The sequence below is a fragment of the Paroedura picta genome, chromosome 11 (assembly GCF_049243985.1).
Source record: "Paroedura picta isolate Pp20150507F chromosome 11, Ppicta_v3.0, whole genome shotgun sequence".
Classification (NCBI taxonomy): domain Eukaryota; kingdom Metazoa; phylum Chordata; class Lepidosauria; order Squamata; family Gekkonidae; genus Paroedura; species Paroedura picta.
In genome coordinates, this window is record NC_135379.1 from 28,155,391 (window position 1) to 28,427,111 (window position 271,721).

The 271,721-nt window shown below is 41.4% G+C and overlaps 4 protein-coding genes, 1 long non-coding RNA gene and 1 other non-coding gene across 15 annotated transcripts; 3 read left to right on the plus strand and 3 right to left on the minus strand.

Annotated features, from left to right (window-relative positions):
- Window positions 1-488: 488 nt before the first annotated feature.
- Window positions 489-128,709, minus strand: RAPGEF5 (Rap guanine nucleotide exchange factor 5). Of its 3 annotated transcripts, none has more exons than XM_077304742.1 (26): window positions 128,683-128,709; window positions 109,501-109,551; window positions 107,445-107,551; window positions 104,801-104,922; window positions 103,729-103,897; window positions 103,050-103,116; window positions 95,614-95,662; window positions 92,859-92,941; window positions 88,389-88,511; window positions 54,302-54,420; window positions 53,853-53,941; window positions 32,064-32,142; window positions 30,694-30,838; window positions 27,297-27,394; window positions 25,078-25,108; window positions 24,210-24,285; window positions 20,876-21,025; window positions 19,015-19,112; window positions 17,858-17,980; window positions 15,360-15,538; window positions 13,344-13,434; window positions 12,305-12,355; window positions 11,893-11,980; window positions 8,759-8,823; window positions 7,220-7,274; window positions 489-5,795 (listed from the first exon to the last, which is right to left on the minus strand). In XM_077304742.1, exons 3-26 carry the CDS (start codon window positions 107,480-107,482, stop codon window positions 5,677-5,679), a joined length of 2,307 nt encoding a protein of 768 aa, XP_077160857.1. In that variant the 5' UTR covers window positions 107,483-107,551; window positions 109,501-109,551; window positions 128,683-128,709; the 3' UTR covers window positions 489-5,676. The 3 variants fall into 3 exon arrangements, with proteins under 3 accessions (XP_077160857.1, XP_077160855.1, XP_077160856.1); XM_077304740.1 differs by lacking the exon at window positions 128,683-128,709 and adding an exon at window positions 126,825-127,244; XM_077304741.1 differs by lacking the exon at window positions 128,683-128,709 and adding an exon at window positions 126,693-126,713.
- A 59,528-nt stretch (window positions 128,710-188,237) lies between these two features.
- Window positions 188,238-193,209, plus strand: IL6 (interleukin 6). The gene is made up of 5 exons (XM_077304749.1): window positions 188,238-188,441; window positions 188,566-188,759; window positions 191,189-191,302; window positions 191,873-192,019; window positions 192,745-193,209. Exons 1-5 carry the CDS (start codon window positions 188,330-188,332, stop codon window positions 192,910-192,912), a joined length of 735 nt encoding a protein of 244 aa, XP_077160864.1. The 5' UTR covers window positions 188,238-188,329; the 3' UTR covers window positions 192,913-193,209.
- A 3,571-nt stretch (window positions 193,210-196,780) lies between these two features.
- Window positions 196,781-203,285, minus strand: TOMM7 (translocase of outer mitochondrial membrane 7). Its single transcript, XM_077304748.1, has 3 exons — window positions 203,095-203,285; window positions 198,929-198,977; window positions 196,781-196,996 (listed from the first exon to the last, which is right to left on the minus strand). The coding sequence occupies exons 1-3, from the start codon at window positions 203,195-203,197 to the stop codon at window positions 196,981-196,983; spliced, it is 168 nt and encodes a 55-aa protein (XP_077160863.1). The 5' UTR covers window positions 203,198-203,285; the 3' UTR covers window positions 196,781-196,980.
- A 158-nt stretch (window positions 203,286-203,443) lies between these two features.
- LOC143821113 (uncharacterized) lies at window positions 203,444-222,337 on the plus strand. 3 transcript variants are annotated; one of them, XR_013225685.1, is made up of 7 exons: window positions 203,444-204,077; window positions 204,807-204,854; window positions 207,422-207,476; window positions 208,741-208,901; window positions 212,760-212,808; window positions 214,390-214,415; window positions 222,200-222,337. It is a non-coding gene; the product is annotated as an uncharacterized LOC143821113 (long non-coding RNA). The 3 variants fall into 3 exon arrangements; XR_013225683.1 differs by lacking the exon at window positions 208,741-208,901; XR_013225684.1 differs by lacking the exon at window positions 208,741-208,901 and having other exon boundaries at window positions 203,444-203,652.
- On the plus strand, window positions 207,559-207,648 carry LOC143821195 (small nucleolar RNA SNORD93). The gene has a single exon (XR_013225733.1). It is a non-coding gene; the product is annotated as a small nucleolar RNA SNORD93 (small nucleolar RNA).
- HYCC1 (hyccin PI4KA lipid kinase complex subunit 1) lies at window positions 217,122-262,667 on the minus strand. 6 transcript variants are annotated; one of them, XR_013225682.1, is made up of 12 exons: window positions 262,164-262,503; window positions 253,850-253,929; window positions 252,995-253,096; window positions 251,426-251,605; window positions 247,926-248,006; window positions 245,939-246,054; window positions 245,603-245,698; window positions 242,394-242,510; window positions 240,730-240,817; window positions 237,623-237,782; window positions 218,886-221,264; window positions 217,122-217,678 (listed from the first exon to the last, which is right to left on the minus strand). XR_013225682.1 is itself a non-coding variant. In XM_077304744.1 (12 exons), the coding sequence occupies exons 3-12, from the start codon at window positions 253,898-253,900 to the stop codon at window positions 220,717-220,719; spliced, it is 1,539 nt and encodes a 512-aa protein (XP_077160859.1). In that variant the 5' UTR covers window positions 253,901-253,929; window positions 262,164-262,392; window positions 262,551-262,667; the 3' UTR covers window positions 217,122-220,716. The 6 variants fall into 6 exon arrangements, 5 of the variants coding, with proteins under 5 accessions (XP_077160859.1, XP_077160860.1, XP_077160858.1 ...); XM_077304744.1 differs by adding an exon at window positions 262,551-262,667 and having other exon boundaries at window positions 217,122-221,264; window positions 262,164-262,392; XM_077304745.1 differs by adding an exon at window positions 256,155-256,263 and having other exon boundaries at window positions 217,122-221,264.
- Between the last annotated feature and the right edge of the window lie 9,054 nt (window positions 262,668-271,721).

Genomic DNA, 271,721 nt, shown 5'->3' on the forward strand with positions numbered 1-271,721 from the left:
TTCTACCTACCCACTTTTTACTCCAATTCATAGACGTCATTTTTGAACTTATGAGCAGGAGTTATGCAGTTTGATGGAGACAGAGCTATTTTTAAAAATGTTTCAAAACTCTTGCATGTCTTTTGGTAAGTTAGCATTCCTTTGTTAGTTCTTGTTAAGAATGTACTTTAATGTAGATTTCTATTTGCAACAACATTTTAAAATATTGTGTTAGGCTCCATGAATTTTCTTATGAGCACATTTATTTGTATTTTAGTAATTCATGCTGAAGAATATTTAAAAATTGAATCAGACTTGTTCATGCTGCTGTGAAATAAACAGAAGATTAAAGAATATCTACATAAAATACTATTAAAGTCACCTCCATTGAACTCAAGTGCAATTTTATGTTTAGCCTACGCAGGGTTTCTTTCTGTGATACTAAAGCAGTACTTACCAGCCAAACCAGACTATTTGAGGAACAGAGATCAATACCAACACACATAGACTCATTTCATTAATACGAGTTTGTATTTTTAAAAGCAGTATTTTAAAAATTCTAAATGTAACATTTGCTTTTACAAGATTTTCTCTTCATATTGCTTGACCATTTTGACATATAAATTATTGCTTACTAGCTCTCATAAATATGCAACATAATGATATATACAGAGGCCAACAAGCATGAAATATGTAAAGGAGTACATTGGCAACCATATTCCTGGTAAATCAGAGAATTTCATACATACCAGTTATCATAATGGTGGATAAATATAAGGTATGGTCCCTGAGAAGTTAGGCAAATATCCTTGGTTTGGGCTACCTATTTTATTAACTTTTAATGCAAGCTGATTGCATCATGGCACTCCAGAAAGACCAGAATTAATTAGACAAATGGCATTTTCTGTTTGTCAACAGTGCCCCAATTGTTAACAGTACAAGAATACAATAAATAGCCTATGCAAATAACTAGTTAGTTAACTCTGCTAAAGGGTTAATATTTACAACTTACTTCACTTGTATTTTTACAGTAATGAACTACCATGGAAATGAATGGTTTTGAAATGAATGGTCTCCCGGCTCATAATGGGGTCCATTTAATACATTTGACTACCATCAAGAGCCTGGTTGTGATCACGTGATCATGGATGCCTCTTTATCTATGGAGGTCCAGGTCACAAATGTTGCTTCCAGGCATTTTTCTGCCTCTGCCAGGCACAACAACTTGCACCCTATCTCGTGTCAGCCAACCTAGCCACTGTGATCCATGCAACTATCACCTTCAGACTAGACTTCTGTAATTTATTGTACAAAGAGCTGCCCTTGAAGCTGATCTGGAAACTCCAACAGGTCCAGAATGTGGCAGTTAACTATGGGTCTGCCTCTTCCACTACAACCCCCCTCCCCAGATAGCACTAACATCATATGACCAAAATTTGCTCAGAGTTCCTGGCCCTATAGAAGGAAATCTGGCTTTGATCAAGTCCAGGGCTTTTTCAGCCTTAGCCTTGCAGAATGCTCTGCCTAATGAGATCAAGGCCCTCTGGTATTTTAAACAATTCCAGAGGGGCTGTAAGATAGAGCTGTTCTACCAGGCCTACAGTTGAGAAGAAGAGTTGGTTCTTATATGCCACTTTTCTCTACCCGAAGGAGTCTCAAAGCAGCTTACATTCGCCTTCCCTTTCCTCTCCCCACAACAGATACCCTGTGAGGTAGGTGAGACTGAGAGAGCCCTGATATTACTGCTCGGTCAGACCAGCTTTATGAGTGCTGTGGCGAGCCCAAGGTCACCTAACTGGCTACGTGTGGAGGAGGAGTGGGGAATCAATTAGCAGTTGGCACTTCTAACCACTATACCAAGCTGGCCAGGAAATCAACACCAATAAAATGTTTGTCTCCCTACCTGAAATACAGTACCATCTTAAATAAATCTACCAAACACTGATCGAGTCCCCCCCAGAAAAAAATTTCTGACTATAATGGAGACAGCTTATTAACCTAAACATAATTTTAAAACCTAATTTAGATTTATTTAATTGATGTATTGTTATAATTTATTTGAATGTATTGTCTAATTGTGATTTTAACCACCCTGAGCATAAAGGGAAGAATGAGCTACAAGATTAAAGTTGTTATTCTTATTATTATTGGGATGTGCAACATTGCCACTATCAACATTTTTAAGAGGTTACAACAAGCATAACCAAATGCTATTTCCCAGACCAGTTTGCTTGGGATTTTGTCACTTCCATATGTTCAATAAATCTATTACTACATTATCCCTGTGCCTGCAAAACAATCCTCTTTTCCACATCAAAGTTGCAATACAGAACAATGCTATCACCTATCTAACATTTCTTGGTTTATTTCTGTTATGGCCTTTTGTATGACAAGTGGCCACTATCTTTAAAAATTATTACTCCATTAACAGAGAGACACATGTAGAATGGTATGGATTTCTATGTCAGCTGGTTCAGATCTAAAGAACCGCGAAGGTATCAGGTCTCTGTATTACAATGCCAAAGGGGAAATATGGCTTATCCTTGAAGCAGAAACATCTCAGAACAGCAGCTTTTCAGTATACCGCTTTGCTAGGAACGAAAAATAAATGAACTGGCCCGTTAAAGCTTAAGTTTTAACTGTAGCAAGAACTAAACCTTATACCAGCAAACATTCATTTCCCAAATGTGTATTTTCATTAATGAAAGCTCAATGGCAGGATTTGCTTAACACTTTTTATATCTGCTAATTCTCCCATGCAAATCCCCCTCCTCTGGCCATTTATCCCCTCGCCAACCTTTTGGATTGAAAGCCCAAGGAAAAGAATTAAAAGCAAAATTAAACAACAACAAGAATAGAACACTAACCTGTAAAGGAGTATAGCTCATGTTGGAAGGACTAAGTATCTGTTTTTCTATCAAAGATTCTCATACTCAAACACCCTCCTGCCTATATCCATCAGAACCATTATAAGCCAAATGTAGGCTTATGATCCCATGTTTATTTTATGTCTGTTTCTACCTTCTGAAAGTCTGACCAGTTAACACACATTCAAAAGGTTAATTACAAGAATGGCAATCACAAAGCAATTTGTGCGAGAAATGGAAGGCAAAGTTGGCCAGAAGTTTTTGTGTATTTGTTGTTTGCTTGTAGCAAACTCTCACTGCTGAAGAAATGAGCTGCAATTTAGTTATAAAAGTGTCCTGCATTTACAGCTAAGTGCCTGAAAGGAAAACTTAACTTTGTGTGCCTAAATACACTTATTTGGAGCTGTTAATATTTGTCCAGTTACCTTAAGAATATATTCATTCAATGGACAGTCAATTTCCCCCCACTGTAATACATAAAAGGATTTTGTAATCAAAGAAGATTTGTAGTAGCAACTACAGTTGTATTTCACAAATGTAGGTTTTCTTTACATTTATACCTGTACACTATTCACAATTCTCATACTGAAGAGGTCAAAATGTACCCCCCCCCCAAAAAAAAAAAATCCCTTATAACCTAAAGCTGATTTCATTTCTCTTTCAATAGCATATAATCAACCAGGAAGAATCTTGTGCAGAAAAAGGACTCCTGAAGTATGGTCTTCAGACCACATGCAATTCTGTTACAGAAAAGACGAGTTCAATTGCTTTGGCAGACTCACATTTCAAACAGGACTATTCTTCCCAGCCTTGTTTGTCTAGTATAGTATCACAAAGCAGTACACGCTCACTGCCCACATTAGAAGTATTTTTTGTATAGCTGCATAGACAAACAGTGAAATGTATTGACTCACATCATACATAACCTAACACACAGCAGTTCCTTGAGATTGCATAATAGCATTACAATGAAGATGTTCTAGTAACCAGTGTGAACAGCAGGCAATTTTAAGAACACATCTGATACTAAGTATTAATATTGATGTATCAGTGAAAACTGATGTTGAAGAATTATTACAGGAAAGTGTTGCTTACTTTTTAATCCTTATTTTGACAACATGGGACATGATCTTTAGACAAAAAGAGTGGGAGCCTTTCCAGACAAATATGTTTCAGTGCTACATATGTTAATATACATTTGCTGCATTTTTTCTCTCTCAGGGAAGCTCTTGCATTTAAGATAGTATATTTTCCCAGCCAGAATGTACATCCTGGAATATGAATATTCAAACATCACAAAATCTGTTGGGACAGTATTAATGACACCACCAGTTAAAAGTAACCCCACTTCCCACACTGAGCATATTGTAATCTTAACAATAGTGCCCACTTTGCGCAGAAAAGATTCTCATGTGAGTTAAAACTGAGACCTTTCTAAGGAACTGCCCCCTGGTTATAGTCTGTCCCAGCAGCCAGATATTGCCTTGAGGCTTTTGTAGGGTTTACTGCAGAGAGAAAACTGATGAGGAACTGTCCTGGAATTTGCCTTGAGAGCAATTCATTTCAGTTACACTGAGATTTCCATTTTGCAAAAAGCTGAGCACCTCTTTTGTATGCTAGCATGCATATCCTGCAGTATGACTGTTCCCTGAGCACAGGAAATCCACATGCTTTGTCTGTGGGTATATTGTTATTGCCTCTGAATTGACTCGTGGGACTATTCTTCAAAAACAGAAATGCGATAATGTCGAAGTCTGTGTGGGAAGGGCTCTTTGTGTATTTGGTCTTCTAAAATGGAAAGGGTGTACTCTGCAGATTAGGTTTTCAATGCATGTAAAAGTATTCTATTTTAATAATGTTAGTAGATAAATCATACAGTACAGGGATAGATAACTTGTGTACCAAACAGTGGCACCACTGACTGTTTTGCTAACAGGGCCAGTTCTCTGCCCAAGCAACTGGGGAGAGCCCCTGAGTTCTAGGAGAAAGCACTTATCTTGTTAGTTAGCTTATGTACAATAATAATGAAGGAGGACTAACACAGCATTGTTTGAATATGCAATGGTCTATCAGCTGCAAACATGTCACAAAAATGGGAATCATTGCTAAAGCAGCAACACAGAGACAATTCTATTTTTTAAATATTAATGATTAGAAACATTGTAAGGACCATGCTCTCTTCTAGTCAATCAGGTGTCACATATTACCAGAAATTCACTTGAACTTTTATTTTTTGCTATGAAGCACATTCTGGAGTGAAAGTAACAACTGCTATTTGGCTACTATTTTATAATTGGTTTGGATTCTATTTGCATGCTCTGCTCTTAACAAGGTGTCTTACTTTATGCTTCCACTGTTGGTTGCTATGTGTCCCAGGGTAGCCAAGATTGCTCACAGTACTTCCTCTTTCTTTTTGGCAACAGTCAGTACTTTGGCAGCTTATGGTCATGAGGTACATCCCTGTGTGGCGATTCAGTGAATTGTAAGCGCCGTTTTCATTGCTTCCTTCATAGTGTATACGTATTTTCTTTCAGTGTAACACTGACAGAATCTGGTTTGAAAAGTACTCTGGACCATTACAGTTTTTAAGGAAACTCAAGTGTTAAATGAGGAGAATGCAGTTCCCCCTCTTTCCCACTCTGCAGTTGAATGAAGCTGACATTTTCCTCATCCTTGGAAGGCTGATGTGAACAGCTTCTCTTTTCACGTTTCATGAGATTCCTGCATCAGCTACTGATAAAACTCAGTAAACATCTTTCTCCCAGGGAAGCAACTTGGTTGGCATAAACATTCATTCACTTAATTGAAAAGTACTGCAGTTTGTGTGACCTCAGACACGAGGCTCTATCTGATGAGAAAGCTCAAACAACATCTGCTGGCTGTCTATGATGTGCAAATGATGGACATAGGGCTTTAGCTCCAAATGCTCTTTTGGGGCCACTTCACTTCCTAAAGATTAGAGAAGAGAGAAGAGAAAAATAAATAATAGAAGTTAGTTTGTAGCTATGAAGCACACTTAAGTCACTCCCAAAATATTTAAGTTTGATTTCTAAGTTTATTTCATTGCTAATGAATTATAGATGTGGCTAAAGATAGTTACTTTCTCAATGGCCTGGGCCTGTAGTTATTGGCTTCTTTGTATCTGCTCTCATGTGGCCTCTACTACAGCGAATACATAAATTAGCTTAAATTACCACTGTCAAAGAGTAAAACCAATTTACATTTTAGACTGAAGGTGATTTCAGGATTCTATAAAATCTTGCGGTTTGCTTCTTCTGCTTTGACCTCTTCCTCATGAGAGTTTTGGATGTGATCACTTCCTGTTTGGGTGCAGTTCTCACTTCCTCACAAAACTGGGCTGGGTCCAGGGCAATCCCAGCCCTGGTCTGACTAGGACTCTCAGCTGCCCCACAGCAAGGGAACATGGATAAATCCACATTCCCTTTTTTGCCATGAGCCTAATCAGGGCATAAGTCAGGCCGCAGCCATGTGTAAGCGGAAAAATCAGGCCATCCTGACCTGCTTTCCTTGCCTTTACAACTACGCATCACTTCCACCAGCTCCTGCTCACTAGACTGCCTGCCTGGTCCTCCTGCTTCTACCACCACCAGGCTTCTCTCCTCTCATCCAAAAAAACTTCTTCTAAAAGAAGGGGGGAGCTTCCAACAGCTCTGACATGATGCAGGATGGCATGGATCACTTATTTCAGAGTCTTCCTTTAAAAAATGAAATAAATGCGCACCACCACCCCGCAGCATGGCAGCACCATGTGGGGGCATTTTAATTTTTTTAAAGGTGTTATTGTGTAACAATGCAATAAAAATGCCCAATGCAGCTCTCCCATACTGCAAGGCATTTATTCCTTTTTTAAAAAGAGACAAAATAAATGTTCCACGCCACCCTGCAGAGCAGCTATGCTTTGCCAACCTGGATGCCTTGTGCAGGAACACAAATCTGGGCCAGATAGGGGGAAGCAGGGGCCAAAGGCTCCCCATGTGGTACTGTGAAGAATCGGGGCAACTAGCCCTGGGCCAAAACTCAGGGGACAGCATGGCATAACATCGTCCATACAGTAGACGTCTTTCTATGCGCTCTGTGAAGGGCAAAACAAGATTTCCAAATCAATCCTCTGCACCTCAATGATTCCTTACAGGCCTCCAGCTTCTATTTGCTCTATACACATTCATTTGAGTCTGTAGTCCACGACTGTAGTCTGTAGCATCACAGTAGATATTAAGATGCCCAAAAGCTCTATTGTTTTTGGTAAAAGTAGTTTATTGCATCATGAGGCAGGTGAAAGACACTTGTCTGGAATGAGGCATTTTATACTTGTTCCAAAGTCAGGCTAGAAAGCATGCACGCAATCTACTCACCAAATTGGTTACGCCTGCAATGTCTCAGTGATCGGATGGTGTCTGCAATCATATGCTGTGAAAATGAAACAAACACAAGAGAATTCAACCAGAAAATATTAATCTAAGTGAAACTTTAAAAAATAAGAACCCTGTAGCAGTGGTACAAATAAATTAGTGCAGGAAGCCAGCTGTTTTTCTCTTCCAGTCTTGGGCAATCACACAACACAAAATTTTACTGAAGTATCATGAAGGCTTCACAGCTACTTTTACAGGAAAGATAACCAAGTGGGTTCTGCATGTATCCAGAAGATAAAAGCCATTCTTTTCTTTAGGATGAAATCATAAGTAGTACTGCGTGTGAAGCCACATGCTCTAGCCACCATTGCACTGAAATGTGCCACACATTTTTATTTTAAAATGCCAGTTGCCATCTCCCAACAACACAGTAACTTCACTTGTACACATTTCTTTTATTTAGTTAATACATTTTAATCCTACCTAGCCTCTAAGGAGCTGATGTTATTCTCTGTTCCTTCATCTTATCTTTATAACCAATATGAGCCAGGATTAGGATGAGAGAGAATGACAAGCCAAGATTAACAAGCTTTAGTGCCCCCTGGTCTCCTAGGTCCTGGTCTGACATTCTACACTGCACTGGTGTATCAGATGTGTATAGCAATTCTCTTAACATGTGAAGTGGTAGAGATGTTTTTCAGAAGTGTATGGAACCTGTATCTCCCTTTCTGCTCTTCCATGGGGGCAAAGGAACTTGACAGAACCTGCCACTCACCTGCTTACCCTTTCAGCTCATGTATTATTGAGCCTTATCCATGCAGGCAGAAAGCCACTGCTGTTTGGTTCAGGAATCTAGGCAGGCTGAACCAACAATCAGCTCTTCACTATTTCTCTTGCAATGCTAGAGGATCTCTACCAACAGACCAGTACCCTACCCTGCCTCATATGGTCTTCTCACAAGATAGTTTTGAAGCTCTGTGATTTTACCCTGAAAATACAAAAGCTGACAATGCATCCAAAAATAATATCCTATTAACCACTTTTTAAGCATTTTTTACTTGAAGGGCTGCAATATTAAACAAAAGTGTTCAATCACCTGAACAAATTACACAGGTGACTGAAGATGAACTCCTTGTTGTCTTGGTTGCATTAGACTAACATGCTCAACACTCATGGCATGTATTAAATATAGGTGCATATTTTTGCAAATTGTGAAAGGTTTTTTTTTTCTTTTCACCAGGGAGAATATTATGCTTCAGTACTATAGGGACAAAGACTTCTGCATCCATCCTCTGATTTTTTTTTCAAGATTCTTTATAATGGGATTCTAATTTCATTGCAAATAGCTGATATTAAGACAATAAAATGGATGACAAACAAAAGCCTGGCTATTTGGTTAAAGGAAATTATCCTACTGATAATGGGAAGAGTGGAATACAATGCTGAATGTATTTGATTCTCTAAGGAAGAAAGAAGATATGATAAGAAAGTAGCAATAATTTCCCCACAATACTAAATTTAATAAAGGAAAATATTACCTACCAGCTTCTCAAAGTTAACGAGGTTATCCAGAAAAGTTTTATTTCCTTCATGTATAAATGTTACGTCTAAAAATAAAACAAATCATTTTCATTTTATGCTCAGCAACATAATGGTAACTGCAACCCTCCAAGCTCTGATTAACCATACCGTAAGGAGACAGTTTTAATGGTTTAAAATGTGTTAATAATAAAATGTATGATTGTTTTAAATCTGGTTACCTGATCTGAGCCTACCAGGAAGTGTGTGATACAAGAATAAGGAATTTGTTGTTGTTGTTATAAGATTTGCTACTGGGTGATTAATTGTCACCCTCCTCTCTCAGTATCCCTCCAGTTGCTCCACTAACAATTTAATCTGTGTCATAATAGAACTGCAACGGTGTTCTTCAAATGCTTTAACCCTTATTTGAGGCTATCCTCAGCCAAGTTTCCATACTGTTCTATGTTCTTTCCAGTCTCTATTCCTGGAACCCAGGTGCAACATCATATATACACTCCTAGTACACCAGCTCACCTGCACCATCACTAAATCAAAAAGGAGGTGAAATAGTTACTGTCCATGTTAATAAAAAGTAAACTGCTGAAGGTTTTCTACCTTCACATGTTCTTTAAAGGCTGCAGGGGAAACCTTTGGGAGGGGAGGGGAGGGAAAGAATCAAGAAGGAAAGAAATTTGCCTTGCTGTCAAAACGTATGAGTCCAGAGAAATTCAGTGAAGCAGAAAATTGCATCTGAGCTACAATGTAAAAGCAAAACAGTGTTTTATTAAATATTTGGAAATGCCAGCCAGACATCCAAAAGCAGTGTCTGTGAAACAACAAGGGTTAGTATGGAAATTCAATTACCTTAGAAGGGATATTGCTTCCCCTTTTTAAATAAGGGCTATTCCAAGATTCCAGCAATATCTATATGTTATTCTTTCTTAGAGATATTAGTTCTCCTCCCCTTTCCTTGATGAGCCCAGCCAGGGTGACTGAACTGTGGATCGATCCCCAATGGCCCAGTGATGTTTTTATTCCACCCTTCTTTCTAGTCAAGCAAGCATTTGTGCTTACACCCATAATTCAATGGTATTTGTGGATTGCGGATAGCAAGGCAACCATGTAAGCATACTTTAAAGACCATTTCCTTCAGTATGAATAGGTGAGAATGGAAATCTCCATTGTAGGTCCTGTTCACTGTTTTACCTTAGGGCCTTTTATGAGGTGGCATTTGGTTACGGAATTCCTTCCCAACTGCTAGTCACCTGGCACATTCTTTTTTTAAATTTTAGGTATGAGGTAAAGATGTGTTCATTTTTCTCAGCCTTTGCAAATTAGTTTGTTTGTTTGTATTAGCTTGGCTTCTGCTATGTCAAATTTGATGACTGAATATATTAAATGGTTTGCTGATAATTTTTAAAATATTTGTATTGTTTAGTGGGAAGGAAGGCAGCATGGTATAGCCCAGTCTTGTCAGATCCTGGAAGCTAAGCCATGATTGGTACTTGGATGGGAGACCATCAAGGAAAACTACAGAAGAAGGCAATGGCAAACCACCCCTGCTTCTCACTTGGCTTGAAAGCCGCTTGCTGGGGGGACCATAAGTCAGCTGTCACTGGATGGCAATTTATACACACACATTGTTTTAATAGTTATGGGATATTTTAACTACTTCTGTTTTATTGCTATTTTTATTACCGCTAAGTGTTTTATGTATGTATTCTTAACTGCTGCTATTTTATTACTTTTACTTCTATTGGATGCTTTGGTTTGTACTTCATTATGACTTTCTGTAATGCATTGGTAAATTTATTTAACTATGTCTTTCAAAACATGTGTATTAATTCTCCTATGGCAAGTTAAAAACACACACAGATTGGTATGTGGATTGATATTCTTAGGGAATCTTCCTTGACATCTTCTTTCCACACTTTGCCAGATTTCTCCACCTTGGGACCATGAGAACCGGACATGCATCCTTCATTTCTATCCATCCCAGTTAGTTAGAATAGATCTGAATCCTATCTCTATCCTGTCTAGAGTGGAATTCCTTACAATAAAGGACTATCATTAGAATGCAAAGATAAAGCTGTTTGTTTGTTATTTTGTTACCAGCGCCCAGTCTGGCTTCTGTCCTGGTCACGGGGTGGAGACTACGCTGGTCAGCCTGACAGATAACATCCAATGCCAGCGGGACCGGGACAGTCCAGCCATCCTCGTACTTTTAGATCTGCTGGCTGCTTTTGATGTGGTCGATCATGAGCTGTTGGCCCACTGCCTTGCCAGGACTGGAATTAGGGGGACTGCGCTGAAAAGGCTGGTCTCCTTTTTCAAGAACTGGACTCAGAGGGTTGAAGTGGGGGAGGAGTTATCTGACCCCTTTGAACTCATATGGGGAGCACCTTAAGGGGTGATATTCTCCCCTACACTTTTCAATATCTATGTGCACCCTCTAGGCCAGCTGGTTTGGGGCTTTGGGCTGGGTTGTCACCAATATGCGGATGATACCCAGCTCCACCTCCTGATGGATGGACAGACTCCCCCCAGATACATTTGCCAGTTGTTTGGAAGCAGTGGCTGGATGGCACAGGCAGAGCCATCTGAAACTCAACCCCTCCAAGATGGAGGTCCTATGGCTGGGTAGAAGAGGGAGGGATCAGGAAGCGCCTCTCCCATGCCTGGAAGGGGGCAATTGACAGCTGCACTGGTCACCAGGAATTTGGGAGTGATCTTTGATGCCTCCCTTTCAATGGAGGCTCAGATCACAAACGTAGCCCAAACTGTGTTTTTCCATCTCTGCCAAGCACAGCTACTAGCATCCTACCTGCCTTCGGAACATTTGGCCACAGTGATCTATGTAATGGTCACTTCCAGATTAGACTTCTTTACCCTACTCTATGTGGGCCTACCCTTGTCTTTGACCTTGAAATTGCAGTTGATGCAAGTTTTATTGGTCATCCATTTGCCAGCTAATGACCTCTTGATCATCTTCTTGGCTATCCTACATTTTCAATAAAGATATATTAGTGACTCAAAATATATGCTGAATACTACTTATAAGCTTTAAAAATATCACTGAACACATTTTGACAGTAACTTATGAAATCTGTGGAAGGAGTTAAATGGATAAAGTGGCTCAAAAGATAAAATATTACCTTTAAGAAGTAAAGGCATGAAGGGGATTTTCGGTGACTTCATTTTCTTGAATGCATCTCTGTAGGCTTTGTGATTCAGAGAAGGGTCCTACCAATACCATTTTATTGTAAGGAAAGGAAAAAGAAAAATCAATATGCTTTCTGAAAGAACAATGCATTTCATGCCCTTGAACTCAACATGTCTTATATATGGAAGGTATCCTTGAAATATGAGACAGGTAAGAATTTTATTTAAAAAATGACTGATTAAATAAACATTCAAATACGTATGAAACTACCTCACTCCTTGTAAGATACATAAAGTCTTCTAGAAAGCTGAAGTTAAGAAATCTCAGTTCTAAAAGATATTATTTCCATTATGCAGTAACACAGTAAAAAAACAAGTAATTCCTACAGAAAGCATTATACTTACTGTCAAACTTTCAAGTTCAGTGAAGAGCTTCTTAAATTTTCCAGGGATTCTCTATGATAGAGGGGGAGGGATCAGGAGAAACTGAATTACAAGTAGTCAGATAAGCAAAAGCTCCCCACCCCCCCCCCAAAAAAAAGTCTTGCATATATGTGCTACATTTAAGGAAAAATATTGGGACCCTACTTTCTCTGGTAGTTATTTCTTTCTTAGTATCACAATTCTCTGTTAAGAATAATGCCATCTTGTCTTTTAAGACATGGGTGGAAAAGGCCAATAGGGTGGTCATAAGGAAAGGGGGCAAATCCCGTCTTCCACATGATGCAGCCACTGGGCAGGCCCCTTCCTGGGCCTGCCGCAGACCAGGCCCTCAGTTGGCCCAGGCTAAGTGAATGCAGGAGAGCCTGTGTTCCCTTAGCCGCTGCGGGGGCCAACAGGGCCTGTCCCGCAGCAGGCCTGTGTGGACAGAAAAGAGCCAAGCCTTTCAGGTCCAGAGGGGGCAAAGAATGTCCCAGTTGGCTTTGTGGCACTGTGCTGTACACCAGGGCATTCATTTTTATTTTGCAGAAAGGTAGCATGGTGCTATTCCACCATTGTGAACTAGAACCCCCCCCCCCCCCGTTCCCACCGCTGCAAACCACAAGGAACCTTCCAGCCGCAGAATTGTGCATGTGCACGACTCTGGGGAAGACTGTGTGTGCTGGGGGATGTCATCTCCTGTGTACAAACAGGATGCAACGGGGCAACATGCCGCCGTCATGTATAACCAGGTCCACGTAAAGCAGAGTAAACCAACTTCTATGCTGCAATCTAAGTCATGAATTTTATTACATCACAATCCCCTTCAGCATAAACAGTTTAATGTCTGAGATCTTCATTTTATCATTCCAATTTTTCTCTAAGAATTTTAGCAGTTTTTGTATGATTTGTGTCTGCAATTAATTGTACCTGCACTGTGCTTTCCTGATTTAATACAAGGACAATATGGAAAAACAATATGAAAGCTTTTTAAAAATATATATAAATGTAATACTCTCATTACCTCCCACGTCTGAGAAAGCCGACTCACAGAAGCAGTGTTGAGACCCAAAACAATGGCAAAGAATGAGTTCAGATTTCTTTGGGCTTTGCAGCTATAACATGAGGAAAGAAGTGTCATTTCCTGCCTATATAAATCTTATATTTGGATGGAAAGGCATGCTACACTAACTGTTCCTATCACATTACACCAACAAGGCTGTCTTTTATACTTACCCAACAAAGCCCACTAAGATGCCCCCAAGGCTACTGTTCTTTGCCCTTCCCCATCCTTTCTAGTTCGTTTCCTAGCTCAGTCTTATGTCAGAAGAAAAACTTATCCCTACTGTCAAAACCTCAACTCCTATAGTGTTCTATAGAATTAATTTTTCTCTTCTACAATTTGGAAATATTTTTATACTTAGTTAGTCAACCTCCCCTTGATTTGCTCAGTTGTGCCATTTCATTTTATTGGGAAAAAATTGCCCATGCACTTTTTCAACCCTGTTGCTGGGATGTCCATAAACATTAAAAATACTGTTTTTAAAATCCTATATGAATGCCTGCCTTTAACAATAATTTAACTATGGAATAAAAATCCATTTTAAACCATTGCTGTGGGCTACTACATATTACAATATATTTTAAACATGATGTGCCCTCAAATGCCTGCTTTTTAAAATCTATAAACTTCCCCTAAACATTCTGGTGACTGTCAAGTTCCACACAAACAGTCATATTGGATGGTGCTTTTCAAGGGGGTTAATGTTAACAAAGAGTCTCCCCCGTTCTTCAATACTTGTTAAAATCTGAGCTGTAAATTCAGATTTGTCATATTGACATGGTTGCACTCTTGCTTTTAAGTTAGAGTAACTACATAGAGCCTCTTGTAGTGCAGAGTGGTAAGGCAGCCGCCTGAAAGCTTTGCCCATGAGGTTGGGAGTTCAATCCCAGCAGCCGGCTCAAGGTTGACTCAGCCTTCCATCCTTCCAAGGTCGGTAAAATGAGTACCCAGCTTGCTGGGGGGTAAATGGTAATGACTGGGAAGGCACTGGCAAACCACCCCGTATTGAGTCTGCCATGAAAACACTAGAGGGTGTCACCCCAAGGGTCAGACATGACTCGGTGCTTGCACAGGGGATACCTTTACCTTTAACTACATTGCACAGAATCATAGTTACATTTATCACTTTTATTGGCATATTTCTTCCTATTACTTTATTTCCCTATTACAAAGACAATCTCAGAAATAACCAATCTTGTTCCTGCTTCTTTACTTAGAAATTAAAATTCCCTAGTTGCTGTATCTGGAATTTATCTAAATTAAATCTCTTGCACTTCTCCCTGTAATTCGTACATCTTTTTTTCAGAACCTACCAGTCTATAATGCAGTTTGTTGCTAGAAAATTTAGTTAACATTCACCCTATTTATTCCATTGAGTAGTAACAGGGTATTACTTTCCACATTTACATTATAAGCACCATCCAACAAGGTTATGTGATGTGCATGCTGATCACATTCTATATAGCAGTTGCATAAGTAATAGTAATGCTGTCTGACAGAAGAATCACAGTTCTCTAGCAGCAAAACAAAAATGTTGTTTGTATTCCTGGAAAAAGCAAAATCCCTGCACAAGCAGTACTGCCATAAAGAATTAAATCTAGATTCCATGCATTAAATGAGGGTATACTATAATGCATAAGCAATAAATATGCAGAAAGGACCTTATGGATAAACAGTTCAGTTTATCTATGAGTTACTAAAATAATTGTTTTTCCTCCCTTGAAATTAGCTTATTCCATTCCCTACCTCTTCCTTACCATTCCTTACTGCACCCTGATTGGCCCTATTCCAACTTGGACAGCCGGACACATTCCACCCCCAAGGCTGTTTCACAAATATATGGAGGAACCATGGATAAGAATTACATTGCAGTGACCAAAACATGTAACGCAGCAACAGTTTCTCTTTAATTATCTATCACATTATTTTAAGAGACTGAATATATTTAACAGAGAATTTTCATTGCATTTAACTTACTGTGCAGCGATCTTAATGAATTTTTTCACTAGTTGCACACGTTTACATAGCTGACTGCAGAGGAGTATTTCTGTGGCAACCCAGAGTTGAACTTCATTGCATCTTTGAAGCAAAAGACTAAGATTCACAGTGTTTTCCTCACTGCCCTGTCTGCTGAAGGTGAAGTATATCAGCTCTTGCTAGAAAACAGTTAAACAGTAATTAGTATTGTAATGCATTATCAGCATTTAACAAATCTGAAGCATATCTGTTAATATTTAATGAGACAATTCATGTTAATGATTTATGAATGGACTTTATATCATTTAAATAGAATCCAGACACACAATCATTTTTTTTAGCTATTCAGCAACTATTCTGCTACGAAAAATGCAAAAACGTTGTATATGACTTGGTTCTGAATTGGCTGTAACTGTTTCAGCCTGAACATCATTGAATTTACTTTAGAGAATAAAAAGCCTCCAAGACTCATCTAAAGGGGGTCATTGCCGCTGCAGGGGAGGAACACCGATAGGGACCTGGCTGGTGGGAAAGAACTCCCAGCACTGGCATTCTCTGGGCAATGTGTGTGTTGGTATGGCAACAGGGGTGTGGCTGAGCTAGGTGTCAGTTAAAGGGATGGCCTGACATTGCTCGGCCTCCTTTTCCTCATCAGGGCACCCGAAAACACGAAATAACAAATTAATGGGTGGTGTCTAATGATTCCTTCCCTTCATAGGGAGAGGCCATGGCTCAGTCGTGGACTATTGGCTTTGCATGCAGAAAGTTTGATGTGGTTGACCATGAGTTATGGGCCTACCACCTCGACGGGGCCAGGATTCAAGGGGTAACCCTTCAATGGCTGTGCTCCTTTTCCTGAAACTGGACACAGATGGTAGTAGTGGGGGAGGCTTTATCATGCCCTATCAAATCCCTTGTGGGGTCTCACAGAGGGCAGTGCTCTCCCCACAGTATTTAAGATTTGTATGTGACTTCTAGGACAGCTGGTGCTGGGGTGTTCTCAATATGCAGCTCTACCTACTCATGGATGACCACCCGGGCTCCACCCTGAATACATTTGACAAATGTTTGGAAGCCATTGCTGGATGGTTAGAGCAGAGTCGCCTGTAACGCAACCCCTCCGAGATGGAGGTCCTGTGGCTGAGCAGGAAAAGGGCAGGACAGGAAGCTCACCTCCCCCATCTTTGCTGGGCCATGACTTAATATCTCACCCATGGCAAGGAACCTGGGGGTGATTCTGGATGCTTCCCTTTCTATGGAGGCCCACCAGTTCATGGGAGTAGCTCACACGGTGTTTTACCATATTCACCAGGCGAGGCTACTAATACCCTACCTGCCATCTGGCCACAGTGATCCATGTGGTCACCTCTAGACTGGACTTCTGTAACTCGCTCTACACTGGCCTACCCTTGTCCTTGACCTGGAAACTCCAGCTGGTGCAGAATGCAGCTGCTAGGTCCTCACTGGTTCACCATGGAGGGCCCATATCCAGCTGGTGCTGAGGCAGCTGCATTGGCTGCCAGCCACAGCCCAGATCAGGCTCAAGGTTTTGGTTTTGACCTTTAAGGACATTTGCAGCTTGGGCCCTGCCTATCTGAGGGGCCGCTGGTCTCTTTATGCCCCGCACAGGGTACTCTACAGGTGCTAATCTGTTAGAGGTCCCTGGCCCTAGAAATACTCCTGGCCTTAGCTCAGGCCAGGGCCTTTTCACTCCTGGCCCCAACCTGGTGGAATGAGCTCCTGAGAGAGCTGAGGGACCTGACGAAGCTGTCAAAGTTCCACAGGGCCTGACAAATGGAGCTCTTCCACCAGGCCTTTAGTTGAGGGCATAATTAAGATCCAGCCCCCCCCCTCAGGTCACTATGTACCATCAAGTGACCTCCCCTCGGGGTTGACTGTGGGTAGGGGGAAAGTTTTTTAGCTGTCTTTTTGTTGGGGTTATGTGGATTTTATGGGGTAAGAGTCTGATGTAACCTGCCTTGGGAGAGGTGGGCTAAACATCAAATAAAGAAAGTCCTAAGACCCCTGGCATCATCAATAAGATAGCAGGTGACATCCAAGACCTCATCCTGAAACCCATGAGAATCAGTGCCATTCACACCGTGATACATCCATGACCTGATTCAATAAAAGACAACTTAAATGTATTCAAAAGTGTTCCCTCCTCTCTAAAAATTTTCAGGTGTTAACAATAATTTTCTTACATCTATTTATCTTACTTGATTGATACCCCATCTTTCACACCAATGGGATCCAAAGCAGTTGACATTATTCTCTTCTCCACTTTATCATTGACAAGTCTGTGAGAAGTTTGCCTGAAACTGCATGTTTGGTAGGAATTTAGAATCTTGGCTGTAGCCTACTAATGGACTGGTTGGACTTAGGCTATGGGATTGTGAAGGAAAGTGATTGTATGAGCACAAAATATTTTGTTTCAAATCAGCCAAGCAAAATAAGAGCATTGATTACTGTAAATAAGTTACATCATTACTTCTTACCTCATGAACCAAATTGAAAAGACTCCAATCAAAAGTTGTTAATTCCAAAGCAAGGTCCCAAGTGTTAATTCCGAGAATTCTTACTGATCTCTGTTGGCCTTCATCATTTTCAGCAAAAGGGTTCTAAAACAATATATGAATAGCAGGAGTTCCTGAGCAAGCATGCATTAATTGAATATATATATATATCTTTATTCAGTATATCAAAAGTTGTATAAGCAGTTATATATCTTGCTAAACTCATTGACTTTAATGACTTAGAAGAGTGTAACTCTGGTTAGGACTGTACTATTACTTCCTCTAAACCAGGGGTAGTCAACCTGTGATCCTCCAGATGTCCATGGACTACAATGGACTACAATTACCTGTGGCGTTTGCTGGCAGGGGCTCATGGGAATTGTAGTCCATGAACATCTGAGGACCACAGGTTGGCTACCTCTGCTCTAAACTATGTGTAGAAAAAATTAGGTTCCTAAGACTGAAACAGCTTTCATTACTATACTTCCTTACAGTATTAGACATCCTCATATCTCTAAGAACTGGGGGGAGACAGAAAACAAGAACATACAGCAGAAGAAATAGATACCATGTTAAAACCAAAATCCTTGAACAAGTTGAGCCTATAGTCTCAATTCAAGCAACAGGTCTGTTGCTAATATCTATAAATTCACTAGATTTATAGTGACTGCATTCAACATGCCTCTATCCAGAATAACATTTATAAATTATATAAAACTGTCGGCTCCATGATTTAGAAAATTTACTTGACAAGCAACAAATTGTTAATACATAAAGTGTCTTAGGGGAATCAAACATAGCCTAAAGTTTGTTAACTGAGAAAGGCTATTTTCTTGATTTTGACAAAGATATTAAAAACTCTGGCAAACTGAGGATAATCTGATTTCTAAATGAAATATACAAATGTAAAGTACTTTTAAACCCCAATCTAATGCACCAGAAACAAATCACACTGATTTCAATTGAATTTAATCCCAGGTAATTGTGCACAGAATTGAAGCCTTGTTGAAATACCTCATCATTTAAAGGCTAGAAATGCTACTGCATTCGCATAGTGAGAGTGTAGCCATTTTCCCCACAGTATATTAGAAAACCTCAGGCTCCAAGATGTCTTAGAGGAATGAGGCACATATCCTTACCAGAGTATCAGTTAGATCCTTTCGGAAAACAAATATTCGTGCAGAAGATTCAAGGCTCTTGGTAATCGCCATGTCACGTGGTTGTAATTCATGCTTTTCTTTAATAGAAGTAAATGAATGGGAGACATAAATACTACATTTTGACTTTCAAACCAAAATCCACTATATTTATTTAATTCAGAAAACTGCTCCATAAGATGCACAACAGTTCATATACAAAATATCCAAGATGTACAGCGGCGGAAAAACCAACAACTAAATCACACCCAATATCACCCCTAGGGATGGACAAAGGGGATGCTGATCCTTGATACACAAACAGAATAACCTGGGGGGGGTCTAGATCTCCCTTGGCGCACCGGCCTCAACCATAAACCTGGCAGAAGAGCTCCGTCTTGCAGGCCCTGAGGAACGCCGAAAGCTCCCACAGGGCCTGTAGCTCTTCCAGGAGATCATTCCACCAGGCAGGAGCCAGGACCGAAAAGGCCTTGGCCCTGGTCGAGGCCAGGCGCTCTTCCCGGGGACTGAGTATAACCAGCAAATTAGTACCTGCAGAGTGTAAGACCCTGCAGGGGGCACAGGGTGAAAGGCCCTGTGGGTCACATACCTCAGGTATGTGGGTCCCAGATCACGCAGGGCCTTAAAGGTTAGAACCAAAATCTTGAACTGAATCCGGGCAGGATATTTAAAACAATTTGTTCACTGACCTCATTTTCCAAAGGATCATCTCAATAAAATATGAGCTGTGAGATTTTTTTGCGAGCTTTTTTGCTGAGAAAATCATCACTGCCAATTTTGATACAGTTAGGGAACTGGAGGCCCTTTGGCCAATTCAAGGCCATATTTTTGACTGCTTCAGTCTGATCTCTTTGGCCAATGTGAACATGACTCTGGAAGCTGTTCGCCCAACCACATGCTCCCTTGGACCATGTCCCTCATGGATACTGAAAGCTGGTGTAGAGAAGATCCAGGATCTCCTCTGGGAAATTATTAACCTGTTCCTAGCTTCAGGAACCTTTCCAGAGAGGCTAAAGGAGGCTATGGTTAGACCACTTTTTTAGGGGGGGAAAGGGATTGGACCCATCCAGTCAACTACTGTCAGGTGTCATATTTGCAGATTCTGGGTAAGATGTTTGGTGGATGGTTGCAGGACAGCTACCGAGTTTCCTAGATGAAACATTGGCTCTTGATCCATTCCAGTCCGACTTCTGACCTGGCCATGGGTGCTAAAGGAATGTATCAGTAATACCAGAATAGCTTTTCCCACCCAGGACCCCTTTCATAAATGGATATTAGCAAGTTTTTCATATAGTTTCTTAAGGGGTGGGGAGGGAAGCCTTTTATAATCCACTCCAAAAGACATCTGGGATATTACTTTTAATACAGCCAATAATTTCAATATACAGGGATAGGCTGTGGTTGTGCTACAGCATCTGCTCATAGATAGCATTGTTTTTAAATAAGCCAGTGCCCAATTCCTCCTTTTTCCTTACCAAATGCAAAGCAGGATCCATCTAACAAGAGTCCTTCCCTTTTAAAGGTACTTTAGCATCCTTTTAGCCTACTTTAAATTGTGAACAGCAAGATCTATCCGCAGTGACAAACCTTCTAAGATGTTCCTGTACAGGATAAGTCCTTTGCAATCCAGACCTGATGTGAAAATGTATTATCCAACAGTACCAAAGAATTAGCAGTTGTCATGGAAACTGCTCTGCTAAGGAAATCATTGTGCTATGGTCATCCAGCTGCAGGCCCATAGGAAAACAGTCCTATCCTCACATTAGAAAATGCCAACCCTCTCTTCAGAGATAAGATACAGGAGAAAAAAACCTGGGAATACTGATAGTAGAAAACAATTTACCCCCAGAGAATGAAACAGCCACCAAAGCCAGATCTTCCTGTGAATGCTGGAGCTTTTCTGCCACAATTTTCACAATCTCCTGAGCTGAAGTTGATACTTTCATTTTTACACTGATATAAGAATGTTCTGTTATATACACACGGCAAAAAACTGCAGAAAAAGACAAAGAATAATTCCATTAATAAGCATTGTTAATTTTTTACAAAAAATAAAAGGATCCTGACAGATTCAATGTTTGCTTGACATCTGGTTTGACACTTTCCCCTTGACAATGGAAGCCACATTTACTAAGGCAGAGTCTGCACTTACTTTGTTTATTCCATTGTCAGTCCTGTTGAATTCAGATAGATTGGAACTCGAGTCTTCCTCCCCCCCTCCCCATTGAAACAGGAAAGTGTTCTGCACGTGGTTAGGGAGGCTCAGACGAGGGAGGGGGAGGCAAATGGAGACTCTTTCTTTGTTTTCTTGAAGGGGGGAGATGATCCAAGAAGTCAGAGGAGGGAGGAAAAAATCCTTTCTTTTCTTGAAGGTGGGGGGATCGAAGAAGGCAGAAAAAAAATCCAAGGCCGATAGAAGTTGAGAGAAATTAGGGGCTTCTCCTTTAAAGCAAGTTTGTCACATGACCACCTGTGGCCAATCATGGGTTCTCTACCATGGAGGAGAGCCCAGATTCAAAACAATGCAATTTTAAAATATACTGAGCATTAAAAGCACTCTAAGATATTGCACAATAAAGGTAGGGTCACTCCGGATCAATCCTTCTTGCTGCAGAAGGAAAATTTAAATCACCCCAAATCAAAACAAAAATCGCATTCTGTGTAGAGGGCAGGGACTGAATCGACCTGGGGTTTGAATAAAAGCTCCGTGCAGTTTACACCTAACCTACCAGCACATCTTCCGTATTCTGGAAAAAGACCAGGTTGAAATGAAAACACAGATAGCGCTTCCATAGTACAGAATAAAACAGTTGTGGTGGGCATACTAACAGTCACTTTTCAGGGTTAACGATGTAGCACATACTTTCTCAACTTTTTTACATTGAGAAACCCCTGAAGCATTCGTCAGGCTTCGAGAAAACCCACAAGGGACACAATTATGAAGAATATGGTTGGAAAGCATAGCTGTATATACATCCACCTGGGGCCTTTTTCCTTCCTACCCCCTCCAGACCAAAATTATGGCCATTTTGGGAGGGGTGGGTGGGTCAACATGACCATATATGGTCATATAACCCAATACATGTATAACAAAATTTAAAAAAATATAAAAATAATTAAATCCAGCCCTTTTGGGAAATCATTCCATAGCCATCAAGAAACCCCAGAGTTTCATGACAGTCTGGATGAGAAAGGGGCAGCCTATAAATGCAAATATAATGAATGAATGAATGAATGAATGAATGAATGAATGAATGAATGAATGAATGAATGAATGAATGAATAGTACACAATACAATAGATACTGTAGATACAAAGGACTTGTAAAATGGCACTCTTCTACCAGGCGTTTGGTTGAGGCCAAGGTCACACTGTTACGATTTCAATGGGTTCCCCTGCCCAGTCCCTCGCCAGAGCCTTTGCCCAGGCCACAGTCCCCCATTAAACCTAAACCAACAATGGGTCTATCAACTATTGTGATTCAGGACCTTGGGAGAATGACCATAGGATGGAGCATGTGACAGGTGATAGTGATTAATTTTTGTCTTTTAACTATCTATTACATAGGGATTGTATATTTGTTGTAAACTCCCCTCCACACACACCACTATGGAGAGAGGTGGCTCAAAGTCAATAGATAGATAGTTGATAGTTGAAGGAAGGAAGCTCACCCCTTCCTTGGGTGCATCATTTTTTTTCATTTTGAGATGGCATCAATACACTTTTAAATGCTGTGTATGTCTACCTCTCTGGTCTTCTCCTATCATACCATAGCCCCTTTCATCTATGTTGTTGCCATTGTCAGCCATTCAGTCCCGGCAATCCCATGGTACAGCTACTGAAACGATCCCCAATCCCTCACTGCCTCACTCAGCCCTGCAATGTTGTGGCCAGTGTCCAATAACCGTGCCCTTTGTCAGCCTGGTTTCCTTTTTCCACTGACTAATCCTAGTGTAATTTCTTTCTCCACTGAGTTGGATCGTATGATATGGCCAAAGTAAGTGAGCCAGAGTTTTGTGATTTTGCCTACCGATGATATATCAGACTTTATGCACTGTAGTATTTCCTTGTTTGTGACTTTTGCTGTCAATGAAACCTGCAGAAGCCTTCTCCAACACCAGAGTTCAAATGAATCAATTCTTCTCTTGTCCAATTTTTTCATCGTCCAACATTCATAGCAATAAGTGGTAGTCAGGCTTATGTCCTTGCTTTTCCGTGTGTGGTTCAAGCTTTTCATTGCTGACCAACCAAGAGCAATTTGATGTTTTATTTCCATACTGCAATCAGACAATGCCAGACAAGTGTTGCATTGGTGTGCTAATATTGTATGCATAGCAGTTTTGCATGCATAATACACTAATTGAAAATTAAGCTTGTGTAACACTGTATCCTATTTGAATCTTGTCCCTCAATAATAAATTAATATAACTGGGTAATGCAGATTCTTCCCCTATTTATCCTTCTCCCTCTGTTGTCTCTTTTTTACATTTTTTAATTCTAAGCACTGTGGTCCTGGACTTGCACCTTATTCTCTAAAAATGCACATTGATAGTATGATATAAACAAAAAGACAGGTGATAAAAACTGTCGTATATGTCAGAAACACTTCAAACATGCTGTACATTTGGAGATAAATGACAATACAGTTTCCTTTCTTCCAACAGAAAAAAAACATTCTTGGAATGGTGGACATGAACTTTGAAATATTATGCACAGAAATCAAACTTTAGAAAACAACTGATCTGATCCTAATATTTAATAACTTCCCAAACTAAAATTTTATAAGATTACATTAGCTATTGTGTACATTCCATTCCTATTATCAATCTCATTTTACCCACCACCTCCTAAGGAAGCCTGTTCCAAGGAGGAACCGTTCTGTCAGGAACTTCTTCTAAATGTTTAGCCAGAAATACTTTTGAATTTATTTCAACCCACTGGTTCTGGCCCATCCCTCTGGAGCAACTGAAAACAACTCTGCTCCATCATTTTTCTGATGGAGCAAAAGAATAAAATGCATTTTCACTATGTAAGTGTGTTCTCAACTTATACTTTCATTATCTTTTCATGTTTTACATTTGCCATTGAAAAGCAAAAGGTTTTTTAATACGGATACGTATGGAGAAATACGGAAACATTTTCCCTTCTTTAATCTTCTCTCTTTCAATCACATTTACCTTCTTCAGTTTCACTCACAGTTCCTCTGTTCTGAAGCCAGTTCTCCTTGAGACTGAATTGATTGAAAATGGCTTTCTGTTTTGAGCAATGAAAAAGAGAAATATTGACTATTGAATGCAAAGCAATAACTGTAAAGCTCAAAATAAATCTGGCCTGAAATTGAGAAACAACTGAAGAAAGAAAAAGGAAATCTACCCATTCTGTGGTTGCTAAACGGAGGTGTCTTATTAAACAACAGCAGAATTGCAGATTGAAAGGGTACTGAAAATATCCACAAGGATCTGTGAGAAATTTCAGTGTAATCTTATTTTCTGTTTCCTCTGCTTCTTGCAGCAGTATTCAAAGCTTATTATAGTCTTAAATGGCAAGCCAGTGAATTTGTTGATGACAGCAACACTGTCCCATCTGATTTTTAGGGTAACATTTCTCACCTATTTCTCTCCATTAGTTAAACAGGAGTGTTCTCTCTCTCATTCTGCATAGGTGTGCATTTCCATCACTTCACAGCACTCTCCCTGTTCTGATAAACTACCTGACATTTGTAATCAGTATCTTTGTTCAGCTCATATTCAAAGCTGTCTCTTTCTAGACAGGCAAGGATATGTTGATTGGCTCATTTTAGATTCTGGCATCTCAGAGCTTACTGGTTAAATGCTAATAATGCCACTCTCACTTGAGCTTAGCTCACACAGCTAGAAACAGAGCAACAGTGGCAGAAGCAAATGCTTTTAGTAAAGCTATGGAACTAGTTCATTGTATGCTCTGAATCGCTTGCCTTTATTGATTAGATGAAGCCAAGAAAGTGAAAAATGAGAGCACACAGCAATAACCGAGCTAAAATTCAAATATTATACATGTCTGCATTACCTTTCTGTGAGGTGAATATTCATCTACGGTGCTGAAACAAAAAGACAAAAATACAATAAACAACTGATTATTTCCAGTCCTTGACAAAGCACGTACAGAAAGGAAAGGGTTTCATGGCTTTATGTACACAATAACTGCCATCTAATCCTATATATGTTTATTAACACATCCCTATCAAATTAACAGGACTTCCTCTGACGTATATATAGGATTGCAGCCTTCTATGTCAGAATTGAGGCCTAATATGACATCACAACTCAGCTGTGACTACAGCAACAGACATTGTCAACTATCTTCTAGCTCTAAGGATGGCCCATGTGACAGGAAGAAACTTTAGGGGCTTTCCGCACCGGGATCTTTGTAGCAAATTGGTTGCTGAATGAAAAATTGCCATTTAAAATAGTGGAATTCGTCGTTATGCATACCTGCCTTTGTAGTGGAATCCAGTTGCGTTTTGTAGCGTTTCCCACAGGCTTCCGGTCTCGGCAAAAATCGCTAGCCAGGAAGCGCTATTGCCAAGCTCGTCCCGCCCCTGGCCGTCAAGCAGCCAATGGGTGGCCGTTAGCATGCTCCCAAACAGCCCCTTTCCCTTTAAGAAAGTTTAAAAAAAAAAAAAAACACCCATTGCAACGAATCTGTGTTGATTCGTTGCAACGGAGAGACCCATCCAGCTGCCTGGTGTGTTTGAGCTGTCGTTTCATCGTTGCCACGCTCCCTCCGAGTGAAAAAAAAATCCCCCCCCTCTCACGGGCCCGATTTTCGGCCGAAAAAAGTGTAAAAAATAAAGGGAAAATACATCAGCAAACGGGCTTCTCTGTGTTTGTGCTTAGTGACTCTGGGGAGGGACTGAAGCCGGGAAGCCTCTAAACAGAAAGAGGCTCGCTGGTGCGTTTATCCCCGCTCGCTCGGAGAAAAAAAAAAAGGCGATCGCTTCGCCGGAAGATCAGAGGAGAGAGCCAGGGGGAGGGACTTTGTAGAAACCGCAACAATGTTAACGCACAGGTCTTTTTCGCTAGTGTTGCAGATTGGTTGCAGGAGTGTATCGCTTTCCGGAGGGTGAATCCACTTTTGGGGATTTCCCTGAAAGCGCTACAAGGAAGCGCTTTTTGCGGATCGGTTTCAGGTGTGTGGCAGATTGTCAACGACGTTGTGCATAATGGCAAATCAGTAGCGTTTTCAATTGGCAACCATTGTGCGATTTTGAAGGCGTGCGAAAAGCCCCTTAGTTTTTTTTAAAGATCTTTGGCATTCCCATATGATAAGAAAAAATGAACTTCAAAACACTGCCAACCTAAACAAAAAAAATGATATGGCTTCATACTAGTGTTATCGTTCTCCAGGTATAGACTGGAGTTCTCCCAGACCACAGAGATTAGTTACCCTAAAGAAAGTTGCTATTTCAGAGGGTGAACTCTGTATCATTGTATTCCAATGGGGTCCCTCTCCCCAAATCCTGGGTTCTACTCCCAAATGTCCAAGAATTTCACAACACATAGTTGACAACTGCTATTAATACCTACTGAAGAATAGAGTTCTTTTCAGTAAGCAGCACAACTGTACTAAATAGCAGAACAGGAATTTAAAATATACCAAGAATAAATTATATGCTTTTGTGTCCTTGGAGCACAATTAACAACCATCTTTTAAAAGATGCATATTCATTTTATTTTCTTGTATGAAAATGCAGTGTGTTGGCAGGCTTAATCCTGTATGATGGATGGGGACAATGGTGTTAACTGTAAGTAAAGGAATGGAAGAAAAAATAGATCGCGTAAAGGAGAACAGTTACAGAATGAGAAAATTTAGAGACAACTAGGTTTAGCTGTATGTTTAGCTGTACAATTTAGCTGTATGGTTTGAAAGAAATGAGAAATAGGATAAACACAGTAGACATCAAACCTAGTAAGAATTAGTAGTCCTATTGTTTAAATTCTCACAAACTATCTTCTCTCAAATATAAATTACTTGTTAATGCAACAGCTGTCTGAAAGTATTCTGTTATGTGGTGGAAGGCTAAATTAGTGCATGATTTCCTTCTGTTCACGTTCTGTATATTAAACATTTCATTTTCAAATCTTTCATAGCTGCACAAAAGAAAAAATTAGTGAACAAATATTAATTATGTGAAACGGTTCTTCACTTAGCATCACTAATTAAAGAAAAACTGTCAACTCTAAACTTCCCAAAAGAGATTTTTCTTTTAAAGATACAAAACTTACTGACGACGGTGCATTCCAAGCAATTTCTGAAACTCTTTCAAGTCCTTCTCAAGTACAGGATACTCATACACATCATCTAATACATTCCTGTATATTGTCTTTTTTAAGAAAAGAGAGAGACAGACAGAGAGAGAATATGAATCAATCAAACTGATTGGAGCTAAAGTATAAAACAGTGTACCCTTATCTTTCAGGAAATCAGTTTTTAACTTGTTAAAACAAACCTTGAATGCTATCAAACTGAAATTTCATACTGCATAATTTTGGCTGAAATGAAGCAGTCAGGGTTCACTGGTGTCTTCAGATGCAATCTTTGTACTATTTCTAAGTAATGATGTTGAACGTGTCAACATTCATTAGGCTGTGCAAAATATTTCAAGTGACATTTCAGAATATAACTTAAAGCCAGTCATAAGCTTGTAAGCATATGTCTCTTTAGCATGGATACATAAAATCCATCTTATTTCACTATGCAAGAGTCAAAAATGTAATAGTGTGAAAACCTTATGGGATTTGCCATAGAACTAACCACCTCCCAAGGAAGCCTGTTCCACTGAGGAACTGCTCTGTCAGGAATTTCTTCCAGATGTTTAGCCAAAAATTCTTTTGAATTAATTTCATCCCACTAGTTCTGGTCTGACCCTCTGAGGCAACAGAAAACAACCCTGCTCCATCTTCTCTATGACAGCCCTTCAATTATTTGAAGATGGTTATCATATCACCTCTTAATCGTCTTCTCTCCAGGCTAAACAGACCAATCTCCTTCAACCTTTCCTCATATGACTTGGTCTCCAAATCCCTCACCATCTTCATAGCCCTCCTCTGAACCTGCTCCAGTTTCTCTACATCTTTCTTCAACTGTGGTGCTGAAAACTGGACACAGTACTCCAAGTGAGGTCTAACCAGAGTGGAGTAAAGTGGTAACATCACTTCGCATGATCTGGCCACTATACTTCTTTTCATACAGCCCAAAATCCCATTTGCCTTTTTAGCCGCCAAGTCACACTGCTGACTCATGTTCAGTGTAAGGTCTATTAAGACCCCCAGATCCTTTCCAGATGTACTAGTGCCAAGACAAGCCTCACCCATCCTACCGTGATGCATTTGATTTTTCCTACCAAAATGCAGAACTTTACATTTATCACTACTGAAATTCATTTTAGCCCAGTTTTCTAGTTTGTGAAGATCATCCTGAATTCTGATTCTGTCTTCTGGTGTGTTTGCTACCCCTCCCAGTTCAGTGTCACCTGCAAATTTAATAAGAATCTCCTCTATTCCTTTATCCAAATCATTTATAAATGTTTGGAACAACACAGGGCCCAAGACAGATCCCTGAGTCACTCAACTCATCATGTATAATGTGATCCTGTTTGGTTTGAGTCTTCACCTCTACAATGGTACCATGTTGCAATGTTTGTTGTACTGTTCAAATCCCTTTTGTTTAGAGTAAACAATATAGGATCTGAACTGAGGCTCCATCCTCAGTTCAAACAAAAGTGTGTAAGTTGTTGATCCAATGCTATCGAATAAAGAAGTCAGATTTTACAGTCAGGAGTCCTGTTGGTGTCTATGGGAGGCAATCCTCACCAATAGTACTACTACTAATTCAGAATGCAGAGCATAATCCTAATCAGGCTGAATCATAAGTAAGTCATATTTTATTCAATGAGGCTTATTCACAGGAAAGCATATGGCATTACAGATTTAGTTAAAAACCCTACACTGTTCTGAAGGATTCAAATGTATAGTATACATTTCTCACTTAAGCATTAATACATACAACATTAAACTGGCTAGTCTCTATTATAACAACAAAAGTAATAAACCCAAGCCACACAGAGATCTATTTGAGAGATTCCTCAGATATGCACAAGAAACATTGACCAAAAGAAAAAAAAAGACCTTTATATTTGCCTTATGAGGTCTAAATATGCTTGAGAAAGAATGCATTATCCAAAGCAGATAAGTAGCAGATAAAAAGCTAGAGATCGGATTGAGGTGAGAAAGAAAGAACAGCATGCTAAAGCCCCAAAGGGGAGGGGGCGGATTTGACTGGTTGAATGGGATTTTCTAACTTCTTTTCTTCCTCCCAAAATTCAGTCAGGATACCAGAATGTTATTATAAGCTAGTTAAAATTTCAACATAGGCCACTCTTGACAATAAACTTCTAGATAACCAATGTTGGTCAATTCTTGAATAAGATTTATGTCATCGCGAATAAAAAAGTGCATTTCCTCTTTAGTGGATGGAGCTCACTAGTGCTGATTTTTCAACACAAGAGACATCATGATCCCTGTAACCCATTCCTGACAGTTGCATGGCTGCTGCATTTTGGAGAAACTGAAATTTCTGAACCATTTTCAAAGGCAGTTAAAATGTCAATTGAAGGAGGAAAAGAAGAAACGAGAGGCGAAGCCTGCTCAAACCAAACAGATGTTATTAAAGAATTAATTGAAGATTGAGAAGAGATTCTTAAACTGTACCTCTCTTCTTGGACACCTTTCAAGCACCTATTTTGTCACATTCTTGGTGCCTTTTTAAAACCACTGTATTTTTATAATAGGAATATCAGGTTTATTCAAAGAATGAACTACTTATCACAAATTCTACCAATGCATCAACATATCCTGACCGATTTATAAAACTCTTACATATTGTCTTACATAACATTTTATAAAACACTTACATAAAACCCTACATATTGTCTCACCCAAGCACTGAGATTCCTAATTTGAGTCTGTCTAGCTGGTCCTGTGTGTAGAACAGGCAGCACTTCTGAGAAGGCTATGCTGGAGGTCCCGGCCTTGAATCTCCTGCCTAGCAGCCTAATTTTTTTCCTACAAGACCACACAACTACATTTTCTCACTCTGTTGGTGCCAACATGTACCACAACCAGTGGCTCCTCCCCAGAACTGTCTAGTAGCCTATCTAGACCATGCATGATGTCAGGCAGGCAAGTCATTGTGCAGCTAGTATGCGAGTTTGCATGCCTAAGAATCAAATTACCAACTACCAAGAGCCCTACTCCTTCCCTGTCCAGGAATGAATCCTTGGTGTGAAAGGATACTTATTCACCAGTTGTTCACCCCTTCGGAGTGAATACTCCCCATTTATTCAGCATGGTGCCCTGTTTCCACTTGACTATCATGCTCCCTGACAGTAGGAGGTCCGGCATTCTCAGGGTGGGACACATCTAACAAGTTCCTGAGAATCTTACCTGTGTACCTGACTGTCTCTGCTTCTCCAGGTCAGCTACCTTGGCCTCAAAAGTGTGAACTTGTTCCCTAAGAACCAGTTGCTCAATCCCTGAGAACCATGTCTAACATTTTATTTTCCTTTAATATAAGATAAATAAAACCACCACAGAGCTCAAAAATGCATCTGTCTTTACATACCTTTAGAAACTGCTTTAAATTCTCATCTTCATGTAACCAGTCTTTGTACAGTGAAGTCCATTGAGACACCAGGTGTAAAACCTTACGTTTTCTACAGGAAATATCTAGAATTTCTTCTTTGCCTTGATGGTTTTTAGCACAATAAGTACAGTATATGTTAAGGACCAAAATATACAAAGACATGACATCTCAAGAAGAAACAGAGACTCGTTTTGAGTATTCAACTCTCCGCTGTCATTTAATGTTTAGTTAGTACCAGTAAATGCAAAGAATATAAAAGTGACACTCTCTGAACTAAGTAGCTTAAAATCTAAGATTGAACAAACCCATACAGATACATTTATAACCTGACTTTTTAAACAAAAGGACCCCACTACTGTGTACTTCTATATTTGTCCTATCCTCCTTCCAATAAACTTAGGACAGTATTCACAATATCCCATTCTCTTCACAACCCTATGAGGTAAGGCAGCTGAGGGCTAGTGACCATGTGCAACACAAGGCTCAGTAAAAACATGGGTTCTCTAAGACCGTTTATACACTGGAGGTTTCATGCTGGGCTGCAGGCTGGAGTTTTAGTCATGGTAGGTTTCACCACCTCTTCCTGCACCCACACCGGGGAGCAATTGGGCTGGTGCACCTCATCCGCCCCCAATTTGTACTCCTGCACAGGAGCTGGGGCAGTGAAGTTCCCAGTGCAGAAACGGTCTAAGACAGGCTCCCAGCCATTGGCTGAAAAGCCATTTGTGTCTAGGAGGGGCTAGAAGCAAGAATGATTTCAGGTAACTGGGCCCAGTAACTAAGCTCACAAGCAGCTCCCTACTACTTCTAATAAAATACATCATAGTGTTTTGGCTGCATTTTTCAGTCATTAATTTTTTGTCCCCACGTGGAGAAGTAAAGTAGTGGCTATTCCATATTTCTGTGCACTGCATGAAAATACTGCCTTTGGATGGCACATGACATCTTCATTTTTGTCCAAGAAAGAAAAAAAGTAATTGCATACTAAAGACCAAGGCTGATGTATAATTTTTACCACTAATTTCCTCAGGATACCAGAACATAGTGCTGGATCTTATAGCAATAGTTTTGCCAAGTCACCATTAGTTATGTATCAGTCACATTCAGCTGTAAATCAGAAAACACTTTCCATATCAAATACAGTTTCAGTAGCCCCTTCCAGTAGCTGAACTGGAAGAGCTCCTCCAAAGCAATGTCTGAGGAAAATGGTATTCCTGCCAACAAGCATATTAATGAAGCATAAAGTGCCCAAATTCAATCTGACCATCAACACTTAGAGGCAGAAGGAGGAAGGAGAGGCAGGAAATGAAGATAGTAAATTCTGAAGTCTTGCACTTCTTGAAGGATATTGCCTAAGCAGTGCCTGACACAAGTCATCTGTTGTCATGAAGACTGTATAAGTGAGAAGGAAATCATCCAGGAGAGTTTCTGTAAAGAAAGTTACAAAAAAAGTTAGATCTCTTGTGTAGGGCAGTCACAATGCTACTGGTGATACCCATAAAGTTAAGACAGGGCCAGGACCTGCTGCTCAGGGTCCTCCTCTGCACAGCCAATGCTCCCGGCATGTACCCCCATTTCAACTATTAATGTGCCCCTCCCCCTACTGGCTGCCCGTGTGTTCTTCCCCTGCTTTCCTACTGCCTTATGCCCTTTTTCTAATAGATCCGAGTGCTGCATTTGGCCGGAAGTGCAGGTTATAGGATGGCTCACAAGTCAGCAGATGGGGAAAGGAAATGTGGTCAGAATGGCTGTGCTGGTACATCTGCCAGATGCCCTGGGCCTTGGTGGTCAACTCGTTTTGTTTTTGAGAGAGAATCTTATCTATTTTTTTATTATCAAAATTATATAGTTAAGAACTACAGATGAAGGAGAACACAGCATGATCTAGGCTATTTTGATTTTGTTTGGTTTGTTTTTTAAATATGTCACAGCATATAAAGCCATAAAAATGGAAAAGTGCATGTGTTCTTCCTGTGGGCCACCAGAATTCTAACCCAGAACTCTTCCAAGAAAATGGTCCTTAGTCGACTACTACTTAATTCAGTGATTTGCAGTGGGGATGCAGATATTAACACTCAGATCCCCTATTTGGAAGATGCTAAGGCATTGCACCCTATATCATTTATGGATGCCAATTATAAAAGCAAATCTCACTAGACTAGTTTTGGAGCAAAACATAATTTGAGGGGATTTAGATACTAGTTCACACTCTTTCAACATAAAATGTTGCAAGTGTAAATAATCAATTATGCTATTAGACACATAATAAAATTTGACTCCCAGTCAACAGGGTTAAAAGCAAGTGGAGTTTAGTCTTCTAGATATTCTACTTATGCAGTAATATTTATATTTTAACATAATGCTAGTAGGTTGTCAAGGTGAAGCCACAATATTTTTCCTTCTGATAGGAAGAACCACAGGAAGCTTTGTAAAATGTCATCTTCCACAATATAGCCATACTCTTTAACTTGTTTACTTATGCAATTTTAATGCACTACTGTGATAAAGAATAGTCTGCTATACCAGAATATTCACAAATAAGGATGATGCCAGAAAGAAGAAAATATTAAAGATGATCTTCTAACAATGCATGGTAATTCAGGAATAGAAAAAAACACCTCTGGTAGGCTGACAGCCCTAAACTTAAGAATTTATTAATCTTGTACCCAACGATAAATTTATCACTAAAGCATGTACTTTGATATGACGGCTACACATGAGGTTTTCATTTTCATAATCAAAATTAAACCAAATGCCTTTACAAGTACTGAAGAGTCTAATTTGCATATATGAATATATAATATTTTGCTCATTTTATCTCTTCAGATTTTGCCTGGTAAACAGACAATGCTAGAGAGTTTTAATAATTAATTCAGCACATTTTATTCTGACAGCTTCTTCATTCTAACTGCCTTCAAAGTGGAGCTTCCTATTTTAAAGAACTGAAAGCCAATCATGCTTTGTATGGAAACAGCCATATGGTTGGAGCCATGGAACTCCATGGGTCCAACTTCCGCATCATTTGCGCATTCCCAGTTCTCACAGAACTCTACATGCACGTGTGAAATTGACTGCATAATAAGACCTCAGGAGGTTTAACTTTCATGATTTCCTAATCACTATACTAAAAGGGAAGGGCATGTTCTCCTCCAGTGAGCGAGAGTGACCTCAAAGCTTAACTAGAGTGTTTGATTGCAAATTCTCTCTGAGGAATGGATAGAACCCCCCCCTCCCCATTCTCAGTTGTCAGTTTTTTATGAAGAAAAAACACATTCACTTATAGACAGCTCAGACTCTCATGATACAACATTGATACAACATCTCCTTAGGGCTACTGCATGACACTTTTCTTATAAGGAGATAATATTGGCCATGGGAAAAAAATCTGACATAGTCACATTATGCATGGCACAAATATAGTAACAACAACAACAACTTTCATGATACCACAGCAGCCTTAACATATATATGCATTATATTTCACACCTAACAAATTTATCTCTAGGTGGATATTAACTATGTGTAAGAAGACAGTTGTTTTGCCATCCCCATAGTTAAATACTATATTTCTCAGAAACAGAAACAAAAATACTCAGGATAATTAAGATGATTATAAAAGCTAAGTTTTTTCATCTTCTACACAAAAAGAGAAATAGCACAATGCATTTTCTTGAACCTAGCCCCAAGTGAACACCATTCAAAATGTCAACTAGGGACAGATATAGATAACCCCATACATGTTTTTCCACGGTGTTCCCAATGATACTAAAAACTCTTTGAACTGAAATTAATAGTTGCTTCCAACCACATAGGAGAGATGTGTGCAACTGCCTATGAATGTGTACAGATTTTTTTTTGTTCAGGTCTGGTATATAAAAACTATAATTTTGTATATGCAAAAATCTAAGGAAAATAATTGTTGGTTAGAGGATGGCCAGTACCAGTGCACAAAGAACACACATGATTGAGGCCACAGCTTTTATTGTAATGTAAGTGAGCGTGAGCAAACAACAAGTGAGAGGGCAGATACATAAAGCACTCCTCCCCATCCTGCAGTCAGCAGAGCACAGTCCCTTGGGGAGGAGAACCCACTGACAGGCCTACTTGCAGAGTCCGAGCAACATGCCTGTCAAGCTCCCCTTTCCCATCAGAAACCACCACTGAGCAGGGGAAAGGGGCACGGCTGCTGCCCCCCCTTCCACCAATGCTCATACCTCATGCAGCCTCAACAATGCACTCCTGATGTCATCCCACCACAGGTCCACTCCGAAAAATGAACTCCATCCAGTCTATACAAGGCCTCCTGCCAGAACACAATATCTGGATGACTCAAGATCACATAGTGATCAGATGCACAAGAAGCTGCAATAGCTTTCCACGCTTTTCAATGGGCAATGTCCACCTTCTAGCGTCCATAGCATTTCTTCATGAGCGATGCTCCAACAAATTGCACCATAAGACAAATGTCCTGGGGCACTGCTGCTAAATGTTAAGCAAGTCCCACATGATTATCAGAGAAAGATCCAAGCCCACCATAGCAGGCAGGTCATTCACCCCGAGCTGAATGATGATGATTGCGGGGGGGGGGGGGGGGACGACAAACTTCCAAATGAGTTGCTCAAAGACTGACAAGAGCAAAGCCCAATGCAGCCCTCAGGTCCCATGCCAGCGAATGCAGAAGTTGGGTCCAAGATCCACACCTGGGTCAAACCTGGGTCTCTCAGATTCCACACTTACCATATCATCATATTGGCTCTTTTTCCATTGGAAGACAGCAACATGCATTCTAGAGGCTGCCTCATAATTTGCTTACTCCAAAGTCAGCATTATCCTTGCATCAGTACTTTTGTAGGGTACATATACTAGCCCTGATTAAACTCTATTACTTGGTTTTGTTCTTCTATTTCCTTTTTGGATTGTTTTAAAGCAGGGGACTGGTCACCGGGGACTGGTCAACGCTTGACAATCTTACTGAGGCCCGGGGGGGTAGCCCTTTGCTGAGGGATGTTGCCGCCGCCTGAGCCCTTGCTCCACTTGCTTTCCCGCCAGTGCCTCAGACTTCCCACCACCTGCTGGGGGGCGATGCCAGCAGCAGCTGCGCAGTGCCATGCCGAGGGGGAGCCCCAGCCATGGCGGCCACTGGAGAGCACCAAAGATGAGCCGGCGGTAGAGTGGCAGGGCAGCCCCCGAGGCAGCAGCCGGGGAGGAGGAGCTGCGGCCCGGTACCGACTGATCTAAGGACCGAGACCGGTCTCTGGACTGGGGGTTGGGGACCACTGTTTTAAAGAATTGGAAAAGTATGCATCATAAAAAGTAGAGAGGTCCTGACACAGACAGAATCTCCACAAAGGAATAACATACAAATACTTGTATGAGGCAGAAGTTAGTACAACCAGTGAGAACTAGGTTCAAATCCATGTTTATCGATACAGTGCATTCTACAATCTTGAACCATTAACTTTCTCTATGCCTAACTTTCCTCTTTGAGTTGTTGCAAGGATAACATAGAATAGTGGGGAACCATGAAAGCTTAAGGAAGCTTCCCATTGAAGAAAGAGTGGGCTAAGAATGTGATTGGACAGACAGATACTTGTACATCACTGTCCCCTCATATTGTAGCTGGGAATACACCCTGATAATAGGACCAAATACCGTGTGCATTTAAGAGCCCTTTCCTACAGTCTCTTCCTACTACACAAAGAGCATAATTTATAAATTCTGTGCAGTAATGCTGTAAATAAAATATAATTACAGAAAATAAATAACAGCTAATTGCACCATTTCAGCAATATGGGTCAATAATAACATTAGGTGACTATAGCTCACTAAATGGCTTTTCAATTGGTTTAAATTGCTTGAGAAATAATTTTTAAAGTACTTGATAACTTAGGTTAACATTATAGGACATTTATTACTAATTAGAATACTAGATCATATGATGGAGAATAGTTTTTCTTCACCCAAGTGTCATCATTAATATATTTAATATCCAGGGCAACTAACTAATTATAAATATGATGATAGTCTATTATATCAAGATAAGCATGCAAAAATAATATATTTACAATGTTAAGAACCCAAATTTTCCCCAAAAGAAATAATAAATTTACTCCTTTTGTAAGCTAGCTACTCGAATGCTATACTGAAATTATTTGAATACAGCATGGTGAGGACATGTTTTTGCAAGCTATGTACTTCAAGATTGAAAGGATTGTTTTTCTTCCTAGAGTTCACTTTCTCAGAATAGTTTTAGGGTGGCATTAAAATGGGACATCTGGACCTTGCATATTCAACATGGGAAAGATGTATGACTTCCAACATAGCAAAATAGTAAAATGAGGAAATATGGAGTTGCTAGTGTCACAATTATAAAGAAGATGTAAGAAAGTATTAAGAGTTACATGCAATACATGAGCTAAGTGATTTTAAATGCACTACAGAGAAAGATTTCCATGGAAGTGATGACTGCAAGAGATACTGGAAGAGAAATGGGTTTCAGAGATGTTCATGAATCAAGGAGGTCTATTGATATTCCAGGTAATAGCTAAAACCTGATCACTGATAAATTCTGCCCCAAAATAAAATCTGGATTTAATATCCTGGTGTTCATCCCTTATATTGGGAAACCAGGGAATGCAAACTCAGACTGTCTGCAATCTCCTGCCCCAATTAAAGTTTCCCAGTGAGGAAAATTTCTATGGAAGCATTCAATTTCACACACCGGGCAGATTACTATAATTGGGTTAAAATTAAATAGATTAGCTGATTCATATCTTGTCTCTTATTAAAATCCTCCAGATTTATGTATTCTGAAGTCATTCACCTACAAATGCACAAAGCTGTTTTAATGCCATAACACAAAACAATCCTAGGTTTTATACTGGAACTGGACATGGTAGACATGGAAGGAAAAAAACTTTATATTAGTAGGCGATCCAGACCATACCATAATAAGCAATGTAGAAATCATCCATCTCTTCTACCTTGTTTCTGGTAACAGTAGTTTAAATTGTTTAAACTACCTGTAGAACAATGCTGGCTAGATTTGGGGGGGGGGGGGGTCACAAAGTTCGACAGTGGAATCTACAGCCTCAGGAGGTAGTGAGCTCCCCCTCAATGGCAGTCTTCAAGCAGCAGCTGGACAGATACTTATCCTGGAAGTTCTAGGCTGACCCTGCATTGAGCAGGGGGTTATACTAACTGGCCTGTAAGGCCCCTTCCAACTCTATGATTCTATGAGTTATTAGATGACAGGGCTGAAATCTTAGTGGCCTGGTATGCAACCACAAGTACACACTGTTTAAGTTACAAATAATTAATATTTCCCTAATATATTACTTAAGCAGAAACAAGAATATAGCAAGCAGTCTATATTGAACATTATAGTGCAAGTAGAAGAAAGCTTTTGATTGTGTGCATCACAACAAATTGTGGGATGTCCTGAAAAATTTTGGGGTGGCTCTGCATTTGATCAAACAGATGCACTTGTTCTACACAAATCCAGAAGCTATTGAACCATTTAGTGAAACTGACTAGTTCAAAATAGATAAAGGAGCCCACCAAGGTTGTATTCTTTCCCCCTTCCTGTTCTTCTATGTTGAGATCATTATGACTGAACTCAAAGAATCAAACACTGGAATCTTCAGTATGCTGATGACACTACCCTTCTGTCAGAAACTAAGGAAGGCCTAGAACAGCTGATTACAATGGTCAATGAAGGAAGCAAGACATTTGGACTTTTTGTAAATACTAAAAAGACAAAAATAATGACCACTGCAAGAAACGGAAATGTCACAATAACTATTGATGGTGAAGAGATCGAATGCATTCAATACTTTATTTTTCTTGAATCACAAATTGATGTGAGTGGCAACAGCAATATGGAAATAAAACGTCGAATTCCTCTGAGTTACTCAGCAATGATGAGCTTGAACAGAACATGAAAAATCAGGGACATAAGCCTGCCTACCAAATGTAGATTAGTTAGATCAATCACATTTCCAATAGCCACGGCTGTGAAAGTTGGACGATGAAAAATATTGGACAAGAGAGGAATTGAGTCCTTTGAACTCTTGTGTTGGAGAAGGATTCTGCAGGTTCCATGGATAGCAAAAGTCACAAACGAAGTGCATAAAGTCTGATATATCATTAATAGGTACTCTGGCTTATTTCATTTGGCCATATCATGAGATCCAGCTTAATGGAAAAAACAGATTGGTCAGTGGAAAAAGGAACCAGGCTGAGATCAAAATGGACACCGGCCAGAACATAGACGGCTTACAGAGGCAGTGCAGGATTGAGGATTGTGGCAACAGCTGTTCCAAGGGAGCTGGACAGGACTGAATGGCTGACAACAGATCTTTGACAAGGGAAAATGAGATTAATCACAAATTGAATGTTGAAAAAAAATTACTCAGGTATATGAAGTTGCAGGAGCAAAGTATGACAGAAATATATTTGAGATGATCAAATATGACTATGATTCCTTTAATTTCCAAGTTGGCCCTGCTACCCATCCATTCAAATTCCTAGAGGATGTTCATGTACTTGGAACTTCTTCACACTGCTTTATTTTTTACTCATGTTTTCAACAGCTAATAAATGCTAGAACTTGTTTCTTTAAACAAAAGGTTCTTTGCCATACATTGGTTTTTTGAGAACTTGCCGAGTTCATCCATTTTTGCTAGAGCAGTTGACCAAACTTTTAATATGGTGATCCACTGGTCCAAATTCATTTGGTACTATGTTTAAGGCCCGCTGTAGCCCAAATACATTGGGCGGACGGCTGGGTGCGGGAGGCAGGCCGGTGGAGGGGTGGGGAGCAACGGGCTTAGAAGGGGCCGGGAAAGCCCCCCCTCCACCGAAGCTTCCCCTGTCTGCCCCCTTCCCCGGTGAGTCCCTGGCTTTGGCAGCGAAGCATGTCTGAGGGATGTAGCTTAGCCTGGTAGCTTCTAAAAGACTGAGACTGGTGAAGGGAGGAAGAAGAGGGAATTTTTTCCAATTTGAACCACCCACAATTTATCTTTTTGGAGATCCTGCTTTTGATATGCTCATCTCGCAAGGCTTGTATCACAAGGCTTCAAGAGGAACTAAAGATCATAGAAACGTAGAGGGAAGAGAAGACCATTTTTCAACCACAGAGCTAGATTTCTGGGAGAAAGAGAAGAAGGAAGTGCCAGCTTTTGTGAGTGGAACGACTGTCATGGAATAAACTTAGTAAGACATTAACGGTGTGTATCAATCTGTACTGTTCCCATTTCAAGGATTATTAGGCGGGCCAGCAAGAGACCAGAAGAAAAGGGCTTAATTTAAGAAGAGTGGAAGGAACAGCTGGCCTGTCTCTGTAGCTGTGCTACAGAGATGAATTGGGATTTAAACTGTTTTAGCCCATCAGTGCATTTTAAGCATGTTTGAAGGATTGTTAAGAACTAGCACGTGTGTTTAGAAGAGACCAGAAGGGGCACAGCAAGATGGAATCAAGTTAAGTTTGGCCAGAGCAAGCTCCTGTGCCACAAGAGGACAATTCACTGCAGTGAGAGGCAGAGCCGGGGGGAGACACACAAGTCCCCACCCCCAATTTCTCCACTGATAGTTTTCCTGGAGACATCAGAGGCCTGCTCCAATGTCTCTGGATCTTAGGTCTCCTATGCGCTGGGCCCCGACAATCCCACCCATCATCGTTTGCCGATCTAACTCGGAACTGCTTTACGTCCCGGATTGGTGCGGATTTTACAACTCAGAACGCAAATAAAAGGACTCAGGACTAAACATACTTTCAGCTAACTCCAACCCTCACCCACCCTCTTTTTGCTCCATGAGAACAATATCACCTGCTACTAACCAACAACAATCCATCCGTCAGAGGGCAGATATCTGAGATCTGGAGGAGTGGAGCCAAGTGGGAGGCAGCAGGAAATATAACTGAGTAAAAGCACAATTTCTTAGCTATTTATTTTTCTGGAGATCTCCCAGCAGATAATTATGATGTATATTCCCTTTCCTTTTTAACTTTATATAACCTCCTTTACTACATGAAAAATAAATTAAAAAACAATAAAAATAGAAGATGACAAATTATTTCTCATATATCTGTGTGGCATAAAGCCAGTTTGATCATCATGTATCACTTCTGATATGCACCTTTTAAGTCTTTTGGCCAATATCTTGGCAAAATTCTGTAATCCACATTCAGTAATGAAATAGGTCTACAAGACTGAGGCATTAGTGGGTCAGAGCCTTCTATATGAATTTATGTCAAATATGCCCTGCTCTCAGGTTTCAAGAAAAACTGTCTGGTCTCTCTACAATTTCATTTATTAGTTCTTGAACAGGACCTGAAACATTATGAATCATTTTTTAAACAGAATTCTTCTTCCCTGAAAGAGTCACACTCTTGCTGGATTTCCCAGGGCCCGTTGGTTGGCTCTAAAAGCATAAGCATAGTTGGAACGCATGCAGAGCAAGCAAAGGGATACAGGGGGTGGAGCCCCTTTCCTCTGCTGTGATGGGGGAGGGGTAGATATTGAAATAGATATGGGACAACACATGAAGCAGGAGGAGAAGACACCTGTTCTGCCTTGTGCCATGGCCTGAACCAGAATTCAAATAGCCATAGAGGCCATCTAGTCCAGGCCCCTGCTCAACGCAGGATCAGCCTCAACCATCCAGGAGAAGGATCTGTCCAGCCGCTGCATGAAAACGGCCAGTGATGGGGAGCTCCCTACCTCCTTAGGCAGCCCATTCCACTGCTGAACTACTCTGACTGGGAAATTTCTTTCCTGATATCCAGCTGGTACTGTTCTACACACAGTTTAAACCCATTACTGTGGGTTCCTGCCCTGCTCTAAGTGATAACCTTTCAGATATTTAAGAACAGCAATCATATCTCCTCTTAACCGCCTCTTCTCCAGGCTAAACATTCCCAGGTTTTTTATCCTTTCCTTGATAGGCTTGGTCCCCAGGTCCCAAATCATGTGCAAAAATCACATGCATCGTTTCCTTCCAGTATTCCAATAATAACACAGAAACAACTAGCATTATGATCTGCACCATATAACAATAAAAACTGTTTTAGGTTTAAGGACAGGGTAAATTGTACATTACCTTTGCCTCAATAATTATTTTACACATAAAGTTTGCAATCCTAAAAACAGTTTCCTGGGAGTAAGCCCTATTGAATAAAACGAGGATTTACTTTCATCTTTGTCCAAGATGGCAGCCAGGGCAGTTGCACAAAGAAGATCGCTCCCAATTAAATTGACCTAAAATTTAAAAAGTCCAAAAAAGCCATGAAAAAAATCAAATTTGGCCTACCAACCAAGTCTCAAAATAACCCAAAACCCAGATCAACCACCCAGACCACGAAACTAAACTTGCTCTATGCAGGCCTACCCTTAACTTTGATCCAAAATCTATGATTGGTCCAGAATGTAGCAGCCATGGGCCTCACATGTGGAGACCCCACATCAGGCCCACTATCCAAGAACTACACTGGCTACCAGCTGAATTCTGGATCAGACTTAAGACCATATTTGATCTGGGCCCATTGTACCTGAGGGACTGCCTCGCTGTAAACACCCCCCATAGAGCTCTACCCTCCACCACTTTCAAGTGGCTGGTGATGCGTGGCTCCAAAGTAGCATGTCTGACCTCAAACAGGGCCAGAGCTTTCTCTGCCCTGGCCCCCCACCTGGTGCAATGAGCTCCCTGAAGAGCTCAGGGCCCTGCCAGAGCTAATACAGTTCCACGGGGCCTGCAAAATGGAGCTCTTCTGCCAGGCATTTGGTTGAGGTCGACACTACTAACAACATCCACTGAGCCACCTAAATCCCTCCCTACAAACTGAATCAACCACCCTATGAGATCTCAATTAATAGGTTAATTGTTACTACCAGTTTCTAGAATATTGTTGAAGCTACTGCTGTACTGCTGTTCTATTCAATGTTGCCATAGAACTGTAATGTACCTACTCCTACATTCTCCCACGTTCTATGTAACCTATGTTTTACCTTGTTCTATATAAACCACCGTGAGCCAAAAGGGAGGGTGGTATATAAATATAAATAACAAATAAATAGTGAAGAATTGTTATTCTTCAGTGGCCGAGATGTTGTAAAGGTATGAAACAATAAACAACTCAATTTTTTATGGGTTATCGATATCTGGAATGAAATTTATTTAAGCTTTGTAACATGGAGGCATTACCTGTATAGCTATTATTGAGAAAATTAAACAGTATGGCGAACAAATGCAAATGGGATATGCTAATACGTAATTAAAAATAGTCTTCCACATATTAATAACAAAGGCTGAGAAATACACTGAGAGATTTCTTTTCACGCAAGAATGCATGACAATTTCAAACTGCAAGGCTAATGTTAAAGCCTCATAATGACACTAAAATAAATAGAAGCAATAAATCTTTGCTTGTACTATTTAAAGGTGACAGATAGATACAAACCATGCATGATACACACTGTTTGTATTTTATTAGCCTAAAGGCTATTTAGAACAATTGCCAATAACACAGTCACGCCATGCAAGGATCCATTGTGCAGCCTTCATTGTTTCCTGCAGCCATCAGTTCTATGCTTAGGATTAATGCTACACCTTCGTGAAACAGCTCCCTTATTTTGGTCTGGGTTAATTATAGGTCCATCTTTAAAGAGGCATAAACTCAGTTTTGTAACTGAACTGCACCATGTTTACTTGGAATAGCTGTCTGTTTAGTTTAAATAAAATTTATTATACATGGCATGTGGTATATTTGAAGCAAGATACATTAATAACATTCCGTCATATTTCAAACATTCTCTAGCTTTTAGTGTATGAAAAATACACATATTCATTTCTCAGCCAAAAAGTACATTCACAAATAATATTCTAAAAGCCTTATGGTTTACTGCTTAAACTACTGTGTACTGCTTGTATTGTTAAATAATGAAGATATTTTCTCCTGCAAGTAAAAAAAACAGCTCCAACTTTATACAGCAACCAACCAGATGCAGCAAAAAAAAAATTCCCTCTCACACTTCCTGTTCTTAGTGACTATGTGACACCAGCCCCCTTCCTTCACTTACTTCCAGAAAGGGCAATGCTCATATAACAAGAAACCACAATTTAGCATTTGTTGATACATTCATGTATGGTTCTCCCTTTCAAATTCTACCCCCACCCCCTGTTCCTCTGTACTAATATGGTCTTACACATGACCATTATTGCAGGACCCAACGCCTCCCAGCAACTCAGTCAATAAATTTGTCAATGACTGGTAGCAAAGGTTATCAGCCACCATTGATGAGATCGCACACCTTGGTATACTGAGGAGCTATGCAAAAAGAAACAGGAACTGAGATGACTAGAGTGAGTTTGGAGAAACACTCACAATGCAGTCTCAAGAACATCTTATAGGCAGGAATGATGATGGCATCTGGGGGGAATGATGATGGCATCTTATTAGCTTAGGGCTAATCCTGTGTTGAGCAGGGGGTTGGACTAGATGGCCTGTATGGCCCCTTCCAACTCTATAATTCTATGATTATAGGACACTAATGAAAGCCTATGAGATGGCAGCAAAAGTCATGAATAGGGAGTACTTCATGACTTCCATTGCATCCTGGGGCTCCGCTGTGACCTTCCCCCAACCCTTGATACACTAAGTGGACTGGAGACCCCTTGGCCATCTCTGCAGGTGGTCTTTGACAGAAGCACACCTTTCCTGTCTTGACAGAGTGCAATTAATAACTTCATACTCCATCAGGAATTTGGGAGTGGTCCTTGATGCCTCCCTGATGATGGAGGCTCAAGATCATGAATGTGGTCCCCAGGCGGTTTACCATCTTTGTTAAGTGAAGCTATTAGTACCCCATCTGGCCCCAGCTACAGTAATTCATGTGGCAGTCATCTCCAGACTGGTATAACTCACTCTATGCAGTCAACGCTTGGATTTGATCCAGAAATTACAGCTGGTGCAAAATGCAGTCGTGCAGTTTTTTTTTACTAGGATCCCTTAGGGAGCACATATTCAACTAGCTGCACAAACTGCTGATAGAGTTCCAGATCAAGTTCAAAGGGCTGATAATAACCTTCAAGGCCTTATGTGGTCTTGTGTATCTGCAACGCCACCTCTCCCAACATGCCAGAAAAGCATTATGTTCTGCAAATACCAACTTGTTGGAGATCCCTGGTCCCAGAGAAATCTGGCTGTTCTCAACCAGACCCAGGGCCTTTTTCAGCCCTGGCTCCTGCCTGGTGGAATGAGTTGTCAGTAGGGACTTAGGCCCTGATGGAACTAACTAACTTCTACAGGACAGATTCAAGTGGGTAGCCGTGTTGATCTGAAGCAGCTCAACAAAACAAAATCAGACTCCAGTGGAACCTTTAAGACAAAGATTTATTATACAGGGTCTATAAAACAGAACGCTTCCACAAGACCTACAGTTGAGGCCAGGATGAAATGAAGAAGTACTATGGGCATCCCTACCTGATTTGCCCCTTTCTCCATGTCCCAACTTTCTTTCCCATCTCCCACATCAGTTCCCCCACATACATCTACAGAATTCCACCATGCCTGTAGATGAGATGATTAAAAAGGCACAGGGGTTTGTGGAAGCAGAAATCAGCATGGAAATGAATTTTAAATTGTTTTAAATTTTAAGATGATTCTCATGTTAATGTGCATGGTCCCAAGCCCACTAGTGGGGAAGGGGAGCCTAGAAATAACATGAATAAATGAATAAAATCCTGATTGTCGTGCTCACCAGAACTCGGAAGTAGGATTCTGAACCAAGGACAGAGTCAGAATAAAGTTGAAGTACTGTAAAGATGAGAAGCCAGAATTCACAAAGGAAAGGGAATGAATATGAAAGGGATGCTCTCAATATCTCAACTATGTTTTAATAAGTTCTTGGGCTATAGTCATGCGTAAAAACTCACTGCGGGTCTATGTCAAACCAAATAATTAATAGTGCCAATTATCACATCAAAAGACACAGCTGAATGTTGTTCTGCAGGACTAGAACATTAAACTATAGCTGCGGGTGCCAGGAGATTGGACAAATGCCACCTGCTTTATTTAGTTATATTTATTCATTTGATGTATATATTTGGGACAGTGTACGTGGAACCGCAGAACTAGAATATTTAAAACATAGTATAACAATATGAACAGAAGATGTAATGAATAAGAACAAGCAGGCAAAATTCGAGACTTTGTGCACAGGGTAATGGAGCAGGTCAGAGGGAGAGACAGCAACTAGGTGGCAGCTTTAGGTAGGGGTGTGTGGAGTATCAGAGTTGCTTGACAGGGGAGCTGGGTTTGAGGGAGGCTTGTGAATGTAACAACTACGGGAGCACAGAGGAACACTTAGTTTGGTACAGCAGAGCTCCTATTATGACCATGTGCATGGAGAAAGATAATTTATGTAGACCTGTGAGAATGCCAAGAAGATGAATAAATGTCAATTGAATGCTAAGTGTTTCCTTATTCAGGTATCTGCAAACTGCAGGTCCCGGTTTAGCCTGTAAATAGCTATTATCAACACTCCAATGTCAACCTTATGCATTTAGTTATCATACCCCTGAGCAATCAGAAAAATAGATTCAGTGGATAGCTGTAAACTTTAAGAAAAGGCAGCATGAAAATTAGAAAGTTCTTCACAGGCTTCGTTGCACATTTTTTTTTGCCTGTTGTCTCTGCATAAGCTATAACTGCTTCGACAATGCATCTTATGATAAAACATTTGACAAATCAAAGGCATGCATTCTTGTTCAGCCCAGCTCATCAATTCACTAATCAATATTGTGGTTGGAGAAACAAAAAACTGAACAGAGGAAAAACGAGCAAATAGGATACAGTATGATGAAGAGAACATAATTAGGAAAGGCAATTGGGAATAACACTGATAGGATCGTAAAAGACAAACAAAAGTAGTATGGAAATACATGGGATGACAATATTTAAAATAAAAATTAATCATTCTTTAATACTGCAATATTTATGAAATATCTTTCCCCGCCTTTAAATTCATTTATATGTCATTAACTTCCATTAAAAATCGATGTGCCTCCATCTCTCTCTCTTTCATTTATATCAGGACTTATTTCTAAAAGAGGAATGTTAAACATTTTCCAGAAAAGACTATGGCAGTGTATAAACATAGATCCTGAGCATTTGCTTCCTGGAATGGTAGGGAGGGAGTAGTTAGTTGGCAATGAAGCTGCTAGGAACCATCTTAAGCACTCACAAGCAAGTTTCAGAATAGGACTAATATTATAATGCCCTATTCAAAGGGATCTTCCATTCTCATAGAGTGGTACTGAAAAGTCCAATCTATAACATGTCCTACTAATACAAATCTAATATTCTACTGGTTTATTAAAAGGTTGCGTGGCTAGAATTTTGGTTTGGGGAGGGGAGATGAGAGAGAAAGGGTGCTTGGAAGCTCTAGTTTACAATGTTCCCGCACATATTGTAAGGAAGCGCTGTTCTGCCATCCTTCACATGCTGTGGGAAGGCAATGAATATGCTCTTTTGTATTCCACAGAAAACATTGAATCAAACAAGAAAATCTTTGTACTAAAAAACCTTTGAGCCTAAGCTATGCTGGAAATACTGAAATGAACAAGTAAAATGAATACAGTAACTAGGTTGTATTCCAGTTAAAAACTAAGGATTTCATTCTGCAAATTTAGTGCTTTCAGTATTCATACATATTAGACTTGTGTTCTCCACTATTCTTACATATTATAAGTAAATATAACTTCCATTCTCCAAACACAAATATATTCCTGGATGTTACAGTAAATGTTATCCAAGGTTGGCTCAAAGGTATCAAAGGGAGACTGTGAAAGTTTATAGTATAGTATAGTATAGTATAGTATAGTATAGTATAGTATAGTATAGTATAGTATAGTATAGTATAGTATAGTATAGTATAGTATAGTATAGTATAGTATAGTATAGTATAGTATAGTATAGTATAGTATAGTAGTTTGACTAGGTACTGGGGAGATCCAAGTTCAGATTATCACTCTACTGGGCAAGTAATTCACAGTATCATTCTAAATATTTACCCCTTAAAAGCTCTTTGACATCAATGGATTTAGAAGGTTGTAACTCCTACTCTTGTTAAGACAAGCTGGGAGCAAGAAGAGCCATATACATTTTTGTAATCTTTTTGGGGAAAGCATGTGATAAAAATGATATATATTTTTGCAGTACTGCAAAGCGGCTTACAATCACCAGTCCCTTCCTCGTCCCACAACAGACAGCCTGTGAGGCAGGTGGGGCTGAGAGAGCTCTAAGAAAACTTTGATTGGCCCAGGTTCATCCAGCTAGCTGCATGTGGAAGAGTTGGGAATCAAACCTGGTTCTCTAGATTAGAAGCCACCACACTATACTGGCTCTCCTAACATCTCCTATTTCTCTGAGTACTGGCTGCAGTTATGAGGCAGATCTCATACATCAATGTGGGCCAAGATTGTATTTAATAGACAGGACAAGATACAAGTATTAATACACATATATGACAGTCATGTTTCTAACAATGCTACTTTACATTAAAATAACAAAAATGAATTTTTGTTAGTAAATACAGCTCATATTTATCTTCGAGGGCCATCTGTATATGCCTAGTAGCTATCCGTTAAGGTGAAAAGCAGTGGTTGAGATATCACAGAATATTACATCTTACCATTTTAACAATTTCACTTCCGAATGCATGAAAATGGAATGCTGATAAGAAAGAGGAATGGCTTCAAAACAACTGAGTGTTGAAGTTACAGAGTTTTAATGAATACCACTCCAACTTTTCTCAACAACAGATCTTGCTTTTCATCTCACTTTTGATTTGTTTCTGGAATAGTGATATGAAATAACTAGGACTGAGTTAAGACGAATGCAACATACTAAAACATGTTTCTTTCCATTAAACTTCTGTTAATTCAACTATCTGCACTTCATTGTACCTGCTTTCAACTTTTTCCTGTACCATTATAGTTTTATTTAGATGTCTCTCTCGGTTAATCTTTCTTCTGCTGGTTGACACTTTGTCTTCCCTTTCTTCACTTCATGACTCATGCTTGGTTTTCTCAATGTGCATTCCCATCTCACAGACTCTTTTTTCACCCCACACTCTCTGCACTTCACATAAGCATTTTTTTCCTCCTTCTGTACTAAAGTTTGGAGACAACTGCACACAAGACTGTTAATCTACCAGCAATTTGCCCTGGCCCACTAAGGACTACTAGTAATGGAGGCTGAATGAGACCTCCAGGCATTTCGCCCAACTGTGCCATGATAGGGAGGCTTCTGCCTTTATGTCCTTGCTGTGGGCCTCCCAGGGCATGACTGACTGACAACTGTGGGAAACAGTATGCTGGGCTAGTTGGACCATCAATGTGATCCATAAGGATTCTTCTAATGTGTTTTAAAGAGGGGTTTTGTAGCTACATTGCTATGCTATAAATAAACGGGGCAGAAACCCATGTGGACATAAATCCAGAAAAAGGTAGTATGGGAGGGGAGAAAGTTCATGAGCAAATTTCAAGAACAAAGAAGTTATAATGTAACTTCAAAAGTATTTATGGGGGTAGAGGGAATAGGTACATACATGCACAATCACAGAAATAATTGGAAGAACAGTTATAACAATCCTAGATAGAGAGTAATAGACCTTGCTGGACGGGGGGGGGGGAGAGTGGGTTATTATCTGCCATCACAAAATTGTGTTTTAATGGTTTTTTATGGGATTTTATTGTTTTTATGAATTTCTGTAAACTGCCGCGAGACTTTGGAGAGCGGCGGTATATAAATATAAATAAAAATAAATATATAAATCTATCTATGACAAACCTCTTAAGGGTTTCAAAAAATCAATCTGCCTGAAGAAGCATTTACAAAGAGAAAAATGCATCTATTAATTACAATAGCCTAACCCTTCTGTCCTGGACAAGGTGTTCGCTACATGAATGTACGTCTTGTACAAAGTGCTCCTTATGTGAATATGGAGCAGAAACTGATTACCTAGACAGAGACAAGAAGGTGAAGGGACAAAAGCTTTCACAAAGATTCAAAGCCAAAACTCACACATGTCCAAACTAGTCTGTCCACTAAATAAACCATTAATATGAATTAACATAAGCAGTTCCTTTCACCTTCATGTTGTAATTAATAGAAAATATCAAACATCATTAACAGAATTCAAGGACTCACTGAGAAGTATCTATAGGACCCATTATGCACAGTGGCAGCTACACTGGGCTGCCGCCATTCCATTGCGGTGGGGCAAAAGGCCCTGCCGTTCCCCATGTATGTTCAGGGGAGAGGTTCCTCTGGCACAAGCTGACTGCACCAACGCAACAGCCCCGCACATGCAACATGGAGTCAGAAGTGCCGGGAGCACTCCGCTGCTGCAGCAGCGACAACCTAGGGGATCGAGGGCATGGGGTCCCCACTGCACAATGGTGGGGAGCAGCATGCTGCTCTCCCACTATGGTGGGGGTGGGGGATGCCTCTATCAGCTCCGCAGAGCCACGGAGCTGGCAGGGGCAAGAGGGATGCTGAAGGTCAGGGGAGGAGCCGGGTCAAAAGTTTGGCTCCTCCGATTATGCACAGGGCTAGCCCAACCTAGACCTCGCCTGCCCCCACGGTGGATCCCGGACCACTAAGGAACCCGTGTTTTCTTAACACGGGTCTTCTGAGGGCCTGGGGCAGCAATGTCATGCAATGTCATGCATAATCGGGTATTTTCTCCAAAGCCCTGACTGTGCATAATCGATCTAGGAGAGTATAAAGAATTTAAAATGTTATCAGTAAAAACACTAAAGCACTAGAGAATCCGCAACCTTCTGCCACTCTTTATGAAAAGAAAACAGAACTTGGCACTTTGAACAATGAAGGGCATGGGAATAATCCCATTAAGGGAGAAATATGACTTGATCAGATCACAGTCAAAACTCTTCAGGTTAGAAACTACATCAAATGGAGAAATAATGGAAATGGGAACCACGTAAGGCTACAGTAGATATTTTCAGTGTCTAGCAAAGTCAGTTTTGCTGAAGAATGATGCTCTGATTGTCCTCTAGAACAATGAATTGCAAATATCTTTTCTCCAAGTTATATATAGCCATGCTTACAATATAAAGGACCACACATGACTAACATAAATGGATCCATATTATTAAAATGCAACACAATGTTCCCACTCAGAATTTATTTCTAGTGGTGAAAGTGATTGTCAAGAAATGTACAGGTATCTGTATTCCTGTCTCATTACCAGAAATGAGGAAAATAATGTTTTGGGCTAAGGGTAAAATAATGAGTATATTATTGACCCCAAATAATCACTACTAGTCAAAGTAGACAATACTGAGCTACAGAGATTGAAGGTTTGAACCAATATAATGCTGCTTCATTTGTATGCTTCTTATGAACTTTTCATGAAGTTGGCTAGATAATGCATCTGTACAGAAGCTGTACAGACTCTGTATAAATCAAACTACACTCCCTGTAAATATGCATTAAAATAAGTGTATACTTAGTGCCTACCTTCCAAGCCTACGAAGAGTAATGTGCCACAGCTCTAACTTCAGGTTACTGAAATTAGCATGTCTCTGTTTTGAGCGTGTTCACATGAAACAAAACCTGGCAAGTTCCAAGGTGAGCAACACAATGAAAGAATGAATTAGAACTTTATTAAATGACTACCAAAGACAGCCAGAGAACAACAAGAATAGCTCCTGTAACTGTAGAAACTCAAAACAACTACCCAAGGAGAAAGAGTTCTATATAATCAATCTTTAAGCACAAAGTGAGAACACAGGTAGTTCCACAAAAGGTGAGAGTTCTGCCTGGCTGAGAGCAAGAATTATTAAAGAAATCAAGAAATGCAATGATAACAATAATATTTTAAACAGGATGCACCCCACCTTTCAGTGACTTGTTTGGACAGAGCCATCTATTAAGCTATTTTCCCTATATGAAGCCTCCCCATATCCCCCAGATGATTCTGGAGTGGGACTGTACTTGCTCAAGAGCTTTATAGAACTTTCTCAATTACTGAAGGAAGTTTTCTATGTTCAAGAAATAATGCAAGTGACTGCAGTGTGTTGTCTGATCAAAAGTATTCTTCAAAACACTGCCACTATTATCACCCTGCCAAATTATCTTCTGCAATGTTTGTGGAAGTTTTATTAGGTTTAACAAACATCTGAGAACATCTCCTATGAAAAAATTATTTCCATTATTTTGCTAAAAATATACTTAAGAATAGGTACAAATTTTAAACTTATAGTTAGCTACTTTGGGGTTACTTCTCAATGAAAAAGGTTTTTAAAGAATAAACGTACAGTCCATTTATTGTACTTAGAAATAAAACTATATACACTACAGGGCAGACTGTCACTTCAAGCGACTGTGATAAGGGCGGAAAGATAAAGGGGAATCACCCAACTACATCATATATTAGCATCTCAGCCAATCAACTTCACAGGTCCATTTTTCACCTATAGTCTGGAACAGTGAAATGTTAATGAGCAGCTGGATCAAAGAGGAGGGAATCAAATAAGAGCTATCGAACATTTAAATATTATCCAAGGACTTAAATTTAAAAGCAGCAAAGAATGATGTACTGAGTTACTGCTCTGTGCATGCAAAAAAAACCTGACAGCAACCTAGAGGGCAAGTTAGCCAATCATAGCAAACAAAAATTCAGACAGGGATTCCCTTACCTCATGGGAATTTATACAGCCACAAATACCCTGGCATGAGCCTCCTCTGTTTTATAGTCTTTGACGATTTAGCTCTAGTTAAAATGTCCACAACATTATTACAAGGACAGACAGCAGTGCTTCCTCTATACAAAATATTGATCTTCAGGCAAAAAGATTGACTCAGTTGACAGCACAGTAGTCAAACAATTGGTTTTTGGGGGGGTTCATTATGCAGGAAACCTACACTGTAGAGTTAAAAAACAAATGCTTAATTTATACTCCACAATATTCTACTTACTTCAGGACAAAGAACCTGATACAAGTGTCCTACAGGAATTCACAGATGTTATTTATGGTTTAATCCTTTTTAATCCTTGCAAATGTGTTTATTTTTAGTAATCCCATTTGGAAAAAGCACTAAGAATGTGCTCTACTGAGAACAATAAAAAGAAATACCAACTCCATTCCTGCTATGTTTCATAGTCCTTCTGCCATTATGCTGAAAACTCTGAAGGTTAGCCCCCAAACTGCTTTAATTAAAACTGTAAATAAATCGCGGGTGATCCTGATAAACGACCAGAGGAACATTGTGACATTAAAGCCAGGAGCTCAAGATGAAAAAATAACCTGCATGTCAAGCAGCTTGATCAATATAGTAATTGCTTCAGGCTGGAACAAAATTACACTTTCTGGCTTAAAGGTACACCATTACTGCAGAAGGCTATATTACTGCATCCTGTGCTGCCTAATAAAGGTGTCTATCTAATAAGCCCCTGTCAAATGTTTCATCAAGACACAGGAACTCTGATGGGGGCAAAAAGCAGATTTATAAATAGGAAGTATGCATGCACACTAAATAAACCAGTCCATGTAGTAATAGCTTCAGGCTACAGAGAATCACAATCTAGAGGAAGGATAATTAGTATTGTTTTCTTGACACCAGAAGCATGTGCTGAGGAGGCAATAGGTAAGCAATTAATTAGAAAAGAGCAGAAGTTGGTACTGAACAAGTAGCTGCAGAGTATTTGCAATAATTGTTGACATATATGCCCAGCAGCTATAAACTCCAGCTTATAACCTCCTGCATGGCACCCTATTACACACCCCTCTACATTTCTTTGTATTTTGATTTATTACAACACAAAATGAAATGATGAAAATGTTAATGGGAACAAAAGCAAACCCCCTTCCCCCTTGCTTTGATCCACTTTTGTCAAATATAAATTACACATCATAATATTATTAAATACTGATGGAAATGCAATAATAACAATAATACATTTAAATGCAGATCACTTAAAATATATGTCAATCAAAATGCTGACAACAAATGCTATGCTTTTCAGTAATTGCCAAATAACTGGCCAACTACCCTTCCAGATTAGACAAGAGGATGCTTTTCAGGAGAAGGTACAGTTGTAATTTACCTGTCTCTTTGTCCTGTACTTCTTCCAGGTGTAAGTCATTCAGGAGATGCTCCAAAATCTTCTCTGGTGTCCCAGATACTACCACATATCTGTCAGAAAGCAGAGAGTCCACAGAGTCATCCTCTGTTGAAGACTGAGAGCGGCTGCTCCATTCATCCTCCTCATCTTCTTCATCAATATATTTAAAATAAGGCACATCAAACGTGGGCAAAGGCAGCTCCCTGCCTAGAAACAAGGCAGAATCCTTCCTCTCTACATGGGGGTCAAAGATCCTCAGCCTGGAACTTCCCATAATGTAGGGCAAGTAACAAAGGCATTCCCTATATGCTGATGTATCTTGCCATCTCAGTCCTGTTGCCGGTAGCCGAGTTCATCTGGCTGCCAAGAACTCTGCAGTCATCTTGTGTGCGTGTGGCTGCGTCTGAGCACCCAAGGAAAAAAACTCTTACCTCCAATCACTCTCGGCACTCCCTGATGTGAGGGCTGGGCTATGTGACGACACTCTCCTAAGCACCAGCACATCTTGGTCCAGCTCCTTCACGTGAACGGTAGTCACTTCATCATCCGGCTTTAATTTGGAGAGAGGGACAAACAATAAAGAAAGAAAAATGAGTAAAATCTCCAGGGAGTGGAAAGGGGAGGGGTAGGGGAAGCCTCGACTGGAGCTGTGTTCTCCCCTCTTCCAATGCGCTGCCATAAGCAGCAGCTGCTGCCCTTAATTTACATGCTGTAGCTTCACAATGCACCAGGATTTGAGTAGATTTTTCCTTTCCGAGGGACAGACAGTCTGGGAGCTGCAGTTATGAAGGACGATATTCAAAACATGTGTTTTAAATGTGGGAAGGAGGGATAAATAACAGAAAGTGGAAATTCCTTGCTTGTTTCCAGTCTTCATCCATACTGCATGGCTCTGTTAGTAACACTTATTGATCAAATGTTCTGTTTAGTGCATGTTATGTTTCACTAATGCTGATCCTTTGATTTAGTTAGTGACCAAACAGATCAAACTGTACTGCTGAGAAAGGCACAGAGTACTTTAACAACGCAGTGACTCTGGGGATAGGTCAATGAAAACAGTCACGAAAAAGAATTAATCCATTCCTTGTACATAAACTTTCTAATTAATTTTCAAAACAAAAAGCCTACTGAAGGGTTTGGAATAACATACAGAGAAGGTATACCTTGCAAAGCTGATTTGGGTTTTAGTGCATAGTGCTTTCGCTATGAAGGGCAAAAACTGAATAGTTATATCTGCACACAAGGTTGGATCCACTCATCTATTCCACTGGTGAAAAAAGCACGAGGGGGTCCCCTTTGACCACCAAAAAGACTATGCTGGGGATCATGAGACCAACATTGACAAAAGCTATGTGGAACGGAGGCTATAGTAAGGAGGGGAATTTCATGAGACTGAATAACAAGGTTTGCTGGATCCAACCCATAGCTGTTATCAACCGTTCCTAAGACATGAAAACCTGTGATGATACAACACATAGAGACAATCTGTTTTTGAGTGAACAGTCTGTATAATACATACTGACTGATAAAGAGCTCTCCATTAGTCCCATTTGGGACTCTCCTAACAAACCCCCAATGTGACAAGAAACAATTCTGATGACATTTAATTAACTTAAATGCTTAACAGTAGTGTTTTTCAAAATTCTATTGTTTAATATGCATGATGCTTCTTTCTACACCCTGAGTTAATAAAGCCATTAAGTAGCATTAAATTGGTATACAATTATACTGCAACAGACAATTTATGTTTGATGAAAACAGCAATATTGCAGAACAATGTCATTTTATGGTTAATCTTTTTCTTCCCCATTATAATCTTAATGGCATGAAAGAATTCTCCAGCTAATCACAGCAGAAGGGCCATGCTCTGTTAGATGCCAAAGGAAACTGTTTATAGATGGGGTCCTGCCCCAAAGAGATTTTAATCCATGAAAATCTCTGTTCATTTACTATGTCCATATACATACTATACAGAGAGAGAATGGGAGCGGGCAGTGTATAATTATTAAATTTTTGCCATGTCCGACATGCAGGTACTGAGACAATTAACAAAGGATATTTGTTGGAAATTCCCTGAGGACATTAGCAAGACATCATGTTGCAGGAATAGTGATGCATAATTATAATCTTCTATTTCATGGTGCATGCTTTTGTAGCCCATGCATTTGCAGCACTGCCATAAAAGAATGAGATAAGAGTAGCCTGCAACGTAAAATCATTCAGTTCAGAGTAATTTAAGGCAGATTTCTCATTTTTTCAGTATATCCATTAGCTCACATATCTCTTCCACCACCTGATTCACAGGATACTGAACTAAATCTAAAGGGATATGTCATTATTTGGTATTATTTTCCCCAGATGCACACTACTGAATCTCCAATCTGAAAAAAATGTAAATAGATTCAATTTGCTTAACCTGGTAACTCTTTTCTAAGACTTCTTCTTTTGATTCCTAGATGCCATGCAAGACATAAAGATTAAACAAGGAAAGCAATTCTAATAATTTTAGACTAGGCTTGTTAATTATAGGGTCTTGTGAGAGTCCTTCTAAAGGACATGTATGCTCCACAATTTGAAAATTAACACCTGCCCTAGAGTCAGAATGACCAGAGCCAATTCTGGCACTAAAATCACGGGACATAATTGTTTGGGAACTAGAATTAAAGCCTATTTTATTAGCAAATAAAATGTGTGCTAGAAGGCCAGGGCCCCCCCAGCAGCGACTCAGGGCCTTCTCCTGGCCCCATGAGTAGCCTCGCCACCACGGCCACCCACCTGGCAGCGACCCGGGGGCAGGAGAACAGTAGCGTGGTTGGGGGGGGAGGAACAGGGACGCCGCGTCTTCGATGTGGCGTCCCTGCTCCTTTCCCAACGGGGAGGAGAGGTCGCCAAGAGGACTCACCACCTCGGAGGTCTTCGTGTGCACGGCGAGTCCCCTGGTGGCCGAGGCGAGGCCGGGGCAAGCAGCCAATGGAGAGCTGCACCACTTAGCCCAAGTGCCATTCGGAGGGGTTTTTATCCCCGACAGGGCCCGCCCTAACTCCTCCCCTGGAGCCCTTACCTTTTTATTTAATCCGCTCCACAGGAGCGGTTAAAGAAAGATTAGGAAACTGAGAAGTAAGGGTTTCCATTGTGCGGGAAAGTTGGTTCCAAAATCTCCCTTTATCATTGAGAATTTTGTAGAGACATATACATTAATGGACAGGAGGTTGCCAAGATGTGGGCCCTTAATCAGTAATCCTTGGATATAATTTGGGCAGCTGTTTTCTATGACATGAACCTCTGCTATTAAGTCAACCGCAACAAGAACGGCCAGACCACCACTACCCCGGCCCTTCCTTAGAGTGGACTTTAATTGCTGGTGTGTGTGTGTGTGTGTGTGTATGTATGTGTATATATATTATATATATATCTCGAAACCACTTACAAATTTTGAAAATTCAGGATCATAGAAAATGTTCCACCATCCCCCAAAGTTCCAAGATAGTAGCTTTAACAGTAAGTCTGAATTTGAAATTTTATCTAATTCTCCCCTTGAATCTGAAAACACACATCCATTTTTTCAGGGGAGTCCATAAGTACAGGAGGACTGTTTGCGTGAGGTTACAGGTAGTGTGAGAAAGTGTTCCAAAATGTATAGACTTTCAATTACGTACATTACAAAAGAAAAAGACCGTGCTAAAAATGAAACTCTTGTTTTCACAGCTGCATTTGCTGAAACTGACACAGCACAACTAGATATCGCAGATGCATCTAGTTGCTGATCTGTTCTATCTTCCCACAATTTGATGCTGGCAACAGGGCATAACCTTGAGTGATAAGATAGGGTACATTCAGAGAAGAATGCTGACGGGTTTTGAAGCTACCAACAGCCATTACATGACAGAGAGCCCCTATCTAAAAACAGCATATTCAGGAAAGATGTCAGGTGACTTAAGTATACATTGAACGCTGGATAAATCATGAAAGATACTTAAATCCAGCTTTGTGCACTGTTGTTATACAAATATTCCTAGCTAATTCACCTGAAGGAATTGTGTTTGTAAGGATATTTCTAACTTCCTACAACAAGGTGTCTTCAGACATGAACATTCTCCAGGAATGACAACTTGCATGTCCAAATTGGCCACCATGGACAGAACAGTCATAATCCAGTGATAGTAGTTTGTATTATCCACTTGATAATACTCAGCAAATGATATATATCCTTTATGAAGTCCTGAATATGAAATCCTTCATACATCACACATAAAAATAAACAAGGAGGTATGATCAGGCATACAAGGTCAGGTTTGCTAGAGACAGCAAGTAGTACTAAGGGTATACCATTCATCATGACAGGTGCCCCAGCCAATGAGCGTGCAGTATTTTCTGACCAATGAGAGCGCAGAGGAGGCGGGACTAAGGCGGGTGTAAGGGCCTGCCCACGTGGTCAGGTTGGCCCCTCCCCCCTGAAAAAATAGGAGGGGTTGGAATTATGTCTTGTTGTAGCCTGAGTCTTGGTTTAATTAAAATAAGCAGATTAATTTTGGATCTTTGATACTGAAAAACCACCCCTGCGGGGCGGGTAGGTGTAAGGATATTACAAGCAGAGTCTCCTAGCACAAGCACCTGAGAGAAAAGCCGATCAGAATGCCCCTGTAGATGGTGCTGTATTTTTTATCCTTGTTAATTTCAAAGTATCATAGCTCGCTTAAAAAATAGGCAGAATGATTTTAGATCTTTGATGCTAAAAACCAACCCTGCAGGGCGGGCTCTTGTAAGGATTTACAAGAAGTGTCTCCCCCTGCAGAAGCACATAGGGGCGAAAAAGCAATCACGATGTCCCATAGTTGGTACTTGGACGTTGCTCAAAGTTTTTATCCTTGTTAATTTCAAAAGTATCATAGCCTGCATAAAATAAGCAGATTAATTTGGGATCTTTGATGCTAAAAAACAAAACAAAAACATCCCACAACAGTGCTGCCTGCTGTACAGTTTTACACATAGGGAGTGCTCTGGGTCTCTAAAGGGGTTCTCTGTGTGGCCGGAAGAAGTCTCAGAGAGTGTGCCACGGGGGCTGGTTGGTGGAGTGTTGTAGCTTGAGTCATGGTTTATTTAAAATAAGCAGATTAATTTTGGATCTTTGATGCTAAAAAACCAATCCTGCAGGGCGGGCTCTTGTAAGTATTTACAAGAAGAGTCTCCCTGCAGAAGCACATAGGGCGAAAAGCGATCATGATGTCCGAATTTGGTTCTTGGACATAGCCCAAAGTTTTTTATCTTTGTTAATTTTAAACGTATTATAGTTTAATTAAAATAATCAGGTTAATTTTGGATCTTTGATGCTAAAAGCCAGCCCTGCAGAGCAGGCTGTTGTACAGTTTTATACATAGGGAATGCTCTGGGACTCCAAAGGGGTTCTCTGTGTGACCGGAAGAAGTTTCAGAGAGTGTGGCAGGGGATGGTAGGTGGGGTTTTTTTGGGGGGGGCTCGGGGGGTGCATTTCTTCCCTTCTACACTCAGTATCCAACTATGGCTTGATTAAAATAACAAAATGAATAAATTTTGGATCTTTGGTGCTAAAAGCCAGCCCTGCAGAGCGGACTGTTGTATGGTTTTACACATAAGGTGTGCTCTGGGACTCCAAAGGGGTTCTCTGTGTGGCTGGAAAAGTCTCAGAGTGTGTGCCAGGGGTGCTAGGAAGGGTTTTTTTTTTTTTTTTTTTGGAGCTCCAGGAGCGCACATGCTACCAGCATTTAAACGTGCTAACGAGCGTGCCTTTCAAATGGGAGAGAGGGAAGGCATCCAGGGTGCTTTCTGCTACTGCAGAACCCACTGCCCCCATGGAAACCACACCAGTATATCTCCTGCAGAGTCAGGATGAATATATATATTTCTGTTCAAACACATAGCTCTGTATGATCTGGCTTTCTAAGGAATTGCTCAGCCAGTTTGCCTACTGAATAGCTCACATATGTCAGAAAAGAAAAGGCTGGTTAGGCTCCGCCCCCCTCCCCTCGAAACGTCAGGGAGTGTTGATTGTGGCTTGCTGGAGCTTGGGTGTAAAGCGAGTGTGTTTCGATGTGATTAGTAGAAGGGTGGGGTACGACTAATGGTTTTTTTCTTCTATCGTGGGGGGATATCTGATCATTCGTGGAATAGAATATAGGAATTTCTGAGTGCACTCTTAAAACAGACCAACATGAAGTTTTTTATTCTTGTTAATTTCAAAAGTGGCAGGCCTTTCCCCCCTGATACACAGAGCCTGAAAGCAACTGGCTGTATATAGTCAACGATGTGAGAGCCTCTGAGTTGACTGATTTATTTTTGGAGGGTGGGTGCCCAGGGAGATTCACAATATAAAGAAAATACATAAAATATATCACATAAAAATCATACAAAAGCAAATTTTAAAACCACAATTTAGGACTACTTTAATCCGATGCAATCCTAAGTAAAGCCGACAGCTGCCTAGTAAGGACCAAAAGCGGGAGGTTCAAGTGTACAACCCAGAGGAGATTGTTCCACAAGTGTGGGGGCTGCTGCCGAAAAGGCCCTTTTTTCATGTAACCACCAAATAAGCTTCTTTGGTTACTGGGACAACCAGACAGGCCTCTCCCAGTGATCTTAATTCCAGGACTGAGTTTTTCTATGCAGCGGTATATTTTGTGTACAAGGAAGCCTTCAGACGTGTGAGCTCTCACTTGCTGTCTGCCATGGTAAGCCACATGGAGGATCACCATCTCACTGAGAAGAATTAGATCTACATACTAGGGAAGGTCTTGTCATTGGAACACAAACTCAATAATTTGGCTCTCAAAAGCTGCTAAAGGGGATCTGATGTGGACTTGAGCCGTGCAAAACTTGTCCCAAAGTTGTTTCACTAATTAAAACAACAACAAAAAAAATGCCCTTCTCCAAGCCTGGATGTGTGTGTGTGTGTGGGGGGGGGGGGGGGGGGGGGGGAGTTGAGCATAATACAGATACCTGTATTTTTCCTATACCAGGACTTAATGGACCTAGGGAGGGGTGGAAAAGTTCCAATGGGGTAAATAACAGATGGAAAGGAGAAAGTTCCTCATTACCACAACACCAGTCTAGTCACACACACTCTACTTCTATCTAGGGCCGAATTACATGCTCAGTTTTCTGGTCTGTGCCTGTTTTCCTAGATGCTATTCCTGGGACATCTCTTGCCACCCTACAAAAAGCAGGGGCCCCCCCTCCCCCCCATATGTGTACTTTTGTTTTATAGTCTTGTGTTAATGCCACATCTCATACTGGTGAAATTCACAAAATAATAAATACCACAACATAGACAGTGTGTAAAAGAGCACCCCCCCCCCTCACCCCCCACAAAATATTCTCAACACAGCGTGTTTAATCAAGAATATTATTTATTTATTTGGATTTTTATACAATGTTTAAACAAAGTTATACCTGATAACAGCAATGTTCCTACACGTTCTGAAAACCTGCTGTCAGCAATCTGAACATAAGTTTGATCAGATATACAACGTTAGGGCAACTCAGACCGTCAGTTCGGTATAGAGGTCTCCAACATAGCCTGACAATCATGTCTTTTAAATTTTCTAAGGGAATGCTCAGTGCAAGCAGGTGTGGACAGACAGTTCTCTGTACAACAGGGTGCCTTCTAAAAATGCTTTTTCAATCGCACTTCAGGTTGCTTTAGAACAAAGTAGGGTTGATGGGGGAACATTAAGATTCCGTTATTTTAGTTGATGTGTAAGGGGGTGTGGTGGGAATAGGCAGAGGCCTCAGGGGCTGTTTTAGTACTGATAAGAGATCCCACCTAGAAAAGCTGGGTGTGTGTCTTAACGGTTCCTCCACTGTGCCCTGGCCTCCGGGGAAAAAAAAACAACAGGCCATTCCCCCCCCCCCCCAACACCCTTCAAACACAATAATGGGTTTGCAAAACTTCGAGCTCTCCCCCCCCCCCCCCCCTACACAGAACCCTGAAATTTAAGATTCGGTTATTTTAATAATTGGATATACATTCAGCTAAACTATTAATGTGTAATGTCCATTACAGCCCCTTGATATTTCACCACAACAGGAGGTTCCAGAGACCAGAGTGGTAGACATGGATCCTGCAAACTCTTCTCTGGTATGGAGCAGTTACATCCTTCAGTTTAGCATGCCTCAAAAGGGTGTGTTGCAAGGGGGCTACAATTGTTTGTGTGTGTGTGTGTGTGTGTGGTGGTGGTGGTGGGGAATTAAATGAAAAATGCTTGCTTTTCATTTGCACTTTGGGTTGCTTTAGAACAAACCATGAGTTGAGGGGAATCTTGCTAATAAGATAATAGCCAGCCAAGGACTTTCATACATAGGGACTGAGTATCTACCGTAAAGCACTGTTGGCACAGCAGCACTGACATTGCAGGCTCACACTGTTTTTACCCCCATTCTCCTGTTAAAGCTCAGACGATTTGTTTACTCAGACTGACTGCGTACACCTAATTCTGCAATGGTAGTTAGAGTGCATCTCAAAACATCTATTTCAGTAAAGGAAATCATAAATCTGTAGGTTATGTTTCCTATGCACATTACCTATTTGAGACATTGCTTACCATGAGAGTGATCCGTTGAGGGCTACAACTGACACAAGCATCAGCTTAAAAAAATCAAAAATCAAAAAAGGACCCCCCCCCCCGTGATACCAATAGTCTATGGAAAATCACAGTATTAGTGTTTTTCTTTGGTATAACTGGAGAGCAGGTAGCATCTCGGGTGGTTTTTTGGAATTTGTCTCTTTCTTGTCCCCCAAAATGAAGTGCGGTGCGGGTTACTGAGTTTTAAATTGTAGACTTTAAGATTCAGTTATTTTAATAATTGGGTATGCATTCACCTAAACTTTGAATTCCATTAGTAGATATCCAGGCAGTCTCAAATGCAACCTTACCACGTGTCTAAAAGCAGTTTGCGGATCTGAAGGAGTAAGAGTTTAAAGAGAAACTGTCACGTGTGAAAAATTTTCCTCCTGGCCTTTCTTAGCATTTTTTTGGATATAAAATTATCGACTTGCTTGTCACTAATCAAGACTTCTGTGAGGACACCCGAGGTAAAGATTTTTTTCAACAGGTGTCTTCAAACAGCAACTTCAGCCTTTAAATACACGTATTCTCCGAATTCTGGTATTTGCTTTCAGGTTACAAAAAAAAAATTTTGAACTGTGTAGAACATTAGAAATTTAGAAGTAAGGGCTTTAGTTCTGGTCACCCAGCATTGTGAAGCATCTATGTTCATTATAGGACTTGATATTTCATCACATCAAGGGGTTTCATACCTTTTTGATGATCGACAGAATTGTGTCATACCAGTAATATTATGCAACCGGCATGTATAAATGCATATTAAAAGATCATTTGTATAAAATAAAGTCACTCGGACCCTGGCTGACCTGTGATTTCACTGAGACAGGAAGATGTGTAAGGATGTGTGGTGGGATGAGAGAAGAGTAATATTCATGTTTCTGGAAAGTATCGATAAGCATTCCCCCCTGGAAAAAACAGGATGCATGTATTCGCAGTTCCTCTAGCGTGTCTGCCCTCTGAAAACAGCCGCTCCCCACCCCACCCACTCCAAACACAAGAGGGGCTTTGCAAATCCTGCTCTCTGTACATTGTACTCTGAAATGAAGTGCAGTGGGGGTTTGTTGTTGTTGTTGTTAGTTGCGAAGTCGTGTCCATCCCAGTGCAACCCCATGGACAAGGATCCTCCAGGCCTTCCTGTCCTCTACCACTCCCCAGAGTCCATTTAAGCTCGCACCGTCTGCTTCAGTTACTTCATCCAGCCACCTCATTCTCTGTGGTCCCCTTCTTCTTTTGCCCTCCATCGCTCCCAGCATTAGGCTCTTCTCCAGGGAGTCCTTCCTTCTCATGAGGTGGCCAAAGTATTTGAGTTTCATCTTCAGCAGTGGGGATTATTGAGTCTTAAATCGTAGACTTTCAGTTATTTTAATAATAATCGGGTATGCGTTCACCTAAATTTTGAATTCCCTTATTAAATATCCAGGCAGTCTGAAATGCATCTGTACCGCATGTTTAAAAGCAGTTTGTAGATCTGAAGGAGTAACATCTTAAAGAGAAACTGTCATGGGTGAATATTTTCCCCCTGTACTTTCCTTTCTTAGCATTTTTTTTTTCCGGGGGGGGGGGGCTATACAATTGTCAATTTGCTTCTTCAGTAAAGGAATTTAATCACTAATCAAGACTTCTGTGAGGAAAGCGGAGGCAGAGAGGGCCCCCTGACTGCAGCCCCCCTGCCCCCTGATCCTAATGATTATAGTTAGACATCAGAAAAAGTCATCCTCTTTTCGTTTTTTGTTTTTTTTTTTTTGGTCTCTTTTTCTCGGTTTCAGCATTATGCTGTATAAACGCTTCACGTGCATCCAAAACCATTCTCAAATATCATTATTTAAAATAATTTATAATTCTGCAAACTTCTTTCGTGCCATGGCCCTTCAATATGTGGGACAAATCTAATCTTTTTCTCCTCACTTTTGTATTCTGGATTATTTTATCTAATTAGCTGCCATTTGTGTTAGTTTACTTGAGTCCCTTATTGTAAAGAAGAGTTTACTTAACTCTTCTAATGTAAATTAGACTCTTCTACCACATATGTATAGCGACGAAATAGCACAATAACATTATGCATAATAAATTGTTATTTCATTAGTTTGGAATAATTAACATTGGCCAATACATTGGAGGAAGCCAACCTTTTATTATTATTATTCAGCCACCCTGATTTTAACGCTTTCTAAACATAGGAGTAATAATTTGCAGTTGGATCATTAAATCTACAGGTAACATTTTTAAATATAATTCCTAAGAAATGTCTGGCTAAAATGCGTAGGAATTGTTGTAAGAATAGGCCAATAGCAAGGCTGTTTGCATTAAGTGATCTTGAGTGCGCATTAGTGAGACAACATGAGGCTCTTACATACCCTTGCTCTAACAGTTCCCAAAACAAGATTATTTATTTATTTATTTATTTATTATTTTACCAAACACCTAATGCTTTCTAAGGAGGGCCCGTGGTCATTGTTTGTTTATCTCGAATTGTGTCAAGCTGAATAACGTTGATATCACAGTATGCTTGGGTGAACGTTGAACCTTATCTGCTTTCTTTTGCAGAACACAGAAACATTATCAGGAAAACATGTTCCTTCACGTTTTCTAGTGTCCCTGGTTTCTGAAATGACCAAACAACCCCCCACACACACACACAACTCTCCTTCCCCTTTTGCACAACTGATCGCACCAAGGCTTCCTTCGCATCCAAATTCATTCTCAAATTCCTCGGGTTAAATAAATTTCAGAGAACTGGCTTAATTATTTACGATTCCCGGCAACCTTCATTTTGTAATATTTCATTTAATCTCCATCTAAATTGGACTAGGTTTCAAGAACCAAATTTACCAGGTTGTGGTCAGAAAAATGTATCCTGTGAGCGAGAGAGAACAATTTCCCCATACTTAATTCTAACAGCGTATATAATTCTGCAGACTTCTTTCGTGTCGTGCCCTTCAATACGTGGGGCAAATCTAATCTTCTGTACTTACTTGGCGCGTGCCCCCCTGCTGCTTGCCAAGCCCCCCACAAGAATTACCAAGTGTTTGTTCTACTGGATTCTGCAACTTGGCTTAGTAGGTCTTCCACAACCAATATGTTTACATCTTATAATGCTAAAGGGTGTTCAAATTTGGCTCAAACAGTGTATATACTACTTATTAAAAATGTATCCCCTTTACTGCTGTACAGTTTGTTACACATCTAATTAAAATATAAAGAAAATTTATTGATTTATTTATTTATATTTACTTAGGATGTTATATTTATAGAAAGAACAATCTGAGCACATGGTATAAAAATTACCTATCTGGATACCTTAGTATCACCTTTTTGTTATTTGCCAAGCCCCCCACAAGAATTACCAAGTGTTTGTTCTACTGGATTCTGCAACTTGGCTTAGTAGGTCTTCCACAACCAATACGATTCAAGTTTGTATATAATGAAGAGGTTTGCTATACCACAGGAAATGCCCCGTGACCCCCTCAGCAGGTTCAAGACCGGGTCCTCCCTCGTGCTGGGATCATTCCGCGTATTTACACGTGCCAGTGAGTGAGAGGCCCTGAACTGGGGACTTTCTTTAAAACTGAACAAAGCTCGTTCCTGTGCATCTTCTGCTGCTCCTGTATGCCCCTGGCATGATGGAAGTGGCAATTAATGAGGAAATGAAGCACATGCCGATGGATTCGGATCTCATGGAAGAAGCAAGATGTGAAGAAATGAAGTTGGAGAGAGGGCCTGTTCGTGAAGAAGGGGGTGAGCCTGAAGAAGCAGCGTGCAACGTAGTTTCACAAGATGGCGGAAAAGCTGCAGCTGAAGAGGAAGAGCACTCTGAGTGTGCTCAGTTTTTAGTAGAAGGGGTAAGTAATGAGGGGGTGTGGGACAAGAGGAGAAAGAATAATAGATTCATAGAATCATAAGAGTTGGAAGGGGCCGTCTAGTCTAACCCCCCCCCCCCTCCCCGCAAAATGCAGGACACCCCCAACCCTCTCACTCATCCACTGTCACCTGCCACCCCCTTGAGCCTTCACCGAATCAGCCTCTGTCAGATGGCTCTCCAGCCTCTGTTTAAAAATCTCCAAAGATGGAGAACCTCCCGAGGAAGCCTGTTCCACTGAGAAACCCGTCTAACTGTCAGGAATTCCTCAGCAGTGGGGCAGAAATAAAAAATAGGATTGTGTTTTTCTGTTGCAGCTCTCTGATGAAGAAGTGGATTGGCAGTTGTTTGTACAGATAGTCGAGGCGGCACATTGCCCCTGTGAAACGCGACTGCTGTGACTATTGTAACCAGATATCATACCATCAAAAGTACAGCTTCTTGAGGGGTGCCGGAGCTGTCAATTATGATAAGCACACTGCAAAGGATGACACCGCTCACAGAAAGTAAAAGAACCTCCAAATTTAAAATTTAAGGTTACAAATTTAAAATTTAATAATAAAACTTCTCTAAATAACCACTGATAGCTTCAGTTGTCTTCCCCTCAAGCTATATATGCGTGCACAATATTTGCCTACCCGCTTGAGTATGGGGGTCTTCCCATTCTATAGGGCAGTGGTCCCCAACCTTTTTATCACCAGGGACCACTCAACGCAGGGGACCACTCACCGGGGACCACTCAACGCCTTTTACTGAGGCCCGTGGGGGGGGGGGGGTAGTTTACTCCTCTACTCTCAACCACTGCCCTAGCGCTCCCTGATCGCTATGGTAATGTTTAAACATCCCTTCAAAATAAGATACAGACATGCCACAACAATGAAGTGTGTTGTAAAGCAGTGGTCCCTAAGCTTTTTTCGGCTGGGGACTGGCAGGGCAACTGTCCCGCCCGCGCAGCGCGCGAGCGCGACCCCAGCTGGGCCGGGCATGCGCACATGCGCGCCATGGCCCTGATTCCCTCCCCCCCCCCCCCTGCAGTAAGAAGCTTCCCAGGCCGCAAGAAAGCATTAGGTGTTTGGTAAAAGCTTGCGGTCTGGGAAGTTTTTTACTGCGGGGGGGGCGGGGAGAGGGAACCGCGGCCCCGGCGCCCTGGCCTCCACTGTTGTAAAGAGCAGGGGGTGGGGGAGAAGGCGTCCTTCGGGGGCCCCCTTCAATTAGTCGAAGGACCACATGTGGTCCGCGGCCCACAGGTTGGGGATCGCTACTATAGGGGGGAATCAGACTTTTCCTCCGCCTGCATTCTCAGGAGCATCTATGAGTAGAGGGAGAATAAAAACTTTGTTGCTGTAGTTGTAAAAGAAAGGCGCCTAAGAAGTACACATTCAATGCACCTCACCCCTCCACTTGGATTTGAAATTGTTTCATAGGATTGAGGGTAGTAGCTCAGCAGATGCCCAATCGGGCTTTATTCAGAGCGATGTGGATCGTAAAGCAATTTTGGCTTTACATTTTGGGAGATCTGTGTCTAGTTGTATCCATGAGTTAGAGATACTGTTGGAACCTGTAACACAGAGCCAGTTTGGTGTAGTGGTTAGGAGTGCGGACTTCTAATCTGGCATGCTGGGTTTGATTCTGCGCTCACCCACATGCATCCAGCTGGGTGACCTTGGGCTCGCCATGGCTCTGATAAAACTGTTCTGACCGAGCAGTGATATCAGGGCTCTCTCAGGGTGTCTGTTGTGGGGTGAGGAATGGGAAGGCGACTGTAAGCCGCTTTGAGCCTGCTTCGGGTAGGGTAAAGCGGCATATAAGAAGCAACTCCTCTTCTTTGAGGAACTGAAAAAATATGGAAGTGATGGCTGACAGGGATTACTATGTAAAAAACTATAGATTACAAAAATATGTGAACCTTTACAATTTGTCTGAACAATTTAGTGAACATGAGTTCCAAATAACAAAAAGGTGATACTAAGGTATCCAGATAGGTAATTTTTATACCATGTGCTCAGATTGTTCTTTCTATAAATATAACATCCTAAGTAAATATAAATAAATAAATCAATAAATTTTCTTTATATTTTAATTAGATGTGTAACAAACTGTACAGCAGTAAAGGGGATACATTTTTAATAAGTAGTATATACACTGTTTGAGCCAAATTTGAACACCCTTTAGCATTATAAGATGTAAACATATTGGTTGTGGAAGACCTACTAAGCCAAGTTGCAGAATCCAGTAGAACAAACACTTGGTAATTCTTGTGGGGGGCTTGGCAAGCAGCAGGGGGGCACGCGCCAAGTAAGTACAGAAGATTAGATTTGCCCCACGTATTGAAGGGCACGACACGAAAGAAGTCTGCAGAATTATATACGCTGTTAGAATTAAGTATGGGGAAATTGTTCTCTCTCGCTCACAGGATACATTTTTCTGACCACAACCTGGTAAATTTGGTTCTTGAAACCTAGTCCAATTTAGATGGAGATTAAATGAAATATTACAAAATGAAGGTTGCCGGGAATCGTAAATAATTAAGCCAGTTCTCTGAAATTTATTTAACCCGAGGAATTTGAGAATGAATTTGGATGCGAAGGAAGCCTTGGTGCGATCAGTTGTGCAAAAGGGGAAGGAGAGTTGTGTGTGTGTGTGGGGGGTTGTTTGGTCATTTCAGAAACCAGGGACACTAGAAAACGTGAAGGAACATGTTTTCCTGATAATGTTTCTGTGTTCTGCAAAAGAAAGCAGATAAGGTTCAACGTTCACCCAAGCATACTGTGATATCAACGTTATTCAGCTTGACACAATTCGAGATAAACAAACAATGACCACGGGCCCTCCTTAGAAAGCATTAGGTGTTTGGTAAAATAATAAATAAATAAATAAATAAATAATCTTGTTTTGGGAACTGTTAGAGCAAGGGTATGTAAGAGCCTCATGTTGTCTCACTAATGCGCACTCAAGATCACTTAATGCAAACAGCCTTGCTATTGGCCTATTCTTACAACAATTCCTACGCATTTTAGCCAGACATTTCTTAGGAATTATATTTAAAAATGTTACCTGTAGATTTAATGATCCAACTGCAAATTATTACTCCTATGTTTAGAAAGCGTTAAAATCAGGGTGGCTGAATAATAATAATAAAAGGTTGGCTTCCTCCAATGTATTGGCCAATGTTAATTATTCCAAACTAATGAAATAACAATTTATTATGCATAATGTTATTGTGCTATTTCGTCGCTATACATATGTGGTAGAAGAGTCTAATTTACATTAGAAGAGTTAAGTAAACTCTTCTTTACAATAAGGGACTCAAGTAAACTAACACAAATGGCAGCTAATTAGATAAAATAATCCAGAATACAAAAGTGAGGAGAAAAAGATTAGATTTGTCCCACATATTGAAGGGCCATGGCACGAAAGAAGTTTGCAGAATTATAAATTATTTTAAATAATGATATTTGAGAATGGTTTTGGATGCACGTGAAGCGTTTATACAGCATAATGCTGAAACCGAGAAAAAGAGACCAAAAAAAAAAAAACAAAAAACGAAAAGAGGATGACTTTTTCTGATGTCTAACTATAATCATTAGGATCAGGGGGCAGGGGGGCTGCAGTCAGGGGGCCCTCTCTGCCTCCGCTTTCCTCACAGAAGTCTTGATTAGTGATTAAATTCCTTTACTGAAGAAGCAAATTGACAATTGTATAGCCCCCCCCCCCCCGGAAAAAAAATATGTTGGAGACCTCTATACCGAACTGACGGTCTGAGTTGCCCTAACGTTGTATATCTGATCAAACTTATGTTCAGATTGCTGACAGCAGGTTTTCAGAACGTGTAGGAACATTGCTGTTATCAGGTATAACTTTGTTTAAACATTGTATAAAAATCCAAATAAATAAATAATATTCTTGATTAAACACGCTGTGTTGAGAATATTTTGTGGGGGGTGAGGGGGGGGGGTGCTCTTTTACACACTGTCTATGTTGTGGTATTTATTATTTTGTGAATTTCACCAGTATGAGATGTGGCATTAACACAAGACTATAAAACAAAAGTACACATATGGGGGGGAGGGGGGGCCCCTGCTTTTTGTAGGGTGGCAAGAGATGTCCCAGGAATAGCATCTAGGAAAACAGGCACAGACCAGAAAACTGAGCATGTAATTCGGCCCTAGATAGAAGTAGAGTGTGTGTGACTAGACTGGTGTTGTGGTAATGAGGAACTTTCTCCTTTCCATCTGTTATTTACCCCATTGGAACTTTTCCACCCCTCCCTAGGTCCATTAAGTCCTGGTATAGGAAAAATACAGGTATCTGTATTATGCTCAACTCCCCCCCCCCCCCCCCACACACACACACATCCAGGCTTGGAGAAGGGCATTTTTTTTGTTGTTGTTTTAATTAGTGAAACAACTTTGGGACAAGTTTTGCACGGCTCAAGTCCACATCAGATCCCCTTTAGCAGCTTTTGAGAGCCAAATTATTGAGTTTGTGTTCCAATGACAAGACCTTCCCTAGTATGTAGATCTAATTCTTCTCAGTGAGATGGTGATCCTCCATGTGGCTTACCATGGCAGACAGCAAGTGAGAGCTCACACGTCTGAAGGCTTCCTTGTACACAAAATATACCGCTGCATAGAAAAACTCAGTCCTGGAATTAAGATCACTGGGAGAGGCCTGTCTGGTTGTCCCAGTAACCAAAGAAGCTTATTTGGTGGTTACATGAAAAAAGGGCCTTTTCGGCAGCAGCCCCCACACTTGTGGAACAATCTCCTCTGGGTTGTACACTTGAACCTCCCGCTTTTGGTCCTTACTAGGCAGCTGTCGGCTTTACTTAGGATTGCATCGGATTAAAGTAGTCCTAAATTGTGGTTTTAAAATTTGCTTTTGTATGATTTTTATGTGATATATTTTATGTATTTTCTTTATATTGTGAATCTCCCTGGGCACCCACCCTCCAAAAATAAATCAGTCAACTCAGAGGCTCTCACATCGTTGACTATATACAGCCAGTTGCTTTCAGGCTCTGTGTATCAGGGGGGAAAGGCCTGCCACTTTTGAAATTAACAAGAATAAAAAACTTCATGTTGGTCTGTTTTAAGAGTGCACTCAGAAATTCCTATATTCTATTCCACGAATGATCAGATATCCCCCCACGATAGAAGAAAAAAACCATTAGTCGTACCCCACCCTTCTACTAATCACATCGAAACACACTCGCTTTACACCCAAGCTCCAGCAAGCCACAATCAACACTCCCTGACGTTTCGAGGGGAGGGGGGCGGAGCCTAACCAGCCTTTTCTTTTCTGACATATGTGAGCTATTCAGTAGGCAAACTGGCTGAGCAATTCCTTAGAAAGCCAGATCATACAGAGCTATGTGTTTGAACAGAAATATATATATTCATCCTGACTCTGCAGGAGATATACTGGTGTGGTTTCCATGGGGGCAGTGGGTTCTGCAGTAGCAGAAAGCACCCTGGATGCCTTCCCTCTCTCCCATTTGAAAGGCACGCTCGTTAGCACGTTTAAATGCTGGTAGCATGTGCGCTCCTGGAGCTCCAAAAAAAAAAAAAAAAAAAACCCTTCCTAGCACCCCTGGCACACACTCTGAGACTTTTCCAGCCACACAGAGAACCCCTTTGGAGTCCCAGAGCACACCTTATGTGTAAAACCATACAACAGTCCGCTCTGCAGGGCTGGCTTTTAGCACCAAAGATCCAAAATTTATTCATTTTGTTATTTTAATCAAGCCATAGTTGGATACTGAGTGTAGAAGGGAAGAAATGCACCCCCCGAGCCCCCCCCAAAAAAACCCCACCTACCATCCCCTGCCACACTCTCTGAAACTTCTTCCGGTCACACAGAGAACCCCTTTGGAGTCCCAGAGCATTCCCTATGTATAAAACTGTACAACAGCCTGCTCTGCAGGGCTGGCTTTTAGCATCAAAGATCCAAAATTAACCTGATTATTTTAATTAAACTATAATACGTTTAAAATTAACAAAGATAAAAAACTTTGGGCTATGTCCAAGAACCAAATTCGGACATCATGATCGCTTTTCGCCCTATGTGCTTCTGCAGGGAGACTCTTCTTGTAAATACTTACAAGAGCCCGCCCTGCAGGATTGGTTTTTTAGCATCAAAGATCCAAAATTAATCTGCTTATTTTAAATAAACCATGACTCAAGCTACAACACTCCACCAACCAGCCCCCGTGGCACACTCTCTGAGACTTCTTCCGGCCACACAGAGAACCCCTTTAGAGACCCAGAGCACTCCCTATGTGTAAAACTGTACAGCAGGCAGCACTGTTGTGGGATGTTTTTGTTTTGTTTTTTAGCATCAAAGATCCCAAATTAATCTGCTTATTTTATGCAGGCTATGATACTTTTGAAATTAACAAGGATAAAAACTTTGAGCAACGTCCAAGTACCAACTATGGGACATCGTGATTGCTTTTTCGCCCCTATGTGCTTCTGCAGGGGGAGACACTTCTTGTAAATCCTTACAAGAGCCCGCCCTGCAGGGTTGGTTTTTAGCATCAAAGATCTAAAATCATTCTGCCTATTTTTTAAGCGAGCTATGATACTTTGAAATTAACAAGGATAAAAAATACAGCACCATCTACAGGGGCATTCTGATCGGCTTTTCTCTCAGGTGCTTGTGCTAGGAGACTCTGCTTGTAATATCCTTACACCTACCCGCCCCGCAGGGGTGGTTTTTCAGTATCAAAGATCCAAAATTAATCTGCTTATTTTAATTAAACCAAGACTCAGGCTACAACAAGACATAATTCCAACCCCTCCTATTTTTTCAGGGGGGAGGGGCCAACCTGACCACGTGGGCAGGCCCTTACACCCGCCTTAGTCCCGCCTCCTCTGCGCTCTCATTGGTCAGAAAATACTGCACGCTCATTGGCTGGGGCACCTGTCATGATGAATGGTATACCCTTAGTACTACTACAGCATTCAGACTGGTGGACTTTCAAGCTATTAGCACAAGTCTTTGTTTTAGGAAACAGATGAATGAGAATGAAGCACTGTATATTCTATGACCCCTTCAGCATCTTCTATGCCCTGCTTCCAAAATTTCACATTAAATGTCATATGCTAAATATCCCAATGCCTAGACTACTCTGAGTACACTGAACTAAAGCATACAAGTTAATATTAGGACAGCAGGGACGAAATTGTTGGAGATGTGACAAGAAATGGGGTGTGCACAGAATTCCACAATGTTCTATGTGGAGTAAATAGCAACTGCCCAGTCTAACACTAGAAAGCAAGAATTCACGGCTTGATACTTGTGACAAATGTAGACTTCAGGGGGGATGCTCAAGTGAAATCAAGCCCATTTGGTCATACTATAGACCAATCACCCACTTTCTCAGCTAACACTCATGCAGTTAACATGCCTAGCTTGCAATATAGGTAGTACCATCTGCGCATAAGACATCCAGTGAATACAATTAGCACCTGGATGAAATTCAAAAGGCTCTAAATTCCAACGTCTCTGTGTGCTGGAACAGCAGGCATATCAAAATACATTCTGATCATCCAAGCCCATAACACTGGAGGTACAGCAAACAAAGCAATAAAATAGCATGCAACTAAACTCTTCAGGAATAATTGGCTTATTTCGGGCCATGCAGGATAAAGAAATTTGAATTATTGGATTAATTTGCTGCATTTTCCCTGGGTTGAACTGCAGTTATAATGCTTTGTCTATATTAATGCAGAAAATAAACTATGGACAGGATTATATACAATACAGATTCATACTGCACTCCAAACACTATTTCTTAATGACTGCAGTTGGTCCTTGAAAGAAGCGACTCACCTGGAAAATGAGATAATGCGAAAATATGAACAAGGGAAGGCTTCACAGAGATAGCAGAGGCAGAGAAAAAGCCTACACTGAGAATTTTTGGGGATACTATTGTAACAGGACACATATGGAGCTTTGGGAAAAGGGTTTGTGACCCAAGTTATTCTTTGTAAATGTTATAAAACATACAGAAACTTTCCAGTGCTTTCACCTTTTCAGTATCTGGGACAGCCTTCAGTTCTGTCCCAAGAAATTCTCATTACATAGGTCCATTCCGCACAACTTAAATGTAGCTGAATTGTAACACTTCGTAAACGTTACATTTTTGACATTACACACGACATTGTACACAAAACACAACACTCCAGCAACACTCCCGCAACATTCACTTTTTTTTCTAGCGCTTTGGGGGGAATGGTAAAAAGTGGATCCCCCCTTTAAAAAAGTGTTTGACTTCTGAGAACAACCTGTAACACATCAGCAAAAGACATGTGTGTTCTCAAAATAGCGTTAGAAAGAAGGTCCTTCCTCTGCTCCCACCTCCAAGCTTCCAGGAGACGGGAATGCCTTCCCCCCCCCTACAAACCATATAAAGCCACGAACAAATGAGCATGCTTTTCATTCAGCTGAAGGTATTTAACTTTATACTTTCAACTTTCAAAAATTAAATACCTCCCCCCCCTGGTTTAGCCTTGTGTAAAAAGCCATTTGGGGGGGGGGAATTACGGAGAAATACAGTTCCGTGTGAAGCACAGAATAAATGAATTAGCACATATTCATTGCCACGCGTGTTTTTAGATTTTTTAAAAATAAAACTTAAAGGGAAAGGGGCATTTCGGAGCTGTTTCACTGGCTCTTCAGTTTGATTTATGGACAGGGACAGGCAGAAGCACCACAAATTTAGAGCGCCTTGTTTGCAATTTCTGCAAGACCGGAAACATGTGCATTACCAAAAAAGCGCTATGAGTGCATGAATATTGCACTACAAACTGCACTGTGCAAAATGTCAAAATTCCACTACAAATTGTAGCAGTTCAGGTTGCCGCGGATATCCAGCAACATTGGCAGTTGTGCAGAATTGCCGTTAGAATTGGAAGATGCTTAACTAGCCCAAATGAACACAGACACTTACAATAATTTACATAATTTTTAGGAGGCAGTGCAGGTCTATTTTATTTCCCAGGCTTTCAGTGGGGTTTAAACTGCAGATTTCTCTTGGGAGTAGAGGGTTGGTTAGGGTTTTATTTTGCCTGTTTAAAATTATGATGTTTTTAATATTTATTTGAAAGGCACCTCGAACCAAAAGAAAAAGCAAGATACAAATATTTTAATAAATAATATGCATAAACCTATGTATCCAAAGCAGAGACTTCAAAGCAAACATTTGATTTCAGTTTTTGTATACCAAATTGGTGTAGATTAAGAATGCTCTCAGAAAAGAGACAGATCTCATTACACAAACTCCTCACAAGGTATTTTCAAAATGAATTGTTTTATATTAAGTGCATTCCAGATGCACCTGATACAGTCTTTAGCCTTTTGTTGGCCTCCTGAGTATTTATAGGGAAAGTTATGGCCCCACTACTATACGGAGCCCCAACTTGGATTCCAGCTCATTAAGCCTCCTATTTACCATACCCAAACAGCCCTCCTGCAGCCTTCCTTCTAAAGTGCCTAAGAACATAGCCTCATCAGAATTAACAGGAGTCTTGACTCAGTCCAGATTCATTCCAGAGCCAAGAAACCACAATACAGAATTGGTAGAGTAACACAAAGCAAGGCACAGGTTACCACTTAGCTTGTTCAAGAATCAGACAAAGATTTTTAAAAGTTATTTATGATGCACATAAATTGTTACACTAAGCAGTGAAAAATAAGAACATTGTGTAATATCTCTAGCTAACACAATATACTCACTGAAGCCCAAAGAATGGCAAAGTTCTTAGGCAGAGTTTCAAAGTCCAGAGACCATAGATACAGAATTATCAAACCACATGCAGGTTCCAGGTAAAGTAGGATATAACAAAAGTCTGACAAAGTTTGACAAAATGGTGTTATAAATTAAATTTCTTTATGGTTTTTCCCCACATGGGATTCTAGACACAGAAACCAATCAGGACTATTTGCCAATTTATTAATAAGCCAATAGAAATACTAATGTCAGGGCAGAAGACGTGAGAAGAGCCAATCCTAGGCCAGGAGATGGAGTGCTGACTTCAAGAAGCCCATCTCTCAGAACAAGTTGATTGGAAACATCTGAGGTTTGTTACCTTATCAGAGTTAGCACTGACTATGTTAGCTTCTCCAAGGCCACAGGTGTACGCCTAACTGGGAGGCACTTATTTGCACAGAAAGAAAAAAATCTTCTTTTGCAGCCCACTAGAAACTATAGCGCCTGAACCAAAATTTTACAAAAGCAGAAAATGAAGCCATTATTTCATTACAGAAGGTGAACATCAACATGGCCATGTCTTCAACCAGGAACAATGATCAACCTTTAAATATTCATGGAGCCATCTGAACAATTTTGTTTTAAAAAAACCTCTCTATGGCCCATTATGCATGGCCGCTGAAACAGCGATTTCGGGTCACATGGAAAACACAGGGGGGGAAGAAGCGAAGCAAATCGCTTATGCATGGGATGGGATGCAACGGCGGCAAAACCCAGAGTAACCGATTATGCACGCGGTGACCTCGGCGCCGCTTCTGGTTGCGCCCCGGTCACCCGGAAGCTGCGCTTTCTTCCGCGTTCCGCTAACACTGCTTTTTCGGCAGCGTGCATCAAATCTGCTGCCAGTTGCGGCCGGCACCGTGCGTTATCGGTGATTTTAATCGCTGCCATTCCACCCCGAATGTGCGCTAAAACCCCCGTGCATAATGGGTCTATGTAAGACACAAACTGTCCTAATATTTAGAGGACACAGGTACTAAACAAGTTGGTCCTAGGTTCTTGATTTATTTATTCATCAATCAGAAGTTATGAAACACCAGAGAATAGAAACAGTGGCTTCTCCATATTTCCCACAGTTAAAATGGAGATTTGAGTCCTTACAGAAGAAGTACTTTACAGAAGTTTTTTTTAATATAAGATTTCAAGTGTTGAAGTTTCCTTCATCAAAGGACAAAAACCACTGAAAATCTTATTCATTGCGACAGTGGTATTGGAGTCAAATCTTGCTGTCCTACTGAAAATCAACATAATTACCCTCTGAAATGAAGTTATTATGCTATTGTTCTGGTAATCAAAGCCATACCAAGACGGGAGACAGTCAGGCCCCAATGGAGTTCAAAGGAGCCAATATAAGGGGCTACTGGGAAGTGGCAAGGAACAGCGGGATCACTCTCACAAACCTTAAGGCTTCCCCCTCACCTTTGCAGACTTGCCAAAAACCTTTCTGGCTACATGAAAGGGTTAACCCAGTAACGGAACACAGGCAGACTCATGCAGTTTAATTGTTTAGCAATGGCAGCTGTACTCGGCTTCTGTCATTACAGGAGAAAGCAGGTCTGGGCTGTCTGTAATTCAAAAACTACGTAAACTACAAATCAACCTCAGCCCACCATGCTACAGTCTGATTAGGAAGTGATAAATGGCTTCAGAAAGGAACAACCTTCTCATCATCACCGGGGTTGGCTTCTTCATTGTTTAATCAGTAAAAAAATTGCTCACTCATGTCACCTTTTGATTTGATTTAGCAATGAGCGTTCTGTATCTCGTTTGAATTTGCAGGCACCAAAGAATGTTTTCCCCCCTCTGGAGGTTAAGGACGTTTTCATTCCACAGTAACAAACAATAAGCTGCATACAATATGCCACAAACATTCACCCATGGTGAAAGTAATTTTTAATCCAGGATCTATAACATTTTCCTGTCATTTATTTTGAGGAGCGTCATTTATTTTAAAAGACTACAGCAGAAGATAATATAATGGATATTCCTATCTCAGGACACTATAGCACAATAGAACTTTGCAGAATCCCCTCCTTTTTTTTCTTTTTTAAGTTTTATTTGATGTTCTTGCCATTTACCTCAGGGGAGAATCATGTATTATTATATATTTAAAATAAAATGTTAATTCCACAAATAATCATCTGATGAGAGTTTAGAAAATTCTACAATCAGAAAGGAGTTAAAGGTTGAATCAATGTCTCATTATATAGTTATATTAAATGTAAGTCTTACCACAACCAAAACAAGAAAAGAACAAATTCTATATGTGCCTTGCTAGCATGTGTTCTTGCTGTGTCAACAGCCATCCTATCCTTATTTTTTATCAAACGTGATACAAAGCACAAACAAAAAAGGAAGAAAAAGGGAAGAAGGGGAGACATTTATAAAATATTTTTGCTACTAATTTGTCTAGAGCTTTGGGAGTCCCAGGAAAGGTAGAAGATGAGATACAACAATTGGCATGGCAACCTTGCATTCAGTTGCCATGATCTGCATCTAACTTGAAGTACTGCACATGCTTCCATAAAAATCAATGAGAGTTAACAATCCCATCAATGTCAGAAGGTGTAGTTTAGGCACAAAGGGTTCCTGGTGACTGTGGTGATAATCTACATATCAGCTCAGCTTTGAAATTACAGCCATTGTGCCTATTATGCAGCTGCTCTGTTGTATGAAGGAGAACAGACAACGGTTCTCTGACAAACTAAACATTGCAACCACATTGTACTTCTAGTACTATGTCCAGTAATACAGTAAAACTCTTGAGACATTTAGTATATATCCTTTCATTCTTCTTAATTTCCTGATAGCATACACATGATTCCCACTCAGGCTCCCATCTAGGCTTTATCCACCCCCTGACCTGCTTAATTTGAGTATACTTGTTATATGGTGTGCCTTCAAATTCTAAAAATGAGACAGGGGATTGTTCCACCCAAAATAACTGGAATTTCCATATCTGTTCCACTTAATATTTCTGGTAAGGCCTTGGAGGAGGAATGTGTGTCATAGCTTAAGTGCCACTCAGCTGTCCCACCCAAGTGCCTTCTCCTCCAACCAGCTTGTCTGTCTGTCCAGAGGCCAGCCAATCACCTTCTGTCCCCCACCCCTGACCACACCTCCACCTTCTACTTCCCTCTGAGGCTGCAGATCCCTGCTGCGTAAGAGCTGCCCCTGCCGGTCAGTTCCCTAACAGCTGCCTGCAGACGTTCCAGTTCCGAGGGGGGGGGGTAGGCTGCCTCCGAGTTCTTCCGCTCCACCCCCCTAATCTAGTTCCCGTTGTATTCCTGAATGCAACAGGCTTAGCCCCTAGCCTTCTGTGTGTACATATTTTCATAGACCAATTTAGCAATGGCAAGGATTTTCCCCCTCTCCAGGCATTTCCCCCCCTCTCCAGAGTCTAAAAATTTTCTTTTTATGAACAATGCAGAGGATGCTAGTATAATTTCCCATTTCCAAGGTATTCAGTCAGCTCTTTAAGACATACCTGTGATAGGATACTTTTCTAATTATTCTGGACAGCTCAATAAAAACTTTTTTGAACACACCATAGACAATCATGCCGAGTTATGAACCATTTTAAAGGCAGCTATTCATATATTTTCTTGCTGAGCATGTAAGAGCTGTGATTCAGCACTGCAGCATCTGCTCAGTGTGCAGAACATCTCAGGATCAATCCTGGGGTCATTCAGTTAAAGTGATCAGCTGGTAGGTGATGTGGAAGCGCACTGTCTGAGATCCTGGAGAGACACTGCTAGTCTGAATAAATGATACTGACCATGATGGATCACTGGTCTGATTGGTATAAAGCAGCTTCATGTCCTACATGCTGTAGAAATGCAGCAACACATCCTCAATCACACATATGCCGTTAAACAGCCAGCTGTACATGCTGTGCCTGTTGTATCATTCACAGAGTTTCTTTCTACCCAACTGTTGTTCTGACAACCCAAAGCAGCTTAAATTGTATCCTTCTGGGACAGAAATCCACACAAGTTCAGGCAAACACACTCTTTCACCCTAAAATACCTTTGAATGAATAGCCCGGTTACAAAGGTAGAAAGCCACAGTGACCTAGCAGACATTATATACTTGGACTTTTAAATGGCTTCTGACATGGTATTTCTCCAAAGACTCCTAAGTTTATCATGGGATAAATGGGTTCTCTTATAAATTAAAAATGGTTAAATGACAAGTAGCAAAGTACAGGATTTAATGGACAGTTCTCTTAATGAAGGGAAGGAAGCAGTAGGGGCTTACAAAGATTGGTATTGGGGCCAGATCATAAATGATCTGTAACTAGGGGTGAGTAGTGTAGTGGCTGATTTTGAAGATGGGAAAACCAAGGATGACTGTGAAGAAAACCAGGAGAATCTCCATAAATTGTGTGAGTGGACAACATGGCAGATGAAGTTCAATCTTGATAAGTGTAAGGTGATATACATTGGAACAAAAATTCCATTTTCTAGTATAGGCTAATGGGGTCTGCACTTTTTTGGAGTAAAAAGATCCTGGGGTTGTACTAGACAGTATTAGGCCTCAAGACCTCCTTCTGTGTGTCTATTGGAGAATGTTTCTGCAAACCTCCATTTATTAATATTTCTGGTACATTCCAAGTGTGGCTAGGCCAGGGAGCTTGCCCAGACACCTTTGCATATAAATAATAGACCAAAGCTAGCTCTATGTGAGATGTCAACCTCATGCAAAATTGTTCCTTTGCTATCACAGGAGTGCTGCAATTAACTGTACAAATGATAGGCTGGGCTGTTAATTTTTTTCCTCATGTTCAGACAACATGGAAAAAGAATCATCAGCATCCAGCAGTTGGCTAATCCTCTCAATGACGCTCAACACTTGTAAGTATTGTTTTGCCTTAATGTCCTCCTAGATTAAATCATCCTTCCAGCTGTTTCCTCCATTCTTAATTGCTGGGTCATCCAGCTCCCATTAACTAGGTTGCTCCACCATGCCTAAGACACCTATTCAGGCCAGAATGAAAATATTGCAAATAACTGAGAACCCCCCCCCCTTTTTTTGTTACCTCAAACTGGAGGCCAATCAAGGCTTCTTTGTCAAGTACTACCTCACTCATTAGCAAAGTCTCCTCTTCTTTGTCTTACACTGGCAGCTAACCCAGACTTGGGCCTAGGGTACATTCTTGCCTATAAAAATACCAGGCATGGGCCAGTCTGCTGCATGTGTTGTTCAGCCCCAACACTCACCCAACACTGTGCTCTAGCTTGTTCTTTGCAGCTTCTCTACATGGACCTCCCCTATTAGGTTTCTGCAAGTCATAGATGGTAGCTATCAAAACCTTTGCTGCCCCAAAAACTTAATCTTCAATTGAAACCATTTTACCTCTTTATTTTCTTCTGTGTGCTTGTTTAACTTAATTCTTCTTTGAGTGCTAGGGAATTTAAATTAATGTTTCAATAAAATCCTTTTTGTTACTTGCTAATTGGAAGAAGCTTCAGTCCTAGACCCATCCCAGGGTCACGGACAGAGGGTAGCACTAGAAGAGAGATCTTCAAGCTGCCACCAACTTATATGCGGAGTCCTACAAGGAGTGGTCTTCTCTCAATTCCTATTTAACATCTTCATGCGCCCTTTTGCTAAACTGGTACAAAAGCTCATGCTAGGCTGTCACTGATACACTGATGAAACCCAGCTCTTCCTCCTGATGGATGACCACCATGATTCTCTCCCAGAAGCATGAGCCAGCTGCCTGGAAGCGGTGATGAGGTGGCCCAAGCAGAGTCATCTGAAGCTCAATCCTTCAGAGATGGAGGTCCTATGGCTGGGCAGGAAGGGTCCAAGAGAAAGCATGTTTGCCCAACCTGGACAGTGTGCAGCTATCAGTGGCTCACTCCACCAGCAACCTGGGCATGATCCTGGATGCTTGTCTCTCAGTCGAGGCCCAGGTCCCAAGAATAGCATGATTGGCTTTCTACCACCTTCACCAAGCCAAACTACTAGCACCCTACTTGGCCCCGGAACACCTAGTCACGTGACAGTCACCTCTAGGCTAGACTTCTGCAACTATGCACGCCTACCCTTAACTCTGATCTGGAAACTGCAACTGGTCCAGAATGCAGCAGCCAGGGTCCTCAAAGCAACAACATGGGGCCCCCACATCCAGCCCATTCTCCACCAATGGTGCTGGTTACATCAAATTACAGATCAAGCTTAAGGTTTTGGTAATTACCTTCAAGGCCATAAGTGGACTAGCCCAGTGTATCTAAAGGACAGGCTCTCTGCCTATACCCCTCAAAGAACTCTGTGCACTGCCACCTCCAACCAGCTAGTGATCCTTGTCAAGAAGTCCACTTGACTTCAACTAGGGCCAGAGCCTTCTCTGTCCTGGTCCCCACCTGGTGGAACAAGCTCCCAGAGGATATCAAGGCCCCGAAGGAACTAAAGTAGTTCCGCCGAACCTGCAAAAGGGAGTTCTTCCACCAGGCATTTGGTTGAGGTCGATCAAAACTAAATACCATCTACTGGGCCCCTGAACCTCCCTTCCCTCGAACCCATATGACAGATCTGACCAACCATGCTTGTGTTAGACTGTTTAGTCAGTTAGAATGTTACTTCCTCTGTTTATAGTTATTATTGTTGTTATCTTTCATTCATTATAATAACTGAGTTTGATGTATTGGTCTTGTTTATGTTCTATGTGAACCACCCTGAGCCTTAGGGGAGGGATGGCATACAAATGAAACAAACAAACTAATAAATGTTTGCCTCTGCCTAAGATTTTTGTCAGGATCCTTACCTCATACATAGGTGGAGAATCCTACTTGTTACCATGCTCACAAAGCATGATCTCCTACAATTGCTAATTCCCCAAACATAAATTCAGGAGACAGCTCTATTTCAGGTAACAATAGCTCAATGAAAGTAATGTGCTGTAGAGGTGAAATACGCAAACTATGTTCGGGATTATTAGGAAAAGAACTCAACATGAAACACCCAATGCCTCTGTGTTCATCATTTGGAATATGGCATGCAGTTCTTTCTCAAAAAGAGAAGCGATCTGGAAAAAGTAAAGAAGAATCCAACACAAATGGTATTTAATTTAGGTATGGAACTATGTGGTCACTGTGACATTATCACTGATTTCCTGTGACTAAGCACAATCCCCCCACACACACACACACTCAACATGTATTTTTATAAAAGCCCTTGCACATTTAATATTTAGTTCTGGTCCTCAACAAGGTAATTCAGGTACTGTTCTTAGGCACACTGTCTAAGATTGGAGCTTACAGTGGCAAGCATTTAAGCTGTACATAGTAAATTGGGGGCAAACATTCACTGTCAGAAAAGCAGAACAGCCACATGCACTCTTCTGGCTTTGACTCAATCCAATCCTCAGAGTGCTAGATTGGCATCAACCCCATCTTCTCTCCCAACAGGGCTCTTGTTTTCAGAGCACTTGCCAAAACTAAAGAGCCCAAGTTTTATATCAGGCTACACAGTAAACAAATTGAACTGCCAAAGATAAATTTCCATAACTAACAATGTTTTATATCTTAATTAAGGTTTATTTCCTAATTAAGCTTTATTCCCAGGTGTAAAAATTCATTCCACTTGTTTACATAAATCTCTTCCACATGGCATTATATAAAATTCAGGAAAGAGCTTCTAAATTTAGCATAAACACAAAGTTTTTAAATAAATAAGTTACAGAAATGTAATTTATTAAAAGTGAAATTCTGTCAACAGACTAGATGAGTATATGTGTCCATCAGAATGCAAAAAATTGTTTCAATTGCATGTATTATGTAAACTATAATGAATTTACATCAGTAACTATCAGTTGCTTCACAGAATACTTAGTAAATGAAAGGATAATATTTTAATAGCATACTTGTATAATGCTTGCACTTGTATAATACTTCCACAATTAGGGATTTAGGTTAGATAATAACTTATCAAAATCTTACCTGTACATGCCATACTTTAATAGTATTGTAACAAATCAAATAGAAGAAATATTTATTTAAATACAGTATGTATACCTTATCTTTAGACACAATAGCTCTATTTAGACATAAATTCAAAACCATGATTTAATTAAATTAACCATGGTTAACTGATTGTCTAAACCCACATCACCCCACAGAGTACTATAGGAAGAAGAGATCTTCTCTACCACTGTTCCATCCACCAGGGCTTGGTGGGATGGTTTGGGGAGAACACTTGAAAACTCTATGGTTTACCATAGAGGTCTGGCAAATCCTACAGCAGCAGCATGCTTGGCATGGTGACATCACTTCTTGGTATTTGCCAGAATGATACCACACCATTAGTGTGGTATCAATCCCTGCTTTGGCTGCTACCATGAGAGGGAATAGATTTTAGCTCAGCTGTACAGGTTTTCTGTTTTAAAATAGGCCTCTACCCTAGATGTGAACTAGGGGATTTGCAAACAAGGATCCACTTGAGACTATGTATATTGTTTGCATCAGTCCACTTTCTTGGATTGCTGATTATCTGCTTCTGCCAACTTCTCAAGTAAGAATTTTAAATGCCTACAATTTCTCCTGATTGCCTGAAAATGATTTCTCCTGAAAATGGTCAGATTGGGTCTCTTGGTTGAAGGGTACAACCCACGAGAATTTCATTCCAATTGGCTGTGGGTGATATAGCAATTTTAAAAGAAGTCTGTACATCATTCAAAAAAAGTTTGGTATCAAAGTTTTTGCCAATGCTGGACTAGATGGAATGAGGATCTGATGCAACAGTTCACTTCATATGCTGGTAAATAATTTTTGCAATGAGAAAATAAAAAGGAAAGTCTGAAGGAAAAACCTAGACATTTCTTATGTGTCAGAAATATTTAGATGCTATAATTAAAAAAAAAATGTTTCAAAATGCAAAAATGCTCTGGATGAGGATACGTGTAGTAATGAAAAGAGAGATTTCCATATAGAATGGAAGCATAAAATCCCTGCTGACATCCCTAAGGACCAGTTCTTTCACAATCTTGCACCTGGTTCCATAAAACCTCATAGCCATGCTTTTGAAGTACAAAGCTAATTAAAACTGCAAATTGTTCAAAAAACATTTAACAGACTGGGAGCATTCTAAATTGGGGACAGAGAACAAAAACTAGCGTGGTATACTGGCTATATAGTCTTGGATTTGAATTCTTGCTCAACCATGAAGCTCACCAGGTACCCTCAGAATCACCAAGTTGCTGATGAGCTGACATATGGCAGCAGCACAGGACTGTAAGTTCAGAAAAGAAACTATAATCCTAAAGCAGCCCCCACACACACACACTGATTGACACAGGTATTCCTCCGACAACAGCTTGTTCTTTCTTCATAGCTATGAAGTAAATAACTATATAGATTATTCCCGAAAGAGAATAAACTGAAAGGGAAAGGGAATACTCTAAGCATTCTGGTTTCTGGATAACCAAATGTGCCAAATACTCGTTCATTGTTCTGCCTGACTCCCTACCCAAAGGAATCCACAGTAACCATGCACCACTTCATTGGTAATGCTGTAGCAACAGCCCTCACATCTGGCAGAATCCTTTCCCTGAAGCACAGAGACATCCTTGCAACAGGCAAATAAACTGGGTAGCTGTATAGGAGCCCTCCAACAAAGCTGGTGCCTGACAGCTTGTGGCAGCCAGAAGGGGAAGGAGACACTCAGGGATGACATCAGCTAGCAGTGCTGGCTGTCAGAAGCCCAGGAGTGCTTGGATGGATCAAGCTGGCCAGCTGGAGAGGCAGGAGCAGGGTGTACACGTGAGGATGAAGGGGGTTTGGTGGCAGAGGGGCTGATGCCAGTTTGCTAAGCATTCTGGATAATCAAATGCCCCTCTGAGTATGTTAGCTTTACTCAAGTTTCCTGTGAAGTCCTAGTTTAAGGACTTCCAGAAGGATCCCTGGTCAATATGTAACATGTGCAAGGGGTTAGCAGAGCTACTCTTCAAATGGTTCTTTCAAAAGAAAAAAATCAGGCATTTTTCTTATTATTTAAGTTTCTATTAAAATCTTTTTTCAGCAATCATGAGCAAATTAATTGATAGGTTTGCCAGTTTTGTATTGAGGAATACTTGGGATTTTGGCTCTTCAACTGGATACCTGCCAGGAAGACTTTCAGGGACCTGACGGGGTGGCAGCAGCTTACATAGTGGTCTGGTTTTGCCACGGCTTTCATAATTGAAATTGATTGAGGACACAGCAGCTTACATGGCCATGGCTTTTGTAATTGTAATTGGTTGAGGAAGCATGCATGGGCCCATGCATTCCCCCCACCCTTTCTGGCATTTGAGAGTACAGGGTGAGGGGGTGGTCACACCTCTCCCACCGTTGCCTAGCATGGTGGCTTGTCTACTGACAGTGCTACCCCACTGGAGCTGCAATCAGTGAGGTACAAAGCACTGGGGCAGGCTGTGGTCATCCTATGGTCTTGGGAGCCATGGACATGGGTGGCCCAGTGCACCATTCAGTCCACCTTCCATTTCCTTTATGGTAGAGGTGGCTATGGGTGCTGCCCCTTCAACTCTGCCCCCACTTTTCCATGTGGTACATTGCAGAAGCAAGTACAAAAGTAGGAAATCCTGGGATAGGACATAGTGCCTCACATGACCCATGACCCACAGACCTTCCTGGTGGGGCTCTAGAGGAGTGGCAGCAGCTGATCATCCAGGCAGGTGCAGTCAGACATGTACTTGGGGGCGGAGGTGCCTGGCTCCGGTCAGGCAGGCCACTTCGAACCTGTCACTCTCCCTCTGCTGCTCCAGCACTGATGGTGCTGTATTTACATTTCTGATATCTGCTTTTTTACAGGACCATCTCCAAGTTCCTGGTACAGATGGTACCTGCGCCTGAAAAATTACCTGCATCTTGGGCAAGAAAGACAGCTTTGCACGCTTCACACTGGGGGTGGGGCAAGCTGCTGGTCTTATAATACCTAGCTCACTTGTGGAAGTGTATGAGCCAGTTTGGTGTAGTGGTTAGGAGTGTGGACTTCTAATCTGGCAAGCCGGGTTCGAATCTGCGCTCCCCCACATGCAACCAGCTAGGTGACCTTGGGCCCGCCACAACACTGAAAAAACTGTTCTGACTGAGCAGTAATACCAGGGCTCTCTCAGCCTCACCCACCCCACAGGTTGTCTGTTGTGGGGAGAGGAAAGGCAAGGCGACTGGAAACCGCTTTGATACTCCTTCAGGTAGAGAAAAGCGGCATATAAGAACCAACTCTTCTTCTATTAATGAAACTGAAAGTCCTAGAAAAATTTATCACAATATGAAATATAAGTCAAGGAAAATTAGCATGTGATTTTCAGGAACTGACCATGCAACTTCATCTTGTTGCTGTATACTTGGATTTGAGTTTTTAATGCTATCTTTGTATGTCATTTGTAATCCTATAATTACACACATTGTGTAATAAATATTTGTATTTTATTTTGTTTTCATTTGCTCAACCTTCAATTTCCTAGCTTTCATTTCAGGTTACTTTTTTCTCCTTTTGGTTTTTCTTCACTTTATAAAGGCTACAAAACTTTTAGATATCTATTTTTCCTGTTTGTCACAAGATCAGATCATGAGTTAAAGAAAATATTCGTTGGTCTCATACATATTACATACCAGCCTACAAAAACAAAATTTTGCGGCTGCTGTTTCTGGGAGTTTTAAATTAGCATACTGCCAAGGAAAATATTTCACAGCACACAAAACATTAAACAAGTCTTTGGGAGGAAACAAAACAAGTTACAGTGTGGCGTTAAGCAAAGCAACTGGGAACCGTTTTCTTGTATCAATTGCCATTTAAGTATCTTTTGTCTGGAACAAAATGCTATTTCATCAAGCAAGGCCATGTAATTTTTGTCTCTATAAACGTCATTTAAAAGAAAACAAAACATTCTATTCAAATCATACATAAAACAAACATGAGTTTTGATCACTAGTTCCTTCCCAACTATGATCATCACAGAGAGATAGAGACCCTGAAGATATGACACTGAAGCTGATGCAGAATGTTGTACTAATTGTTTCTTAGTAAACTTGGAAAGGTAAGAACATAAAGAACTAGTTCTGTAGCAAACTGCACTGGTTGTTTGCAAGCTGCTGAGACAGATCACTTGCTTTCAGCCCCCTTCTGTAGCCTAGGTTCACACATGATGCTGGAGATATATTATCATCTCATGAGGTTTAGTACCATGAAAAACCAGTATGATAAAGCCACAGCTGCTCTTTAAATACTAGAGTTACTCTTTCAGGATTTCATGCATCTACAGAATGACAAACTGAAAAATATCTTACTTGGTCTGTCTTCTGTGGCTGTTTTTTATCTGCCTCTCGGTGACAGTTTTCTTTTGCCAGTTTCTGGATCAGTTCAAGGTGCCCAATGTCTTCTTGTTCTTGAAGCTTGCACATAACTCCTGCCTTGAGAGTGGGGGGGAAAGTGAATAGATACTTAAATCCACAGTCCCAGGACATGACACCCACAGATGTTTGGCGTTACAAAACACATTTCACTTTCATTAAATTCTCTCTCACTCTGACTTTTATGCCTAAAATAATATTGCTTCTTGTTGCAGAAGGCACCAAAAATTTCTTACTGATATAATTCTTCTATGCTATGCTACCAGCTTCACAAAATGAAGACAATATAAACTAAGTGCAACTAATATACGAGCAGTATGTTTGTTCCCGTCAACTTGTTTCCTGTTACATAAGCGAAACGTAGCAAGAGGTTAGAAAGCCATGGGAAAGTTAGCCAAGAACAGCCCTGGAAAAGAATGGAGAGCAAGAGAGTCATCCCTAAAAATAACAACACAATCTTGTATTTCTCACACTCTACCCTTCTTTGTGTGCATGCAATATTTCAGTCGCTATAGGTTAAATACAAATTATAGCAAGCAAATACATACTAAATAATTCTTATGTTTCATACATATAATGTACCTGAAAAAGTTTTAAAAGCTTAGCTTTGTATCAAACAAGAAAGCCAAGTATTCTGATTACGCCATACTGGATAGACAAACAATAAAATCTAACTTTTCTCCTTTGTTTAAACTATTCAAAACAGTCCATCTCAGATCAGACTATTTAGTAACCATTTCTGTACAAAAACTTTGAATGGCATTTGCTCATTTACGCTTTCAAGTTATGCCATCAGCCCTACTCTCAGGCCGTTTTTCTGGTGTACCTTTTGCCCTTCGCCTATGTATTTGTGGAGAACCTGCTGCTGAAGACCTTTATCATTATTTTGGATTGCCCATTGTACTTGGAGCCAAGAACCAAATATATTGAGAGATGTTTGAGTGGCCAGAACTTCCCTATGAATTTGGACAAAATAGTCTTTTTATTATCGGATACCAACCCCCTAATTAGTTATAATGTTTCACTATTTGCATTAGCCGCAAGGGAAATTTGAGCCAAACTTATGCCACCAGAGAGCTAGAAACCTGAATTCTTATTGTCTTTTATTATCTATCATGTATTGTTCTAATTCTTTTACTGTTTTTATATCAACTGATATGATATTGATTGCATTGTAATGGCCTATGGCTGGAAACAATAAAGTCTTATGTATGTAAAAAGTATTCTGATTTTTAAATTCACCTTCTGTATCACTGCCTAATAGTCCAAATATTATGAATGGAAATACAGATCAACCATCCGCTCAAGAAGCCAGGAAAATCATCAGCTACAGAGAAAGGCAAATCCTCATCCATGTTCACTTTCCAGTCTAACATGGTGGAAATTTATTCCCACCCTAGTAAAGCCTCTACAAAAGGAAAGTGCTGAGCAGAAGCACTCAGAGCACCACAAGACATTTTTGTCCATTTTGCTTTATTGCACAAAAGAAAAATTCCATGCTACTGAGCTTTTTTGCAGTAGTCACAGTCCAGTGTTGACTTTGCACTTTCAGCTGTAAAGCAAGTCCTGGAAAAGATGTCCCTAGAAAAGCCTAACACTGATAAATGAATCAGCTAAAAGCGGCATGAAGTTGAAATATTGGATCCCTGGGGAAATTGAGGGCATTCCAACTCAAGATATTACTAAGCAAGATTTAGACAGCAATCCTAAACTGGTCTACTCAGAATTATGTTCAGGTCTGTCCAGTGGAACTTATTTTCAGGAAAAGATAGCACTGTAAATTTCAGGAATTATCTCTAGTTTTATACCAGAATTATTTTGTCTATTGCCTATAGATAAAGTAGAAAAAATATTTTGGCTTTCCTTTAATGTTTTGAAGTTGTATATTCTATCTTTGTGTAAGTTATCATGTGCAAAACAGTCAGTCATAACTAATACAGGACAAGCTATGATGACATTTTTAATGAGTCAGACTGGGATTCTCCCAGCAGAGGTGACTTTTTATACAGCTACACTGCACTTATGGGAAACTTACTTCCCCAAGTACACAGAGCTTAATTCATTCAAGGACTGCGGCACTGGGGGAAAGGGGGATACAGCCTCCCCCCTCAACACACACACAAACCATTTTTCTGAGTTGAAACAGCCCCCGGGCCATTTTTTGCCCTGTTGCATGTCTGCAGGTGCTGTCATCTGTATTGCCCTGCCCTGATATTTTAACAATAAATACAAATAAACGTTTCTTATCTCTTCTTATATTTTTTCTTATATTTTTATGTGTATAAGCACATATATGTGCTTATACACATAAAAATATAAGAAAAAATATAAGAAGAGATAAGAAACGTTTATTTGTATTTATTGTTAAATTGTTGAATATAGCCCGGGATAGGTTCTTCTTCTTCTGTTACAATAATTTTGAACCGTCCCTTTCTTTTCGTGCTGCCCTGATATTTTTGCAGGTGATCAGAAAATCCAAGGAAGCTGTAGAGAGGGAACATTCTTTTTCCCGCTAGACAAAATAATATAGATTTGTCAAGTGGTTAAATGCAGACCTAGTAAATTACTACTTGGCAAATAGCTGTCTGCATTCACCTGGGTTTTGTCTGTAGAAAATAATTTTGATTTTACATTTTCAGTCATGCTGTAGTATATTCTCTCTTACCCTTCCACTATTATTAATGTTGTATTCCATCAATCTCCATGTAGCCAAAATGAACAGTAGTGGACATAGATACACTTTACAATATTTGTGAAATGTGAGGACCAGCTTCCAGATGAATTGAAGTACTGGTTTCACTGAAATTAAATCATTACTGTTTTCAATAATCCACCCATATAATCTTATTAGCATGCTGCTTATTAGAGCAGATGATTGCTTAATGAATTCTTTTGTTTCTAAATCTTGAACAAAAAAACTTGAACTGAGTATTCATATAAACTAATTATGATAACGAATGGAACCAGAAGAGAAAATTATAGACATGAAAAGCAACTAAATTAAGGGTCATTTCAGCTGCTGTGTAGTAAACCTCATGAGTAGAGGAGTGAAGGAGCACTGCTGTTGCTGTTGCACATCTGGACAGCTGTGGAGCCAAGAGGCAGAGTGAGCATCAGGGAGGGTGGGGAATGGTGACCTCCCTTCTCCCCACCTGAGAAAGAGGGTCATGAAAGACAGGTTCAGACTACCCACTCCTTGAGTCAGGACCCTGTCGTCTGGATGAGACAGTGCCAGTTGCTTAGCCTGGCCGACCTCACAGGGTTGTTGTTGGTGAGGATGGAACAGTGGTGGGAGGAGGCTGCAGTCATACATCACCTATTTAACAATATTTCTTCCACTGAACCAGACTGCCATCACAGCATATCTCTTCTGATATATTGTATTTGATTGGGTATGTAGACCCAAATGATTGAGTTATAGAAGCCACTGCCAAAGGTGAATACTGGAGCATCAGTGAATCACTGGCTCAAACAGTTTGGAGCACAGTTTGTCCCTTTATCCAGCTGCACAGTTTGCCCACTGATTGAACTTAAACTTCTACTCCACTTAATATATAATTTTATATGACCATCATGCAAAATACTAGAGATCTTATCTGTAGTGAAGATGGATCCAAACAGTATTGTTATTAACAGATCAGTTTAACTGGAGAAAGAGCTGCTTTGGAAACTGGACTCTGACATTATTCCTCACTGAAATCTGCCCCCCTTCCAGTTCCTGTCCTCCTCAGGCTCCACCCCCAAATCTCCAGGCATTTCCTCACCCAGAGCTGGCAGCCTCAACTTAGACTGAGCCCCTGTCCAATGCCCCAGCCCAGCATGCCACAGCAGGCAGTGACCCAAAACTTCCAGGAAAGCCTGTGGAGCTCCTGGGGAGCTCTCACGGAACCCACAGGTTCCCCAGAACCCCTGCCGGGAATCCTTGGCATAGGTCTTTGTCCATGAGGGTCCAATGATTCCAGAAATCAGATTTTCCAGGGTCAGAAATCACTGCTGGAAACATCTGCATCCTTCAGAACATATTTATTCATTTATTTATTTATATCGCCCTTCCATACAGCTCTGGGCAGTTTACATAAAACAATGTAGAACATTTACACGGAATATATAATAGTTACATAGAACATATAATATAGTAGATCCAACATCATATCATGCAATTCATTATCCATAGCCAAGTATTAGAATAAGACATTTATTTCTGTCTACAGCCTCTCTTCCTACACTCTGCCACAATGGCATTGCTGATATGAGCAGGGCCTTCTGCAGGTATCATCCTGCAAATGGGCAAAATCAACAATTTTCATGCTTATCTGTTCTGGGGGGCGATGTCGGATTCTCTTTGGGGTTCTCAGCAAGCATTGTATTTCACAAGACAACACAAAACAGTAATGAATTATTTTCTACCTGTTCATTGTAAACATCCTTGCAGTCTTTTTGCTCTGTTTCTTCTTCACTGTTGACATCATCATTTTGATTCATTTCTAGGGCTGGAAAAATAATGATTGGCATATAAGACACGTACTTGGTTGTCTCTAATGCAGTCTTTGGGGGAAAAAACTCCCTGGTTACAACAATCTGGCACCCAAATAAACATGCATAAGCTCCGATGAGATCAAGAAAACTAGTTCTTAGTATGTTCAAATTAAATATGGGACAAAGTTCATGCATGTTTAATAGTTCTGAAGAATGGAGAACTACAACAGAAATAGGATGCCCCCCCTTCCTCAGAACACAAAGCAGATACCACTTAAAGGAAGTCACAAAATCTTGATAACAACTATGAATGCAAAAGTGATGGTAAGGGGGTGGAGACCAAACAGCCATAGGGAAGGAGGGGAGGAAGGTGAGGAATGTTAGAACATCTGGAGACTTCAAAGAGATTTCATCCTTGGGTGTCAGTAACACTCAGGCATGGCAAAGCATTATATCAGAACAAAACTACAACCTACTAAATCATGGCAGAAATACATGGGGGTTTCTGACAATAACACTGAAACTCTGCAACTGCTGCTCTGCTAAAAACCCTATAAAATGTCTGCAAAATGAAGTCCTGTTTCAAAGAAACGAAAAATTACAGATGAGCACCGTGTTTTTAATGATAAATAGTATTGTATTCTAAGATTTTATAGGTTTTTATGGGGTATGTTTTATTGTTGTAAGCCATCTGGGGATGACTTAGTCAAGTGGGGCGGGTATAAATTGAATTATAAATTAAATACATAAATAAAGCAGTTTGCCTGACATGTTTTGAAAATGTCTCCATATTAAAGGAGCACAATATAAAAAGGAATTTTGAATCCTGTCACAAGAGCTACTCGATATATCAAGGAATGTGAGTGAACAAGATAAACTCACTTAAAAATTAATGTTTTTGCAGCAAAATAGTTTTAGAAAGTATGTTGAAGAGGACCTGTCTACTGTGAGGGCCAGCTATCATGTTGCTAAATGTATTGCTGAGAGTGGTAGACGATTCTCTGATGGCGAATTTGTTTAAAAGTGTATGGTTAAAGTAATGGAGAAAATGTGCCCAGAGAAGGTATCTTTTGTTAGTTGTGTCAGCTTATCTGCATCTACAAACACCAGGCATGTTGAAGAACTAGGAGAAGATCTGCATATATCACTGGTTGTCAAGACAAAAAGTTTTGATTTCTTTCTTTGGCAATAGATGAGAGCAATGACATTACAGATACTGCTCAACTACTAATTTTTCTCAGGGGGATAGAGTCCAACTTCAGAATTACAGAAGAGTTATGTGTACTGCAGAGTTTGAAATGTACCACAATTGCAGAAAACATTCTTGAAAGTGTGTAAATCAGTAGAAAATCTTGGTCTGAGTTGGGATAAATTGAAAAGCATCACAACTGATGGTACAAGTAATATGGTGGGAAGTAAAACTGGTGTAGTTGCAAAAATCAATGAAGAGATATTGAAATTAAATTAGCAGAGGCAAAGTCCTCAAACGTTTTTTCAGTCTTCATTATGAAACTGATGTCTTTCTTAAGGAGAAAGGAAAAGGTCAAGAAGCACTTTCTGACCCTTAATGGATTTTTGATTTGGCTTTCTTAATAGATATCACAGAGCATCTTAACACATTGAATCTAAGTTTGTAGGGGAAAGGAAAGCGTGTGTGTGACACGTATACTGAATTGAAAGCTTCTGAAGCAAAATGAAACATTTTTGTGAAGTAAGTTAGTGAAGATAACTTTTCAAACTTGATGCTGTAATCAACTAAAATTTCAGAAGGATGTGAATTTACAATTCAATGTTGAAAGACACATCCAAGCACTGAACCTATTGCAGGTGGAATTTAAGAACAGATTCACTGGTTGCTATAAGGAAATAAGAATGTTTCAGAATCCATTTGAAATAGCACCAGAAGATTCAAGTAACTTTTTTCAGATGGAACTAATTGAAATGCAAGCCAGAGATCATCTCAGAGACATTTACAAAGAAAATAGTCTGTTAGATTTCTATTCTGGTCTACCTAATATATTTATCAACTTAAAGAAATTTGCTGAAGGTATGTTCACAGTCTTTGGAACCACATACATCTGTGAAGATGAAAATTGTGAAATCGAAGTGTAGGTCAAGGCTTACAGATGAACATTTACATGACATTTTAAGAGTGTCTGTCACAAACTTTGACTTGGACATCAATGCCTTGGCTAACAGAAAACAGCCACAAAAATCACAATTACTAGGTAAGCATGTAAAGCGAAATAAAAGAATTTCACAGTAAAATATTGTTCCAAAATGGATTGCATTAAAGTTAACATTTTTTCATTTACCTTTGTGTGTTTACTTTTTACCTAAATATGTAGGTTAATAAATTTTGTTACATTTTGGTTCAAGATATGGCCCTCTTTAGGCACTGGCATGCAAATATGGGCTCCATGTGCCAAAAGGTTGGGGACCCCTGGTCTAAAGAATAAATAAGTAAATCTCAAAAAAATACTATTAAGGTATTTGGGGGCATTTTTTCAGCTCAGGCACAACCCCTATAAGCCAAATGTCTTTTCAAAAACATGACCTACACATTTGTAAGCTGAAACCAGCAACCTGCTATTAATCAGGCACTCAAGCAACATTTTTATATTCTTAAACTATTTGTCATTCAACACAATCTCAAACTGCAGAATCAAAAGCTTGTTATACTCACCTGATTTTCTTGCCTTCATAGCAAGAACAGCAGCCAGTTCTCTCTGCACCTAATACACCAAGAAGATAAAGCGTTACAGTTGCCCTGATAGTCAGGATTTATTATGCAAACGTCAAAAGTAAACCATCTGCCTTCTTTCTGAGGCTAAAGAAACCAGCACCATCTGCAGTTTGGGACCTCAGATTCCATGGTCATTTTTTGATTTTAAAAAATTTATCTACATTTTTTTTAAATCCTGATGATTGCAACATATAGTTATTATAAACGACATATTATAAATGACTTAGACTAAAATTAACTAAAGCAATATACAACTGACAATCATATCATCTTGCATATTATATTAAAATTTGTTCATAGCAGCATGTGTTTGAACACCATCATCATATCTAGAAATTTTAAATAGAGATACCAGCTATTAAAAACAATTTATAAAATGATAAATTTTCTTATCAGCTGTAACAGGTCATCATGTACATGACCAATTAATTCTTATTTACTTTAAAAAATTCAGTTTAACTATTCTTCCTTTACAGAACTTGTGACAATCTACTTGGGATGCCCAACGACTATCTTCCAGGTCCTGGCTAGACCCATCCTGCTTGACTTCACCATGGCTGATGTATCATGCACTTTTATACCATGCCACAGGGCTGGCTGAACTATGACTCTCCAGTTGTCCATGGACCACAATTACCATGAGCCTCTGCCAGCACGGAGTTCATGGTAATTGTAGTCCATTGATATCTCAAGAATCACCCCCGCCATACCCTGTGATCCAAATACCAACAGTGGTAACCATTCTCGGAACACAATCACCAATGCTAATCACACTTATTTCTCATTGTGAGTTATTATCCAATTGTTCTGTTTGGGGTTATTTTAGGAAGTGCTGAAAAAAGCATGGGATAAAATAAAAATATTTTATTTTAATTTAAAGTATTTTCCCCATCAAATGACAATCCAGAAGAAGGAACACTACCATTGAGTGATATCATTGTGCATAACCAGATTTCTCTCACACACACACACTTTTTATAAACCTGTCACTATAATTCAAGAATGTGTACAAATATATATGCCTTCTTTGTTTAAAATCCTTCCTAGCTCAAAACTAGATCTGTGTACTTATTACATAACAATGGATCAACAGTGTCTTCTCCAGTAAATAAAATTGATCATTTAAGTATCCTGCTTACCAAAGGGATTAGAATTCTCTGTGCATTCTCTCTCCCCTTCCTCCATTGATTTCATGTTTAATCTAGTATGGAGAGTTTTCCTGTCTGCATGTCACTCTGACCATCAGCACAAGATAAGCAGCAAAATAAGCACTCTGACTAAAATACCTTTTCCTTTGGTTACTTGTTTAATTTCATATGTGAGTATGCCATGATAGGTTTGATGCTTCTGAAAGGGTTTTTTTTCCTCCCCCCTAAAGAAGCTTAATGAACAGTTCCTCAACAGGAAGGTTTTCAAAGAATGCAGCAGAACAGCTCTAACCTCTGTACTCTCATTCCCAGAACATATCATGAGAGGCAAATTCCAGCCATTTACTGCCATTCTTGGAGAAATATTCATGCCACCCTATGAAAGGCTATAATAGAAGAGGCCTCTCTCATTTAGACAGAGACAACATGGCATTAAAAAAAAATCCCAAGCATTCTCAAGAACTCCTAACTCTCCCACTCCAAAAAATCTAGTTAACTAGTTAATGCAAAAAATGTCCTTTCACTTCCACTAAAACAGTATATCACACAGGCAGCTTTTGCTTTTTGGGACAGATAGAAATATGCTGTATTAGAATATTCTATATTAGGGGATGGTCCAAAATCTATGAAGCCAGAGATGACACAGAGCTTGGGAGGCAGGGGTTTAAACCTACAACAGTTTCTACTACAACACACACAAAGTACCTCTTTCAAGACATATTTTACAACTCAAAATTTTAAATTTACCATACCAGAAAGTAAAATTTACATACTGAGATTACTTAAATCCCCAAGACACCAGATTGTGTTGCAACAGTGAGTTTTCAGTAATGCTGCTTCTTTAACTCCCTTTTAATTATTTCAGATGCATGACAGAAATTCATTTGGAAAACGGAGGAAAAGATCAGATGTCATGGGTACAAGATAAGAGCTCACATGGTTAAGGCAGAGATTAACAGAGCAGTTCTAGGAGACAGAATGCTAGCAGATTCAGCAAGAATTGCTCAGTCAATTTACATACTAGTAATATTTTCAGGGTGGCTCCTGCATACCACAGTTCTGAAATTAAACAATGAGTATTAACAATGAGCATGCATGACAGAATGTGTGTGGCAATCCTGAGAGATTTAAGCAGCTTTGGCAAATGTTGTAAACCACCTACTGTACATAATCCACAGATCACCTCTGAGCTAAAGATCTGAAAAGCCTGCATCAGACAAGAGGCATGTATTTTTTAAAAATCATAATTATGGTTTCATACATCGTTAACTGCCACTGAAATCCTGCAATTTTGAGAAGTAGAATTCATGGCATTAACGGCAGGATCGGTTTGCCTTAGCCCCTAGATGCAAGGAAGACACAAGATTATATCCCGTGTTGAAGCAACTAATCAGGAGGGGTAATTTCATCTCATATATTCTGACCTCACCTTCATTTTAGCACTCCAGCTTTTCTGCTGGCTGCTGACCCACCCACCCTTGCTTTAGCGTCACAGGATTAGTTGGTTGCTTTGGGGGCCAAACAGGAATTTTTTGGGTCTCCTCTGTTTGCCTATTGAGGGGGCCTTTTTTAACCTCCTTCTTGATGTTGGGGGAAGTTGATTTAAATAGACCAGATCTGTGTCCTGTCTAGGCCATAACGAGCTTGGCAGGACAGGACAGGACAGGCTGATGGTAACATGTAGGCATAACTGACAAGAACCCTGAAGCATCAGCAGTGATAGAGGGTGGGGTCAGGAAGAGCACATCACTGTCCATGTGGCGCGGTATGGCTGGGAAGCAGCCCTCAGTGTTGAGAAGTGTCGTTCTGAACCTGGTAGTGGTTACGTGGCGCATCAGGGGAAGGGGATGACACCAGTGACCTCTTGGCACATTGAATGGAGTTGATGATAAATGAGACCAGTGGAAGACACAGGCCAGGTTTGGAGTCAAGTATCAAAGGCCACCATTGTCAGGCTTCCTCACACAGCCCACCTTTTAAAATATGTTAGCATAATGAATGATGAGACATAGATCTGCATAATTAATTGAATAAATTAGTTGTATTGTGTCTTTATTGGGGGTGCTGAGGCAAATGGCTTTTTGTTCTGAAATTCACAGATTAAAACCACTTTGCTGTTATGATTTCCTATTTTATAATGTTTCCAATTAGCTTGTTTTATGAGGCCCTTATGATCTAGCATGCAGTGAAAGAATATTAATATTTACATGCTGAAATGTTAAAATGTTTGCTCAGCTTTTGTTGCTTTGTCTCCAGGAATTTCAGTACCACAGTTCTTTCAGAAAATCAGAGAGTAAGCAACTGAGTTAAGCGCTCCTGTTCAAAAGTAAAAGAGAAGAGGGGATTCCCTTTGGCCACTGAAAAGCTTAGGATAAGGAATGGGAACTATAACAAAGAGAAGAATTAGATGAGATTCAGTAGGGAAAACTGGCTGGATCTAACTCATTTTTCCTGTTCTCTTTCTGAACATTACCATAATCTTAGTGGAATTCTATGAGGAGTTACTCCAGTTTAAGCTTACTGATCTCTATAGCAGCGGTCCCCAACCTTTTTTCGGTAGGGGACAGGCAGGGCAACTGCCCCACCCGCACATCGCGCATGCGCGACCACGCCGCACATTGTGCATGCGCGGCCGGACCGCGCATGCACACATGCGCCATGTGTGGCACTTTTGCGCATGCGCGCCTGGAGCCGCTGGCTGGCCTCCTGCAGAGAAGGCCCCTTCCCGGCGCCCTTCCTGCCCGGGCCCGTCGCGAACAGCTTGCCCAGTAGCCCCGACACAGCCGGGCCGCAACGGGAGGCGAGCGCGGAGCAGTGGCGACGGCGGGGCCGAGGCGAGAGGCGGAGGACGAAGGAGCCTGGAGGCAGGCAAGGTGGCGGCCCCCTCGGGCTGGGCTCCCGGCAAAGGCCCCGTCCCTCCGGCGACCCCTCCCGGACACCCCGATTCTCTCTCCCCCCCTCTCCCGCAGTAAGAAGCTTCCCGGGCCGCAAGCTTGCGGCCTGGGAAGTTTTTTACTGCGGGGGGGGTGGGGAGAGGGAACCGCGGCCCGCAGGTTGGGGACCACTGCTCTATAGAATCAGACTGAAGTAATTCTGAATAGGATTGCACTGAAAGCCAGATTTCCATCAACTCAGGAAAAAAAATTTTAATAATTGCTACTGGCTTTGGTATGATTAAAAAAACAGGGTTCAAAAGTTCATTTAATGCATTTTGATTAAACTATTTAGTCGACAAAATACAGTTTTTTGCTTCTCATCCAAATATCTAAAGGTTTCTCAATGAAGTTGTACTCAGGCAGCAAACAAGTAAGCTTTGTAAAAGTTTAGAGTGTACATACTATCATGTTCTCCTATAGCAAATTTAAATTCTGCACATGTGTTGGGACACATCTTAGGAAAACAAATTGTGTAAACATTATCAGCAATTTAATAAAAGATTTTCCTGTAACATGTGTTCAGAAAGCTACCCTAAGCAAATGTAGCCATTTAAGCATTTATTATCCTTGGATGGATGTCAGCTCCTTTATGCAAAATTTAAATTTTCTAACATGAGTAGTATTGTATTTATAGAAAACCTACCACTGATGACAGGATAGTGTTTCTGATCAGGAGAGGGCCCTATGAAGTTGTTTCCAACTGGGCACTATTCAAACACAGATATTATCACTCAAAGGGCGCTGACCCTTCCATTGTTTCAAACAAGTGTGCATTTCCTTTACTAGCATGTTCTAGCCTGAGTCATAGAACCACAGAGCTGGAAGGGGCCTCCAGGGTCATGTAATCCAATCCCCTGCACAATGCAGGAACTCACAACTATCTGCTGACCCACAGTGACTTCAATCTCATGCCCAAATGATCCCTTCACCAAAAATCTCCAGAATCCAGCCTGACCTGGAGGAAATACACTTACCAACCCACAGTGGCGATTAGCAATTCCCAGCAAGGGCCACAAGAGACAAACACTGGGACATCCCTTCCTGCCCACCTACTCGCAATCTGCCTACGTTCATAAAATCAGCATTTCTGTCAGATGACTATCTGGCCTCTGCTTAAAAACTTCCAAAGGGAGAACCCACCACCTCCAGAGGAAGCCTGTTCCACTGAAGAATTGCTCCAACTGTCAGGAACTTCTTCCCGATGTTTAGCCAAAAATGGGGCAACAGAAAACAACTCTGCTCCATCTTCTATATGACAGTTCTTCAAGTACCTGAAGATGGTGATCATATCACCTAGTGGTCATCTTCTCTCCAGACTAAACAGACCAAGCTCCCTCAACCTTTCCTTATACACTGTATGCCTTGGTCTCCAAACCCCTCACCATCATCATAGCCTTCCTATGGATACACTCTAGTTTTTCTACAACTTTCTTCAGTTGTGGTGCCCAAAACTGAACACAGTACTCCAAGTGAGTTCTTACCAGAGTGGAGTAAAGTAGTCACATCATCTCACAAGAGCTGGACACTATACTTCTTTTAATACAGCCCAAAATCCCATTTTCCTTTTTAGCCACTGAGTCACACTAACTCATGTTCAGTGTATGGTCATCAGGACAAAAAGGAACTTGGGATAAAATACCTTCTATAATAGTACAAGTACTTGCCTATAGTAAGCAACCAGGAAAAGACTTAAGAAAATATGTTAAATGGGTTGTATAAACTATAAAGCATTGTGCTATGTAACAATACCTTATTTGCATGCATACTTAGTTCATTTCTACCCTCAGCTTTAGTCTATAAAGCACCAATTTGCTTGAACATTTTATGTACCATGATTGTTACACTACTTGTCTTGGCAAATAATCCTTTTGCATGAACTTCATTTTGTGAAAATATTTTATGTAGATCAGACTCAAATCCAAGAAGAAAACACAACCCAAAACCTTTTATCCAGATAAATATAATGGAATAAAACTGTATCATTGCCCCACCCAGGTAATGTTGTCCTTCCTAGAAAGATTTCAACCTCACTTCCAGTCATATTTGCTCACACAATTTTGTGGAAACCAAAACAGCTTACAAACTTCTTTCTCCCCCCCAGCCCTTTCATTTTGTCGCAACAGCCAGTGTTTGAGATAGGTTAGGCTGAAAGAGTGACCTGTCCAAGGTCATCCAGTAAGTTGCCATGGAAGAGTACATAATTGAACTTGGGTCTTCCTTGTCTCACATTCTAACCACTACATGATACTGGCACTTTTAGGTCAAGCACTTTTAGGTCATCTCTTCCTGGACAACAGCTAGACTCTAGCCTTGCCTCTGTAATTGTATATCCTTACTTGGGATGTGTGTCTGTATTCCTCCCTCCAGATTTCTTGCTTCCCTCTTTGCACAACAGCTTCCTCTAAAGGCCAGCATCAGTTACTTTACTGCATTCTCATTCTAGCCCATTCTTTGGTCAGACTTTTTGACTCCAACTCTGGCCTGCACTTGACTCTGCCTCTAGAATGGCTTTCTTGGAGACTGGCCTCAAATTTTTCACAAGTCCCAATTTGGATGGGACTTTTATCATCAGCACTCCACATCCCTCACTGCCTAAAGTGCAATGCTGACGTCAAATTCCTCTCTACAGTATATGATTCAGCATAAATTTCCAGTTTATTTCTTGCTAGCTGTGAAAGTTATTGGATTTGCACAGTCAACCCATCCCCTCCTCTATTAAAAAAAATTGCAGGTCCTATAGAATACTTTTTGGGATCTCCTCAGACAATTTCCATGTGTAAGAGGACAATGACACTTTCCCACAGACTGAGGCATAATTATATTATGTTGATGATACAGAAGCTAGCCATATAGATAGCCTTCTGATGGTACATCTGACTAAGCCCATAGCATTTTTAATTATGGCTACTCAGTCTGATATGGTGGGTTAGCACTGGACTTGTGGGAGAGACACCAAGATTCAAATCAAAACCCATTGGGTTACTTTGGGTTAGTCATCATCTTCCATACTAATACGTGTGTTATGAGGACAAAATAGAGGAGAGAACCATACAAGAACCCTGAGCTCTAGGGGAAGAAGGACAGCATCAAAACATGAGAGACAGTAAAGTATCAAAACATGAGAGGCAGTGAGAAAGAAAAACCTACCTATTGTTCAGTGATATTGTTAACTGTTGTAATAGGTCACCAAGCACACAAGATATCAATACTGTGATACATCCATACTCTTTTTTTCAAAAATCCAAGTAATTACATTTTCAATAAAATCAATTGGTTCCTGTGGAGCACTTACCGCAGAAGTCAGACAAGCAAGAATTTCAGCATTGTTCTCAGTTGTGTCTTCTATTTTCTGATTGTTCCTTTTTTAAAAGGGGAAGAGAAAGATTTAAAACTGTACACAATATGCATGCCTATTTTCCACCCAGAGAGCTTATATAAGTTTTTACAAGTTGTTCTACAGGTAAGCTTGTCGCCCCTATGTGTCCTTGCTCTGTAGTCTCCCTAAGCTCCCTTGCCACACACTCCTGTGAAGGCTGACATTTTCTCATATCCCCAGTTCCCAGCTTTCTTCTCTTCCTACCATCAGCAACTGCATGACTGCATTGCCATGGTGATGACAGAACCATGATGTCAGAATGCTTGCTCTAAGAGTGGAATTTCAAAAAATTGTAAATTCTATGCACTGCTAAAATACAGTGATATCACGCTACCTCCACCCACAATGAGATTATGAAATCAATTGATGACCTGTGGGTTTTCTATTTCAACAAATAAGACCTACAAGATTTACTACTACAGCTAATACTATTCAGGGATTGCTAGAATGCTATTTATATATTATGACATGGGGCAATAATCTAATATCATCATAAAATGCATGAAGTAGAAGGAAAGAGGGTAGGGTACATAATCCATTCAACTGCACAGCATTCTCTAAGAAACATATACATATTACAAGAAAATATACTTACAGATTGCATGCAGTAATCCTTGGAGGAATAACAGGCACTAATTGTAATAAAAGTTTAACACCATTTTTCCATCCTTCATCTCTTTCATATTCACAGAAAATATATGTACACTCATCAGCTGAGAACTGGTAGAAAGCATAGTTATCTTGAAAACAGATCTGTCTGTCCACTGTTTGGGGAGAAAAAAGATTGACTGATTTTTAGAAGGTTTCTTCAACTTGCCACAGAACAAGAAGCATAAGCAAAATGCTAAATAAATTCTTGTGGATTCATCTTCTGATTTTATGTTAGTCATTATCAAGGGCATGTTTATACATACAATGCACTGGCATAGTTAGAACTGACCAAGAAGACATATTTCAAATCCCAGTCTTCCAATGACAGGCCATTTTTGTAAGCAACTATTGTGATGTAAAAGTTTACAGTAATCACATTATAGGCAGTAACAGACATTTAAAAAATGTCTCAAATGTAAATCCCAGGAAATTGAAAGAAATGCGGAAGTGACATGAGTCCTTAAGGAATGGGATGAGCACAGTCATAGCATTTTACAATCTTAAACACTTTGTGAGACACCTGAAAACTACGCAGGTGATATCGGAAGGAAACCCAGCATGTTTGAGGTTCTATAATGTTCTTATTGAAAGAGGGCTATGAAATGCAAAATACATGAGAAGGATGAGCATTTCTTATCAGTTACTGAGGCAGAACTATTTGACAATGGCCAGGATATGGGTGGAGATCAAACGATCAGGCTCACAGTTCTGCGAGTTCAGACAAGCAAGTGTAAGGGTAAAGCATTTTCCTTTACAAAAGCCATCATTCAATGTGTGTATCAAAACATGCTCTCTAAACATTCTCTATAAATCATATCAGCTGTACTAGAATATTATTAGTATTCAGGATATGAAAGATCACAAAGGAAAGATAAGTATACCCCAAAGTGGGATATTAGGTATAAATTTTTAGAACGGGTATCCACCTTTTCCCATATTTCTCTATGAGCATCATAAATCTGATGTGCAGAAAAAGATTTCTTTTAACCTGTTAGGCCTGATTTCGTAAAACTGACCTGGTAACATAATTCCCATGTTCAATAGGAGCTGCCAGACACCAGCTGCAGTAGACCTGCTCTTAACAAAAGGGCAGTACTTTAAGAGCCAATCTATGAGTTCAGATCCGATACAACTTCTCCTAAGCAAAGAAAATAAGATTATAAAGCATTCTAAAGAACATATAGGATCAATTTCCATGACACTCCACAGGAGTGACTGCAGAATTTGTTCCAATTAAAATAATGTTTAGAGAATATATACATTTAATAGGAAACATGAAGCACAATGTTAAACTTAGAAAATTATGTACATAGATTTAGTAGTACATGAGCATTTTTAAAAATCATATCTCTTGTATCTCCAAGAGATACATCCTCCTATATTTTTAATATCCTGTGATGTAAGTTAGCCTAAATAGATTACAAAGCCATAGAGATACTGTTTTACTGTCCACATATAGACAGTTTCCACAGTTGCGATACTACTTGGATTTGCATTTTTATAGGGCCAATTTTTCCATCTGTTTCCACATTAAGAGCCACTCTTCCAGGCGCAGACCCGAATTGCCCTCTCACTTATCTCAGGGTTAGAACATTCCCGGTTACAGCGATTTCATTTTTCATGGCAGAGTCTAATTCATAGCTGTGCAATGAAGCAATGCTTGCATTCTATTTTTGTCCTACAGCTGCCATTTTGAGTCATTTGTGAATGCCCTTTTCCTCATCGCCATCCTCCCCCTCCCTCACTCCAACCTGAAAATCTGACTTTTTCTAAAGGGGCAACTGCGTTACAGCGCTGTTTCTAAGTAAAGTGGTCTTGCATGTTACAATACCACAGCGTTATAACATGATAACCTAGGGATTTTTTAAAAAATTACATCCAATATAGGGCAAGAGGGGAAGTGACTGAGGGCATAGAAAGGTTGAATGAAGGGGCAAATAAAATGAAAGGGGATGGGAGCAAAGCATCATGGAAGGCTGTCTCCTTCTGACTCTCAATGAGAAAAAATGTGGTAAATTTTAGTCTGGGAAAAGAGGGGAGGAAAGCCCAAATGCAGAAAACAAAGTGTCAACTCGCAGCATCCAAATGAAATTCAAAGTGAAACTATAACAAGGTATGTCTCAAATATGGAAATGGTCATAGTGGCAGGACCTGAAGGAAAAGCACAGGATTATCTAATATATATACAATGCAAGAAGAAAGAAGTACATGTATTTACCTTTACTAGCACATCCCATAAATTCTAACGCTTGTGTTGAAAGAACAAGACTTCAGTTCATCAATTTACATGAAGCCTTTCATCCATTCCCCTACCTTTACTCTCCCCCTCTCATTTTTTCAAGACTTGGCAAGTTATTTTTTCAGTGTAGACTTTTATTGGCCTTCCCAAACAGGCATATAACAAGCAATTTGATTTATTCATAAGTCATTTGAGACTTCCTTTGCCTTCCTCAAGTTGTTTAGTTCATTCCCTCAGCTTTGGAATTTGGCTGTCTTATTAACCACTAGTGCTGATACTCATGTGAATAATAGGAAGAACACACATCTCACTAGCATGTTAAAATATTAGACTTTTCCAGAATCAACAACCCAGCTCTTGAAAGATTATACATTAGATAGTTTATAAATGAATATTAATTTGAATTTTTTAAAGGAAAAAAGGTTTGGAGATATGATATACAAAAATAATGTTATAATAAAGTACTAAATTTTACTGCTTTCATTAGCAAAGCTAATAGACTAGTCTTTGATTTGAATTCATCAGTATTTTGAGGTGGTTATTTAGCAAATTTGTCCTCCATTTTAGTAAGATTTGTTATGGGCAGAGTTCACACATTACAACATCAATTTGCAGTATGATTTGTATAATAATTTGTATCCTATTTTAAATCTAATATTCATATAAGTGAATATTTCTAAAAGCTTGGCAACTTCATAAAAAGAGAACAATTTTTTCATATGCATGGTTAGCCAATTTTTACCTTTGTTCTCATACCCCTTAAAATACGATCAGAATTGTTTTGCAGCTCCCTTATATAAAATGTTATGAATCAATATAATTTTCTTTGTATTTAAACAAGAAAATGTATTACTGTTCAAGTCAGAATTACTGCTATGCTGCCTCCCTGAGGCAAGATTTTTATAACAATTTTCTTCATTTGAAGATTGCTGTTATGAGTTTAAATGTTTTTGAATTAAGAGATATTTGGCATCTTAATATAACTAGCTCTACTTGGGACTCGACACCCTCTTCCATTACAGGTGTTCACTATCTTAGCAAAATTAAGGAACAGGCTCTCTGTTTTTTGTGATTAGATATGAATTTGGCATAATTATATTCCATGGATCTTTGTCTATGCTTTTCTTCATATCACCGACATAAAAATTATGCCTAAGGAGCAGACAAACATTGCACATGAAGAAATGGTTACAAGGCCACAAAATAATATGAAATAAAATAATGTTATTCTTCGAAGGCACTACCAGACATTAAATTTTTATTATTGTCAAAGATCTCTTCATATACTGGCATGCAAACAACAACTCAGGAAGAAAGCAGGATAAAGTAGGATCATATGTCTGCTGGATCATAACATTAGCACTATGATTCAATTAGCGTATAGATTCAAGGAAAGAAAGAACAACAATAAACATTGTTACCTGCAAAGTCCCACCAACGATGTTCTGTCTTTTAGCATATCAGATGCTTGTAGTATGAAAAAATTTCTGAGAGATTTCCCAGCACATACAGAATCTTCACTGTAAATCTGAAATAGAAGACAAATTGGACATAAATTTATGCAAGCTTATCAGAGTATAGCATTTTTAAAGCTCTGTAGCAGGAAACATCTAACAAGCACAAGTATATTCAATATTCAATCCAGCCATGGATGCCTGAGCATGCTGGTCCCAAGCCTGGGTAAATAGGGAGGGTCAAGGAAAGACTTGTAAAAATTCTGCCAAGAAAATGCTATGGTATAGCTCTCAAATGATTTTGATATGGTGTACAATGGTGAGCCCCTCAGGCCAGAAGGTACCCAATAAATGACTGAGGAAAAGCAAGGACCTGCGGCAATTAGCCCTGAATTTTATGACGTTCCAGGGCAAATCCAGCAGGAATCCCAGGTGCTGATGTTGCCAATGGTGAGATAAAGGGTCTGTGCTTTACGAAGATGCATCGAATAGGAACTTGGAATGTTAGAGGATGAACAAAAGTAAAAGTGGAAATTGTCAAAAGAGAAATGGTCAGGTTGAATATTGACCTCCTTGGCATAAGCAAATTACATTGGACAGGTGATGGTTTCTTTCAGTCAGAGGATTTCACCATTTTTTATTCAGGACATAACTCCATTAAAAGGAACAGCATGGCATTCATTGCAAGCAAAAAATTTTCTCGAGCAGTGCAAAGCTTTTGAAAGATCAATGATCAAATCATGACTATCCAAATTTGTGCCAAGAATGTCTAAATCTGCTTTATTGACTACAAGAAAGCTTTTGATTGTGTGAATCACAACAAATTGTGGAAAGCCCTGAAAAATTTGGGGGTGCCAGTGCATTTGATCAAACGGATGCAGTTGCTTTACACAAACCAAGAAGCCACCATATGTACACCATTTAGTGTCACTGACTGGTTCAAAATAGATAAATGAAGTGTGTCAAGGCTGTATTCTTTTCCCCTTCCTTTTTTAATTTCTATGCTGAGATTATCATAAGAGAGATTGTACTCAAAAAATCAACGCTGGAAATAAGATTTGAGGAAGGGATATAAATAATCTTCGGTCTGCTGATGACACTGCCCTCCTGTCAGAAACTAAGGAAGGCCTAGAACAGCTGATTACAAAGGTCAATGAAAAAGCAAGAAATTTGGCTTTTTCTTAAACACTAAAAAGACAAAAATAATGATCACTGCAAAAACATCACAATAACACAGACATCACAATAACAATTGATGGTGAAAAGATCGAATGTGTTCAAGAATTCATTTTTTTTATCATAAATTGATGGGACTGGTGATTGCAGTAGGGAAAGAAAGCATCGGATTGCTCTGGATTGCTCATAACAACGAACTTGAACCGAACATGGAAAAGCAAGGGCATAATCCTGACTACCAAATGGAGATTAGTTAGATCTTTCATATTTCCAATAGCCACTTGTAGTTGTGAAAGATGAAAAAAATCAGATAAGAGAAGAATCGATCCATTTGAACTCTGGCGTCTGCGAGTTTCATTGACAGCAAAAGTCACAAACAAGGAAATACTACAGTGCATAAAGTCTGATATATCATTGGTAGGCAAAATCACTTACTTTGGCCATGTCACACAAGAGATCCAGCTCAATGGAGAAAGCAATTATGCTAGGCTTAGTCAGTGGGAAAAGGTAACCAGGGCAACAAAGTACACGGTGGTTACATATGGTCAAAATGGACACCGGCCAGAACATTACACAACTGAAAGAAGTGGTGCAAGATCGGAAATTGTGGCAGCAGTTGTGACATAGGATTGCCAAGAGTTGGACTTCAATGAATGACTAACACCATCATTCAGTATTCCTTATCAGCAATATTAAAGCATGTTTACATTAGAAAACTTTGACCCACATATCTATTCTAAACTCAGAAGTACAGATGTATATAGCTTCAGGCAGCACAAATGAAGCAGCTCAAAAGAATGAGCACAAGAAACAAAAAAGTTAGCAATAAATGAGGCTTAAGAAATACCTTGCTGGAAGGATTTTCCAAATACGGATTTGAAATTCTTCTGGATATAATCTGCAAGAGAAATGTGTTGTAAGTAATATTTAGCAAATATATATTTTTGCTAAATGTATTCATTTACATTTACATGTATTCATTGAGAATTACTGTACAATGATAAGTCCTTGAAAAGCACTTAAAATAAATTTCTAAATATTAAAAAGATACTGAGGCACTTACAAAAGCTAGTTTTATTTCTACTATTTAAAAAAAAATTGGTTCTGTTGTGTTTGTGTTTTAATGAACATAGTGTTCACCTCCCAGAACCACATGAGCTAGAGGTGGAGCCTAAAGCTTTCTAAGAATTACAACTGTTTTCCAGAGATCAGTTCCTAGATCTTTTACAAACTAGCCTAGTATAGAACTACAGAAACCATCAGAGGCCTCCACGTTCAAGATTTCTCTTGCTCACATATTATGTTACAAAAGCCCCACCCTGCAGTCAGTCTAGCCTGCACCAGGAGAGAGAAGCCCAGAGCTTGACTGAGGTAAACTGCTATTTTCTTTGCAGGTCCAAACCTGGGAACAAACTCATAAACAGCCGCAGCAAGTCAACCCTTGAAGCAGCAGATAAGAAGCCGCAGCCATACGCTTCGAGAAGCTCAAGTTTGGACTTTCCCTTTTCCTGGGTATTGTTTGTTAGGATTGGCTCTGTTCTGGGAGCCCTTTGGAAAGACACTGCAGATAATGTTGCTATGCTCATAGCAATTGTGATTTTGTTATATATCTAGTTGTGAAGTTCTGGGGTTGATGATAAACATATTGAAAACTTTTGAAACCATTTCCCATCTTGTCAAGCCATAAAGGTGCTGTCATTTATTGATTTGAAACCCATCCCACCCCCATTAGAAAGGGTTACATCTTCCTACTCTCAGTATTAGCTGACTTTGTATGTGGAGAATCTGAGGAAAATGTGGTCATAATATTTATAACCTTTTATGAAAATATGCACAGAAGTCTATTGCTATTACTGTATTTTCTTCCAATTACATAGCCTATATTCTGTGAGCAGAACAGATTCTATCCATGGACTTTATTGCACTCCCCCTTCTGCAGCCCCAAATCTCCAATGAAATGCTGTTCCTGGAGGTTCCCTGTCCCGCAAGAGCAATATTTTCAGGACAGAAATCCTTCTGCCCGTTAAAATGTGCTGCTGAAACATACCATGTCCAGAGGCAGCATAACCAAATATTAACAGCATGTTCTTATGAATCTCAAGTCCCACTTTGCAAAGAAAATAAAAGGGAATTGTATTATCCTGAAGGATATAGAGTTTGAGGAAGATGGGAATAGAAAGCAATTTTTCTTCATTCTTCAACAAAGGTGGCTGAATTTTACTTTGGGCACAAGACCATTATTTCCAATTAATTTCAATGCTGAGCCTTAAGGGGGGAAAGTCTAACAAATGCAGTGAGCAAAAGAGAAAAAACACTATATTTGTTTTTATTTCAGCAACAATGTTGCTATACAGTTTCTCTCTTTTCTCACCAGCAGTACACATCACATCTGATAAATGTGGCAAGTAATAAACAAGAAAAACTGTTTGCTAAATTTCAAGATGCTGGACTCCCTCTTGCTAAGGAAAAACTACTTTTTCCTTTATTGTAATGCAGGAGGACATACAAACAGTGCATCCTATAATAAACGTCACATTCATTTAATTGAGAAGATATATTTTATGAAATAAATGTACACAGAATTATTAAATAACTTTGCAGGATAGCAAGGCAGATATCTATGACATTTCATAGCACAGTAGTGTATTCTTTAATCATTTGTGTTAAGCATAAAGTACTGCTCAAAAAGGGAATAGTTATATAACCTTACATCTCCATGATCTTGAGGAAAAGGCAGTTAGATTCCTAGGCTAAGAGAAAACTTTAGAAGGAAATGCTTGTATGAGAGAATGTCTGATTACATTTTCCTAACAATTAGCCTCTTCATCCAGAAATACCTTTATTTCTAACATTTATATTCCCCACATCCTGCGATGGATAAGTTCACCTAATTCTTTTTCCATAGAAAAAAAGATGGACTAAAATAGTCAGGACAGAAGTTCATGAACCTCTTGTAATACAAGACAGAATATAAAAGAGAGGGAACTGTGCCCAAGCATTTTAGTGGGAAAATCAAAACAAAAATTAAGGCCTGACAATATCTTCACATTGGCCATACTTCTACATGATATCTGATTTGCCTTCTGTAAACTAGGGCCCACTGATAGAAAGAATCACAGACAGAAACTCAGCAAATGAAAGCAGAATCGACTTCTGAGGTGGATTGTAATGTCACATAACTGAATAGTTAATGTACAGTGATTTATTCCCATGTTCCATGCATTAGTATTGTTAACTGGTATTTCAGATCAACCTTACTGTAAATCAACAGCTGAACATTCCCATCCAATTTCATATTTTTAATGTAAATTATACTGGTCGGTGTCCTCCCAGAAGTAACTGTATTGTTTACAACTTTTCTGTAGATGTAATTACACTCCTTTGGTCTTTGACTGGCATCAATTCATTGATATTAGTTTTAGGAAACAAAGTCTAGAAATAACAGATTTGCTGCAGAATTAACCAACTGCTATCAACCTCAGGATCTCTGTCCCCAAAACAGACAATGGGAAAAAAAATGGAAAGAAGGTAAAGGTATCCCCTGTGCAAGCACCGAGTCATGTCTGACCCTTGGGGTGACGCCCTCTAGCATTTTCATGGCAGACTCAATACGGGGTGGTTTGCCAGTGCCTTCCCCAGTCATTACCGTTTACCCCCCCAGCAAGCTGGGTACTCATTTTACCGACCTCAGAAGGATTGAAGGCTGAGTCAACCTTGAGCCAGCTGCTGGGATTCAACTCCCAGCCTCATGGGCAAAGCTTTCAGACGACTGCCTTACCACTCTGCGCCACAAGAGGCTCTTGGGAAGAAGATATACTACATCAATATCTATAACCCTCAAAAGAAATTCCATGTAGCATGGTTTCTTTGCTTCTCCATATTACCCTCACAAAAACCTTATGTGGGGGTGGGACTAGACTGGTAGACTGTAACTGGCCTAAGGTTACTCAGGGAGCTTAATGGTGGTTCTATTGTACCACACTGACTCCCAGAAGAGTAAGGAAAGCTGAATGTGGGCTAATAAAATTACATGTCTCAAAAACATGGTACTGAATGGAAAGGAAGCTTAACAAGATATGTCAAAAGCCATGAGCAAGAGATGGCTTTTGAGGAGGGACTTCCTTGATGGGGAGGATGTTACCACATACATTCAGGAAGCAAGTTCCAAATGTAGGGGACAGCAAGAGAGAATGGATGGAGTCATGACAGAGCAAAAGATGTTGAAGTGCTTGAAGGTGGAAAATGTAGAGGAGTGGAGGGTCATGTTGAGATCAAATGTTGAGATCAAAAATCTGACTTGGATGATATACCACAGCAACATGGAGTGGAGGTATACTGGCTGAGCTTCTGAATGACTGTATGAAGTAATTGATAGTGGGTCTAGGATGATCTGGCAAAAAGGAAGCCTGCTGTAACACAGAAACAGTCCTAAGACGATAGCAGAAGGGAAGGAGCCAGGTCTCACTGACACTATGCATTGAAGAGAGTGATGGATAAAGGTTATGAAGCAAGATTGCAGGAAAGGGGAAGTACTGAATAGGAACTATATTGCTGGACCAGGTACCAAGATACCGGAAAGGGGGGGGAGAGAGAGATACACTAACATGGTGAAAAACAGAAAAGGGAACTCTGAACAACAGATGAAAAAGACACCATGAGATACAGCTCACCAGGCAGGTTAGTGCTGGAACCAGACGGTATGAAGAGAAACAGGTACTGTAGAAGAAGCCAGATAAAATATTCACAGTTTGTTTCCTGTCAGTAGTATCTTTGAAGTGCTATTACTCAATATGCATCTTTCGTAGTTCAGAAAACAGCATCACAGATCAAAGCATAACTTTTGGCAGTACAGTATAAAAACTTCAATAAATGGTTTTCAAAAACTTGAAAAGAAACAACTATAATTTGTCCTGTCATTGCATTTCAAGCAAACTGAGTTCAAATGACATATATTAAAGCATATTTTATCTCTTCCAGTACTGAAATAAGGAACAGAAGAACGGTCTGAGTCTGTTCATTAATGGACAACACCATCACAAAATTTTTGTTAACCTCATAAGCATCCCTTCCCACTCTAAAATTAGTTATGATTAGGCTACAATTCAATTCACTCTTAGCTGAAAGTAAACCCCAGAGAAATTCTGTGAAACTAACTTCTTAGTGCATATGCCTTAGATTAAACTGCAAATACCTCTGGAGCCAACAGAACAAGGTAGTCATGGCCAAGTTGGCCCTTGCCTGTAAATTACAGCTGGTGAGGAATGCAGCTGCATGGGTCCTTACTTGGCTTGTTAAGGTCCAACGTGCTTCGCTGGGGCCTGGGATCGGCAGCCAGTTGGAGGTGGTGGAGCATAAGGCTGTTTGGGGGGTATAGGCAGGGAGGTGGTCTCTCAGGTACACTGGGCCCAGGTTGCATATATCCTTGAAGGTAATTACCAAAACCTTAAACTTAATCCGGAATTCAACCGGGAGCCAGCCCAATTAGGAACATGAGGTTCAGGATAGCTCTCTGGTCTCTTGGCTTTCACGAAACAGTTTTAAAAAACCTCCAGAAAACTGAAAACATTTGTAGCAGCAGAAGGGGCTAGTCTCCAGTAAGTGACTGATGGAATCCAGGGTGTGCTTCCTCTTGATGGGAACAATAAGAAGACAGGTGAGTGTGAGAATCAGTTGTAGTGTGATGAGTACTATGGAATGCCCTGATCTGTGGTCTCCTTTACCCATTAATTGGAAGACTGAATTGTTAATCCCCCCTTCGCCCAGGCCGACTTAACGTTGGTTTTGTTGCTGGCCTAATGATTACTTCCTTTGTTGGGGGTCAAAGCTTCTCCTGAATTGCTTCACAGAGGCAAGGCTCTACAGTTTTGCTTAGATTTTGAACCATGTCAGTTTCTTGAAGCCAGACCGGAATTGTAGAAGTATTCTGCTACAATGAAAGGCTAGAGAACCGTAACTCTTTTGACATTCATAAGGGTAGATTCAAAGAAGAAGGGTTGGTTCTTATATGCTGCTTTTCTCTAGCCAAAGGAGGCTCAAAGCGGCTTACAGTCGCCATCCCTTTCCTCTCCCCACAACAGACACCCTGTGAGGTGGGTGAGGCTGAGAAAGCGCTGATATCACTGCTCAGTCAGAACCGTTTTATCAGTGCCGTGGCGAGCCCAAGGTCACTTAGCTGGCTGCATGCTAGATTAGAAGTCTACACTCCTAACCGTTACACCAAATGGGTAGCCGTGTTGGTCTGAAGTAGCACGATAAAATCAATTTTTGCTATATATTCCCACTGTCATGATGGCAGTTCAATAGTCTGACAAAGAGTGCTTGCACTCAAAAGCTCACACCTTGAATAAATCTTTGTTGGTCTTAAAGGTGCTAATGGACTCTTAATTATTTTGCCATTTGTCTTCCTTTTTATAGATGAACAGCATGACTGAATTCTTGTCTGTTAAGATGTTCCCAGGCTGTCCCCAAATAATTTTCTGCTGAAGACAGGCCAGTGTGCCACCTGAGACTCTGGAGTCCATGAGCCAAGAGTTGAGCCATTTTCTGACTGAAAATCGGATGCCACTGAGTTGTTACATATTTGTTCTTTTGTTTAGAGAGGATACCATTATGTGCTAGTACAGAATGTGTAGAGATTTATAAGATGATGTTAATGTTTCTAGAGTATACACTAGGTGTCAGAAGACATTATCTATGTCATAAAATCAATTTAAATGTATATAGTTGAGACATTTTCTCAAGAATATAGTTGACACTGTAAGGATATTTAACAAAGAATCCTAGTTGAGTTCCTTGCTATGCTGATACTTTCATTGTTCTGTTGTAAAATGGCAGTCATTTACTGTCATAAACTATAAGGTATCTGTATACCTCTCCGTGGTATAAATAAAAGAGTAAGGGGGGGGGGGTTCAGTCCAGGATAGGAAACGGGCCAACGATTGGCCCCTTGGACCCGGACTGACAAGCGGAGGGGCCAATCAGAAGGCACGGTGCCTCCCGACCCACCCATACCCCACAGGAAATTTCAGGTGGGTGGGCGCTGAGCCTGTGCAGCTTCAACATTTCATTGCTCCAGGCTGAAGACTACTCAAGGGGCAGCGGCAAATCTTCTTTCCACACACGGAGGCAGACACCCAGCTCTGGCTTCTGCCTGGCCTCACTCCGGTCCTCCTCGGTGAAAAGAAGCGCCACCACCCACCCATCAATCCACCCCGAGTCGGTACCTTCGGGAGCCTCAGATGCTGGCCCGAGGGGCACAACCACTCTTGGTTTCCACCCTTCCCCCCAAACGCTCTGCAGCCAGGGCTCGGCTGAGCTGCGCCTGGAGCGAGCAAGCCGGCCGAGCGCTTGCTTGCTGGGGTACGAGTCTAACGAACAGCACACAGGAAGCAGTGCCCTCCCCTTGCGCTTTCCACCCTGAACCAATCTCCCCCCTCCCCGGTGAAAGATCCCATGCTGGGAGACGTGGTGACAAGTCCTAGTCTGTCACAGCCTCCCAGGAGAAAAGGTTACTAGGAAACTTCCCTCCCCAACTGACTGCTCTCGAGACCCGGAGCTTGGATGAAGTGACAGGCTGCTCCCCGCCTTACCCTGCCCCCCCGCTCCCGGACCTTGCGACAGACAGCAGCCCTTTTCCCTTTGCCCTTCCTTCTAGGAAGGGCCCTTCTCCTCAGGCCTGCGCTGGGCATGCGGGGACACGGGGAAGTCGACCGGGGGGGGGCCCACCCCTTCAAAGCCCGTTCTTACAGACGGGCTTTGAAGCCTAGTTGGTGTATATTTTTAAGACAGTTGCTGTACTTCATCCCATAGGTGTTTTTACTCCATTTGTTCAAGATATAATTATTGAACAAAGAAATGCCATACGAAATTAGTATGCTGTTCACGTTTCAAAACTGTGCATGTTCTTATATATACATGCTGAAATAAAATAAAAGAATGGGAACTAAGTTGCTTAATATCTCTCACAGTTTCTTTGCCAGATCCATTAAGAGCACTAAAAGAGCTAAGTAGTTGTTGAGTGTCACCACAATGATTTTGTTAGGGTTTGTATGATCCTGTATATTCTTTATCTGCCATGCAGTTAATTTCTGCTCGCTTGTCTTGAATTTTTCTTGTGTTTTTCTAGCTCAAGGCTTGTCAAGTTTGAGAGGCAGATGGAGAGCCCCTGTTATTACCCATCACCATCTGCTTGCTTGTCTCTTTATTGTTAGCAAATGAGTGGCAAGAAGAAATTCTTGCCACTTTATTTACTGCACGGAACTATACCAAGAGGTGCTGAGCTCCGACCAATACCCCCCCCCGCCATTACTGCACTGCCATTCAGGTGAATACTTCCCATTACCAACCCTGACTATGTCCCTCTGGCTATACAGGCAATATACATCTGATTTAGGTGAGCTCCCTTTATCAATAGATACCTCAGTGTGTTCATCAAGTTTGCAATTTTGGTATTTATTTATTTGAGTTATTATACTTATATACTATTCCTCCTGTGAAGCAGGCTCAGTAGTTTACAATAAATAATATAGATAAAACCAATACTTCCCCCCACACACACCCACTAGAAAGACAATTTTATGTGCGTAAAGATGGTGGCCAGGGCAGATGCTGGAGCTTAGAGCTCCGCCGCCCTTGAGGTTTTCCCCAGGAATATTCAAGGAGCTACATCCCCTGATCATGCACCACCTCATTGCCATTGAGGCCTCCAGTCCAGGGAGCATTTTTGCCCCCTTGAAAGAACAATGGAGCCAAGGACAGCAGACCTAGAAGCAGAGAGTAGAGTCGGAGGGGGATGACAGAGGCCAGCCACGGAGGAGGTCTTTTCGGCGAGAGCCATCAGAGTCAGGAGAAAGCACCAGCGTGAGTAGTGAAGCAGTGAGCACTCTGACAGAAGCAGACAGCCTGGAAAATTGTTGTGTAGCTGTCAAGAGCCTCACATCCTCCCTACCCCCTGGATTGGTGGGGTTGTGAGGCAATGAGGACTATTGTTTGCTTTCTGGCTTCTGGCGACCCGACATCAAGGAGAAGATCATTTAACTCCTGTGGCCAGCTGGCACTTAGTGCGCCTCCATTTATCTCCTTGCTTTTTCCAGCTAGCTTGCAAGCTTCCTGGGCAGCTCACTGGCAGGGCACAGCCTGAGCTTGAGGAGTGGGGGGGGGGAGAGTTGGAAGTGGGGCTAGTAGAGGAGCGTGGAGCTGAGGCAAACTTGGCTATTGTGTTGCAGCAGCCATGGGCAGCCTGGAAGAGCAGCAGGGAGGGGGAATAAGAGCCTGTCACCCAAGCTGGCAATCTACATAGTGACATAGGACAACGTAGCCGGTTGAGCAACTACCCATGGAGGAGGAAGGAGCCCCTCTCTCTGGACATCCAGTTGAGAATTTTTTCAGCCAGCAAGAGCATAGAGACCAGTCCTCCAGTGACATCTGCTGGCAGTTGGTTGAACTATGTACAGGCTCTAATGGAAGATCAAGTGGGCTGGGGGTTTGTCTCCCTCGTTTGTTATTTAGGTTAAGGCAGTAGTGAGGTAGACTATTGTCCACTGCTCTGAAGGCTGTGGAAATTAGCTAATATCAGCAAGATCCCAGCTGGATGAATGGTTGTTAGGAGTTTTACCTCACTGTTAGCTTAGCTATTAAATAGTAGGGTAAGTTAAGGAGAGGTTGTGGGTTGGGTAGGAACTTGTGGGCAAGAAGTTAGATTAGGATAGCTAGGAGATAGTGGGTAATTAGGGGATAGTTAGTCTACTTACACTGTGAACAGCCATCAAGCTTGTCCTGCCAGTGTCATATTGGTGCTGGAGTGCGAAGATCTATATGTACAGGTCTATGGGCATTAGGGATGGGACCCTGCCTAGGACCCGGATTCCAGCTATTCTGGGCCAAAGGAGATATAGCGGTGGGAGGAGATTTCTATAATAGGGGGCAGCAAAGTACATAGGTCCAAGGAAGCACCCCCGCCCCCTGGGATTTCTATGGGGACAGCCTGGTTAATACATGCGCTGCCCTTCAAATCTCTGTCCCATCCTTAGATCTGAAGGAGAGAGGGCTAGGGCGGAACCGTTGCTGAAGCTCTGCAATGCCAGGTCAATTAACAACAAGACCTCGACTCTGCAGATCTATTTTGTAGGGCACAAGGTGGACCTGACTTGTCTGACTGAAACCTGGACACGGGAAGGCGAGACAGTCGCCTTGAAAGATCTGGTCCCACCCAGGTTTTCGATCTTGCATCAACATCAGCTCCATGGTAGGAGAGGGGTGTGGAAATCCTAGTCTGGAAGACCTTTCCCTTCAGGGTGCTCCCTGCGCCATCGATTCCAGGGGTTGAATGTGTTGGTCTAGGGTGAGAATCAGTCAAGAATGTGTCTGGGTGGTATACCATTCACCCACTGCTCTCTTAGATTCCATGCCGGGCCTGCCGGAGGGGATGGCTGCTTGGAAATTGCAGTACATCAAACTTTTAATTTGGGGGGACTTCAGGGTCCCTGTGGATGTCCCAGTCCCAGACTTGGCCCAGATCTGGTGTCATCATGGCGACACTGGGGTTCTCATAATTTGTTGGTCTCACTCATCAGATTGGTCACACCCTCAATCTAATCTTTGGTGCAGGTGCAGGGGTGGGTCTGGGGTGGGAATGTTGTCCCATGGTGAGAGCGCCATACCCTGAAGTCTTAACTAAGGATACCACCCCCTCCCCATTTGGGTGCCCAACAAATTTTAGTCCGTCCACGGAGACTTATGGAATCCAAGAGATTCCTGAATGCTCTTCAGGAACCAATACCCTCAGGTGCCTCATTGGTGGCCATAGTGGGGGATTGGCACTCCTGCCTGTCGGCTGCCATTGACAAGATTGCTCCTTGGCACCCTCTCTAACCTTGCCTGATAGAGGCTCCCTGGTTTTCCCAGGAACTTTGGGAGAGGAAGAAGGAAGTGATATGGCTAGAGTGAGTCTGGAGGAAGCCATGTAAAGTCTCTTCCTGGATCAGCTGGCTGTAAGCCTGTGCGTAGTTCGATTCCCCCTTGCACAGCCTGCCAATCCCAAGAGAGAAACCTCTCACTGGATCAGCTGGTTGTTGGGCAGTTTGAAACTCCTCCACTGCCAGACAAACAGCTGATCCTTCTGAGAGACTTCTCTCAGGCTAATCAGCTGTCTGGCAGGCTCCCAGGCATTTAAATTGACCTCTTGTGGCGCAGAGTGATAAGGCAGCAGACATGCAATTTGAAAGCTCTGCCCATTAGGCTGGGAGTTCGATCCCAGCAGCCGGCTCAAGGTTGACTCAGCCTTCCATCCTTCTGAGGTCAGTAAAATGAGTACCCAGCTTGCTGGGGGGTAAACGGTAATGACTGGGGAAGGCACTGGCAAACCACCCCGTATTGAGTCTGCCATGAAAATGCTAGAGGGCGTCACCCCAAGGGTCAGACATGACCCAGTGCTTGCACAGGGGATACCTTTACCTTTAGGTCCCTCTAAATGCCCTTGAATTGTACTCAAATCAACCAAATCTAAATCCCTATATCGATGTTGGAGTTCGGGTGATTTGTATATACCAAATCATTTCCTACTGCATTTTTCTTTGGTGCGCATCCCTAATCACAACTCATTCAGTGATACGTGTCTCCATGTCAATGCTGTTTAACATTAATGCATCATATTATGAATACATGCAAAGCAGCTACATAGATTTTGGTGCCCTCATTTATCAGGCAGTATAACATGGACTACCATGACAACTGAGGCAGCACTTGGGAGGCGAGCCTTGCAAGAGATGATCTAGTCATATTGTCATTCCTCTGATTAGCAATTGTTGCTTTTCTGCTTGAACTGATCAAGCTTTGTAACATCCCAAGCATAGCAAGAGTATCCTCCTCTTTCGAGTGATAATGGTTACCATGAAGATTCCTTCTTCTTGATGGCAAGGAAGAGATTCCAAATGGAGGGCCTCTTTTATTCCCACACATTTTTTAAGGGCAGCAGAATGTCACTCTCACTGTTCATTCTTTGTTTTCTGTCCTTGTGTTCATGTTTACCTGAATGAGTCAGCTATGTAACTCTTGTTTGGCTTGTATAGAGTAGAAATCTCCTTTCCAGACTGAACAGGCAGTCTGCTCCTCCCCGTGGAGATGGAAAGAGCAACCAATTTCCTGCCTACAGGGATTATGAAAAGAGGAACCCAATTGTAGCAAAGTGTCTTCCTATTCCTCGAAAGAGAAGTGAGGAGACTGAAATTAATGCCACAGCATTTCAGGTACAGGTTAACATCTTAACACCGCCCGTGGCGCCACGGGCGCCACGGACTAAATAAAACGGTAAGGCGTTCTGAGGCGGGATGTGTCCGTGATGAGGAAGGGTCCGGATTGGACCCTTCCTCTGGACAGACAATCGGAGGGAGCAATCGGCAGGCGCACAGCGCCTGCCGATTGCTCCCTCCGATTCCCAGCCCCGAGCAACTGCGAGCCGCGCGCAGCGGGGCTCGCAGTTGCTTTTTTGTTGCCGCCCGCAAGGGAGCCCACGGCAGCCGTGCGCAGCGCGGCTGCCGGGGGCTCCCTACAACACAAACCTACGAAGAGCAACTAAAAGAAAAAAGAAAACCAGCCAAAAAGCCCCTACGAGCTGCGACAGAAGCCGCCGAGGAGCGCCCCTCCTCCGACCCGTGTGCACAGCTCACCTTCCGGGGCCTCCCTGCCCTCCTGGCTGAAGAAGAAAAGAAATCTCTGAGTAGCCACGGAGAGAAAAAAAAAACAGCCAAAAAGCCCCTACGAGCCGCAACAGAAGCCGCCGACGAGCGCCCCTCCTCCAACGCGTGCGCACAGCTCACCTTCCGGGCCCTCCTTGCCCTCCTGCTTGCAGAACAAAAGAAACCTCTGAGTAGCCACGGAGAGAAAAAAAAACAGCCAAAAAGCCCCTACGAGCCGCGTCAGCAGCCGCCGAGGAGCACCCGTGAAGAGCTGCGGAGGCGCCGCCAGCCTCCTCTTACAGGTAGCTTCAGTCCCTCGCCTGCGCCGCGCATCGGGCCGCGCCCGCGGATCGAGCCGCGCCCGCGAGCCACGCCCGCGGATCGGGCCGCACCCGCGAGCCACGCCCGCGGATCGGGCCGCACCCGCGAGCCACGCCCGCGGATCGGGCCGCACCCGCGAGCCACGCCCGCGGATCGGGCCGCACCCGCGAGCCACGCCCGTGGATCGGGCCGCGCGGGCGCGGCCCGGCCCTGATTCCCTCTCCCCGCCTCCCGCAGTAAGAAGCTTCCCGGGCCGCAAACTTGCGGCCTGGGAAGTTTTTTACTGCGGGGGGGCAGCGGGGAGAGGGAGCCGCGGCCCGCAGGTTGGGGACCACTGTGCTAGAGCCCATTGTCTTCTTTATACAATGGGCTTTTTTTACTAGTAACTAGATAACACTACAATAACCAAACAAGGCAAGCTAAATAGAATCAACAGAAACAATGGAACACATTTTAGCAATGTTTAACATAAAATAACTAGGCTTGGAGAAAAATCCTAAACTGGATTACTCAGGATTATATCTAATGGGGACTACCGCCCCATGAAAGTGGTTTTAGAATTACTCTGCTAGAAATGGATAAGACTAGAAAAGAAAAAAGATGAAGAGGTATTTGACTCACTCATTATTTACAAGCTAAACGATTAAAGAAAAAACTATGAGAGAGGCTTATTTTGATTAAGTTAGTTTACTTGGAGACTATATAAACAGAACTACAACTCAGTGGTGTACGCAGGTTCTATTTTTAGTCACATAATGACACCAACTGCAAATTATCTAACTGAACCTCCATGATAATAAACATTCATGTTATAGAGAGGGCTAAACAAGCATCTCCTTGATGAAATGATCAGGCCATGCCTTGGCTTAACTCAGTTGGCTCCTAAATATTAAGCCTGGCAGGTGTGCCAGATTCTATAGCTGCTAATAAGTAAAAATATTTATTTTTTATTCCTTCCCTGCACAGCTTTCCTGAAAAGACAAACAGATCTCTCTCATCCCCAAACCAGGAAGCTAATCTTCATTCCCTACAGTGTGCTGGGCAGTGGGGCCGTTCCCATACAGCATTAGTATAAGAAGAGGGAACATTTCTCTATACTGTCTACAAGCCTGACCAAGACCTGGAAAGGTGGGAAGAGACCCTCCTGGGAATATCAGGAACACAGATTTGCAATCAACCAGAGATCAGCTGCAGAATTATTGGTACAGCAAGTCCCATAAAGTGAGGATTAAATGTACAAGTAATGCACATAGTGTTCAAGTACAGCCACATTACTAGAGTGTATTATGCATGGCAGAAAACCTCGCAAAAAGTCTGCCCAAAAAGATTTAAAAAATTTCTTTCTGCATGGGGAGCTGGTTTCGCCACTGTAGTATTTTTGATTCTGCACAGTATTTCCCCACTGTGTCTTTTCAGTGCAGTATTTAAAACTAGCTTTAAAATTACTTTTCTTTTACAGCAGTCATGAAAATGCCTGTTTTTGCATGCATAAATGTTGGCGTGTTTTTGATCTCCTCCCCCATGACACCATCATCAATGGGGGAAATGGACAGCCCCTACTAGCTCATCCACCAATGGGAGCTCGAGGCGCCCCTTGTTTGGTGCAAACTCTCCCAACCTCTGCTATGACAACATTACACCAGCAGAAATTAATTTATTAATTCCCTCAGAGGCATTTGCATTTCAATCAACTCTCTACAAGGGACACCATACCTCTGAGGGAAAAGGTTGCAGTGTTTTCAAAAGGCTGTGTGCCCCCACAGCAATTTCTTGTTGAGGTCTCTGTCCATGAACTACAATTTCCATAAGGCCCTGCCAGTAGCATGTGCCAGACTGGTGGTAATGTGACATTGCAGCTGACCGTGGCTTGCAATTAATGTCTAGCACAATGGGGGAATTGCCCCAACGCAAACACTATTTGCCACAGTAAGTCCATCTTGCAAAAAAAAAGTTTTTTAAAATGACGATTAATAAAATGGTCATCATGCTGACTTCAGTGAAAACCTTTACATGCATAATAGCCCTATACATCAAGCTTTGCCCATGTTGAAATCTCATATTTCATTATAGAGTGTAGATGGGGCCTTTGAGTCACACTGCAGTACACATGGGGCCTACAATGCAGGTTAACTGAACTTTATAACATCCCATCCACCACACCTTTCATTAGACCTCAGTTTTTCTTAATGTTTGCAGTGAAGTATTTCCCCCAGCTAATAACTAGAAAAAAGCATTAACCACTGCAGCAAAATAATGATTTCCTCTCTCCCTCATTCTGTATTGTTCTTTGGAATGGCCCTTTTCAAGTGATAATACTGTATTTTCCTCTGTATAAAAATTATGAACTTTTTGCACTTGTGAACATGCAGTCTCAGCACATGCATGAATATGATCACAACTTCTGCTGGCAGCAAACAGATCAGAGAAGCAATAGTAATGTGAAACTGCCCTTAATTTCTACAAATCTGTCCTGGATATAAATACAATACTATATGATTTGGAAATCAATTTGTCCAGATTTGTTCTTCAACATAATCTTCTGTAACTGCCACTAATTATTTGTATTTATTTACAAAGTAGTATACTCTTATTACCTAACACTGATCACTCAAGTAGTCATCAGAAGATTTTAGCTAGCTGCCTGATGAGTAAACAATGTATATCTGAAGATGCAAGCACAAACCACAGATCTGACACATATCAAGTTGCCAGATTAAAGCATTATAATTTACTTCCATCAGAACTTGTTATTCTACCTATAATTTTAGGAATAATAACTAGTTACCAAAATACACAACTGGGAGGCAAGGATTTTTGGCTACATTTCCGGCTGTTGTAAATCACCTATGTTGGCATTATTTATCTTTTCTCTATCTTGTAATCCCTATTTGCAAACATCAGTACAACAACAGTAATTACACTTTTATATTTCATATATTAATGAAGGACTGTCTTAACTAGGACACAGCAAATGTGTTATTTGTGAGTAATCTCATTTTAGAGCCTCTCTTGATGCTATACAGGTATAATTTTAACAAGTAATTACTGTTAGCACAGTACATAGGTCACTCACGTCATTTTAAAGAGAATTATTGTGACATACGATGACTAGGGGGTTCTATGTTTTGGTTTGTTCTTAAATGCTACATATCATCTATCACTATGAGGCATCTAACCTCCAAGCTCCATTATTCACATGTTTCTAAGACAGAAGCCCAAAGTACAGTTATAGCTACACAGATAAGCCTAAAAGGCCTTTAAATCAAGAACTTACTACAAATAAGTGGTTTCTTGGTCTAAAATTAATTATTACTGCTCCCATTAATGTGATCTAGCCCCAATTTATGTCTATGGATTAAATAGGTCTACAAATACAGTTCATGCTTTAGAGAAGATTTCAAAGTGCCATTGTGTTTCTGGTAAATTACTAACAGAAGCAACAGAAAATTGACACAAGGTATTTTCCTCTACACAAAACCCACAGCAACGTATTGTGGAAATTTCTGCTTACTATCATTTTTATGATCCTATTGGTACATTACACATGTAGAACATGCATGCCAGTGGGTGAGCAAGACTATTGGCACTTGAGTCTTTTATGTTTCCTCATACTTCATTTTACCTGTCTCCTTGAGTAGTCTGGCCCAGGGAAAGGTATTAAAACCACCAAGATTACAACCAAGTATATCCTTAGTTGGAATTACATCCTATAGAATGCAGAGCAATAGCCACAATAGACTATTGAGGAAGGAGGCAACAGTTTGTGGTGCCTTTAAAAGATTTTATTCCAACATAATTTTATGGAGTAGAGCTCACTTCATTGTCATGTGATTCTAATCCATCCAAATTTATACTGAATCAAATCTTGTTAGTCTTCAAGGTGACCCAAAGCTCTTGTTTACTATGGAACTCAATGGAAGTTAATTCCAATGAGCTGTGCATGGTTAGGGATAAGACTAACAATCAGTGAAAGGGTCATTAGTACAGGGTAAAAAGCACTGTAGCAACTTACTGACTTACTGTGGTGAGAGAGTGGATAACCAACTAATTTACAGGTGTGCAATGGTAAAAGAGTCCAAGTTATGGTTCAGAAGTCTTTTGATGGCTCTGATCATTGCTTTCATTATAAACTCATCAAACAGCTTTCAGCAAGCTGTGCTCCCAGCCTCAGGTCACCCCTCCCCTATTCATTCCCAATACAGCAGTACGCAACAACATACCTTGCAGGGCTATTTTAAGAATTATACATTACAAAGCATCATACTGTTATTAGAGACTTGTAACTGATTTTATGCCATAGACATAGGAAATATTGTAAATCTCACACTTCAGCTCTCTCAAACCTATACTTTATTATTACTTTTCACTCTCTCTCTCCATCCTTTGTGATTTATTGCTAAGCTTAAGAGCCCACAGACAAAATTGAAAGAAGTAGGGTTGCCAACCTCCATGAGAGCCCTGGAGATCTCCTGGAATTACAACTGATTTCCAAACAAAATAAATCTATTCCCTGAGGGGAAATGGTGGTTTTGGAGAATGGAGTGTATGGCAATATACCTTGCTGTGGTCTCTCCCTCCCAGGCTCCACCCCCAAATCATCAGGTGTTATTTAACCCAGAGTTGGCAACCCTAGGAGGAAGTCCCATGGGTACGTTGAGCTGCAAATCCCTCAAGTAGGAAATGCCTCAGGGGAAGTGACAAGCCTGCCTGCACCCTTCCTTCTCCTACGACAGCTCCTCCTGCTCCAAAATAAAGCCACTCTCCCACTTGCGACCACATGTGCGCAGGCGAACTCTGTTGGCATCCCGTGCCTCTGGGCCGGTAGCGGCAGGCCTTGCGGCCGAATCTGCCTCGCGCGGCGTAACAGCCAAAGCCATTGTCTTGGCCTGCGAATACAGGTGGCTTGGGGGCGGGAGGCGGCACGTTTGCTCACTCTTCACTGCCGCAGCACCTACAAGTTCCCTGCTCTTCAAGCCCCGGTTTTCGGGTGCAGCCCAGCGAAGCCGAGAGCGCGGGTGCGGCCGAGGGGAGGAAGCTCCGTACGCACCGGCATTGCCCAACATGCCCGCTGGCCTGCGGAGGGCTTCGGCGCATCGGGCAGGAGAGGCCCCCGTTCGCCACTGGCCTGGGGCTGTGGGGAGTAAGCAGCGAGGTGTCGCCCGCCCGCCCGCCCACTTACTCGGCCTCCCGCGACGGAGTTCTTCCTGCGCAGGGTGAGTCCACTCCGGAGCAAGGCTGGCAGCTCTTTCAGTTTCTGCCGTAGCTGCACTTGCTGCTCCTGGTCTCTGGTGCCGGCGGGGCTGCGGCCGAGCAGTAGCGCGTCGCTCCCCCGGACACATGCCGGCTGCATCCCAACGAAGCCTTCGGGTAGCCTACATGCCGCGGAGCCTTTCTGCTTCGACGGCCGGCGCGCGCAACACGCAGCACACACCTTACGCTTGTTATGCAAAGCTCGCCTGCCAGGCGAACGCCTTCGCGGCTGTCATAGCAGCCGCGTCTCCCGCCTCCCCGGAGGGGGTGTGGGGGAGCTGTGGGCTCGTCTCCAACGGCGCGCGCGAGAGGCCAGGCCTGGGCAGCAGGGCGCTCTCAGGTGCGCTCACAACGCCCTCAGAGTTCCGCCCCCTCTCCTGGCCCCTCCCTTCTGCACGCACCTCAGCTGCCTGACAAGGACGAAGTGCAGGTAATGGGCAGGGAGGAAGAGGTGGGCCGGGCGGCTGGCAGCAGCAGGCTCGACTGCCTGTTAGTTCCTTCCTTATCAGTCCCAGCCCCCTTGGTTCATTAACCCATGACCCTTCCTCTTCTTTAGAATTTCCCCTTCAGAGATAGTTTCCTATGGGAATTAACAGCTAGCTGTAGGGCTCACATGGGGGTGACTGTTTCATAATTGGGCTTCCACTTTATGCAGGTTAAGTTTAGAAAGCTGGACTGGATGGGATGTCACAGATGAGACTTAACAAGCCAACTGTACAGAGCGGACAACGTTTCTGGAAATTTCAAACTAGTATCTCCCTTGTTAGGAAAAGCATCTGGTTTGTACTTAAATTTTCAACATTCACTAAGTTCTAGCAACAGGGATCACAGGCAAGGCATGTATAGTTGTGCCAAACAAAAATTGGTAAGTAAATGGACTGCCTGTAATGTATGTGTAGGCGGTCCTTAAGGTATGTTGGTCCAAGGCCATATAGTGTTCTAAAGGTCAATACAAGCACCTTTAATTAAACCCAAAAGCAAATGGGAAACCAGTGTAGATGGAACAACACCGAAGTGATACTGGCCCCAGCATTCTGTACCAACTATAGCTTTTGGATAGTCTTCAAGGGCAGTCCCATTTGGGTGCATTAGCATGGAATCCAGAAAGATGAAGAAACAGAGGCTTGCCAAGAATCATAAAGTTGGAAGGTATTTCCAGGGCCATCTAGTCCAACTCCCCCCCCCCCCCCGCACAGAACAAAGGAAATTCACAATTACCTGTCCACCTACAGTGACCTCAGTTCTATGCCCAGATTATACCACCCCCCCCCAAAAAAAAACCAGTCCGGCCTGGAAGAAATTCACCTCCTGACCACAAAGTGGCAATCGGCATTTCCCTGGGCATGTCAGAAAGGGACACAAGAGCCAAGTATGAAAACAATCCCTTCTACCAAGCCACTTACAATCTGCCTAAATTCACAGAATCGGCCTGTCAGATGACTATCTAGCCTCTGCTTAAAAACTTCCAAAGAAGTAGAACACACCACCTCCTGAGGAAGCCTGTTCCATTAAAGAAGCGCTCTGTCAGGAACTTCTTCTGGATGTTTAGCTGAAAATTCTTTTGAATTAATTTCATCCCATTGGTTCTGGTCCTACCCTTGGGGGCAACAGAAAACAACTCTGCTCCATCCTCTATGTGACAGCCCTTCAAGTACTTGAAGATTGTTATCATAAGATTTGGATGCCTCTGGTACCTCAGCCACTGCTACCTGTAACAATTTTGTGGTGAGGAATCAGAGACACAACAGCACCTTTGACATGATGGGGATGGCCCTGGGGGTGAGTACCTGACTTGCAGCACAAGGTGATTAGCCTGTCTGGATGAGCTGCTCCAGGCAAGTGATGCTGAGGAGCTGCAGGATGATGATGATGCATTCACAATAGCTCCTATGACATCACTATGCCAGCCAGGTCTGTAATGTGGGCAGGAGGTACATCAGTCAGACCAACCCAGCAAGCCACTGTCAAGGGTAAGTGCTGAGAGATCTTCCTTGGAGCATCCAGGCAGGGAAACAACAACAGCAGAGAGAGAAGTGAGGGCCTCAACCAGCTTAGTAGCAGGAAGGGAAGTGGGTAAGACAACACACCCAAGTGTGGTGAAAGATAAGGAAAAAAAGGTTTCCTATCTAGAGCAACAGGGGAAAGAGGAGGGAAATAGAAGATACACAGTCTTGGGAACAGGTAATTGACCACCTCCCTTTATCATTTCTAGAGAAAGGTGGAGCCAAGGCCAGATTGGGGGCCAAGGAAGTAGGACAAGGCCCAGAGTCAAATAAAAAGGTTTCCAGACCAGGCTGAAGATGAAATAGACCATGTGTGAATTAGGAGAAGGGAGTAAGTGAGCTAGTCAATGGGAGGAAGGGGTTTGTGTGTTGTAACAGCCTCTTCTTCATATCTGGAAGATAGTTGGGATGGTCTCCAGACCCTGGTCAGGATGGAGGAGCATGAATGTGCTGTGGTGGAGCAGGGTGGGCTTCACAGGTGCATGCTGACAGATGTAGTCTCCTTGGACTGTACTGTATGAATGAAAATTACAAATCAGTCATCCTAACATCTGTCTTGGGCAAATCAGTAGAAGCTGGAATCAAAGATAGAATTTTTAGGCACAAAGCCTGCCGAGGGAAAATCAGCTTATGCAAAGGGAAGTCCTGCCTCACCAACCTTTTAGAGTTTTTTTGAGAAAGTAAACAAGCATAATAGACAATGTTGACCTGGTAGACATGATATAGACATTCAAAGGCTTTTAACAGTGTCCTTAACCAAAGACTAGTAAACTTAGCAGTCATGGGATAAGTGGATGGGTTCTTTTCTGGATTAAAAATTGATTAAATAACAGGAAACAATGAGTAGAAATACTGGCTGTTGGGGGTTTCAGAAAGCAGGAATCAATATACAGTTCTTACAATGGACAGAAGTAAGCAACGGGGTCCCAAAAGGATCAGTATCAGGGAAAGTACTATTTCATTTTTTGTAAATGATATGGAACTAGGGGCTGAGTACTGTAGTTTACAGATGATACAAAAAATTTGGGGAGGGTGAAAATTAAGGCTGACTGAAGAGCTCCAAGAAGACCTCCACTTACTGGATAAGTGGGTGACAATGTGGCAAATGAAGTTCAATGTTGGTAAGTGTAAGGTGATTCACACTGGGACAAAAAAAATCTCAATTTCACATATAGGCTAATGGGGTCTGAAGTTGCTGGGACTGGGAGGGGAAAAGATCTTGGGGTCATAGTGGATAGTAGCTTGGTGTAGTGGTTAGGAGTGCAGACTTCTAATCTGGCATGCCAGGTTCGAATCTGCGCTCCCCCACATGCAGCCAGCTGGGTGACCTTGGGCTCGCCATGGCACTGATAAAGCTGTTCTGACTGAGCAGTGATATCAGGGCTCTCTCAGCCTCACCCACCCCATAGGGTGTCTGTTGTGGGGAGAGGAATGGGAAGGCGACTGTAAGCCGCTTTGAGCCTCCTTCGGGTAGGGAAAAGCGGCATATAAGAACCAACTCTTCTTCTTCTTCTTCTAGTACAATGGAAGTGTCAACCCTATGTGCTGGAGTGTTGGAAAAGTCTGTGTTAGGGATTATTAGGAAAGGAATTGAGAATAAAACAGCTAACATTGTAATGCCCTTGTGTAGCCTCATTTGGAATACAGCCTCGTTTGAAATCTGTGGTGTAGCCTCATTTTGGAATACAGTGTACAGTTCTGCTGATTGTATCTCAACAATATTACAAACCTGGAAAAAATATAAAGGAGACTAACCAAGATGATTAGGAGGCTGGAGCACCTTTCCTATGAGGAAGTGATAAGTAAGGGGGGGGGGGGACATGACAGAAGTTTATAAAATTATGCATGGAGTGGAAGCAGTTGACAAAGAGAACTTTTTCTTCCTCTCACAAGATGCTAGAACTTAGGGCATTTAATGAAGGTGACGGGCAGTAGGTTCATGGCGGACAAAAGGAAATACTTCTTTATGCAGAGTGTAGAATTCACTGCCAGAGGATATACTAATAGCCACAGGGATAAACAGCTTTAAAGGGGGATTAGATAGATTCATGGAGGATAAGTCTATCAATGGCTACTAGCCATGGTGACTGAAGGGAGCTTCCACATTCAGAGGCACTAAACCTCTGAATCCCAGAGCCAGAAGGCAACATCAGGGGAGGCCTCAGCCTCTATGCCCTGTTGTTGGCTATCCAGAGAAACTGGTTGGCCACTGTGTGAGACAGAATGCGGGACTAGATGGACTATTGGTCTGATCTGGCAAGGGTCTTCTATGTTCATGTGGGACTCTAAACAACAAGGTATATGCACAGATAAAGAAAATGTCAAGGCACATTGTAGCAGCATGTGCTATATGCACAGATGTAGATCATTTACCACTGTACTGTGTTACATTTCTTTAGGGAATACACTGGTATATGCTCTGTCAAGACGGTTTGACAGATCGTTCCTGTCCGAAATATCAGCCTTCCCAGCCAACATCACTTCCACTGTCTTTATTCAGTTTGCTCCACCTCAGCCGTTTGACACCAGCTTCCAGACACTAGTTTATAACAATATACTGAATCTTTGTTGATGTTTATATAAAGTGGGATCAAAGGAGAGATCTCACTATAAAAGGAGGATCCGCAACCTAACCAGGGATGAAAAGTGGGTGCAGGAGTATGGAAAACATGAGTCCTTTTGTCTGGGGAAGCCAGGAAAATTCAATTTTCCTGTGGCTAGTTAAGGCCTCCCATTGAAATCATAACAGATGACAAAAGGTGGCCTCTGATTCAGCATGTCCTCGTGGTGTGACAGACAGAAGATGCAACATCTAAGCTGTCTTAGACATTTCAACTACTGTCTGTGGGCTCATCTCCAAATACTATGACTTACTTTGTAAGCCTCTTGTGGCGCAGAGTGTTAAGGCAGCAGACATGCAGTCTGAAAGCTCTGCCCATGAGGCTGGGAGTTCAATCCCAGCAGCCAGCTCAAGGTTGATTCAGCCTTCCATCCTTCCGAGGTCGGTAAAATGAGTACCCAGCTTGCTGGGGGGTAAACGGTAATGACTGGGGAAGGCACTGGCAAACCACCCCGTATTGAGTACCATGAAAACGCTAGAGGGCGTCACCCCAAGAGTCAGACATGACCCAGTGCTTGCACAGGGGATACCTTTACCTTTACTTTGAGTCCAATAGCACATTTAATACCAACAAAGTTTATTCAAGATATAAGCTTTCATGTGCAAGCAAACTTCTTCAGACATCCACCTCTCTTTATTTGACATTCGTCTCTGAGGTGCTATGTCTTGAAGAGCTGGAACTTTTTACTACCCGAAGAAGTCATGGCTTACAATCATTTAATCTGTTTTACAGACGACCCACCGGCTGCCCTTTGAAATCAATGAATTTGGTTTATCAAACCAGACTTTTACAAATGTTGAAATACACTACAAACTACACTACTAAATATATGTTCTGGCCGCCATTCTGATTTTTTTTCAATACATCTAATAAGAACATTGGTGTAAACAAGAAAACTGCTTTGATGACAAGATTTGCTAGACTTCAGCTGCAAATATAAGCTCATGTCACCAATAGTATTGTAATTTTAACATATTAAAGGAAGAGGCTGAGGATGTTATGCCCCCTCTGGGAAATTAAAGCTGCTAAATCTTTTATTGGGAATCTCTGCCTCCCTGTCATAAAAATGTCACTGCTAATATATTGCTTTTCCCTCTGCAGATCATGTTTAAACAGCAGAAGTATTTTGTGTTAGGGGGCATGTTCATCATTTGTTATGTTGTGAGAAGCAAAAATCTATAAATGTGTGTTTACGTAAAGAATTGCAAACAAATCAAAGATTCTTGACAAGTGTGACCATAAAATACATGGGCAATGTGGGTGCAGTATTAAGGGTTTTTTTTTCCTATTGGGCTGTGTGGTTGAATATGTATGCATGTATATTTCCCTACAGTCTTCCAGCATTACTAGAAAAATCTCTCCTTGGGATGAAACGGGAAAATACCTGCAAGAAAAATCTCTTTACCTTAGGACTAAGATCTTTAAATGTACTGAATAAATGAATAAACTACAATATATTCACAGCAACTGAAAGTACATTTTGAGAGCTTGGGTTAACTGACTACTACGAACCAGAATTGCTCAAGGCAATTCATGACTCATATCCTCCCCAGAACAATTACATTGACTGAAACAAAACAGTGGGAGTCCTTGAAGCAAAGATGTGCCTGATTCATTCTGAACACATTTGATAACCAGTAGGCACCATATCAAGAACTCTCACTGGTGTGCACAACATACAACATGTTGTATGTTGTGCACACCAGTGCTTATGCCAAAATCAGGTCATTTTTCAGGGTTATAATTGTTTACAGTGTCAAAAGTCAATAGAGTTGCTTTTTAATTTTCTGCCAGCCAGCTAAGAACTGAGAACAAAATTGTGTTTCACTTGCAAACTGGTATTCTTGCTACCCCATTTAGTGCTCCCAGCATGTTTTATGCCACAAGAAAAGGGAAAATGGCACGATGAGCCTCTAGATTGCAGGATCACCTAGCTGATCCATGTACATTGTTATTTCCTCTGCTATATTCTCAGCCATAGATCTTAAAGCACAGTAAAACATGGATTTCCGCATTTTCTGTGCTATTGGTGACTGTAATAACAGAGCAAGAAAGTGTTGTTATTCCATATTTACACTGTCATCTTATGCAGAGTCTAAGCCTACTGGAGTCAGTATACATACATCATTTTAAATCCATTAATGTCAGTGATCTCAGAACTCTTTATGGAATCTAATAGAATCGCCCATCCACTGTAACCTGCCACCCCTTTGAACCTTCACAGAATCAGCCTCTCCGTCAGATGGCTATCTAGCCTCTGTTTAATAATTTCCAAAGATGGAGAACCCGCCACCTCCCAAGGAAGCCTGTTCCACTGAGAAACCACTCTGTCAGGAACTTCTTCCGGATGTTTAGATGGAATTTCTTTTGAATTGATGTCATCTCACTGGTTCTGGTCCATCCCTCCAGGGCAAGAGAGAACAACTCTGCTCCATCCTCTACATAGCAGCCTTTTAAATACTTGAAGATGGTTATCAGATCCGATCTCAGTCATCTCCTTTCCAGGCTAAAATGACCAAACTCCCCCAACCTTTCCTTATATGTCTTTATCTCCAACCCCCTCACCATCTTCTCTGGACACACTCCAGTTTGTCTACATCCCTCTTCAAATGTAGTGCCCAAAACTGAACACAGTACTCCAAGTGAGGCCAAACCAGAGCAGACTAAAGTGGTACCACCACCTCTTGTGATCTGGACACGATACTCAGTTCAATACAGCCCAAAATCCCATTTGCCTTTTTAGCCACCGAGTCACACAGCTGACTCATGTTCAATGTATGTTCTACTAAGGCTTCTAGATCTTTTTCACACATACTACTGCCAAGACAGGTCTCCTCCATCCTATATTGGTGTATGTGGTTTTTTTCTACCTAAATGCAGAACTTTACATTTGTCCCTATTGAATTTCATTTTATTCAGTTTAGTCCACTTCTCGAGCCTAACAAGATCATTCTGTATTCTGATTCTGTCTTCTGTTGTGTTTGCTACTCCTCCCAGTTTAGTATCATCTGCAAATTTAATAAGTACCCCCTCTAATCCCTCATCCAAATCATTTATAAATATGTTGAACAACACAGGCCCCAGGACAGATCCCTGGGGCACTCCACTTGTCACTCTTCTCCAAGAGGATACTGAACCATTAACAAGTACCCTTTGGGTACGATCTATCAACCAGTCATCGATCTACCTGACAGAATTAGGATCCATACCACATTTTACCAACTTGTCAACAAGAATATCATGTGGAAATTTATCAGAAGCTTTACTGAAATCCAGATAAACTATGTCCACAGCATTCCCCTGATCCAGTAAGGTAGTCACTTTCTCGAAAAAAGAGATAAGGTTGGCCTGCCATGATTTGTACTTGCTAAACCCATGCTCTCTTTTCCAGCTGCTCAAGGACTGACTGATGATTTGTTCCAAAACTTTGCCAGCTACAGATGTCAAACTGATGGGTGGGTAATAATATGCCCTTCTAAACCCTATTGTAAAAGTGGCAAAACCATACTGATGGAGCCAAAATAATGAATGTACCTTTGGTCACAATTAACCCAGACTTAAAAGTTTTTACATTCCATTGAGAGACTGCAGCATAAATCAAAATGATGCATGGTAAGTCTCATTGTCTAACCTTAAAATATGAACAGGAAAATCTGGTTAAAGAAAAGAACTGGGGAATGTGCCAAGGAAGTGCAAGGCATCACTTTATGCACAGAGATCTGCCCCCAAAGTCTAACCTTGGGGGAGGAGAGGAACAGGAATAAATGTAATGGAAAGAATGATTTACCACAAACTTTTGTAGATTGGAGTTCACTTCCTCAGATGCCTGTACATGCTGTGGTCTTTTTCAGGGAAACTGATTAATATCACAGGAAATACACAGGTAGGCAAATGTGGATCTTTGTGCTTCCCTCTGAAATTGAAGAAGAGGGTATGTGCATTAGTCTCCACTACAAATCCTTTCCCAATAAGATCCCAGTCTAAAGTAAAAATATTACATAATTTTAGAAGCTGTCAGGATCGAAATTAGAGAGGGGTATATATTCTCTTTTTCCAGAAGCTACAGGACACTCATAATCCCCCCATGCTTTTAGGAATGTTTGAACTCCATCAAATAATTCCCCAGAAAAAACAACAGTATTTTGCCTCCTTCCACCACCTTGTAACATCCCTTCTTCTGTTAGAAGGATAGCAATTTGACACCCTGCCTTCAAGAAATGCACAGAAGCAGCCCTGAATTGGGACCTGTGAGAGTTTCGGAAAGCTCAAGCAACTGAAAGAGAAACCTTTCTAAATGATAGATAGGATTAATAATAGAAGACCTGCAGAAGCTCTATCTAAATATTTGGTTTAGCTCTTCATATTCTACCCTGATGCTGTTCAGTGCACTTGACCTACTTTTACTTTCTTCCTTCCCCCAGAATTTGCTTTGTTATTATGTTTTCATTTTCTTGCTGGTTTTGCAGATAACTATGTGTGTATGTAAAATGCCATCAAGTTGCAGTCAGTTTATGGCAACCCCACAGCATTCTCGAGTCAAGAGACTTCAGAGGTGGTTTGCTGTTGCCTTCCTCCACATAGTGACTCAGGAATTCCTTGGTGATCTACCATCCATATACTAATCAGGGCTGCCCCATCTCAGCTTTCAAGATCAGGCTAAATTAGACTATTCTATATCCCATTGCAGACTATATCACTTATCAAATCATTTTCAGATCTTCATAGAAGCTGGAATCCTATCTACAGTTGCCAACCTCCAGACAGGGCCTGGAGTTCTCCTGGACAATGGCATAGTATGGTGACTAAGGCTTACACCCTGGGTGCCATGCTTGATGGGGCACACTGGGCTCTATTAAGCCCCCACAGACAGTGGGAGCCACATGTCCTGAGTGGCCCATGCTTATTGGCACCAGACCTGGTGGGTGGAGGATGGCTCAGCGGTACACATGCCTGGCCCCTTGATGCTGCAGAGTAGCCACTCATATCAGACAGTGGGATGGCTGATGGCTGCCCAGTGTAAACCCCCCAAGGTCTTGCCTCTGGCACAGGACTTGTGTGAGCCATCTCCCCAACAGTCCTGTCCCACCTTCCCAATGGGAAGGGGAAAGAGGACAGACTGACTGCACTGACTGGGATAGTTTGTTTTCTTCATGTCCCCTGTGGGATCAAGGGACCAGAATCTGCCATTCCAGCCAGCTCTTTCATTCTTTTTCACAGTCTGAACTAGTAGCAGATGATGTTTGTATCAAGACCAGATTGATATTTTTCTCTTAATGGCTTCTCTCACACTCCAACAAATGCATGGCCTATTTTTATCTTCTTCTACTATTTTCTAACCAAACAATAAACGCTCATTTTATCACATTAGACATCCAGCATAAAAATGCACCTTTTAATTTACTGCAGCTGAAATTATTTTTTAAAAAACAAACAGGATTTATTGAGCCACACATGTTTTTTCTTCTTTGGGTATATCCTCCCATGTCTATTTCTACCTTGCTATCTTGTTCCTCAGAGGGAATATACATGACACAAACACCGGATGATTCCACAACTGTACAGAAGGGCACAGCATCCCTTCTAACATCCACCAACCACCAGCCTTCTTATGAGTAGCACACATGCACATGACATCCTTCTGCCCACTGATGAAGCCTTAGGTCCCTACCATATGCAGCTTCTGTCCACATGTGGCACATTAAACAGCAGGGGAGAATAGTGGCCAGTCTTTTAACCACAAAGAGGAGGATGGTAGAAGCAGCAGGAACCCTGGAGTTAAAAGATTCCTTTTCCGTCTATGGAAAAGCTGATTGGATTCATCCTAGTAGTTCTGTTGCAGGAACTGTCCAAATCTCCAACATCTCTGCAGTCTCCATATCTACCTCCTGTTTTGTTATCCAATAGTTGGATTTGCCTCCCTGGATGGTTTCCTACCTCTTAAAAACCTATATAAATATTAATTGTCTGAATGTTTTAAGCAATGTGTTGCTTAAATCCTGTTAAATTCTCCTTTCCCTTGTATTAAATTCTCCTTTCCCTTGTATTAGCATGTACTATTCAGCATGTACTATTGTTGACATAAAGATATGTTGACAAAGATTGTTGACATAAAGATATTAAACATGTTCCATATTCACGTGTCGGAACTATCATTTCTTGTTTCACTTCTTTCTAAACCCTGACTTAATGCAATCCTGGAACAGGTGGCACAGCCTCCTGAACGAGCACTTGCCAAGACTGAATTAGGTCAAGTGTAACCATTTGGTGGTCTGTGATGACCTCTAATTCTGCAGGTGCCAAAATAGCCAAAAATAGCAGTCCTGCAAGCTGTGTTTATCATGGTCATATGATTTTAGATAAAGACACAGTATTTTATGCAATGTGCGTGCGTGTGTATATGTGCATGCATACATTTTTCAGGAGTGTTACATTATATACATTGCATAACCAGAAACATATAGTTTTAACAGAAATCTTTGATTTGGTAATAAATATATGCAAAACTAACATTTAATGGTATATGTCCATGTACCGGCTTTATTTTTCAGACAGCTTTCTGCTGATAATGCCCTCTCTCTGGACTGCCTGTTTGGAGCCAGTCAAGGCCTTTTTCAGTGGCAAAACTGGAATGGTTTACCAGTGTGGGTGCAAAGGGTCCTTTCTTTAATTTATGAAAGTATACAAAATGATTGTATTTCAGAAGGGCATTTAGTAGAGGGTAAATGTTTTTTTGGGGGGAGGGATCAGGGTGCTTTGTTCTTGTTTGCTGTTTTTATCTTGTTACTGGGGTAAAGTCTGCTTTAAAATTGGGCTAGAAGGCAGCAAAGCTCCCCCTCCCCGTGTGCCAGCAGTCACAGTGCCCCCCATCCACTTCTCTCTGTGCTCCCACAGTGAGCGCTGGCAGTTGGGGTGGGAGCTGGTGGCTCCTAGCCCACTTTTAAAGTGAGCACCACTGCACTACATTCCGGAATGGCCGATTCGGACGCCACCGCACACAACCGTAGTGGAGAGACAAAAATTCCATTGTAGTAGCCAAAAAAATCTCAGGGTTTCTCCTTAATCTGAACTGAGGAGCTCATTGGCAGTATGTATACATTGATACACACAAGATTTCCAGGCCTTTAATTAATATGGTCTGGAATTGATTGGGACAGCAGTTGCCTAGAACCTGCGCATCATCTTTTAGATCCACATCTACAAATATCACAAGACCTCCCCTGTGTTTCCTGTACCGGTGGTTTGGTCCAATCCAAGCTCCTAGTGGTAGCTTTATATGTATGGCAAAAAAAAACAGTTTGTGGTTTTTCCTGAGGAATGGCCTAGAAGATTAAGTACAATGTGTCACTGTATTTAGGAAGTTATTTTATGGGGGCATTTGGTGGAAGGTACTGTTTTGGCATATCTGGCTGTTTTTTGTAATCTGATTTCTTTTTAACCTGTTTTTATTTTGTCAATGGTCTTTTGTATTTTCGTGTTATTTGGGACATAGAAGAGGATATCAATATTTTAAATAAATAAGTTTATGTGTCCAACCATATGAATGGTTCCACAGTAGCCCAGATCCCATACAATCCCAGGCACATTCTGTGGGTTTCCAAGTCAAATATATGTTGATGGGGGAAAAACAGAGGAGATAGGGTATAATGCTACTATACCATAAAATCTCTTAATTAATTTTCTTTAGAAATAGTCTTCAGTTCAAAAATATGTATGAGCAAAGCCACTGAAATATTCATTATTGCATTCAGAAGTAAATGTCTTTTCAGCTTTTATCCTACAACCAAATAGTCTATTGGTGAGAGGGGGCATATAAGTCTGTTTAATTGTCAACGGGGATGCCTGGCAGAATATACTTGGTAAGGTATGAACCAATTAGTTTACCCACTTTTTATGTTATAAGAATGGTGGGATTGCCACTTTTTTACAGGTAAACCTCTAGTAATGCCTATATATAAATTCATACAGTTTATGCACATCATCCATACTGTAAGTTTAAGATCAGCCTTCAAGTAGGGCCTGGAGATCTCCCAGAATTATACCTGATCTCCAGCTTTCAGAGATCAGTTCCAATGGAAGAAAGGGCACCTTCAGAGAATGGTTGCTACTGCATCATATTTCTCCTGAGTTCCCTCTACTCAAAGTCCACTCTCCTCAATCATCATCCCCAAATCTCCAGGAATTTTAAATCTAGAGATGGCAACTCTTAGCTAGTTCCCTGGTATCTGTTGTCCTTTCAATAATAGATACGCTTCATAGACTTATATTTGACTGCATATGTAACTACACAGTGTGGTTTTATATCCACTTCTGTTCACTTCTGTTATGAACACTTTGTTACCATCACCAAGACTATTGGGGTCACTGCAGGATTATAAAATGGGAGCTCCTTTATTATGCACTCAGCGTTCAGACTCCTGCCCTACAAAGCTTCAGTTGCCCAACAAAATTATCCAGTCTTTCTTGTTCTCAAGAGGCCCTGGAACAATGTAGCTGATAAGAGCAATAATGACATGGACTGTAGTTTTGAACCGATTAAAATGTTACTGGGAACAATTCACAAAAGGAGGGCTGTCAACTTGCCTTTCCTGTTCTCTGTTGGCTGCTTTGACCCAGGGAAGGCACTCATCTAGAACAGGATGCAAACCAGCCCTCAAGGTCAAACATATGCGCAAGCAGACAACCTGGGCAGCGTCTTCCAAGCATTTCCGTCATCAGGCAGCTGTGTCCTTCTCACCAGAGCAATTGTAAAACTATCTGTAATCAGCAAAGTGCTTGTGTTTCCAGCGTGAGTAGGCAGTGTACATTCAGCTCAAGAGAGCTCCAGGCACTCCGAGGTGATTACTTTCAGTATAAAACCAAAGTGGTAATACAAGGCCATTCAGGTCTTTGTGACAACTGAAAAGAGGATGGCAACGCCCCTCCCTAGCTAGCTCCCATACACTACAGAGGCCAGTTTGCAAAGCTCTTTCTGTAACAAAAAGGTACCTCCAAGCACTAGAACATTTGCAGTGAACAATATAAACCTTTTTCCATCTGATGGTGATGTCTGCCCTTCTGAAGCTTCAGGCTGCTGCTGACAACTGCAGTTCCTGTTGTTGTCCGCAAAGCCAAGTCATGGCTTAATAAAAGTGGAACACCTAGTTCCCCCCAAAGTCTCACTGTCTACTTTCCTGTAAAAGTAACTCCCCTTGAAATTCTGGGCCACTTATGCCTTTGATTTTGTAGGACCTTCCTGGCAAATACTGATTTTTATTTACTAAGCCAAGCGACTTGAGAAAAGTCGCTTCAGTTCCCATGTCTCTCCAGCCATTTACTTGTTCACCATTTACAGTTTCAGGAGGAAAATATTCTTTATTTAGATCTTCCTGCACTTTCTAGACGCAGGACTGATGGTGGTCTGCCTGTCTGCCTGCACCCCAAAATACAAACAGTTGCTAGTATGGGCTAGCCAAATCCCATAGCCCAGGAGGGACACACCCACACCACTCCACCCCAGCCTCAGTCTGCAAACCTCTAACATTATCTCTAGTATCGCTGCTCATCTTTAGATTATAATGATCAGCTCTACAGGCGAAAATGGCTACTTTGGAGGGTAGATTCTGAAGTATTGTTGCATTTTAAGTCCTTTCTCCAAACCCCCAAGAATATTTCCAGCTCAGGTGAGGCCTGAAGAGCTCCTGGAATGACAGCTCATATACAGACTATAAAGATCAGCTCCCCAAGCAGAAAGGGCTGCTTTGGAGCTTGGACAGGGTTGTTGTGGAGTTGAAACACTTGAGAGCTACTGCACAGGGTTGTTGTACAGATGAAACATGAGGCAAAAGAACCTCTGCAACAGCATCCAGTTTCATCTGCACAATAAACCTGTGTGGTAGGCCTCAAATCTACAAAGAGTCACGGAGAAGAAATACACATGGCTTGGCTGAGTCTTCCCTCCAGCAGCAAGGCCAGCCACGGCAGTATTTTAAGTGAAAGGGGCTTTTCTGTGGCCTCCCTGCCAGCCAAGGAGATAGCTTTCCCCCCTCTCAAAAGGATAGCACAAGTACACCCACAGACTCCTTTGCATTGCTCTCAGAAATGCCTCCCTTGCTTCAGTCAGAGGCTGATAGAGCTTCCTTCACAGCAGGTGGGGAGGGGGGAGTTAGGACTTCGACAAACTGAAAACTGTGAGGAGGTGGTCAGGGACAGGACACGCATGCTGATTGGGCAGCCACTGAGCAGACGACCAATGAGGCTGGACAAGGACGCAGCCAGGAACTGGACAGGTGACCTGATTGGCCAGTAAACAATGAGGCCCAAGTCCATGCTAATGGTTACAGAAGTGCATTAAGAGATGAAAAAGTAAAGGTTGATTAAATCTTCACAATGTTGTGTTTGTTGTATGGTGCTCTATTGTGATACGGGTTTGGTGGGGATACTGTACAATAATTGGTGTATTATTTGCTTTATTTGCTTCACCCATTTATTTGGGAACTGCTCAGACAACCACTCTGGCATATGCTGGCATTTAGACTATGTGTCAGTACTAGTTTGTCAGCAGCTGAACACATGGGGGGCCAAAAGTGTGTGATATCCAGCAAGCTTCCATGGCAGAGTGAGGACTTGAACCCGTGATCTCCTAAATCCTGGTCTGACACTGCAACACCATGCTGGCGATTTTTCATAGACTTCCATTGCTTAATTCCAAATGAAAGCAATATGAGGAGAGAGCAGCTCAGCTAAAAGAATCTGTACCTGGTTGCTGCAAGTTTTTAAACAGATGTTTTGGCTGATGTCACAAGTTGCACCATGACAATTTTGCTACACAAAGGTCTAGGAAGTGGCAACAATTAAATAGGATTCACTAAACTTCCTGAATGATCTCATTGGAAGGGCTCTGCAGGCAGCAGTTACGGATCTTATCTTAGGTTTGGCATGGAGCCTCGAAAGGCAAAGGAAAGGGAAGGGAGGAGAAAGAACTCTGTCCCTGTGTGTTTCTTGCTCCATTCTTGCTTCCCAGCACCTGCAATAATCAAAAGCATCATCAGTTCTCTGCTACTGCTCTGCCTGAATTTAAACAAAGGAAGTCAAATAGGTCAATGCAGGTGGATGGGCAAGAGGGTGACCTTGTAGGGGTACATGTCAGAATAATAGATTGACCTTCTTTGGCGCAGTCCCCTGTTCTGTAGAATCCCTGTTTTTCAGGATTTATTTTCTTGCTTCATGCAGAATTATTTGTGTTTGGTAATGACATTAAAAATAGTTCTAATGACAGACTCCACAACCTATCCAAGCAATTTGTTTTAATTATTCTAGAAGATAGAGGTCAGTACCATAAATATGGTACCATCTGTACCATAAATAAATCCAGACAGGGACGGTGGGAGGAGCTAGGACTCATCACCTACCTGACTGGGCTTCTGAGGAGCATTGATTGGTTTAAACTGATTGACTAGATTAGCACTGATTGATATAAACTGATTGGTCAGTTCCGTGTCTGCCTTGATCCTGCCTCAGACCTCATGCTCAGTCCCTGAAAACACATATACAACACTCCTCCCCCTTAGGTAGTCACTAATCAAATGATGTATGAAGTCCTGTAAATAGTGAAGTGCTGTGCAAATCCTTGTAGACCGGCGTAGCTCAGGAGCTGAAGCTGGCTGGGCAATGTCCCACAGAATGACAGAGGCTGCTGTAACCTTGGGCACTGGCCCAGAAGGCATCTGCACAGTCAGGTCCGGTGCTGTGACAGGCTGAAGTGGCTGTCAGCAGCAGTTGCAGTTGCAGGTCCCAGGCTCAAATGTGCTTCTGGTATGGCTGGTCTGCATTTGCAGCAACTTACCTGATCCACATGCCATCAGAGGTTGCAGATGTCAGAGGTTTAGACACTGTAGGACACAGGTCCAGTTGCCTATGTGACTGCAGCTGAGATCCAGTTGGGACCATTATTGTAGTTCCAGACGTAGACCAGGCTGTCTAGGGCAAAAGTGTGGGGCGTGATGGAGACCTCTTGGTGTACTGACTGGGTTGCATTCTGGTCCAGGTGCAACTGGTCCAAGAGGGTGGAGAGTCTTCAGCTAATCTATAGCTCTGCTGGGTTCTTCCCCATTGCAGAAGATGGACTCGCAGTCTCGAGCAAGGTTGTGGAACACAACAGTGAATTCAGCAACAGACTCACCCTTCTCTTGGACATGCTAGAAAAACGTGTGGCAGCAGGCAATTTCTCCAGGCTGGAAGTTGCAGTGTTCCCAAAGGCACCAGAGAATCTCATGCAGGTCTGCAGCATCCACGTTGTCCAGAATGAAGAGAACTTGTGTGAGGTAGTAGGTATTTGGCCTGCACAAACTCAGGAACACTGACTGTTGATGCCATTGGTCATGAGGTGGTGCCAGAATTGCCTCTTGTAGGACTGCCAACCGGTTGGGCAGCTAAGATCAAATGGTTCAATGTGGCCAAAGGTAGCCATGACGTTCATTTTGCTGAGTCTTCTTTCTGGGCAGTGCATTCAACAGTCAAGACAGTCCCTTCCGTGGAGGTCAGGCACAAAATGAACAATGGTCCCAAAGTGATTCAGCAGGCGGTTTGTCCTTCCTTGGCGACAGGATCCACTCCAGTGATTCAACAGCTGTAGATGATCACTTACCAGAGTTCCGTACCTAGCATCGTGATCCCATCCTCAATGCCAGTGTAAAATATGTGTGTTCGTAGGAAGAACCCCAGGCTACTGGGCAAACGAACGGCTCTTTAATTGTGACATCAGCAGTGAGTACATGTTATAACAGGAGACAAACAAGACTGAGAATCCCTTCTGAAAACCCCAACTTATATACACAAAGCAGACAAAAAGCCCATGCGTGCCATTGGCCAAATTGATATAAACTGATTGGTCAGCTACGTGTCTGCCTGGATCCTGCCTCGGACTTCAATCTCAGTCCTTGGAAGAAACACACGCACAACCCTTATCTTTCTCTTTGATTTAGCAGTTTTCCTGCTTGGCTATTGTTCAGTTGAGCCTGCCCAAGGAAGTAAGCTGGCAAACTAGTGCCATCTTGTGTGCAGAAGAAAACCCAGCTTTTCAATTATATGATCATTTTATATAATCATTGTGATTATTATTTGAAGCTGAGGATATTTTATATGCCTTATTCAGTCACCTTGAGGGTTTTTTAAGTGAGTGATAGGATTAAAGAAACCACAACAATTTCAATGGAAGTCCTCCATTAAAAAAGAATAGCGTTTTCATAGATTTAAAGAACAGAACAGAACTAATTTCATTATTGGAAAAACACTGTATCTCCAAAGCTCACTTTTTGGGAAACGATGTGCAGATTAGACACAGAAAATGATCAATGAATGTGCATTTATTATGCAACAAAATGAGCATAAAGAAAGGCCCTGAGTTGTGTTAACTTGTGCTTGTAGCTAAACAGTAAATATTTCAAAGCATTTCTATACCAAAGAATTAAAGTGGCTTACATCATCAGCTCCTGCCCTTTGGATACCCTGGCAACAGAATTCTCTGCACCAAATTCTGGGGGGATAGCCATGGCAACTAAATTGTTAAAAAACATTTCAGGTATAACATTTATACTGTAATGGGAGCTAATATTGCACAGTGATTAGTAGTGGATTCCTAAATCCACCAGTCTAAGCCCATTGACTCCAGTATATTTAAATAGGTATAACTCTATTTAGGATTGCATTATAAGAAATTAAGCTATGGATTAGGAAGTCACTGGTACAAATCTTGCCTCCGTCCTGAGCATACTAGATGGCTAAAATTTCTCAGCTCCCATGTGGAGATTATAATATTCAACCTTATATGCTGGCTGTGAAGATTACAAGACAGCAATGGATGCCAAATGCTTTGAAGACTAGGAAGTGTTACCCAGATGCTAGTGAAACTACGCATCTTCTCCCCCCCCAATTTTATTGCATCTTCTTCTGGGGGCCATATATATATCGCTCTATTTATCAAATCATGAGGTTTTTCCTAACATTTCCAACCTTTTATACGAGACTCAAATTTGCTGGAACAAACAACCAAACATGTTGCTTAAAAGCAGTAGTCTTCAAAACATAAAACAAAACAAAATAAAGAATATAAATATGAGAGCAATCCATTTAAAATGTTTTTCTACTGAAAAATTAGATTAAAGGGTTCCATTGTATTCTCTTGAGACTACACACACAGTTATTTAGACTGTTGAGCTGTCCTGGAGTGGATGTCAGGACCCCTTTTGGGTCAGGAACAGATTCCTCATCTGAGGATGACCAAGATGAATCAGGAACCATCCTCAAGGAAGCTCAGTGGACCCATGACATGGCTGAACCTCCTCCAGACCCATGGATTCTGAAGCCTCTGGTCAAGGACCTGCCTTTGAAGACTCAGCTTCAGAGGGCGTTGCCATTCCACATAGGTCCAGATCTGAGAGCACAAATTCCCTGTGTTCTACCTCCACCTGGTGGGAGCAGCATAAATGGCAAGCCCACAAGGAGTAAACCCATTGCTGATGAAACATCATGCTTGCAGTGCATATTTCAACTGAGCTGGATCCCTGCCTAAGAGCATAGAATTATTCACAGGAGAAGTCTAAATAATGTCTAGCCAGGTAAAATCCAGGAGCTTGCATGGCTTCTCTCTTTTTAGACTATTTAAGTCCCTAACAAAGCAGAAAGCGTACTGGTTCAACTAGTTCACATGGCCAGTGTGCTTCTGCACTAATTTCGACCTTGGATCCTCCATACCAATCAGAAAAGCAATATGACAGTATTCTGACCAATGTTCACATAATAACATTTTACACTGATGTTATGAAGGCAGAATTCACTTAATGGATGAGAATGTTCTTAACTTTATTCTCCAGTATCAAAAATGTTCATAATCATAACACAGGCATAATCAACACCTTAGCTTGCCACAATCCTATAGAAAAATAGGATTGCCATTTTTATATGAAAGGAAATAGATTTTGTATAATCTGTTTAGTTCTGTTATAAATATATATTTGTACGTTTAATTGTCATATTAGGGTTGTATTGCATTTTCTTCTATGCTTTTACAATATGCATCTCTCACACATAAAGTTGTATATAATTGTTAGGGTCCATGCTGCCACTCCCCTCTGCCCCCCCTCTGTCACTTCAGGGGGTGGGGCTGCCCGGGGGTTGAAGGCTGAAAAGCTTGGCTGAGGTCTCAGAATGTGGTCTGCCTGTGACTCCCATCCTCGGCAGTTTCCCCTGGGCCTGAGGTAGTTCCTCCACTACCTCCAGGTCCCATTTCCTCCCTGACCATTGCCTTCTGCCCTTTCCCCTGAGAGCTCAAGGGAGATTCTGGTTTGCCCCAGGTTTGCCCACCCATTTCCAGATGCTGAGCCCGTTCCCAGAGCCATACCTAGGCTATGGCCCTTGTGTCTCCCAGACCTTCATGGTAGTGCCCACCTCCACCTCTCCTGGGGCAGTCCCAGGAAGACTCGGCATATCAGAGGTGCTCCAGGGCCCGGCAAGGCCGTCAGTAGAGCCCCAAATCCCAGCATCTATGTTGCCAACATTCAGGAGGCTGACGGTGGATTCAGCGGCTTCCCGGGTCTCATCAGTGGTGTCTTGGGGCCTGCAAGTGGCATCTCTGGTGAGTCGGGGGCAGCGTCATGGCAGGTGCGAGTCTGGAGGCTGGCGAGGTGCCAGGGGGGACTGCCAGAGCCAGTGAGTGGAGTCAGATTGTTGGGCTACCACCCAGGCTGGAGGAGCCTTGGGGAAGTTGGGCCAACCTGGCCCCAACAATAATATTATTTCATGAAATTAACATTGTTCAGAGAAGATCCTTCCTCTGAAGCAGCTCACTGATCTGGAAGCAATACCACAATATATTTTTTAGCATTCTGTCCTATTTACAGTTTTACAGACAAATGAATATGCAAAAGAGCTAACCTTGAAACACAAAACTGTAGTCTGCAGTAGAACACAGAACAAAAGAAGTACAGCCTGAAGCGTTATAGGCTCCTAGTTTAGTAGTTCACTGAATGAAATCTCTATGAATATACTGAAGGCAGTGCTGTAACTCTCAAGATTATACCATTTATAAGCAACCGCAACATTTATTCCTATAGCATGTGCAATACAGTCAAGCAAGGCACTCTCCATCCTTCACAGTGCATACAATCATTGCCACAAAGAATGTAGGTAGCCATTTTAGACCACAAATCAAGTTCCCCAAAAAGTTAGCTGTCACTAGCAATGTATAAACTCTGTTTTTGTCAGTCATTCAGTCATATCCAACTCTTGGCAATCCCATGGCACAGTTGTTGCCATGATCCCATATTTTGCACCACCTCCCTCAACTGTTCGAGTTCAATTTTGGCCAGTCCCTATCTTGATCATGTCTAACCACCATGTTCTTTGTCAGCCCGGTTTCCTTTTTCCACTGACCAATCCTAACATAATGGCTGTCTCCATTTTGCCAAGAAAATCCTATGGTACAGCTCTCAAACAATGTAAAAACTGCACCCTGCCTAAAAAGCCCTGCCAGAGCAAAGCCTTTCTTCTTGATCTATGTGATCCCAAAAGTTTTCAAAAGGGCAGGCAAATATAATCACATACATCTTGGTATGGTACATGGGCTGGCTCAACCATCAGTCTCAGTAAATGCGAATTTCTTCTTTCTACATGTTTTAAGGTGGTAATCGTCAGCTGAAAATGACCTTGCTTGCCAAAACATTTCCCTGTAGACTCACATCATGATTCTCTCTGCCAGTCTAGATAGGTTAAAGTTTTAAGGAACTATAACTAGGGACTGTTTTCTGCAGAATGGTATTCTGTCTTGTTGGCGGCAAGAACACCCTGAGCACAGGATTCTTCCTAAGCTTCCCTTCCTCCATGGAATGCCCCTGGTGGCATTCCCATTCTCCTTTTAGCTCTTGTGCAGCATACAACTTCCCCCATGGCAGTGTTCATAGCACCAGCAAAGAGAGTCACTACATTCCCCTCCAGTCCTGGCAGCATGGGGACTGGAATAGGGTTAGAATGCTTAAGAGCCATTCTGTCCCATCCATTAGACACAAATGAATCACAGAATGCTCAGAACCAGGGTGGGCAACTCCCAGCATGGGGACTGAACAGTAATACTAGCTTGCCAATTTTTTCAAAGGTAGATTCTATTGGGATTTTGATACTCACCTCTGACTTAAAGAGAAGCCTGACAATGAATACATAGAACAGTATGTGGAAGAGATGCTAACCTTCTTGTAAGTGTATGTGGAATTGTCTATGCAACAATTAAGGTTAATTGGAGGCACCGGTTGGCTGCTTGGAGTGTCAAATGACATTGTTCTTTGGGTGATCTTTGGTAGCCACATTCAGAGAGACATGTAGGGCTCTCCAATATTGTATGAGAGTGTTGCCTATGTGATACTGTGAGGTATATTGGTTAATGAATTTAGGAGCTTAGTGCCTTTGTGATATTGTACAATTCTATGAGGAAATTTTTGGAATATTTATTTTTACATTATTCTTGTTACAGAATAATAAATTATTTGTTTCACCCTATTCTAAAAACTGGATTTGATTAGAAATAAAAGAAGGTAGGATAGTGATTTTTTGTAGAATGTATTCCTGCTGTTTAATCTTTTGTACACCATTTGGTGACATATTTATTATTTATAATAAACCATTGAAAAGGGAAGTTCTCAAAAATGTGGCTTGAACCTTGGTACCCTTTTTGGGTATTAAAACACTGATTTGAAGACAATTAAAGTATAATAAACTGCTTTTATTGAGCAGCCATTGTTGGTTCTTCTCTTGGCTTGAACCTACAGGTGGGGCCTGAAGAGCTGATGGCTGATCATCAGATTGTAGAGATCAGCTTCCCAGAGACAATGGCTGCAATAGAGGGTGGAGTCTATGGCATTATACCCACACAGAGACTCCTTCCCTCCTAGACTTATCCACAAACTTCCACAAATTTCCCAGCCCAGAGCTGGCCACCATAATATATGGAGGCAAAACTTGATGTTGCACATGACCGAACATCAGCATTACAGGATAGAAATAAAGCTGTGACAAGATAGTTAATGCATTAAGACAGAGTCTGTGCTCCAGTTACTAATCTCATCACCAATTGTCGCCCCTTTTTCAGTGGCAATCGAAGCAGTAAGATATCTACTTTAAATCATATGTTGCCTCACTTATCTATGTAAAGATTAAAGAATCTAAACAGCATCTACCATTGCTGCTGCTAAGTAGATCTGGAGAAGGCCAACCACAGCTGCCAATGAGGGGATAAATAAATGAGGGAGAGTCTTCTCCGTTGCTCTCTTTGGTCACATTTAAAGAATAAGCAGGATATATGAAAGTCCTTCTGAGAAAAACTTTTCTGGCAGCTTCTGTGCTAACTCTGGGGGTTCAGGTTATATTTATATTTACATTTACATTTATATTTCACCCTCTCCTAAGACTTAGGGTGGTTTACATGGGAATGGGATTCTGTTTCTACTGATATTTTGCATTCTGCTTCTCTTCTGGTACAACACTATTTTATGTTTATTTGGAAATTTCTCACTTTTAGGAGCCAATTAAAGTCTTGAAGTTGTGGACAACATTTGCCCAGCACCAAACGTCTGGCACTTCACCTGTTCTCCAAGAATTGTCAAAAATAATGGAGGCTCAGAAATTACATCTACAAGTTCTTTTAGTACCCTTGGATACAATTCATGTGACCCAGAGTATATGGTTTCATTTAAAGAAACTAGGTGTTTATGGAGTACCCCTACAGTGATCCTAGGCCACAACTCCCATCCCTCATCACTTGAAATTATTTTGCCATGTTGAGCACAATTCCCCTAGCAAGAGAAGATTGAGAAGTAGGAATTGAGCAGTTCTGCCCTCTCTTTATCACCTATTACAATGTTACTTTCTTGTCCCCACAAAGGTCCTACCATGTCCCTATTCTTTTTCTTACTTTGAATGTAACTGAGGAACCCATTTTTGTTGCTTTTAGCATTTCTTGCTAGTCTAAGCTCATACTCAGCCTTAGCTTTTCTAACACTCTCCCTACAGAGGTTCCTCCCCTAAAATATTATTGTTGAATGTTTTAATAATGCCCAATAGAGCTACTAAGAAATGGAGGCTCACTTTTCCATGAGTACCACAACAGGAACAGAACATGCTGTCTGGAGGTAGAAGGCAAGAAGAAAGGGAAGGGTTACATCTGTGTTGTCTTGCAGGCTGGGAGGAGTGATAGTTTTCTCAACTGACTTAACCTCAGCAGACTAATTTGTCCCTCTTTATCTTCCTCTGTTAGGATCTGCTGATGGTAGTGAATCACACCAGTGTGGGATGTCACTGTGGTTTTGTGGTGGGCCACTGCAAACACAAGGGCAGATGTTCTGACTAGTCGAAAGTACCAGCCATTCTAAATAGCAGTTCATCTATACCAGAATTGCTTAGAGATTCCCCAGGGCAATCCCCTCATCAAACATCTAATTATTCATGTATTAGAGGCAGAATGCAGAATTTTTCATCCCAGGGACTTACTGCAGAAGTCACAAACTTCCAATAACATCAGCAATCTTCCTTCTGCTTTGCCTGAAGGGGAAAGTGCAATATAATGCCAGCTAAGCAACAGCTACCTTCCTCTTTATGCTGGGCTGTAGCGTACAGTTTAAACCCACTTGTCATTTCAGTGCAGTAATTACATTTATTTATTTATTATTTAGATTTATATACCGCCGCTCCCAGCAAGCTGGCTCACAGTGGTTAACAATAAAACATCATATAAACCAGTTTTAAAATACTCCATAAAACTATCATTAATACCCCAAAAATACAATTTCAGTTAAGATGGCGATAATACAGTGCAAAAAAACCTTCCTCAACAACTCATAATTGTGGTTTCAAGCATGGTCAAACAATGTCTAGTTGTAAATCAGGGTAGACTGTTAACATCTGGGTCTGGTCTAGCACCAAGCCCTGTAGGGTTTGGAGTAGACATGGCTTCTTTGCCATGCTCCTTCCTGCACTCTATCCCTCCCTGTCCTTTCCTGACAACACCAATGAGGTAGCTAGTCATTTATCTGCATTATTTTTCTTTCCCTTCCTAAGCCTCAGCCATTAACAGGAATAACTGATGAAAATACAACCTGTGCTCCCAAATCCTTCACTTTTCCCCTCATAGTCCCATTTCATATCTCCACACTGGATCAGGCAGTATCATTTGTTCCCGGAACAGAAAGCAGAAAGGGATATATGTCCTTGGCTTCACAAGTCCTTCCACCCTTTCCATGACAACCTTGATTCTTGTACCTGGTAGGCAGCATATCTCTCAAGACAATGTCCAGGAAACACACTTAGGCTTCTACTCCTCTCAATAGAGAATCCCCAATCACTAACACATGTCTCCTAGTCCTAATATGTTGGGGAGCAGAAGAGTTTGGCCTCTCATCCACAGGGGCCCTGTGAAACAACTTCTGAGCTTCAGGGAAGCTAAGCGAATAGCCCTTGTTTCTGTGGTCCAAAGTCACTTTCTATGGGCATATCCTGGAAACACTATCTGAGAATCAGAGGAGCATCAGAGGGGCAGAACATTATATTATTCAGGATGCTGAAAACCAAGCTACATAAAACCAAGCTACATAAACATCACTAAATAATGGCAGAAACAACAGGATTCTGACACTATCCAATAATTATCTTTGTGAGACCCTGCTGTTCACCTTCCTCCATACTAAGAACTTTCCATTTATTATTGTTGTTTGCTTTCTGTTGTTTAACCAATTTTTAATCCATAAAAAAGATCTGTCCTGTTATAACATGGCTAGTAAGTATACTAAGTTAAACAAACTTGTTAAATATCTTTTGAAAGCCCAGGTGTATGATGTCCACCAGATCACCCTTATCTACACACTTCTTAACCTGTTCAACTAATTCCAAAAGTTTGGCGAGTCAGGACTTTCCCTTCCAGAATCCATACTGATTTTGTGTCAGCAAGATATGTTTCTCAATGCACGTTAAAAATTCAATCTTTAATAACAGTTTGTGCAAATTTCCCTCAAACTGATGTTAGGTTAACTGGGCTGTAATTCCCTGGATCCCCTCTGCACCCCTTTATGGTGATTTCAGCGAAAGCAGAATCGGACTGTTAAATAAATTGCTGTCATACTTTCTCCCAGAAGGTGGCTGCAGTTTACTTCCAGTCATGCCATTCTTGTGCATTTCACCTTGGATTCGTTCTTCAAATAATTCATGGGAGCGCCAAAAAGAGAACAAATGTAGACATACCTGGCAATAAGAGTATCATACTGGGCACAGTATGTCATGCATGAGAACTATGCTGTGAAGTTTGCAATGCGCTACTGGGGCCCGTGGAAGGAACAGTTTATTACATAGATCTGAGCAATTGTTGCTTTTAAGTAATGGCCTTAACTAATTGAGCATTACTACGAGTTCCTTTGATTGCACTATATTTTCTCCTTGCATGGAATGGGTACACACAGTAATAACCCTGTGGCTGAGAAACAGAAATGCTATTTATTCCATAATTAATGGGTTTCGTTATTTCGAAGCAAAAGCAGGGGAGGGTTGATATGCAAATGCCTTTCTTCGGAATAACGTTTTTTTTTGGATAAGCCATTAACTTCCAATCTTCTCAATATATTATGACAACTGTCAAGGGGGCTGATTAGTTTAAGGTTTCTAACTGTGTTTCCACCCCAAGCAGCTCCCAAAGTATATCACAGAAACAGGAATAAACTTTGGGAAGGACACCATGGATAAAAGAGCTGTCGGCATAAGGACAAGGGAAACCACAATACCATTCTTACACAAAAATCTTATATCTAAGGAAGGGTTTTTCTTCTGCATTCTGAGGGAGAGGCAACTTATACTTTACAAGTAAGTACCGAGAAAGAAAATACAAAGGACTAATTAGAGCAGTGTCAACTACCAAGGGCACATAAACACATGGAGCTACCATAGATTGAATTGGATCATTGGTCTATCAGGGTCAATACTGCCTATGCTAGTGAGAGATCTCCAGGATGTTTCACATCACCTGCCACTTGATCCTTTTAACTGAAGATGCTGGGGAGTGAGCCTTGGACCCCTAGCATACCAAGCAGATCTTCTCTCATTGAGCAATAGCCCCTTGCAAGCTACAATTCCTCCTAGAGTGGTCAGTAAGGCCTGTGGAAACTATTATTTCAAATGCATATATATTCCTGGATAAACCTAGGCCAGGATTCAGCCAAAATTCATGAATGGTTCTACTCTCAGAAGGAAGGATTGGTGATTTGTTTTTCCAGAGACAGGTTTTTACTTCATGTCTCATCCTTTTTTCCACCCTTCAGAATAGTGATATTGATAGATACTATGAACTCATTGGTTGATTAGAAAGTCCAATTTTTTTGTCATGGGCTGTCTCCATTCAGATGAAACTACCATTATCTTTCTTCCGGAATGAAATTCTATAGAGTTTTAGGATTGGATCCTATGACTCAATTCTACCAAGTCTTTGTCCAACAGAGAAAGGTTTTTTTCAACAGAGGAAGACTTTCTCTGGGGGGGAAATAATTCTGTGGGAAAGTCTTTTTCCCTTTAAGGAAGACTTGACAGAACACAGTCATAAGATCCACACTATCAGAATTCTAACCTATTACCATTAATATGTATGCCTTTTTGTATCAACTACAATAAATGCATTAAAAAAAGAACCTGAAAGGGGTATTTTCACATATTCTTATTTCAGAAACAATTATGCTCAGGGGAGAGGTTACATTGAAAAGAGGAGGCCAGAAAAACCCTGTTGCACATGCAGAAGTCCATGTGTTCCCAGCCAATGAAAATGGAGAAAACAAGACTGAATATGCTTGGTGAGATGCATCTATAAAGCTGAAAAGCTCCATCTCCAAATGAGTAAGGTACTCTGCTTCTACCACATTTCCTAATGCTAGTTACAGCATTCCATCCCTGATACATTCACATACTTTGCATATGGGTGTATTCTATGGACTCCGGGGAATGGTAGAGGACAGGAAGGCCTGGAGGATCATTGTCCATGGGGTCGCGATGGGTCGGACATGACTTCGCACCTAACAACAAGGACTCTATTTCCCATACCACGTGTAAGGTAAATGGGTCATTTGAATAGTTTGCTTTGACTAAGTTTTGGCATACCATTACTAACAACACATTAGTCATGTTAGCCACCTGGTTTGTGTTTCTGATAAATTACATTGGTGACCCATTCAGCACAAGTCTAGGCTGTAGTATGGGAGAAGCGTCTTAACATGAATAGAGCTGGCCCCTGATTTCCTCTCTTCTCCTATGGGTCATTCTCTTATTTTGTATTCTTGTTACTGTTTCTGATGCTTGACGCAAATTGCTCCATTCCTCGGTTGTGTGCTTTCTGATGCAAGTTGTTTAACTGTAACATCAAAGCAGAGGCAGGAGCTGATAATATATATTTGAGAGAGGATTCCATTTCTATCCTGAGCCAATAGGATCTGGCCCAGAATTTCTTCCATTAGCAATGACAGCCAAGGAAATTTCTTATGCTGGAGGAAGACTCATTAACTTGAAGGAAGGCTTCACCTTTAGCAGAACAGAACTTTGGTATGGGATGTATTTTTATATAGTATTTAATTTTTAGAAAAATCAATTATGATGCCAGGTTAAATATTGTATTGGGTGCTCATATTCATGTGTCGCCCAAATAGATCTATTTGTTGAGTATCTTTGTTCCCCCCAGACTCTGAAAAATAGCTCTTTATATAACTCTTTAAAGAGGATTCAGTAGGTAGGAGGAAACGATGTTCCAGTCTCTTGTATTTTAACTGATGACAGTTCTTTTATAAACTGGTCAAGAGAGACAAAGCAGACAGATGTGACAAATGCTTTGTGTAATAAAACTGGCAATTGCAGTACTAAAGTGCTTGTGTTGGTGGTTTAAGTCTATGTGATTAATCCATCACAGTTCCTTTGGGGTGGGGGATATAGCATGAGGAAAGAAAGGAACCCTTCCTACGTATAGCACTTTGAATGCCCCAGTGCACGGCAGCATTTCCCATCTTCTCTTCCTCCTCCTCCACCTCCTCCTCTACTTGTCCTTCAGTGCATTCAGCTCTGTAGGAAGTTAGAAGCTGTGAGGGGGTGGCTTGTGAAATCTGTGGAGAAAGAAAATACTTTATTTCAGCAACTGGAAGCAGGAAAATCTTCCTCTTTGCTTTTAGGGACTTGATTTTAATGCAGCTCATCAACAGCTTATAGAAGGCTCCATTTCCATTTACCTCTGCTTCCCTGCCCTGAACACCACTATCACTTTGTGCTTTGTTCCTCAGGTTAGCTGTTGTGCTCTGGACTATTTGGCCTATATGAATTTTGCAGCCCATGAGGGAGATTTAGTGCCCAGTTTAGCCCACATTGCAGGAGAAGCCGGGGCCCAGGTTGGCTTTAAAAATGGTCTATTCTGGACCTGGGAAAAATCCAGGATTTTTTAGAATCACTAAATAAATTTCAGCTCTAATAAATCTAAACCAAAGCACGCCTTTAAAAAAAACCTCTATACCCCTAAATGATTCCTGCAAATCCTTTTCCTCCACTTGTATTTTTATATCACCATTAAAAGTCCAACAGTACTTGACTCCACAGCTTCTGCTATTAAGCTTACCTGTTCAGCAAAGGTCCTAATTCTCAGCTACTTTTACTTTTCAGTACTGAATGGTTTAATTCATTAGTTCCTGTTCACTCACAAAGGCATTCTTTGTTAGATCCTTAATTTCTATTTTCCCAGGGGAATAAGACTTTAATTACCTATTTTCTCTTTGAATATAAATTGACAGCTCATTGCTATGTAATATTTTTAAAAATAGAAAATTAATGAAAATGACTTCCACTGCAAGGGGAAAAGCAGTAATTTGCCTCCTCCCCTTTCTCAATAAAAGAGATATCCATTCTCATCTGTTGTTGCACCAGGAGTGAGGAAGCTGCTTAAAAGGAACAGAGAAGGAAAATTTAAAGTCTCAGTAGATATTTGTAATCCTTCTTGTGGAGAGTTAGTGTTGCAATTACATTTTAAGATTTAAAAAAATGACTGCAAATCAGGTCTAAGGAAAATAGATAAGAGAGCATTGGAATTCAACAAATTAACAACTACATCAACACTCTCTGGGGGTCCAGAGCATACATGTGCCTTTTTAATTCTAACATAGGATCACAGGCACAACCACAAAATGGCCACTGCCGGAAGCAGAGTCAACCAGCAAAAGTTGATGACTGAGATCACCCATTCTGCTCACATTGGATAATGCACTTTCAAAGTGCTTTTTCTAGCATTAAGAATTATGTTACTGGTGAGTTTGTAAGGTTATTTCCGCAAGTGCAAAATGTAGCTGGGCAGCCTCCAAATGTTGGCGGCATATACAGGCCCCTCCACATGACGTCGCCGATATCCCAAGGCTGTCCAGTAGCTGGCTTGTGATTTCACCATTTTTAAGTCACAGTGCAGTAAATCCAGGAAAGTGGAAAGGATTTACCACCCTAAAACGTGTAAGCACGGGTAAGCAACCAGTGAAAAGACCGTATGGAGGGAGAAACGTGCTACAGTCTGTGCAACTTTATTCAGCCCTCACACCCACCCTCACCTCTCCTCCATTTCCCAAGTGCCTCCTTCCCTTCCTCCTCTCACGTCACACCCCTGTCCCTTCTGCTCCTATTCTCCCCACCCCCACTGGTCCACCCGCCTGTCGCTCAGAAAATGGCATAAAAGACTCTCCGTGCCCATATGTAAGAAAATTAGCTAACCAAAGGTCCAGCTGATCCCTGATGCAGACGTTTCCACATGCAGGGAGTTATGTATGTCAGAGTTTGGGGATTTTTTTAAGTCTTGAACTCTTGCCCTCTTTCTCCCTGAGCAATTCTGAAGTGGAGGCGGCACCGCATATGCACACACACACATACACACACTCAGCAGCACACCAGCAGAGGATGTTTCCCGCAAGGCCTCATTGCCCAAGCCATCGCTGCATGGCAAGAGAGGGGGGAGGTGGCAGTGGCTCGGGCAGTGCTGCCCCCACTTCAGAATTGCTCGAGGAGAAAGAGGGCAAGAGTCTAAGGCAGGGGTAGTCAAACTGCGGCCCTCCAGCTGTCCATGGACTACAATTCCCAGGAGCCCCCCTGCCAGCGAATGCTGGCAGGGGGGCTCCTGGGAATTGTGGTCCATGGACATCTGGAGGGCCGCAGTTTGACTACCCCTGGTCTAAGGCATTAAAAATGAATAATTAGATGCGTCTGAGTGTATCAACTGTCTGGAAGAGGTTACATAATTTGCTTTGCAATTCTAAGCAGAGTTTCATCCTTCTAGAATGGTGGAACTCTGCTTAGGATTGCACTTACATTGATAAAAGAAATTCATGAAACATGACATCATAACTTTCTAAGATTTTAAAAACATTAGAGTCATCAGTAATGCACATCCAAGGAGTGAACTACATCTCTTTTTTGTAATGATAGCTTTCCTTTATGGACAGGTATGCTGGCTCATTTCATGCTAGAAAAAAAAACAGCATTATCCGGTTCCCTCAGTATTTCTATGGGGATTTCTTATTCAGGCCGATTCTGCATGGCAGCCAGTACGCTGGGCTACCGGCAGTACGGTGCTGTGGAGTTTAATGCTCCACAACTTTCTATGTCTCTATGGGGGGCACATTTTAGTAGAGCACCTGGTCCCCCGCTGAATTGTGTCCCCCTGGGAAATACAGCAGCAGCAGACAGGTTCCTCCATGTGGTGAGGCAGGGGGTGGTGGGTATTTTGCAGGAATAAAAAAGAAAGCCCCAGTCCACCCCACAGCATGGCAAAGCACCACAAAGCTGACCAGGGCATTTTTTGCCCCATCTGGGCCACTGTATGATGGGGAGGAGCCAGGTCTTCCCCCTCCCAGACCTTCCAGCCAGGCTTTTCCCTGTCCACATGCACCTGCCATGGGACAGGCCCTGCTGGCCCCCACAGCGGGCTAAGGGAACATGGATTCTCCCTTGTTCCCTTAGCCCCCGGCAAATGAGGACCTAATCTATGGCAGGCCTGGGAGGGGCTCTGCCCAGCAGCTGCGTTCTGTGGAAGCAGGGATTAGCCCTGCTTCCATATGAGTACTCTCTCGGCCTTTTCCGCCCATGCAGAATTGGCCTCAGAGAAGCAAAACAGTTCACAAGAGTAATCAATTAGCCACTGAAGAACATTCTATACTCTGAAGGTTGGTATGCAAAGACTCTCCTGACTCTTACTTCTGCTAATGACAGCTCCCCACTCACTGCAAAAGATTCTTCTGATTACTTCAATTTAGACTCTGAATTTTGCATAGTATCTCTCCACCTGCAAACAGGGCAATCTTGTGCATGCTGATTCTGAAAAGTGAGCAAATGGCCATAAGGCAAATGACAACTTTCATTATGAAATAAACTTCTATTTTCAAAGCAGTTGCTGTAACAATGGGGCTGTGCAGAATCAAGTGCTGGGTGCTTCTATCTGAAATATTCCTGAAGCAATGCACCAAATTGGGATGTGTCTTTAGATCCAGCTATCTAAATGAATTGAAGCCAGAGTGCCATTTATGCATCTCTCTTTTTTGATTTAATTAACTTTTTGTATGATTTTGAGCTTAAATTCAGGAGGAATGGTTCTGGCGTTACAAAGCTTCTACTGATTGAACTGAGACATTCATGGTTTCTTGAATGTAACACAATCAATATCAAACCAAAGCTTCAAGTGCATTTTGCTATTGTGCAGTTGGGATGTCAGGAACTTCTGAATGTTTAGATGGAATTTCTTTTGAATTAATTTCATCCCAACAGCATGCACAAGATTGCCCTGGTCCATCCCTCTGGGGCTAGAGAGAACAACTCTGCTCCATCCTCTATATCAGGGGTAGTTATCCTGTGGTCCTTCAGATGTTCATGGACTGCAAATCCCATGAGCCCCTGCCATAAAATGCTGGCAGGGCCTCATGGGAATTGTAGTCCATTGACATCTGGAGGACCAGAGGTTGACTACCCCTGCTCTATATGGCACCCTTTTAAATACTTGAAGATGGTTATCAGATCCCCTCTCAGTCGCCTCCTCTCCAGGCTAAACAGACCAAACTCCTCCAACCTTTCCTCATACGTCTTGGTCTCCAAACCCCTCGCCAGCTTTGCTGTCTTCCTCTGAACATGCTCCAGTTTGTCTACATCCCTCTTCAACAGTGATGCCCCAACATGAACACAGTACTCCAAGAGAGGCCAAACCAGAGCAGATTAAAGTGGTGCCATCACCTCCTGTAATGGTACCCAATCAAACCCAGTTCTCGAGATTAGAAGCCACTGCTCTTAACCACTACACCATGCCAGGTGTTTAATATTACCCTGAGTCAACAAGTCGCAACCTGAGAGTCAAGGATACCTCATTATTTGGAAGATAACTGAGGGCAGCTTCTTTAACACATAGGAGTAAATGTACGAGTAGTTTAGATCTTATCTAGCACGCTAGAAAGTTAATTTGAGGTCTGTTGTGAAGAAATTATCTCAGGATCTCTTGCACTGACAGAATGAAAAGCCTGGGCTTATTGTGTGGTGAATAGAGTCAAACTATTTAAGAACAACTGCAAGATCAGATTCTGCTTCAGTAGAACTCGCCCTGCTGGCCTTTATTTGGAAGACTCTGGTGCTAGCCATGGTTTTCCTCTCAGGTACATCAGTTTTATGGGGAGTTGCAAGCATCTGAGTTGGTAGAAACAGGGTTCAATGTAGCAAGAGTCACAGGGAGTTTGTAAACCCTTGTCAGTACCGGAGGTGGAGTGAGTCTTATTGGTGTTATGGACTCAAATCATTGTCCTGCAAGAAAAAAATTAATTGAGTGGCTCAGCTGTGAAGCAAAGGCTCTGCAATGAGTTCTTTATATTCCCCATTGTAGAGGCAATGTTTGTTCTCTCAAAGAAGCTACTCGCAAGGAGTTAATATGTTGCAACTGCCTGGTTTTGTCTGGAGCCTCTGACATGCCGAAAGTGATTTGCAGTTCAGATGGCATTTTATCAGCTTCTAGAGATAAAGGTCTAAGCTTCATCCCTTGTGTCAGCCTGTACCTCAAATTCTAGGCCCGGAGGGGGAGGTAGTTTGTCCAAACTCCTGAAATTAATGGCCGGACTATTTTGTCAGTGAAGACGTTGCAAAAATTTTAAAGAAAGAAAGGTTCACATTTTCAATAACAATGTGAGAATTGTTGGGTGGTCATACATTAGGATGATTCTCAGCCCCATTGTATGTTTGGCAGCTTTTCAACTCAAAGTCAATATAATACATTTCAGAGTACAGGAGTTCACTTAGGGAATACATAACACTTCTATTATTTGTACCATGATGGACATGAACCCAAAAAATCTGGTTTTGGATTTGGGGTGGTACCGAACCAAACAAAAATGCCCCGAATCATTCAGAGCCAATCCAGCCTAACATCAGTGCAGATGCACTCATCTGCTGTTAGACCAAAACTGTCCCCCCTGAACATTAGTTTGGGGGCTATGAACCAGGGAACTACAAACGATTAGTTTGAGGACTACGAACAATTGCTAGAGACCAGGGCATGGCTGCTAACAATTAAGTTATGGCTGCAGTTAATTTTTAATTCTGAATCTACTCACTTTAGCTTTTTATTGCTCTTAGAACATCAGTCCTTTAATTGGTTAAAGGATTTTGAGCAACCCTTGGAATTTCTGTCAATTCATTGGCCTTAGTTCCTGCAATGTAAGTATATAAAATTATAAAATGCAGAATCCTAGATATTGAACTTCAAGCTCTAAACAAAACAGCTAGGAAAACCTGCTCTCCACCCTTCTTAGGAATTTCATCACCTCCTGATAAGCTAGCTCCTTAATTTCACCATCTGGTTGACCTGCAGCAGCACAGAACCTTCATGCTCACTAGGTTTAACATTCTACCACCTGCTGTGATGGCAGGGAGATTTCAGAAAATTCCATCCATAAGCCGACACTGCCCATGTAAACAAGGCTAGATAGAAACTGTATATCATGTTTTTCTGTACTGTCCCATGTCCTCCCAACTAAATGGAATAGTTTTTTTCTGACCTGATACTTTTTTTCCTTTCCATTCAGGATCCTGGTATAATTGTCAGGGTGGCTAAATTTTTGCGATTGGCTATTGGGCACTGGGAACTTAAGACCTGATTTGTCTTATTGTAAATATTTTATATGCCAATAAAGGTCACTGTTATTGTTCTTGTTGTCTTTGAGATTGCTGATCACACTACCAACTCCTGAAACCTTCCGACCTTGAGGGGGATTACTAGTATCTGTTATCCCCATTGTTTCCAGTGGGAAATGGTATGGGAATATAGAATCATAGAATAATAGAGTTGGAAGCGACCTACTCCAGCCCCCTGCACTATGCAGGACACTCACTACGCTATCACTCATCCACTGTAACCTGCCACCCCCTTGAACCTTCACAGAATCTGCCCCTATGTCAGATGGCTATCCAGCCTCTGTTTAAAATTTTCCAAAGATGGAGAACCCACCACCTCCTGAGGATGCCTGAGAAATGACTCTAACTGTAAGGAACTTCTTTCCGGATGTTTAGACAGAAGTTCTTTTGTATTAATTTCATTCCATTGGTTCTGGTCCATCCTTCCAGGGCAAGAGAGAACAACTCTGCTCCATCCTCTATATGGCAGCCTTGTAAATACTTGAAGTTGGTTATCAGATTCCCCTCTCAGTCATCTCCTTTCCAGGCTATAAAGACCAAACTCCCCCAGCCTTTCCTCATACCTCTTGGCCTCCAAACCCATCACCAGCTTTGTTGCCCTCCTCTGGACATGCTCCAGTTTGTCTACATCCCTCTTCAGTTGGGGTGCCCAAAACTGAACACAGTACTTCAAGTGAGACCGAACCAGAGCAGAGTAAAGCAGTACCATAACCTCCCGTGATCTGGACATGATACTCCATTTGATACAGCCCAAAATCCCATTTGCCTTTTTAGCCACCGAGTCACACGGCTAGTTAGAGTATCTTATCATGAAAAAGTACAAAGCATGCAACAATTTCTACATGAATTCTTTAATCTTTCTGAAGTAAATGACCCATGGGATTCTTTTGGCATAATTTCAGCAACTCACAGAGCAATGAAAACTACAAAAACAAATTATTCTTAAGAAAAAAAAATCTTCTAAAAGATTACAGAAGAAATTCCTTGGAAAATTATAAGCAGATAAAGTATTTGTTGGCATGAAATGATCTTCAGAGGAACAGTACACTATTGATAACACCGTAACAAGAAATGTACACTGATCTGGATAGCCCAGGATAGCCCAATTTCATCAGAACTCAAAAGCTAAGCAGGGTCTGGCCGGCTAGTATTTGAATGGGAGGTCCCATCCAACATAATTGGATGTATAATAGCAAGGTTATGAAGGCAGGCAATGGCAAACCACCTCTATTTTATTTATTTATGTGATTTATATCCCGCCACTCCTATAAAATGGCTCATGGTAGGTCACAAAGTTCTCATTAAAATTCCATTAAAACCCCCATTAAAAGGTCATACCAATATTTTTTTTAAATGTGTCTTGCCTTGAAAACCCCACAGAGTCAACATAAGTCAGATGTGACTTCATGACACTTTCCACCATCAATAAGAAATGTACTGTTCTTGCAACTTGCTTCTGAGATCCCCTGAACGAGGTTGTGATCTGAATTTCTCTCTTGGAGTAGATCTTGACAATTTTAAGCCAGTTTCCCATTTGCCAGGCCTGGTTTTGGGGCCGAGAAGGCCTTGAAGATCTGATTGACAACCTGTGTCTATGAGTACATAATGAAATTCCTACTGGTGTTGCTTGAACTTTCTGCGGCCTTCAATATGGTGGGTCACTCACTAGCGTTGATGCATCTGGAATGTGATATAAAAAGGGTTTTTTTCTGTTTGACTGTGTTCCAAAGGTTGTTGGAGAAAATTGCTCATTATTTGGGATGTAGCTTTGAGAAGTTCAGTAATGTCCCCTTCTGTGTGAATATGATGTATATTTTAAATATCTACATTAAATAAGATCATTTAGAGTTGTATTTGGGTGTCACTGGCCAACTGCACACCAGCGGCACCACTCTGGGCTGCTGCTGGTGCATTGTGGCTGAGCTGCATGCTCTGCCATTTTCTGTGTCCCCCACAGGGGACCTTTTTCTGCAATGGACCCTATCCATCCTGGATTTGTGTGTCCCAATATCACCACCCTTCTCTGTTTGACTGGTGAGCTGTTCCAAAGCCCTGTGTTGGCGAGCTCAGAGGTTCAGGAAAGCTTTGAGATCCAGAAGGAGGGATGACCTAGAAAATACTTGGAAAATGCCAATAAGATATATTTTGAGACTGAAAATATCTGGCTTTGCATCCCTGCTGTGGAATATAATTGTGACAGATTTCCAGTCACTGCAGTCCTGTATACAATGATTCATTTTCATCTGATGTTTCGTCTGATGTTTTGTCTGGCCTCACCATAGGCCTGATGGAACAGTTCTGTCTTACAGGCCCTGCGAAACTGATTAAGCTTCTTCAAGGAAATCTCCTTTCAGCAGAGCATTCTGCCAGCCCAGGGGCAAGGTTGAAAAGGCCCTGGTTGAAGCCAGTATTACCTCTTTTGGGCCAGGGATCTTAAGTATGTTTTGGTAAGGTGACCTCAATGCTCTTGTGTATGTTTGTGATGGAAGAGGCGGTCCTGCAGATATGCCAGTCCCAGGCTATTTAGGGCTTTAAAGGTAAATACCAAAACCTTGAACTTGATCCAGTCTCCAATCTGGAACCAATACAGCTGGGAGAGCACTAGTGTCATATATGCTCTCCACTGGGTCCCCATGAATATGACAACACTGAGGAAATGCTGTCAGAAAGGCTAAGATCCTAAAGAGTGGTGGTCCCCAACGTTTTTATCACCGGGGACTGGTCAATGCTTGACAATTTTACTGAGGCCTGGGCGGGGGGGGGGTAGTCTTTTACTGAGGAACGTCACCGCTGCTGTCTGAGCCCCTGCTCCCCTTGCTTTCCCACCGGCGCCCCTGACTTCCTGCCGCCCACTGGGGGGTGCTGTCAGCAGCACCTGCACAGTGCCACGCTGAGGGGGATCCCCAGCCATGGTGGCCACTGGAGAGCACCAAAGGTGAGCTGGCGGCAGAGTGGCAAGGCAGCTCCTGAGGCAGCAGCTGGAGAGGAGGACGAGGAGGAGCCGCAGCCTGGTACCAACGGATCCTCGGACCAGTCCTGGTCCCCGGACCAGAGGTTGGGGACCACTGCTATAGAGAATTGCAGAAACCCCAATTTGTTCTAAGCAGTGCAGGTTATAAGCTGTTTAGGTTCATATTACCCAAGTTTGTTACACTAGCTGTTGATATGTTTCTGGTTTCATTCCAAGGTGTTTGTGATGACTTTTAAGGCCTTTTGTGCCCCAGGATCCATAAATCCAAAGGGTTTCCTTTTCCTGTACAAATACAAGTGGTAGGTTCAGTCATCACATCAGTGGTTTCTTCAAAGATGACAGATAGGCCTGGCCCGGAACCAATGAGGGAAAGGACAGCTGGCAGAGATAGTACGATTTCACTTCTGGGGAAAACTCTAGAGATGACTAACGCCATGGCCCGGTCTCCCTGTAAATGTTACTAATCCTCTCTAGGAACAGTGGAATTGCTGATTCCTACAAGAAGTGTGATGTTTGCCCATCAGCCAAAGGCCATTTTTTAAAAATTTTCCATAAGTCTTTTTTTTTTTGCATACACAAGGCAACTATTCTTCCTGTTGCTTTCATTGCAGCTACACTTGCAGGGGCACAAAAGGGCTACAATGTGGGGTTTTTTAAAGTTGGGAATTCAGAGGGATGAGTAGACTGTGACAATAGATCATTATAGCATTACAGCGCTATTGCAGAATAGTGAATTTAAAGAAGAACTTCTGATGGCGTAGCAACAGAAAAGCCTGCTATGAGAGTCTTACAGAAATAAAATGGTTCTGATATAGGCAAGACTAAAAAAATCTCTCTACCTAGGTGGCATCAAAATGTGCTTGAACTTCACTTCAAAAAAAGATAAAAACAAAGTAGTGGACATTTTTAGTAGGAAGACTAGAACAATAGGGAAAAAACCTGGAAATGAACAATTGGAGGATCAAGTCAAAAGGATACTTTTTAAAAGTGCTCCAATTTGGAAATCAAGGCAGATCAAAATATCTGTGTAGAAGCAGCCCCAACCTTAATTTTCTTGCTGATGTGTCACTGATTTTACTTTGGGGTAGGACTATCATATTCTTTTGCACATTTATGCTTCATCAGTCTCTCGTTCCTGTGTTTCCTAACAAGTTTCCAGGACACGAGAGCCCAAATGGATCTTATTTCTAGCAGCACAGAAAAGATAAGAGGACACACAAAAGGCCACAAATTTAATCCCAGTGAGATTATTTCATCCTATGCTGCATCTTCCCCCAAGAATGGTCCAAATAGTTTGATTTGAAAATTTGCAGACTTAATCATTGCCTTCACATTGGACCAAAATACAGTTATATTATCCAGAATGCATTTTTTAAATCGCTTCAGGGACTGGGATTTTATTTTGGACGGAAAAATAATGAGTCAAGCGAGCAAATGAGAGAACATGCTGAACTCAAATACAGCTGTTGCCACACTACAGAAATGTCTTACTGTTAACTGGAGAAAATGAGAAATGGTGTATTAGTGTCCTGCTGCATGTATCACAGGTTACTAGTACATGCATCACATAGGATCACTGACAAATCATTTGACAGTTATGTCATTATTGAAGTATTCAAATATTACAGGAGGCAAAATCAGAGAGGCAGGAAGGATTATTCATTCTCAGACTACAGAGAGCACAGCCTGTTTTGGCTCTAAATTTCTCCATGTCAATTATGTAGTGTCAAACACAGGTGTAGCAAGACATCAGGGAAATTCCAGTGAACAGGACAGCAACAAGACATCTTCCTCACTATGAGAGGTGGTCCCATTTTCAAATACAGCTTGAAAAAAATGCAAAAATGATTTCCTTATACCCACTAGAAAAAAAGGCCAGTCACCTAGCATTCATGTGCATCTTAGGGACTATGCATAGGGATGGGCATGAACAACAAAATGCTGTTTGGTTCAAGTTCATGGCAGGTCCCATTTGTGAACCATGGACTGTCACATGTTTTTAGCCAGCTCACAAATTGGTTCAGTTCATCAGGTTGTAGAAAAGGCCCTCAGTGCACCAAACTCCCAGGGGATCTCTAACTGACTCTCATCTACCTGACTTTCAAGTTTGGTGAGTAATGGATTTGTGGGATCCAAGTCACGTCCCCTCAAAGAGTCAGCAGATCTGTGTGGCCAGATGGAAAAAAATGCTTCTACTATTGCTGAGCACAAACTGCTCCTGATTTGTTTTTAATTAGAAAACTGTCCTGTTTTTAAATAATCTCTAGTTCTTTACATACAAACTGGCATGGGTGGTTTTCTATTTTAAAATCTTACGTAGGATAGTCAGTGCTCCAGGTGGGGCAATGCCTTCATTAACCCTACCCTTGGTAGTGAAGGGGACAAAGTAAACCCTTACGGCCAAACTAGATGTAATGATATCCATGGGTCCAACCTGTAAAATAAATAAAATAATTAATCTTTATTCTTATAGCCCACCTTTCTTAGATGCTCTACCCGGTGAAACAACTCTTGTCTTGCAGGCCTCTGTCTTGCAAGCCCAACCTGTGAACACCAAGGCCATTTTAGGGAAGCATTTGGCCATTTAAAAATGGGGGGGTCTGTTTCAGAAACTAAAAAGGCACATGGGGAGGTAATAAGATTGCCTAGGTCTGCCATGCCACAGGCCCTATCAGGATCAGGCCCTCATCATATTTGAATGGCCTAATTCTTCTTTGAAATGCCATTGGCATCCACAGGTTGGGCCCATGCTTGCTGTAACATCTAGTTTAGTCTTTGGAAACCATAGAAGACATTGAATTCTGGGACAACATGTGTCTCGCTGTGTCTCTTAAGATATTAAAAGTTAATTAACTGCTACTCAGTCTCCCACCTGGTTTTGAATTGCTGAGCAATTAATTTCACAGATAAATGAACCACAAAGAGAAAAGAAGAAAAGCATCTCCACCATTCCAGGGGTTTGCAATCAGTTTGAGTGAAATGTAAATCCACTATGGAGGAAAAGGGTAGAATGCATTCAGGTCAACTCAAGCACCCTGGATCATAGGACAGTCTCCCTCGTTCTCCTCTAGCGATGTGCTCTGTTGTTCAGTTGTACTATTTGGGCATCCAAAGGCTAGAACTCCAAGAGGGAAAAATATTAAAACATCTTAACCATTATTGTTTTATTTATGTTAGAGATATTTTAGAATTTCACAATTTCAGTTTTCTTGCTTCATTCGTAATTTCTTCCATCTGTACAGTGAACTTGGCATAATCTGGCATCCTTTCAAAATAAATATCCTGTCTGCAGTAAAACATCCTGTCTCTGACTGCTGTCTCAATAATGAAAGTGAAATCAGATGAACACTGTTAAACAGTTAAAATAGTTTTATATTAAAGGACCTGTGAAGACCCATAGGTAAGGGAATCACCTTCCGATAAATTTAATCCAAAACCACCACCAATCACCTGGCAGGAGGGGTCTTTGATGGCTTTTTGAGCAATGATGGCTGGAGGGTGTTTTTCAGCAGCAAGATAATTCCAGAGAGCCTGTCTGCCAGTTCATTGGCAGGGACTTGGGGCTGAAAGCGGCATGATGCACTTTCATTCCCAATCCAAAGACTTCTATCCCACCAACCCCCACTTTCTCCCGTTCTTGCTTTGCAATTATTAGCCCAGTCACCCAGTTTCCAGCAATTCCCCATGTTTATGGTTTCATACAACCTAGCCAACTGTATGATATTACCCTCCTCCTGCTCACTTGAGTTCCCAATGTTTGGCAATTGTCTAGCCACCCAGTTTTCCCAGAAACCTGTTACTCATCTAACTGTGTTTCTCTCACCCTGACCACTGTTACCTTTCCCCACTTTTTTTGTGCATCATCTTGGAATGCTACGTAATCCAGGCTACATAAACCAATAATTTATTTTTATATATTTTTCTGGAAATTTGAGTACTGGCCAGAAAGATATACCTTAGCCCTGGACAGTCTGTGGATTTCTGTTTATAAGGTTGAGTCACACATGAGAATTAAGATAGGCAGTATGTAAAAGGTGTGGTCAGTATGAAAAATATGTGGATAGAGATTGGGTCTCATACTACATTAATTACATGGATTTGGGGGTGGACAAACAGTCATTCAAAAGCTCCAACCCTATCTCCAGTGATGAGTCAAAGCCATTTATTTCAAGCTAAATGGACTTACCTCCAAGAAAGAACTAGCTGGGTGTAATGGTTAAGAGTGGTGGTTTCTAATCTGGAGAGTCATATTTGATTCTCCACTCTTCCACATGCAGCCAGCTGGGTAACCTTGGACTAGTCACAGTTCTTTTAGAGCTGTTCTACAGCAGTTCTGTCACAGCTCTCAAAGCCACACCTAGTTCAGAGGGTATATGCTGTGGGGAGAGGAAGGGAAGGCGATGGTGAGATGCTTTGAGACTCCTTCAGGTAGTGAAAAGTAAGGTATAAAAAACAACTCTTCTTCATATCAACATATTCTTGTTGATTCCTGGGAGCCAGCTTGGTGTAGTGGTTCAGAGCAGCAGCTTTTATTCTGGTGAGCTAGGTTTGATTCCTCACTCCCCCACTTGCAACCGGCTGGGTGACCTTGGGCTCATCACAGCCATGATAAAGCTATTCTGACCGAGCAGTAAAATCAGGGCTCCCTCGGCCTCACCTACCTCAAAGGGCGGATATTGATCTGGGACCCAATGCACACATACACACATGTAAACAGACACACACTTGCATACACGGCACCAACTCCCCAAGGAGTGTCCATACTTTTTCACCACTACCACCTGTTAGAAATGCCAACAACTAATTTAGGACACAATGGAAAAGCAACAAACTGCAAGGCTGAAAGCAAGGAGACTGCAGCTCTCATCTGAGAGGCAAGCCTGAGAAAGTAGAAGGGCCAATCTGTTCCACTTAATATTTTTGGTAAGGCTTAGGAAGAGGAGCTGGTCTCATGGTTTAAGTGCCACTTAGCGCTTAACACCCACTCAGGGCAGCTATCCCGCCCCTGAGTGCCTCTTCCTCCAACCGGTTTGCCTGTCTGTCCAGTGGCTAGCCAATCACCTTCCCTCCCCCATCTCTGACCACCCTTCTCCTTCCACTTCCCTCCAAGGCTCAGAGGCTGCAGATCCCTGCTGCATGAGAGCTGCCCCTGTTGGTGTGTTCCCTGCCTGGGGACTTCTGGTCTGCAGCCTTTTCAGGTCCTGGGAGAGGGAGAGGCCATCCGCAGAGTTCTTCCACCACCACCCCCAATTTAGCACCTGTGGTATTCCTGAATGCAACAGGCTTTGTCCCTAGTATGGATATAAGGGCTCAGTCTAGATCTAGAACTTTTGGGGAGCAGGGCATATGCTGCCTGGGAACTGTCCTGGGTGCTGATAGCATTGTTATTCTCTGATTCCCTACTGGTATGCTGTGTCTTCTCAGGTTGAATACTGTTGCATGGCTTACTCTTGACCTGTAGGTCACTTTTTTGTATAAATTCCAACTATGTATTTCTTCAACATGATTTCACCTCATTTAAGCCATTTTCTTTAAAAAAAATACTCTGATTCAATTATGCAGAATTTTGAATCTATTAAACCAGTATCTAAACATATGGTTGGTTGAAGAGTGAATCATTCCCTGGCATGATATGAAAGTGCAATAAATAAAAGGTCAGTAAGTCAGAAATTGATTATAAGGAAAGGACACAAGCCATAAACCAGAGTGATATATGTGACAGTTCAGAAGTAACAGGCTTAGTAATAAGATCAGATAAATTTCTTGTGATGTATAATTAATATCATCTAAGAAATGTCATCTGTGCCACATTGTTACCTTTAACTGATGTCCCAAATATTGAAAGAGACATTGAATAAAATGAGGACGGTGATATTAATTATGTGTCAACTCATTAGGGTCTGAGACGTATCCGTTTTACTCTGAAGATGTGAAAAGCCACATTGTTGTTAATGTCCATTACCATCATTATACTTTTCATTCCCGACAGAGTGGTGGTGAAAGATGTAAACGGATGCTTAGCAGCAGCCCAAACCCACTTTATGCTTTGGAGCACACTGAGTCGAATTTACAACAGAATGGTCACCGTCCTCTTCTTATCTGTCTCTAGTCAGAATAATGCTTAAAACATCACCCACAAAATCTGATATCAGCTCGTTACTGACATTGGCAAGGGCTGCCAGGAGCCACAGATTTCCTTTGCCACCCCTTCACACCACTGACACCCAATATTAATATTGTGTGAAAACAAATGGCATGATGTGAGAGACTGTTTTAATGGCATTCAAGTTGTAAGAGCAGGACAGAAACGTTTTAAAAATAAATTAAAAACTTGGCCAGCTGTGTGGATCCCCTCCCTCTAGTTAACTAAGCCCCCTGGATAAATCTTTGTTGGGCTTAAAGGTGCCACTGGACTCTGACTTGGTTTTGTTGTGCTGCTTCAGACCAACACGGCTACCCATTTAAGTCCCCCTGAGTTTTGTCCCTTGTGTTCCCTACCTCTTGGCAGCTCTGAGGACTGCTACTGGATCTTAAGGTGGCAGAATGCCCATGACCCAAGCAGGCTTAGTCAGAGTACAGTTTGAACTGTATATAGATTTGCATAATCGTGATTTAATTTCCTTACAACGTTTTGAGCAATGGAGGATTTTTGGACTTGGGGGAAAGGAATGTTGAATGGAAGAGAAGATAAGGCATGTAGAGAACTGGGAATTAGCCTGTATTGCAGGACCTTGGGCATGAAGGAATATGTATACAAAAAGAAACAGACATGCTGAAAAGCTTATTTCCCCTGGAACACTGGAAGGTCGACTCATCCACTTTTCTTTTTGTACTTTATTCTATACCACATACACATTCTCCGGTTTTCTCTGGACTGTACTTTTTATATTCACACAATCTTGCGGAAATTACCAAGCTTACAATTCAAAAATCATGACACCACCTTTTTGCATCACCTCCAGCTAAGACTATGTTTTCTCACTTCATCCTGCTTGTGGGCTTCCTAGAAGCAGCTGGTCAGTCACTATGAGGACAGTATGCTGGGTATGATGAGCTGTCCATCTGATCCAGAATCTATGTATGTTCTTATGTTTTTGTATTTATACAGCAAATCGTGTTGGATATCTTTCTGTTTTAGGAACCAGTACTGCCACTCAACATTTGTAGCATCAGCCAAATTCTCTGGGAAGGACAGCATATAAATAAAAATGAATGAATGAATGAATGAATGAATGGATGGATGGATGGATGGATGGATGGATGGATGGATGGATGGATGGATAAGAGAACAGGTTCTTGCACACTACTATTTAACAGCAGATATTTGAAGAATGCAAACATATCCCCTGTTCTGTTAGACAAACCTCAGTTCATTTATCCTTCCCTCACATGACTTATTTTCCCAACCCCGTCCTCTGAGCCTGGTCTAATTCATGTACATTATTCTGGAAGCTCGGCCCCCAGAACTGGATACAAAACTCCAGATCTTACTGGCCCAAAAGAGTGTACCTATTCCTTCTCACAGCGTGGATACTGTGCTTCTCTTAGGCCCATTATGCACGGCCGCCGAAACGGCGATTTCGGGCCACATGGAAAACGCGGATGGGGAAGAAGCGAAGCAAACCGCTTACGCACGGGACGGGACGCAACGGCAGCAAAACCCAGAGTAATCGATTATGCACGCGGCAACCCCGGCGCTGCTTCTGGTTGCGCCCCGGTCACCCGGAAGCTGCGCTTTGTTCCGCGTTTCGCTAACATGGCTTTTTCGGCGGCATGCACCGAATCTGCGGCCAGCTCCAGGCCATGGTTGCAGCCAGCTCCATGCATTATCGATGATTTTAATCGCCGCCATTCCACCCCGAATATGCACTATCCCCCCCCCCCGTGCATAATGGGCCCCTATGCTGCCTGCACCATATTATGGACTCATATGTGACTGTAATTACAAGATCCTTTTCACATGGAGCACTGCCAAGCTAGATATCACCATTTCTGTGCTGATACATTTCATTCTTTTTGTCTAAATGAAGAAGATTGCCCTTGGCAAAAATAGCATTTTGAGCTGTGATTAGAATGCAAGTGTGAGCCCGTACAGATAGAAGTGTAATTTTCTGAGAGATCTGCCCACATCAACAACTTGGCAGCTCTGCTCTGAACAAGCTGCTGTTTCCTGGCACTCTTCAGAAACAGCCTAATATGAGAAAATGTCACGGTAATCTAATCTGGGTATCACTATTCACCAGAAACTGCAGTCAGACTTCTCCTGTCTAGAAAAAGGAGCAGGTGGGTTGTCAGCCACAGCAATTAAAAGGCATTCCTGGCCACAGGTGACACCTGGGCACCCAACACCGAGTACCTCCTAAGAAGCAGGACTAAGTCTGAAGCACAGTTCCATCTACATAGGCTGTCCTTCCTCTTCAAGGTCAAGTGGATTAGCAGCCAATCCTATCTCCATTTAATTTGATCTTCACGATTTCCCATCACCTGGATTTTGATAGAAAAGAAAAACAGAGTGTCATTAGCATGAGTTGGTTTAATGTCATGGAGTGGAGTTCTTGCCTTTTTACCAGTCAGACCCCTCTATCCACAGAGGGACAGTTTATAGTTTAGAGAGACAGAAACACCCCCTTCTAATATCACCCCAATATTATACATACAGGCCACTGCCTGGACCAGAAGTAAACAAAATAGATTCCAGTCAAGCAGTAGCCTGGGAAATAGTTTTCAAGGTGTGAGTCAGAGCAGCTGCCTGGCTACATTCCCCTCCTTAACCTAAAGAGATATATAATGGGTATCCCTGACATATTGACTCACCCGGGAGGAATCCTTTCAACATCTATGTCCATTTCCCCTACGTCTCCTTATCTTGATTAGGTCACAGTTAAGCAACACTTAAGCCTATTCACTTTACCTATTTGCTCTTCCCATCCTATGCTTGTAAATTTTATCAAGCCTCTCCCAGCAAACCCATTACGTTATTACTTTGGGGTATCATGTCAACCCAACCTGAGAGTATGTTTTACCTTATAATTGCCACATTGCTAGCCCCAGCAGTGTGTGTGTGTGTGTGTGTGTGTGTGTGTGTGTGTGTGTGTGTGTGAGAGAGAGAGAGAGAGAGAGAGAGAGAGAGAGAGAGAGAGAGAGAGTTTCTTTTTCTCTAATGTACAGAAAAAAATTCTGGCCATTTTTCTCTAACTTGCTGCTTCCATGAACATCTTCAGAATTATTAATTAGCTCTCTTCCCAAAGAAAGTTTTCCCTTGTTCCCCCCTAATTTCCTATTAATTAGCTTTTGTATGCATCTTTAGTGTGTGTGTGTGTATGGATTATGGATTATGTCCATTTTATTTTTTTGTTCTGGTCAGCTTTTGTATGTGTCTTTAGTGTGTGCGTGCGTGTGTGTGTATGGATTATGTCCATTTTTTTTGTACCTGGTTGAAGTTCTTTTATGTGAAAAATCCTAGTATGTTCTCATGCATTCCATCCTCTTGCCTGCCACTCTTTCCTCTCTTGCAGTTGTCCCACGGCTTCTCTCCAAGGACTCACGTGCTGGCCCCACTCATGCAACGGAGTGGGAAGGTGAGCATTTTTCTTCCCCTCCCCTCCCCTCCCACTCTCCAGAGTGGCCCCGGTGTCTTTCCTAAGTCCAGGGATGTCCCTATTACTTTTCCCCTGTCTTCTATATCATCCCCAGTCTCTATTCTTGTATTCAAAGTTGTGCCCGCCATTTTAGAAACTGCTCCTTTGCAGTTTGCACTAGCATGGCTCTGTCCCTCATTCTGTTTTCCCACCATTTCTCCTGCAGGCATTCACGTCCCTGGACAAAAGTAAATCCTGATGAGGTAAAATATCTTGGTATGGTTATCGATAAAGTTATTTTAAAAAAATACTTGACAACAATTATCTTAAATTGTGGAAAGAGATTCAGTTGGAAATTTCAAGATGGTCTAAGCTGAAACTATCATGGTCAGCGTGGTTAGCCACTGTTAAAATGAATGTTTTGCCTGTTCAATTTCTTATTTCAAGTTCTACCTTTGCAAATTAAAGATATCATTATTCATAAATGGCAGAGTGAAATAAATACATTCATTTAGGATAATAAGAGGTCTAGAATTGCTTTCAAAATTTTACAAGATGGAAAAAAGATGATTTCAAGGAGTCCCAAACATAAAAGTTTATTTACATGCAGCTGTATTAACGACAGTATCAGAATGGATTCAAGATCCTTCATCAAGAGACTTAGTTTTTGAAAAAGCAGGCTGGCTAGAAGATTTCCACAGTGCTCTTTGGCCACTGCCTGGAATGAAAAAGAAACCAAATATGAATTTCTGGGTGACAAATATGATTCATATATGGAACAAATATAAGACTCTGATAACCCATCTTTGCTGAAATCTCTGATAGAGGCATACTGCTCCAAATTTCATCAGAAAAAACTTGGATGTTTAAAGTCCAAGGATCTCTTAACTCCAACTGAAAAGTCTAATAGTCCAGAACAAAGAGGGAACTGACACACAATTGTTGGAATACAGTCAAATAGCATCAAGATTTAAAACTGAATTCCCGAAACAGGTAAATCTTACAGCAGCGCTTTCAGAATTCAAAAATATTTTATTGTAAAGTAAACCACACTTGCAAGGTCAATTATATAAGCTTTTGTTGAAATTTGATACAGAAACTGAGCAGGTTAAACAATGTATGATTAAATGGATGCAAAATTTACAACACAGTATCTCAATGGAAGAATGGGAAAGATTATGGTTTAAGTTACCTAAATTTACCAAATGTCAATCTCTAAGAGAAAACTGGTATAAAATGTTTTACCACTGGTATATTACACCTTAAGTTATAAGCAAAATTGCAAATGATCACAATGATATATGCTGCAATGTGAAAACTGGTTTTCTTTCATATGTTGAAACCAGAACACATGCTGTTAAGCGTCTGCCCAGAGCACCTACCATGTCAAGCCAAGCTCTTCTTTTTCTATGGTACAACATTGGCGAGAATGATTTTGGCCAAGGCATGGAAAGCCTCAACAATACCAACATTATTGATATGGTTTCATAAACTGGCAGAACTCTCAAAAATGGCTAAAATGGTTAAATTAACCAGCAGACTTAATGGGAGAACAACACAAGAATTCCAAGAACAAGGGCATTATTATATAGATTTCTTGAATAAAACTAAATAAACTATGAGGTCAGGGAACCAAAACTATTCCTCTTTGGGGTATGTTTATGTATACCATATTTAATCTCTGTCTTTTCTGTACTTTATAAATTTTATTAAAAGAACATTTTAAAAAAATAAAAGGGAATATTGCAAGCATATTAATGATGACACAGAAGTTCAAATCTCTAAATAACTGCAAGTAATGATTTTATGTAAATGTTAAACATGGGAAATCCTGTGATACTCCACATGCCTTGGGACTGAAGCAGATCTCCCTCCATGCTATGGTCTGGACTCTACTCTCCAGGAAAGACTTGTTGTTGTTGTTAGGTGCGAAGTCGTGTCCGACCCATCGCAACCCCATGGACAATGATCCTCCAGGCCTTCCTGTCCTCTACCATTCCCCGGAGTCCATTTAAGCTCACACTGACTGCTTCAATTACTCCATCCAGCCTCTTTCTCTGTCATCCCCTTCTTCTTTTGCCCTCAAACACTCCCAGCATTAGGCTCTTCTCCAGGGAGTCCTTCCTTCTCATGAGGTGGCCAAAGTATTTGAGTTTCATCTTCAGGATCTGGCCTTCTAAAGAGCAGTCAGGGCTGATCTCCTCTAGGACTGACCGGTTTGTTCGCCTTGCAGTCCAAGGGACTCGCAAGAGTCTTCTCCAGCACCAGAGTTCAAAAGCCTCAATTCTTTAACGCTCGGCCTTCCTTATGGTCCAACTTTCCCAGCCATACATTGCAACTGGGAATACCATAGCATTGACTAAACGCACTTTTGTTGGCAGGGTAATGTCTCTGCTTTTTAGGATGCTGTCTAGATTTGCCATAGCTTTCCTCCCCAGGAGCAAGCGTCTTTTAATTTCTTTGCTGCAATCCCCATCTGCAGTGATCTTGGAGCCCAGGAAAATAAAATCTGTCACTATCTCCATTTCTTCCCCATCTATCTGCCAGGAATTGAGACGGCCGGATGCCATAATCTTTGTTTTCTTGATGTTGAGTTTCAAGCCCTCCAAATCACTGTCAGCCCAAATTGGTCCTGAAAACTATCATGGTTGGTGTTATAGAAAACAGATAGGAGAGTGTAGCATTCTAGTTGCTTAGCTATTTGAGACTTTTCAGATTATCACTGTTTTCCTTCATCGCTTTTTTAAAAATGCTACTTTACAAATATAGGCATGGATCCCATTTGAAAAAGAATGCAGGCAAGAAAAGTGCAAGTGACTATGTGGCATTACACATGCCCAGAACATCCTTTATAACAGATCTTCAATAACTATGTATGCAATGTTACCATGCCAGCCCAGCACTCACCCAGGATGGAGACTGTTGGTGTGCTACCAGGACTCATATAGCAGCTGTTTTGAAGGAGAAGCCAGGCATGTCCAATGCTGCATAAGTTCATTTTTCTTGCCTGCATGAATCAAATTTTAATCAGCCCTCAACTAAAGATTGCTCAGGCAAAACTGAAAATGAATCTATAGCTGTCTCAACTAGCAGAATTATGTGGCACTGCTTGTATCACAATTTTCCTTTCTTTTTGATACATGAAATAAACCCCATTTCATGGGTAACTGCTTGTGACAAATCATAATGTGAGTGGACAAATAATGGTACTTTTTATTCTTGCAGTTATCACAGGACTATGCTGTGTATGAAAACATATATGTGACTTTCACAGTGTTCCCCAACCTTTTTATCACCAGGGACCACTCAACAGTGGGGACCACTCACCGGGGACCACTCAACGCCTTTTACTGAGGCCCGGTGGGGGGGGGGGTAGTTTACTCCTCTACTCTCAACCACTGCCCTAGCGCTCTCTGATTGCTATGGTAATGTTTAAACATCCCTTCAAAATAAGATACAGACACGCCACAACAATGAACATAAGGAACATTTTATTTTCATGGAAATTTTAACTCATGACAGTTAAACTGACAGTTTAACTCATGACAGGGGGGGAGAAGGCGTCCTTCGGGGCCCACCTCCAATTAGTCGAAGGACCACATGTGGTCTGCGGCCCACAGGTTGGGGATCGCTACTTTAATATACTTTGGGTTTTTTGTGTCACATTTAAAGATCAAAACATATGAAAGAGTGACCAATGTTGTGTGAAATATTGTGGACTGAAAAGTGCATAAGGCTGTCACACTGTTTGCATGGTGTGTTGTCTGACAAAATAGGTAGCTAAGCTGTTTGTGAACTATCTGGGAAAATAAAAATCATCAAAAGTTAGGGAATATTCTCCAAATCTCTTTTATTTCAGATTAATAATTAATTCAGAATAGATTGTTAACTCTGGACACATCTACACTGAATGTATTTTTTCCAGGACCAGTTATATATCTCAATTGTAATATGTTGTTACAATTTGCTTCATAGAATTATAGAGTTGGAAGGGACCTCCAGGATCATCTAGTGTCAAACCCCCTGCACAATCATGTCACATGTTAGTAAACAGGTTGTCTTGTTAGGTGTGGGGGAGGCTCTGGCCTGTTGACAAGGGGGATTTGGATTCACTTAACCCATTTAAAATGGAAAGCCACTGAAGGCTACAGATCTTTCTTCTGCGCTCTCTATGTCCTTTCAAGTCACATGGCCCAGTCCATGCTTATGATAGCTATATTAGTCATACATCTATTATTTCTATATCACTCTTTTCCAAGAAATTTCACATACTGAAATTAAGTTAAGCAAATAAGAACTGCCTCACTGAAGAGAGTACTATTTTAAATCAGATATAAAGTAGACTCATTTCACAAGATATGAAAACTTTTAAGTAAAAAAATCCCAAGATAAAATCTGTGTCATGTAGCCCCAACCCCTGTTTTTGATGGACTATACACCTGCTTCTTCCAGGGACCCTTAAACTGATTTTCTGGTGGCTGTTACCCACTCTTCCCTCCCTGCTCCCCGTCTTCTGTTCCCCTGTTTTATTTCTCTGTAGAGTTATTTGCATTCACTTGTCTGTTTTATATGAAGGCCAAATGGCTATACCAGCTTATTAGCATCATGGCATCAACTCTGTGCTGTAGATTTACTTTGAAGATAAGGAACTGTGTTCTGTGGGAAAATGTTTTGACACGCAAAACGTGTGATGTGGGATTGTCTATATGAACCCCAGGTTTCTCTTAACAAATTGTTCTTAGCAATGCCTATCTATCATGAAGACACCTATTATGTTCTCTGTGAACTTCAATAAACAACTTTTTGACTTTTCTCAAAAATAGCCTCAGCTTGTTTTTTGCTTTGCTTGGAGTTGCATCTAGGTTCATGACAATATGCTGTAAGCTAACCAATTAAACATCATAGCAACACAGAAATTAAAATGGCCAGGGAGCAAGCCAAGAGACTTCTGCAGCACTACTAGCCAGCACTGTGGAGACTGCTGAGCTCAGGTGACCAGCACCACCAGGGTGCAGGCTCACTGGCTTCCACTATCTGGAAGTGTTGTAGGAGGAAGCAATGAATGAACTGATACTCATTGTAGGCCCAACTGGCATAGTCCAAGCTGAGTAGCCTGTGTAGTGCAATCAGAGATACTGGGATTTAGCTGTCCTTGCCTTTGGCTGCCACCAGCCCTCCAAAGCCATGCCCCACTGAGAAATTGCCCTGCAAGCTAAATGTAATTTGTAATTAATAAAAACTTTACAAATTATTTAGGTCTATAACTTTTACAGCAGGAGAATGAATGCTGGGTTTAGAACAGAACATACCAGTTGAATTTGTTGTGACAAAGGAAGCATATCATCAATATATCTAACTTTCAACATTGACTCATTTGTAGAAAATTAAATCTGGACACTGGGGCTATAAATAAGACAGATCTTTCTACAAACTCAAGAAAATCTAACACTTTTTGTTCAAAATATAACGTTAAACTCAAAATGGATTTGAGTTTTCTTTCTATACAGCTTGCGTTGCCTTGGAAGAATATATGCGTTCTCAAAAGAAAGCTTAGAACAGTAGTTCTCAACCTTGGAATTGTGGCCCCATTTGGGGTTGCTCAGTCCCTTCCGTGGGGTCGCCCCATTGCTGGGTGCTGCCACAGCAGTGGCGGCCCATAGTGGCAGGCTGCAACAGGCAGCAGGGGTGGGCAGAGGTGGGTGGTGGCAGCAGTGGAGACGGTCGTGGGCAGTGGTGGTAGAGCCATGGCACTGGCTGCCTTGATCGTTGTGCACCTGCGCGTGCACCTGCACACGCTCAAACGCATGCCACGGCCAAAGTTGGGGTTACGGCACTGAAAAGGTTGAAAATCGCTGGCTTAGAAGAAAGAACCTGGAAATTATACATATTTCAGATTTGGTAGAAAAAGATAGTAAGATGAAATCTTGCCAAAAACTGCAACAGGAAGAGAAAACAGTGGATTGGTTTGATACATGCAATGGACTTCGATAGTAAAAGATGAATAAAGGCATCAAATAGAAAGTTACGAGAACTAACTGAATTTAGTTAACAGCTGTTAATGCAAGATAAACCACATCGCCTGGTTAGAACTAATAAACTCTTACTTATGAAATGGAGACAGACAGGTTAAAAGGTGTATGGTGAAGTAGATCCAAAATCTTCAGGAGTCCATTACGATGAAAGGATGAGAATACTTATGGTGTAAAAATCTGAAACTGACGAAGTGTTAGGTTTTGCATTAAAATTGGTACAAAATGTTTTATAGGTAGCACCGTTCACCTAAAGTTATAGGTAAAATATCTAAACACACTGATGGGAAATGTTGGAAATGCCATAATGCTATCAGTTCTTTCATATGTGGTGGCATTGTAAAGTGGTTTTAAAAACTCTGGATAAAAGTTCATGATGAATGTCAATCCTTATATAAATGTAAAACTGCATTCAAGCCAAAAAAACATGTTGTTGTGTATTCTACCCACAGGTCTCCCCAAGGAGCCACTTTGAAAATGAACCCCATACTGTGATGAGCATCAGCCAATGTGATATGCAATATTATTAGTGATTTACAATTTTGAAGGGCAACCACTGACGAAGACAGGCAGAAAGCGGGTAACTTAACCTAGGACCCCATTCTGGTTGACTCTTGAATGTGTGCTAATACTAAACACACAAGTGGATATTATTGCACAACCTAGCCTTGGTGATTCTTGTTTGTGCTTTTCTGACTCCCCAAGGAGGGGGCAGAATTCTTTTTTCGCATTGACTGCAGCAGCAAAACAACAAGATGGAAACAACAACAAGAATCGCAAATGGACTCATGGTGTGAGAAACTTAGAGAATTGGCAGTGATGGCTAAGTTAACAAACATGGTAAACCAAAGGCCACCTGAAGAATTTCAAAGACACTGGAATGAATATCTGAAATCTTTGTTAAATGAATCTATTGTAATAGTTCTGTTTTTCTTTTGCAACTTTCTGTTTATTATAAGAAAATAAAATTATAGAGAGAGCAAAAAATAAGAAAATATGGATTCTCACAAATGAAATCAAATACATATGAGATATTTGAGGTGTCACAGGATAGGAAGGGGAATCTTACTGTTGCCAAGTCTTCAATAAAGCAATGCTGTGATTAACTGTTTACTATACAAGCAGTGATATATAATAGGAGAAGAAAGGATAGCTGATCAATCCTAGCTCAATAGGCAGAGTATGATGGTGGCTCCATTCCCCACCTTCAGATAAGGGATGGAATTGGAGCTTCTGATGGGAGAGGAGGTTTATCACATCTGAATTCTGCCCATCTGCTCTAGAAGCCCAAATTGCCACGTGCCTTGTGAAAAGCAGTAGACTATGCATTTCTCTGCATATGGTCATTCTTTTCTGTGTCGTGACATATATTCCAGAACTCAGCCATTGAAACAGACCCCTAAGGTGAAGGTGTAGAGAACCAACATTCAGAAGAATTTTGGATGCAGGGTGATTTTGGAAACCCTAGTTTAGACAATTCTCTTTCATCTTGCATCATTCTTTCATCTTGCATCATGCTTCATTTTTATCACTAACCCCTGCACCCTCTGGGGAAAACCATTTTTGAAACTACTATTGCAAGAAAGAAAGAAAAAACTACTGTAAACTTCCCCAAAAAGAAGCAGAATTAGGCTATTTTTAACAGACCTTCTGTAGAAAATTATGAAATCTGAGAAGATGATATTCTGCAGAATAGCTAACAGTTTATTATTTATTATTATTATTTAATTTATATAATTTATATCCCACCTCCCCCCAGAGGCTCGAGGCGGGTTACATAAAAAACAATCCCCTAAAACAATAAAAGCACAATAAAACATAATACAATTAATACAAAAGTTAAAACTTTTTAACTTTTACAAAAGTTAAAACAGTTCTGAATTTGGACAAGGGAGATCTTGGTTCAAATCTCCATTCAATGCTGATAAAATTATGTATTGTAACAACTTGCACAATGAAGTCTTGAAGGGTGGGAATATCCTAGGATGAGTTGTTATAGGTCTCATAATAATACTTGCATGAAAACCATGTAGAATAGACATAAAGAAAACTAGTAGGAATTTATCAAATCCAAATGTTTTGAAACAACTACAAAATCAATTCTTAGGGAGTTTTCCCTTTGGCTGTGGCACAAGAATAGAAAAAAGAACCACAGTTTGGATTCCATTGCTGCTCCAAGCCAGAATATCTGAGCAGGTGCTAAAGCTGTTGTGACTCTTTCCCTTTCCCTTTACAGAGTCTCCTATAGCAGGGGTAGTCAACCTGTGGTCCGCCAGATGTCCATGGACTACAATTCCCATGAGCCCCTGCCAGCAAATGCTCATGGGAATTGTAGTTCATGAACATCTGGAGGGCCACAGGTTGACTACCCCTGTCCTATAGTACCAATTGAGCATCCATTCCTTCCTGTATCCATTCATCCCATCCTATGGGATTTCAAAACTGGCAAATAACATCTGTGTACTGATCTCAGCCCTTGTGGCAGCAGCAGCAGACTTTGGCTCACCCATTGCCTTGATCTGAAAACTGACAGCAGTGCGGAACGTGGTAATTGGTGAGTAATACTGATCATCATTGCCACTGTAGTGGCTGAACCAAGTGGCCCCTTAAATACTGGCAGCATTGCTGGGGCTTGGTTCTGCTTGCTTCTGGTGGTCGCTGGTCCTCCACGGTAGTGACCAGCAGGAAATTTTCATATCACTTAAACAGCCCTCCCTTGATAGTGCCAATGAACAGAGACCCAGTAAAGATGACCAAAATATATGTATATGAGATTTGTCAGGATAGCATGGTCATCATTATCAATCTACTAAAAGGTAAGAAGAATTTTATCACATTTCAGCTGCAGGTGCATAAATATTACCCAGATTGACCAGCACTTGAAATAGCATGTCAAACTTTAAATAATGTTGGATACCATGTATAGGCAGGGAACAATCGTGAACCCTCTCTTTTTAGAGAAATGTTTAGAGAAATCCCTCTCAGAAGTAGAGATCAAAAATTTATATCAAAAATCCCTCTCAGAAGTAGAGGGATTAAGCCTTTAAAAAACTGAAAATCAGAAAAAGTGCACTGGAAAGCTGACTAAGGATTTCTGAAGTTCAGAGAAATCAATTCAGTTCATTTACATCACACAGCTGGACAGGGATATCCAAGAAATTTGCATATATGGGTGGCATAAGGCATTGGGCAAATTTCTGATTACACCTTCTAAAGGATGCATTGCTGTAGTTTCAGGGGTTTTAAATGAAAGTAAAAGGGGAGAAAAATGTCTTTTCACGAAAATTCCCCAGTCATCTTATACATGTCACTGAAGCAGAAGAACCAAGAGCCCAGCGATGCAACATGAGAAAAAGTTCTGTTTCTTCATGCAAAAATATTTTTCAGCATGTAACCAAGCTGGATCAGTCATAAGCTATGTGGTAATTGCCCACTGTATGATCTCGTGATTGTAAATTCACTCAGCCCATAAAAATGCTTTTCTGCAATGAAGTGGCTACGAGAATTTTCCCTTTCCTTTATATCAAAAATTAACAATTGTATGCCATCAAGCCCCAATAAACTGATGGCAACTCCAGGACTACAAGGCAAGAGATGAGCAGAGGTGGTTTGCTGCTGCCTTCCTTCACATAGCAGCCCTAGTCTCCCTTGATAGTCTCTCATCCAAGTACTAACTACAGCTAAATCAGATTAGACAGTGCTATTCAGGCTACTGGTAATGTTAGCATTAACTATTTTATTAAGACCGCGTACTCATATGCAAAAAAGCTTATGTTGTTTGTGCTAAAAAAAAAAACCCACTACAGCATAACTACATTACAGAAATCCCTTTGGACATTTGATTTGATGTTCACTTGTATTCACATTTGTCACTTGTATAGAACTTTTGTAATGAAAAAAAACTTTCAAAATCCTATCACAGGAATTTCTTAAACAGCCAGGATCCAGAAATTGTGACCAAGGGCAAAAATTCAAGATCTTTAGGTATTGAGGGATCTCCTAGACCCAGGTGTTTTGAGTTTCCCCAATGGAGACCCAAAGTGGCTTATAAAATTGTTCTCCCCTATTCCTTTTTCCTTCATAACCCTATTAGGTAGGCTAGCCTGAAGAGAGTGACTGGACCAAGATCACCCAGCAAGCTTCCATGGCAGAGTGGGGAATTGAAACTGGCTGTCCCAGATCCTAGTCCAACACTCTGACCTAGGGTTGCTAACCTCCACATAGGGCTTAGAGGTATCCCAGAATGACAAACTGATCTCCAGACCACAGAGATCAACCCCTGGAGAAAATGGTAGCTTTGGCAGGCAGATCCTATAGTATGCCAAAGATTCTAGAGGAAATCCTTCCACAAGACCTGCTCCCAAATCTCCATGAATTCCCCAGGATGGAGTACCCTACTCTGATGATACATCCTGCTACCTGTTGTTCATCATTATAATAACAGTGTACATGATGTGCCTTTCCAAATATTGCAGAAGAATCACTAGAGCAGGAAGCAGAATTCAGTCACACATCCTTTTCAGCCATTGTGAAGAACATGCAAAGCTATTCTTCATTTAGAAATGTTACCCATCAGAGAGCTGGATTCCACTGTGGGTCACAAGACATCAATCACACCAAGAGTTGTTGATTTTATTTGAATTTGCTTTAGTTGCTAGTTCACAGTTTAACATGTAACGAATTCGAAAGAGAAGTGAGGGCAGGTGTCCCAGTATACCCTCACAACTGGCAAAGAAACAGTAGGTCCATGTCCATCCAATCGGCTTCATGCCTGCACAAGGTTACCCAATATTCTCTGTCATGACCTTACAAATAACTACTACAAATGGCTTGGGGCAACAGGGGGAAAATAAATAATTGAAACAAGTGGATTTTTAAAATCATGCTTCAGCTATATTCAGTTACTCTTTTACTTATACTAACACAGCTACCCCAATGGAACTACTTAAAATGTTGAAATTTCCATAAACACATATTACAAATTGGGACTGTGGATCTGCTAAAACCAGGAACAGTTTTGGTGATTCTGGAATCCTGTGATCCAGGATGGGGCCCCAAACAACTTCCACCCCTTCCCTTCCACCCCCACCAAGGCCGAGCAAGGGATGGTCCTCACCCCACGTGAGTTGCCTTGGAGCCATAACTGGCACACAACATCCAGAGCTCCAGATGGGTTATGGGCAAAGAGTGGCAAGAACCTGCTCTTCTTCCTTCCCCCCTCCATATGGGCTGAGGCTATGGGTATTTGCCCCCTGTAAGTGTGGGGCCTAAGGCAGTTACACATTTTGCCCATTGGTAAAGACCTCCCTGGCTAAAATAGTGACATCTGGAATTCATATGCATCTCTTGTAAAAATAACTTTCATTGTATGTATCAAGTCTCAGTTGCCACTAATGGTTCTTGAACTGAGGGTTACAACTAAAATGGTCTAAGACTGTCTTGAGACTCAAGTGCTTAAACTTAAAGAGAAGTCTCTGGGTCACCTTCTTTCTATTGACTGAAAAGGGAGAGGACAGAGTTGTTGCATTCTTTTCTACTACTTTTCTCCTTCACACCATGGCAGTATTCATTCTCAGAAGCTCAGCTCACACCCAGGCATCACCTGTGTGAGAGACAAGACCTATGGCCATCAGGAGGATCCGTATTACCAAGCCTGCAGCATTGCCAAGTCTTAGAGATTTGGCTTGCTTCTGGTTAGAATCATAGAATAATAGAGTTGGAAGAGACCTCCTGGGTCATCTAGTCCAACCCCCTGCGCTATCGCTCATCCACTGCAACCGCAACCTGCCACCCCCTTGAACCTTCACAGAATCTGCCTCTGCCAAATGGCTATCCAGCCTCTGTTTAAAAATTTCTGAAGATGGAGAACCCACCACCTCCCGAGGAAGCCTGTTCCACTGAGGAATCACTGTAACTGTTGGGAACTTCTTCCGGATGTTTAGCCAAAAATTATTTTGAATTGATTTCATAAATTCATCAATATTGCCGCAGCAGGTTTTAATTATGTGAGTTCCCTAACAGCTGCCTGGGGGGAGGGGGGAGGGGGACTCTATCCTCAGAGTTCTTCCACCCCCACCCCCAATCTAGACTCTAGTCCATATTATAGAGCACAAAATGGTGGGCATTCACTGATTGCTTCTAACCATGCAAACTGTCTGTCTCTGTAACAAGTGAAGCATATATGGAAAGACAGTAACATGTCTTGGTGTGTTTTCCAAAATGAGATCCTAATGCTACCCTGTAGGATTCAAGGCAATAAGGACTGGAACACCAAGTGCCAGGGGAGATAGGCAGGTTTTGCTTCCAGTGTAAAATGTTCCTTCACTGCCTCTGCTATGGAAGCTCACTGTCATTCTCTCTCAGCCTACTCTACAAGGTTATCATTGTGAAGGTAAAATGGAGCAGATTTCAAACAGCGGAAACTGAAAGCCTATTTTACATCATTAAATAACCCAGAAAATTATAATTAAAGAAGAGGCAATGATGCTTCATGTCCCCATTAGGGAGAAAAGTCAATATATATATATATATATATATATATATATATATATATATATATATATATATATATATATATATATATATATATATATATAAATATCAAGAGAGCTACCAATATAGCTTCTTTCAAGCCTTACTCTGCTCTGGTTCAGCCTCACTTGTGTTCAGTTCAGTTTTGGGCACCACAGTTGAATAAGGATGTAGACAAACTGGAATGTGTCCAGAGGAGGGCAACAAAGCTGGTGAGGGGTTTCAAGTATGAAGAAAGGTTGGGGGAGCTTGGTCTGTTTAGCCTGGAGAGGAGACGACTGAGAGGAGATTTGATAACCATCTTCAAGTATTTAAAAGGCTGCCATATCGAGGATGGAGCAGAGTTGTTCTCTCTTGCCCCAGAGGGACAGTCCAGAACCAATGGGATGAAATTAATGCAAAAGAAATTCCATCTGAACATCAGGAAGAAGTTCCTGACAGAGTGGTTTCTGAGTGGAACAGGCTTCCTCGGGAGGTGGTGGGTTCTCCATCTTTAGAAATTTTTAAAACAGAGGCTGGATAGCCATCTGACGGAGAGGCTGATTCCGTGAAGGTTCAAGGGGGTGGCAGATTACAGTGGATGAGTGATAGGGTTGTGCATGTCCTGCATACTGCAGGGGGCTGGACTAGATGACCCATGTGGTCCCTTCCAACTCTACTATTCTATGATTCTCTGGTTCTGTTTTGTTTTTTAATCACACTGAACTGTGTAACAGAACATTGGGAGAGAGGTGTGAGAGCCTAAGAAGAATTAATTGGCAATGTCTCAATCTATTCCACTAGGGTTCCGCTCTCATAGCTTCAGAGAGGAGCTGTGTCGCTCTGCAGTAGAACAGTTACATTCCCCTCCCATAGTACCCGAGGGCCCAACAACAGTTTCGGGATACAGGCTTCGGAGAGTCCAAGCTCCCTTGGAGATGTCGAAGTCCTCTAATGCAAGGGTAGTCAACCTGTGGCCCTCCAGATGTTCATGGACTACAATTCCCATGAGCCCCTGCCAGCATTTGCTGGCAGGGGCTCATGGGAATTGTAGTCCATGAACATCTGGAGGGCCATAGGTTGACTACCCCTGCTCTAATGCTAGTGGGAACTAGCTCATTCTGACTCCGTCCTTCTGTTTCTCATGGATAGTTGGCCATGGGCTACGAAGGCCTGAGAGCGACTCCAATGGCAAGCGGCTCCCTCGTCGCTTCTTGGCCCCCTCCGCGTGCTGCTCCCCCCGACCCCCCGCGGCTTCCCCTTTTGTCGCCGGGGAACGGAGTGGAATCCCTCCCGCCCCGTGAGTCACACAGACGAAGGGCAGTTCTGTTATTTGGGGTGATCCCCGACTGAAAGATGCTAATCGGCGGCGTGACCTCATTCCAGTGTTTCCCAGCACACCTCTGCCTGCCTCCCGGAGTCTTCTTCAAACCATTTGAGTTTTCTCAACGCTGGACTTTCCCCCAGGCTGGTGAATAAGAGCAGCCCCTTCCAATAAATATCGGCTCGGAGATGCCCGGCCACCACACAGCCTGCCCTTCAGCCCCACCGGCCACCAAACCCCCGGAGCGAGAGAGAGCCGCCGCCGACCCCTCCGAAGAAGCCATGGCCCTTCTCGTGGAATGTGAGTGAGGCGGGACGGCGCTCGGCCGGGCGGCGTCTTGGAGCGCCTCCGACTCGCAAGTGCGGCTGCTTGCCGGGCGGGAGCCTGACTTTTTCAACTGCGTTTTCTCTCTCTTTCTCGCCAGGCTGCCTCTGGGTTGCCGCCGCCCTCCCGCTGCTCTTTGGGGCCGGCGCCTCGCCGATTCTGGATTCCTCTGGAGAAGAGCAATTGGGCGAGGAGCCCTCGGCCAGGATTTCGCCGGCCAGAGACTTCCAGCTGGCCAACTGCAAACTTCTGGCCATTATGCTCCGGAGAAAGGCTTTCACTTGGAAGGAAGAGGTGAGGGAGCCGAGGAGTGCTTGGAAGAGCTGCCAGGGAGTTGGGCCGGGAGGGTGACGTTTGCAACTTCCCCGGGCGGAGAGAGGGCTTGGGGCGCCGTAGAAACAGCTTCTGGTAATGCCAGTAAGGAGAATGGTTCTGCCTTGGATGTGCTGAGGGATGGGAAGGATAAGAAATCAAGTCACAAAGGTAAGAAAATGCACACCTGTGGCATCGAGGCAGCTCTGCCTATAGAGAGAACAAGCATTTACAGTACAGAACTCAAATAAGAAGCAATGAAGGTAGTATTTGACAAGTGAAGGTAGTATTTGACCTTCTTTGGAAGGTAGTATTTGACAAGTCTGTTCTGTAGGAAAAGCATGATAGAAAATACAATAGACCCTTTGTAACAAACTTCAACAACAGTTATTTATGCCATATAGCAATTTTAATTTTTAAATAAAACATCAAAAATATGAAAGGCTCTTTTGGTGGCTTTGGGATACCTGTGGTGTTAGAACTGATTACAAAACTGATAAAGGTCAATTTCGATACAGGCTAGTCTAACTTTGTCTTTGGATAATGATAATATCAACAGGAAACCTGTTGTACCTACCTGCACATACAATTTCTGTGCCGCCATAGTCTCCCACCTGCCATCCTTTCACTCCTATCTCTGTCTATACACCCTTCTCCATGAGTGGGACTGGAATTACAAAGACAGAAATCTTACAATTAAAGCTAAATAGTGTTAGATATTTTTGTGGGGGAGTAATTTCAGAAGGCTGGTTCTTCTATAACGTCCACAGTTTAGCGCGTGCATTATTCTCATTTTTCCTTGTTTGTTTTTTTGTTGCTCTGCTTCTTTTCCTGTCCAAAATTATATCCATATATTATATCTCCCATTGGATGGATGTTGGCTGTCCCACCCCTATTTTTTATTTATTGAATTTATAGTCCACCTTTCTCATGGAGACTCAAGGCAGATTACAGTCTGAAAAAAATAGCATGAGCTATCCAACTAACAATGAAGTAGGGCTGGGGTCATAAAATTAGAAATGATGTAGAACCAAAAAGTATCAGACATGTTCTGTCAAACATTGCAAAAAATTGAATTACGAAAGTGGAGTGAGAGCAAAGTAATGCATACAATAAACAGTGTAACAGTTATAACCTTGTTCCTTTATAGGGCATGCACCACTAATACTCTGGGTTTCACTACTTGGATAAAGCAGCCTCCTAGGGATGCCAGCCCCAGGTGGGACTTAGAGATACCCTGGAATAACACCTCATCTCCAGATTACAGAGATCTGTTCCTCTAGAGAAAATGGATCCTAGAAGACACTGTATGACATTGTACTCCACTGGATCCCTGTCCTCCCCAGGCGCCATTTGCAAATCTCCAGAAGTTTCTCAACCTAGATCCTACTCCATACAGCCCTACTCCCCCATCCCCCGCTGTGGGGGACTGGCAACCCTAACCCCCTCAATTATGGGCCAACCCTTTTTAAAATTTAGGCTCAATGTTTTGTGATACCCATTGCCCAGTGACTAAAACTGGCTTCCCTGTGGTGCTTCTGTCCATAGAATGAACTGATCAGGAATTAAAATGCATCAAGAAACTGTTGGATTGAAGTAACAGTTCTGATGAATATGATCAATATGGCCTGGGATACCATTGAGGCTTGCACACAGACTGCTATGGATTTTTCTCCCTTCCCCCCCCTCACTCTTTCCAAAGAGATAATTAGTACAGTAAACTCTATTAATGATCATTCTTTATAAATATAACTTGGTAATAATTTATAATGTGGACAAAATTGAGGGTGCAGAGGAGAGTGACAAGGATGATCAGGGCCTGGGGACCAAACCCTATGAGGAAAGGCTGCAGGACTTGGGAATGTTCAGGCTGGAGAGGAGGAAGCTGAGAGGGGACCTGATTACTCTTTTTGAGTATTTGAAAGGCTGCCTCTTGAAGGAGGACAGGAAGTGGTTCTTGTTGGCACCAGAGGATAGGTAATGGCTGTAACTGTGAAGAATGGTACTGGCTAGATATTGTGTGGGGGGAGGATTTCTCAGTGGAATAGGCTGCCTAAGGAGATTATGAGCTCCCCATCACTGGTGGTCTTTAAACAGTGGCTGGACAGATACATTGAACAAGTGGTTGGACTAGATGGCCTGTATGGCCCTTTCCAACTCTGTGATTTTACTGAAGGGAAGCTGTGTTCAGTGTAAACTAATCCTAAATCTATTTTCTGTATGGATTTAGGTTTAATTTAAACTAGGCCTTCTGCTGCTATACTGCTATACTGATCAGGATGACTGCATACATCAAAAGACTGCAGGAAAAACATGATCCAGTGAGAACTGTTAAAGAGTTTTGATAGCCTATATAATCACATTGAAGTGCTCATGTAATAAAGGTTTTATGATTTTTCTCCCCACAATAGCTATGCAACGAGCAAACAATATGCAAAAACAACACAGAAATAATACTCCAGAATAATCTCTGTTTTCCAAAGCTCTCTGTGGAAGATGAATGTCCCCCAAATGGATTCAACAAGGCAAGAAAATAAATACTTACTGTATGATATATGTATGCTCTGTTTACCACCTGACTAACAAATGTAAAATGGTAGTTTTGCTCATGTAGACAACCGACTGGTTTTAAACACGAATTCAGCAGTCTGTGGGTGCAAGGATCTGTTCCCCCTTTCCTTCTCCCTCAGAAGTATCTTCTGACCTTTCACAAGCTGATTCCTCAAATTTATTTTGTTTACTGAATTTATAGTCTGCCTTTCTAGCTGAGACTCAAGGCAGACTGGGGGACATGCACTGATAATAACCATGCAATTTGGGGAAGTGCACAAATGAGGGGGAAGTGGGGGAAATTGCCCCCTTATTCCCCTTCCACAAGTGTCATATTTTACTGATGCAAGAGGCCATTTCATCCCCTTCTGCCTCCTCCATAGACCACTGTGTGATCTGCGTGCTGGCTTAGCTGCTCCTGTTGAATATCAGTTTCAACCTCCAGTCAGATTAATATATGTTATAATTGATATAATCGAGTTATAATTAATACAACAAGATAAAAGCTTCTGTTGAAAAAACCTTCCCTTACTCTCCCAAATTAGGAAAGGTGCCTAAGAGGAATTTCAAGTGGCCTTTATGCATACCAGGTTTTCTTGGAATATATAGAAAAAACTTTTATTAGTAAAGAACAAGAAGCTGCATTTATATGGCCAAGCACAAAGCACCTGGCTAATACCTTGAAGTCAATGGTAAGTCCCATTTACATTGAATTACACATGCCTCTACCTCTTCTTAATACCTTCTAGCATTTTATGCTGATTCCAGTAGTGTTTGTGCTATTTTCTGTTGATGATTGTTGAACACATTTTCATTTTTGTTGCTTGTTACTCAACTCCCATAAGAAATGGGACTGTGGTTAAATTTCCTTGACTGTGGTCCCTTTCTCTCTGTCTCCACCTATTCATACTTCTAAATACCATTATGCACACTGACAAACGTTTATTACCTGAGAAGTCAGATGACAGTAGGATTGGGGTAAAGGACCCAGTTGTGTACCAAATACCTTAACAAAAGTTAATTGTGTATACTTTAAGCTTGGGCTAGAAGACGACTGGGTGAGAAAGAAAAATGTGTGCCCAACTGGCCCCAGATTGGGTTTAGGATGAGATGATAGCGACAAAGAATGCAAATATACCTATGTCTGTCTAGATTTATGAAAAACATGGGAATATGGAGGGTGCTAAAGTAATGGCCTATGAGAGATTATTACATTCCATGGTAGGGATTAGCATATGCTGGATGAGTTTTTAGAATGCTGTAACCTATCCTGAACATACATGATAGGATGGTGCATAATTAAAATAAACATGAAGTATGGCAAAGAATTGCCAGCTATCATTATCTTGATTACAAATAAATACAAAGCCAAAAAGACTATGACCAATATGTTTTTTATTTTTCCCTTCCTTAACAGATGAATACTCCAGATACTGTAACAATGCCCAATCCAGTCACAAATGAAGCCCTTTCTACACAGCTACAAGTACATACTGGCTGGAATAGGAAGGTTATCCACTACCTCATACTTCAAGATTATATCTCATTTATGGAGAAAACTGTAAGGGCTATTCGTGCCCTGTGAGAGGATGGGAATCTGAATGTTTCAACTCAGGTGCATAAGTTTTCACAGAATCTGCAATGAAGCAGATATCACGGTTGTTCTCCTTTGAGAACTGAGCACATTAACCTAATATTCTTTTTGAATATATTTTATTTAAAATATTTATTCAATTTAAGTACATATTTATATATATTTTTGGCGCTACAACCTGTTTTAAAAGGGAAAAACTACAATATTTTAATTTTGGATGAGTATTGCACAGGTTTCAGTATTCACTGAACATGACTTATGAGTGTTATGTCTAAATTATGTTTTAAAATTTTATGACCTTTATTTAATATATATGAAATACAGATTTTTAATAAACATTAATTTTATACAACTTCATTCTCTTGCACTTTAATATATCACGTCCAATGTCATCTCTTTATTAGCTTCACTCTAGAGTCTCATTCCTGTTACTAGACCGAACTCTTCTTCAAGCCAAAAATGACCTAGAAAAGTGAAAAATGCAATACAGGGGAAGAATATTTGTTACTCATTGACACTGAGTGTAGTCACTACTTAAGAAACATACTGAGGTCTAATGTAAATGAGAATACTTAAGCAACCTTCATAAGCACTTTTATTTAGGAACTAGCATCAAAGCCTGTTGTAACAACAGGATCTAGAACAGGGGTAGTTAAACTGCGGCCCTCCAGATGTCCATGGACTACAATTTCCATGAGACCCTGCTCTAGAAAGTGAGGGCACATGTATGCAGGAAAGTTAGGGAGTAAAGGATGGGAAACGCACTGGCCCTAGCAGGCAGGCAGGCAGGCATGCGTGAACACACATACAGAAAAGTCAGGGAGTGAAGCGGGCAAGGGTGCTGGCCCTTGCATACACACACATAGTAAAGTCAGAGAGTAAAGGAGTTGCTGGCCCTTGCATACATACACACAGACAAAGGAATGTCAGGGTGTGAAGTGGGGGGGGGCACTGTCCATTGCACACACAGACAGAAGAAAGTCAGCGAGTGAAAGGGGCATTGGCCCTTGCATGCACACATACACACACACACAAAGGAAAGTTAGGGAGAGAAGGGGGTGTTGGCCCTTGCATATATACACAGACGCACAGAGGAAAGTCAGGGAGTGAAATGGGGGGGGGGGCGCTGGCCATTGCATGCACACACAAACGCACAGAAGAAAGTAAGGGAGATAAGAGGGCGCTGGCCATCACACACGCACACAGAGGAAAGTCAGGGAGTGAAATGGGGGGGGGGGCACTTGCCATTGCATGCACATACAGGAAAGTCAGAGTGAGGGGGGCGCTGGTCCTTGCACGCATATACATTCACAGAGGAAGGTCAGGGAAAGAAGGGGTCGCTGTCCCTGGCACACGCACAGGGGAAAGTAATTGGCCTTTACAAGCAGATACAGGAGCATGGCTGCACTGGCCACTGCCATAATGCCTATGCCTCCTCCTCATTTTCCTTCAAGTAAAACATGCACAGGATTAAGTATTTTTATTCTTCTGAGACAGCCAATGTTGTTTAGTAGCTGTAGTGGGAGACCCACATTTGCTCTGCTATGGATGTTTGCTTTGTGACTTTAAGCCAGGCACACATTCATAGACTAACCTACATCACAGGGTTATTGTGAGGATAAAATGGAGGAAATGAAAATGATGTAAGCTGCTTTAATGTCCAGATGGGGGAGAAATATGGATGAAATCATGCAGTCAATTAAATGACATGGATCAAAATGCGATTCTGATAATTTCAATACTCTTTACAGTGTTATACCCATACTGCCTAAGGAGAAAGTCGCTTGTCCAAGCCAATTTAGTGAAGATATGGCTGATATGACACTTAAACTAGGGAACTGCTTGTTTTATCACAGTATTCTAGCTGACATTAGCAAACCTTCCTGCTTCACTGATCCATGGGAAGAAGAAACTAAGCCATGTAACCCCTCTCATCCATAACCAGACTATAGCTTCACCAACCCTTTCCTTTGCTTCTCTAAGGCTAGATTCAAGTGGGTAGCCGTGTTGGTCTGAAGCAACACAGCAAAACAAAATCAGAGTCCAGTGGCACCTTTAAGGCCAACAAAGATTTATTCAAAGTCTGAGGAAGAGTGCTTGCACTCGAAAGCTCACGCCTTGAATAAATCTTTGTTGGTCTTAAAGGTGCCACTGGACTCTGATTTTGTTTTGTTCTCCAAGGCTCTAAGAGGCACTGAAAAAAAATCAGTTTTAACTAGATAATTCTGTATCTGCATAGATCAGGCTTTCTCAACCAGGGTTTTGTGACACCCTGGGGTTTCTGGACAGCTCTGGAAGGGTTCCTTGAATGGGTGGGAGTTAATGTTTAATATATTTTAAAAATGTGTTCAACATTTATCAGGTAATAAGTCCACTCCCTCACCCTCCTACCCCAAATGGTCAATGATGGGCCTGGAGGCGGTGGGCATGTACACAACTATGCTTCCCAAACATAGTCTACCCAATTGTGCCACTTCTGGGGTTTCTTGAAGTCTGAAGAATGTTTCAGGGGTTTCTCAATAGTAAAAAAGTTGAGAAAGGCTGGCATAATAATGACATTCTTATTCATACACATGCTAACCTGATCTTTGGAAACCAGATGGTCCATTAGCAGCTATGGTTTGTCATCACCAGGATATAGCCATTAATGTGTACTTTTTTACTTGCTGAAATCTTAACAGATCTTGACAACTAATTCATCAGTCTTAATTTTCTCCTTCTAGGGCAGTGGTTCTCAACCTTCCTAATGCCGAGACCCTTTAATACAGTTCCTCATGTTGTGGTGACCCCCAAACATAAAATGCAAGTGTTCTTTCACAGAAATTAAACCAAAACTGACCAATGGCGTGAAGATCCATGGTTCATGATTGTATATAAATTGGGGTTTCTTCAGGGTTTCTCAGTTTAGTTCTGCCTCTTGTCCTGCCAAGCTGCGCTGCCCCCTGGAGGACCTGGCGGGAGACTGCATTGTGCTGGAGGCACTGCTGGAGTGGCTGGCGGCCGAGCACGGGTGCCTGCAGGAGCAGCAACACTGGCAGAACCCCCACTGTTCATGCTGAAATATCATCCAAGCTGAGGTAAATGTGAATTATTACACTGGTATTATATTGAAGACTGAAGAGTCTCTGTGTTGACTATCCTGGATTCAGCTATTTTGTGCTTCCATACAGACATCCCAGTCCCTTTGTTTTGGTTATTGAGGTAAAAAAGTTGACCCTATGGCTCTCCCTCTAATAAATCTTACTCTTATGGATCATCTAACTCAGTAGTCCCCAACCTTTTTATCACCGGGGACCAGTCAACGCTCGACAATTTTAAAATACAGAAGAGCTTTATTATGATTGTGCCAGCAGCACAGCACTTATTCTCTCCACTCCTGTGCCTTTTCAATCATCAAAACAGTCATGGAAAGGCACAAGAGCACCACATTGCTGGGACAATCAGGATCAGGTCATCATGATATTTCTGCATGACTTTAAAATGGTAGCAGTGTCTCAGTAGTGCCTACTATCTGTTGGAGAGTTCTTTTGTTAATGAGTGCTTAAGTTGTGAATGTTGTTGTCTTCTAGTGTTCTCAAAATAATAGTGATTAGAATGAGTGCAAGGCGATTTCAATGAACATTACATTGACTGCAACATTATTGACCATGGTGACTTTTTTTGCATCATTGCTGAAGAAAAGATGTCTTTTGAATGCTCAATAAATGCCTGCTAGATGAAGAGTAAGTAGCCTAGAATGAAATAATCAACACAGGGAAGGCTGAAACAATTAAATCCCTAGATTCTGAAACATTGGAAAAGGATAAATGAGAGTCACTGTATGTCATAACTTGGAAAAACAGAATTTCCTCAACAATGGTTTCAGACAAAGCATTTAATTCCAACAGTAGAAAATGAAAGTGTGACAAAAATAAATTAGACTGACAGAAATTCCATTGTGTTGTAAGCATATTCTATGATGTCTGGGAAGTGCTGGCCAGTGCCAACTGTCAACAGCTGAAATTGATACATCTTCAACTTTGTTCAGCGCTTACTTCCTGAATATTATGGTTAAATCCTTCATCCCCAAAGCAGACTATGAGAGAAGGAAGGAGAAAAAGAGGATCAAGTTCAGATCTCTTAAGATGTTATAAGCAGTAAAACATCAAAGTATACAATAAACTTAACTCTGCTGTGGAAGATTCCAATATATACATAACTACGCTAACAACTTGGGTATGATTGGTGAATCATTAAAACAAGAATAAAAGTTCAATTGTGTCAGTAGACTTTCCGGGAGAATGCCAAGGAGTTCTAAACCAAAACGTTTCACTGTCTTTTCCTTTTACAGAATATCTTCATAGTCTATTATGTTTTATATTAGATTAATCAATTTAAAGCAAACAAAATACTGCAAAACTATGCAGCTTCAATAAGGAAAGCATTAAAACTTCCTTAGTTTATAAAGGAAGGCTACAGAAGATTACTTGCTTCCCTAAGAACCATCTTAGTCACTCAGTTTTCCAGAAATATTTTGCCATTATACCCATTCTGTATGCATTAGGTACAAAATGAATCCAAGCACATTAATAAGAACAATGTTAGAGCTTACAAAAACATTTTAACAATATTGTAAAAGCATCTACTTGAGTGTTAAGATTCTGGCACACTGAATTTGTCAGTATAATGGGTAGGAGAGGAATGGTTTTGCCACACCTAGGCTCAAAGGAAGCAACCACAACTCTGAGTCAATTGTCTTCATGCTTGCAGTTAGCCCCAACCTGTTCCCCCCAGCTAGGGGGGGTTTCACTAAAAGGGTAGAGAGTATAATGAGTATTCCAGTCACTCCAGAAAACCAAACCATATGTAATAGAAACCTGCCTCCTTCCCTCTTTCTACTTTTGAGAAATGCATGGAGGCCACTTTTCTTCTCAGTGGGATATAAGAAATGAGATGGCCAGGTGTACCCATGCCTGCATATTTTTATGTAACGCACCTTGAGTCTTCGGAGGAAGGCGGGCTATAAAGTTGATAAATAATGATAATAAATAATAATATTTTGTGATAGGAAATATCTCTTAGATTCCATATCCTCAGGAGCAAGCATAAAGTCATGAAATGTAAGGGGTCCTCTCTATCACAGAATATGCAGGCACATTAACACTCCTTTCACTGACCAACAATATCGCAAAACTATTCCCCCCTTCTCTATCTTGCTTTCTTCTTGGTGACATTTTAAATGAATTAAGTATTAGCTATGAATATGTGAGATACAATAAATTAATGTTTTGGTACAGAGTTCGATAGCACATATCCTTCCAACTATAGAAATCCAGGTCAGTAGTACTGACAATTCCAACCTCCAAAATGTTATACAAAATTCTAACCAAGTATAACCAAGGCTAAAATCCTACTTAAGACATCGGTGTCTGTGATCATTTTATTCCATCCCATGTTGGCTTTGTTATCATGCATTTGAAAGATGAGTATAGATTCTCAATTGTCTGATTATGTTTAATATATTCATGCAATGTTTTCTTTTCCATAAGCAGCAATAAGTATTAACTTTATTTATTTTTCAACTTATATCCCGCTACTCCCACATAGTGGCATGGGGTGGGTCATTGTCCCTAAAACAATAATTAAAAAACCAATCCCCCCCCCCAAGCTCTACAGTCTTCTAAAACTGCCTCAAGGGAAGACCCATGGGATCACCTGATGACCTGGCAGGCACAGGGAGAGCTGGTGAAAGAGCTCCATCTTACAAACCCTTTAAGTATCTCACATATGCAAAACTTTCAGGAATATGTTAAAACATAAGATCAAATTTAAACACATGCAGTTTTTAAAAGGAAATAATGGCATTTATGTGACAGTTTAATTACAGAGCTTCACCTTTCTAAAACCCACTGATTCTGCTTAGAATTTCACTGTAGGTCTCAAACCACCATCTTCTAATAATCACATTTTCCCTCCTTTCTTTTAGTTCTCACTGATTCAACGTAAGTATTAAGAGACAAATACATACCTTAAAAGGGTTGGCTCTGGCATGCCAGGATCGGCACCTCTCTTAAAGCCTGAAGGCAGAAAAATAATTTATCAATTCGTGTCACACTAGGTTGCTCAACAACAAAGCCTCCATTCTGCAAGCTTACTTTGCAGAGCATGGAGTGGACCTGGCGTGTGCGACAGAAACCTGGGTCAGGAGGGTGAAACAGTCGCCCTTAAAGAACTAGCACCTGCTTCATCTTCCATCAGTCACGGTCTGTGGGGCGGAGAGGAGGGCCTCAGGTGGGGCACAACCAAGAACGTGTTGGAATACTGTGTGCCAATCAGATATTAGCTGTGAGGCATTTGCAAAACAACTTTGCAGACAAAATCTCAACACGCTGCTGTGATCTCCCTTCAACCTTGGATACGGAAAGCCAACTTGAGGCCCCTTGACAACCTCTGGAGGAAACACTGAGTGACTTGAGACAACTCATGTTGACTGAAGTGGACGACCGCATGCTCACTAGATCCTTGCCCATTGTGGCTACCTAAAACAACTGATGAAAGGGTAGGGGCCCCTCTCCAGGAAATAATCAACCTTTCTTTCCCAACAGGAGAATTCCCAGCGGGGCTGAAAGAGGTAGTGGTATGCTCGTTGCTGAAAATACCAACACTGGATCTGCGTGAGCCTGCTAACTAGTGACCTGACTCGCACCTAGCGTTTCTGGGGAAAATGGTGGAAAGGGCTGTGGTGGACCAAATATTTGCATTCCTGGAAGAAACTTCAGTCCTAGACCCATCCCAGTCATGTTTCCAGCCTGGCCATGGGGTAGTTGCTAGTTGCCTTGACGGATTACCTCCATTGCCAGCTGGACTGAGGTAGATCAGTGCTCCTCATGCTATTAAACCTCACAGCAGTGTTTGACACAGTCTACCATGAGTTTCTAGTTCACCGCTTCACTCACACCAGGATACTGGGGGAAAAATAATACCAGATAGATGGTATTCATACACGCGCATATGTATACTGCTGATTAACCACATCAAGATATAATCTTGTGTACTACTGCTAGGTATATATATTGCTGATTAACTACATAAAACTTAGTGAAATGCAACATCCCCCAGAATTTCCCCCTAAATACATTAAAGTGCAGAAGCCCATCCTACTGTTGCTTGATAATATGCTTAAGACAATCCCTGTCATGGGAGCCGAAATGGGAACAAAGGATGCCTTTCTAAAGTCCCATCAAACATCCAGCTAGTCATTGCTTTATGGCAAGGCATCTATTGCCCACCAAGGCAATCGTCCAGTAAGAAGGCGGCTCAGTTCTTGCTAGTGAAAGAATGGGTGACTATTTCCTTAACACATCAAATATACTGACCACTGTAATAAAATTCTCTACAGCAGGGGTAGTCAACCTGTGGTCTTCCAGATGTTCTTGGACTACAATTCCCATGAGCCCCTGCCAGCAAATGCTGGCAGGGGCTCATGGGAATTGTAGTCCATGAACATCTGGAAGACCACAGGTTGACTATCCCTGCTCTACAGGATAGGCTCATTGTGCCCTGGACATTTAGCAGCACCATTGATACACTTATACAGAAAGCTACGTTGTTCACAAAGCAGCACAAAGAGGAAGTCAGACCACTAACAAAAATTTCCTCTACCAGCAGTCATATGAAAATACAGGGAATAGAAGTTCTTTGGTAAATGAATCTGCCAAGACCTGGGAAAACCCCAGTAACAAACCCTTTGAAATTCTGCCACTAGTATCAGGAAGCTTAGTAACTTTCAAGCACCAAGTAAACTTCCTTTCACCAAAAATGAAATAACACTTCTGTTAAATGAGCAACTTTAATCATTTTAACCTATGTGTTTGTTTTGTTAGTGCGTCTGGCTGTTCATATCTTTGTGTCACAGAAACTGGAAAAGAAAAACTTATTGTTAATAATCCACTTCAATCAGCCCACAAAAAATAGACTTCATTTGGCTTTTACTCCTCCTCTTCTATTTCAGCCATACACAATAGGCATATGCCTAACTTAAACATAAATCGTACTTTGCCAGAAATACTATATAAATACTAAAAATAGGTATGCTTTTAAGCAGGTTCTTTCCCTCCTCCAGGATAGTATTTTCAACACCTCTGACAGCACTCCTTTGAAATGAGTATCTAAAATTCATCCTAAACAATCTATTTCAAATATGTTTTTTTCTTAAAAATCTGGCAAGAGAATTCTAATTCTGAAAGACACAAGAACAAGATTCTGAATTCCAGCACAGGTAAATCAGAAGCTATTTTACACTATAATCCTAAATGGGGTTACACCCTCCTAAATCCATTTAATTCTATAAACTTAGATGGGTAAATATCGTGGGGCAATATGCCTATGGCTGCACTATTGACCTGAAAGAACAAGCATAACTATGGTTAGGATATCACTGCCAGAATCCTAGGAGGTAAAAGTTTCCAGTAGGAAAAAACAATTTCCCTTTCCTTGGAATCATGTGATGAATCAATGTGGGCGGTAGGAAGCATCACAGAACAGCAAGAGACTGACATCAGAGTAAAAATGCATGTGATATGCTCCCAACAATATCAGTAAAACTTATATTTCTGTTTCTGGAACCTTGGAGCAGTGGTTTTTCCATTTTTTTTCTTACTAGTCTACTACATGAAAGCACACTTAAAATTTAAGTTTAGTAACAAAAATGAATAAACTTTCACAAGTTTTTGTGAGTCAAAGCTCACTTCATCTGATAAGGAATAATTAGAACACAATTAGTTGTATTGAACTGTCCTGAGAAATACTACCTCCAGGTACTACACAAAGTCTCTGGAAGAACTTTAGTATCCAACAGGCATTAAAGGGCCATGGGCGCTGTAGCCTACCTTATGCCCACCCCTGTGCTACAGAATGTGTTTGAAAAATCTACTACAGAACTAGCTTAAATGGCAAATACAAAGTTATCAACCTAGAGTAGGGTTTTTAGTATTTGCACAAATGCTGCAGAAGCAAATCCAATGTAAGAAAAGTCTGAAATAAGTTATACTCCCATCCCCAAAATTACCCTTGACCTACAAATGCCTCTTGTGGCGCAGAGTGGTAAGGCAGCAGTCATGCAGTCTGAAAGCTCTGCTCATGAGGTTGGGAGTTCAATCCCAGCAGCCAGCTCAAGGTTGACTCAGCCTTCCATCCTTCCGAGGTCGGTACAATGAGTACCCAGCTTGCTGGGGGGTAAACGGTAATGACTGGGGAAGGCACTGGCAAACCACCCCGTATTGAGCCTACCATGAAAACGCTGGAGGGCATCACCCCAAGGGTCAGACATGACTCGGTGCTTGCACAGGGGATACCTTTACCTTTTACAAATGCAGCAAAATTAGGTAGGTATAAACCATGTATCATGGCATGTACCATTTCAGGTAGCTCTGACAATAAAATAACTGTCCAGTAGCACCTTTAAGACCAACTCTGAGTACTCCCTTGCATTAACGATGATGCCCTGAGCTCCCTGGAGGAAGGGCAGAATATAAATGTGGTAAATGCACAGGTTTCGATTGAGGAAACAGACACGAAAAGGGGTGAAACTTCAAAAGGTTTGAACTTCAATCTAGAATCTGGGAGACCCACGCTTTAACTCTGTCTCAGAAGCTGGCTGTATGACCTTTAATTTAAATTTAAACGGGTGAACCACTGATATTGTTGGAGCCTATCACATGCATTTTGACTCTGAAGCTGTTGTGTGATGCTTCCGACCAGGTCGGCGGGAGCCCTCATCGATTTCTTAAGCCATCCGATTGATTTATCACATAATTCCGTGAGAAGAGAAACTGTTTTATCCTACAGCCCCTTATGGTCCAACTACCTCACAGGATTCTATTGCAGACACAAAACAGAAGAGCGATTCTGGAAACCACGTTTTGTCCCTAACGAGGAGGAAAGGAGGCGATTACGTCAGTAAGGGGCACGCGCCGGTAACCAAGAGCAGCCACAACGGCCACAAGACAAACGACGTGACGCTTGCAGCCGCCCCGCCGCGTGGCGCCCCCTCCCGTTCACTGCGTCACAATCGCCCACCGCGTGCGTTAGGCAGTTAACGAAAGACCAACGGCTCTCTAGGCTCAGTTGCTCCCTCGCTGGCCAGAGCTGAGACCGCCTCCGGCAAGCGCTTGTTTCCTCCACCTCAGTACTGACCTAGATAGAGCACGACGGGGATAAAGCCCCACCGGATAGCGAACTGGCCGCCTTTGAAGAGGTGCTGTAGCCGCTGCTTCGCCTCCTTACTCAGCTTCGGCATGGCGACGGCGCTCCCAACCCAGCAAAGGCGGAAACGGGAAGGAAAAGCCTTTCATCGCGCTCGTTCAAGGCACTTCCTGTCTCAACCCCAGCCGGGTTTCCCCTCTGATCTTTCAGCGCGGCCTATGGGCCGCCATAGAGCTGACAAGCGGATAGAGAGACACTTCTGAACAGCCATAGAGAATTTCAGCCGCAGGCGGGTTTCGACTTTTTAAAGCTCTGCGTCGGTGTAGTCGTCTCCCTTGGGGTAGCTCTTGAGATCCCGGAACATAGCCCTTGAGTTAGCGAAGGGAGTAGGCGCTTCTAGGGCAGCAGTCACGGGTGGATGTTCCCTTTCCCTGAAGGCTGGCTCTGTAAGTGCTCGTACGTAGTCGCCCCCGAGCGGAGAACACGCTTGTGAGGCGTCACACTGGAAGAGCTAAAACTGGGCTGAACGTCTTTACACGCACGGAAGTGGTATAATTCCATCTATTAGCCCCATAGGTTATGTCGTTATGACTTTAGACGTTTATGTCCCTTCCGGATAACATAACGGGATTTTCTCAGATGGTTTTTACCTCTGACAGGATATCTGGACTCACCTAAGATCAGGCGTCCGTCTTAATTCTGCCGTCTTTTGTCATCAGTGACCGGTCATGCACTTTTGGAAAGTCCACGCTATTGGCCGTGAAAACCATGCTGCCATTGTTTATCTATGCTGCCTCTCAACATGGATATGCTGCCTCTCAACATTGCCTAGCTATCATGGCTAATAGATTTTTATCCTGTTTATTTCTCGTTTTGTAATTCTATAAATGGCAGCTTTTGTGATTTTTCCCACTAGGGGTTGTTTCCCAGTTACAGAAAGCTTTACAATTCCATAAATATGAACAGATTAAAATGTAAGTGTGTAAAATGATGATGAAAACATATGCCTGCTTTGTTTTTAGATTATGCTTGTATCACATCAGTCATCTTTGCAGGTGTAATTTCTATGAAAAACAGAATATTTTATTATGGTGCTTGCTATCTGTAACTTTTATTACTTACATTTAATTTTTTAAACTTTACCTAGTAAAGGTAAAATCTTTACCTTTATCTTCATCTCTTTACTTGAGATGAGACGAATAGTTGTTAACTCTGTTCTCTGAATGATAGACTGGATGATGTTGCAGTCCTGTTTTTTCTGAGTTGAACAAACTTCAAACTTAAGCTTTTACTAATAATGAATCTCTTTGAACCCCTTAATCTCTTTAGTGGGCCTTTTCAAATATACCTTTTTTGGAATTAAGTAATCTGTGATAGTGATTAACTGTCCTGTTCCCATTATGGCCTAATTATCAGACAAAAGGCATTATAATTCTTACCATTTCCTTTTTTTTATCCACCCCACTTGAATTGAGATTTTCACTAAACTATGACCCACAAGATAGCGTAGCCATTTCAGAATCCACCACTGTATATATAATAAGGGTGTTTTTTAAATCCCATTGTGCATTACTTTTGACTTACTTACATTTAATCTCATTTATCACTTGTTATCCATTCAGCCAAGATGGAGTATTGGGTATTCTTGGGTGCAATTATAGCTCTAGCTGGGTAAATGACAAAATCCTTCAATTTCTCACCAGCCATCTCTGCAGTGAAGCTAACTTCTGATGGATGATGTAGACCAGAAGGTAATCAGATATCTGTGCATGTAAATCATATTACTACTAGGGGCCAAGCCCATTGCATTCAGGAATACAATGGGTGCCAGATTGAGGGGGTGGGGTGGAAGAACTCTGCAGATAGCCTCCCCCCAGGACCTGGAAAGCCTGCAGGCAGCTGTTATGGAACTCACTGGCAGAGGCAGCTCTCATGCGACATGGATCTGCAGCCTCCAAGCCTCAGTGGAAAGGGGAAGGAGGAGGCGGTGGTCAGAGGGGGGGATGGAAGGCAATTAGCTGGCTGCTGGACAGACAGGCAAGCCAGTTGGAGGAGGATGAACTCAGGCGGGACGGCCGCCCTGAGTGGGTGTAAGCCATGAGACACACTCCTCCTCCAAGACCTTACCAGAAATATTAAGTGGAACAGATGAAACTGGAATCTCAGATCATAGAAACAAAAGTTATAACTTCAGTGGGATTCTACTTATATTAAGCCAAAACAGATTTTTATATATTCTTGGGAAGAAAATATGCCATAAATCCATTTGTCCAGTGTTTTTCACAAATTGAAAATCACAAATCTATTGGGCTGGTGACATCCCACCCTATTCCTAAAGAGAAGAAAGTCTATAAGTATGGGGCCTTAGAGTTCCTGTCTTTGCAGTCCTTCCAGTTAGAAAAATATCATCTAGATTCGTATACCACCCTCCTGAAGTTGGTTCAGGGCGTTGAACAACATATATAAATACATAAACATAATACAATAATAATTGTTCTCATTAAAATCTAAACATGATTTTACAGGTATTGAAAGCATCTAAGCATCTAATAATACAATAATAAATAAGATAAAATTTGTTCTCATTAAAATGTAGATATATTTTGCTCAAGTATTATTAAAAGCATCTAAAACTGACTTAAAGCGGCTGTCTGGTCATAGTTGACTACATCTCCCCCCAGATGGTTTTCTGGTAGGGTATTCAGGGGGCAGAGGAAGTCACTTCAGTGTTAGGGGAGTTATTTTAAGTATTGTCCTGTCACTCTGGGAGGCTTATGTACCTTACTGTTCAACATCCAGTTAAGGAGAACCACTTACTATCTGCTGATCATCAATTGGAAGGTCATATCCACCATGAAAATTTAGATTTCAAATTTTAATTATACAGAGCATGCATGAATTTAGTGAAGCTGACTCACTAACTAGCAGGATGTTGCCTTTTCTTCCTTGTATTAAGTTGTATTTGAATGAAAAAATGAGTATCGAACTCTCACATGTGCCTCCCACGGGGCAGCTGTAGCATAAGGAAATGCGAGTCACCAAGAACAAACAAGTAAAAAGACACTATAAAATTGTTGTACTAAAATAACATTTAGCTGAGATACATACATACACCCCCCTCTTGCATGCACACCTTAATGTGGAAAGGGGGTTTGTGTGTGTCAGCAAAGCTGAGAGTAATGCTGTAATAAAATGAAGTTCAACAGGGACAAATGTAAAGTTCTGCATTTAGGTAGGAAAAACCAAATACACCAATACAGGATGGGGAAGCCTTGTCTTGGCAGTAGCATGTGTGAAAAGGATCTAGGAGTCTTACTAAACCATACATTGAACATGAGTCAACAGTTAACTGGATTTTTAGCATGAACTGCTTGAAATAAACAATGAATCCAATAGCACCCATAAGACCAACAAAGTTTTATTCAAGGTATGCGCTTTTGTGTGCATGCACACTTCCATGCACACAAGGTTCATGAGAGTACAGATACATAGAAAAGGTAAATTAGTGGCAAATTAGAAAACTGTCATAGTATCCAAATTATGCCATATGAGAATTCTTTGCTAAAACAGCCAATCAGTCTTTTTGAGTTCAGTTGTAGTTCACAAAAACATTGGAGAAATAAAACTGTCCATGTTAGTAATTAATGGCAGGCACTTTCCCAGTTGTGAAAATAAATGATTAAAAGAGACTAGTTGCTGGCCCCATCTGTCTCCACCCAAGCAGGGAAGCATCCCTGCAAGTGACAAGCTGTGCTGGCAAGTTATATCGTCCTGAGACCAGAGAGCTAGATTCAAAATTACATATTACTAACATCACATTATAGTCACATTGTCCAAAATAAAATAAAAAGTAGAAGGAATTGCTTGAAATAAAAACTGCTAACTTATTGTGGGGCCAGGGGAATGGGAAAAGTGATACCAGTCTGGCTGGTTCCTTGAAAGCACATATTTAGAAATGTTAAATTGTTGCATCATTTCTTGCTAGCATATGTTTGGAGATAGGTTAAAAATGGTGTCCCATTTTAGGCTATAAAGTTCTGCTCTGAAAGCTATAAAATTCTGCCCTCAAAAGATGTAAAATTATGCTCTACATGGAAGTGGGAAATTTATAAAAACTGCCCTGAGTCCATATGGGGAGGGGTGGTATAGAAATATGATGATGATGCTCTTGATAGGTCATTGTTATTTGAAGCTAAGACATATGAATTTGAAATATGTGTTTAAAAAGACTAACTGAAGTGTGTTGTAAAAATAAAGATAAATCCACATAACAAAATTAAAAATGTTAATCTTGGGTTTCTTTCTTTTCCTTTGGCAGATTCTGTAATAAAAGGTGTAGATTTATGAAACAGCCACATTGCCTCTGGCTAAAGGTATATCACATGAGTACTTGTTTATTTTTGAACACACCTTTGGCTTAAATGTTTCTGTCAGTGTCATTAAAAGTGGACTATCTGGCCAAAGATGAAAAACATGATCTGATTGTGGATACCTCAGTAGAGTGTTACACAGAAGTCTGATGGTTTAAAGGATTTTCTGAGGCCAGAAATGGCACTAAAAGAGACTTGATTTTAAAAGCACCTGTACAATTATTTCCACTGATGATGCTTCTAGACACATATAGATACTTGTTTTTCTGAGAAACCTAGTTGTTGTGGAACAGTATTTAGTCCATGATTTAAAAAATACAATTGCACTATATGCTGTAAAACACTTCACTGTTAATTCTTACAGAATTCAGGAATATTTTGCCCTAAGAATTGTTCATTAACAGATGTTATACGAATTGTCAGCCTAATGCATCTTAATAGTTACACCTGTTATAACCTAGGTATGTTTGAGAAATGTGTGTTTCTGTTTCCCTTTCACAAATTCCTCCTGTGAATCTTCTGGTTCCATTTTAAAGTGTTTCAGAATTATAGGAGTTAATTCAAAGATGTGGGAAGGGAAACTGACAGGACATTGGTAAATACCTCACTGAATTGCAGCAGCCATGACAGTATGAATTGATGGGATTGACATTCCAAACTGCAGTGCCTTTAGATTAGCAAGTAGATGGGATTTGCTTCCAAATAAATATGATCAAGTTCAGCTGTAATCTATTAGGCATGTGCGCTTTGGACCGCTCTGGTCGAATAGTCTCTGAAGCAGGGCTGCTTCGTAGGCAGATTGACCAAATACGGTCTGAAGTGGAAAATCTCATAAGAAAGAGCTGAAGCGGTCATCCAAAGCAGTGGTCCCCAACCTGCGGGCTGTGGCCCGGCGCCGGGCCGTGAAGGCCATGGCACCGGGCCACGGCTCCTACTCTCCGCCCCCCCCACCGCAGTAAAAAACTTCCCGGGCCACAAGCTTGCGGCCCGGGAAGCTTCTTACTGCGGGGAGGGCGGGGAGAGGGAATCAGGCCCGTGGGCGCAGCCCGATGCGTGGGCGCGGCCCGATGCGTGGGCATGGCCCGCGCAGGCGCGGTCCCCGCGGGCGCGGCCCGATGCCCTGCGGGTCCCCAGCCTAATAAAGGTTTGGGACCACTGATCCAAAGCGCTTGTTAGCGTTTCGGACAGCGGCTGTTTAAATTTTAAAGGGAAACAGACGGGGGAACTGCTTCGCATTCCTGCTGTTTTTTCTGCTCTGTATTTGAAGGGCTGCAATATAGAGGATGGAGCACAGTTGTTCTCTCTTGCTCCGGATGGACGGACCAGAACCAATGGGATGAAATTAATTCCAAAGAAATTCCATCTAAACATCCGGAAGAAGTTCCTGACAGAGCGGTTTCTCAGTGGAACAAGCTTCCTCGGGAAGTGGTGGGTTCTCCATCTTTGGAAATTTTTAAACAGAGGCTTGATAGACATCTGACGGAGAGGCTGATTCTGTGAAGGCTCAAGGGGATGGCAGGTTACAGTGGATGAGCGATAGGGTTGTTTGTGTGTCCTGCATAGTGCAGGGGGTTGGACTAGATGACCCATGAGATCCCTTTCAACTCTATGATTCCTACCTTCGCCTGAGTTTCTCCAGGGCAAAGGGGAGGAGGGAGGGATGCAGACCAATGGCCGGACACCCTGGAGGAGCCCAGCCAATCATTGCAATGCATTCTGCATCTGCAAATTAATTGCAATGATGACTCACAGCTTGCAAAGCTTGCTTGCTGCAAGTTAGCAAGTTGACGGGAGGCTCAGGGGAAAATTAGCCTATAGGGAGGCAGGTTTGCACCGGGGACATTTCTTGGCCGATCATAGGTTTTTCCTGAGTTTGCCTGAGGGACTACTGATCATTTTTTCCTCTCGCTTTCTCACTTTTCATCTTCCTCTTCTTAATCACACTTTACTTGACCTCACATTTTCAAACAAAACTATTCCTTGGGTTTCTGTGGGTGGCGTGGGGTCTGGGGGTGCTTGGGGTTCACTGTTTTTTTCCCCCCTTATGTTTATTTCTTCTTTTTTCTCTGGCTGAATGCTGTTGTTGCCTTGGGGGCAGCACTGTTTGTTTGTTTCTTCATGGGGTGCTGTTGGTCCTTACAATTTTTTAAAGATTTGATTCAGTGTTGTTTTTGTGGTGGGTGTTGCCCGCTTTTGGGTGGCCCACTGCTCTGTTGCTGCTGTTGTGGCCTGGGGGGGGGCACGTATTGTTGTGCCTGGTTCTGAGTGCTGTTGTTAGAATTTAAAGTTTTAATCTGTTTTCCCAGGGTTGTTGTTGTTGTGGTACTGTAGTTCCCTAGGTGGGTGGCCTGCTGCTCTACTCTGGTTTACTGCTGTTGTTGCTTGTTGTTGTTGTAGCCTGAGGGGCATTGTTTGGTTCTTCTTGCGGTGCCCAGTTAGGATTTCCCCTCTAAATAGGCACTAAATGAGAGTATTTCAGGAAATATTTTAAAGTTCATATGCACATTATAGGAGCCAGGTTTGAAGACAGTGGTTGAATGATGAGCACTTGGTGTGGTGGTTAAAGGTGGTGGCCTGTGACCTGTAGAGCTGGGTTTGATTCTCCATCCCAGTGTTCAATGTGTGGATATATGGGAGGCTTTGTCTAACTCCTGCCAGAGCTGTTCTCACAGAGCAGTTCTGTCAGAGCTCTCTCAGGGTGTCTGGCAGGAAGGAAAAGGTGATTGTACGCCACTTTGAGACTCCCTTGGGTAGTGAAAAGAGGGGTATAAAAACAGCAGCCAGTCTTCCTCTTCACTGTTCTTTTTTTGTTGGGGGGGGAGCGGGAAGGCCTATGATGATGGGAGCATGGATTAAGCGCTTAGGCCACCCTGAGCTCCTCCACTGAAGGAAAGTAGGGTTGATGCACACGCTGATCCTACTGAGAAGGAAGGTGTCCATGTGACACTACCCTCCCCTTGCTTTCTGAGGCTTCCCCGGGGCTAATGGACTTTCTGCTGGTGTGAATTTGTTCTGTCCACCAACTGCCCCCACACGCCAGTAGCAGAAACTCCCCCCTCTCTGATGTGGTGTTTGGTGGGCCTCCAGGTTCCCCCTGGAGGCTGACCCTAGTGGTACTAGTGGTGCTGTGAGACATTGGTAGGCACCCCCCCTCCTCTCCAGGGGAACCCAGATGAGCTCTGAGTAGACTTGAGTGAGTCTCCAGTTCTCACCTGGAGGCTGACACCCAAGCATTGCTTGGGCAGCCAGCCACAGCTGTCCCCTGCAGATCTGGCATGCAATGACCCTTTTCCCCCAGGTGATGGGAACTGCTCTCTATGTGAAGATGAGCAGCTAATCCTGTTTATTCCCATCATCTCATTCATGGAGGGTGGCATCTGCATGCTAGACCTGAGAATGAGAGAGTCCCTCCCTGCTTTGCCAATTTTCAGGTTTACAAAGTTTCCATAGCCCGAGTGTGTGTGTGTGTGTGGGGGGGGGGGGTGAGTTAGAGGCTCCAAACTTTCAGGGTAGATCCGGGTGCCTCTTCTCTGACTTCCCTCCAAGTTTCAGGAAGATTGGACTAGTGGGTCCAATTGTAGGGACTACCCATCCTACCTCCATTATATCCCATGATGTGAAAAAATAAACTCTGTTATGATCATAAATCCTCGCCATTGGAAATAATGGCCCATTATGTCCTATGGGAGCCTCTTGTGGCGCAGAGTGGTAAGGCAGCGATATGCTGTCTGAAGCTGTCTGCCCATGAGGTTGGGAGTTCGATCCCAGCAGCCGGCTCAAGGTTGACTCAGCCTTCCATCCTTCCGAGGTCGGTAAAATGAGTACCCAGCTTGCTGGGGGGTAAATGGTAATGACTGGGGAAGGCACTGGCAAACCACCCCGTATTGAGTCTGCCATGAAAACGCTAGAGGGCGTCACCCCAAGGGTCAGACATGACCCGGTGCTTGCACAGGGGATACCTTTACCTTTAGCTTTATGTCCTATGGTGAAAATTCAAGATCAGAATAGTCTATTTTTTCTCATTATTCGATATAATGGAGGTAGGATGGGCACCCTATTTGGGAGCCCCTAGAATTAGACCCCCTGGTCCAATCTGCTCCTTTTCCTCCCCCCCATGCTCACAAACAACACCAACTACCCCCCTCCCCCTAAGGCCCCTCCCCACGACGACGCTCCAAACGAGACACACATGCACCCACACACACACATTCATGCACCCACCCACCGCTAAATACCCCCCTTGCCCCCCATACCCCTTCCCATGCCACCACCGCCACCGCCGCTTCCAGCACAACACACACGCAACCACACACACATGCAAGCACCCACCCCTCGCTAACCCCCCTTGCCCCCAGACTCCTTCGCACCCTGCCACCACTTACACCAGGACACACACACAACCACACACACACATCCACGCACCCACCCATCTCTAACACCCCCCCCTCGCCCCAAAACCCCTTCCCACGCCGCTGCCACGCTGCCACGGCCGCCGCCGTCCCCGCACTTCCCATCCCCATCCCGCCCGTCCCTTTCCCCGCCCAAACAACGCTCGCCCCGCGCCTCCTTACCTTTCCCCCGTCCTCTGCCTCCAGGCCTCTTTCCTTCCTTTCCTCTAGCGCCGCGGCTATGCCGTGTGGCCGCCACCATAGTGCTAGACTGAACCAGGCATGCACGGCCTCCCACACATGCCTGGTTGCCCACCCCAGCCCCACCCCACCCCTCCACCACACATGCGCGGTCTCCCACGCAAGCGTTCCTGCCCTCCCTGTTGCCGCGGCGTGCCACCCACCCCACAGCCGCAACACTTCTGCCCCGGCCCGCCGCCTCCACAATGACGCCTCCCCACGCCTATGTGTGGGGAAACGAGAACGGCCAACGCCCCACCTCGCACGCCTACCCAGCCACTCCCGCCCACAGCTCCACGGCTGCGCTGTCTCAACCTCAACCATCCAAACGCGAGTGAGTGGCCCACATGCTCCGCCTCCCGTTCTTTTCCGCCGCCGTGCTACACACTTTCGCCAGGGTCATTGCCACATGTTCGGGTGCGAGAGTGGCTGTGCCCGGCCGTCTCCCTAACCCCTACTCCCCTTTCAAAGCCCATTTTTATAAATGGGCTTTGAAACTAGTATATAACTAATTGCAACATCATATAAACATGCAATCTTATATTTACTAGTTTGTGTTTATCTAATATATCCAGTCTACAAATATAGTTGTATAATTTAATGGAAAATGGCATATTCCACTTGATTTCAATGACTGTTAATTCCTTTCTTTCAATAGGCTGCGTGAATTACAGGATAAATGAAGACACACATTTTCTTGTAAAAAGGTATTTTAAAACAGGATCTACCTTTCTCACTACAAAAATTTTTTAAACAAATGCACTTGAAAAGGTATGATTCAAGTGGGGGACCTACATGAACCCCATTCCAAACAATTTCCCATTTCCTGAAAGTCTTTTCTCTTTTCCAACCACCATCTAACCTTCCTTATCGGTTTCTCCTTGCCTTTAAGCATCTACCTGGAAAAACTATGGTCCAGTTATGCTATGAAAAACCTGCAAGGACTTATGGAAGCATCTCATTTCCCCCTGTATCCTCTTCCCCATACTATTTCCTTTTTTCATTCTCTTGGTAACTCTGTATATTCTCCTTTCCACCCACTCAGCCATCCCACCTTTTATCTGCCCCCTCATCAAACTCCATAAAAACCCTGGAAAGTGCTCTGCCTCCTCCCTTTTATTGACAGAAACAAGGCTTCAAGGGTGACAATACTATGTGGTTGCTTAGCAATAGCCACTGAAGGCATTTGTTTCTTAAACATATATTCTATTATTTAGAGGGTTTTATTTAGAGGGTATGCCCATCAATGCTTGCAGGGCTGTTTTCCAATTTGAGTATTATTTTTTTTAAGAAGTGAAAACTTGTGGCATTGTTTAGGTTTGTAAAAACATCTGACATGTATTCATGGCTCTGAATTCTGGATTTAAGTATCTATAGATTCGGCCATGTTAAGAGATAGACAGATGATGTTCTAATAATAAAACACTGGTTATGGCTTTTAAAAATAATTAAACAGCACAGCCTGAGTGAAAACAAACTCTTAATTATATGTGGCAAGTAAAACTATGAAAAAGGAAAGGCTTTCTAAATGTTGAGCGTGGTCTTGTGTTGTGGTAACCATCAACCATATTTATTAGTTGAGTTAATTAGTATTTAATCCCTACTAAATCTCTTCACATGAATACCTCATTGCAGATAATCTGTAATTTCAAGAGGCAGTGTGTGTAAATTATCTTTTCCTTATCTACAACATGTATTGGTTGAGAATCATAGCCATTTTATTTTTTAGAAAATACTCTGAACTTTTAGTTAACATTGGGGGAAGTGTTCAGTTATGTAGTAGGAAATCAGACAGAAAAGACCATCTTTTGCTGTAAAAAATCCAAAATGTAACCTTCCACTTTTATATATTAAAATGAGATGCATTTTTTCATTTCAAATTGACTGTATAACAATGGCAAACTTTAATATATTTAGTTGCTAAGAGCATAAATATGGGGGCTTCATTTGTTTTGGTTTCATGTTTAAGAGGTAGTCCTGTATGCATATTTAATACATGTCATTATTTAAACCATTATTTGAACAAGATAGCTCATTCTGATATGAGATACGAGAATCTCATGTGAAATAAAAACTGCATATGGGTGCATCAAAAGGAATAAAAGAATTGTCCTTAGCTCATCTAGAAATTGTATTAAACTAAATTATTATTGACCTGTTTTTGGGTGGCCACAATCATCCATTACTATTAATTCTCAGATATCTCAGTATTATTCTTGGAATTAAATACATTTCTTTTAGGGTAATCTTTGTGGCATCCTTGAAAAATATTCTTTTGTATTTCCAAGGTCCTGTCATGTCATGATGGAGTGTGGTAAGACAAAGCTTTATAATATCTGTATTTCATATCTTTAAAGAATACAATTCTAATTGGAAATTTAAAACTCTGAGTGTTCAACTGGGATTCTCAGAAAAAAGGGTTATAAAATAGGTAAATACTACATTAATTTAAATCATTGATGCTGAATAATGTAATGCACATTCTTTTTCTTTGTGGTATAAATGTTACTCTTCTACCTCCAAATACAAGATCTAGTATTTTCCTTTAGAAGCACTTGAGGGAAGACTTGAGCTGAACTCTGATTCATACTTTGAAATTAATCTCATGAGCTCTTAATTAGCAGCGATCAAATCAATTTATTCTATTTGTATGAAGAATCTTAAAAATATGCTTTAAATGCAGATTAAGTTTTTAAAAATGAGAAATAGATGACAAGAGGCCTGGATCCTCTTTGCTGCTGGTAGTTGTTGATGAGACACGGTGTTGTATGCATCATTATGCATAAGTTTCCCCAACTATTGGCACAGCAGAGATCATGGATGCTGGCATACAAGTGTCGCTGCTGTGGTCTTCCTTTTCTCATTTGCAGGCAGCAGTCTCTGCCACAGTGACTAAATTTAGGTTCTGATTTTTCTGTTGCTGTGAAATTCACTGTATTCAGAGGACTAGTTAAGCATTATATTCCATTGCATCATCATCAATAGAGATAATTAAATGCCTGTGCAAGAGGTGATTCAGTTTGACAAAGAAGTTATAATTACTGCTAATAATTTCTAAAATAAACTTTGCTTGAGAAACACTAGGAATTTCTCACTTCACAATATTTAAGTATTTTTAAAATACTGAATCTGATAAGCTATGATCCAGAGTATGTTTTAAGTAACAGCTGAGCCACCCTGCATGCAATATCAAACTTCTGGAATCCCCCAAATCTAAGTAGTGTTTGATATGCATGGAAGAGATAATGGCACTATTCAAGAAAGTGATGTTTCATGGATTTCTGGATCTTGGCCATGTGTATCAAAAATAAGCTGCTAATCAGTGACATTTGGAAAATACCACAGTACAGACAAATGTACATATAAGACATACTTTAATAGAATTTGTTGCCACAGTCATTAGTTTGTCTGCAAACTGTTCAGTGCTTTATTTTGCAATTCAGAAACAAAACTTTGCAAACTAGCATGTTAACTTCAAGCTCCCAAATCATCCTTACAAGTACAAAAATAGTATTGTGCTTGTTTGGATGACTAACACAACATAATTTGCCCAAATTGATTTGTAAATACCAAAGTACAATTTCTTTCTCTCTCTCCCTCTCTCAATAGAATAGGTTGTCACAGATTGTTTCCTTTGTCTAAGAAGAATGTGATAGAATGTTTTAGGATAAACAAGTTATACTGTGTTCAGAATGTGCTTTAAGTAAAGCAAAGCATCTCAAATGATTCCAGAACTGTGTCCTTCCATTTACATTTGTTTGGATGGTAAAGTAGAAATATGTTTGATTTTACATTTGTGAAACAAATATATTTGTTTATATTATATTTTCATTTTAAACAAATTAAAATTATATTTTTAATTTGTTTTATTACTATAATTGTTCCATTTATTGTGGTTGAGTAAATCTCCTTATTTTTATTTTTAATTAATGATCTCATGCTATAGAAGTCAATCATAACCACCACTTCCCTCAAGCCACATAACAAACTTTAAAAAAAATGTCTGGGGAACCCTGGCTAGTAACATGTTTATTGTGACTAAGCATCTCATGAAGTGCATAACACAACTTAGTCTTCAAGATGGCACAAGACCCAGTGTTGGTTTGCTGTAACAGATTAACATAGCTATACTCTGGAAGTTATATTTATAATATTCATTAATAGTCAAATGAAAATTACAGGCAAGTGCAGCCCTGTTTTCTTCTTTCCAGTGGAGGGGGCTGAACTACTAAGCAACTCAGGCCTGAAGCACAGGGGGAAAGCAAAAGTTGATTGAATACTATTCTGAAATATAAATATGTCAGTAGAAGGGCAAATCCACCCACACTGTTCCTACTGCTTCTTACTATTTGCCAGGCAATGAGCTACAGTTTCTAAAGCTAGCCAGCATGTCTATCTCTCTTTCTCCCCTTGAAATGCAAAGCAGCCTAAACGGCAGTATTTGCCAGCTGGAGCTTTGTTTTCACTGGGACTCCTCTCTGCTGATGAATGAATTAGTAGGCTGCCTCCAAAATTCTCCTGCTTTCCACATTTACACGTTGAATCAACTCCCACACTCAGCAGATCTGTACATCCAAGTAAAAGGGACCCTACGTTTGTTAGAAGGCAAAACACAACTAAAAAAAAAAAAGCAACAACCAGTAAGATAAAAGTTGTCATAAGTGAGAAGTAATAGCATGTAAGTAATAGCATTGCAAACAGTAAATCTGCACCTAAGCTTTAATCCGCTCCTGCGGAGCAGATTAAATAAAGGAGTAAGGGCTGTTGGGGAGGAGTTAGGGTGGGCTCTGTCCGGGATAAAAACTCGGAGGAGCGAATCAAGAGCCGCTTCGCGCGCCTCCCTATTGGACACTTGGCCCATTTCCCGAACGCCACACCACAGACTCCAGTCCTCCCGCACCGCCAGGCAACACTGTACAGACTTTAGTTTGCAGGATCTATCTCAAAATCCAAGCTCTAGTTTGTTCCAGAGGGATATCAATTACAAATGATGTCAACTCCTGATTTTAGAAGTGTCAACTTTAGATAAACAATTCATTTATTGAAGTCTCCAAAACAAGCATTTTGTTAACAAAAACAAAATAAGTAGTCGCAAATTACAATACAAAACAAAATAATACACTTGTCTGTACTCTTGTATTGTTAAAGAAAATGTATCAACTGTTGTTGGGTCTTCTCTGGGATTATTCAAAATGCCTATCTGGCCTGCTTCAATCTTCAGAAATGGAGCTATTCATAATACAAAAGCTGCAGTATACAAATAAGCCTAGAACATTTCAAAACAAAAACATTTCAAAACAAAAAGCAAAGAGTGTCCATTACACAAAGATACATTCATAAATTACTTAAATCAAAACCGCAAGACTATCAATGCAAGACTGCAATATTTCAGCGTTCTTCCAAAATTTTAGTCTCCAAACATTCAGTAATTCAGTAAAAAACCCAAAGTCTAATTAAAACATTCATACTATATTTACCTTATTTCCCTAACGTCACAAATCACTGGCCACTTACACTGATTAATTCCACTTAATTCAACTGGATCCAACAAATGTAATGAGTCACTGAATAAATCACCTACAAAACAAAATGTTGCAATTTTGTAACTTAATAGATGACTACACCCAACCACAGCATCATTCCCTGTGAAACTTTTTTAAAAACATGTTCATCTAATCACTATTATTTATCCATTTTCAAACCAAATTGTCAATTGTGTATTAAGTCAATGATAAAAGCTTATACCCAGAATAAAATGTTGTTGGTTTTAAAGATGCCACTAGTCTCAATCTTTGTTCTGCTGCTTCAGACCAACAAGGCTGCCCATCTCAATTTACCAAATCAAAGTTTGATATCACATTCCAGAGATAGGACCTTATGACCTCATTTGGAATTCTGCATGAAACTGTAAAATTGTGAGAATATGTAGCACAGTACTCAATTTGAAATTCTTACTTATGCTGCAGATTGAGTACATAGGCTACAGAAGTCTAACGTCCCAAATCTTATCCCAATGCTCAAGACCACAGAGTGCCTTTGAGAAAACTTATGCTAAAAAGTCAAACACCCCAAAGTCCCTGTATTAATCAAGCTTTATATATTGGGAAATTTGAATATTTTTGGAACACATAGAAATTAAATGTTAATGGAATCAAGTTTGTAAGAACTGTATATACTATACAAAATCAGTATCCTATATTGGTAGGATTATATTCCTGACACTTAGCAAGATTAGACCACCCTTACAGATTATGAAAATTTATACCTATGAAATCAACTGCCATGATGTTTGTATTAAGAGGACCGATACAGATGTGATTTTGTTACTGTATTAGCAAATACAGAACCACTTTAAGATGTATGTCTAAGACCATTTACGCACTGGGAACTTCACTGCCCCAGCTCCCATGCAGGAGCACAAATCGGGGGTGGATGAGGTGCACCAGGCCAAATGCTCCCCCATATGGGTGCAGGAAGAGGTGGGGCAACCTGCCACAATTAAAACTCCAGCCTGCAGCCCAGCATGAAACCTCCAGTGCGTAAACAGTCTATATGACAAAAATTACATACAGCCTACTGCAAAATTACTTCCAAGTGACATCTGGTTTAAACATATTTGTTGCTACATATGAAAGAAAATTGCCAGTAAGAGAGCACTTAATGTGTTTATTGATATAGAAACGCTATAGCTCAAGAACTACAACAGTGTAAACTTTTTAAAAGTCAATTTCTCATGGCATTTTTGATGGTTAACTATAGGAAGAAGTTTAAATTTTTCATTTACCATGGCTGTATATTTCTGTATATTCCCTACCGTAGAAATTTTCAGTATAATACCTAAAATGTAGAAAATTGTCAGTGCTTTAGCACATTTAGTATTGATATCAGCAGAATAAAAGATATTAAAAGTTAGGCTCTGAACATTTTAAGTTCAGATATTTTCTCAAAAATTTGTATTTCACACAAATACTATATGAGAACAGCTATTAGTTTGGGTTAGAAAACATACACTCTGGAAGTACACACAAGGAGATCCCTTGGAATCCTAGGTAGAATTTCTAATACACACAGTAGAGGATTCTTAATGGCTAAGTTGCTGTTGTATTTTCAACATAGCTTCAATAGAATAAAGATTAATGCAAGCTAATCAGAAAACCATCATCATTATGGAAAACAGTAGACACACCGCAATATTATTTCAGTTGAAGACACTTTTATTTGATAAGGCCTTTTAATTAGAAATTTAACCCTAGTTTTAAAGAGTGGATTTAAAAACTTAATTTTAAAATACCTTAAATTGTAAGAATTATGGCTACACTTATGTATTTTGTCACTGTTGTAAGCAACAATGGGCATTTATGCTATGGAAAGGCAACATATAATTCTAAAAATAAAACATTGTTTCTCGTATTGGCTCTTTGCTGTATTGCTAGGCTCAAAAAGTGAATTTGCGACATAGGAAATATACACCTATGTTGTAACATTGATATTGTGTAATCAGTATGTAGCCCTATGCTAGTGTCTGAAATAAACATACAATCCAGAGACAAGAATATGCCTTCCCACGCCATGTGTGTGTTGATTTCATGTTTACATAGGGACCTATGTGCACAAAGTCTAATGCATCACATCATACAGATCACAGATGGGGGCTGCACCAATTGGAGGTTAATTGGATAAGGTCCTATGCAAATTTGTAACCCAACATGTGGATACAATGTTCTCCTACTATATTTATCTCCTGATCAATGTAAGGTTAGTTTCTAAAAGCTGACATTCTTATTTCTTCCTCTACAATTAAAAAAGAATGCTATTTATACGCAACTGTAAAAGTCAAAATTATACCTGCAGTTTTGTAGGAAGAATACTGTCACTCAGTGAACCCAGCCCATTATATTTACTTTATCTGTGCATGTAAGAGATTTTTCTTAAACATTCATTTTCATCTCACGCCCACCCTGATTTGACCTTAAAAAGTAAGCATAAAAATCCTTTCTAGTACAGTGAAAGTAAAAAGAGTAGTTACTACATACATGGATCCAACATATTAATTCTGGATTGTGCCAATGAAATCTTCCCCAAAATGCATTGCTAAAATCAGCACAAGTAATACAAACTACAATAAAGATGGCATTGGTCTATCCTCAGCATAAGTCTGTCATGTATCAGCTCTCCAGTACAAATTTAATTGTAACATTATTTTGAATTTCATTCCTTGAGTCAGTTCTATAAACTCCTGTATTAGAGTAACATCATTTAACTGTGAAGCATTTGTAGAAATTTTTATAAAATCAGGGATGGTGAATCCTACAAAACATGTCAACACAAACTGGTTCATCTTAAATGAACAAAGTTTTTGAAATGTCTGTTAGCAATTAGTACTAACAAAGTATGTGCAGACAGACACAAAAACCCTTAAAATAGGAAGTCAACCAGCTCCTCACCCTATTCTGTTTAAACTTATTGCAATTCTTAAACCTTGGTAGCTTAGACAGCTTTCAAACAAGGGACATCTTTCATGACAGATGAAGAGAAATATTTAGAAAAGGTTATAATAAATGATAGTAAAATCAACTGAATCCTTTTCTATATACTGAGAAATTAATGAGGTTCTGTTAGTCTGTTGACAGTGTTATGCTAATACTAGGTAGTCGCTGCTGATTTGGCTGCTTGCTTGGAACAACAAATTCTGTTTTTTCAGCTCCAAAAATCAGGTTCTCCTCTTGCAAGCCACATACAGAAAATCTGTTTGCTTCTGTACCACTATGGTTATTTGGGACCACACCACCACTGACTTGTTCAAAGGATTTACTAAAAAGTGTTGTGCTAGTTCTGGCCAAACTATAGCTGCCTGGTTTAGGCAGGGACTGACTGCTAGTCAGGGTCAATCTCTTCAGAGACAGAAGCTCTAGATTCTCACTCATTGCTCTCTGGCTTTGTTTACGAGACAAGTGTTCTTTGTAGGATTCACCGACAACTTCTTTTTCTTTCACTCCAACTTTGCTTCCTCCAGACCTTCGCTGACTCTTGCCTGTCAGAGGCTTGCTGCTGCTGCTGTTTGATAAAGCAGAATGACTTGTGGCAGAAGTAGCCCTAGAGTAAAAACCTTCATCAACTTCAGATACTTCTATTAATTCTTCTTCTTGAATTCCCAGTTCATTATCTGCATAGAGAATGAAAGCAGTTACTAAATGATTTTCCATAATGGCATTTTTAAATGGAGGTTGACACTTCCCAGCACAAAGCAAATTAAGGAACCGACAAAGACCTTACCTATTATATCAAACTGAGAGAAAGTGTATGTAATTATTTACATTACCAATTAAAATGTGTAAATCAAGAAGCATGCTTATAATCTCATTTTACAGTGATTGGGGGAGATGCTCCTGTTATTCATGCAAAAGGTTAGAGAAAGGTTAGATATATTGCAGAAAGCCAGAAAAGATATGAACTCAAGGATTTGCAAAGGCATCTAAATGCTACCTGTACAAAAAAACCAATCATAAAGCTAGATGCTGAGGGCACCACCTGCAAGCTTATTCATTTTAAACAAGCTCAATCATATTAATTTTCCAAGGATTGAAAGGTCACATTCTACAGTTCAGAGTTTTAGTGATATGACAACACTAGAAACCTAACACACTGGAGCATAAAAGCTCAATTATTGCAAAGATTTCAAGCACCACAATGGAAGATACTAAAATGAACTGACATGGGTAATGTAAATTTAAAATCATGTTTAAGGAGAAATGTGTATAATTAAATATTGTAAGCCAATCCAAATTTAGGGAGCTTAGTACTGTCTGTGAGGTTGAAGTCAATCGGTGTTGTTTCCCAAGGTAAAAACCCCCACCTCAATGCCTACAGGCATGCTATCAGTTTGCTCACAACAAAGATATTTTCTAAATTCTATGTGCAAATCATGCAGTATGTTTTTTCTAATGGTAGCATGCAAATATATGATTATATACTGCAATCTCCAAACATGCAGCAGTGACCCTTTCAATCAATACCTTTTTAGTGTAGCTTACAAAGTGCTCTGTTAAAATTGTACTCTGCCAGGTGAACTTATTCCATCCTCCATAATTTTTCTTACAGATTTTTGCCTCCTGATCTCTGGCATGCCTTTGCAGTCAATTCTAGGATCTGTAGGTGTTTCCTGTACACCCTGTATATGCTGAGCATCACTCTCTGCTGGAGCTCTGCTTTTTTCCCCATTCCCGGTTCTCTCTCCAGCCACATTTGTGACACTAATCTCAGGTATGACAAAGTTGCCTGATTCAGTAGTGTCACTAGCATTATCTGGTTGTTCTAGAATTGAAGATGGATAAGAAAAAAAGATGGCTGAAACAAAAGCATGGAAATAAACAAAAAAGACAACACTAGAAGACTGAATGTTCTGTACTCTGTTTTCTCTTACATAGAATAGAAAAATAGAATCATAGAGTTGGAAGGGACTTCCAGGGTCATCTAAGTCCAACTCCCTGCACAATGCAGGAACTCAAAATTACCTGGCCACCCATAGTGACCCCAATTTAGTGCCCAAGTGATTCCCCCCCCCCCCCAACAATCTCCAAAATCGACCCTGGCCTCCAGGAAGTTCACATACCATCCCACACTGGCGACGAGCAATTCCCTGGGTATGCAAGAAAGGGCCAAATGAGACAAACACTGACACATCGCTTCCTGCCCAACCACTCACAATCTGCCTAAGTTCATAAAATCAGGATTTCTCTAAGATGTCTATCTAGCCTTTGCTTTAAAACTTCATAAGGAGGAGGACCAATAACCTGAGGAACCCTGTTCCACTGAGGTACCGCTCAAACTAGTTCCAGATATTTAGCCAAAAAATCTTTTGAATTAATTTCAACCCATTAGTTTTGGTCTGACCCTCTGGAGCAACAGAAAACAACTCTGTTCCATCCTGTGTTCTGATTCTGTCTTCTGGTATGTTTTCTATCCCCAGCCCCAAGTTTAGTGTCATCTGCAAATTTAGTAAGCACCCCCTCTATTCCTTCATCAAAATCATTTATAAATATGTTGAATAACACAGATCCCTGAGGCACTCGACTCGTCACATCTCTCCAAGAAGATGGCAGACCATTTACAAGTACCCTTTGGGTGTGATCTGTCAACCAGTTCTTGATCCACCTAACAGTAATAGGATCCATACCACATTTTACCAACTTACCAATAAGAATTTCATGTGGATCTGATCAAAAGCCTTACTGTTAGTGAGGAATCTATGGTCACTCCCAAGTTCCTGGCCTGGGGCACATTCGCAAGTTGCATCACTGTGAGGGTGGATAACACACTTCCTAACCTGCCCTCCTACCTCCCAGCCACAGGACCTCCATCTTGGAGGGGTTGAGTTTCAGATGACTATGCTCAAGCCAGTCAGCCATGGATTCCAAACATCTGGCAAATGGTTCCAGGGAAGAGTCTGGGCAGCTATCCATGAGGAGAAAGTGCTGGGTGTCATCAGCATATTGATGACAACCAAGCCCAAAGCTGCACACCAGCTGGGCCAGAGGTTGCATAAAGACGTTGAAAAGGGTGGGGGAGAGAACCACGCCCTGAGGGTCCCACAAGGGAGTCGGTAGGAGTGCAACAACTCATCCCCCACAGCAGCCCTCAGGGTCCAGTTACGAAGAAAGAAGCATAACCAGCTAAGAGCTGTGCCCCATATCCCCACCCTGGCGAGGTGGTGGGCCAGCAAATCATGGTCGACCACATCAAAGATGACTGACAGATCTAGCAGAACAAGCATGGCTGACCCACCCTGATCCAGCTGGCAGCAGAGATCATCCATCATTGCCATGTTGAGCACAATTCCCCTTGCAAGAGAAGATTGAGGAGAAGTAGGAATTGAGCAGCTCAGCCCTCTCTTCAACACTTGGTACAATGTCACATCTTGTCCTTATAATGGTCCTACCATGTCTCTATTCTTATTCTTTTTAATATAACTAAAGAACTTTTTTTTTGTTAAATAAGTGAGGAGCAATATTTTTAGCATATTTTGCTAGCCTATGTTCCAGCTGCACTTTAGCTTTTCTAATGCTTGCTCCCTACAAGCATTGGTTATTTGTTTATATTCTGCTTCGTTATAAGGTCCTCCTAAATGAGTCTTTTGAAAGCTGTTTATGGAGCAACCCTGGTTTCTTTAGATGCCTCCCAGTTTTCCTTCTCAAGGGAATTGTCTACAATTGTGCCCAAGATCATGGTCCTCTTCCTCAAGATCATAGTCCAAAAGCACATAACTACTATCAAACGTGTGCACAACTTTTACCTTGCCAACCAGTTAATCCCTATTGGTGAGAATCAAGTCTAAAATTGCAGACCTCCAAAAAGTGCTCCATGAGCTCGTTCCAAGAACTTTTTACCCTCATTTATAGAATAACACGTGGACAGGTGTTCTTGTAACTTCTGTATTTTCTCCTCCAAAAGTGCTACTAACTTCCACTTTGTGCATGTGTATTTAAAGTTACCCTGAGGTAAAAATACAAACATGCCACAGACAGTGCATGTCAGCCTCAGGCCCATTACCAGCTACGTGACTTCGATCCGTTGTGGGCAGAACCAGACCCATTCTGCAAACTTAGGAACACTTGCAGGGTCCCTCAACTTGATCCACAAGCCAAGAGCACTTAAGCTCTTTGCCTTCAGCATGTTCCAAATGCTCGCAGCTCTGACAAGCAAGAGCCTTTTATAGCACAAAGGCCTACCCAGCAGAGGATGGAGCAAGCAGTCAGCTCCAGGCAAAACTGCCACCTTATGCAAATTATCTAATGCAATTAGCAGAAATCCCCCACCACCCAGGCAAGGTACAGACAAGAAACAACACTCAAACACCCACAGTCTCCTGCAACCTATATACCATCACACACTGTAAGAAAGAAAGCAACACTCACCAGTAGCTCCCAAGCTGGCTCTTTCTCCTTCTCCCTGCTCAGCTGCTTACCTATCACTAATTGTATTTAAGAATATTACTAAAGAGATAAATTACTTTGATGAATTGAAGGTTCTCTGCTGAACCACCAATTTCAGGAGAAAATCAAAACTCTGGGGATTTAAGCCAGACCATCATCCAGACCAACTGATTTACCATCAGTTTATATAGTACTAGACTTAACAACTGTTTTCATTTTCAAGTTCACTTATCAATACTATCTACAACAGCAAACAAAATACGTTAATACAGAAAAGATATTTAAAACTGGCTCACCAATTCCACATTTGTACAAGATTTCTGCATTTAATACTATAAGATTAATATTTATCCTGAATGTGAAAACCTTTCATTATGCTAAAACTTTGAACGCAATTGCATCCCTTAAATTATGGAATGTAGAGCTTTATAAAGTCAGGAAAACGATCTTTCCCTATGAGAATTAGAACTTCCTCCTGGAGTTCGTAGTCTTTACTCAACTTTTTCCCTTCTGAAATAGCATCAAATGCATTGCTTGCATTCCTACTTTTGAAATTATTGTAACTGAAAGATAATGAGAAAGAATGGAAAATGATAATGAACAGAAAAACAGGCAGCCAGTCAGGCAAAAACAGATAGGAAAGTTGGGAAAATGAGACAACAAAAAGGTGGGTGAATGTTATGTCCCCATGTCGATCTAAGATATTTGTCAAGGGCTGAAGGTGGGTTCCTTCTTTCCACCCCTCCCCTTCTTTCCTCCCCTTAAGCACATGGAATTCTCACAGCTGTGGGTCTGGTAGACCCACTTGCTGTCCTTCTAGTCTCTGTCCCATCTCTAGAGATGGGGGGAGGGTGTGAGAGCTAGGGTGGAACCAATGCTGATATTATGCAAAGCCAGATAGATTAACAAGCAATCCTTGATCCCCCAAGATTATTTTGTGAGGTACAAGGTAGACCTAGTGTGAGAGGCTGAGACCTAGGCACAGGAGGGCAAAACAGTCGCCCTGAAAGATCTGGCCCCACCTCAGTTTTTGATCCTGCACCAACCTTAGTTTCATGAAAGGGAAGGGGGGAAGGCGATCCTTATCTGGGAGGCTTACTTCTACAGGGCCCTTCCTGCGCCATTGATTCTGGTTGATTCTTAGGCATTGGCTTGAGTAGGAGTTGGTTGAGAATGTATCCATCTGGTTTGTGCACTGCCTGCCCAGCGCCCCAGCAGATGTCCTATTGGGCCTCTGGGGGGTGGCCACCTAGGCACTGCAGTTTCCCAGAGAAGCCAAGATGATGGTGAGGACAGGTGATTGAGCTTTGAGCTGCGCCGTCCATGAAGATTCTCGGAGGTCTATTGCACATTTACTATGTCCCAACTGTTTGCTATCAAGGGTAGCAGCCTGGGGATACTTTTACGGGAGAATGGGACAAGGAACAGGCTGAGAGTCGAGGAGAAGGGACAGAGCGATACGAAGATGGCGACCCTCTGTGGAACATTAAAACTCAGTCCCGTGTGTGGACAGCCCCCAACGGGCTCTATAATGGCTGGGTGAGGGTGTCTATCTGGGAAACATGATGACGGGAGCAGGGACTGCTGCGCGGGCAGGCCGTGCAGACAGTTGCTATGCAGTTGGGAAGTGTCGCATGCCTTTCACTCTTCTGCTTTCTTCTACCCTGTTGCTTGGTATGGACAGACCCCCTTGGAGGGCTCCCCCCTGGGCTAGTAGAGATTGTTATTGGCTTACCAGACTCAGAGAAACCATCTCCAGGAAGATCTCATGGATCTCACAACTCCGGCTTTGTCCAGCTGGCCCCAAGTTGCTGGGCTGCATGGTGGCAGAGTGCAGACGGGGCTTGGAAAGGAGGTGTAGAGCAGAGCCATGGTGGTTGGTAGAGTTGGAAGCCAAACTGGGACTGAGTAGCAGATTTTGAGGAGAGTGACGGGGAAGACTGGCATAACGACAAGAGGAAGTGTTTTGGCCGGCCCCTGTTTTCCTGCCTACTCATCTTGAGGGATCGTGTGTCAGCAAGGGCTTGCTCTGCTGGTTGGGCATCTGACTCCCTTCAAGTCAGCTGATCTACTCTGAGTGTGGAGATCGGCCCTCCAGTGACATCTACTGGTGGAGGAATGTACTAATGAGAGAGGTGCTCTGCTCCAGTACTGCACCTGATGGCACCAGGACTCTGAAAAAGGGGATGATTTTTTTTTGTTATTAGTTAGGCAGGCTGGGCTGTAGCTGCCATCAGGTAAGCACTGAGGAAAATCGCTACTAGTAGCGAGATACCAGGACATAAACTGGTGAGGATTGTTTTGTATTACTGTAGTTACCTTAGGTTGGAGTAGGGTAGGTCTGGGGAAGACATGAGTAGGGAGAGTGAGAGCGTGCGGTTACTTTAGCCATCTAGTATTATAGCTAGGGGCTGTATAAGTTAGTGTGACCAATCCACCAACCACTGTTTCATCTACCAGTGTGGTTGATATCTACAGGTGTACAAAAGCAAAGGTATTAGGGACGGGACCCTACCCGGGACACAGACAGCAGTGATTCAGGGCCAATGGAGATATACTGGTGGAGGGAGGTTAAGTAATAGGGGGGCAGCGAAGTAAATAGATCCAAGGAGGACCCGCCTGTAGGTTTCCTACGGATATCAGCCTGGTTGATACATGCACTCCCCGTCAAACCTCCATCCTACCCCAGATCTGGGGGGGAGAGGTCTAGGGCAGAGACGGTGCTGATCCTTTGCAATGCCAGGTCAATTAACAACAAAATTATTTCACAAGGCATGAGGCACCTCAAACAGGCTCCCTGGTATTCCCAGGAGCTTCAGGAAAGGCAAAAGGAAGTGAGATGGCTAAAGCACGTGCGGAGAAAGGCTTGGAACAAGGCGACCAGGACATCTCATCACATGCTTATAAGGGCGTATGAGACTGCATCTCCATGGAAATTGCATCTACGAGCTCTCGCCCGGCAGAATTCATTAGGATAATCAGATCTCTTGCCACCCTCGAAGAGGGCTGCCAAAATGTTAGGTAATTGGATTTGAGCTGTGAGGGTTTATCGTGCTATTTCACAGATAAAATCCTGTCGCTCCACCAGAACCTACCTGCAAACTCGAGGCTCCGTGGCTGTCATGGCTGCAGAAAACTCTTAACAAAAGTGAATAAATTCCTAGGTTTGGTGAGAGTGACCACTTGCCCCTTAGATCTGTCCATCCTGGCTTCTCAAATCGGGTGACAGGCGGATAGGAGGCCCCCTGAAGGAGACTTGTGAACCTGTCCCTCACAATGGGCAAATTCCTGAAGGGCTTAAGAAGGTGGTGGTTCATCCTCTCTTGAAGAAACCATCTATGGACGCATGGGACCCCATCAACTAATGCCTGGTCTCACATCTTGTGCTTCTGGGAAACGTAGTAGAGCAGGCTGGAGTGGACTAGCTACTGGCATTTTTGGAGGAAGCTTCAATCCTGTATCCATACCAGTCTGGCTTTTGTCCTGATCAGAGGGTGGATACTGCGCAGGTTGATCTAGTGGATGATATCCAGCGCCAGCCTTGTACTTTTAGTACCATCCTTGTACTTTTAGATCTGTCTGCTGCATTCTATGAGGTCTACCACAAATTGTGGCTCACCACCTTGCCGTGACTGGGACTAGGGGTACCGCCTTGAAATGACTGGTCTCCTTTCTACAGAGTTGGCTGCAGAGGGTAACAGTGGGGGAGGAATTATTGGACCCTGCAGTGTTCCCATGCAGGATTCCTTAGGCGGTGATACTCTCCCAACACTTTTAAGCGTCTATATTTGCCCTCTGGCCCAGCTGGCCTGGGCCTTCGGGCTGGGATGTCACCAGTATGCTGATGAAACACAGCTCTACCTTCTGCTGGACAGACAGCTGGACTCCACCCAGATACATTTGTCCTACCTGTCCTCAGACCACATGGCCACAGTGATGCATGCAATGGTCACTTGCATAGTAGACTTCTGTAACTCATTCTAAGGGGCCCTTCCCTTGTTCCTGACCTGGAAATTATAGTTGGTACAAAAGCACCTGCTATGGTCTTCCTCGGGTCATTTTGGGAGGGCTCAGATTGAGTCTATGCTGAGGCAGCTGTACTGGTTGCCAATTACATTCTGCATCTGGTTCAAGGTATTAACCTTTAAAGCCATCTGCGATTAGCCCTGAATATCTGAGGAACAGTCAGTCTCCTTATGTTCCCTTGAGGGCTCTACATTCTACAGGTCTGAACCTACTGGTGGTCCCCAGCCCCCAGAAGGTACACCTAGCCTGGTGGAATGAGATCCTGGAAGAAGTGAAGGCCCTAACAAAGCTGGAACAGTTCAACAGGGTCTGCAAGACGGAACTCTTCCACTGAACATTTGGTTGAAGACGGGATGTGAAAAATCGAGGGTCTCTCCACAGAACATCCTGAACATCTAGGGCATGTAGTCCTCCTATCCTGAGGCAGACTGGCAGTGGATACAGAGGATTGGATTGAGGGGGGGGGGGAATCAGATAACTTATGCCACCTGGGAATTTTATTTCATATATTACAAATGTTTTTAGAGGTTTTATTATGAACAGCCATGAGCTGGCTTGGCCCAGGAGTGGTGGTCAATAAACATAAATAAAGTCCAGAATATAAGAGAGTTGGCTGTGTGTATCCTCTCTGGCCATGACTGGAGTAGGTGAAGTCTCCAGATGCCATTTATTGGGGGCTGGAGGCCTCTTCAGCAACGTGACAAGAAACAGATGGTCTTTACGGAATGACTGCAGCAGCTCTACCCAAGCTGCAACCTGACTTACCAATTTCTAGAATCTTTAATGGAGTAACATACTGATAGTTCAATTTTGTTTAGGCACTGGTTTTTCAAGTATTCAGTAGAGATAAAATCCATATTCCCTGCTTTAAAGGCTAGATTTAGGGACTGCTTTTGATCTGCCAATTTTTATAGTTTTCCTTTGACAGCCTGTAGTACACTCCCAAGAATTCCACACATCAACACCCCATTCATCCACCCCTGGGGGATCCCTGCCAGGGGACGAAGGTGGGAGGTCGAGGCAGGAGACAGGCTGGAGAGGTGTACGCATAGATGACTTCAAAGGAGAATAGACCAATACTCATGAAGAGTGCATACTCCACCAGTGGGAAACAGAGACCCAGTCATCCTATTGATAATTAATGAAGCAACAGAGTTACTATACTAAGATTTCATTGACTCATTTGGTTTAAACATTAGTGGTAGGGTGCTTAGCAGAACTAAGTCCCTGGTCAACCCCCAACAGTTTGAAAACGGAACACCAGAAGTTGGTGGTAAATTGCACCCCATGATCAGAAATCTTCTTGTCTGGAAAGGAGTGGAGTTGAAGAATGTGTTGCACAAACAGTACTGCCAAACACTGCGCAGAGGGCAGAAAGTCTCAAGGCATGAAGTGGGTTGGCTTAGAAAATAAATCCACTACCACCAAAATTACCATTTTTCTGTTACAGAGGGAGGGCAGTGATGAAGTCCATGAATATTACGTCCAGAGGGTGTTGTGGAGTCTCTAGAGCAGGGATTCCCCTCTGCAGGCCCTCCAGAATGATTCTGTGACCTTATCCCTCCTGCCTTAATGGATTTGGCTACAAGCTAGGGAACTGGCTGTGTCCATTGCTCTGCCTCCCAAGCCTGATTTCTATTGTAGTTTCTGTGCCTGGGAAGGGAAGAACCTGCATGCCTAATCCCCTCTTAAACTGCCTCCTGTCTCTCCTCCCTCAGTCTTGAGCCTGTCTGTTAATCCAAGGTGGTGATGTCAATTCCAAGGTAGGTATGACAGGGAGGCATGCCCTGCTTACATCACTTCCTCAAAGTCTGAAAAATTATTTCAGGAACACCTCCTTGGTCCACAGATTGAAAAAGGGTGCTCTAGGGGCTTCAGGAAACCCAGTGTCTTTCCCATCCCATGCTCAGTTGATACACAGATCAGGCAGCCCCTGACATAGGCCTCCAGTTCTCGGCAGAAACATGGTCACCAGAACTGCCAGCAAACCAAGCAATAGATATTCATGAAGCTAAAGTGTACAGCTGATTTGCCATCGTGTCACGCCTCCAGAATGAGAGCCAATGGGTCTCTGGAACATACATTTTGTCACTTCAGGTCGAGGTCCTTATCTAGCACTTTCCTGAACATATCCAAGCTTACTCCCTGCTAGTTCTGAGGCAGAGATGGTGAACCCGCCTACACTTTACTACGGGTTTGTGCCAACAGTCCCAGCTGACATGAGGATAACACCATGTCCAGCAGCACCTTTCAGTTCCTGTCATGCTGGGGCAAATGGGAGAGGGAATCCACAAGAAAGTTTGTGCGCTCCGGAATGTATCTTAAAGTAAATGCAGGAGAAGTAGTCAGCCCACCTAAATTTGTTTGGCATTCAGTTTTCACAGCTTACATAAAATTTCTACATTTTTGTGATCTGTCCAGAACTGAAAAAACACCCTCACTCCCTCCAGGAAATCGCACCAGATAGTAAGGGCAGTTTTCACCACAGCTGCCTTTCCACCACACCATCCAATTCTATTCTGCCATGTTAAAATTGTGGGAGATGTTGGTGCATGGGCGCAGTCCACCATCCTCCATCTGTATTGGGCTAGCACCTACTTGCATAATTAATCTTGAGTCCAGGTGGCCAGCATAAGTTCAGTGGTGAACAGCATTTTCAATTCCTCGAAAGCGGCCTAGCACACCACTGTCCAATCCAAACAGCTACCTGGCTTAGTAGCCTGGCTAGCTGCCTTCTTGACCTATGCCTCCATGGTTAGTGAGGCATCAATGGTCACACCCACATTCCTGACCTGGGGCTGCAGTTGTAAGTTGCATCCCTGCCAGGGTGGGTAACCATTTAGTATACATCCGACCCCACTCTTATTTTACAGTAATAATCTGTTCTAGATGAAAAATTAAAGAGTTCTGAAATGTCCTCTTAAATCCTGACATGGTGACTATATTATGCTTATGATTTACCAGCTAAAATTATTGCTACTGAGTTATAAAGTATGTTTTCTAGATTAAAAACCTTTGGATCTACATTCCATATTTCTCCTTAGACTGGGAACGTCTCACTTTTAATGGCATGGTTTTGGTACAGGCTTCTTCTTGGCATTGATAGTCTGAATCAGCTTCTGTGCCAACAACTATAGCAGTGCAAGTTTGTCTGAAAAATCTTGCCTCCTCTACTGTGTGAGAAAGTCAGCTGCAGTAGTTGGGGTGATTTAGTTCCACATACTAGTGGCATTAGGAGATCTTTAAGTCATATACAGTAGCGGTCCCCAACCTTCTTGTAGTCGGGGACCGCCTCTTAGGGTGGGAGAGAGCCGGCAGCCCGGCTGCCGCAGCTGCACATAAACACGCACGCACAGTTGCCGCACATGTGCGTTTTCGCCACTAGGTGGCGCTAACACACGCACGCAGAGCTGCCACGCATGCGTGTTTTGGCCAGCAGGGGGCGCAAACACGCATACGCGGCAGCTCCGCACACGCACTTTTGCATCGCTGACGTGCCAGCAGCCGCGCCTGCCTCTTTCCCCCCCTATCGCAGGGGGGGGAGGCAGGCGTGGCCGCTGGCGGCCCGGTACTATGGCCTTCCGGGCCACGGACCGGGGGTTGAGGACCCCCGATATACGGGACACATGTTTTCTAGGCCCTGGTTTGCTTTAAAGCAAAACATTTGGACAGTTAGTTTTCTATCATAATAATCCATCTGTTTCAAATCCCAATCTTTGTAACAGAAGTACAAATTAAACTTTTCCTCATGGCCCAGGTAGTGTTAGTTTTCTCCCCACTTGATCACAACATCATTACACCATCTTTGTGAACTTAATGGTCACTATTTATTAGCTACTTAGGAGTCCGAAGCAATACTTATATATGTGGAATATCATCTCTCTTAATAACAAAAGTAACTTTTCATCTTTATTAGAGACAGATGCTTTTTAATAATACTACCAAGCCTCTTGCCTTAGTGTTATCTGCTGCAGCAAGCACTCGTCCTAACCAAAGACTCATGAACTTCAGCACCTGTATCATCAAGTATGAATCCTGCAGGAAGAATGATTAAAGAATGATTTCTGAAACAAATGCATTTATGATTTTTCCTGGAACATTAATACTTTTCCAACTATATAAAAAGTAATTTGTATTGATAAGGAGGAAGCAACAGTAACTTGTGGTTTTGGCTGCTGCAAATAATTGAATTTGGGTAACACTACAAAGCTTTCCTGAGCATTTGTCTCAAGATAGTAAGACAGAAGCTGCCACTAGCAAAAAAGCAAAAATCCAAAGTCAAAAAGTGTTTTATAAAAACTCTTTCACATGGTATGTATTCAGGACTAATGGTTTTGTATAGTCAAATTCATTATAACAGACTGCTTATTTTCAGCCACTAGCTTGTAAGTATTAGCCTTTAATCTACAAAACTGCAAACTAAAATATCTTACAGAGTTACCACATAAGCGGCAGAAATTAACAACTAATAAGAATACGTATATTTGTATAGTGCTTATCCACAGTAAGAAATAACAGTTCAATTAGGATAATAACTTATTTTAAAAGTGATAAGCAATATTTACATAAGTGAATTTATAAATAATGTATCTGTAATCACTCATGTAATAAACCTCAAAGGGGAAAGACCCGTGCTGGAAGAGAAAAACAGTACGTAGTCAAACATATAGGCTGGACTTCAGGAAAGCAAATTTTTAAGTTATGCTGGTGGAATCCAATGATTGGAAAAACTTGGGATGGGAGTTCCTTAAAACTGAAATACTGACGGCACAAGCACAAACAATTCCCTTGAAAAGGAAAAATTGGAGTAGCCTAAAGAAGCCAGGGTGGCTCCATGAAGAACTTTCAAACGATTAGAGTAATAAAAAAGAATCATTAAAAAAATGGAAGGGTGGCCTTACAACCAAGGAGGAATATAACCAAATACCCAATGCTTGTAGGGAGAGTTAGAAAAGCTAAAGCTGAGTATGAGCTTAGGCTAGCGAGAAATGCTAACCACAACAAGAAAGGTTTCTCAATTTTGTTCAAAGTAAGAAAAAGAGTAAGGACATGGGAAGACAATTGCAGGGATAAGTGAAATTATAGCAGGTGATGAAGACAGGGCTGGCCTGCTCAATTCCAACTTCTCAGTCTTCTCTTGCAATAGAAATCGTGCTTATTGTGGAAAAGTCATATCACATGATGAGGGCTGGGAACTGAAGACTAGGATCACTGTACAGCTAGTCCATAAATACCTACTTTCTTTAAATGAAACCAAATCCTCTGGGCCTGTCAATTTGACATCTATAGCTGGCAAAACTTTAGAATCATCATCAAACAGTAGGTCGAGCAGCTAGAGCACATGGCTGTGATTACTAAAAATCAGCACAGCTTTCTCAAGAACGAGTCATGTCAGACTAACCTTATCTCTCTCTTTTTATTTTTTTTTTGCAAAAGTTACTACCTTGCTGGATCAGGGGAAAGCTGTGGATATGCAGTATTTGCTGGCATATGACTACTTTCCCCCCTGAAAAACATGCCTCCAAGTGGGGGGGTCGTCCTATACACCAGGTGCACTTCATTTGGGATAGACATAGCTGCCCATAGTACTGTAATGTAATGTAACAAACTCTATATTTTGAGTGGAAATGTTGGGGGGTCTTCTTACACGCCGGCAAATACAGTAGTTTATCTCGACTTTAGTAAAGCTTTTGATAAGTTGCCACATGATATTCTTGGTAAGCCTTTATTTTATAAAACCGCCCTGAGCCTCCAGGGAGGGTCGTAAATAAATAAATAAATAAATAAATAAATAAACAAACAAACAAACAAACAAACAAACAAACAAACAAACAAATATGTGGTGTAGATCATAGAATCATAGTGTTGGCCCCCAAGATCCTATTACTGTTAGGTGGATCCATAACTGGTTGACAGATCACGCCCAGAGGGTGCTTATTAATGGTTCGTCATCCTCTTGGAGAGAAGTGACAAGTGGAGTGCATCCTGGGTCTGTGTTGCTGTTCAGCATATTCATAAATGATTGGGATGAAGGAATATAGGGGGTGCTTATTAAACTTGCAGATGATACTAAACTGGGACAGGTAGCAAACACAGCAGAAGACAGAATCAGGATACAGGATGATCTTGAAAGGTTGGAAAACAGGGCTAAAATGAATAAAATGATTTTCTGTAGTGAAACATTTTAAGTTCTATGTTTAGGTAGGAAAAATGAAATGTATCATTATAGGATGGGAGAGCCCTATATTGACAGTAGTATATGCGAAAAGAATCTAGGAGTCTTAGTAGACTATACACTAAACATGAATCAGCAGTGTGACTTAGTGGCTAAAAGCGCAAATAGGATTTGGGGCTTTATCAAAAGAATTATAGTGTCCAGATCATACAAGGTGATTATACCACTTTACTTTGCTCTGGTTAGACCTCATTTAGAGTACTGTGTTCAGTTTAGGGCACCACAATTGATAAGGTTGTAGACAAACTGGAATAGGCTGTTTTGGCCTTAACTTGCATGCTCAAAGAAATGCTGATTGGCACTTTGAGGTCAACAGGCAAATTTCCCCCAGATTAGACTGACCAGGGGTTCTAAGGTTTTTTGGGGGAATCATCTGGACATGGAATTGGAGTCACTATGGATGGGCAGGTAGTTGTGAATATCCTGCATTCTGCAGGGGACTACATCACCCTGGAGTTCCCTTCCAACTCTATGATTCTATCTTAGATTAGATTACTTTTGATTTTCTTCAGATCATTCAATGGAGGAAGAGAGGGTATGTTCAAGATCCACTTAAAAATAAATGTCAATGATTAATGACTTTATGGGAGTTCATGCATAAGAACACACAAGCCCTAAGTTTATAAAGCAACTATATTATTTCCAGCTGACCGAGTCATGTCTGACCCTTGGGGTGGCGCCCTCTAGTGTTTTCTTGGCAGATTCAATACAGGGTGGTTTGCCATTCCCTTCCCCAGTCATTACCGTTTTACCCCCCAGAAAGCTGGGTACTTGTTTTACCGACCTCGGAAGGATGGAAGACTGAGTCGACCTTGAGCCGGCTACTGGGATCAAACTCCCAGCCTCATGGTCAGAGCTTCAGACAGCATGTCAGCTGCCTTACCACCCTGCGCCACAAGAGGCTCATTAAAAGGTATACCTTGTGCAAGCACCGAGTCATGTGTGACCCTTGGGGTGACACCCTCTAGCATTTTCTTGGCAGACTCAATACAGGGTGGTTTTGCCATTCCCTTCCCCAGTCATTACCGTTTTACCCCCCCAAGCAAGCTGGGTACTCATTTTACCAACCTTGGAAGGATGGAAGGCTGAATCAACCTTGAGCCAGCTGCTGGGATCGAATTCCCAGCCTCATGGTCAGAGCTTCAGACAGCATGTTGGCTGCCTTACCACCCCACGCCACAAGAGGCTCTTTTTTTACTTATACATTGTATTAAAGTATACAGTGAAAGCAAAAGTTGTTGTTGTTAGGTGCGAAGTCGTGTCCGACCCATCGCGACCCCATGGACAATGATCCTCCAAGGCCTTCCTGTCCTCTACCATTCCCTGGAGTCCTTTTAAGTTTGCACCTATAAGCAAAAATAATAGTTATTATATTAACTAGTTTATAATAATAGTTATTATATTAACTAGTTTATTATAATAGTTATAATAATTGTTATTTTTATGAAGTTGTTGAAGGTTCTAGGCAAACATACTATCCTCATATTGTGTAAACAATTTAACTACTAATATATTTTGTTGTGACAAAGCTTTCCTTAGGTACAACCCACTTTAATACGTATCTGCAATAAGGAGACAACATTAACCTATATTTTTACAACTTCTGAAAGGAGTACAGCCAGACAGTTTATCCATTAAAATTTATGTCAAAATGAAATTTTCAGTAAACATTTATGAAACTGGCAAGTACAATTAACATTGCAATGATTATTGCTCATGAGGCTATACATCCTTTATATTCTGAACTCCAATACAAGACCTACAGATTACAGCATAACATTTTCACATTTCCTTGTAATAAACTAGCACTGCTACCTTTTAGGGTAAGAACAAACCAACCCCACAGAAATCCTCTGGCATATTAAAGACTAACAATTATTCCTCTATGAGCTTTTGAGTGAGAACTCACTCAAAGATGCAATGGGAAAAATTAATGTTGTTAGTCTTTAAGGAGCCAGTGGGCTTTTAATTTGCTAGAATATACTACAATACTACAACTCTAATGGAATATTGCTATTTTGGGAATTCATGCTTATCTTTTGTTATTTAGCTCTGAGCAACTAAAAAGACAGTACATTTATAATATTATACCTGGAAACAGTGAACAGTAAACATCAGGTGGTTACTTACATATAGGAGTATGCACTGTGAGCATTGGAGAAAGCTGAGCATTTTAACAGTCACAGTTCCACGGACAACTTAGTGACATCCTGTTTGTATCACATATTAAATAGATCTCCTGTTTGTATCACATATTAAATGAAGTATTCAATGGGCTTAAAATGTTCAGCCTTAGAATTAAACTGTAATTTAAACTAGTGCATTACTTACCATGCCTTTTCCATCTATGTCCTCGAATAGACATACTAGTCACTGCATTCCTTGATATTCTAGATGCGGTAGGTGTAATTTCAACCTGAATGCATTTTGTTCCTTCTTTACTAGATTTTATGGCACCTTGAGGCAATGAAGCTTTGATTGCATTAGCAACCTAAAGGGGTAGGGAAAGAGAATGTGTACAGAATTTCAAACAAATGCCAATTTTCAGACTAAGGTATCATTTACTATATGTTACATGTTAAGACATGCTAGAAGTTTTCACAAAGGTAGAAGGGAAACAGTGATGTTTCTTAGGAATCTATATAAACAACAGTGCTTTTCAGTTTGTAAGTAAATTTGGAAACAGGGTAAGGCAGTGAGTTGCAGATGACACCAAATTCTTCAGGATGGGAAAACCAACGAGGTTTGTATAGACTCTCTCTAAATTGGACAAGTGGGTGATGATGCAGCAAACACAGTTCTGAAAGTATAGCATACACTGAGGGCCCAAAACTTCCTTTACTTTGTGTATACACTGATGGGTTCTGAACCGCCAGTAACCAGGAACCATCTTGGGATCATACTGGGTAATTCAATGAAAATGACAATTCAGTGTAAAGCAGTAGGCTGACTGCATCTGGAACACCCTACAAATCTGGCCACTCAATATAAAATCGAGAATCATGTAGCTGGAAAAAGTATAGAAAATGGCAACTGGAGTATCAAGCATTTGGAACACCTCAACAAATAACCATTATAAAAGGATGGGGAGGGAGAGATGAGGGAATAGAATTTTACTGGACTGTGCTTAACATGTACATATACATACTACTAGAATTGTTTAAGTTGAATAATAGATTTAGGACAAATATATTTCATACAATGCATAATTTGCTTCTGAAATTCACTGCCTCAAGATACTGTAATGATCACTTAACTATAATTCCTTTCTTTTCTGAATTAATCTCTTTTTAAAGCCATCCAAGCTAGTTGTAAATAATGGACCTAAATGTCCTTACATATTTGAAGTCAGTATGCCTCTGAACATCAGTTGCTAGAGGGGAAGAGGCAGAGAACAAGCTTCCTGCTCTGCTTGTAGGTGTTCTGTGGGCACCTGTGTAGCCACTGTAAGAAACAGGATACAAGACAAGAAGGAACCTTGCTCTGATCTAGTAGGGATTTCAGAGATTCTCAAACAGGAGTCCATGGACCTCTGGGGGTCTCCAGGAACTCTAAAGGGGGTCTCAGAAGCTCTTACATGGTGTGGCATGGGAGAAGCTGGGCTGTCTTCTCAGCTCCTACTCTACATTCAAGCCTACATGAATCAGAACCACCATAGTAGTAGTAAAGTTTGGGGTAGTGGTTAGGAGTGTGAACTTCTAATCTGGCATGCCAGGTTCTATTCCCTGCTCCTCCACATGCAGCCAGCTGGGTGACCTTGGGCTTGCCACAGCACTGATAAAACTGTTCTGACCGAGCAGTGATATCAGGGCTCTCTCAACCTCACCCACCTCACAGGGTGTCTGGTGTGGGGAGAGGAAAGGGACAGCAACTGTAAGCTGCTTTGAGCCTCCTTCGGGTAGAGAAAAAGAAGAACCAACTCTTCTTCTAAAGAAGGGATCAGAAGGAGGGCTAAGGGTGTGGATAGTGGATGTCACTTCTGTGTGTGTGGTGGGGGTTTATAGCCAGTTCACTTCCGGGGCTCCTTGAAGCCTGAAAAATTATTTCAGGGCCTCCTCCTCTATGATCAAAAGGCTACATGTGACATTTGTTCACAATACAGCTTTAACTTTGGAATGTTTAACTCTGACAATATTTTCCCTCCAAATGTCTTTTAACTGCTGTGTATACAAATACTGGTTTCTGGTATGATTCCTGCATGCTCCCAAAACTTTTCCATATAAGAACAACAACTTTTGAGACTTAGGATATGCTACAGTTATTCCGAAACTGGGAGTCAATGCTATAGTATTATCACTTCCCCCAGTACATACTACTGCTGGTCTTTAGTCAAACATTTGATGATTTACACCAGTGGTCCCCAACCTTTTTATCACCAGGGACTGGTCAACACTTGACAATTTTACTGAGGCCCGGGGGGGGGGTAGTCTTTTGCTGAGGGATGTCGCCGCTGCCTGAGCCCCTGCTCTGCTTGCTTTCCTGCCGTGCCCGACTTCCCGCCACCCACTGGGGGGCGCTGCCAGCAGCAGCTGCGCAGTGCCATGCCGAGGGGGAGCCCCAGCCATGGTGGCCCCCGGAGAGCACCAAAGGTGAGCTGGCGGCATATTGGCAGGGCAGCCCCCAAAGCAGCAGCCGGGGAGGAGGACGAGGAGCCTCGGTTGGGGTCAGCTGACCAGGGGTTGGGGTCAGCTGATTTACACTATACTTATTGCTGTACCTCATAGAATCACAATATGCTGCAACTGATGTGTAATGATAGAACTTCCACAGTGACAGCTGAATAATTCTCAACAATTATCATCATTCCATTCCCAATGTCTAGAGCAATTATGCTTTACATAAGACAGTAAGTATCCTGTCCACTCACTGTGACATCGAGCTTAAACTGTCAGATTCTGATGCAGATGACCCCAAGAATCCTTATTCTGCCATAGAGTCTTGCTGGTCCAGTCAAACTCTTAGCCTAACCCAACTCACAGGGATATTTATAAGGATAAAGGGGGGGGGGGTTGAGTAGAATGATGTATGCCTCTTTGGGCTACCAGTGGGGAGAAAGGTAGAGTACGAAGTAATTAAAATAAAAATTCATGTTTTGGTTTGTTCTGAATTAGACTACTGCAACTTGCTTTAGTTGGGAGTATCCTTGAAAAGACAAATCTTTGCAGGAGGTCATACTGCTTTAGGTAAAAACGTTATTAGCCCATTTCCAAGACTAATCAATGGCAAGAGCCATGGTATTTCCAAAGGTGTACCTAAACCTAAGAATTCTGTCCTTTTAAAGCCAACTACCTGTCCTTTTTCTGAAAGACAAATGGCTTATTTTGCTTCTTTAGATTTAAGTTTGTCTGATTATTATATGCTTGGAATGCACATGTCATGCCTTTGTTTTATTTACTATTTTTCTCAGTTGTTACAAAAATCTGACTCCAAACACCTACCAAAAGCGGTTCTGGATATAGCTCCAGTTGTGCTCTGTATAAAATGTCATCCATTGCTTTTCGAGCCAGGTCCCATTCTCCATTATAACTTGAAAGTAAAATATACAGATCAAAACCGATTTATTAACTGCAAGGAATCATGATTATTGATTCATCATCTCAGGCAAACAATTCATTCAGTAGGTGAATCAGTTACATAAATGCATAAGATAATGCATTTAATAAATTTCAAAAGCTATACGTTTCTGATTTGTTATTTAAGAGTACTAGGTAAGAAAGACTGAGCTAATGATGTCATCAGTAAGAAAGGCTGAGTAACAAAAATATAGAATTGCTCCTTTTTATGTTTTGTAACATGAAAAGAATTGTTTCTCCAAGTTAAGGACAACTGATTTTTGCCCAGTGGTACCTAATCAGTCCTTCTAGTTGCAATCCAGGAGCTATTCTATATATACATAGAGAAGCAGCATAGTGATTTAAGGGTATAAGCTGGTTCAAATCTCATCCATAAACTCTGGGCAGCTTTAATTTACTGTATTTCAACCCTGCAAAATTATCCTGCAAAGATTTATCACCGCATACAAAATTCACAATAGTCAAGTGGGTATTTCACTACCCTTCACCAAACCTTATGAGAAACACCAATCAATAAGAAGAAACATAAGATAGTTCATTCCTGCAGAAAATTGCAGGTGCAAGGATTTTACACAGGCAGCACAGGTTTTTCACCCGCCCCCTCTTATGGCACCTCAAAATGACTCCCCCCAATCCTGTTCAAGGGAAGAAGACAAGGAGAAGGGTTTCAAGAGGCATTTCAAGCTGCCCAGGAGGAGATTCCATGACAGAACTCCTTGAGCCCACAGTCTGGATCCAAGCCTTGAACTCTTATCTCTCAACAGGCAAAGTGCAATTTGCCTAGAAAATACAGCAGGGAGCAAGTTGGATACTCTTGCCCTGTTCACACAACATAATCATGGAAGGTCACATGCAAATATTGCTTCTGTCCTTTTCTCAAAAATCTGTTGTCATTCACTGCTCATAGACATCATGGATAAACAAGCTGTATTTATCCAGCATCTGTTCCTTTTTATACAACTTATAGTCACTATAAACTATATGTAGCCCATAATATGATTTTCAGATTTCAATGTAACTTGCAACTATTTCTTATCTGGCTTTTAAAGTTTACCATCCTCCTCTGCAACATAACCCCACAAACAAACATGACTGTAGTCATGTGGGCTCATTTCAGAAAGGGAAAACAGCAAAGGGGAAAGAGAACTGAACATAGCCAAAAGAAGACAAGGCAATTTCTTCAATCCAAACTAGGGTCATATGAATTAGATGTTTAAGAGAAAAAAGCATGTTGTGAGCTTCATACACACAACATCCAGAATCTAGTCTCATTAAGCCCTAAGAATCTGTCATTTAAGGGAGCAACACCACTTCTCGGCCTCTACACACACACGTGTGTAGAGGGAACAACATTATTGCCAGCAGCTGAGATCAATTTTCCTGTACATACATCCTTGTATGTATAGCTTGGGTTCCTGGAAAGGGGTGAAAAACATTACAGCGGATACACACATTTGTAAAAGATACATCTGCGTAACATGCCATCCATCCCAAAAATGGACCATTACATACACATTTCCTGAACTTACAAAGCATAATAAATTCCAGTTAGCATTTGCACCATGAATTCAGAAGAAATTGGAACCCTGCTATTTATGCCTTTGTATTTCCTCACTTGTTGCCGAGGATACCCAGAAACACAGATCCTGAAAAACCAAAACCAGCATCAGCATTGTTAATGTTATATGGCATAATAGCAAGCATGCTGTACATTTAAAAGCTTAAAAATCAGAAATCCACAAAACGTTCTATTTTAGGCTAAACATGTGAACTGACAGTGTACCTAATTAGTAGATCATCTAGAGAACAGCACGTTCATCTCAACAGTTCTCATGAAAACTGAAATATTTTATCTACTTTACATTAGCAAATCAAGTGTTAAGCTGTTTCCAGCAGGAATGTATAAGTCTGTTCTGGATATAGTATATTTTTTGTCAAGCCAGTTAATAAATCAGCTGGCTACTTAAATGAATGAAGGAGGATAATGACCCCGATACCAGCAACTATTGCATCTTTCTAATTAATGTTCCTAGCAACAGGATTCAGACTATAAGATAAGTATGCTGAATTACTAGAAGACATGCACAGATGTGAACTGAAATAGATTGAAACACCACTAACCCCCACAACTGCCTCCTTCTATTCATTAATGTCTACATGGTAACATTTGAATAAAGTTAAAGCCATACACCGTGTAGCCTCTTTACAGACGTTTTCCAATACAATTCCCCTTTAAAGAGTTGCAGAGGTGCCTTGGTGTCTAGCAGTGTGTACTTCTAGCAGACAATGCAGTAGAACTATGGGCCCTGTTATATGGGAAAGGCCAATCTACATGTAACCTGTGACATAGTTTGGGTTGACTTAAATGTGTCCTTTGTGCAAACTCGTGTGATGTCAAGGAACTAATGCTACAAGTGTGCCAGACTCAAATTCAGCTCAGCAGTGCAACACAGAGGGTGGGGCTTCGGCCTTCTCTCCAGCACCATTTCCCTGACATGTCACAGGTAACACATAACTTAACTCTAAGACAACTCACTTTGAAATGGGTTGTATAGAAGTTCTTTCCCTAATATTCTACCCCTTGTTTCACACATACACACACAAATGGGGGGGATCATCTAAAATCTTGTTTGCTGTACATAAAAAGATAACAATTGCCAAATATCCTAATGAAGTTAACATTCTTCCCATCCAGAAGATCTGGAAAGGAAAATATTACAATGGTATCTTGAGTGACATGAAAATGAGAAACAATTTTATGCAAAAAGGAGAAATGCAGACAAAACTATCTTACCCTTTTTTTAAAAAATCAAGAGATGATCCTCTCAATGCATACTGTTTTGTGAATGCAATCACACAAAAAATCTTTCACTATAAAGGTGGCTATCATCTGGATTATAACTAAAAATCTCCAATGAGGAAAAGGGAGCTTGCACAGAAAATACAACTTAAATAAATTCTCCAAAAATATTTAGAATGGGTGTAAATATAGATTTTCTTTGACAGGTACATGAAGTACCTGACAGGTACAAGTACTGCCAGTCACTAACTAGGATCCGGTGATGCACAAGCAGAAAGATAAATGGACTTAGTGCAGTTCCCTTTGTACAACATCCAGTATTTCTCTCCTATATACTATGGTGTCCAGAAATTGGTTGCAAATTGGTTGCACATGTGGAAATGCAAATATGGATGCAATGCTTGAATTAGTGCAAGAGGCTACCTCAGTCTCTTTCATTCCACTTGTGCAAAAGCTCTAGTTCAAACTCTAATTGCAAATTCAGAAAGAAAAGCTTAGCGATATCACAGCTACCATTACAGTGAGGGATCCAAAATAAAGCACAGTTCCATCACGGAGAAAAGCATTCATACGGGAAATCTGTTTCATTTAGATGGAAGTTTTTTTAGTCTCCGAAGAAAGCACTGCTGAATAGGGTTGCGCGATCCGACGTGGTTCGGCCACTTCAGTGATTATCAAAACCCGAAGTGGCCAGCGGGAGGGGCAGCGCTGCTGGCAGTATGCAAGCTGGCACCTACATGTAGGCACAGAGCTCTGCACTTGCGTGCAGGTGCCAGCTGGCACACTGCCACCACCACCCCCTCCCCACCATGGCTCTAGCCGCCTAGGGCTTTGATGATTGTAGAAGCAGCTGAGCCGCGCCGGAGCACGCAACCCTACTGCTGAATATAGCCAAGCTTACCTCTCGGGGAAATCCAGGGGTGCTTTCTATTTTAATGGGTCATAATATGACTATTTGATGACAATTTATTAATTTATTAATTCCATTCTTGAAGGTATACCTCTGGTGGTGTTGTTACATTGAAAGTAAAAGTATAGTCTGGAGCCTTGCTTTGGTTTCTTTCACTACAATAAAAGACTGAGACTGGTTATATTTTGCCATATTTTCGGATCTTCTTGCTTACCTCTCAAGGAAAGCAGACTGCATTACTATCCTGGCAACTAGCCACTTCTCACAGAACCATGATCCTTAGACTTCTGATTCTTACACTTTGGAGCAGTCTTGTCTTTTGTAACTGAAAGCCAATGCTGAAGGACTTCAGCTGGCTGAAAAGTCTTTAAGGCAGACATAAGATCACCTGTCACAATGTTGAGGTTCTATAACTTTGGGATTAAATGGCAGCAGATCTTGTACCTGTCTATATTACATTCTTCTACATATAAACCATGAAGTAAATTGGTCACCAGACTTAGTGAACTGGCTGTCAGTTTTTTAAAAGAATAATCCTATTTGAATTATCCACAAAGAAAATATTCTTTTGTTCAACAGAAACCAGCTTTTAAAAATACTTCAAGAATTCTCATATTTAACGGATTCTCCTAGAGGAGAACTTTTTACAACTAAGTTGTCTCTTTTTAAAGGTGTGTTTCATATTTGCCCTCAAATTCGATTTTTAATGATATTACCTTGGCATCCTATTCATATAAGCTAGTTAGCTGAATAAGGGCTGCAAGATCAGGTTAACATATTATTTAAAATATAGCACACACATAAAGAAAGATCTCTTATTACACGTGCCCCACATATCTAAATGCTTGTTGTCATTATTATTTTATGTCTTCTGTACTCTGCAATTTATATTCATATTCTAAATTTTAAAATTACACCTAGGTGTTGTATTTGCTGCCTAATCTCATGTAAATGTTGATAGTCCTTACTCCCATAGAACTGCTACTTCATTTACTTTTTAATATATCATACAGCCAAAAGAAAGTTACCTTGAGCAGATCTGACATAATGATTGAAGAGAAACTGCAGGCATATAGCTCAAGGCAGCATTGTATCGTAACAAAAGGAATGTCAGTACTTCAAACCTATAAAAAAATCTAATTTAAGTACACAGAAGGTTTGATACTTGCAAACAAAACACACATGCACACTATGTCCAGAAAGTCTTCCATCGGCTTGTATTATGACATATTATCAAAAGATCTTTTATCCATGCAATCTGAAGGCATTATAAAGGACAGCTCATCACATCTGCCAGAAATTTTTAAGTTTTAATAATTAGTTTGAAAACTAAATAGTTTTCAAAACTACACTGTGTTTGTTACCGGTTTTGTGCTGTCAACATCTCTCTCTGCAAATGAGGTCCACTATACACAACCTTGGATAAGCCATGTTGAGATAAAGCACCCTCAGTAAGAGCCATTGAGCCAATACTGGAAGGCTAAAAAAGAGATGAAAATAAAAAAACAAACATTTGTATTAAGTATATTAAAATGGAAAATACATTGAAAAGTACATTTAGACCAGTGTTATGCAAAAGACACAAAAACCATTAAAATTAAAATAAGGTGATTATAGTACAATTTCATAATTATTTTATAATACATCTCGACATGTTTCCCTGAGATATGAACATTTCCTGACTGAACTTTCCATGTAAAAGTACATGGGAATAAGGCCATGCCTCCCAGCAAGGAATTAACTTCTAGTCTTGAAGCACCACTGAAGAAAATGGGAGGGGCAAAGAGGGGAGAGCAGGTTCAGCTCCCCTTTCTGCCCATTTATGCTGTGCTTTAAAGCTGTCCCCATCCTTATTTAGTCACTTTATAAGAATTTAGAAGCAGAACAGATTATGAATACAGATCTGCTATAATTATGCTTTGTTTGATTCCAGTATCTCAAACCTAAACATTTACTAGAAAGCAAGTCTAAGTTTGGTTACAAAATGCAGACTATTTTTAAGAACATTAGAACCACCATTCTTTATCAGATAAAAGGCCTATCAAGACCAGCATTTTGTTCACAAGCAGGATGACTGCAACAACATCCTCTCAACCCATGCTCCTGAGCAACTGATATAGAGTTATTACTGCCTTTGATAATTAGAGGGAGTAGATAACTGTCATTACTCGCAGTCACTGATATGCCTTCAGACATTTCATTCTGATGCCATCGTAAACGTAACCATTCTAATGTCCAAACTATTTTTGAAATTAAATATTCTCTACTTCTGAAAAATGTTTTGAAGGAAAATAATTGCCCTTGATACTCAACAGAATTCAAACCACATTAAAGCATCTCTAAAACAATCTCAAAATAACATGCCCTTGGATCCTTATATCTGCAAGACCATCTGAGCAAGGTCTTCTACAGGTACAAACCTGAAAATAGACAAAATTGACAACTGTTCATACACATCCCTTTTCTGCTGTGGTCCCCAGTTTATGGAATGGTCTGCCTAAGGAGGTCAGGAAGGCTCCTAGTCTCCTGGCTTTCTGTAAACTATGCGAAAGTGGATATTTGAGAGGGCTTTTCTACGCAGGCCATAGAGTTGCACTGTACTAAGTGATTCCAGTTTTCCTTGGGTAAATTATTAGGGATTGTGGTCTATACTACTGTGTTTAACTTCTGAAACTAGGATCCTACTGTGTAATTGTTGTATAATGGTGTTATGTTAATACATATGCTTTGCTTCATTTCTGTTTTTAGATTTCTGATTGGTTCTGAAACCCTAATTGTGTTGCATAGTTTATTTAATACCCCATCCAGTTGACATCTGCCTTACGTCCAAGTGAGAAAGGCAAACTATAAATAACATTCCCAACAGATTAGCTATTTATGCCCTTGCAGCCAGGAAAATATTGTATCCTAAGACTTTTAAACTCTAAATACTATACCCTAAATCGCTCAAGGAATTTTATCTTATTGCCTTTTTAGCTGAATTATATGTACATGTATATATATTTTAACTTCATTGTGAAGGTCTTTGAACTATACAATAAAATCTATCTACTACATGAGGATACATTATGGTAAGTAGCTGTGTTGGTCTGAAGCAGCCGACACATGAGAGTTATTTCTAAACTCTTTGGAGTCCACCATTTTTCAAAGCAGAGCTGCTTTGGATGTAGCTGGAGCACTTCTGCATCTGTGATAAAGAGCAAGCATTATATGCAGCTGCATCATAAAATGATTTCTAGAGCAAAAGATGTCATTTTATCACTAAGAGGATGAAAACTGAGCCAAGTCACACTCATAAGACATGCTACACTAAAATTACATGCATCAAATAAGAAGAGAAATTAAACTTACTTCATGATATACTGAAGGTTTAGATAAGGATGGAATTGTAAAACTTAATACCCTACTGTGCCCTTGTCTGTCAACTATTTCCTGTAAGACAAAAGAAATGCAAGTTACACTGCATTCAATGCCTTGTCTGTACATAATTCCTACTATTCAAAGATGAAGAGATTGTGTAAACATTTCTACAGACTTCACAGTGAACTGCATTACAAAGTCATAACACATTTATTTTAAAGACAATCACTATACAAGACACTAAAAGACACATCCCCCAAGAAGTTTGCCTGGACTCAACAAGGCCCAGGGCCAGAGACGACTGAAGATGGCGCCGTGCTAGCCTGTTCTGTAACCAGCTCCCGAGCCAAGCAGAGGGCCAGGAGCAGAAGCACCTGGCAGACCTGAGCGGGATGCGCAAATCTCGCTCGCTGGTCACCCCAGGAACCGGGAACAGCATCCTGAGGGTCCTACAGATCCGCGGAGACTAAGTTCTCCAGATCACCACTGCCTGTGCTCGGGGCCATAATGGCATCCTTGTCGTAAACAACTTTCTAAGCTTGAAACGACCAGCCGCATAAAATCCTGCATTTTTCCCTGATTATTTCTTTCCAATTTGATAAGAGCCGAAGTCTGATGAATCAAAGATACAAAGACACAAAGATTGTGAATTCTCTGTTTGCTTTTCTCTTTTTTAAAGCCTGGCACTAGCCTCCCTTCTTCCCCCTAACCAATTTACAAGGTAATTCTTTCTTCGCCCCCATTAGAAGCCGCCCCCCCCCCCCCCAGCCCCAACGTTCTCAGTTCAGGATGTAAAGAACAGCCACGGGAAAGTAAGAACTTATGGGCCCAGCTCAGTCTCCTGGGCTCAAGCTGAGAGATGAAGATCAGGACTCCAGGTACCTCAACCTTCAGATGCGGAGAGAGTTCACCAGGTAACACTTTTGCTTGGTCAGCCAAGGTAAGTGTGAGTTCACAAAGCAATGGCTTCTGTGTTCATGTTTCAGCTGTTGCCAAGGAACTCATTATGATGTCAGAACCACCAGTCATCACAGCTTGAAATCCACTATGACCTCAGGTCAGCTTTTTAAAAAACATTATTTGCTCTTTATTTGTTCCAAAAGGAACAAATAGCACATTTCCTTTCACAACATTATCTTCCATAGTCAGATCTGTTGGCTATGAACTGGAACCATGGTTTATGCAGGGGTAGTTAAACTGCGGCCCTCCAGATGTCCATCGACTACAATTCCCATGAGCCCCTGCCAGCATTCGCTGGGAATTGTAGTCCATGGACATCTGGAGGGCCGCAGTTTAACTACCCCTGCATAAACCATGGTTCCAGTTTGACCATCCCTGGTTTATAGCATATTATGCAGCATGAGCCTGAGAATTCTTTCTCAGAAGTCAGTCCAACAGAATTCTGTGGGGCTCTAGGAAGCATGCTTAGAACTATAGCATTGGTATAAAATCTATATCGCAAACAAACATGGCAAAGAAAACATTAAAAGGCAGCGAAGGAGTGCCCGGCCCCGGCAGAAGCCGCCCCTGCCCAGCCCCGCCGTTCTCCCGGCTTCTGCCGGGGCCGGCCACTCACGTTGGGGCTGAGCGCAGAGAGAGACAGAGAGATACAGAGATAGAAGCAGAGAAAGAAAGACAGATGCAGAAAGGAGACAAACACCCAGCCACCAAGGACACTCCACCCTTTTTAGCGCCCGTTGTATTTAAACATACAACGGGCTTTAAATCTAGCATACAATATAAATAAATAAATAAATAAACAAACAAACAAACAAATAAAAACCAAGGCCCAGGGTCCTGGCCCCGACCTGATGGAATGGGCTCTTGGAAGAGCTGAGGGCCCTGCAGGGCTTTCACAGTTCCGCAGGGCCTATAAAATGGAGCTCTTCCACCAGGTCTTCGGTTGAGGTCTGGGCAAAGATCTAATGGGCCCCTTCCTCAGATTAGAATGATAGTTTGCACCCCTGGAAATCAATGCCCTGAGGAATTGAGCGAGTGGAGGTTGGCTGGGGAGGGGTGGAGAGAGGAGTATGAGTTTTTATTTGATATGGGGTTTTATTCTACAACCCACTGCGAGATGTTTTACAAGAGCAATGGGTAATAAATCTAATAATAAGACAATAAATAAATAAGACATTCATGGAGAGGTATATAGTTGGAAAATAAGTTTCCTTCTAAATTGTTCTTTTATAGCACTGAACCTGTTGTGGCTGTTCATCACAAGTGTCCACTAGCAAGGACTGAGTCATACCTACTTCAATATGATATTACTTTACTTCAAGAAACATGAACTTTAAAATGAAGTTGTTCTTCCTGGTTATATTTCAATCAGCAGGAAAGCTTCCTTATGGGGTTTAATACTGATATTTTATTCCTTTTAATGTATTCAAGAGCATTGATAGACACCAGTATTAATAGGGCTGGTCTGAGGTTCTCTGAATTTTCTATATGGTATATGGAGATTGATCAAACGGGTTGAATTTACATTTTTTGGTCTCACAGGGTTAATGTTGACTATTTTCTGATAGCATTTGATTTTCCACATTTGATAAAGAGGTTGCCTGTTCAAGATTTTATGGACAGAAATCGTCTACCTGTTTCTCTCACTCTGATGCTACCAACTGAGGGTAATCTTCTCTTAAATGAACAAAGACACCTGTTCCAGTAGGATAATGATAACTTTCATTTTATTGGCTCCCTCAAATAGAGGGGAACATTAGTAGCATGCTGCATTCCACAGAATTTGGATTTATTAAAGATAAAGTTGATTCAGTTCAGTCTTCCACTGAGTTATTATATGATCTTTTAACTCGACTTGAACCTTTTTACTCAAGTATGCGTACAAGTACAAAACCTTTATTTATTTGTTTGTTTTCTTAGATATTTATACTGGCCCCCCATTTGGCTCAGGGCAGTTTACATGAAACATCGTGGGGTATTACATAGAACATCAAAACATACATCATAGGCAATCTTTAAACTGCCCGTGGCGCCACGGACTAAATAAAAGGCTAAGGGGTTCTAGGGCGGGATGTGTCCGTAATGAGGAAGGGTCCGGATTGGACCCTTCCTTCGGACAGACAATCGGAGGGACTAATCGGCAGGCGCGTAGCGCCTGCCGATTGGTCCCTCCGATTCCCAGCCCCAGCAACTGCGAGCCGCGCACAGCGCGGCTCGCAATTGCTCCCTTTGCCGCTGGCCTGGCGCGTCGGAGGCGCAAAGCGCCTCCGACGCATCAGGCCGGTCGCAAGGGAGCCCCCGGCAGCCTGACGCAGCGAGAGGCGCAAAGCGCCTCTCGCCGCATCAGGCCGCCGCCCGAGGTAAGAAAAAACTGAGGTAAGAAAACCCATCCAAGATGTCCTCCGCCTCATTAGGGGAATTTTACATTTCACTCCCAACAAAACTGTGGAACCAAATAATTTCTATTAATGTGAATTATTTGCACCTTACCCCCAGGCACATAAATTATTGTCTCAGATGTGAATACAAACCAAATTGTAAATTCCTAGGAGAAGTGCTTCTATGCAGCCACTGCTTTGTAGATCTTTGCTTGCAGAGACAGCAAGATAGCACCATATCAATTCTGGAAGAAACTGCAGTGTGAATTGTAGAAGTAGTTCCTCACCACTACGATAGAACTCAAACAGCTGGTGACAGACTGGTTCCAGCAACTGAAACAAAAGCAAATATGAAATAGTGGTATCAACAATGTAACATCTCAAAATACTGAAACAGATACTTTCAGATGAAATTGTTAAGCAGTCTCCTGCTCTTAATGCACCTCATGTTCTCCTACATCAGTAGTTCTCAATATGGGGGTCAGGACCCTTTTGGGGGTCGAATGACCCTTTCACGGGTCGCAGCAGGGCAAGCAGCTTGGCTGGGGGGGGCGCCATCCACACAACAGCCTTGTGGGGTAGATTGAGATAGAGCATTCTTCTGTCTGGAGCAGTGGAAAAGAGCAAAATCGAAATGGTGGGACAAGAGGCAGAACTGAGAAACCCCAGAAAAAAAAACAATTTATATACAATCATGAACAATGGATCTTCATGCCATTGGTCAGTTTTGATTTAAGTTCTGTGAAAGAACACTTGCATAATTTTATGGTTGGGGGTCACCACAACATGAGGAAATGTATTAAAGGGTCGCGCCATTAGGAATGTTGAGAACCACTGTCCTACGTCTTACTAATTCTCAATAAGTCTCAATAACGAATACAGACAAGTTTCTGAATTTCTACTTAGTAGGTAACTATTGCAAAAGAAAAGCCCAGTGTAGAACAAGCTATTAACCCAACCAGTGGAACTGAGGAAGATGGGGATAATGGTTAAACTAATAATATGGAGGATGATAATGGAAGAAAGATCACTAAGGCAAGGAGAAAAGAGGGGCATGAAGGAAGAATAATAGAATTTCACCAGCAAAGTCAGGCAATTTCAGCAATTATTAACCAGGTAAAATAAATGTAACATATTACAGCAGTTCGTTTTTATCCAGTGAACTATTTTTGTTGACTCCAGTCAACTGAGTTTCTACTGCTTCCATTTTTACCCCACCATCAGATGGCCAAAATTTACAGATTAAAATGTAAGAGATTACAGCTCTGCCTTTTGAGAACCGTGAGACAAATATCTATTTCTATTGAAAACCCAAATTAAACAAGTTGAAAAAGAAAAAGTCTGCAACAGAGGGAAATGTGAACTTTCTAGACCTCAGAAAGGGAAGTGCCTACCCATTTCAAAGTAAGCTGGTGAGCAGGGGAGATTATTACCCTTTCAAACAAATTTGTCTGCTTTGTCTATATACACCCAGGTAAGAAGGATCATTTAACATTAAATTTCCAGCATTCAAGTCCACAAAGAAAGTTGAAATATGTATTGTCCTCCCCATGGAAGGTTGTTGAAGCAGGATATTTAGAGAAAACACTTTTGTGTTCTGCAAACTTCCCATTCAGCTGTCCAATGCTTATCTCCTTTTTGATTTTGCTGCTTTATAAAATATGCACAACTTATTTTCAAAATATGCAATACTCCAGTGTAGTTCTATATGTATTTACCTACCTCACTTTGTGGATCCTGAATAACTTTATACAAAGATGAAATCAGAAAACTCTTGTTTTTCAGATTTTTAGCATAGCTTGGTATGGATGCTTCTGGTGCTGTCTAAAAAAAATGTACGCAAACATTAATCTAAAATATAAATATAATAAACCAACAGCAGAAGTTTCCTTTCTATAGAAAATGTATTAATCCTAAAAGTAGAGTTCTATTGATATAGCTTAGAACAATAAACTTGCAGGGGGCCTGCAAAACAGAGCTCTTCCACCAGGTTTATGGTTGAGGCTGGGGTCGGCGAGGCAGATCGAAGCCCTCCCACCCCCCCCCTTTGGGTATGAGCAGTGTATTGATTCTTCCCCCCTCTGGTTAGTGGGGGAGGGGGTGGGAGGGGATGTTTCTGCCATGTTGGGGTTTTTATGTCTTTTAGTAGGGGTTTTATGAGACTTGTAAACCACCACGAGACAGCTTCGGAAGTGGGGGGAAATAAATTGAAAAAACAAACAAACAAACCAGCAGCATCTATTTTCTGAGATATATTCTCAGAAAGGACTGGAACCAACACAAAACACTGCCCCTCAAATCCTACCTAGCCAACCAGTCCATACAGAGTCCATTGTCAATGGTATGTATTTTCCCTGTTTATCTTTCAGTGCAGATAATCCACCAGTGACCAAGACTATTTGAAAATTAGATCAAAAAACTAAATTTACATGTATTTTATCCTTTGCAGCTTGTGTGCTGCTTCAGGCTTTGATACAAACAGGAATTACAATACTATTTCAAGCAAAATAGAGATAAATATTGTGTGCTATCAAAAAATTATTAGCAGTCCATATTTAAAATACTACTGAAGATTACCTTGAATTCTGATAGCCATTCTTCTACAATCCCTGTATCCACAGCCAACATCTTCCAACATTTGTTCTGAAGTTTTCAACCTTTAAGTTGATAGGAAAAAGCAGGTGTTATTTTGAAATATATTTTTTTCTCCACAAAAAAACTGGATGCACTAGAACAGTGGTGGCCAAACTGTCTCTCCGGATGTCCAGGGTTTGTTTGTTTATTTATTTTTGGATTTATATACTGCCATTCCCGAGTGGGCTCACGGCGGATTACAAAAAATAAAAGAGTAAAAACATAATAAAACTCCATAATTTCTCTTAATATTACTACTACTACTACTACTACTATTAAGGTGGCAGGCAAAAAAAACCCACTATCTCATCGCCTCATCCAACCAGGGGCCAGTCTTTCTGCTGTTCTTTTTTGGGAATGAGGAATCAGATCAATCAGATGGACATGGGGGAATCCCAGATCGAATATTGGGACCCCGCCCTGGCCTCAATTGTACACCTGGTGGAAGAGCTCCGTCTTGCAGGCCCTGCAGAAAATTAACAATTCCGGCAAGGCCCTTAGCTCTTCCAAGAGCTCATTCCACCAGGTTGGGACCAGGACCAAAACGGCCTTGGCCAGGGTCTAGGCCAGGCAAATATCACAAGGGCCCGGAACTACCAGTAAATTTATATCTGTAGAACGAAGAGCCCTGTGGGGGGCATAAGCAACCAAGCGGGGTCTTGCAGGTAGGCAGAACCCAGATGGCATATAGCCTTAAAGGTCAGTACCAAAACCTTGAACTTGACCTCGAAACAGACTGGTAACCAGTGCAGATATCGGAGCACCGGCTGAATATGGGCCCTCCATGATGTCCTAGTGAGGACCCTGGCAGGCACATTCTGTACCAGCTGTAACTTCTGGATCAAAGACAAGGACAGGCCCGTGTAGAGCGAATTACAAAAGTCTAGTCTGGAAGTGACCATTGCATGGATCACTGTGGCCAAGTGGTCCGAAGACAGGTAGGACGCTAGTAGCCTGGCTTAGCGAAGATGGGAAAATGCCATCCGGGCTACTTTCATGACATGAACCTCCATTGAAAGGGAGGCATCAAAGGTCACTCCCAAATTCCTGGCAACTGGTGCAGGTGTTAATTGCATCCCATCCAGGCATCAGAGATGCGCTTCCATGATAATTGTAGTCCATGGACATCTGGAGAGCCACAGAGCCTGCACTAGAAAGTAGATATCCACAAGAATGGCAAATCCTCTGTTTCTACTGCTCTGTATTATCTTTTTTAAAATTGTGCATAAAAACAACACTGCACATTTTAACTCTAATAGTTAATGTTTTATTTGGCTCCAGGAGGGGAGGGCGGGGATCAGAGCAGATGGTGAAAGGGAGGGAAGGGGTGTAATGCAGGGAGGGAATGTGAGAGTCTATAGGCCGAAGAGACAGGCAGTTCCAAATTCCTACAGGGCTACATTCTATATACCTAACTACATAGACATCACTAAATAATGGCAGAAACAACTGGATTCTGACATTCTGCTCCTCTAAAATTAGCCCCCAGCAGTCAGAGATTATGGGGAAAGTCTCAGGGAATAGGCTGAAAGTCCCAGACCAGCCTGGGAGCTCGGAAATTAGAAAGTTGACTCATGTTTGTAGTGAGTACAACACAAACTAAAATTCTTCAGAGACTTGCATCTTCCCATACCCATTCGCTCTCAACAGCTAAATATGTCAGCTTCAGAAACCCTGTTCAGGTTTAGCAACAAACAGATTTTATCATATATTAGAAAATACATAAAGTATCAATAAACTATCCTTAATTTAATAAATATTTATAATTTTGAAGGCAAGCATAAAGAACTAAAATAATTTATATGCTTTCAAAATAATCAGAAATCTAGATTTCACTGTATTTCCAATACATACAAGTCTGTTTTTATAAAACAGTTTCCAAAAAGTTGACTCAGGGATTTAAAAAGCAGAAGTTGGGTGTGGTCATATTTTTCATTTTATATAAGAAGCACACATTTTCTAGAAAAAAATCAATTTTCTCCAGGAACCTCATTTACATGTTTTCTTATTTAGTAATTCAATATTTACATAATGAACAATTGTTCATCGACTCTGCATCTTCACTGAAAGGCCAGTTGTACACAATAAATATGCGACATGGCATAGAAATGAATTGTAAAATAAAGTGAACATGTGAGCCTGTAACACCAATAAGTTCACAATATTTTAACTTAATAGCCTGCTTAGCCACATATACCCATATTACTCTCTTGTAGGCATAAAAGTAAAAGCTATAAAGCTTTCTTACCTGGTAACATGAAAGAGATTTTTACATGGAAATTTCATTTTATCTAAAAATCATCATCTATGTTTTGTTCTCTTCCCTACAAAATAGAATTCACTCCATGATTTGAATCCTGTTTTGGAAGGGAGAAACAGAGATCAATGTTTTTAACATGAGAGACCCACCTACTCATTCAGAGAATGACAACCCTATTTATTGTTGAATCTGAACCATGCCATGCTTATTTATAAAGCAGTTCTCAAAGACAACTATGAAATATTGAACTGCAGAAATAAATCAGAATGTATGTTTTTGAAAGTATAAAGTATATATTTTAGAAATTCTCTTCCACAATCATCAAATCTAAATTACAATGCATCAAATGTACACACAGCTGACTGCAAAACTGATTGTTATAGTATTATGTTGTCACCCACTCTGAGCTGCATAGAAAGGGCAGTTTATAATAAAGATTTACTGATTTGGGGATTCACTCTTTTTGGAAATATTCTCTTGGAGTCATGTTTGTACAACACTGACCAAAAAGAACCATTGATCTTACCCAGTATCTCATTGTGTTGGTCAAGAATCAATTATAGGTACTGGCCCAAAAAACCTACAAATTGGCTGAGCTCTTAAAAATGAAACTGCAAACTTCGCAAAAGTTTCCAAATTCAGAGCACCAGTCAAGCACATGTGTAATATGTTTTATCCATATCTGAGGCATCAACAAAATGCCTTCTTCATATTGTTTCCATATTTTTATTTCTACCTACACAATATATATGTATTAATTCTAATAGATTAAATTAAATGCTTAACCAATTATCTTAGTCTTGGAATAATTTCATCACAACATGTGATACTCTTGTTAATATTGATGGTTTCTAGTCACATGAAACCCATGGTCAAAACAACTTAAAAACAGTTTAGATTCTTAGACAGATAAATTATGTCTCCAGAAGGATTTGCAAGACAAAGACTGTAATCGTCACTTTATATATTTGTAAGGTGCTAGAAATAACATTCCCTAATTAAAGCTTACAAGTAACAAAAACAGGGCAACCAGCAGTTAAATGTAACATTTAAAAGGTGTAATACAGATAAATATAAAATGTAAATGAAGTCACAAGAAACTCTAGTTTTCTTTAGAAACAGAAAGTAAAATAGTGATTGAACATTGTAATAGTTTCAAACTAAAATGCTACAAAAACATTCTGCTCTAGGTTTTACAATTAAAACATAGTTTTATACTGGTTTTTTTAATTTGCAAGTTGTATGGGACACCGTTTTTATATACAAAAAGCTCAACAGAACCCTGTACTTTGTTGACATTTTCATTTGACTAAATATTCTTTTTAAAGAGACAATTACATTCTGTGAATGAGTACACCAAGGGAAGCATATATGGGGAACACCATCAAAGACTTTAAATCTAGGACAAGCAGCATTCTAAAGTTATTCAACAGTTACTCAGTGGTACGTCTACCAGTTCCATACTTCACATTCTTTACTAAGTTCACAGAACGTTTGAGTCCAGTGACACCTTTAAGACCAACAAAGTTTTACTAATGCATACATTTTCATGTGCATGCACAACTTCATCATAATCATTCAACAGATACAGTGAAACCATTACATATAAGTAGAAAGGTGGGTTATATCTGACAAAGTATACATGCACATAAAAGCTTATATACACCTTGAATAAAACTTTCTTAGCCTTAAAGGTGCCACTGAACTCAACCTTTGGACTGCTGCATCAGACCAAGACAGCTACATGCCTGAATCTAAGTTCACAGAGACAAGCATTAGTAAGTACAAAATGCTTTTACACAAATAAGTTCCAATGAACTAGATCTATAATAGTGGGTTTCGGGAACACAATTTTATACTGCAACCCATCTTCTGTTCCTATAGTGTGTAAAAAGACTGTAAGACTAGAAGTACAATGCCACACACAGTATGACTTCAGCCAGTCTGACAAGAACTCTGAGCAGGTTTCTGGGTAAGAAACTAGCCTTAATATGTTGACACTAACCTAGATGGCACAACAAATTAAAGTTGGATCAAGTGCTACTTTTAAAAGTTTTCAATTTCAGGTCTCACACAAAAGGAAGAAGGGATCATGTGACTTTGAAAATAGACAGGTCTCAAATTAATAATAAACTCCAGTTTGCTCTCAGTGTCTAAATATAGCCCAACAGTGAAATCCTATCTAGAATGTATGCCCACTAGGGCAAAGGTAAAATCACTTTTAAAACCTCCTATCCTAGCAGAGCATATAGATTAGCGATCCCCAACCTGTGGGCCGCGGACCACATGTAGTCCATCAACTAATTGGAGGTGGGCCGCAAAGGACGCCTTCTCCCCCCACCCCCTGGCCCTTTACAACACACTTCGGGTGTCATTGTCTACCATCACTCCCAGATAGGACTACCTCATTGCAGAGAAACAAGCTCAGGGTTCCCATTGATTTGTCATTGTCATGAGTTAAAATTTCCATGAAAATAAAATGTTCCTTATGTTCATTGTTGTGGTGTGTCTGTATCTTATTTTGAAGGGATGTTTAAACATTACCATAGCGATCAGAGCGCGTTAGGGCAGTGGTTGAGAGTAGAGGAGTAAACTACCCCCCCCACACTGGGCCTCAGTAAAATTGTCAAGCGTTGAGTGGTCCCCGGTGATAAAAAGGTTGGGGACCACTGATATTGATAACCCAGAACAGAGCATCTGCAATGGCACAACACTTTTCTTTCTACAGAAGCTACCACAGGCAGAAGTGAGGCACCACATTACCTCCCCATGGATAGGACCTAGTGTCTTCCCTGCTGCTTCTAAATCAACCCTTTTCAACTGTTTGACTGTGGAGTAACCCCTGAAATGTTCTTGAGGCTTCAAGTAACCTCGGACGTGATGTCAGCTGGACACACCTCCCTAACACATCCCCAAAAGTCACATATTTACAGTGTGCATGGCACCACTAATAAAATAAATTGCTTGTTAGAAATTAAGCAGCACAACTAAACAAAATCAGAGCCCAGTAGCACCTTTAAAACCAACAAAGATTTATTCATGGCGTGAGTTTTTGAGTGCAAGCACCCTTCGTCAGACTATGATCTTCTTACATGACAGGGAATATATAGCAAAAATCAGTTCTAATTTAGAAATTAGTTTCATTTTTGTTAGTGCAGTATGCTAAACAGTCAATTTTGACTGAACAAAACAAAGCGTTCATCTCAGCTGTCATAAGGCCCACCATGAAAAGCAGCAATTCTCTCCAGGGGGAATTATCTGTATGATTTGGAGATCGCCTATAACTGTCAAAGATCTCCAGGCACCACCAGGAACTTGGCAATCTTAGCAACATATTTTTCTAGGGTCAGAAATGGCTGCAAGGGCAAGTGGAAACTGGGGAAGAAAAGAATCCTTGTGCAGACTGTGCACAGTTCTTGCACTGGATCTAGGCAGAGTAGCTCTCACCTAGAGATGCCAGCCTCCAGGTGGGACCTAGGTATCCCCTGGAATTGCAGCTCATTGCAGCTCTAGACTACAGATAACAGTTTACCTGCGAAAAGATAGTTGTTTTGGAAGGTAGTCTTCTTCTGTACTTTCATTGTACGCAAATCCATCAAGGCTACCTTAAAAATCCCAAAAGACCTCCAACTTATCATTGGCAACTTAGGGAGGGATCAAGTCGACCTGCCCAAATAAGGCGAAAACCACCGCAATACTTTTTTTTAGTTAAATTTTTTTTTTCACAATTAAATCTTCCCCAACTGGAGTAACGCCTCTGGGGCTCAGGAGTAACATAGTCAACTACATAAATATGGTGTGTGCAATTATCTGAACAAGTTCTCTAGATCAGCGGTCCCCAACCTTTTTATCACCGGGGACCAGTCAACGCTTGACAATTTTACTGAGGCCCAGGGGGGGGGCAGTCTTTTGCCGAGGGACGTTGCCGTCGCCTGAGCCCCTGCTCCATTTGCTTTTCCGCCGGCGCCTCTGACTTTCCACCACCCGCTGGGGGGCGCTGCTAGCAGCAGCTGCACAGTGCCATGCCAAGGGGGAGCCCCAGCCACAGCGGCCACCGAAGAGCACCGAAGGTGAGCCCGCGGCAGAGTGGCAGAGCAGCTCCCGATGCAGCAATCGGGGAGGAGGATGATGAGGAGTTGTGGCCCGGTACCGACTGATCCACGGACTGGGACCAGGGTTGGGGGCCACTGGGGCCAGATGATCACTGGACTACACAGGCATTCAAATCCTCTCCTGGGTTCCCCATGACCTATAGCAGCGGTCCGCAACCTTTTTGGGGTTGCAGACCGGGGGGGGGGGGCGATCCGGGTGCCCCTGCACAAACATGCATGTGTGGCAGTTTTGCGCATGCACGCATGCATGGACCTGCTATGCATGCGTGCTTGCCCACAGGTTGGGGATCACTACTTTACTGAACATGGTTTCTGAAAGTTGCAGAAAACGAATTCTTTTAAAGAATTCCAAAGGGCTCACTTATGGCAACATCATACATAAAACGGCTGCCATTGTATTACTGAAATATATGAAAACCTACTTAATCAATGTAATACTTTGCCTTTCATGCAGACGCCAACTATATGTTAAGTGAATATAGAGAGGATGCCAAGTAGCCATTTAAAAAACTATCAATTCATTCTACCTTCAATTTGAAACATATGACCCATATATTTCAATGAGAACATTTCAAGCCAGAATGAAAAATAATGTGTTTTTTAAGGTTAAGTTTCCCACAATGACTTTTCCAGGCAAGTACCCAAGATTGCAACATCATACAAGGAGACTAAAATATCTGGACACAGATTTCTGCCTACACAGAGGCTTAAAGATCACAGCTCAGAACATACCTACTTCAGCGTACTAAAATTAATAGAGATTAGCAAATGATAACCTATATTTCATGGAGACATTTCAAGCCACAGGCATATAAAAATTGTAAAACACTCAATGTGAAAAAGAAACAATACTTAAGAGCAAATTTCAAATTCAATTTGAGTTGCACAACCATGATGTTAATTTCAAAGGATATATGAAAGTGCCTGAGGATGATCTTTAAGCAAAGCATTAATGCAGTTACATTAGCAAATTCCTATTACCATAAAATGATTTATAGTAGTGTCAACACATGTTTTATCTTACTGCTAGTGCATGTTAGTATGGCAAAGAAGACATTACTTCTAGGCACTGAGCATTAGTTTTACAGTGATCCACTTCATCCTAACAGCTAAAAGCCCGAAGTAACAACTACAGGTCCGAAGAAGAATTTCCATGCCAGTCATTGCACCGTCTTCCTTAAATCAGCTTGTCAGACCACATCACAGGAATTTTCAACCTTCAAAGCCAAATAAATGCCATGGCCCCATGAAACACTTTTTAAAAAGGAATTATGGTGCCGATGCTCAAATGCTAAGAACTTTGGGAACAGAGACTATTAAAATGGAGGGCAGAGGACGACGCAGAAAAATAGGACCGACATTATCATCATCATCAGTAAAAATAAAATCCACGCCAGTTCTTAGGAGTGTTAGCTGGAGGCCAGCCGCGGTGGAAACTGTATCCGACGAGGAACTGGCGATGTTCAGCACAGGCTCGGCTAAGCTTGGACACGTGCGGCCCCATCTATGCACACTTCCCTAACGACGACGGGGCTCGCTGTCGAGTTAATTATGCAAAAAGAAAAAAGAACGAGAGGAAAGGCAGGCAGGGAGGCAGAAGCGCAATAAGTTGCGTCCATACAAGGAGACGCTACAAAGCCCAGGCATCCCAAGCCGATCTCTGGCCGAAGCCTCAAGCAGGCGACAGCCTGAAGCCTCTGCATCGGCATTCCGACACTCTCTGCCCGATGAGACGCTCACAGGCACACCCCCCCCCCCGCGCCCGGTAGTGTCCTCGGGCCGGGACTAGAGGGCAGCAAACGCTCCCCTAAGCCCCGCTTCCCTGCCCGCTCTCCGAAAAGGGGCGGGGGGGGGGAGGCATCGAGAGGAAAGGATCGACTCAAACCTTCGAACTCTCCAGGAGAAAGAAATCCGCCCGCCGCCGCCGCTCTCTGCCCGCAGCCGTTACTCAACCGTCGCTTCCAACCGTCCCAACCAACCGGGGAAGGATTCTCTTCGTCAGAAAACAAAAGTTCTCCCCGTGCCAGTAACCAGGCTCGCCCCCTTCCGTAGCCAGTGCTGCGCCAGGTCGGCTCGCGCCTCAGGGAACTCGTCTTCGTTTCTCCGCTCGCCCGCTTGCCAAGGGGAGCCAACGAGAGCGCACGGCAAAGAAAGAAAGAAAGAGACTGTCAGGGGGACTTGGAGCACAGCAGGCACCCGCACCACCCTGCAGGGCTTGTTACTGAGAGGCCGGAGGGAAGGCCAATCGTGACGCCACGACCACCATCCTCACCAATCGAAGCTCGCAGGGGGTGGGAGCTGTAGTCGATCCCGCCTCCTTTTTTCTCCGAAGGGGTGGAGCTACCCCACTGCGAGAAAGGCGATACAGCGTGAGTTAAACGGACGCGTGGTCGGAATACTTGGGGGCGGGACTTTGGTTGTGTCGTCATCAGCTGATTGACAATACGCAACACAATCGGTTTTGCTGGGGTTAAAGAAGGTGAAGGGGCTGCTTTGTCCATCGCAGGTCCAGGAGATTATTGTGGCGATTAATCCCATCTGCCGCCTTTGTTTGAGACAAACGATCGGTCTGCCTCCAAAGTACCAGAATCGTATTAAAGACTACATTTTTTTTTACAAAAATTACTGTTCAGCGAATCACGTGCTTCACCATCGTGGAATTATTCTTAACGACTCCATGGGAAAGGTCAGACTGCCGTAGCAGGCAAGTGTGTAACAATGTTGGATGTATATTAGTTCCCTTTCTTATGGAGCCTAAAGTGGCATATATAATATAGATAAAATACATAATAAGAACATTTTTAAAGTACAATTTAGGACTGCTTGTAATGTAATCATATGTGTTTCTAAATAAAGCTATATTTAACTGCTTCTCAGGTCAGAAGTAAGGGGGCCCTCTAGGGGTTAAAATTCTAGCAAAGAAACAGTCCCACTGAAATATATTGGTACAGCACTTTAACATAAGTTTTCCTTCTAATACCATGTTTGTTAATTTCATCCCTATTAATAGAATGAGGCCACCCACAAACACAGTAAGGGTTTCTGAATATAGAATACACACACATATATATACATATACATCCATACATCCTGCTTAAAATCATACAACAATGCATAGCAACAACCATTGAAAGGGAATTACCAGATATTCAAGTTGGCTTTCAATGGGGAGTGTGGCACTTGTGACCGTGTAGCAAATTTGTGCTGGATTTTGAAAAAATTCCTGGGAATATCAGAAGGATGTCTACATCTGCTTTATTGACTACAAGAAAGCTTTTGATTGTGTGGATCACAGCAAATTGTGGGAAGCCCTGTAAAATTTGGAGATGCCAGTGCATTTGATCAAACTGATGCAGTCACTCTATGCAAACCAAGAAGCTGCTGTACATACATCATTTAGTGACACTGACTGGTTCAAAATAGGGAAAGGAGTGCATCAAGGTTGTATTCTTTCCCCTTCCTGCTTAATTTGGATGCTGAGATCATTATGACAGAGATTAAACTCAAAAAATCAAATACTGGAGTTAAGATCAGAGGAAGGAATATAAATAATCTTTGGTATGCTGACGGCACTGCCCTCCTATCAGAAACTAAGGAAGGCCTAGAACAGTTGATTACAAAGATCAATGATGTAAGCAAGAAATCTGGCCTTTTCTTAAACATTAAAAAGACAAAAATAATGACCGCTGAAAAAACGGACATCACAATAACAATTGATGGTGAAGAGATCGAATTCATTTTTCTTGGATTGCAAATTGATGAGACTGGTGAACGCAGTATATGGAAATAAAACGTCAGATTGTGTTGGGTCGCTCAGCAGTGATGAGCTTGAACTGAACATGGAAAAGCAAGGACATAAGCCTGATTACCAAATCTAGATTAATTAGATCTATCATATTTCAAATAGCCACTTAGAGTTGTGATGGAAATCATTGTGGCAGTTGTGCCATAGGATTGCCAAGAATTGGACTCAACTGAATGGCTAACATCATCAGTATGGCCCATTATGCACGGAGGGGAAAGTCCACATTCGGGGTGGAATGGAAAATCACCAATTATGCACGCCACAGGCGGCAACAGGGCACAGAGTCAATGTATACCGCCGAAAAAGCCGCATTAGCGAGATGCAGAAGAAAGTGGAGCTTCCCGGGACCAGGGCGCAACTAGAAGCGGTTCCAGAGTATCCGCGTACATAATCCGATACTCTGGGTTTTGCCACTGTTGCGTTCCGTCCCATGCATAATCGGTTTGCTTCGCTTCTTCCTCCTCCTCGTTCTCCATGCCACCGTTTCAGCAGCCGTGCATAATAGGCCAAAATCTGTATGAAATAATTCCTTGCCTCCAAAAGGAATCTAGAATTCTGGAACTGCAACCAATGTCCAGGCTACTGTAAAAGTTCCTCTGGAGGAGAGCTTTTGATGGCATGGCATTCCCACTGGCTTTCTCCTCCCCCACCCCCAAATTCTGCCCTTCTCAAGCACAAGCTACAAATATCCAGGAATGTTTCAAGTGGGAGCTGGCAAGTCAACTGAGCATTTTGCATGTAGCCTGCAGGATAGGTGAGGAGTAGAACTGCATAGTCCCTTTCTTATTCCCCCTTAAAAGATCAGCAAAGGGCCTGATTTAAACGTGATGCTGGCAAGACAAGAAAACTTTACCCTGTCAACCTGCACATGCCCAGTATTTTATTTAAATTGGGCTGCTATATATGCACTATTAGAATGTGGATGCAATGTATATGTGGACTCCATGTCTCCGATATACTAAAGTTGCATAAGTGTGGACAGCACAATTTAAATGAGATGCTGGATGCAAGAATCATTGCATGAGTAAGAGCATTATGCTAAAGTCCTTGGAGTAGGGTTTCAACAATACTCCACCAATGTTGGAATCCATTTCCAAGCCCTCTGCATCCGATCTTTTTAATAACGAAATGTTAAAGAATCCAGAACAGATCTGTCATATTTTTGTTTTTCAAATTTAGCACAAAGAAACAAAACAGGAAATCCCACCTCTTTTTTGTCTGCTGTAAATTTAATTTTAATCCTCTTACTTCTGTCCTTCACAAACAGGCTTCCACACCCTCTTTTCAAAGTTATGTCAATACAAATTTATTAATCAGAACCACGATGGAGTTACCACAGTTATTAAATGTTGCATACATCTCTGACATACCTTGAACACATCAGGTGAAGAGCAGATCCCCAGAACCTCAGAAAAACAGCAAGTATAAACAAAACAATGTGGATATCTATAAGCTTTCATAGTAGAAGAGTATTTCAAAATAAGTCATTTTAGCTGTTGTGTGGCATCATCTTAGTTCTCATTAACTATCCCTCCGTATCCCAGCATGCTCTAATATACATGAACATTACAATTCCTGCTTTCACATATCTGTAAGTAAAATCATTTTTGCACATGCAAAGTGATGTTGCTAAATCATGGCCACTAATAAAAAACTAGATGGAATTTTGTGTGCCTGATTTTGGATGAAGGCAAAACTTTTTCTGGATAGCACCTATTGTCTTCTAAAAAGTGAGCTATTTTATTCAGTGAAGTGGGTGCAGAAATGTAAAATAGCTGTTAACAAGAGAGCATGGTAAATTTTCCTATACATAATGCAGAGGTGGGAGGATTGAATTTGAAAGAAATCCAAAAGCATATGTTAATATAGCAGGAAAAGGTCAACATCTGCAGTTCTGAAAACCAGTCTTGCCATCAGAATTAATCAGAGATGACAGCTCATTCCCATGTAGCTACATCACAGCCTCTCCCTGCATTCAACTCGAAAGCAGTTGAATTGCCAAGTGCTGCCCTGGGTATGCATAAACACTCTAAGCAAAATCTTTTATCTAGATCTGGTGTGCAGCATGCAGGTCCCATCTGCCTCAGTTCACATTTTCTCTGCCCCTCTCCATCTTCTCCCTGTAGCATAGAAGTGCTGAGTTTTACTTGGGAAATAGGAAACAGTTTTATCTGTAAAGAGGAAAATGGCATTCTTGTTATGCTTCTGGCCTACCAACACTGCCCAGGTGATATTCTATCCAAGCTGGCAGGCACCGCTCCCATCTTTTAATTATATTTATATGATATACTGGCATTAGCTGGTTTATATAATGGGTAGTTGAAGACATCCTGAAAAACAGACTATGTTGTAAATTAAATTTTCAGTTCATGAAATTGTGCATTTGCAGAATTTGTAAAATTCAATAAAGGACAATATAAAGTATTCCTAAATACTAGCTGGCCACACATGATGGCATTGCAATAGCCTATGAGACCTAGAAAAATGAATCCATTTGAAATAGTTATATACTAATTGTTTATTGGCACTCATTAAATAAGGATGTCAGCATTTCTTATGTAGATTTCCATAAGAATTGTCAGAGATGTAGTAAAAGTAATACAAGGCTTAAGGGTGAATGACATAAACCAAATCTATCAGTTATCTAACAAATTGTAGGCTTGCGAAGACTTGCCTAAGAGGTGAGGAAGATAAAGAATTAGAAAAAATCTGCCTCTGTAGGACAGTGGTGGAAAACTGCTGGGGTCAGGGGCTGGATGAACAGTTTTCTGAACCTTGGATGTCTAGTGATGTAGAACAACTGCCCTCATTGCTTGATAGGTTTGTCAAATGGACAAGGGGGGGATGTCCTGTCCTTTAGAAGTTTAATTAGTGGAAATGGGCAGTTGAAGCTTTTCATTCCATGAAATAACAGATATTTAAGGAACAGCAAGGTGGAACAGTTTAAAACTTGGCAGTCCTAGACATCATAGGTAACCTGTATGTTTCCTTTATATGAAAACTCAGAGTCTTGAGCGAGTTTGGTTCTAATAAAGGTTGTCCGTTGTTAATAAAGTGTTGCTGTTTTCTTTTCTTTGGGATTTTTTTCCTAATAGATTAAAAACACTTTTCTAAAGAGTGCTGTACACTTCCAAATTGATTGAAATCAGTGGGCATTAAAAATGGTGTCTCTTGACTAAGAATTGCACTGCAATTCAGTTACATGCAGCCTTTCTTTATTATCTGTTACCATTACTACAATGACATCTACAGGTGAAAGTAGTTTTTGATTCCAGATGGCAAAAAAGTATGTTGATTTTTCCTGGATTTACACATGCTGTTGTTGATGCATACTCCAGATCCCTTGCAACTACAAGAAAGCAAGAATGCAGCTCTTTTGCAATTTCTCAATAATCTCTTTGAGAGAAACTCTGTGTACAGTGATGCTATCAGTTCAATCCTTTGATGCAAGCAGACCCTTGCACCATACATAACAGGTCAAGCAACATTCTAAAATGCCTTCACTCCCGATTAAATGGAAATACGCTTTAGAATCACAGTGATTTAATCTTTATAACACCATACTAAAGACTACAGGTGGGGTTGCACTCTGTATGGTCTTTACACAGCCCTTTTCTGTGGGATCAAGGCCTTTTGCCAGCACAGTAACAACACTGGCAATTGCTGCTATCATTTAGGTATTTTTTATTTATAGTCTGCCTTTCCCTCTTGGACTCAACGCAGATTACAAAGAGTGAGTCAAAGAGCGAGACAGGATAAGACTTTCAATAATCAATACAATAGGAGAAGTGTTAACCAAAATGCTCTGAGAAAAGCAAAAGGTTTACTAACTAGGATCTGCTTTGCACAGTTTATGAGGTGATTAAGTCCTTCGGGAATTCCAGTCAGACAACAAATGCTATTTAAAATAAGGTTTGTAGCTTTATTTAAGAAATAAGACACAGACAAACACTAAGCAATCACATCGTACATGTGGCAGGGGGGAAATAAGATGGGAGTTGAGGGGGGGAAGGATCAACAAAAATTATACAATTACCTATCTTGGAAATGATGACCACAGGAGGATTCAAAGTAAATGGAATGACCCACATGCAGTTGAGCATCTGGCAGGATTTGTCCAGCACAGGGGTAGTCAAACTGCGGCCCTCCAGATGTCCATGGACTACAATTCCCATGAGCCCCTGCCAGCAAATTCTGGCAGGGGCTCATGGGAATTGTAGTTCATGGACATCTGGAGGGCCGCAGTTTGACTACCCCTGGTCCAGCGGAAGCCGGGTACAAGAGAAGTAGTTTGGGGACCCCAATGAAAGGTATTTTATACCCTTCTCCTTGGGCAATATGTGGTGAAAAGTCACGTGGGCTTTGGACAAAGGATTCAGATGCCTCCTTTAATATGATGGCCAAAAGATTGATTGATCCAGAATGTCCAAGATCAAACAGAATCATCTAGGAACCTTTGGACCTGGGTTTATCTAGGTGACTACGTAAAGCACTAAAGCTTTTTGGCAAGCTGGTGGTGTTGGGTGAATGGGAAGGGGATTTCAGAGGTAAAGTAGTATAGACAATATTCCCTAATAGTTTATCCAAAAAAACTCATTTGTAAATCATTTAATACAGTGCAACTCTGTTACCTGCACAGAAAAGTCCTCTTGAATAATTCCATTTTACATAGTCTCTGGAAAGCCAGGATGATAGGAACCTTCCTGACCTTCTCAGGCACAATGTGAGAGATACAATGCAGAAGGCATGTGTACAGGCAGTTGTTATATTATTTTAGAATCTGGGATGGGATGTGGCATTATCCTCCTTCAGATGGTAATCTATACATCAAATGTGAGGTTACAGTCTGCTTTTGGGACCCCATGCAGAGCCCGTGAGCAAAAAGCCCAGACTTGTGACCTGAAGGCTGGCCCTGACAAGACCACTGTTGACATAGGCCAGAAGATTACTTTCTAGCACTGATGTAAAGCCATCTGCTGAATGTCTTGGAACAGTGAAGCACAAAATCAAACTCTATGGCTCAGTTCAGGCATCATATGTAAACATGGTTTGATTAAACAGAATCTGCATCCACATGGTAATGATTTATCCATTTTCTTCCATTGGTACTGAAAAAACAGAGGCAACTATGGTTAGTACAATTCTCCAACTGCAGGCCTCTCCACTAATGTTAATTAGGGTCTGATACACCAAGATGTGAAACCATAGTTTCAAGTTGATTATTAACCACTGGTTGTCTTTATTCAGTGGTCTGAATAACCCAGACTAGCTTGAACTCATCACAACTCAAAAGCTAAGCATAGCTGGCCATGGTTAGTATTTGGGCAGGATATCCTTAAGGAAGACAATGAGTGCTATGCAGAATAAAGTAATGGTAAACCACTTCTGCTCAGCTGCTGCCTTGAAAACCCCAAGAAGGGTAGCCATAGTTGTTTTGACTTGATGACACTTAATTATTAATTATCCTTTATTCTGATTTTACTTGATATATAAACATCAACATGCTGGTCAGAATATTGTCTGGGTTCCGCTAGCCAAGTAAAGCAGTGATTATCTTCTAAAACCACATTCTGAGTTCATAAACTAATAACCATAGTTAAAATAAAATGCACAGTTGTATTCTCTCTGCTTAGGGTAATTTTCCATAGATATGCGGGTTTTTTAGAACATTTGATGTGACAGAACTTGACAAAATAATGGTTAAAGTTTTACAATGGAATACTCTTAGCCTATATCTCTTTTGATCAAACAGGGAGTCTTTGTTCTTTACTGGAATGGATATTCTAATATGATAAAGCTGGAAATAAATAATAGGTGGATTAATAGTAATGTACTTTATATGGCCCAGTGCTTTTTGTTTTAATGTGAACACATAGTTTGTCTCAAAAAGTTCTTGGTGATATAAAATTGACTATAAGCAAACCAGTTAGCATTGCAAGCTGGCTGGATTCTTACCAGTGTAGTCATTTTTTAAAAACACCCAGTCTCTATTTATTGATAATGACCTACTCCTTAGTGCTTCATTAAAAACAACAGCAATATGGCAACACTAAAATAGTAGAAGTCAAATATAGCATACAAGTTTCCAAATGCCTTTGAACTCTACATCAACGTGAAATAACAAGAGCATTTCCACAGACTATAAATGTAGTGTAATATTTGCCGAATGTAGGCAGCCTATTCTGGCCCCTCCACATGTCGCCTACATCCAGTGTCTGGGCCACAGCCGGCTCGCTACATCCTCCATTTCAAAGCGCGACTTCGGGAATCGCAAAAAGTGGATTCATGAAAAACAGAAATCACCAGTGGGAAACCAACAGGAAACCAGCAGAAGGAATGTATGGAGGGTGAAACACACGATAGTCAGCTCTGCAATGCACCCACCTTCCTCTCCCTTCTTCCCAGGAATGGGAATCTTTCGTTTTAAAAATCACGATACGCGCAGAGCAACGCATATGCGGATACACGCATAGGCAAGGATAGTGATACACAGAAGCATATGTTATGCAGTGATGTGACACACGGCATGCTTCTCAAATGTTCATTTTTTACAAAAGAATTAACAATTTAAAAAGTTATCACAACATCACCAAACAACCATGTTTTTGGCATACTTGGGAACCCCACACACGCACACACACAAAATGTCTTCCCCCCCCCCCCAAGTGTGAGTACTTTGCCATTCTCAAATAGGCACATCACGTAACATAAGCACATTTCATGGTTGATTGTCCCTGTACCCTATCTACTTGACCATTTCGGGGTGGCTCACATGCCATTGTATTTTTGTTTGTCCACTCTTCCGCGGAATACCCTGCCATGCCTGCAGGCTGTTTAAGAAGTCTAACATCAGCCTTTGAAATTTAGTCCGGTTATGCTCCCAGGCCCAGAAAAAACCCCAATCCCCAAGCTTCCTGGCCAGCACCCCATGCATGCCTGGTGTGCATATGGGTGCTGGCCAGTAGCCAGGGCAGGCATTTTTTCTCCAGTTACCAACCTGATTGGCATGTAGTCTTCTAAGTCAGGGACAAGAATGGGTATTAACCTGACTATGCCAGTACCGAATTGAACAGACATATCTTGAGATATGTCACAAACTGTTGCAGTCTGTATCACTAGCTGATCTCCTATGAAGTGATGTTTAAAACTCAGGTGTACTAATTTGCTGCCTGCTCCTGTAAATTGCACACTGTATTCATAAATGTGAGGAAGATTTCAGCCTAAAACAAAAGTTGAACCACTCATGGCTGTTCCCTATATTTTGAGAGGATTTGTATCTGTGCAAACATAATTAGGATTAAAAACCAGATCAAGGAAATGCAGTTCTTCTAAAAAGATAGAATGTTTAAAGATAGAACTTGAAAAACTATCTAATGATAGACTGTAAATATAGCTATACTTAGTAGGCAGCAGCTGTTGATCTTTAAATGAAATAGGCTCAAAAACTCATGGGAGTAAATAGAGCATTAATTAAACCTTACTCTTATTAATGTTAATCTCAATTTTTTTTAAGCATTTGGTACAACATAAAGCACTTTGAAAGCAAAACAAAAAAAACATGTAACAACTGTGTATTATGTGCCTATAAGTCACTGTATATGTGCATATTTTGCTGAACCAACATAATTTGGGATGCTG

Excerpts from the sequence above, each read along its gene's own strand:
- RAPGEF5 (XM_077304740.1), bottom strand. The coding sequence starts at position 126,995 with ATGCAGCCGGCATGTGTCCGGGGGAGCGACGCGCTACTGCTCGGCCGC. Across the intron at positions 95,663-103,049 it reads TTGCTTGTCTGACTTCTGCG|GTGCAGAGAGAACTGGCTGC; the intron begins GTAAGTGCTCCA and ends TTGGTGTATTAG. Across the intron at positions 30,839-32,063 it reads TGTCAGGCACTGCTTAGGCA|TTATTGTGCTAAAAACCATC; the intron begins ATATCCTTCAAG and ends CATATACTGTAC.
- IL6 (XM_077304749.1), top strand. The coding sequence starts at position 188,330 with ATGCCCGGCCACCACACAGCCTGCCCTTCAGCCCCACCGGCCACCAAA. Across the intron at positions 188,760-191,188 it reads CTTTCACTTGGAAGGAAGAG|CTATGCAACGAGCAAACAAT; the intron begins GTGAGGGAGCCG and ends TCCCCACAATAG. Across the intron at positions 192,020-192,744 it reads CTAATACCTTGAAGTCAATG|ATGAATACTCCAGATACTGT; the intron begins GTAAGTCCCATT and ends CTTCCTTAACAG.
- TOMM7 (XM_077304748.1), bottom strand. The coding sequence starts at position 203,197 with ATGCCGAAGCTGAGTAAGGAGGCGAAGCAGCGGCTACAGCACCTCTTC. Across the intron at positions 198,978-203,094 it reads CCCCGTCGTGCTCTATCTAG|GCTTTAAGAGAGGTGCCGAT; the intron begins GTCAGTACTGAG and ends TTCTGCCTTCAG.
- HYCC1 (XM_077304744.1), bottom strand. The coding sequence starts at position 253,900 with ATGTTGGCTGTGGATACAGGGATTGTAGAAGAATGGCTATCAGAATTC. Across the intron at positions 246,055-247,925 it reads AACCTTCAGTATATCATGAA|CCTTCCAGTATTGGCTCAAT; the intron begins GTAAGTTTAATT and ends TCTCTTTTTTAG. Across the intron at positions 221,265-237,622 it reads ACATAGATGGAAAAGGCATG|ATAATGAACTGGGAATTCAA; the intron begins GTAAGTAATGCA and ends TTCTCTATGCAG.